The sequence below is a fragment of the Heteronotia binoei genome, chromosome 11, assembly GCF_032191835.1.
Source record: "Heteronotia binoei isolate CCM8104 ecotype False Entrance Well chromosome 11, APGP_CSIRO_Hbin_v1, whole genome shotgun sequence".
Lineage (NCBI taxonomy): Eukaryota > Metazoa > Chordata > Lepidosauria > Squamata > Gekkonidae > Heteronotia > Heteronotia binoei.
Genome location: NC_083233.1, coordinates 49,808,041 through 50,076,766, shown reverse-complemented (window position 1 = coordinate 50,076,766; position 268,726 = coordinate 49,808,041). Strand labels below are relative to the sequence as shown.

General features: G+C 43.5%; 4 protein-coding genes across 6 annotated transcripts; 3 read left to right on the top strand and 1 right to left on the bottom strand.

Annotated features, from left to right (window-relative positions):
* Nucleotides 1-6,127: 6,127 nt before the first annotated feature.
* Nucleotides 6,128-94,834, bottom strand: RSPH14 (radial spoke head 14 homolog). Its single transcript, XM_060250110.1, has 7 exons — nucleotides 94,733-94,834; nucleotides 94,086-94,302; nucleotides 93,042-93,144; nucleotides 91,191-91,309; nucleotides 10,304-10,529; nucleotides 9,543-9,679; nucleotides 6,128-6,419 (listed from the first exon to the last, which is right to left on the bottom strand). The coding sequence occupies exons 2-7, from the start codon at nucleotides 94,282-94,284 to the stop codon at nucleotides 6,181-6,183; spliced, it is 1,023 nt and encodes a 340-aa protein (XP_060106093.1). The 5' UTR covers nucleotides 94,285-94,302; nucleotides 94,733-94,834; the 3' UTR covers nucleotides 6,128-6,180.
* Nucleotides 25,524-83,343, top strand: GNAZ (G protein subunit alpha z). The gene is made up of 3 exons (XM_060250109.1): nucleotides 25,524-25,594; nucleotides 48,527-49,835; nucleotides 81,330-83,343. The coding sequence occupies exons 2-3, from the start codon at nucleotides 49,113-49,115 to the stop codon at nucleotides 81,672-81,674; spliced, it is 1,068 nt and encodes a 355-aa protein (XP_060106092.1). The 5' UTR covers nucleotides 25,524-25,594; nucleotides 48,527-49,112; the 3' UTR covers nucleotides 81,675-83,343.
* A 3,909-nt stretch (nucleotides 94,835-98,743) lies between the features above and the next one.
* On the top strand, nucleotides 98,744-123,662 carry RAB36 (RAB36, member RAS oncogene family). 2 transcript variants are annotated; one of them, XM_060249591.1, is made up of 11 exons: nucleotides 98,744-98,892; nucleotides 102,387-102,474; nucleotides 102,650-102,741; nucleotides 110,963-111,028; nucleotides 111,792-111,893; nucleotides 114,974-115,038; nucleotides 115,180-115,231; nucleotides 117,984-118,065; nucleotides 120,590-120,680; nucleotides 121,128-121,247; nucleotides 122,198-123,662. In XM_060249591.1, exons 2-11 carry the CDS (start codon nucleotides 102,406-102,408, stop codon nucleotides 122,260-122,262), a joined length of 804 nt encoding a protein of 267 aa, XP_060105574.1. In that variant the 5' UTR covers nucleotides 98,744-98,892; nucleotides 102,387-102,405; the 3' UTR covers nucleotides 122,263-123,662. The 2 variants fall into 2 exon arrangements, with proteins under 2 accessions (XP_060105574.1, XP_060105575.1); XM_060249592.1 differs by having other exon boundaries at nucleotides 98,746-98,892; nucleotides 102,392-102,474.
* A 14,333-nt stretch (nucleotides 123,663-137,995) lies between these two features.
* BCR (BCR activator of RhoGEF and GTPase) lies at nucleotides 137,996-260,375 on the top strand. 2 transcript variants are annotated; one of them, XR_009555968.1, is made up of 25 exons: nucleotides 137,996-139,378; nucleotides 200,593-200,777; nucleotides 210,167-210,271; nucleotides 210,523-210,708; nucleotides 213,489-213,596; nucleotides 215,221-215,281; nucleotides 217,337-217,389; nucleotides 219,608-219,748; nucleotides 230,063-230,184; nucleotides 230,845-231,013; nucleotides 231,841-231,960; nucleotides 232,898-232,973; nucleotides 234,768-234,872; nucleotides 235,800-235,874; nucleotides 236,464-236,561; nucleotides 237,820-237,951; nucleotides 243,853-243,912; nucleotides 245,324-245,433; nucleotides 248,843-248,982; nucleotides 255,416-255,550; nucleotides 256,811-256,916; nucleotides 257,408-257,570; nucleotides 258,305-259,664; nucleotides 259,697-259,965; nucleotides 260,031-260,375. XR_009555968.1 is itself a non-coding variant. In XM_060249587.1 (23 exons), exons 1-23 carry the CDS (start codon nucleotides 138,058-138,060, stop codon nucleotides 258,392-258,394), a joined length of 3,861 nt encoding a protein of 1,286 aa, XP_060105570.1. In that variant the 5' UTR covers nucleotides 137,996-138,057; the 3' UTR covers nucleotides 258,395-260,375. The 2 variants fall into 2 exon arrangements, 1 of the variants encoding a protein (XP_060105570.1); XM_060249587.1 differs by having other exon boundaries at nucleotides 258,305-260,375.
* Nucleotides 260,376-268,726: the final 8,351 nt, after the last annotated feature.

Sequence of the window (268,726 nt, the reverse complement as noted above, 5' to 3'; positions counted from 1 at the left end):
TCCTACAGGGTTCCCACAAGTCAGCAGTGAACTGACAACAGAACAAAGCAAAACACCACCACACCACTCATTTTCTCAGCAGGCACCTGGGGAGGCTTCTGTTCTCCACTTTGAAGCTGAAGAAATTACCACCCAAGCACCAAGGAATTTCTGAGAGCTAGGAGTCTGCAACTGTACTAACGCTTACTATCTAACACTAGCCAAAGCATCACAAAATAACAATCACAAACGTCACCAGACTAGATGTTAAGAAACATCCCCAGAGAAGGTGCTCCCATCCTCCATTGTACCAAAGGATAAAAGTCAGATCAGAGAATTTCTGCAGTAGAAACTGAAGGGGGGGGGGCAGCATTTTTGCAAGCTCAGCAGAACCAGTGCAATGTACAGTGCCCAGCAAAACCAGTGCCATTGTGGCAATGCCAGATGATGTTAAATGCAGAATCACAGGGGGAGGCTAGAAGCCCAGCAGAATCAGTGCAATGTACAGTGTTCAGCAAGCCCAGATCTCTGTAATCAGTACCAGTCAGCAATCTGGCTCCTGCATTTTGTACTGACTGCGAGGTGCATTGCAGTGGTCTAACCTGGATATGATCAGTTCATGTTTGTTCCTCTGAGCCCATTACAGAGAGGCCAGGACAGTGGAAGACTCCATCAATCACATTAGGAACCCCACGTCCAACTCCCTCTGGAGCCCAGAAAACCAATCACCCTTGGACTGGATGTGGCATCTCACATGCTTCCCTTGACCACTAGGAAAAGACCTCATGGGCACTTTCTGTGGCCAGAAATCACAACCCCCTTTAGTGCAATTTTCTGTGCCTTCCTGTGGTTATACTGGAATATCCTGCAACTCTCTCTACAAATATGCCTCACTACCCTAGACCAGTAGGAAAGGTTTTTAGGCGACGTTCAAATAAGCCAATTTGTTGGGTTGTGGGACACTGAAATTGTGTTACAACTTCTGTTCTTCAGATGAGGACGGACCAGGAAGAGCCCTGTGCCATTTGGGTCCTTTGCAAACCCCTTTTCTGTATGAGCCAAGACAGATGGTCTGGCCAAGACTGAAACCTTGCCCTCAGCATTTGTGAGGGAGCTCAGCTGATTATTGAGTTCTGGCGGCATTAATTATAGCATTAATCAGTGCTGACTTCAAGTGAAAGGGAGAAGCAGGCTATTGTTAGTCAAATTAGGCTTCTGCCGTCACAGCACAAGGAAACATCATTCCTAAACCCAGCGTCACTCACCAGGGGCGTTGCAGCAAGCGCTAGCTGAGGCTGACATGGTTTTTAGAAGTGTTAGAAGCGTCAGGTTTAATTACAGGGTGCAAAGGTACCAGAGCCTGACGTACTAATTGCAGCATTTACCATAAGCAGGAGGCAATGCAAAAGTGGCAGCGGTGGTGGGGAATCAGTACGGTATTTCAAAGTGACTAAGCCTTTTGCAGCGCCGAAGTAAATCTACAGCAGTTTCTGAGCCTTGCAAAGCTTTCTGTACATGGGAAGTGCAGAAGTTTTCAGCAGAAAGTTCAGTTGTCAAACAGATACATTTTGTCAGTACTTTGAAGCAAGATATTATTTCTGGAGTTATCAGAGCCAAGTGATAAGGGAGGGAGCTTATGCTCTTCTCGCTTTGTGTGGTGGAAAGCGCCATCAAGTTGCAACCGACTTATGGTGGCCCTGTAGGGTTTTCAAGGAAAGAGATTTTCAGAGGTAGTTTGTCATTGCCTGCCTCTGTGACATGAACCTAATATTCCTTGGAGGTCTCCCATCCAAATACTAGCCAGGGCTAACCCTGCTTAGCTTCCAAGATCTGACATGATTGGGTTAGCCTGGGCCATCCAGATCACACTACTTTACAGGTCACTTTACAGGGCAGTCAAGATGTAGCAGTGGTTAGTGTGTAGTAGACTTATAAAGCCTGAAGAGAACATTAATGGCCACAAACGTTTGAGGGAAAGCACAGTGTTTCAGCAAATGTATCCAAGGAAATGGTCAAGATGTGGCCTTTTAACAAGAGTAGGGAGGTGTTAGATTTTGAGCAGTACTCAGGGTGATGTAAAGAAGATGAAGTAGGTGTCAACATGCAGCTAACCTCCCTTTGCAATAGGGTCCTGACTCCTGGACTATTCAAGAAAAAAATATTTGAGGGTAAATTATAAAGCCAATGAATATACTTGTGCAAGGTCTGGGCTTGCACAACAAAGACATGAGATGTTTCCCAGGGAAAGCAGCAGCAAGTGAATGCAAAGATGCACTTGAGAGATGAAAGGGAAGGTTGAAAGGTGCACAACAAAATGGGAGGAAGCATGGAGTAGAAAGATAGTTTGAGAAGTGTAATGAACAGTTTGACAATTATTGTTGTTTCTTTGTATCTGCGTGAATACCTGGAAGTCATGGCAACTTCTGGTGACCCCTACTGGGGCATGGAGGTAATTTAGAGAAGTGGCTTGATACAGCCTGCCCCTGCCTCCTTGTCCTGGTATTCCAAGGTGGTCTCCCATCCAAGAACTTTCCAGGGTTGGCCCTGCTTAACTTCTGAGATCTGATGAGTTCAGGCTTGCCTGGGCTAATCCAGGTCATGGGAGCTTAACAATTTGTTGAAAGGAAGACAACCTAACCTACATCACCTGGGAACAGAATGCCCTATTATGTATAATAGCCAGTTTTCCAATGGTTATGTTAATTTTGTTTGTTCTTCCAGGGAACTTACCCATTTTAAATTGCAAAGTAGGACCACACTAAAAACTTGTACCTCACAGCCCTATCTGTGCCCATTTTCATTTTCTCTCTCAAGCACCAAAGTTTAGTTTATTCACAGCAGAAGCCAGCAAAAACAATACAGATAAAACCAATGCCAGTTACAGCTACCCATATAAATTGTGCTGAGAGAGCCAAAAAGCCTTTAGCCAGCATAGTACGAGGAGTTTTGAAGTCAGAGTGTGAGTTGATTGACATGACTGAGGCTACGTGCCCTGAGATTTCTTTTCTCAGCAAGCAAGTGGCAGCAGTATTTGCTTGTAGGCAAAACAGCCTTTTGGCACCTTAAAGATTAAGAGCTTGCTTCATCGTGAAAGCATCTGCAACAGTAAATTAATTAGTCTTTAAGGTGCCTCAAGAAGACTCTGCCAGCTTGGCTGCAGCAGACTTCACAAGGCTGTCCCTCTAGAGTTATCAGTGGAGTCGTTTCCCAGGAGGCCACTGCTTATCACTTCCAGTAATGGTTCGAGAGGGCTTTGGAGGAAGTTAATTATTGTGGAGTGAAATCTTTTTAATGGCCCTTTCTTTGTGGAAAGGAAGGGTCCTGTCCTTCAGTCTGGCACTAGAAGCTGCTTGCAGCACTGGATGGAAAAGTAACTTGTGGGCAGAACAGAAATGCAAACTGGAATCAGTGGGTCAGATTAAGAGACAGAGCAGGATGGAAGCTCATATAAAAAAGGAAGGGAGAGAAGAAAGTGCCTTATGTGGGATCACTCTTGGCTGGAACAGGGCCTTTAGCTCCTTTTTTAGAACACACACACACAGAGCAAGTTTCCTATTAGAAGGAAAAAAGGGCACGTCCATACCCCTTAGGTTGTCACAGGAAGAGACCAAGTTCTGTAGCTAAAATGTGGCTTTGTTGCTGCACTGAACAGACTTGTGGCAAAATAGTGTCCGCTCCACAAATTGACATAGGTAGATCCTTCCCCAAGACATTCTCTGGTCTTCCTATGTTGGTCATGGTCTATGTCCCTCTCCAGTGGATTCAAACCATGAAAGAACATAATTAATGGATCTGGTTCTTGCCTTTTAATTTTTCAGTGCACCAACAATGCAGCAGAGTGAATGGGAATACAGAATTGTTCTTATGAGTACACAAAGGAAGCGACACTAACAGCTCACTGCCAAGAAGTGTGTGTCTGTGGGCAAGTACTGGACTCTTGCCCCCAAGAAAAACTGAAGGGTCTCATAACAGATATGATAAAGCCACAGAAGGATGCCAGAGAGATGGCATTAACTCAGAAGTGGATGGATAATGAGTGGCAGCTGCCCTGTGAGCTGGGAAACAACAGCTTCCCCAGAAGCCAGAAGCTGCTGCACTCACAGGAAAGGGGTGGAATCACAAACAAGAGATTACAGGAGGATGTTGATGACTGGGTGTTGGGCAGGGGGGTGGGAAGGCTGTAGCTGTACCTCTTGTAGCACACACTGAAGAGAGCACAGAAAGGAGGAAACGGATCCAGAGTGATTCTTTCCTTGTCATCTGGGGGCATGTCAGTGGAAAAATGCTTCTCTCAGTTGGCAGGAAAGGTCAGAGTTTGCTACAGTTCAGTTCTCAGTGCTAACACTGGCTCACAATACTGTCTAATACACATCTACCAATGGATAGCTCTAGGACATACAATGACATTGATGTGCTGTTCTACATATTAACTATTTATGTTCTAATCATGGTTTAGGGTCCCAGTTTAGCCATCACCAACAAACCACAGTTTGGGCAGCCTGGATTCAGATTTTGCATTAAATCAGGGTTTAATAATTTATAAATTGTGGTTTATTGTGATGTCTGAATGCAACTAATTGTATAACATTGCCTTCTACTATATTCCAGGAACTATAGCACTCCCTCTCGACTAGCCTGCTACCTAATTGACTGACCCCGATGTAGTGTTTTTGACAACTATTTATTTATTTAGCTTAATTGACCTATCCCAGCCTAGGCCAGGCTCTGGGCGATGTACGTCAGATAAAACAATACAAAAATTAAAATTCAGGTTAAAACAATTCAGCAATTCAGGTTAAAACAATAAAATTTCAAAAAAGCCCTAATGGCATCCCATTAATTGAGTTCAGCTTCAGTACTATTCCTTTAAACTAGGTTAGGGTTTTAAACTCTTGAGTTCACTCCAGCACTTGTGGTGGGCAGGAACAGGGGAAAAGGAAGTTGTTATCACTACAGCTCCATACAGAGGAAGAAACTGGCATTAAGATGTGTTCCTGTTTAAAGCAATGCTCTCCTTGTTCTGATGCCCAGCATTAAGGACACAACATCCATCTCTTGCCAGTTCTTGAACCTGAGGACTTAATAACTGTAGGCAGCTGCTTTAGTTTGCCCAAGCATAGTCAGTGATGTATATTTGGCTGCATCCTTGCCTCCTGGCTGAGGATGTGATTGCCAGACTACAGTCTGATTGCAAGCAGCTGGTGTATGTGAAAGAAGCCTGTGGCACAGAGTGGTAAGCTGCAGTACTGCAGTCCAAGCTCTGCTCATGACCTGAGTTCGATCCTGGAGGAAGCTGGTTCAAGTAGCTGGCTCAAGATTGACTCAGCCTTCCATCCTTCCAAGGTTGGTAAAATGAGTACCCAGCTTGCTGGGGGTAAAGTGTAGATGACTGGGAAAGGCAATGGCAAAGCACCCCATAAAAAGTCTCCTGTGAAAACATCATGATGTGACATCACTTCAGAGTTGGAAACGACTGGTGCTTGCACAGGAGACTACCTTTACCTTTAGTGTATGTGAGGGTGTCTGTGAAAGAAAAAGGGGCATGTCTGTATGCAGGACACACCTGATTACACAAGCAGGTCAAAGCATCACCTTTTGGGTTATCAATAGAACAGCACACGTGGTTCAAGATGTGCAGACCAGGATCCCTGGCAACAGGGCCCAAGGGGCAATAGCATCTGCTGGATCATCTGCTTACTGAAAAACAGTGAGCAGAGTAAGTTGCTGTAAGAAAGAAGTGACTACAGCCCAGATCAACTGTAACTGTGGCCCAAAGAAATCCTCCCAACAAGCAAAATATCCATCCCAGGCTGGTCTAAGACATATTAGCGACTGATACAGAAAATCAATACAGTACTCCCCCTTCTAATAATTACCATAGGGCAAATTTCTCTGGGAATTTGTCCATAGTATAACCCTCTCTGAAATGTACAGGAACTGCAAAAGACCCTTTCCACAGAGTGTGCTTGCACTGTATGGCTCAGATGTGCCTGCCTCCCCCTCAGCCATCTTGAACAGTGCCCGTTGTCTGGGTAGCCACCTCGCATTGCCCCTCTGCATTAAGTCATGTAGTTCCAACTCCTTCCCCTCCCTTTTCTCGGCATAAAAAGCACCACTCTCCTAGCTCAGTTGCCTCAATGCAGACTGTTTATTGCAATAAATGCTTCACAACTTAATATTTGGCCAGCACAACCAGTTTTTTTAAGGTTTCCAAGTAATGACTTCCACAGCAATTTCGGCAGCTCTTCTCACAGCCTCGCTGGGGTCTTTCATCCTCTCCCGAAACTCTTCCACGTGGCACAACAATGTCTTGCGACCTTCCGGGGCTTCTGACAACATGGTCAGAGCCTTGATGGAGTACAGACGGACTTTGCTTTTTTCATCATGGATCAGCGGCAGCAGCGTCTCAATAGCAGCAGCGTTGATCGCTGCATATTTCCCTGGACACACAAGAATGCAGTTGGCAACTAGTAATGGAGTGGCAAGGGAAGGGGGACTTATGTAAAGCACTGGGTTCCTGCTCTCTGCCATATACTTGGCTCAAACCTCACCAGTTCTGGTGCTGTTTGTTGTTAAGAGAAATCCTCTTAATTCTTCTTTCCTCAATTTCTCCCTGAAATCCAGTCATCTGTTTCTGCTCCTCTTTCTAGAAATTTGGAGTCTGTTTTTTAATACATTTTTTTTCTGATCAAAGAGAACTTTGAAGGGGGGGGCAGGAAGGGAGGTTCTGCAGAATTTCTGGATTTCACTCTGAAGATGCTCAGAGGCAGGCAATGTCTTCCCAAATCTTCCTATCCTTCTGCTAGAGCACCACCCTGTGGGGCATAAATCTGCCTGCAAATGCTGAAGGTACAGAAGGGTGTACTGATTTCTCTACAGAGAAATGAAAAAGAAGTCCCTCTTTTAAAAGAGGAAAAAAGACAGTAAGAAGAATCAATGGCTGTATCTAAAGAAGTTAATTTCAGAAAAAAGAATTCTCCTCCCCAGGGGTCATATTGTAGAAAAATAGGTGGTGGAACTTATTCAGGGATTGTTATGCAGCTGCACCTACTATTTAATGGAAAAGGTGGGAAGGAGGAGGTGGAACTCTCAGAAAGGTTCAGGAGCTGTGCTCTTGTGAGTCCTGCTGAATGCAAGGCCTGCCTGAGATCACTTTTTCCTAAATGCCATTCAGCCGCAACATCTGAGTGCTATCTGGCAAACCATGCACCAATGCACCCAGAATTAAACAGGGCCTTTCTATATGTGGCGCAGAGTGGTAAAGCAGCAGTACTGCAGTACTGTGGTCTGAACTCTCTGCTCACGACCTGAGTTCGATTCTGGCGGAAGCTGGATTCAGGTAGCTGGCCAAGGTTAACTCAGCCTTCCATCCTTCCGAGGTCAATAAAATGAGTACCCAGCTGGCTGGGGAGAAAGTGCAAAAGACTGGGGAAGGCAATGGCAAACCACCCCGTAAAAAAGTCTGCCGTGAAAATGTTGTGAAAGCAATGTTACCCGAGAGTCGGAAACGACTGGTGCTTCCACAGGGGACCTTTCTTTTTCTTCTATATGTATGTTCTACAGCAGGGGTGTTCCCCCCCCCCCCTTTAATAACTACAGGAATTTTGGCAGGAACAAATACATTTTGTAGAACCATTTCACTCTTTGAGATATGACATAACTGCACATCTAGCAGGAAATCCTTTGAGGAAAAGTGGCAACAAGTGATTGGAGTTTTGACACAGCAGCTGCCTTTCCTTGCTGCTGGAAAAAAGAAACAGTTTTTGATGCTTTATGGATATGGCAATTGCTAAAGAATACTGTTGTATGTTGTAATTTCCGCCATTCTATAGATGGAAGGGCAGGATTATGAAGTATCAAATAAATAATAAACCCAAATATATGCGGCAGTTCATATACCACTATGCAAGAAATGGGGATGGGGCATTTGGATCTGCCCACACCCCAGTGGGAGGGCATACTCCTCAAAGACCTCTTTTGGGAAGAGGAGGAGGAGTACATAGTTCCAAAACTGGGACCGGAAGCCCAGCCAATGGCCGTTTACACTGGAGAAAGCAGAGGGCATATGCAAAGACATTCAGATAGCTTCCCTTTAAATAGAGTGCGGCTCTGGGGGAATATACTGGCTCTGACTGCTTTGGGCCGTCAAACCAGCAACCATTTCCTTAGGAAGCATTCTTTGGGAGCTGTCCCAGGTCCTGCAGATCCTGACCCTACTTTGTACCTCCTTTTTGCTTTTATTTGCTTTTTTCTTGCTGAAAACCAGTTCCCTCCAGAGGGTCTGCTCAGCTACCCCAAGCCTGGAGAAGTTCAAGTCTGCTTCACCCATGAGCTGATGTTGTCTCACAGCTGTGACTGTGTCCATGGCTTTGCCAGGGTTCTCATGGGACAAAAACATCTGGCAACATAATGTACCTGTTCAGAGAGGAGCAATGCTGCACCAGGCAACCATGTCAGCATCTCCCCTTGATGCTGAGTGGGTGTTAAGGCCAAATCTGCTCTTGGCTTTTGTGCACATCATAGAACTTAACTGCAACCTACATCTGTCAAACATTCTATTGGAAAATCTGGGCTATTTTACAGGCATGCCCCAAATCAGTTTGATTCTAGCTGCTGCCAGGTGAGCTAGCCCCTCTGTCTTGCCACCCCAGTCCCATGCAACTGCATGCACAGATATTTCCAGCACTGCAAGTAAATGCATATTTGGGGACCTTGACACCAGAATCCACCTCAAACAATAGAGGGAAGTATGAGGTTATAGTGGTGGAAGGAGAAGAGGCAGAGACTTGGCACAACAGCTGGAGGCACTGGCCAACGAAAGTGAATTTCAAGAAATGTACCTAAAAATAAACAACCTACATGAATTACTCTTGTTGAGCTGTAAGGTGCTTCTCAACTCAAATCTAACTGTTCTATTGCAGACCAACATGGCTACCCTCTGAAGCTTCCTGAATTAAAGCAATGGTTCTCTGACACCTGACAGATCCTCCTAGGAATCCTTCATTTACACATTAGGTTACAAGATACTTTTGTGTACATCTGAAAACACAATATGCACACAGCCTGATGTTTTCTCAGCCATGTACATGGAACAGGAAACTCAAATTGGTGGTGGTACCATCTGCTGCATGTATGCATGACAGCAAATATGCACTTATTGCCATGTGACATATGAAGTATCTTTTTTGTGTGTGTTTCCATTCAGTCTTTTTCCTCTAGCCAAGAGCCTGAGATAGACTTGCTTCAATACAGATCAGAAACTATGCAAACTCAGATCAGCTGACTAGCAACTGTCCTGTGCAGCAACATAGATCCTGTAACTGCTGTGAACACAAGCTGATTCCAATCAAGCCATGCTTTTGTACCAGTGTGGATGTAGCCTTATAGAGTTTACCTGAACACTGACACTTCATTTCTGTCCTGTTCTTTGAGCAGGGACTTTAGAAAACTTGTTTTGTTCCATGCTACCCGACCTAGGAATGTCAGCTGCTGCAACTAGACTCCCTTTGTAGGGAGGTTGGATCTCTAAAAGGGCCCTCCTGCTGCACTTTCCCCAGTCTCACCTTGTGTTGTAATAGCTGCATTCATCAATGCTCCAGCTGCATTGGCTCGGACCTCAGCATTATCATCGTTCAACAGGCAGACAAGATCTGGGAAGACCTCCTCTTGAAAGACCATATTCTTCCCCTCCAAAGGGACACTGAATATAACAAAAAAGTAGATAACTGAGCCTCTTGAATCTGTCTGCACATTTGACAGAGGGGACGCACTGTCTTGTCAACTGGGTTGGTGGCCTTGCCTTGTTTACCTCTCTAAAAGATAAGAGCCACCATCTTAGAGCACTGCATGCAAGGCGGCTGCATGTGTAATTTACAGTGGGAAATACAGAACATTCACCTGGTGATCTGGCCTAACAGAAGAAAAAACTTCTTTGGAATTTATGCTCCCCAGATAACAACAAAGTAGACATGATGGGAGTGGGGAAGCTCTGGAATCCAGCACAATGGAGATTTGTGTTCAAATCCTCATTTTCCAATAAGGCTCACTGCATGTTCTCGGATAGATCACAAATGTGGAAGTTCTTCCATACAAGTTTAATTCACTCAATGGGGCTTGCACAGAAGAACCTCCCACTGGCATTTGCCCCATAAGTCACACCAGTATATCTGCCACTTCTGCCACCCTTAATGGTGCCCAAGACTGGCTGAGGTGTCTGTTTATTTCTGACTATGGCAGGGAGCACCTCTACTGACATCTGCGAGTTATTAACCTAAGTGGAAGATCTTGGAAAGGACTGCTTGGGCGTGATGTGTCTTTCCCTCACCTGATGGCCATGAGGGCCTCAGCCGCTTTGCTCCTGATCTCCATAGAAGTGTGGTCGAGCAGCTTCTTCAGAATGCCAACAGCTCCTGTGGCCAAGGCTTCAAAGGCCTCAACACGCAGGCAGCCTGATAGTGTATCCAATATCAGCTTTTTAACCTCGTCATTCTCCATTTTCAGCTTGAGCACTAGAGGGGGGATCAAACTACTTTCCACAATCTCAACAGCCCCTGCAGGAGCAAACAGAAAGAACTGAGTTTAGTGACTTTTCTTTTCTTTTTAGCATTCTACTTCTCAAGACCATCCAGGCTTTCTAAGCCAAGAGAATTTCCATGGCAAAGCAGAGAAAGCAGAAGAGGAAAACTTGCAATGGAAGAGAACGCACAGTCTGCAAGTAACCAGTTGCAAACAATTCTCAGCCGCCTGGTTACTATGACTAATCCTGTTGTTGCTAGGAGAGATGTGGCTCTACTGAAAGTGATTCATGTGCGGTTGGATGATGTGAAGGTTTTGCTGTTTGAGAGAACCGGGAGATTCTACAAAGGAATCTCTCCTGAGATAACGGCTAGCATTTTCTCCCCATCCACCCACAACTCAGTGGTGTGGTGTGGAACGGATAAGGGGCTTTCATAGCAGACGAAGGGACAAGCTAATTCCTTCTGTGTGCAGGCCTGGGAGTAGAACAAGGATAACCTCCTCTTGCTTGTAGAGGCTTTACAATATCTAACACACTCAGCTTGCTAATGGAAAAAAAATGAATAAACCTTCTACTGTGAGCTTATTGAAGTTTCTGTCTGTTTCTTATTTGTCTGAGAGATTCGTATGCAAGAGTGGTGTGGGACTGTGTCAGCAGTGAATTAGTTGGCTTAATTTTTTTTATAATGCAAACCATCATTGCTGCAGAGAACAGCTGGTAGTCTCAATTACCCCAGCAGACAAATCTGCTGTGTAAAGTCAAGTTTCTGGCTGAGTGCTAAAGGTCTGTATACTAAAGTGACAATACTAGTTTGAGCAGATGGGAAGTTAGGACCAGTTCCGAGGACCAGTGAGAGTCTTTCCCCCCACCCCATCGGTACTTTAAATAAGCTTGTGTAAAAAATATCTAATGTTTTGTATCACATGATTAGTTAAAGAGACACTCTTTGCTTTTAGTGGAGACTTCAGCTATTTAAAAAACTATTGTTAGAAATGGACTATGTATAGGATGAGGTTTGGGTCCATATTTGTAGACATAGTCCCTGAAATTGCTGTGCGGACCCTTTACATGTCCTCTGATAACAAACTGATGTTAGTATTGCAACAATCGACATGGTTTCCAGGACCCTCTGTCCTGGGCCTGTCATACAACAGCTTCATATCTTTACAGTTTCAGAAGCTGGGGGTGGCTGCCACATGAAAACTGCCTTGAAGTCAGAGGATCTTGGCTTCAAGACCCTGTTTTGCCAACTGCTCTCTGGTATTTTACATCAGACAACATATTTTGACAGCTTGACCTTAAAGCATTTTTAGATGAGATGCCATTGCTAAATGCAAACTATAAAAACATATTTTAAAAGCATGGAACAAAATGTAAACATTATTTCCTTGCCAGTCTTAAACCTTTTAAGCCATACTGTTTCTTCCTTGGTTGGGGGTGGGCACATGGTTTGCATTCACTCTGAAGAATACTTGAAGTCCTCATGTCACCCATACACCCAAGAGCAGAGGGCCTACAGGCTCCTCACCTTTGTACTCCTTGACTTTTTACTCTAAAGATATATCTGTACTGCAGAACTCACTGGGGTCAACAGGTGTGCCCTTCTGAAATTCTCCTTCCTGCACAACTTTTAAAGATCAATAAATGATGCCTTGTCCTGCCTTTTGGCTGTTACCTCCTTCTTGCTCCACGCATATTTAAGAGCCTTGAGAAAAATGTTAATTTTATTCAGTTCATAGTTGGACTGCAGGGCTTCTTGCCAGCTTCTTGTCTTCCAGTAGACAGTGTTGCCAGTTACAAAATAAGGGTGGACCAGTCTGTTGGCACTTGGAATTAAAAAGGCTCACTTGATAAATAAAACAAATTATTTACAACATGTTCTGGGGTAGGGTGGCTAAATTGCAGCTCAGGAGCCCCATGTGGCTCTTTCACTCATATCGTGTGGTTGTCAAAGCCCTCACCACCATGTCAGTTGGCTTGGAGAAGACTCTTTAAATCACTTCTCCAAGCCAAGCCATTTAAAGTTAAAGTTGCTTTCTTTCCACCCCTCCCTCCCCATCTTCCTTCCTTCCTTCCTTCCTTCCTTCCTTCCTTCCTTCCTTCCTTCCTTCCTTCCTTCCTTCCTTCCTTCCTTCCTTCCTCCCTCCCTCCCTCTCTCCCTCAAACATCTGATGTTCATGTCTTGCAGCTCTCAAATATCTGACATTTTTTTCTATGTGGCTCTTACATTAAGCAGGTTTGGCCACCCCTTTTCTGGGGAAAACATTTTATAAGCAGCGTTGCTAGAAGTGCATAACAAGAGGGAAATGCATTTAAAAGATGTCTCTATTCAGAAGCAATGCCAAGCTGTGATTTGTCATGAAGTCAAAGAGCCTTGGGAGTCCTCAGGCTTGCACATTTACTGATCATGATCATCTCCTTGCATTCAGCTCAGACACTGAATACCTCCTGATTAACTACAAGCCATATGCTGTCATGATATCTAAACTGGACAAAAGGACAAAATTGTGGTTTGCTCTCTTGCTTATGAGCCAAAATTTAATCCTGATTTAGAATTCTGGTTTGTCGGCAAGACAATAATCCTAAATTTATCATTTCATCCTTCTGAGATACCAGCAAACTGATCTGTTGGGAACAAAGAGGTCTTAACACTGTGAGCTATGCAGAACTGGAGGAGAAAGGGGAGGGAGAAACAAGCAAGTCTGAGGATGTCCAAGACTTGTTCCCATAATGACAGATCATGGTCTCATCAGTATGAGACAAGATCTTGACATATTCTCCTGAAAGCCATCTGAAAGGCTGGAAAATGAAAGCAATGTTACTTTCTTCCCTTTCAAGGCATGTGAACTGACTCAAGCTGCCAGTGCAACAGATAACACAGATATACGGTACAGCACAGGTGGTGTTCAGCAGCTGGAGAAATCCAACCACCAAAGGTATTTACTGCAACAGCTAAAGCTGAAATCACAAACTCAGCAACCTCTATGAGCATGTCATGCTGAGAATAAGTAAGGTAAATTTAGCAGACTGAAGCCCTAGCTATCTGTTATGTACAATCAAACACATTATAGCTCCAATGCTAGTCTGTGCACTAGAAAAAAAGCTTCAGGACACAGGGAAGCAAAGCTGGAAGGAAGCACTTTACACCTTTTCCACCTGCTTTTCCTCTATTCCAAATCACCTCCTAGGCAGCTTTCCCCTGTGGGGTTTCAAGATGAAACAAACCTAAGTTTCATATAAATTTGAGAAGAGCCCTGCTGGGTTGGGTTGAGGAGAGTCTACTAATCCTAGTGTGTCAAACATATGGCCCTTGGAACCAGCCCTTGGAGGGCTTGTATCTGGCCCATGAGCAACAAGTTCTCTCCTACTTCCTTACTTGGGGCTGCTGCAGCATCATAGCTTGCTTTGACCAACTCCTTCAATCACAGGGGAGAGATAGAAAGGCAATCCTCTCATCCCTGGATTGGCTGAGGCTCCTCGCTCTGCTCTTTCCTTGGGGAGAGGGAGGGAATGAGTGAGAGCTTGCCTTGCCAGGCTCTTCCCAGCATTGGTGAGGCTTTGCCTCCCCCTCCTCTTGCTACCGTGTTTGTGTGTGTAATAAAGTTTGAGTCCAGTGGCACCTTTAAGACCAACAAAGTTTTATTCAAAGTATGAATTTAGGCTTGCCAGATAGTAGGATGATCCTGACCACTGTACACTGTTGTCTTTCTATTCTTGCACTGCCTCATAGGAGTTGTAGTTTTTTTCCTGGGGAAGACTATAGTTTTGTAGAGAAACACATAGCCCTCACTCTGTGCCATGATGTTTTCACATGTTCTTGACCAGCACACGCAACTTATTTACAGAAGCTCACAATGCCCAACCATTTCATGTTTTCTCCTGGGTCCTAGGCTCAAACATTGACCATTTAATATCAATAAATCAAAAGTAGGTTTGCAGTTTACCGATACACATCTGAACAGCATACTCAAGATTGCTACAGCACAGATTGTGATGCAACAATTCAGAGCAAGAGGTGTCAGTTATCAAAGACAATTAAATAAACAATTGACTCCCATCAGTCAGGCTTCCGCCCGGGTCATGGGACGGAGACAGTGCTGGTTGCCCTAGTGGATGATCTCCAGCGGCATCTGGACCGAGGTGGCTCGGCGGTACTGATGTTGTTAGACCTATCGGCAGCGTTCGATACGGTCGACCATCGGTTGCTGACTTGCCGTCTTGCTGATGTGGCGATTCAGGGGTTGGCTCTACAATGGCTTACCTCTTTCCTCAAGGGTTGGGGACAGAGAGTGGCGATCGGGGGTGAACTGTCCCGGAGGTACCCGCTGGATTGCGGGGTCCCTCAGGGAGCAGTTCTTTCCCCGATGTTGTTTAACATCTACATGCGCCCTCTTGCCCAGATTGCCCGGAGATAAGGGCTGGGTTGCCACCAGTATGCTGATGACACCCAGCTCTATCTACTTATGGACGGCCGGCCTGCCTGTGTCCCAGAAAACCTGGACTTGGCATTGCAGGCTGTATCTAGATGGCTCAGGCTGAGCGGGCTGAAGCTAAATCCGACGAAGACAGAGGTCCTTTGCCTGGGTCGCCGTGGTCCGGGAAGGGAGATTCCCTTACCGGCCCTCGATGGTGTGCCTCTGTCAGTGACGCACAGGGTTAGGAACCTGGGGGTGCTATTGGAGCCTACTCTAACTATGAAGGCCCAGATAGCAGCCACTGCCAAGTCCGCATTTTTTCATCTTAGGCGGGCAAGGCAGTTGGCTCCTTTTCTGGAGGACAGCGACCTGGCAACAGTGATCCATGCAACGGCCACCTCGAGGCTGGACTACTGCAATGCCCTCTACATGGGGCTGCCCCTGTGCCGAACCCGGAAGTTGCAGCTAGTGCAGAATGCTGCTGCCCGGCTGTTGTTAGGGCTCCCTAGACGGGAGCACATTCAGCCGGGGCTTCGGGGACTGCACTGGCTGCCGATAACATACCGAGTTCGGTACAAGGTGCTGGTTATGACCTTTAAAGCCCTTTATGGCCTGGGACCTGCCTACCTTAGGGACCGTCTCTCCCCACATGTTCCCCAGAGAGTGCTGAGATCGGGGTCTCAGAACCTCCTTATAATCCCTGGGCCAAAGGAGGCCCGTCTGAAAGCGACCAGAGACAGGGCCTTTTCCATCGCAGCTCCCTGTTGGTGGAATCAGCTCCCGGAAGAGGTGAGGGCCCTGCGGAACCTTGAACAGTTCCGCAGGGCCTGCAAAACAGCCCTCTTCCGGTTGGCATATAATTAATTGTTATCGGAATGCCTGAATATTCAAATCTTGAACAACAGATTCTTGAATACTGGAATATTGAAGAATTGATTTAAGGAAAGGTAGCATAGTACATATTGAAGTGAGTTTTATGTGTTTTTATGAATTTATTGTATAATTATTAATGTATTTTAAACTGACTTTGTTAGCTTTTATGTTGTAAGCTGCCCTGAGCCCACCTCGGTGGGGTAGGGCGGGATATAAATCGAATTAAAAAAATAAAAATAAAAATAAAAAAATAAAATATGGCAAGAGTGCTAATGTTTTAAGCATTTTTGTAATTTAAGAAATAATATCTTTAATTGTATTTGTGTTTATATAGTTCATATCTCTACTACCTGGCATTGCATTTTATGACACATGGCCCGGCCCAACAAGGTTCCATTTATGTTGTATCTGGTCCTCATAACAAGTAAATTGGTCTAATCCGACATTCTGTTTCCAACTGGCCTACCAGATGTCTTCTGGAAGCTCACCAGCAGGGCTGACAAACAGGTCTCCTTTTAAAAAAAGTCTCTAGCACCTACTACTCTGAGGTACATAGCCTCAGACCTTGGAAGTGTTTAACTTTAATTTTCACACACACACCCAACCCCCCCCCCCAAAAAAAAACCATTTAAACCTTTTATTTTTTGCTCTGTACATGTCTAAATGTGTATGTTAAGCCATTAAAGGTCTGGATGGATGGAATTTTCATTTTTAAAATTCTGTTTTCCAGCCAGGCTGGCTCCCAAAACAGCTTACAGAATTCAAAAACAAATACAAATATATATTAAATTTTAAAAGGTAAAGGCACAATTTGGACACCCTGCTATTTCTTCCTTAGCCATGGCAGTTGGTAGCTGGAAGAAGGGGCACTCTCAGACAGAGTTGTATCCAGGCACCATGAAATTGCTGAGCAGACAGGTTAAAACGGATAAAAGGAAGTACTTCTTCACCCAAAGGGTGATTAACATGTGGAATTCACTGCCACAGGAGGTGGTGGCGGCTACAAGCATAGCCAGCTTCAAGAAGGGATTGGATAAAAATATGGAGCACAGGTCCATCAGTGGCTATTAGCCACGGTGTGTGTGTATATATAATTTTTTTTGCCACTGTGTGACACAGAGTGTTGGACTGGATGGGCCATTGGCCTGATCCAACATGGCTTCTCTTATGTTCTTATGTCCCATTTCACCATCATCATAGCTGCAAACCACTGATAAACTGATATATTCTGAAAACAGGTTAACTTTGCCCTGCCCCCTCTTCCTGAGTGGTTGTTGTTGGAGCATCCAAATGGGCATTCTGTTTGCAGCTCCTCCCCCCACACCCAAAGTTTCCCCCTTGAGACAGATGAAAGTTTATTTCTAACTTGAAAGGGCAGCTGCTGTGAGAGCCCTCTCCAGCCCCACCCACCTCACAGGGTGTCTGTTGTGGGGGAGGAAAGTAAAGGAGATTGTGAGCTGCTCTGAGACTCCTCGGAGTAGAGGGCGGGATATAAATCCAATATCTTCTTCTAACTGAGCTCAAAGGAAAAAATTATAGGAGGCAGATAAATCATGCTCATACCAGGCATGGTATCAACTGCACACTCCCAAATATCACAGGAGCTACCTGCTGCTGATTTGGGGGAAAACCCCATATAGAAGCAGAATAAGTTAAATTGGTATATCAAAACCCTAATGGAATCATACGTTTAGCTAATACGTCTTCTCTGTGCTCTCCGTTCAGTAAGTGACAGAATGCAAAAACATGCAGCATGAGCTTGTTACTGTGGAAGTAAAATTGTCCATGTACTTCTGTTTCAAAGTAAAACTATGCCTCTGTCAATGAGCAGGACTGCCTGTTATTTCATACCTTTATAGGGAGTGGGAGTTCTTGTTTTCTTAACACTGAAAGTTTGGTCTTTTCTTGGGAAGCTGAGCTGATTTTGTTGGTTTCATTTTGTTCTTCATTCATGCTCGCAACAGAGACATAAGGAGGTGCATCTGGCCATTATTATAACCATGGTTGTAGCTAGGAGACGCATGAAGGAGGAACAAGGACACAGCTGTCAAATGTGTTTCAATACACCAGTTCTAGAGCTACCATTAATGGACAGAGAACACTGTTTACTATTTGGGCACAACGTTTGCACGTCTAAGATTCTGTCCCTGACATATTCTAGGGATGGAGCTTGGGCAGCAGAGCAGACAGAGCTGTTGCCAGTTCAGTTTGATAGTATCAGTATAAGGCTGGCAGGTCCTGGCACCCTTGCTGCTCAATCTCAGTGTTAAATATTTACTTGACAAGAGCTGGAGTAGGCACAAGTATAAGGGGTGAGGGGCTTCAGTGTGGCTGTGTGGCATGATGAAGCATTTACTTGGGAGTTTGGCTGGATCTGGATTTTGCAGAGTTGAGTTCAGGGATGAGCAGGAAGGCATTTGGAAAGGGGCAACAGTACAGGCTGCAAGGAAAGACTAGTGAGATCAGGCCATGGAGTCACTAATGCAACAATCTTCCAAGTTATTGGTGTGCAAGCAACTGATTCCCAACTCCCAAAGTTTCTACTTTGTTGAAAAATCAGGCCTTAGACCAAACTCAGGAGACACTGGAAAGCTGCTGTTCAACAGTTTGGCCCAAGTGGAGAAGCTCCCCCAACTTCAACATCTCAGGGAGAGCAGAAATAGCAGCAGCAGTAGCTGTGGCAGCCCAGCAGCCAGGCTTGGCAGGGGAATGGAAGTCAATACTTCAGGTTGGAAACAAGGGCCAAGGTACAGCCTACTTTGCCCTGGCTAATGTCCTGTCTGAAACACTGGCAAAGCTACTCTTCTCTCCAAAAGCAAATGTTGCTACTTGTTCAGCCAGAATGCTGCAAGTTTCTTCAATGGGAATAATTATTGCTGTTTGAATTGTATATTATGGATTTTAATTGTAAGTTGCATTGGTAGCCAATATGGCTAAGAGGTTTGTGTTTGTGCAGAGGGGAATTTAATAATCAAATAACATAAACTAGTAATTGTGTGAATAAGCTCAATTCAAGCCTGAATGTCTGATAATACTTTGAATTATTTGCATGGGGAAAAAAATCTAAAAAACTGAAAATGCAGGTTCCCCCCCCCCCCTTAAAAAAAATGCTCTGCTCAGATCTCCTTGCACTAAAATGAGACACACAGGTCCTTCTATATATAACTAACCCAGATCCACAGCTGATTTTAAAAAGAGAGAGCCAGTCAAAAAGATGAATGAAGCAAGACTGTACAGCTTGCAACCAAAGGTGGAAAAATAGGGGGAAGATGTTTTTCCCCCTTGGGCTTTTGCTTTGCTCTTTTCTATTTGTATGTGTGCGAGACAAATGTCAAAATTTGAAGTATATTAAACAATTAGGATGACAAAATGACTTTTGGAATGTATATAGCATATAAATATAGCTGAGTTTAAAAAAAAAAAAAAACCTCCTAACATAGCCATTTTTACTGTTGCCCTCTTTCTGTGCAAATGCCTTTCCTTCCTCACCCAAGCCACAAAGGACTGAAATTATGGCAGTGGCATCCCACTGAATTCTTAGTTTTACAATCTGGAGTAGATCTTGGGAATGTTCAGATAGGGATTGGTGGTGGTAGAAAGTTCTGTCAAGTCACAGCTGACTTACGGCAACCCTGTGGGGTTTTCAAGGCAAGAGACATTCAGAGGTGGCTTGCCATTGCCTGCCTCTGCATCACAACCTTAGTATCCCTTGGACGTCTCCCTTCTAAATACTAGCCAGGGCCAACCTTGCTTAGCTTCCGAGATCTGATGAGATCCGGCTAACCTGGGTATCCAGGTCAGGGCAAGGGACTTGTAGCCACCAGGGGGTGCTTTGTAGAAAAATAGGTGGTGGAGCTCATCCAGGGATTGTTATGCAGCTGTACCTACTATTCAATTGACAAGGTGGGGAGGAGGAGGGGGAACCCTCCAAAAGGTTCAGGAGCTGTGCTCCTGTGAGCTCCTACTATATCTGAAACCTGGTAGCCAACCTCAAAAAAGAATTTCTACGTTTCTCTGGATAAATGGAATTATTTGGGAAGGGGGCCTGTCTCAGTAGCAGAGAAGTGCTGGGCATGCAAAAAGGTCCCAAGTTCAGTTCCTGACATGGGCTTCCATAAGCAAGAAAGGATCTCAGGAAGCTCATGCCAGGAAATAACTTTATCAGTCTGGGGTTTGGAGAGCTGATACCAGTCAATATTTAATTAGACTCAGTATAAGGCAGCTTTAGATACCTTCTGTAACTAGTAAACCAGTTTAAGTTTGTAGAATAAATACACCCCAGATCTACAGGGGGCGGAATTGAGTTATCACAGGTAAAAAAAAAGGCAAATGTGGTTAAGTGCTTCACAAGTGCAAGGCCTGGACTTCTTCATATTGCTGTTCTCATGCCTTTGTCAGAAGTTGATCTGAAAGTTACCTGTGCTATCTACAAAACAGAATCCGTAATCTGAACAGTCTCTGGGTTATAAATGTCAGTCAGCCTGAAGCTGCCTGACATTGCACAAGTGGACACACATGAACAAAGCTGCTTGTGTTCTGCTGTGCCCGCCCTCTTGCTCGGTTTGTGGCTCCCACACAAGCCTCATTGTAACAAGCAGGTTTACTGCCATATAATGTAGGAAATGGTCCTGCTCTGTCCCTTTGAGTCACATGACTACTATGGATACTGGGGTTGATGACTCTCTGGTTTTACAGTATTATTGCAGTACTGGTTGGGTTTTTTTACATGTAAGTTTGTTTGTTTTTTAAATAGAGGGACACAGAATCAGGAGCCTTTGTGAGGCAGCCAGTACTCCTTGGCTTGTGTGTGTCTGTGTTTCTGCTGAAGCCACTGTGCAGGTTGGGCTGCAGAAACTTGACTGGCAGAGAGCTTTCCAGCAGAGCCAAGTCACTGTTTACTAGCAGACAGAACTTGGCAACAGGGTAGCAACCATTTGTGCTTGGTCAACACAATCATTCATAGAACTGTAGTGGCATAATTCAACCAAGCTGACCAGTGCAGACAAGCTAGCACGCCCTGGTTCTTTGCTTGCCCCGAGGCAACAAAACACTGGGCACATGAACAGAAGGAAAAGGCGGGCCAGCAGTTTCAAAGTCCTGTGGGTGGGGATGTGGGTGCCCAGAGCTAAGAACCTCAGCCATGCAAATGAGTATGTACACTACTGGTCCCTTTTGAAACTGCAGCGAAACTCCACATGCGCATTTCCTGTCTACATTTCCCATTTATGCCTTCCAGCCTCCACTGTTATACTGCTTGTTACTGCAGCCACAGGAGGAACACAACAACCAGTTTTCACATGAGCAAATGGACAGCTTGTTGATAAAAGAACACCAACAAGAAGCATGGGGTTTAATTTGCTGCTCTGTAGAGAAAAGTAGTTGCTATGGAAACTGTCTCAGTGCTTTGCATCTTAGAAATAGCATCTTCCACATATTGACTGCCCATGGTAAGAATCATTGCATTGGGCGCACCATGTTTAACTGTACTGCATGTCCACTGTCCTTCTCTCCAGATATGGTTAGTTTGATCTGTCAAGTTATCCTCTTAAGCCCCAGAAAGCACTTAATATGCAAGGGTGCATGGAAAGGATTTTCATCATTTTTTACTGCACTGGAATACCAGAGGGGCAAAGTAGACAAAGGGCCTGATGCCAGGGAAGGGCAAGAAAAGACCAAAAAGGAAGGCCAGTGGCAACACAACAGACATTCTACACTTCAGGAAAATAGTGTAGGAAGTGGAACAGTGCATTCAGTGGTACTAGTATGCGTAACTTCTGAGTCTGTACCATTGTGCAGCATTCAGAGTGACCAGGACCCTACTCTGCTGCTCATTTTGTGCTTCTACGTGAAAAGTGGTTCTTAGATAAACAAGAGCAATTAAAAATGATAAACATCTTCCTTACCAGGGAAGCCTTAAGAGCCATTGTGCTTAGAACCACAATGACTAAGGAGAGATGGGATCAAGTTTATAAAATCAGGGCTGGGAAATTTGTAAAAAAAATATGAGGAAGTTATATGTTGTCGAATGCAGAAGTTGTTGGCTCCGAATCAATTGTGATAAAACTGTGAAGATGAAATGGAGGTGTGGAGAACCATGTGAGAGGCTTTGAGTCCCCGCTTGCAGACAGGAGTTGGGGATTCTCTGCTGAAACACACTATGCTTACTAAGAGTGGACATATCCAAACCCATACCTGAGTTTTTGAAATCTATCTTTGGAGCAATAATAAAATAGTTACATTACAATCCAAATGTTGTGGCATACCTACAATATGACATGTTAGGTAAACATGTTAGGTAAGCTGGGTGAGTGGGCGTCAGCGTGGCAGATGCAGTTCAATATGGCCAAGTGCAAAGTAATGCACATTGGAGCCAAAAATCCCAGCTACAAATACAAGTTGATGGGGTGTGAACTGGCAGAGACTGACCAAGAGAGAGATCTTGGGGTCGTGGTATATAACTCACTGAAAATGTCAAGACAGTGTGCGTTTGCAATAAAAAAGGCCAACGCCGTGCTGGGAATTATTAGGAAGGGAATTGAAAACAAATCAGCCAGTATCATAATGCCCCTGTATAAATCTATGGTGCGGTCTCATTTGGAGTACTGTGTGCAGTTCTGGTCGCCGCACCTCAGAAAGGATATTATAGCACTGGAGAAAGTCCAGAAAAGGGCAACTAGAATGATTAAAGGGCTGGAACATTTTCCCTATGAAGAAAGGTTGAAACGCTTGGGGCTCTTTAGCTTGGAGAAACGTCGACTGCGGGGTGACATGATAGAGGTTTACAAGATAATGCATGGGATGGAGAAAGTAGAGAAAGAAGTACTTTTCTCCCTTTCTCACAATACAAGAACTCGTGGGCATTCGATGAAATTGCTGAGCAGACAGGTTAAAACAGATAAAAGGAAGTACTTCTTCACCCAAAGGGTGATTAACATGTGGAATTCACTGCCACAGGAGGTGGTGGCGGCCACAAGCATAGCCACCTTCAAGAGGGGGTTAGATAAAAATATGGAGCAGAGGTCCATCAGTGGCTATTAGCCACAGTGTGTATATGTGTGTGTATATATATATAATTTTTTTTGACCACTGTGTGACACAGAGTGTTGGACTGGATGGGCCATTGGCCTGATCTAACATGGCTTCTCTTATGTTCTTAAACATGGCGATTAAAATTAAATTCTTTATTTCAAATGTTCCCCATTATAATACTTTTATCATAATTTTTAAATGACAACTTCAGACTGAACATTTCAAGAAAAAAAAACTAAATAAAAATGCATACTAATTTAGCACTAGACCTTTAATACTGTTTTAGCCTTGTCCCTAAACTGACATTCTACATTAGAATAATAGAATCATAGAAACCAACTCTATGACTCTGATTTTAGTGTAGAATGTGTTAGCTTGGGGACAGGGCTTAACCAGGATTAAAGGTCTAGTGCAAAATTGGTTACTGTGTGTGTGCGTGCACATTCTTATTTTCCATTTGGTCCTACCATGTAAAGTTTGTTTGTTTATGTTTAATTTGATTTATATCCTGCCCTCCCTGCTGAGGCAGGCTCAGGGCGGCTTACATCAAATCATAGTAAACTATGATTGCAGTCATAAAATCAATAAAACCATTGAACAGTACAAGTTAAAACAATCTACAGTTGGTGCTAACAAATCAGATGTTACTTATATTCTCAGGACAATTGTTCCAGAATTCTATGGAATTGCCTGTGCACTCTATGCTTACTGTTCTGTAAGTATAATACACAGTTTTGTGAAAATTTTTCTGAATGGAAAACTTTGACCTCCTGGTTTCAGCATTCAAATCTTTTGCTTTGCTATGATGCTCACAAACATAGTAATTCAGGGATTGGGAAACTCATGGTCCGGATAGAACTAGACATCTAACTGCAGATGCTAACTATACTCTGATGGTCAAAAGGAATCAATGTGAAAGGGGTCAGATAGAGAGGATGAGGTGAAAGAAGACAAAGAGAAAAAGGGTGGGCATCACTTTGTTGGGCATGGTGTTGAGAACTGCTGAATTGGGAAAACAAACAGCAGATTTATGAATGCAACAAATAATCTGGAATTGCCATGAGATGTGGCAATGACTTTTAAAAATACTTGTTCAATTTAGCCAGTTTTAAAGCAGAGTTAGCCCTGTTCAAAATGGCCAGGTGACCTGACAGCTAGTGGCCACATCGTCGAGTGGAATGATTCTGCAAAGGCTGGGCACAGGTGAGTAAGAGGTATATGTAGGCTCTCTGTAGGTGATTTATCACATTTTTATCTCAACCTTCCCTTAAGAGCCCGGTGGCACAGAGTGTTAAAGCTGCAGTACTCCAGTTCTAAGCTCTACTCACAACCTGAGTTTGATCCCCGGGGGAAGCTGGGTTTTCAGGTAGCCGGCTCAAGGTTGACTCAGCCTTCCATCCTTCCGAGGTCGGTAAAATGAGTACCCAGCTTGCTGGGGTTGGGGGAAGTGTAGATGACTGGGGAAGGCAATGGAAACCCCTCCACCCCCCTAAAAAGTCTGCTGTGAAAACGTTGTGAAAGCAAGGTTACCCCAGAGTCGGAAACGACTGGTGTTTGCACAGGGGACCTTTCCTTTCCTTCCCTTGAAGAGGAGGAGGAGCTCAGGATATCAGATATGGTTCCCCTCCTATCATTCTAGAAATATTGCTGAATCTCAGGGACTGTGACTGGCCCAGGGTTTTGCAATGAGCTTCATATCCGAGTGGGAATTGTCCATCTTGCTCTTCTCTTGAGCATTCCAAAGACATCTGACTGGCCACTGCCTGTAGGACAAGGGGGGACTTTGGTCAGCTCCTGTGACACAATTTCTCATTCTTAAGTTACAACATTCCAAAGGATTCCAATGTGCAACGGTTGGATCCCGCCGCCCAGCCATTCGGACAGGCGAACGTTCTCAGGCAGTCCTAGGGAGGTTTGTCATGCAGCGTGCATGCACAGTCAGTGAAGCACATGAGAGTCATTTCCGATTCTGCCGACGCAGACTGTCTTTTCCGTGTGGGAAATGCGGACCGTGTAAATCAGCCTTCAAATATGGCACGTGATAAAAGACCCCAAACTTGTATGCGTTGTTTTCCCCCTCGATTATTTTCACAGCCTTTTCTTTTCCAACTGAAACCGCTGACCTGCTTCTTCGAGAGGGAGAATAGAGCATTGGGGGGGGGGGCTATTCTTCCCCGCTTTCTCTCCCCCCGCACCGCTAAAAAAGACGCCCCTAACTGCAAGCCAAGCCCCACTAGGAGGCAAAATACAGAACTTCCCCAGCAGGAACGGCAAGATCGCCAACATCCCACCTGGAAGGAAGAAACTGCGGCATGCAGAGCAGGCGTCGCGTAACGTGCGCACGCCAGTCTCGACGCCCGTCCCGCAGGGCCCTGACCGTCGGGGCAAGAGAGGCACGCGGGGCTTCAGCTCCCAGGCCTCGCCCCTCGCGCGCTCTCACTGGCCGCCGCTCTCGCCAATCTGCTTCCTGCCAACCAATTCAGGAGCGCGGAGCCTCTGCTCGCCCGCCAGCCCCGCCCCCGTCCGAGGCTCCGGAGCTTGGCGTGCTCCTCCTTGCAGCGGGCGGCGGAAAAACCCTCTCGGCTGGCTGGGGGCGCTGGCGGCTGAGCCAGCGGTTCCTGCGCCGGCGGCTGGGGCCAGCGCCGCGCATCCCACCTCGCCAGGCAGGACCAGTCCCCCGCGGCGCCCGCACGCCTTCGGCTCTCCTGCAGTGCCGGGAGGATGGCAGCGCCAGCGGAGCCCAGCCGCCGAATCCGCCCGCTGCTGCCCGGGCTGTAGCCAGGTAGGTAGGTGCCGCTGCTGCCTCGGAGTGGACCCCCGCTAAATAGGTCATGCACGCAGGGATGGGGCGCGCTTGCGGCAGGCGCAGCACAGGGAGTTTGCGGATCCCTGGCCGATGACCTTCTCTGCCGAGATTGGCCTTGCCGAGAGACACGCGCGCCCCTCCCCGTGGTGTACCCAATGCAACCGGAAGGTTCAGAGAGGGGTCAGGGGAGCGTGGGGGCGGGTTGTCCCCTTGGGCAAAACCCACAGCGAGTCCTGGCCCGATCCGTCCCTTCTTCCAGGCGTCCTGCTTTCCCGGCGCCAAGAGCGCTTCTTCCAGGCTTTCTGCTTCCCGGCGCATTGGCCTGGAGGGCGTCTTCCTACAGAGAGACAAGGGGCAGGAGGATTCTGCCCAGAGCTGCACCTGTGGACAGCTCCCAGACAGCAACTTTGCAGATCCGGTAGGCCTCTGCTGTTCGCTGGCGGGGAACTCGCTCGCCGCATATCCAAGCTGTCGCGTAATGCACGCCAGTCTTCTTTCTTGGCTTCTGCTGCTATTGCTGCTTGTGGCGGCCGCGGTGTTTCATACATGCTCCTGCGGCGTTTGCACTAGACGGCGATTGCCCTAACAACCTAATTACTTGTTATCGTCTGCATACAGTTATAGTAAAAGAGGGAGGTAGAGAAGAGACTCGATACTGCAGTCTGCTTTCGGAGCTGGCTCTGTGATTCGCATCCTAGTGGGTCACACCCTTTGGATGACTGTCGGAATCAGTTTTGCTGCAAAGATTAGAAGCGGCCGATCAGGCCAACAGTTGCCCAGTACGAATGTTGGTTGTGATGAACTTAAAACCAGAGTAGGGTTTTGATTTGTTGCTGCTCCTTAGAGGAGGGTTTTGATATTATAAATGCTGATGTCTGAAATCCAAGCTTTGTTTAGACAGAGACTGCTGGTTCTTGCGGCTGGAGATGCTTCTGACTGTGACAGGATGCATGCTCTCAACATGGCTCTCTGTGCTAACTGACTGGGTTAGCTGTCAGACCAGAAAGAATTGATCCCTGCCCTTGGGTGGAGGACATTATGAAAGCATAGTCACTGAAAGGCAAGGGTGGTGGTGATAAGTTTGAAGAATGAGAATACAAACAGGTGGGCACATAACTGCATTTCATAATCAGATAGATTCATGTGGAAAACACCCCCCCCCCATCACTCGCTCAGTGAGTCTGTGCAAACAGGCATATACATCACAGAATGCCCCCTAAAAATGAACACATGGTTACAGGAAAAATATCACAGCCTAGCACCTATGTTTGGAGTGAGAGGATGCTCTTCTTGAGTCGGTGAACAGGATTGAATCTGGCCTCTGGCAATGTCAGCCATTCCAAGGCAGTCTAGTTCAGCCTTTGAATGGCAGAACAAGACTTTAAAGGTAGTCATGATTTAAAAGAAATTTGAAAGTAATTGACCCATAGGTTCTCCAGGTCTGAAGAGGCTCTGTGAACAATTGTTTAACCACACACAACAGTGGGTCATCTTTTTTTGTAATCTTATATGGTATTTCAAGCCAGTGTTTGCTTTTCTGTACTGAAGGTGCCCCTGAACTCTAAAAAGCATCTTTGGAGTTCCACCAGGTTAATGGAAGGTAGAGTTAGGTTCTACTAGAAAAAACTTGATCCAGCTGGTGCTGAGGCCATCATGAGTTTTGGTAGAAACAGAAGTGTCATGTAATGCTGAACTGCTTTATGACAGGTTTCAGAGAGGTCATTGGCTTGGTAACAGATTCCACAACTGTGTGCTGATGTCACTGATGCTACTTTACAAGCCACCACAGAGATTTGTTTATGCAGTAGAATGTTTGATACTGTTTCCTAAGTTCTGGATTTAGAGTAGTTAATGGTGGTTATACTATTATATGCTATCACTTGTGTTATTATTACATATTACTTGAGTTGTTATTATTATTACACATTACTTTTTCCTTTAGAAGAAAGAAATCACCAGATTCTTGTGCTTATGTATATTGTATTATAACATCCCATGGTCCATAACCCCAGGGAGCAAGTAACTTGGCTCCAAAATATGCTTCAGAAAAAGCACTGTTCTGCTCTTAAGGCTATACACAGGCATCAATCCATGTCTCAAACAATCATTAATAGTAATCAAAGTGGACAAATGTCAATTGTTATAATGTCACCAAAATAATGTGCAGTCTTTTTAGCCTGCTTCTGGCTTATAAGAATTAAGTATATTGGATATATTTAACAGAGGCTAAAGCTCCTTCTGGATGCTTACTTGGGGGCAAACACCAAGAACATGCACTGGGAGAGCAGAGCTTTTTTTGTAGCAGGAACTCCTTTGCATATTAGGCCATGTACCCCTGATGTAGCCAGTCCTCCTGAAGCTTACAGTAGGCCCTGTACTAAGAGCCCTATAAACTCTAAGAGGATTGATTATATCAGGGGGTGTGGTCTAATATGCAAAGGAGTCCCTGCTACAAAAAAAGCCCTGACTGGGAGTATACAAACATTGAATGTGGCTGCATTTAACCATTTTTACTGCTTAGGGCTGAATATTCTGGTTTATTTTCATCTAGTATGAACCAGGAGTAAAGGCTGTAAAAAAGCAGTGAAATAGGGGGAGGTGTAGCAAAGAATACAATAAGGCCACTTTAAAAAACAGTTCATTTTCAGAAAGTCAGAGAATTACACAAATATGTCTTTTCAGCCCTTATATTACTGTAATAAATATTCCAATACAAAATGGGTCTGCTTTCCATCAAGTGCCACAGAATCAACCAAACCAATTCCTATCTCAGCAATATCCAAACACGAATTAACCATTCCACAGTCGTTGGGGTTAATCAGCTTTCTAGTGAAAAGCCAATACATTTTTTGCAGCAACCAAATCATTTTGTGTTAATAGTTTAGTTGCCCCCCTAAATACTTTTTCCACCAAAGACTTCAAAATGATGATTAAAGGATCAAATGTTAACTGGCTTCCAACAAGTTTTCTGGACCTAAATGGTAGGAATATTTGAAGTAAATGCCTTATTTTATGGAAATCTGTATAGCTGGTTTGTTGCTTGAAGCATCTAAGGTGCCTCTTTTTAAGATGTTCAGTGGTACTCAACTACACAAGATTCTGGAACTTCTGTAAATAGGGTTTCTAGTGTATTTTTCTTCTATTAAAATATGATGCATAGGGGCACAATTAGATTGGGATTGCAGTGCAAAAGGAGGAGAGTTGAGCTTTTCCCCATGTTGTTTTCCTGATCTCAAATGGCCCCAGGGAAGTATTTGCCGCACTGGGGCAAACATGCAAGTAATGTAATTACCTATATGTTTGTCCAAATGGGGCATAGCTGCTCCATGGGGCCATTTCAGATTGGGAAAATAGTATTGGGGGAGGCTTTAAATTGCCACTCTCTTGTGCTGTGAATCTGATCCAAACTGGATCCCTGCATGTCTGATTTTTAGAAAGAAAAAAAACCCTTGGGGTTCTAACATCATGGCTGCTTGAGCCATGAGCCTCACTTAATGAGAACTGTATCTGAAGAGGTGTGCTTGCACATGAAGGCTTATACCTTGAATAAAATTGTGTTGGTCTTAAGGGTGCCACTGAACTCAAACTTTGTTCTGCTGCTTCAAAACAACATGGCTACCCACCTGAAATCCATAATGAACTAACCATCTAACTTGAAATCTTCCTTAAGTTATTTCTATCACTTCTCCAGTCCTTCATTGATATTTATAAGAATCCTTTGGGTTCCAGTTATTGTTCACATTGCATTAACTTTCTCAAATGACCATCAACTCTTATTTCATGTAATACAAAATGCTGTACTATAATGGATATCTAGTGGCATCCATCTCTGCTTTTATACTTAAAGGAAGATAAATTTCCTGTGAATCACTAAGGGCAAAACTACACATGAAAGATGTTAGATGCAAAGGAGGTTTTTTAAAAAATGCCTCAGTTGCTTAAAGTGGAAAAAAAAACCCTGTACAAAATAGTTACCTGTCTTTTTCCCCTCCCCTGTGGCAAAGTGCTGTCTGGGAGGGGGATTTTGATTAGGGAAATGATGTAGGGGAAGGGGGATAGATAAATTTCCCTTCCTCAGTGCTGTGCCCCAATCCAGACACTATGTAACTTCCTGTGAATCTTTGGATGCACTTTCTAAATTAGAATCTCTAATAAGTGACCAGTGATGATATTTTGTATCTATGATTTCCCCAAGATGTCAATATTTGTGATGAAAAAGCTAATTATCTGGGTGTGACCTTTTATGCTTTCATTTATCAACTGAGGATGGAAACTTTGAAGGAACTGACATCCCCCCCCTCCAACTAAAAAACCAGCCCATAATGTAAGCCACTGAATTTGTGCTGCCTCATGGCACCAAAACAGATTAGAAAGCACAAGGCAACAGTTTTCAGTAGACTTCAGCATGGCAGACATTGTAATCTTAGAACATTTTCCCTCCTTTTCACTTTGTAAAAATCATCCATCAAAGAGGAATTTGTATGTTTTTTCCTCAGTGGAGGTTCCTAGCTTATTCTTGACTTGTAACACACTGAAAATCAACTGGTTGTCTTGAAAAACTTATATTCTGCTACATTTGCTTAGGATGTAGACAATGGCTGAGCCTGAATCTTTCCATAGTATATGAAAGCTGAATAAGTGGCTGCAAACAACTTTCCTCCTTGCTATCAAGGTTTGACATTTAGCTGAGATACAACTTTGAAAGGCCACAGTATACCAGAGATCAACTGGAATTCATAGTGGGATTTCTCTGACACTTCCATGCTGAGACCCACAGATCCATAGTCAATAATTATTTAATAAAGAATCTGATGTTGAATTTTTTGTGTGTGTGATGAGCAAGAATATATCCAGTTCCACTTTTGAAGAAATTTGATACCTTCGTGGCATACACACACCAGCAACTAGTAAAAGTACTCCGGTAACTGTGGGGTGGGAGTGGCCTGGCACCTGGCACAGCTGTAGCCAACTCACGGATCACTTGCACTACGTAGGATTTGATAGATGGTTTTTCTGGAAGCTGGTCATGCCTACTTGGTGGAATTTGGGACTTACAGTTCCAGCGACTCGCAAGTTAGTCCCCTCTATAAAGATTTGGGCTTAATACTAGCAAGATTAAATTAGTTGAGAATCCTTTTTAATTTTGTTCTCCACTTTATAAATCATAGCAGCTGCTTGCTTCTTGAGAATAAAATCCATAGGGACTTGGAACAGGAAAAAAAGTCCTTTGGGCTTGCTTCGCTTACCACTTGAATAGCTAACAAAGCACTATGTTCATTCCATATGAACCATGTGTGCTTGGCTTAGCCATATAGACAAAGACTTATTTGTGCTTCTAGGTTTGGTGACTTTGCATTATTGCTGTTCAGGGATCAACCCCCCCCCCCTTTTTGGAAACTTAAACCAAACACCTTTTTCTCCAGTTATATTAAAAAAAAGCCAGTCCCAGCATTCCTCCACCTCTTCAGTGCTAAGAGTGCTTCAGAACTGCTCAGGAGGTTTTTTGACTCTGCAGAGAACGCATCCTAGGAAGTTGTAGAACGATACCTGGCATCTTCCAAAATTTTGTGACTGGGTCAACACCCCCCACAGCCATTTTGTGATGAGTCTTGCCTCATGGCAGCCATTTTGTGGTGGCACCTGCTCACTTTCGCAGCACTCCAGAACAGCAGGCTCAACAATATTGTAGACATTTACATTGGGGCATATGCTTTGCATTCTTAAGGTGTACTTTGATTCATTTAGAGTTTTTTGCATCTGAGTCCTTAGGGGAATTGTAGGAGAGGATACTTAGTCCCAGTGGCTTACAGGCTACTCTGTAATATTTATGGAGAAGTGGAAATTTTCAGCGTTTATCCAAGAACCATGCAATTTGCAATTATCCCAGGGGTGGGAGGTAAAAAGCCTGGCTAGGGGCAAGGGACTGTATTGCTGTATTAAACTGATCAGATTAATTATATGGAAAAGAACATAACAAAGAGTGCAAAGAATTACAAGCCTGTGAGTGGTTGTGGGCCTGTCACTGAACATTCTAAAACTTTAAAATCCTACTAGGTATGCTTCAAGGAGCTCTTTGGATCAAAACCTCTTCTTGTTCCTACCATGGCAAAAATCTAATTTAGAATGACTTGGAGTGGCTGGTAGGTTCCATAGAAACCTACATACAAGTGGTTAATTCTGTTGTTTACCTTGACTTCGAGAAAGCTTTTGATAAAGTTCCTCATCAAAGGCTCTTTAGTAATCTCGAGAGTCATGGAGTAAAAGGACAAGTCTTCTTGTGGATCAAAAACTGGCTAATTAATAGGAAACAGAGAGTGAGTATAAATGGGCAATCTTCGCAGTGGAAGACAGTAAGCAGTGGGATGCCGCAGGGCTCAGTACTGGGTCCCATGCTCTTTAACTTGTTCATAAATGATTTGGAGTTGAGAGTAAGCAGTGAAGTGGCTAAGTTTGCAGATGACACTAAATTGTTCAGGGTGGTAAGAACCAGAGAGGATTGTGAGGCGCTCCAAAGGGATCTGTTGAGGCTGGGTGAGTGGGTGTCAACGTGGCAGATGAGGTTCAGTGTGGCCAAGTGCAAAGTAATGCACATTGGGGCCAAAAATCCCAGCTACAAATACAAGTTGATGGGGTGTGAACTGGTAGTGACTGACCAAGAGAGAGATCTTGGGGTCGTTGTAGATAACTCACAGAAAATGTCAAGACAGTGTGCGATTGCAATAAAAAAGGCCAACACCATGCTGGGAATTATTAGGAAGGGAATTGAAAACAAATCAGCCAGTATCATAATGCCCCTGTATAAATCGATGGTGTGGTCTCATTTGGAATACTGTGTACAGTTCTGGTCACCGCACCTCAAAAAGGATATTATAGCATTGGAAAAAGTCCAGAAAACGGCAACTAGAATGATTAAAGGTTTGGAACACTTTCCCTATGAAGAAAAGTTTAAAAACTTGGGGCTCTTTAGCTTTGAGAAACGTCGACTGCGGGGTGACATGATAGAGGTTTACAAGATTATGCATGGGATGGAGTAAGTAGAGAAAAAAGTACTTTTCTCCCTTCCTCACAATACAAGAACTCATGGGCATTCAATGAAATTGCTGAGCAGTAGGATTAAAACGGATAAAAGGAAGTACTTCTTCACCCAAAGGGTGATTAACATGTGGAATTTACTGCCACAGGACAAGCATAGCCAGCTTCAAGAGGGGTTTGGATAAACAATGGAAGGTGAAAGGACATTTAGCAATTTTTGACAATAGTTAAATGCTAAAGGAAATGTAAATGGACTATAGCTTAAAAATGTGGTTATGGGATTACAACCTTTCTTATTTTTTTTCAACCTATCTTGATAAGGATTATAGTTAAAGTGAGATTATGGGAATTTATATTTCTTCAATTTTATTTTTATGAAAAAGATTGAGGACTGAAGAATAATAACGAAGATGTATAATAATCATAGTTAATGTTTTTTTTTCCTTATTTTTAATTTACTATAGTTAAAAGGTCTTTTTTTATGAAGATTCTTAAAATGTCAAACTACCTTTTATTTCTTTTTAGTATTTTAAGTAAAATGCACTGGTGGAGGTCACAAAAAGGGGGGAAGGGAGGTGGAAAATGTGATGCAATGTATTGGTATTAAACTTTAATAAAAGTTGAATATTATTATAATATGTTGAAGAATAATAAAAATTGTTTTACAAAAAAAAAGGGGGGTTGGATAAAAATATGGAGCAGAGGTCCATCAGTGGCTATTAGCCACAGCTTATTATTGGAACTGTCTGGGGCAGTGATGCTCTTTATTCTTGGTGCTTGGGGGGGGGGCAAAGTGGAAGGGCTTCTAGCCCCACTTGTGAACCTCCTTTTTGGGGGGGGGCACTGTGTGACACAGAGTGTTGGACTGGATGGGCCATTGGCCTGATCCAACATGGCTTCTCTTATGTTCTTAGGTACATCTTGCCAAGTCTGCTGTATCTTCACTTTGGCATTTTGTGGAATGCACTTAGAGCCCAGCCATTTCCTATTCCAAGTATCAATGCATTCATTTATTCTGCCCACCTCAACCAACTCTTGCATCAGATGTGGCCTCTTAGACCTTACTGATAGTGCAAGAGGGGCATCAAGTCACCTTAACTATCTACTCCAGAATTTCTGTGGGTGCTTTCAGATGATACACGTTTGACACAGCAGTCAGTCAATCTTGCACAGAAATGCAGAAAACAGTACATGGGGCTGTAGCTTGCAGCAGCAGCCAGAAGAATTACAGTCAGACTGCCATGGACTTGGTTAAATTTACATGGGAACAAGTCCAAACTCCAGCCTGGTTTGCAAGTCAGGCTTTTTGTTTGTTTATGATGGCATTATATAGATGTTACTCCAGTAGATATGTTGCTGGGAATATTTAGGATTGGTATGGAAGGTGGCATGCATTAAAACTCTCAGATTTCATTCTGAGATAATTAAGATGTACAGACTCAGGGAGAAGAAATAACCGGCTGATTTGACCTGTATGAAATAAGTGCTATCCCATTCTGGTTCAGAAAGCATAGAGTGTAAGAGTTAGCCAAAACATTTTGTCACCCAAGAAAAAAGATCCAAATGGTATTGTCATCCAAAGCAACAAAAACAGATTGATAAAAAACCAGTCTGGTAAAATCTGCCCCTTCATCTGCCTCATCATTTAAAGCATTGTTGTATGTAATGAGAAAGGTGGGTGTCAGCCCTCATTTGCTCCCTCTTCTTCCTACAAGACAACACCAAACAGCACAAATGTAATAAAGTCTTAATGAGATACTTCAGTTCAATTCAAAGTTCTCTCTGGAGAAGTTAGTTCATATTGGAGTTGTGTTTCTTTCTGGGAACAGAGGGGACAGAGAAAAGCCTAACTATCTGTAACTAATTAACTGTGTTTGCTTTGTTCTTGCCCTACCTCCTTTGTTCTAAGTGCTGCTTCCCTAGCCAGGTGCACCTCCTGGATATATTATGAGTCTATTTTATTTCCACCCCCCCCCCCTAACAACCTGTATGTCTGAAAAGTGCTAAAGTTCTGTTAAAGCCCTGAGCTGGATAGCCCAGGCAAACCTGATCTTTTCAGATATCAGGAGTTAAACAGGGTCAACTCTGGTTAGTACTTAGATGGGAGACCTCCTTGAAATACCAAGTCAGGAGGACAGGGGCAGGATTTATTAAGCCACCTCTCTGAATATCCTCTAGGCCCCCAGTAGGGTTCAGTCACCAGAGGTTAACATGACTTCCAGGTGCACACAAAATACAAAAAAATACTCCCCCCCCAAAAAAAGTTGGTTCTGTTAAAAAAAGACCACCTCCTCTGGGTGATTAGTGCTGATACAACTACAATTTCAAATGTCTTTCCCCCCTTTTAAGTGAAAACTGAATTCTGAAAGATGTAGGACAAAGCTCACCTTTCACAGTAAGCTCATTGCCCCTGAGTTATGTTCTCTCCCACTCATCTGTATCACTTATTGGGGAATAACTTTTGAAGACCATGTGTCCAAGCAAGCTCTGCTGCCAGAGTAGAGGACTAAAGTGCAGACCTCTGTTCCCTTCTCACCTAGCTGAAGGCCATTTCTGTCATATCTGAAGAGTCCCCAGGCCTGTACTTTTTGCTTTCTGGGGTAGGCAATGCTGGTGTGTAGAGGAATTGCAGTGTAGACTCCTCCCATGGGATCTGGGGCTTCTGATGTTACCTTTGTAGCACAGAAAGAATGGCCACTATAGTGGCTCCCCTACTAGCGGTGCTGTGTGAAACTGGCAACTGGCACAGAGGAAGAGGAAAATCTGGGTGATCAAAGAATATTGTTTAACATAACTCAACTGTAGTTTGTTCTGCCATCTACTCACTTGTGTCATAAAACCGACCTGTCTAGTTTCAATTTGTGGCTTTTTTTTAAATATTTGCTTTCCACAGAATTATTAACTAGCTGACAAGTTTATGCAGAAGCCATGCATTCTGAAAAGCTGTTGGCGAACGCTCTTGGGCAGATTTTTTTGTTTTTTAAAAGATCTTGTACAACAAACCATTTCCCCTAGACAACCTTACGTGGAATAATTCAGACAAAGCTCATCCCAATATAGTTTATGTTGGGATTCAAAACTACATTTCTGACATTCTTAGATATCTGATAAGTACACAAAGCAGAAAAAAGGTTAAGGTAATGCTGGGAATAAAGTGTAGACGACTGGGGAAGGCAATGACAAACCACCCCGTAAAAAGTCTGCCAAGAAAAGGTTGTGATGTGACGTCACTCCATGGGTCGGTAATGACTTGGTGCTTGCACAGAGGACTACCTTTACCTTTATTGACTCATAGCTGCAGGTGGTGAATTCAGATAGGAATAATTGCTGGGGGTAGATTCAGCTTCAGAAGAACTAAAAGACAGACACTTGCAGGGCTTCCTACTAATAATGTTCATGGTGATGGCAGTTTGCTTTTCTATCAGATACTCCCTTGAGATTCTGAGGCTTAACCTTGGAACTTTGAAGTCCAAGGGTCAGAATCCTTTTAAAGCACCGAGGCTGTACAACCAGTGTTATATTGTTGGGGGGGGGGGTGAGTCTGGGGACACTTCTGGGATTTTGAGAAAGCATAGTGACTACAGAATGGCTACCAAAGTGGCTGAGGGCAATTACAGAACATTGGGAGATTCTAAACCAATTGCTCCTGTGACACACCTGCTTTCTAAAAGCCACTCTGTGCAAGTGATGCCTCCTGAGATCGGCTGAAGCACCTCCTGCTCCAGTGAGATTGAACAAAGCTGGGAGTGGTTCTCTGCTTTGGGGAAGAGATGCTGTTTTGGTTTTGGGAATGATGCTGGTTTGTTGTCTGCATAGGGAGAGGCTGCCAAGCCTCAAAGACAAAAGAAAGTCTATGTTTATAGCCAAGCCAAGAGCAGACAGCTGTGGCATGCCTGTTTGGGATGAATTCAGTGTTTTGCTAGTCAGAAACCAGCTGTTAGGGAGTGACTCAAAGCTCCCCCCCCCGCCTCGTATTCCATTAAAGACACTTTGATTTTTATCCCCAAGATTCAAGAAGCAAGTAGACACCAGGAAACATGCAATTTGAGGTGCTATGTTGAGGACTAGTAGGTTAGAATGATAGGAGCCCCCATTCTGCCACAAATCTTACTGAGTGACCTTGAGCCATAAACTCTCTGTTAGCCTAACTGATTTCACTAGGTTGTTCTCAGGGTATAATGGATCAGAGGAGAGCCTGATGGGACAAAAATATAATGAATAGTAGGACTGTCAGCGTGATTTGCAGCTAGCAGGCATAGAGCCTCCAGATTTTTGTGGGATTAACATTATGAGCCCAGTTTGCTGCTGTTCCCTGAGCAGTGCATTCTGCTTGCTGCACTTCCAGCTCAGGTTGCTGGCCTCTGGGCCCCTGAGGTACATTGATCTTTCTAGGACAGAGCAGGTACAGCCCTGCCCTGGTGTTGGGGAGCATGCATGTGTTCATGAGACATGCACACTTCATGTGATAGTGGGTATTATCTCTTGTTCCACTTGATCCTCTCTTCCTTCTTTGGTTTAACACATATTATCAACTGTTTCCCTTCCGGTTGTCACAGTTTGTGTGTACAGTTGTTCTGCTTTATGTTGCATTGTTGTAATGAGGATGTGGACCCACCATCTAGTTATTAAAATCAGAGAGTGGACACCATACATCTTCATTCCTTTGGTGGGAGTTGATGTTTCAACACAACAACCTGCTGATGTGTGCATAGGTCCTTACTACTTTGGTAGTTTTAGAGGAATTTAAAAAGGCAGCAACAGATAAAAAGAGAAATTGTAAGAGTTCCCAGACCTTTGGAATAATAGTAACAGAGAAGGCTGCTTGTAGTTATAGATGTAAAGTTAAGCCAACCTTTTTTTCAGGTTAGAACATCAGGGTGGCCAAACTGTGGCTTGGGAGCCACATGTGACTCTTTAACACATATTGTGTGGCTCCCAAAGTCTCCACCATCCTGTTGGCCAGCTTGGAGAAGGCATTTGTCTCTTTAAATCCCTTCACCAAGCCAAGCCAGCTGACAGCTTGGAGAATGCATTTAAAGTTAACCTTGCTTTATTTCCCTCCTCCCTCCCCCCATCTATTTGCCTTCCTTTCTTCCCTCCCTCCCTCCCTCCACATGTCTTGTGACTCTCAAATATCTGATGTTTATTCTATGTGGCTCTTACTTTAAGTAAGTTTGACCACTCCTAGGTTAGAAGTTAAATGAAAAACATTATTAAGTAGTGTATTCTGGGGTTTCATTGGTTGAATGCAGAAAGATCCAGCTCTTTGTATTCCATTTCAAGAGAGAGTTTGCAGGCTGAGTTGAACACATGAATACTATTCTTAATATGTTGGCTGGGTTCAGACAGCCTATTTGAGGTGACACAGGGATGGCCCCCAGATGGATTAAAAAATAACTTTCAGATCCACACATCTGGCAACCATCCTGCTCCTGTAGTCACCTCATCCTCTGGCATTGTTGAGGCAACTTAAAAAGCTACCATTTCCTAAGAAGTAGCAAATCTCCACAGCACTTCCCTGCTGCCTTTCCTGGCCTTCTGAATGGTCAGGGAGCACCTGGGAAGCACTGCTCGAGTGGTCTGACACTCCCCCAGAGCATGCACAGCCCATTCCTGTCCCAGCAGCAGGCCATGCACAGTCTGACCACCCCCAGGGCGCTTTCCTCCCTGCCGGATTTCTTCCAGGATGGGAGGCTGCCGGTTTATACCCAGCCCTTATCTGGTTCCATTCCCTATACGGTTCTTGCCAGTGTTCCCTCTAAGTTGAGTTAGTGTGAGCTAGTTAGCAATTTTTTAGCCTTTGGCTCACACATTTCTGTCTTTGCTCAGGAAAAATGGCCCCAGAGCAAACTAATTTATACAGTAGCTCACAACTTTAATGCCAGAGGTTCACAAAGTAGAATTTTGGCTCACAAGTCTTCATAGCTTAGAGGGAGTATTGCTATAAAAGACGGTAGGCACAAAATATAAATTCTTCATGTGTGATATGACATCTTCCTGACATACCTTCTATTATAAGAAGTGGAATTATTAGAGCCAGTGCTGTTGTTATGGCTGTCATCTGGACACCATTTTAACCTTCTTGTAGTAGCTATTGCCTCATGATCAGCTACTTCCCTGTTTGTGTGATTGCTCCCTGCGATGGGGAGCTGAACTAGTAGCTTTTTATTTAATGTATAAGCAACATAAGAAAATACAAAAAGTCTAAACAAGAAGAATATTTAACACAATAGTTACCTGATTTTATATCTGGTCATGTGTGATTTTTATCATTTATTTCCATAAATTTGCCTATTGTGCTGAAATAATTCTTTGTACATCATGGATCCTCTTTAGTGTCAAGACCCCCAAACTGGACAGTCCAGTTAATGGATAACTAAGCTGTCTGATGTGGCAACAGAATGGCAAGAGATGCTCAATAAAATAAAACAGTATTCAGATTTTGAACATATAGGTGTCCAGATTGGTTGGTGTTACCCTAGAAAGAGGTCACTTATTTCTGAGACTGGTACCCATTTAGAAAACATCAATACGTGGGTTTTTTTTATCCCTAGCCATAATATTCTCATAGTAACTAACAAAAATAATCCCTTAATTTCCATCCAATAGAACAGGGGTGGCCAACGGTAGCTCTCCAGATGTTTTTTGCCTACAACTCCCATCAGCCCCAGCCAGCATGGCCAATGGCTGGGGCTGATGGGAGTTGTAGGCAAAAAAATATCTGGAGAGCTACCGTTGGCCACCCCTGCAATAGAACACCACAAAACATTACAATGGAAACAAGTTCCATTGATTTGGATAAGACTTTCCCTCATAGTTACCATGATCTTGAAAGCCAAATGCCTATTGTTGGGTGCGGAACTACATGAACGCATTTGGGACCTTTGCAAGTGTGAATCTTGGCATTTCAGTAGCAGACAAATTTTTGCAGCATCACGCTCAATATATTTAGGGTTATGCTGTAAGAACTGCTGATACTAGCATTTCTGAGCTCTCTTCTGTCCTAGTGCTTCTGCTAGAGTAATAGTATACAGTACACATACATGGTATACACATTTTTTTTGTTGTTCAGTCGCACAGTTGAGTCCGACTCTTTGCGACCCCATGGACAAAGTCACGCCAGGCCCTCCTGTCTTCCACCATCCTCCGAAGTCTGCTCAAATTCGTGTTTGTTACATCAGTAACACTGTCCAGCCATCTCATCTTTTGCCGTCCCCTTCTTCTTTTGCCTTCTGTCTTTCCCAGCATCAGGAACTTCTCCAGTGAGTGCTCCCTTCTCATTTGGTGGCCAAAGTATTTGAGCTTCAGCTTCAGCATCTGACTTTCCAGGGAACAGTCTGGGTTGATTTCCCTTAGGACTGACTGATTTGATCTTCTTGCAGTCTAAGGGACTCTCAAGATTCTTCCCCAGCACCACATCTCAAAAGCATCTATTCTTCTGTGCTCGGCCTTCCTTATGGTCCAGCTCTCACAGCCATACATTACTACTGGGAATACCATCGCTTTGACTATACGGACTTTTGTTGGCAGGCTGATGTCTCTACTTTTTATTATACTGCCCAGGTTCACCATAGCTGTCCTCCCAAGGACCAAACATCTTTTAATTTCATGGCTACAGTCGCCATCTGCAGTGATCGTGGATCCCAGAAATGTGAAGTCTGTCACTACTTCCATATCTTCCCCTTCTATTTGCCAAGGTGTGATGGGGCCGGATGCCATGAGTTGTTGAGTTTCAAGCCTACTTTTGTGTTCTCCTCTTTCACCCTCAACAAGAGGTTCTTTAGGTCCTCCTCACTTTCTGCCATTAGAGTGGTGTCATCTGCATATCTGATGTTGTTGATGTTTTTCCCAGCAATCTTAATTCCACATGATGTACTCTGCATATAAATTAAATAAGTAGGGTGTCAATATAAATTGTTGAACTCCTTTTCCTATTCTAAACCAATCAGTAGTTCCATATCCCGTTCTGACAGTTGCTTCTTGACCCTTGTACAGGTTTCTCAGGAGACATGTGAGGTGGTCTGGTACTCCCATCTCTTTAAGGACTTGCCATAGTTTGTTGTGATCCACACAATCAAAGGCTTTAGTGTAGTCAATGAAACAGAAATAGACATTTTTCTGATACTCCTGTGCTTTCTCCATAATCCAGCGAATGTTGGCAATTTGATCTTTAGTTCCTCTACCTCTTTGAAATCCAGCTTGAACTTCTGGTAGGTCCTGATCGACATACTGCTGAAGCCTAGCTTGTAGGATCTTTAACGACCTTGCTAGCATCTGAAATGAGTGCAATGGTGCGATAGTTTGAACATTCCTTGGCATTACCCTTCTTTGGGATTGGAATATAAACTGATCTTTTCCAATCCTGTGGCCACTGTTGTATTTTCCAGATTTGTTGACATAATGTGTGCATCACATTCCTTCCTTCTATCTTGAACAAAGATTCTATAAAATTCTAATTGAACACTGAGATTGTTTTACTTTCAGGTGTGGTCATTTCAAAGCTTCCTATGTAATATGCAGCATGTCAACTGACTGAATCAATGCAGTCAGTGAATGTTGTATAGGAACATATGCAATGGAAAACACTTCACTGCTTTCAGTTTTGTTTACAGCAGCCATCTGTTTAGTTTACACTCCAATTTTTTAGTCTTGGGAAATACTATTTGGAAGAAAAGCAAGAGATGTATGATGCGGCTTTTAAACCTAGATGTAAAGAGATTTCTAGCAGTGCAACCTGGCATCTTGAAAGGTGGAGAATCATAATATGCTATAGGTGCCATAGTTAAGAAATTGTGTGACAGAAAGAGGAACTTAAAGACTGGGCAGAAAATCTATGATGACAATACACTTCAGAGCAGGCAGAGGTGACCTGGCCATTTAATTTACAAAGACTGTTCCTAGTGGGCTGCTGGTGATTTGGAGCAAGCAGAGCCAAGCACCAGTAGTGTTGCCAGTACCACAGGAGGCATTTGGTTTGAATGCTTCAGTATCGTGATCAATGTCTGCTCACTCACTGTCTCCTCTGCCATCACTGCTATGAGTGAGTCAGTGCCTGAATTGCTCAAGTTAGACTGTTTGTGGGCCATTTTAACTTCCCATTCTGTTCCTGAGAGCACGCATTATGCAAATAGCTTAATTTGCATATTTGGCTTTCGGGGATTTGGACACCAAATGTTATTAATCCAAGCTCATTTTAAATCTGGACTAGATTCTCTGGAGTTCAGAACCAGATTGACATGGTCTTTTTTGGACATACTTTCTGCAAACCTTTGCTACTGTTCCCTTTCCTCAAACCTACTTCATGGAGTCTGGAGGGCAAAAAGGAGCACTTACAGTAAGTGAATACCTCATGATGGAAACAGAGAAGCTGCTGCAATTTTGTGGAGTGGCATCCATTGATGACAAAAAACATGTAAGTTTGAGAACTGGAGGTAGGTAGGGAAGGCTTGCAACAGGGGCTGATTATGTGGATACTGTGAAGTCCTGTTGTGCTATCAGTGACATCTTCAAGGGTGCAAAGGGACCCAGTTCGGAACAGGAATAAAATTAATATGAACACAATTTCCCATGAACATTCTTCAACATGAGTTGTGAAAATCCGGCCCTGCGAGTTCACCCATTAATATTAAAAAATGGAGACCCAGAATTCAAGATGGTGTATGAGTTGAGTTAAAGGAATCTTCACACAGTTGCTGAATATTCATCAGTCTAGTTTCTAAGGGCACATATGGACTGTGGATCTTATTGTGGAACCTGTGTGGTGGGAAACTCCTATTCATAAATACCTTAGTATTGTGTGTTAGTCTGAATGATCGGTGGGACGTTTAAAGTTCATACTAATTTGTTTCTTTAGTGGTTTTTTTGTGTTGAATGTTTTTATATTCTGTGATTTTATTGTATTTTTCTGTTAGTTGGCAGTATGTTAGTCATCTAAGCTGAGTATCCTTAGCTGAACCTGTTCATCCATTTCTGGATGAACCTCCTTCTGCAGATGCCCTCCTCTGGGTCCCCTCACAATCTCAAATTGGTTTCCATTGACTGAGGAGAGGACTTCTCAGTGGAGGCACCATGTTTTTGGAGTTCTATCCTTCTTGAAGATTGCCTGGCACCTTCTCAGAATTAATTCAGGTACTATATTAAGTCCTTATTGTTTCATTCTACTCTTGTTGAGCTATTATTGAGTTGGTAGTTATGGACTATGTAACCTTCCCAGGTCCCATGCAAGGTATATGGGTTCAACATCTCAGAGAGTTCCTTTTCCTATCCTACAAAAGACTTGTGTAAGGACCTTTAATGGTTTCTGGTCTTCTATGGTGAGGATTCCTCTCTCTATCATGGGGAGTGTATAACTGCATTTGCTAAAGGGGCAGTCATTGCAGAAATGTTTTTATTGGTCTGATGTATGACAGGTCCCCCAAGAAGCTGACATTATAGCTCTTTTGGGGTTTAGTATGTTGTGTTCAAGAGCCCCGTTGCACAGGGTGGTAAAGCTGCAGTATTGCAGTCGGAGCCCTCTGCTCACAACCTGAGTTCAGTCCCAGCGGAAGCTGGTTCAGGTAGCCAGCTCCAGGTTGACTCAGCCTTCCATCCTTCTGAGGTCAGTAAAATGAGTACCCAGCTTGCTGGGGGGAAAGTGTAGATGACTGGGGAAGGCAATGGCAAACCACCCCGTAAAAAAGTCTGCCGTGAAAATGTTGTGAAAGCAATGTCACCCCAGAGTCGTAGACAACTGGTACTCGCACAGGGGACTACCTTTACCTTTTTATGTTGTGTTCAGATGACCCAGTTTTGTGTTGGGACCTATATTTAAAGGAGAGATTGTTGGCCGTGAGTTGTATGAATCTGTTCTTTGAGCCTCTGGAAGGTGGTGGAAGGGGTTGCCATCTGAGGACTTTCATCTCTTTCTTTCTTTCTGGGCTAAGCCTGTCAGATGAATCCTCACCAAGGCTGCCTTGTCATGTCAGCTATGCTCTTGAAGGTGACAGGTATCATCTGATGAGACTTGCTTTCTCAGGCAAAAACTGGGCCTATGAGTTAATACCACCAGTGCAGAACACATAGTTTAAAATGTTACATTGTGCATTCCTGTGTATTAGGTCACCTTGGGCCTTGCTTAATCATTCTGCAAACTGGGAGACTTCTGTTGTCAAAAACATTTTGGCTTAGTCTCTGTTCCTATTCAGAAATAGCCCAAGGACTTTTGGCATCCTAGGAGAGTCATGGGAGGCACCTGCCCCCGCAATGGCATGTGCATGGACTCACCATGACACAGGTGCTCTCTGAACCCTGAAGCCACTGTGAAGCTGGAGGGAGGGAATGTGGTGGAGCTGGTGATTGCCTGCTTATCCTTCCTCCCTTCTTTGCAGAGATGCGGCAGGGGAAGGCAAGCCAGGCCAGCTGCCGTTTCCCAGGCTGCCCTTCCTGCTGTGAAACTGGAGGGCGAGAGTGGAGTCTGGCACAGTGGAACTGGCAGGGAAGGTGGGTGGAGTGAGCCAGGCAACCTGGGTGGTGGTGGGGTACCACTTGGAGCTGCTGCTTTCCCAATAAGTGTCTTCTGATGCCCTTGCCCTCTGGTGCCCTAGGCAATTGCCTAGATCTGCCTATTGGATGAAGCCCCCCTTGCTCCATGATAATGTGAAGCCGTAGAAAGGACATTATCATACCCGCCTGAACAGAGAAGCTATTGAGATTTACAAACACCAGCACGACTTTAACAGAAAGGAAGAAGGCATTTCCATCCACCAATCTTGGTATTCAGCTTTGCAAAACACCCTACAGGCTATAAATTGCAGAAATTCACAGAACAACCAGCACATTCAGCACAGTCAACAATCATCTTCCTTTTCTTCACACCCCTTCCAAACCTCCCAGCAATTAACACAGAACAATGGTCACATTCAACAGCCAGTTTCCTTATCACTACTCTTCCAGGAAGCCCCACCAAACAATGGGCACATCCACAAACCTATTGCCCTTTCACCACACCCCCTCCAGCCTAGAAATAGCAGCTCTCCAGCAGCCCTGGCCTCACTCAATGCACAGCAGCCAAGAAGGTCAGAGCGCCTGCTCTGGTTGCAATGCCACTGAGGATGTTCTCCGCAGCCGAGAACGAAACGTCTGGAAGAAAAACATTCTCCAGTAGAACATGGCACTTGAGCCCGAAAGATTCTACAAACCCTAATCATCAAGAAGTCACTGACATCCAGAGAATGCCTGCATTCTCCACCAGTTGTGAAATATCCTTGTTGTGTATTACTGAGGTATCATTACCTCTTCTAAAGGGGTTTTAGAGATCAGATCCTCAGTCTTTGTCCTCAGACGTTAATCAGCTGTCGCTTAAAGGAGAATTGCCAACCTACTTGCTTATGTGGTTTGCTGAGTCATCAATTTAGAGTGTATGCTCTTAATCCTAGTCCAGGTTTTTGAAGCTTCTGCTACAAATTACAGCCATCAGCTGACAAACCTGTTCAGCCTTCTGTGCAGTAATGTGGGGAATAAGACTCAGTGCAGGCCGTAATGCAGCTCTTGCTGTTCAGGCTGCAGCTGTTGCTGCAGACTCTGGCTAAATGTTTGCTATTTGATCACAGGTGTTTGCTGTGCTGATCTCTGCTGAGGTGTTCCTTTCTTCCAACTGAAGCCTCCATTTGGAGGTACCTGGCATGGAAGTGAAGTCACAACAATATGACAGCTCAGGTTTTTAGCCAGTCTGTCTCTTTCCTCAAGCCCAACTGTTCACAGTTCAGCATCATTACACAGTATTTCCTTATAGGTTCAGTTCCCTCATATTGATTTTGGTCTATATAACAGCTGGTATATTTTGTTACAGACTTGGGTTCTGTGGAATGGTTGATCCTTTATGGCTAGATGTATTATAATATGCCTTAACTGTTGTGGATATTTCAGCAGTGGGCTTAAGTATTAGGAGGTAGCTCTGGCCCTTCAGGGCTTAGAAGAGCTACTGGGAAGAGGCGGGGATAAAAACAGTGTGGTTCAGATTCTGGAAGACAGAAGCAAAGATTCACTGTTGGGAGTTGGGTGCAGGATCTCTGTCTTGGGGAATCTGATGTGGGGAGGTGGAACTGTTGCCTTTTAGGAGTGCCTCTGTGCCTCCAAATATGCTCTGCTTGTACATTAGTAAATCAGCAAATACTACATAAATGCCAGTCCCTGGAACTTACCTCTCAGAAGTAAGATGTGAATTAAATATCCTTAAAATCTCCTTTTAAACTTATATGGTTTTAATTTATTTAATTTATTAATTTTAATTTATTATGTGATTTAATTTTAATACATATATAAGCTGTAAGAATATGAGGAAAAGCAGAATATAAATATTTTAAGTGAAATGTTTGCCAGTACTGTACTTTTGGGGCTCTGGGTGACTTGGAGAATTTCTAGAAAGACAGCCTATAGATAGAAGCACATAAGTGTGTTGCAGAAATAGACCCATGCTTATCCATAAGTGTGTTGCAGAAATAGACTGTTACATTATTTTATTTTTTACTTACATCCTGAAGGCATTCCCTCTTAACATCATTCTGGGATGGGCTCGCAAGACTTCCAGTTCTGAATAGGGCGCTGTGGCTGATCCTGTTCCTGCCATCCCATCTCCCTTCCCTGGTTGCTGGCAGTTAGGAGGCTGCCTGTATCTTCCTTACTTCCCCTTTCTCAAGCGTAGGTTTCCCTCCACTGCTAAGAAGGAGGAGGTTGACGTTTTTATTTAAACAAAAGGAAAATGTGTTTGATCACAGAGACAGTAGAAAAGAGGGGCTGCTTAAACCTTCCGGGCAAGTTTCCCACTACCAGTTGCTTTTCACTCAAATTGCTTTTCCACTCATGGGGTGGGGGGGGAGATAGAGACACACAAGGCCCCTTTCACACACTTTGGATAGTGCACTCTTGATGCACTATAGCAATGTGTGAAACAGGAAAAGCCAGTTGCAAATGATTGCTGCAGTGCATTCAGAGTGCATTATCCCATGTACGTGTCACATCTTAAAGGCAGCCTGCCCCCCAAAATGGTCTGGAAGGACCTGCAGCATTGTCATCCTGGAAGGGAGACTGCTGCAGGCATGGCCAATATCTGGATGGAAAACTCTGAGTTGAGGTGTTCTGTGATTACTGGAGGAAAGTCAGACAGCAAGGTATTGATAAATAAAACTTCCACTGGGTATAGAAAGGGTTATTATAAATTTGGATGCTTGGTTGCACTTTTTTTGATTCTTGCAAATCTGGAATTTACAATATATTAGTTTACCCTCTGCAGATAAACTGCTACCAGGCTCCATCAGTGGGCAATAGCACAGCATGATAACTCTAAAGCAGATTGCAACCAATTTATATATGGGATTGAAAGGATTAAGCAATGAACTAGTGCCATTGACGGATTAGTTTCTATAGATTAAAGACATTGGCCGGATCTAATCCAGTTATCTGGGCACTGTCACTGCTAGGACCTCCGCAGCTCTTGAGGAACAAGAGGAGTGTCTCAAGGACTAGAGAAATGAGCTTCTGTGACAGCAGCAGGTGAAAGAGCATCTCTGCAAGAAAACACTGGAGGGCGCTGACCTTGTTCAGTATGGAGCTTTCTTGCTGATTAGTTTACGGCTGTGCAGGGGGTGCAGCATAAATGGGGAAATGGCCATTTCAGATCAGCGGTGGAAATCCTGTTCCAAATCCCTTCCAGGGAAAAGATGCTAGGAAAGTTTTATAGCATTGCCTCTCCAGTAATACCCACTGATGCCTGCCCAAAAGGTTTGGGTTTTGGTCACTGGCTGGCCCTCAGTCCCTTAATCCTTCTCTCCAACTGAAATAATAGGGATCTATTGGAATACTTTGTCACTGAATCAAGTAAGGTGGGATTGAGCAAGAGTGCCTTGCTCAGTATAAGAAAAACAGGGAAGGCTCTTCTTCCTTGAAGGTTTTTAAGCAGAGACTAGATGGTCATCTGACAGCAATGCTGATTCTGTGAATTAAGCCGATCGTGAGAAGAAGGGAAGGAAGGGTTGCATCACTGCTTAGTTCTTGTGGCTCTTTCTTACATGCCCAGGGAAATGCTGATTGTCACTTTGGGGTCAGTTAGCAATTTTTCTTCAGGCCAGTTTGGCCAGGAATCCTGGAGGTTTTTGCCATCTTCTGGGCATGGAGCAGAGGTCACTGGGGATGGGGGGGGGGAGGAATTTGTGAAGTTCCTGCATTGTGCAGGGGGTTGGACTAGATGACCTTGGAGGTCCCTTCCAACTCTATGATTCTATTATTCTAGGTGTGAGGATCATAGATTCTGCAAAGATCAATATCTGTGCAATTTCAGACTCTTTTCAATGAGATCTGTTTGAAAATCATTCTCCACCATTTTAAAAAAGAGAGGAATTAAAGTGAAACTAGGTAGGGGTACACATGCAGAACAGTCACACAAATGGTTTACAGTGCAAGGTACAGGATGTAACTGAAGGGGCAGGGAAGGAAACTGTAGAACACCCTCTCATGTCCTCTAGTTTTAGGAAGACTGTCAGAACAGGACTGTGCAGGAAAGGAATTGTCATCTCTTCTTGCTGTCAGAGGAGGGTTGATAATCAGCTCAACAGCACTGTTTGTTTCCACGTGGGCAAGAAGAACAGCAGACTGGAAAGACAAGAGGATCTGATTTCCTATTGTTCCAGGGACACATTTTCTAGGGCCTCTCAGCCTTTGCATTTCCTCACGATTTCAAGATGTCTTGCTTTCCATCTGCGTTGCCTAGTTAGGTAATATGATGTTCAGAAGCATACTATTTGTGTGCTCACATTTTAAAAAATGAGTGGCTCACCTTTAAATAAAACCCAAACACATCTCTCAACTGAATTCACTTATTCCCTCCTCCTTCTGCTGTCTTAACAGGTTGTGAATGCAGATTCAGAGATCCAAACTGGACCAGCTTGAACAGCTGAGTGTCAAGGGAAAGCCGAATAAACGCAGCACTACATCTGGCTGGAGCTTCAGCCACACCTGACCGCATCACTGCAGAAACTGGGAAATATAAGTGAAACTGAAGCACTTCTGAAGCAAGTGCAGCTCCTGACATTTGCACCGCAGGAAGCGATGGAATTATGCAGGAGAGCAAGAAGTATTTGGCAGATTTGACCACGCTGTGGGGAAGGGAAGTGTCTCATTCTTAGCAGGAATGTGCAACTATTTACTCTTGGAAAGGGGGAGTGCCATGAGATCTATTGAAGTGATTGTCTGTTTGTGGTTGTTGCAAATCGCTTTGCAGCCCTTCTGGGACTGAAATAGTACGGGTCCATTGGGGCAAATCATATGTTGGACAGTGTTATTTTTTTAAAGTCTCTGCTCTTTGAGGCTACACCTGGTACAAGCATTGATACTGCAGCTCCTTTTAGCAGGCAGAGAGAGGGAGAGAGGGGGCAGAGGTCAGAAAGAAAAAAAAGTCCTCAAAATCTCCCTTTTTGCTAGGCTGTTCTGTACCATGGGATGTAGGCAAAGCTCTGAGGAGAAAGAGGCAGCGCGGCGGTCCCGAAGGATTGACCGCCACCTGCGCTCTGAGAGTCAGCGACAACGACGTGAGATCAAGCTCTTACTTCTTGGCACTAGTAATTCTGGGAAAAGCACCATCGTCAAGCAGATGAAAATTATTCACAGTGGTGGCTTTAATTTAGAGGCTTGCAAGGAGTACAAGCCTTTGATTATCTATAATGCTATTGACTCCCTCACACGCATTATCCGCGCTCTGGCCACCCTTAAGATTGAGTTTCACAATCCTGACAGAGCCTATGATGCAGTGCAGCTTTTTGCTTTGACAGGCCCAGCTGAAAGCAAAGGTGAGATCACACCTGAGCTGCTTGGTGTCATGAAAAGACTCTGGGCTGACCCCGGTGTGCAAGAGTGTTTCTGTCGCTCCAATGAGTACCACTTAGAGGACAATGCTGCCTATTACTTGAATGACCTCGAAAGGATTGCAGCATTGGACTATATTCCTACAGTTGAAGATATTCTGCGCTCTCGGGACATGACTACAGGGATTGTGGAAAATAAGTTTACCTTCAAAGAGCTGACTTTCAAAATGGTGGATGTGGGTGGGCAGAGATCTGAGCGCAAAAAATGGATCCATTGTTTTGAGGGGGTTACAGCAATAATTTTCTGCGTGGAGCTGAGTGGATATGACTTGAAGCTGTATGAAGATAACCAAACAGTGAGTCCATTTTTTTTTCTTTGCTAGTTTCAAGAATTCTACTTTTTGTGTGTTGATAGTAACCACAGATTCTGGGCAAGCTTGCTGCTTGTATCTTTTTTGAGTGTTTAATAAGGAAGGTCCTGGCTCCCAACTGCCCTTGGGGTCCCCCCCCTTGGTGACAAAAGATAGGTATTACAAATCCTGGTTAGCATCTCTCACCAAAGTACAGAGGGTATTTTTTTTGTAATGTTAACAGAAGAGAGTAGAACTCATATTGCCACTGACTGAAGCTTCTTTGCTTCTTCTAAAGCTCAGTAGAGATTACAAGAGTTTGGACCACAGTGGTTCCATTTGTAGACATTGTGGATTTGAAAATCACTTTTAAGTGAAATATTAATATTTATGCTATAGCAGTTGTGACCTTCTATATGGAGAATAAACTTCTACAAAGTATTTTGGAAAGGCACAGCTTAAAAGGTGATCCATACAAATTTACTTTCAAAGTTTCAAAAGCTGAGTTAACACTTTGTCCTATTTATAATGGCTTGACTATAAAGTAGGTTTTATGGGGAGTATTGTTACAAGCTTTTATGGTGTTCACTACACAGCTACTCTTCTTATAAAAAATTCTGCCTTTGCATCTTCTTTTTAATATTAATACCAGGCTTCAGTTACCTTGAGCTAACAGATACAGTAACTATAGCAATGGCTGAATGTGTAAAAGTGTGCATATATCATTGCAGTCACCTGTCTTGACTTGACCTGCATTATCTGTTCTGTTTATGTTTTTCCAGTATCCTTGCTTAATATTGAATTTAACTGAGAAGGTAATATACATAATTGCGATACTTCCTTTGGAGAACATTTCCTGTATGGAAGTCATGGTATCCAGTGACCAGTGACATGATTTTGTTATGAAATGTGCTTCGTACAGAAAATTGCATTTAACCCTGTTCATGGCCATTGCCAATAATGTATGTGCTCTACAGAAGACAATTTTGTATTACATTGGACTTTGGTGGAGAATCTCACAGCTTGTCTTACGAGCTGCTGCACAGCCAGGCGCTGCACCAGCACTACAGGTGAAAACCATCTTGGTCCCTTCTTGCTGACTCTTTTTTTAGGGGGAAGGGGTAAGGGAAATGTAAGGAGAAGAGTGCAGAAATGAGAGAAGTGGCTTCAGGAAGGATGGATGATCCTTTCCTAGATACATGAATTCCTTTGGGACAAGAAGAAGAGCTCAATGTTCCTGGCAATATGTTCATGGCACAAATAATTCAGTTTGATGTCTATAAAAATACAGCCTATAAGTTTTGAAACCAAGCAGTTTTATGTAATGGGGTAAATGCATCCTTTTCTGTAGGCTGCAGTTATATAACATTATACTGTTCCGTTTAGATGTACAGTTATAGCAGTTGGAGTTGGGGTTAGAGTAGACACATGTTAATGGTGAGAGACAAGTGTTATGTCTACAGGTAGTGTAGTTTGGGAAGAGGAAAGAGTGTATAATTTTGTCAGATTATCTGCAGATTTAAAAAGCACCCTTAAAGGTATGGCACAAGTTTAATAGTTTTAGATATCATGATGTTACCTGTGTTTGTGGTCGTCAATGCAGAACTTTTTTCAGATCACTAAATTGGCCATTCAAAGAGCTAGTGAAAGGCAGCCATGTACACTTGATGCAGCATATTCATATAATCAGAAATTTTAGTAGGATGTACAATGTTTATGTAGAACTATTTGAAATGAAGCTATATGGAAATAATTTGGTAACTTCAGAATACTGGGAAGTTTGAATTGAATCTTAGACAGTGAGGGCCCTCATGTTTCATTTCAGTTTTGTTATTGTAAACCTAATGAAATTGTTAACTACACCTTCCATAAATGTCAATAATTTTAAAATTGTGTGGTTCTCATCAGATAAAAGTGAAGGAATGTATTACTGGAATACCACTCTTCCTTCACAAACAAATAATCTGTTGTGAACTTGATTGACCTCTCCAGATCAGAGAACATAACAAGTTTCATAATTTCTAAGGCTGAATCCAGGTAACAATCTGGTATGTTTTTAAAAGAACAGATCTGGCAGTTGTCTCCTCAAGGCCTCTGAGCAGCTTACTTCCTTCAAAGAAAAATTAATGATGCCCCCTTGCCCAAAATCTCAGCATCTCTTAGTTGTCTCTAACTGGCAACCTTGCTTTGCACATGGCATTTGGGGTCCACAAGACTCTTTGCTTTCATAGATTTCTCTTAGGAAAAACAAGTTTTGGCAAAAAATGTCCCAAACCCATGTTTACTCCCTGCTCCCTCTGAATCTTCAGCTTTAGAGCCTAGTGTATGTGAACCTTTCTATCAGTACCATAATTCTTTCCTCATAATGTAAATAATAGTTCTCAAGGCTGAAGGGAAATTGTGTTTGTTCCTCAGAGCCCCGTTACCATTGTTGCTACCATTAGTTTCAAATTATTTTTCTCTTGATAATATCTTATCAAAGTGAGGATCTTGGTGCATCTGAAGGGAGGAAAAAGAATATCCAACTGTACAGACATCTAGCTTCATTATAACATTTCAAATATTTGTTTTAACTGGAAGTATTCACCATGAATGGGTTGACCTTAAGTTGCTATATATGTAGCAGCACTAATACCAAAAGTGCTGCAGCCCCTTAAGACAAAATATTTCAGTTTCAAGATTGCCCTTTTTCCTTTGTCATGTTTTTAAGTGGTTTATATGTAGTTTCTGTACCAGCTGAGGCATATAGCGGATATGATGATCAGGGGGTCCTAACACTTAGGTTATCTTGAATGGACTTGGACACTAGAGGATTCCCTCTTTGTGAACAAGCTCTGTTCCTCTATCATTCTTCTGTCACCTAAATTTTATGACCTCACTGTCGTATCTTGTATTTTGGTGTGTCTGAGCGTTATGCAAATGTTGGGAAGCCTTATTCTGGATCCATGTCAGATTTTCCCATAATTGTACATAGGCACGTTGGCCTATAGGGGTAGACTAACTTTTCCTCAGCACATCTACAAGACTGAAGGGTTGGCACCCAAAGCTGCAGGTTGGTAGTTTAAACTCTGTATATATTTATAGGGGCTACCTAAATGCAAAAAGCAGGTGCCCATTAGGTTACTTACTCCCTTATTGCTTTTCTTAAGGTGTGATTAAACCTCTCAGCAAGGGGTGATAAATGAAGATGAACAAGTGTTTTATTCCTATGTATTGACAGAGCTGCTTCAAGAGAGCAGCTGTAAAGGGGTTCCTTGAAAATCTCTCTGGATGTTCCCATTAATTCAAGTAGGTGATGGAGAGCATTGTTCAAAGGTATATATAACCTTTGAGAGCTGTGTGGCATAATGCACAGTTACTAGTAGGAAATGTAAATCTTTAGGAGTTCCAGTGTAAGGGCCCTGTAAAATCCATATCAGTACATTCAAAATAGGACTTCTAACACAAGCATTGTAGAGTGGGAAAGCTGCCCCTCCTTGATGAGTTCTGACACACAGTGGACATGGCCAGGAGCTCTTTGTGACCGTAAGACCGACAGTCAAAATAAGTGATACAAAAGGTATCTCAATGTCTTACCAGGGCATCAGTAGCCTGTCCAGGATTGATCATGGGCATGTTTCAGAACTCTGGATTGGATCCAATGCAAAAGACGTTCACCCATGGAGCATGACTTTTATGCCCACCCCCCAGCAGTCCCAAATGCCTTCTGAAATCCTACTTCTGGGGGACAGAAGACCCCAGAAACAAGATCTAGAGGGCATTTCAAGTTGCTGTAGGATGGGGGAGGCGTGAAAGTCATGCTGAATGGGCAGCAAGTGCATGTCCTTGCATGTGCAGAAACACTGTGATAGATTCAACCTATTGTTCAGCATGATGGGAGGTTAATAAATGAGCAGTTTCATTGCTGTCTTGTAAATCCTTTGTAATTCTTCACCAGACTTCCTTCTGTGGGACTTCCGTGGTTTTGAACAGGTCTTGGGGGATCATGTTGTTCTCTGGTACTGCTTGTTGTAGTGGCAAGAGGGTCTCATCTTTCTCCTAGGACTAGGCCTTCTGAGCTGGATCACCAATTCAACTGTCAGGGTCTGGTCATGCACAGATATGTCCTCATCAGGATCTGACTTTTCTTCTTCCAGTAGCAGGGCTTGACTTAGAGCTGTTTCTTGATTTATCACCAGTATGTTGGGAACATCTCATACTGATAATACTGCATAGTCTACCAGGAGTATCCACATCTCATGTGACTCCTGGATACATTGCTGGGATTCAGAAAACCAGCCAATGATATGTTTTTGGAAAAATATTATTGAGCTGTTGCATGCCACAGGGTGATCTGGTAGCAACAGGTGATGGCAAATCACTGACATAGCACTGCTGAAGCAGACATCCATCAGTCACCCATTCTGAGATATCACGAATGCGGGTGCATGTGGAAATCAGGCTCAACCAATCATGGTCACTTTCTAGCCTGTGTCAGTTTATAAATGGGCACTCCTGATTTAAGTGCTCAGTTGGGCTGCATGTAAAATATGGTCCCCAGATACCCCTGGTGGTTTGGTTTCCCCTGTCTTCTTCATGGCTCCTTTGTTCCAACAAATACACATTTCTGATTATTTCTGAATGTCCTTAGGAATGCATCATTAGGCAAAATGGGGCAGGGATTTCCTTAAAGAGTAAGACCATCCAATGCAAAATTGCTGCTTCTACTAAAGTTGTTGGTGCAAGTGGAAATGCAAGGAAGAGATGGCGGTGTCTTCTTGTGCTAAGTCATACTGTATTCTAAATTACATTTTTGTTCATGCAAGTTCTCATGCAACCAGTTTCTGGGCTTTGTAACAGGAAGTGTTAGGTACTGTACAAATTCTTGTACAAGTGGTACTATGCTAAGTCCATTTGTTTCCAAATGGATCTAAGTCACATTCTCCACAGTGTGTGTGTGTATAAATAAAATGAGATATTTTCTTGTTGGCTGTTTGCAAGCCCTCCGCACCCTCAGAGAGTGGAGTAGATAGAAACCAGCCACTATGTTCTTCTCCTCTCCCGTTGGTCTGCCTTTTTGCATCTGTGAGAATTAGGGTGATCTTCTTAACCTTATTCCTTCTTTATCCTAACTGTGGTCAGATGGATATCCTAAAGAATTTCATCTTCTTGCAGGACATCTGGAGCTTGTCCTGGCTACACTGCCTTCTTTGTTGCCAGTGTAGCCATGTGTCAGCATATCCTAGCAACTGTGGCTCATGACATCATCCTCCAACACTTCACCATTGGCTTCAGGAGCCTGAGTGAGTGTACCCTGTGCCCACTTGCATTCTTGCAGGGTTGGGCTCATCAGTAGTGTTGTCACCATAATGGTATCAGCAGCTAGTGGATCTTGGAATTATGTGGTTTGTTCCTGCAGAAACATTTCAGGAAACTCTTATAAAAAGAAGTATAAGAAAGGAATGACAGAGGCACTTAATACCAATATGCTGGGAAAAACATAGATATTCTGCTTTTGGACTTGGATTTTTCTCCCTCTTCTCAGTGCCCCCCATAAGTGCAGCTGGCAAGCACTTGGTCTCATTTCGCATGGCAGAAGAGTTGTGTTTGATTCTACTCTTGTGTTCAAGGAATTTCCATTTATCCATTTTATCCTACCTTCCTTCAAAGATCTCAAGGTGTTGTACATGGTTCTCTCCTCTCCTAATTTATCCACAAAACAACCTTGTGAGGTAGGTTAGGCTGGAAGAGTGTGGCTAGGTTAGGCTGAAAGTGCGTGGTCACCCCCAGCTAGCTTTAGGACTGAGTGGAGATTTGATCCAGGATCTAGTTGGACAATAACTACTGCACCACATCAGCACACAAGTTTAGCATAGTAAGCCAGAAATGACATCTACTTAAACAACCCCGGTTCCTTTCCTCTCTTGTTTCCATAACAACATGTCCTTGTAATGGAACATATAAGTGCACTGTGAGATTTCCTCCTGCACTGCCTTACGTTCATTAGCCTGTGTGCCTAACTTCTTGCAACAGAGTTAGGAAGCTTGTGACATGAAGGCGGATTCATTAAAAATAATTCTCAGGCATGATACTGCATTGCCAGGGACTGTCATGCATCATGTAAAGGACAGCAACCACTGTCGGCCATGCATCAAACAATATCACCATACAAACTTCATGTTCTATGCAATTATAATAAGTATTTCTATGCTGTTCAAAGCAGTCAACAATCTCAGTTGGAAAAAAAGTGCATGTTTTCATCTGACCTCATTTTCCTTTGTTTTATTTTTATGTGAATATAAAATGAAGGTCTGAGGGAAGAACAGCTGAGTCATCATGCAGACTCTGGACCTTCCATGTTTGAGGCCTTTCAAAGGTGGGCGGTGATGTTTCCTCTGTCTTTGTTGTATAAAACATAAAGAGAGCTCACAAAAGTCCATGGAAGTTTGTGTGCACAATATGTCAGATAGCTGTTGTTATTTTAGGAGAAGCAATCTGTTAGGGATGGGTACAGACTGGCTCACAAGCCAAAATTTGGGCTGAACTTGGGCCATTTTGGAGCTCAGAAACCGATGTTCAAGGAAGGGGCATTCCCTGAACATTTACTAGACTTTGGGCCAGTTTGCTTCAGTTGTTTAACCCTTCTGTCAAAGTACTGGGGAGCAAAACGGAAGGGTTAAATGAAGCCCCTTCCAGGACGATCCCTGCCCCTTTTCTCCCAGCCACAGTGAGCCCGTTCGGCGTTCCATCCCTAATCCCAGTGTTTGGGGTTTGTTAGTTTCAAGAAAGCAGGTGGTTTAGAGGTAATGGAGAAGAAAAAATATATGGATCCCCAAATATGGTTAGACTGAACCATGGACTTGCATTGGAGGCAGAGGAATAAGGAATTTTGACTTGTCATGCAGAGGTAAGAGCAGCACTTTCTCATGTGCCAGTGTCTACAGAACTATTAAAGTTGTGGTGCAGGTGTTCTGCTGCCCTTCTTTGCATTTTTCAGCTTCAGCAGGCAGTTGGAACTCTTTGTGAGATGTTTGTTCCAGTGGCAGCTGCTGCTGGTGAACTTTGTGCTGTATGTTTCAAATCAAGCCATGTATGAGCTACTTAGAAGTGGGTATTCATTGAAAGGGATACTATAACCTTAGTGTATTCAATGGAGGCTTGTTGGCCTTGACTCTGGTAGGAATGGTGGAGGTGCTATATAATAGGAACTGAACTGCAAAAAAATGTTTAGTGCAGTTGAAGGAACTGCCAGTCTGAGTAGACAATACTGACTTGATGGACCAAAGGTCTGATTCAGTATAAGGCAGTTTCATATGTTCATATGTTAAACTGAGAGAACATGGGAATCTGGAGCCAAATTAAGAACATAGGAATGGTAAAGCAAAGGTAGAAGTCAAATTGTTTGTTTGTTGGCTAAAGAAAATAGAGGTTGCACCTCAACAAAACTGTTTTAAAACAAATGGTCAGTTTTTCCTTCCCATTCACTACCTATCTATCTGAGTGGAACTAGAGAAAATGATGGTATCTAATGTTTTCAAGGACCCTTCTATTATGTAGACACTGCATCTTCCCATATGGGAGGGTATGGGGGCAGTCCTATTGCTAGAAAGAAAGGACTGCAATGTAAAAGAGCTGCTAATTTAAAATGCATGTTTGAAGGAATGCATGTTTGTCCTGTAGATTTAGTTCCGTTCATTGCATCTGACATAGGAAAGGAAGAGCTGAAATACCTGTGCCATTTGAATTATAGTCTGCCATTTTGTCCTTAATTAATTGGTAATTAATCAGTGATCAAACTTTAAGCTGCAAAACTTCTTTACTTGACTAATGCACCATTTCTATATAAATTAGATTTTAAAGTCCTAACCTCTGTGCCTTCCAATCAGTTTTGGCTCCACCTTTCCTCCCCAATTGCAGCCCCCCCTCCACATGACATGGTGGTCATTTTGATACATGTCTGCCTTTTGGAGCTTCTGTTTCAGAGCTGAGGCAAAGTATTCCCTTTGCATGACCTCAAAAGGGGAAGCAGGAGGGTGGCTGTGGACAAGCATTCATGTGGACGCTCAGCACCTGCAGCCAGCCTGGGAAGGGAGATACAGGTAAGGCAGAATTAGGGTTGCCAGCTCCATGTTGGAAATTCCTGGAGATTTGGGGAGTGAAGCCTGAGGAGGGAGGGGTTTGAGGTGAGGAGGGACTTCAATAGAATATAGTGCCATAGAGTCCATCTTCTAAAGTGGCCACTTTCTCCAGGTGAACTGATCTCTGTCATCTGGAGATCAATTCTGTTATCAGACCTCCAGCCAACACCTGGAGGTTGGCAACCCTTAACAGCTAAGATCTGCTTTCCTCCCCCTTCCCCTTCAAGGGCTGTTTTTATTAAAGGGGTAAAGGGGGATTTCCTGAGCTGGGGAGAGATTTTTTTTTGTCATGTTGGTACTCTGCACCAGTGAAAGGAGGGGGAAGGGGTTGGAGTGGAGACATAAGAGAAGCCATTGATGCCAACAGACTTAGAAGAGTACTTTAAAAATAACATGCAATTATGCAGTTAGTGTCAGTACACAATTTGTGTTAGAGTAGTAATATCTAGTGGGTGTGGCATTTGAGGCTTACAATGGAAAGGATGAGTTCTTCTATCTAGATCCCAGATTAAACTCTCCTCCACCAACCAAAAAAAAAATCCACCTTGAAAACTACTGCTTACAGTTGGGAAGGTTCCATTTAAATTTTAACTGCAGCTAAGTTTTTAAGGGTCGTACTTACTTCTTCCTTTGGCAAGGTACAAAATTACCATTTTATATACTGTTTTTATAGAAGTGAGCTTTAATGCCTTGTTATTAAAAGCAGATATACTGAGATGGGTACAACTCTGCATAGAAGTACACTTTTTTTTCACTGAATGATGATTCCTGAATTTCCTTCTCTTCAGAGGGTTCTGATTTTAGTGAAGAAGCCTACAATAATAATTAAAACATCCAGTTTTTACAGGATGGTCTTTCTATCCAAATGCCACATTATAGGTTGACTGTGGATATTTACTCCCTCCTGCTCCTTCCTCTGGATTCCATATGCGATCTATCAGTTGATTGAAACTAGAATCAGTGCCTTCTGAGAAAAACCAAACACAGTCAATCAAGTGCCTGAGTAAATAAAAGTGTTTTGACCTGGTGCCTGGAAATCAGAAAGTGCCAAATAGATAGCTTGGTGGAGAAGAAGGTATTCTACAAACAAGGAATTCACCTCTCTTAAAAAGCTACACAGAGAAGGACCTTAAGAGAGAAGATTGTCTGTCAGACAGCTGTGGGAATATATGGCCCTTCAGGGTCTTTTTAGGGTTTTACATGTTTGTTGCTTGGTATTGTAAAATATGAACTGGCATGGAACCCTTGTTCTCCCTCTTCCTTCACACTGCTGTTTCAGATGCTCTGGAAATATCTGAAGCTGGGATATGGCCTTATAGCTTTGATGTTGCTCTCCTTGCCAGTGTATCCTCCAGACAAAAACTACACATGACGCTATACCAACAGCAGTTTAAGTTTCTTGAACATAGGGTGGAATCAGATGGGCAGGTTGCTACAGCATGATCTTGGCATTTAAAAAGCCACTTGATCTTGCGTTGCTTTGCATTGATCACTTTTCGGCACCACTAAGTCGGCACCATAGCACTGCAGGACCCTCGTCAGTCATCCATATTGTTAACCACTGCAACCACCAACCCACAGCTGTGTCGGTTCCTCCCCCCCCTCCAAAAAAAAATCCTGCTGTGCATGTGCAGCAGCAGACAAGAAGCTGAAAGAGCTGCACTGGCTACCTATTGTGTTCTGAGTCCGCTTCAAGGTGCTGGTACTGACCTTTAAAGCCCTATGTGGTCAAGGACCTGCCTATCTATGGGGCCGCCTTTCTCCATATGTTCCGCAGAGCGCACTGCATTCAGGGACACAAAACCTGCTGTCTATCCCCAGACCAAGGGAAGCCAGATTATGCTCTACATGGGCTAGGGCCTTCTCAGTGGCAGCACCAGCAATGTGGAATGCCCTCCCGGAGGCCATAAGGGCCCTGCTGGATCTCTCCCAATTCCACAGGGCCTGTAAAACTGAATTATTTCAGCAGGCCTTTAACATTTAAATGGGAGAGGACTGCCACCCTACACTGCTGAGCGATATTACTCATAAGGAATTACGACTACCATAGGATCATTATCAAAAAGAAAGTTACGATCCCACCTATTGAAGTTGTTAACAGCACCATGATATGTATTTTATATATTTAATTGTTGCTTTATTGCTTTAAATTGTATTTAAACTGTTTTAAACTGACTGTTAGCCACCCTGAGTCCGCTTGCAGAGAGGGCGGGATAGAAAATTAAAATAATAATAATAATAATAATCGCACGCACACTCCTGGCCAGTTCTGTGGGGGCACTGAAGTGCACATTGGAGTGGGATTGGGGGGGGGGATGAAAACCGGAAATGGAGTGGAATGATCACACTGCTCATATGTTTCCATGGTGTGTGGGGGCAATCAGATGGCCAGAATTCCACCCCCCATGGAAGTGCTTCAATGGGGTTATTTAATCCTTGTCTGATCGCACCCATAGTCATAATGCCTATGCCATGTTATATCGTTTACAAAAATAGTAAGCAACATAAAGTTAATTAAGTGTGCAGTAGATCGGGTATCAAAAAAAGTAGCATAGTTGTGGCAAAATCCTGATAGAGTGTTACACTGATGATGGAGTTCACAGAACTGGACTGTGGAGTGTCAACAAAGCATATCAGTGTTGACTGGTTTGGGGCACAGCTGGCAGTGGCAATCATACATGATATTCTCTAGCACCGGCTTTCTAGTGCAGGTATTTCTAGGCATGTCTCAGAGTGAAAATAGCTGTTATGAAAGACATGGGTTGCCACAAGAAATGGAAGCCCAGTACTTTTTCCTCCCCAGTGACTCACATCCAAGTTCATTTCTTCACTTTGCCGATGATGTGGAAAGAGGGCTGGGAAATGTGGTGAAATCAAGTATTAAAATAGGGTACAGTGGAGACAGAAGAACCTGGCACAGGGAGACCATTTTAGGTCATGCTCCTACTGTAACCTCCATTTCTGTCCTCCAAGACAAGTATAAGCTGTTATTAAAGCTGCAGCAATGCAAACCTGTTCATGGTGCTGCGGCTAAAATGTTCCTGTAGGATTAGGCTGCCCACATAATAATGCTAACCCCTCCCATGAAGCATTAATCTGACCTGACTACACAGTCAGGACCTTGTCAGTTGTATCTGGAAAAGGAGGCATGTATCACCTCTACAAATCATGCAGGTGCATTAGACAAACAAGAGTGCAGCTTCCACAAATGAAAATGGAGGCGGCAGGAACATCTCTCTTGCCATGCCAGGAAATATAAGGAAACAAACCACAGTATCATATCATCTGCTGCTGGGTCTTTTAAGTTTGGTTGTGAATGGACAAGAAAAACAAATTTAGGGAAAGCTTAATGGAGAAATATTATCTCTTTATAATGCTTAGAGGATTATGTAGAAGGGAATGAAATGGGGGGGCATGAATTATAGTATACAGTAGAAATAATTACCCAATCCATTTCCAGTGCATTTTAAACATTCAGCATGAGAAAAATAGTACAGCTACATTCTCACCCTCAGACTCTTACCTAGTATAAGCAGTCCTTGCTGCTTTAAACTGCAGCTGGGTTTGGAATTATTACTACTCTGTGTGTAATTATACCTTATGTATACCAGCAGAGAAAGGAGAGAAGCTGTAGGCAACTGAAAAATATACATTTCTAAACTGTGTAGCCACAATTCATGCTGGATTCCTCAGCCACCGCTCTTGTGCCAATCTACTCCATCTCAGTCCTGCAGTGAGCAACAGAGATGCTCCCCCACCCTCCAAACACATGCATACTCTCCAAAACAGACTGGCCACAGAATTCTTTTCAGTTTTTAACATGTATACTGTACTTACTGTTTTAACACAGAGATGATATTTGTCTATAAAATCTGGCATAAAATTATATGATCAATATTACATGGGACATATTGTTCAGAACCCTGATTAAAATTATGTAAAGATCAGGCTTAGATTAAGTGAGGCCAGTGGTTCATCTAGCCCTGTTCTGCAAGGTCAGTGGTCTTTCCAGAACTGTATAGCTGAAAAAGCTATGCATACAACCTTTTATGATAGCTGGGATGACAGTATTATAGTCCAAACAGTTTTAAGACTCTGGGATGCTATGTCTCCTGGAGTAGCAGATGGCTGTGGTGACCAGGGCTGCCTTTTAAGAGCCAGTCTGGTGTAGTGGTTAAGTGTGTGGACTCTTATCTGGGAGAACCAGGTTTGATTCCCCACTCCTCCACTTGCAGCTGCTGGAATGGCCTTGGGTCAGCCATAGCTCTTGTAGAAGTTGTCCTTGAAAGGGCCGCTTCTGTGAGAGCTCTCTCAGCCCCACCCACTTCACAGGGGGAAGAAGATAAAGGAGATTGTAAACCGCTCTGAGACCCTTGATTCAGAGAGAAGGGCAGGGTATAAATCTATTCTTCTTCTTCTTAAAGGGCTGCATTTGTTGGCCCTCCTTGAGGAGATCCCCTTCTTGAGGCAGATCCCTTCTTTTGCAACTACCAGGACTGATTGCTATAATGTACATTTGCAGTTCTGGAAGCTGCAGCTGGCGCAGAATGCTGCCATTCATCAGGGCTTTTTTTGCGCAGGAACGCCGTTCCAGCAGGCTTAGCTAGGGCTCCAGTTCAAAAAAAGGCCTCTGGCAGAGGGAAAGCACTAGGCAGCCATGTGCTCCCAGACCACATGCTCTGCCCTCTCTGCCACCTCCAGTCTCCAACAAGCTTGTGAAGTGAGCGAGAGATGCGAAGCCACCCACAAGCATCCTCTTCCAGGAAAAGCTGGGCCTGCTGCTGCCCCCTCCGCCACATGTGGCTCTTTCTCTCTCTGGCCGTGTTTGGGGGAGCGCAAAACAAGGTCTCTCATCGGGTTGTGTGAGAGCATACATCCATGGAATGCAGGTGATGGCACTGTACTGCTCTGTGTCAATATGTGGAAAGTAACCTACTTCTGATGACATCAGGGATGTGTGGCCTAATATGCAAATGAGTTCCTGATGGGCCTTTTCTACAAAAAAGCCCTGCCATTCATGATCTGCTGATGAATATGGGGAAGCAAGAGCTGCTTGGCTGCCTATTGGCTTCAACTCCTCTTTAAGGTACTGGTGCACACCGTTTTTAAAAATGTGAGCTGGAACCCATATATCTTTGCAACTGCCTCTCTCTTAATTTACTTCTTGCAGTTAGTAGACTTTATTTGGCAGATTTTTAATGCTACCTCTGCAGAGTCCTGCTTTCTATTTCTGGGAACTACTTATTCCCATCCCCCCCCATGTGGCTTGGGAGCTACCAGTCACAAAATGGCAGCTTGTACAAAAATCACAGCATTTCAGAGCAGGTCGGCAGTGCTTGGGGTGGGAAAACCTTCCCTCTGCTATTTGCCCAAAGCTAACCTTCTCCAAACTGTAACTTGCCCATCAGTCATTTCTGTAATGCCCACCTCTGGAATAGGCAAACAGTAGTTTTGATTCTGGGTAAACAGTCAATAGTTTGTGTTTTTCCCATCCATAACTAAGGGGTGTGTTTGTCTGTGTTCTTCTTCATACACAAGAAAAGGAGTTGAGAAGCTGTTGCAATGGCTTTTATAAGGAAGGACAAGAATGTGATTACAGCAGCACTGAGGAGCAGCAGAGACCTACTTTTAATTGCTTGTTGAATGACTAGTCACTCCCATGTGACCTGCCCTCCCCAGGTTCATGCATTGCCAAGCTTTGGGTTTGTTTTGTTTTCCAGTGACTGCTGTTGTCTTAAATCTTGTTAAATCATGTGAGCCACTGTTTTAAATTTATTGTACAGTGTGTTTCATTTCTTATTTATTCTGTTGTTCACTGCTTCAAGCACAGGGACAAGGGCATATAAATGCCTACAAGAAAGCAACTGCTCCAGCACTGAGCTCTGGTCTTTGCCTCTGCTGTGAGCTGCAAGTTAATGAATGATTCCTACCACTGTGTATTCCTTGCTGAGTTGGCCCTGGCCTGGCCTTGGAGCCCTGCCAGTTCCGTACGGGACTCTTTATTACTGTTTTGTAAATGAAATAAGTGTACCTAAGTTGCAAATCTGTGTTCAGCTAATATATTTGTCTTTGCTGTGGATCTAAATCCACCAAAGCAAATGCCAGAGTTCTGTGCTCTGATCACTACAGTACTTATAACTTCAGAAAAAAGGGGTATCACTTTTTCCTCATTTATGAAATGCTTATTCCAACTGAGAAACAGGCTCATGAACATATGAGCATTTGTGTAGAGCCAAGAAGCTTGCATTCCTGACTCTGTGCCTGCTTCAGTGCTAGAGCATCTGCCACATAAATAATCTTTCTCTGTGTTTCTGAATATATTAACACCTATAATATCACCATCCTTATTTGCTATTTCCATGGAAACCTGAAGAGGAACTTGGAGTGATTGCATTCATTTACAGTGGTTCAGTGAGAAAGTATGTCCTTGCGCTCACTTTTTAGGCCTTATTCTGGATAGGCTGATGTAAAGTAACCATTTTATAATTACATATAGTGCATATTGGTTATACTGTCCTCACTTTCCTATTGGCCCAGGTCTGGTTACAACTGGAAAACAAAACTAAAAGACACACAAAGAGGTGATCGTGTCAAAAGCACTTGAGACAGAAGCTCACAGGAAGTCTGAAATCCCAGGACCGCCTCCTGTAGATTTCCTTGTCACTCCCCCTCCTACATGCTCATAGCCTCTTCTCTCAAGGGGACTATCTTTCACTCCTCCTCCTTTTCCATTTGCTTACTCTGGCTCATCTGCACATGGCTTCGTATTGATTTGTAACATCCAGATAACCATCTTCAATAATGACTTGCACAGCCCTTAGGGTGTCTGAGGAGGAGGCAAGTTCTTCATAGTACCAGTGAACAAAAACAAAAGGGCATCTAGTAGGATATTAAAGGCTTGCAGATTTATCACAGCGTACAAAAAATGCTGCAATGTCTATCTGAGCTGAATGCTTTTTCCACTTCAGAGAAGGCAGGAGAGTATCCCTACTGCAACAGAAGCCCAAGGATGATGGAATTTGGGACTGTATCACAATACCAGTCATTTTAAAGTGATTAAAATATTTACATCCCACTTTGCTTTCTGAAAACAGAGACCCAGGAAGGCTCACAATATGTGCCTGAGTATAAGGACATAAAACAGGAAGAGTTGGGGGGGGGGGACAGGTCTGTTACAAATGATAATCATCAACTAACAACTGAGAAAGCCACCATTTCCCCAAACCTATCATAATCTATACAAAGCCCTTTGAAATAATGTAGCCTTACAACAGTTTCTTTTAAATTGAGAGGGTAGGTGCTCCCCTGTCTTTCTTTGACAGCACATTCCCCTGTCTTCCTTTGACAGCACATTCCACGAGACAGTAGCAATGGTTTAAAAGGCCTGAAATAGAAACTAAGTGCATCATCCTATAACATGGTACATACTGTGAGCATACAGCAGTGAGAAGAATGAAGCTGGCACATGAGTTCATACCAGGAGAGGCAGTCCTTTTGATATGTGGGTTCTAATTTAACCCAGAAATGAACACACAGCCCAGTGAGCTCTTTTAAGACTGGTGATAAGCTCTTTTAATACTGGTGATATATGATCACATCTGGTGCCTCCAGTCACTGCATTTGACATTAACTGATGTTTCCAATTTGTATTTAAGCAGCCCCCACAATACAGTGCATCACAGCTGTTCAACCTCAAGGTTACAGAAATGTGGTTCAATGAGGTCACGTCAGCTGAGCCTAGAAGACATAACTGAAAGAATGTACCCTGCCCCCCCCCCAAAATAGCCACCTGCTTCTCTGAAAGCAGTGCAGAAACTCCTAAACTTGCTACAGGGTCAGTGCTAGACTCACCCCACCCAAAGTAAGCAGGGAAATTCCTCACTAAAATATCAGCCTCACCAACCAGCATCACTTCTGTCTTGTGTGGATTCAGTTTATTCTCCCTTATCTGCTTGACCACAGCATCCAAGCCTCAGGCAACCAACCAGTTTCCAGTACAGCTTCATTAATGAAGTATAGATTTATAGATGACACCTAACCCACAAAGCTAATGCTAATCCCATTCAAAGTTTTCACAAAAGCATTAAACAGCACAGTAGAAAGGTCAATGCACTGTGGGACTCTGTAGGACAAATCCCAAGCTGTTGATTCAGCACCATCAATGACTACTTTCTGAGTCTTGCCCCAAAAAAAGCACTGAACCCGCCTCAGTGGGGTAGGGCGGGATATAAATCGAATAAAATAAATAAAATAAATAAACTGAAGCTATTAGTCTTCAGAGAAATCTAACAGAGCAAAATGGAGGATTTCCCTTATTCAGTGTCAACTGAAGATTATCCATCAGAAGAACTAGTGCTATCTTGGTCCCAGACCCAGCCCTGAAACCAGCCTGAAATGAGTCATGGGCAGCTGTGTCATCCAAGAACTTCTGGACTTATTCTGCCTCCACCTACTCAAGTATTTTGCCCAAAAACGGCAAATTTGAGATGGACATAATTTGTTGCCTCTTCTTTAGTTAATCATGGATCTAATTATTGCTGATTATTGCAGAAGTCTAATTATTGCTTACTTAGGTTGATAAGGGAGGGAAGGAGGCATGGGATAGCCCAATATTATCAGCTCTAGGAAGCTAAACAGCATCATTACATGGATGGGAAGCCACCAGGAAGACCCTGCAGAGAGGTGGGCAGACTAGCTCTGCTTCTCTAGAAAGCCCATTATGGGGGCTGCCTTAAGTCAGTTGTGAATTGACAGTGTCTATGTACATGTAAGTTGATGGGGGAGGGGAACCCTCTACCAGAGATGTGTGTATGTATAATTCTAGCAGGGTTCCAAGCTACAGGAGGTAGCCTTCACAACACTCAGAATCTTATCAGTATTGATGAAGGAAATGAATCAAAAGCTGTTCATGCTGTTTTAGGCCCCTGGAAACCCCAAATAACTATTGGATGTGTCCTATATTCTGCAGACAAGAGCAGCCAGGTCTCCTCTGAAGCAGTGCTGTCAGATCTAGGATAGTAGAGTTTGGGAGCTTCAACAGGTGGTGGCATCCAGGAGCAGGTACGTGGAGCTGACACACAGGCTTCCACCTAGGGGAGCAGTTGATCCAGCAAGACAGCTTTCCAAAGCCTCAGCCTAAACAGGCTGGAAAGTAATCATGCTCAGCTGCCCTGCTGGCAAGTGTTATGCTCCTGTGGCTGCAGTTTGTTTGGCCAGGATCCTACAAATAATTATTGTTCTCCTAACTGCCTGGCTCTGGGATGGGATAGCATGCAGTCAGTAAAGCAGCTGGCCTCCTTTGGACCATACCTGTTGCTATTCCTGCAGAGTAAGAGGCTATAGGCCTAGGTCCATGTCCACGTCCTTCCCAGCATAAGTGGGTCTAGAAGCCCTTCCACTTTGCTCCCCCCCCAAACACCAAGAATACAGCACATCACTGCCCGAGACAGTTCCAATAATGTACTGTGGCTAATAGCCACTGATGGACCTCTGCTCCATATTTTTATCCAATCCCCTCTTGAAGCTGTCTATGCTTGTAGCTACCACCACCTCCTGTGGCAGTGAATTCCACATGTTAATCACCCTTTGGGTGAAGAAGTACTTCCTTTTATCCATTCTAACCCAACTGCTCAGCAATTTCATTGAATGCCCATGAGTTCTTGTATTGTGAGAAAGGGAGAAAATTACTTCTTTCTCTACTTTCTCTATCCCATGCATAATCTTGTAAATTTCTATCATGTCACCCCGCAGTCGACATTTCTCCAAACTAAAGAGCCCCAAGCGTTTTAACCTTTCGTCATACGGAAAGTGTTCCAGCCCTTTAATCATTCTAGTTGCCCTTTTCTGGACTTTTTCTAGTGCTATAATATCCTTTTTGAGGTGTGGTGACCAAAATTGTACTCAGTATTCCAAATGAGACCGCACCATTGATTTATACAGGGGCATTATGATACTGGCTGATTTGTTTTCAATTCCCTTCCTAATAATTCCCAGCATGGTGTTGATCTTTTTTATTGCAGTCGCACACTGTCTTGACATTTTCAGTGAGTTATCTACCATGACCCTAAGATCTCTCTCTTGGTCAGTCACTGCCAGTTCACACCCCATCAACTTGCATTTGTAGCTGGGATTTTTGGCCCCAATGTGCATTAGCCGCCCTGAGCCTGCTTCGGCGGGGAGGGTGGGATACAAATAAAAGTTTATTATTATTATTATTATTATTATTACTTTGCACTTGGCCAGCAGAGGCCTGGTGGGTATTTCTAGGGCCAGTGGCAAGGCTTCCCTTGCAGGCTAAGGCAGGATGGCCTCTGATACTGCTAAAACATTGTCAGCAGGTGCCTCAGCCATGGTAGACTCTCCCTGGTCCTCCTTGGCTGGTGGCCTTGGCTCCTCTGGCTCTTTCTCTGAGGACTGAGTTGCTGAGCTGATTGGAGGGGATCATGTCACCACCTGTGTCATTATAGGTACATCCTCCATCTTGGCCATTGGGCTCTGCATTTCTGGGTACTTGTGGTGGAAGCGCTGGAGGAAGTCAGGCACATGGATGTTAGAAGCTTTCTTACAAGACCTTTCCTCTGGCCCCTACCCTTTCCAGTCTATCAGGTACTGTAGCTGGACCCTGCAATACTGTAAGTCCAGGATCTGAACAACCTCATATTCTTTCTTGCCAGCTATTTGGATGGGTGACAACTAGTCAGGGGCAATGTTCCCTCTAAGCTCACAATTTTTTAGCCTCCAGCTCACACATTTTTGTCTCCACTCAGGAAAAATGGCACTAGAACAAACTAATTTATGGAGTTGCTCACAACTTTAATGCCAGTAGCTCACAACTTTAATTCCAGTAGCTCACAAAGTAGAATTTTTGCTCACAACACCCCACAGCTTAGAGGGAACATTGGTCAGGGGTACAGAACATCAGTAGGCCAGATGGATTCAGAATCAGCAGAGATCAGTGAAATATCTGATGTACTTGTATTGATAGTGGTAGCTACAGTCAATATACCACCAGACCAACAACTTAGACTATTGGAAAGGGTCCCAAGGTACTAGTAATGTTACTTCTTGGAAGGATGGTTGGTCTTAAGGTATTGTCACGGGCTGGGGCCAGGCCAGGCAAAGTCCAGGGGCAGTCCAAGGTCTGTAGTTGGGTAGCAAGGAGGGTCCAAGGCGCCAAAACCGAATCACAGTCCAGGTATCGTAGGTCAGAGGTTCAGAAGCCGAAGTCAGGGGGTCCAGAAGCCGAAGTCAGAAGCCGAAGTGGATGCTAGAATGTCAGGTAAGTGACTAGTTGCTTCCACAAAGCCTTCCCTTAAAGCCCACAGCTATATAGCCCTCTGCTGTTTGTTGCCCATTTGGGCTAATTGCTGACTCAGAGGGCAGCCAGGATCCTGCTGAGACTCAAGCACCCTCACTCCTAGAAGGGCCAGAATCCTTTCAAAACTCAGGGCTCAGGGAGCGTCTTGCTCGTGAGCGTGCCACCCTCCTCCAATCCCTGAGGTCCTGACGAAGGCGGTCACGCACACGAGCCACCCGAGAGGGCGAGGCAGGGGGGCTTGGATCTTCTCCAGCAGGAGGCAGGGGCACTGGTGCAGGTGGCAGGGGCACAGTTTCTTCTGCAGGCTCGGCTTCTTCTGCAGGGCCCCCAGCACCCATGACACTATCCCCCCCCAGGGCCCCCCTCCGTCGAAGGGCCTGGGAGGTCGGGGTGGTCGGTGTGGAATTGCTGCACCAAGTCCGGGGCATGAAGGTTGTCCACGGGCTCCCAAGACCGGTCTTCCGGGCTGTATCCCTCCCAGTCCACAAGGTACTGAAGGCCTCCACGATGGTACCGGGAGTCCAGGATTTGGCGCACCTCATATTCTTCTTCATCATCCACTAGCACCGGTGGTGGTGGCGGTGGGGAAGGAGGCCGAGCTGGGTCAGGGGATGCAGCCGGGACAAGGAGGGAGCGATGGAACACAGGGTGAATGCGGAGGTGGGGTGGCAACTGGAGCCTGAAGGCAACGGGGTTTACTTGTTCCATGACGGGGTAGGGTCCAATGAACCGCGCATCCAGCTTGTGAAACCGACCAGGCCAGCGCAGGTAGCAAGTGGAGAGCCACACATGATCCCCCGGCTGCACTGGAGGGCCCTCTTGCCTCTTCCGGTCCGCAGCCAGTTTATATGCCTCCTTGGCCCACTGTAGCTGCTCTCGGAGCAAGTCTTGGCTGGCACAGAGTTCTTGCAGGTAGGCATCAACGGCGGGGACATTCGTGGATGGCAGGATCGCTGGGAAGAACCGAGGGTGGTACCCGTAGGTTGCAGCAAACGGGGTCATTTGGGTGGATGAATGGACCATGTTGTTGTATGCAAACTCCGCTAGGGGCAACAGGGTGGTCCAGTCATCCTGCTGATGACAGGTGAAACAGCGGAGATATTGCTCTAGCGTGGCATTGGTGCGCTCTGTCTGACCATCCGTCTGTGGGTGGTAGGCTGAGGACAGATGCACTCGAGTACCCAGGCTGGAATAGAGGGCTTGCCAGAACCGAGAGAAGAACTGGGGGCCCCGGTCTGAGATTAGGTGGGCTGGGAGTCCGTGCAGACGAAAGATGTGTTGCAGGTAGAGCTGGGCCGTCTCCTGAGCTGTGGGAAGTTTCGGGCACGGAATGAAGTGGGCCATCTTTGTAAACAGGTCGACGACCACTAAGATACAAGTCTGACCCTTGGATCGCGGAAGTTCTGTGATGAAGTCCATCGAGATGGTATCCCAGGGTCCTGAGGGTGTGGGCAAGGGCTGTAACAATCCTGGGGGTTTGGCTGGGATGTATTTGGCCCGTCGGCAGACGTCACAGGAATTGACATAACGGGCAACATCGGAGCGAACTCGTGGCCACCAGAATTCCCGTGTCAGCAAGTGGGTGGTCTTATGCTGTCCAAAATGCCCAGCGAGTAACGCGTCATGGGTCAGGCATAGCACTTCTGCCCGCAAGGGCCCGGGCGGCACATAGAGGCGTTCGCGGTGTAGCAAAAGGCCGCCTCGAGTCGTGAACTCGCCTGTTGAGCCATCTTGGAGTGCCTGGAGGTGTTGCTGGACCCAGGGATCATTGGCCTGGCTAGCACGAATGTCCTCCACGAGTGCTGGTGAAGTGGAGGTGGCTGCAAACACTGAGGGCGGCAGGATGGGAGCAGCAGGCGCGGTCTCAGTTGAAGCAGGGGCGTATTCCGGTTTCCGCGAGAGCGCATCGGCTTTCCGGTTCTGGGTATGGGGGATGTAGGTGATCCTGAAGTCGAAGCGGGAGAAGAATAGGGAGCACCGGATCTGGCGCTGGTTGAGACGGCGGGTGGTCTGGAGATGCTCCAAGTTCCGGTGGTCGGTGAGCACTTGGACAGGGTGGCGAGCCCCTTCAAGGTAATGTCTCCAAACCTCAAAAGCCGCCTTGATCGCGAGCAACTCCCTCTCCCAGATGGTATAGTTCCTCTCTGCAGCAGTGAGCTGGCGCGAGTAATAGGTGCAGGGCTGGAGTGGCTGGGACGGCTCCTTGCGCTGGGACAGCACTGCTCCTAGGGCCACGTTGGAGGCATCAGCTTCCACCGTAAAGGGAAGCTGGGGGTCGGGGTATCTCAGGAGTGGCCCGGTGGCGAAGCGGGTCTTCAGGGTGGAGAAGGCGTTATCGGCCTCTGGGGACCAGTGGAAGGGTTCTTTGGGGCGGAGTAGTTGAGTCAGGGGCGTGGTCAGGGATGCATAGGCCGGAATGAATTGCCGATAGTAGTTGGCGAAACCAAGGAACCGCTGCAGGTCCTTGCGATTCTTAGGTTTCTGCCAGGTCAGGACCGCTTCCACTTTTCTGGGGTCCATGAGTATTCCCTGCAATGACACAATGTGACCAAGGAACTCGATGGAACACAGGTCATATTCGCACTTCTCCAGCTTGGCGTAGAGGCCGTGGGCTCGTAGGTGCTGCAGGACCTGGCAAACGTGCTCGGCGTGCTGGGCAGGATTGCAGGAGTAAATGAGGATGTCATCTAGGTATATGATTGCGAAGCGGTCGAGCAGGTCCCGGAATACATCATTCATGAACCTCTGGAAGACAGCGGGGGCGTTGGTCAGTCCGAAGGGCATCACCAGGTGCTCGTACTGCCTGTATCGGGTCCCAAACGCGGTCTTCCACTCATCTCCGGGCCGTATGCGCACCAAATTGTACGCTCCACGGATGTCCAGCTTGGTGTAGATTTGGGCCCCCTTTAAGCGATCCAAGAGTTCAGGGATCAGTGGTAGAGGGTACCGGTCGCGGATGGTAATCTTGTTCAGGGCCCAGTAGTCATTGCACAGCCGGAGCTCCCCACTTTTCTTCTTCACGAAGAGGACTGGGGCAGACAGGGGAGAGGTTGAGGGTCGGATGAATCCGCGTTTCAGGTTCTTGTCCAGGAAGTCTCGCAGAGCTGCCAGCTCAGGCTCCGACATTGGGTACAGACGCCCCACCGGGAGTGGTGCCCCAGGTACCAAATCAATGGCACAGTCATAGGGCCGGTGAGGGGGAAGCTGATCAGCTCCTGTCTCTTCAAAGACATCGGCGAAATCCGCATACTTCTGAGGGAGCTGAGGACCACCACTCGGGATGCCAGCTGCTAGAGTGGTGGGAGGAGTCAGATGGGGGCATGGGTCTCGGAAGCGTAGTTCCTGCTGGGCCCAGTCCACAATGGGGTTGTGCAGCTTCAGCCAGGAAAGGCCTAGAATCAGCGGGAAGCGAGGCATGCGGGCGACATCAAACTGCAGCTGTTCTTGGTGCTGCTGGACGTGGAAGGTGATGGGACAGGTCTCCTGGGTGACGGGGCCAGAACGGAGGAGGCGCCCATCAATAGCCTCCACCAGCGTCGGAATCTCTTTTGTCTGCACTGGGATCTGGTGCTGCTTTACAAAGGCGGCATCTACAAAACAGTGGGCCGCTCCCGAGTCCAGCATGGTATACACGAACAGCCAGTGTCCATCGGGCAGACGGAGTTTGACTGGTAGCAGGAACGGGCCCGGGGTATCAGCCTGCTGTTCGGAGGACCCAGCTAGTTGCCCCAGGCTGGAGGGTCCACTTACGCCTGGGGCTGCCCTTTTGGTGGCGGTGGCAACGAAGGTCCGGGTATCCGACGCTTAGCAGGGCAGCCAGAGGCATAGTGGCCTGCCGTGCCGCAGTAGAGGCACAGATTCTGCGTGCGGCATCCGGCCTTTTCTTCTGGAGTCAGGTGGGTTCGAGCAGCTCCAAGCTGCCTAGGCTTACCCTCGTCTCTGGTACTAGCTGGGGATGGAAGAGGAGCCGAGTGGCACGGCGCAGGGAGCTGGCGCCCTCTGGTCTTGGCTTGGCGGTGACTTTCCAGGCGGCCATCGATGCGGAGGCAGAGGGTGATAAGTCCTTGGAGCGTGGGTGGCTGCTCCACCCTGGCCAGTTCGTCCAGGACTTCCTCCGCCAACCCTTCGGTAAACTGGTCTATCTGGGCAGCCTCATTCCACGCCAAGTCTTGGGCCAGGAGCTTGAATTCGGTGGCGTACTGAGCCACTGAGGATTTGCCTTGTTTCAGGGCCCTGATTTTCCGGTTGGCTGTAGCTGCTTGGACTGGGTTTGAGAAGGCAGCAGACAGGTGGGTCTCAAACCCCTGGTAATCAGTCAGCAGGGGAGAGGACTCAACCAGTAGGGGTGTGGCCCACTTGGCCGCCTGCCCCTTTAACAGACTAATGATGAAACACACCTTTGTTTTGTCATTGGGAAAGTCCCGTGCTCTTAGCTCGAAGTACAGCCGACACTGCGCCAGGAAAGCAGGAAATTCTTCCACAGCACCCCCAAATCTGTCAGGTGGGGGAACTGGGCACTTGGCTGGAGCACTGGCCGCAGGTTGTTGCTGCAAGTGCACTACTGCCTGTGTCAGCTGCTGTACCTGGGCTTGGAGAGTAGCCAGTAGTCCTGCAGTTCCACTTGCTTCAGCATCCATCCTGTGGAATGGGTGTTTGTGGTGGTGGAAGCAATCTGTCACGGGCTGGGGCCAGGCCAGGCGAAGTCCAGGGGCAGTCCAAGGTCTGTAGCTGGGTAACAAGGAGGGTCCAAGGCGCCAAAACCAAATCACAGTCCAGGTATCGTAGGTCAGAGGTTCAGAAGCCGAAGTCAGGGGGTCCAGAAGTCAATGCCAGAGTCGGGGGTCCAGAAGCCGAAGTGGATGCTAGAACGTCAGGTAAGTGACTAGTTGCTTCCACAAAGCCTTCCCTCAAAGCCCACAGCTATATAGCCCTCTGCTGTCTGTTGCCCATTTGGGCTAATTGTTGACTCAGAGGGCAGCCAGGATCCTGCTGAGACTCAAGCACCCTCACTCCTAGAAGGGCCAGAATCCTTTCAAAACTCAGGGCTCAGGGAGCGTCTTGCTCGTGAGTGTGCAGCCCTCCTCCGATCCCTGAGGTCCTGACGAAGGCGGTCACGCACACGAGCCACCCGAGAGGGCGAGGCAGGGGGGCTTGGATCTTCTCCAGCAGGAGGCAGGGGCACTGGTGCAGGTGGCAGGGGCACAGTTTCTTCTGCAGGCTTGGCTTCTTCTGCAGGGCCCCCAGCACCCATGACAGGTATTTGATGGACAGTCAAACAGTCTCCCACATTCAACAACTTCCCAGGTTGTTGTTTTTGATTTGCCTTGTAGGCATATGGCAATACAGATTGGAATGTACTGCAATTAACTCTTGCACCCTCTGGTGGCCTGCAGGTACAGCTGATTTTGTTGTTAGGGTTGAGAAGAACCAGAGATGGAGCCTGTATGTTACCAAGAAAGGAGTGTTTGGTGGACATGTGTGGGGCATTGTTGTAAGCAAACTCAGCCAGTGGAAGGAAGTCCATCCAGTTGTCCTACTGGAAATTAATAAAACACTGGAGGTATTGCTCAAGAATGGCATTAATCTGCTCTGTTTCCTATCAGTTTGCAGGTGATGAGCTCTGGCTAAGTGGAGGCAAACACCTAGCAATGTAAATGGGGCCTTTCAAAACCAGGAGGTAAACTTTGGGCTGCAGTCTGAGATCAGATGCTCAGGCAGATAACATGTTGAGGATGTAGTTGACTGTAGTGCATATGCATGGGGTTACTTAGCAGGCTATGAAGTGGGGCATTTGAATCCCTGAGGTGCGATGTTGTTCCCCACAAATTTAACATCTAGGTGAAAGGTGCACTTCTCAAGCTTGGCATAGATGTTGCTGAAACAGCCTTTCTAGAACTGAGCATAGATGGGAAGCATGAAGATCTGGATCCTGGGAGTATATCATGATATCATCTAGATATCAGATCTAGGGTTTTTTTTTTTTTAGTAGGAATGCACAGGAATGCAGTTCCGGCTGGCTTGGCATCAGGGGGTGTAGTCTAATATGCAAATGAGTTCCTGATGGGCTTTTTCTACAAAAAAAGCCCTGATCAGATCCCAAAACACATCATTCATCTGATGCTTGAAAACTGCAGGAGTACTGCATAACCTGAATGGCAACATGGTGTACTTGAAGTGGCTGTGCTAGGTGCAGAAGGTGATTTTCCACTCATTGCCTTCCTGGATCTGAACTAGATTATATGTTCCTGGGAGTTCTACTTTGGTAAACCAGGTCACTTCCCCAGAGATGGTGAAATAGCTCTGGAATCAAAGGGAGTGGGTACCAGTTACATATGGTGATCTTATTCAGGGTCTGGTAATCATTGCATAGACAGCCCTCCCCAGACTTCTTCTTTACAAAGAGGACTGGAGCAGGCACTGTGGAGACTGAGGATCAGATGAATCCCCTGGCCTGATTTTTGTCTAAGAAGCCCATGAGGGCAGTTAGTTTGGGTTCCAAAAGGAAGTATACATGATCTGTTGGAATGGGTGCCCCAGAAACAAGGTGCAGTTATGCAGTCAGTGTGGAGGGAAGATGTCAGCCTTCTTGAGGCTGAAGACATCCTCATAGTCATGATAGGCTTGTGGCAGACCAGCAAAGTCATGATTCTACACTGAGGATGCCAGGATTGTGGTGGGAACAGCACAATGTGTCTGGCAGTTCAGGGACTGGAAGATCACATATTGCTGGCCCCTAGGAGAACATAGGATCATGCAGTGTGAGCCAGGGCATCTCCAATACCACTGGGAAGTCAGGAGAGGACTCCAGATTGAAGGAGAGTTTTTCCTGACACCTCTAGATTCTCATTCTCAGGGGCATGGTATCCTGGGTTACTTGAGTGGCCAGCCATCCCAGCCACTGTGAGGGGATCTGGTTTTGGTTTGCTGGATATCTGGTGTTTCTGGATATCTGGTGTTTGCTGGATACCTGGTGTTTAAGTACTTTGCCTCCTTTGGACCACCTTGGCCAAGGCTGTCTGCCATCACTGTTCCTGCAAAGTGAAAGTGTCCATTGGGAGACTATGGGCTCAGATCTGTATTCTGCCCAGCAGAGGCCTGGTGGCTATTTCAGGGGTTGGTGGCAAGGCCCCCACTTTTAGACTGAGGCAGGATGGCCTCTGCTGCTGCTGGACCATTGTCATCAGGCACCTCGGCCATTTTAGGCTCTCCATAGTCCTGCTAGTCCTCCTCAGCTAATTGTCTTTGTTCTTCAGACTCTTCCTCTGAGGATTCCTAGTGTGAGTTGCTGAGCTGGTCAGAAGGGGTCAGTACAGGACATAGTGGTAGCAGAGAGGGGAAAAAATGCTTTTTGTGGTGCTGTCACCACCACATAGGCCTAGCTGAGCTGTGTTATGTATTCTGTTTGCCTTGGCATGAAGCTTCCACCAATGCCACTCAAGTTGTCTCCCACCCTTTCCTAAGCTCCCCTGGACATCGGGATGCTGGGGCTCTACTAAGAAGAGAGGTCACTAGGAAGCAATAATCTCTGTCCTCTTTCCAAACTTGAGATCCTAGGCATTCATTGAGGATTCAGTCAAGTCACTGCTTATGCTCTCAAAATTCCTCAGATCATTTTGGAATCCTGTTTGTTGATGTATTGCTGCCTGCATGCAGATAACCCTGACTGGAGAGGGTGAGCTATTACCAACGGAGCCTTAAGTGAATAATGATGCAAGCAGGGGGGAAAATAAATGACACACAGGGAAACTTTGCTATGACAATCCAGAGTTCTTCAGTTGTTAGACAACAGGAGAGAATATTAAAGAAAGTGTGTTTGTGAGAGAGAGAAAGAGAGACTGTCAAATTGCTGGATTAATTTCATGCTCTAGCTGGTAGAAATTTCCCTTCAATGTGATGCTTTCTCAGAATATGATTCAGTCATAGAGCCATTAGAGCATTTTCCCCAGCAAACATTAATCTGCAGGAATAGATGGCATGGCTGAAAAGCGCATTTGGCACAGCTTAAAAACTCTTGAACTAATACCAGAACTAGTGCACAAACCTCTGCAGTACAGAGCAAAAACCAGCTTCCTTGAAGAAGTAATACACACACACTCAAGTAAGCCATTGGTCTTACCTCCCACAAATAGATGACTTTTACCAGGATCTCACCACCTTAAAAGATGGGTGGACCTATCTGAATATGTAGTTTATTTACTGAGTTGACTTGAGATAATTGTGAAGCTCAGAGTATACTTAAGATGAATCTCAGAAGAAAGGAACTGCAAACAGACTGGCATAAGCTCTGCTTCCCACAATAAGATATTTCCTCACAAAAAGTGAAATAGGATAACCATAACAACCATAACAAAGAATGCTCTGAACATAACAATGAATGGATATATAAATTACTGTAACATTGAAGTTGAAATAATTCTAAATAGGAGCATATAATGCTTTACCTCTTTAAAACCTTCTAAGAATTTTTTTCTTTTAAAAATGCATTCATTGCTGCTGAATTTACAATACAATCCTGAATAGAGTTACATCCTTCTAAACCCATTGCATTCAGTGGACCTAGAAGCATGCAATTCTGATTAGACCTGCACAGTTAAGATCAGGACATACAGCATTTTCCCAAATGTCTTGCCACCTAATATGGTGGTATTTGCATCTTACAGTACAGTTATCTGCTTATTCCTACTTGGATTCCTTTTTTTGAGTGGACAAAACTGAATGATTGAGTTATATTCCTCCTTATAAATTTTTGATACTTTCCTTCTGTAAGCACTTGAATTATAGAAACCTAAGCAACCCTTTGAAACAAATTCATATTAAACTCAGATATACTTCTGTGTACATATTTTTAGGGTCAGGGTGCAAGGTCCTATCTGTTCCTCAGTTTTTGAAAGGTGCTCAGAATATCTTTACCAGGTTAGTGGATTTTAACTGTCTGTATCTGAAATGTGTATCCTGCCAATCCTTCAAAGAGTCCAGGATGACATTTTTATTCTGTGATGTCTATTTATTTATTTTAAGACCTGTGAGGCTTCAAGGTAGCTTACAAAAAGAGCTAAAATGAAATCACAATTAATACGTAAGACAGCAAAAAGTAAGTTACAAGCACATGAGAACCATGATTTCAACCAGCCAGCCAAGATGGAGTCCTGGGAGTTGCACAGCTCTACTAATGATCTGCAGATCATTTGGATTTTGTCCCTCTAATAACTTTTTTATCAGTATTATATCACTAAAGAGGTGTACCTACAGAAATTAAGTATTTTGAAAGTACTGAGAAAATAGCCTGTTCTTTGCTTTCCAGGTCAAGATTGCCCTGTATAAAGACATGACTGTGAATGTATGGGTTTTAGAAAACCATACATGAGGCACTAGCCAGTTAAAGTGAAGCACTTTCAAATCCTATTAACTATTTGCTTAATTCCCTCACTAAAATAAATGGGACAAAAAGTACCTCATCATGGCTCGATTGTGCTCAAAGGCATTATTAACTTATTTAAAATATTTATACCTTGCCTACTAATAGAGTTCTACTAGAGTTCTGCTTTCCACAGACAGCTCAAACATACTTTCCCATTCACAGTTAACATTGAGATTTTTTTATATTGTTACCCTTGGAGCTGTAGTGCTTGACAATAAAGTTTTCTGCAGATAAAATTAACAGATGCAATGACCAGTTGAAGAATTTTGATGAAAAACTTGCTTTTCAGCACAAATATTGCTGGTTGGAAGACTTCTCTCTCATCTTTGAAAATAATTAGCACAAATATTTTTAGAACTCACAATTTTAAACTCTGCATGAATGCTGTGTTCAAATAGGGTACCATGGACAGCTCCACACGAACACTTTCTAGGAACTCTACAATTTAGATTGATGCTTCTTGATACTGTAGTGAATTTACTAAATGCTTAACAGCTAATGAGACTACTTGAAATATTATCAATATTGTATACTGGAAAAAAAGCATAGAAATTGTATGTAAATTTGATTATCAGAAGGAAAGCTGTAGTATTTTAAAAGGCCCTCAGATCAGAGATACTAAATTGATATTTTGAAAATTATTGTTGCCTTATCATTCAGAGCTTGTCCAGACTGGTCTATTTTCAGTGAATACTATGTTTAAGTGTCCTTTTAACTTGCCTTCTTGAAAAATTATTCTCTCCTTAACACATAAAACATAAAATTGGTGTCAGTGACTAATAGAGCAGTATGGGGTTCTCAAGGGGGAAAGTGGCTCTGTTCTCCTAATGCTATATAAAGGAAGACAAAAAATTAATTCAAAACTGTTTTATAGGACACATAAGGAGCTCATAACAATATATTGTGGCTGGAATCCAAAGAGCATTCTAGGGCATTCTCAGCAGCTTGACAACATCAAGCATTTTTCCTTTGAATGGCAAGCTTTCCCCTCCACACCATATCACAGACATGCTGCTGAAACAATGCTCAGTTTGAAAAGGGGGCTGTTCTTAAACACTCTGGCATGTGGAACAGAGTTGTAAGTTATGTACTTCCTTAGATCCAGACTTACATTAAAAAGTGTTGTCATACAGTGTTGACATCATTGCATTCTCTCAAGCAGGAAGTGAGAGTGTGCTAAGGTAATGAATGTCTGCAGCTCCCTAATGGGATCTAAATATTGATGCTGCGTAATGAGAATAACCTTGAATGTTTGTTCCTCTAAATAGTGTGTGTTACAAATGAGACACACACAAGGAAATGTACAAAACTTAGAATATTCAGTCTAGGGAAGGGAATTATATGGAGGGGCAACAAGAAAAATAATGTTTGCAGGAATAACTGCTGCTAGGAAAATGTGAAGATTCATGTATCTGGTAACAGAATAGATGAGCATTTTGTTAGTAAACCGCAAGATTTAGTTAAATATTAGGCAGAATAAAATTGAAGTAGCACCATAAAGATCAAGAAAATTTTCTAGTATAAACTTTCATGTGTCAAAACTCAGTTTGTCAGATAGGCAGATACTTATAAAATATTAGGCAGTTATTTATAATAGCTACAGTTAACCCACTACCAGCAAATATAATATCCTGATTGGATTTCTTTTTATGTCTGGCTTTGGCATAGTTCACTATGTTCAAAGCAGATGCATAGATGTGGCATATGTACTGAAGACACTTTAAGCCAACATGTATAGTATTTTGTGGCAAAGCTGTATTTTCTGTAAAGACTAGTAATAAGCACTTTTCTTTCTGCTTAAAATGTATTAGAATTGTTAATTTGAAATTTTCTGAAGGAAAATAAATTCTTGGATGTGCTCTAAAGATTTAATATTTTAAATTTTTAATATTCATTATCAGCAATGATTTCTAAATCTAATTGATCTGAATTTGCCCAATTTGCTTTCTTTGTAATACAAGTGTGTACTATTTTGGATAAAGTTATATCCAAATAAGAGAGAAGGGACCAAGTTTTTTTGCATGAGGACCTAGAAGACCAGCCTGTAGCATTCCAGCACAATAGCTTTATAAATGATGATAAACCTCAGAGTGGCAAATGTGTACTAATGTGATTTTTATGAATAATCTGAGGACCATAAATGGCGATTAAAATCTGTTTCAAAACAGTGTCTTTATACTACAGAAAAAATCCAGTTTATCTTGACTTTGTTTTTAAAAATAATTCATTTTCAGTGTAGCTCAGGTGAGAAAAAGCAGGAGCCCAGTGGCATTTTAAAGATTAACAGAATTTTATTCAGGGATAAACTTTAATGGACCAAGCAGTGCTCATTTGACTTGCATTTCACCCTGTATTCCTACAATGACCCCACTAAATGAAAATTTATTTATTTTCATGCTGCCTACACAGAACGTTTCACTAATGAGCATAGCAGATGAAGAAATGGACTCTAGTCTGTGAAAGCTTATGCTAGCATTAAGTGTTGTTAGTCTTTAAGGTGCCACTGAATTCACATTTATTTTTGCTACAAGAGACTAGCATGTCCATCTGATACATAAGACTTTATTCACTAACGAGATTGTGACTTATTCAGTTCATTCTGTGTTTTGTCTGGAAGACTGATGCTGACATTTCTGTTCTTCCTGCAGAGCCGAATGGCAGAGAGTCTTCGCCTTTTTGACTCCATTTGCAACAACAACTGGTTTATCAACACCTCCCTCATCCTTTTCCTGAATAAGAAGGATCTACTGGCAGAAAAAATTCGCCGCATCCCTCTAACAGTTTGTTTTCCTGAGTACAAAGGCCAAAACACTTATGAGGAGGCAGCTGTCTATATCCAACGGCAGTTTGAGGATTTGAATCGCAACAAGGAGACCAAGGAGATCTATTCGCATTTCACTTGTGCTACGGATACCAGTAATATCCAGTTTGTGTTTGATGCGGTGACAGATGTCATCATCCAGAACAATCTCAAGTACATTGGCCTTTGCTAAGGAGCCATGCAAATGTGTTTGGTTTCTCAAGGTGATGCAAAAGAGGCCAACTGCCTGTCCTGCCAATTGAAATACCAGGGCAGCGTTTGGAAGACCGAGTCATGGAAGGGAGAAATATGAAGTATGTTCACAGATCCCTTTAGCTGCCTAAATACATTTTTTTGCAAAAAAAAAAAAAGTTAAATGTTTTGGAATGTGCAAGGCCTCTCTCTAAATGGTGAGGTTTTAAACTGTATGGAAATGTTTTCACTACTATTACCACACCACTGGTTCATTCTATGTGTTTAATTTATTTTTCCTGAGATGGTAACACTATCCTATTCTGTGTAAGAGACAGATCGTTGTCTTTGCTGTCTTAGAAACCATTTAATGTCAAGGAGATGCAGAGCTGGTTTAGTGGGAGAGAGGGCTTATGTTGTGGTTCTTTTTCCTTCTAAGAGGTTAGAGAACTGTCATACCTACAAATATTGATTCTTAACAACATCCTGATTCACAGTCAGTAGATGCATATAAAGACGGATCATGTATACAAAAGAAAACAACTTGCAGCAGGTACAGAGTACATACTAAGTAAACATGTTGTCTTTGCATCATAGGTACTCGTATTCTGCCTGTTGGAAGAGTTGATAGTGCAGAAGAGTGCTGTGAGTTCCTATCCAACCTGTAGCCCTTTTTGCTGTTTAGGCCTTCAAAATATGCAGCAAAAAAAGATAAATGAAAGAAATTATTAAATAAAGACTAGGCCAAATTACGGTCAGTGTTTCTTCTACCAGAGAGGAATTTTATACATCAAAAGTCTTCTTTTACATCCTTTTTTTTTTGCCAAATAATTGTGCTCTTTCACAAAAACTCTAAAAGTTTAATAAGTGGTTGGGTGTTCTTTTTTTAAAAAAAAGTACAGATATATATCAAAAAGAAGACATTTTGGAAAATATTGTTTTGTGTCTGGATTTATGAGTGTGCCAATGGACAAATCTATTATGTTGCTCCAAGGAAATTCTGAGACATATGGCAACATTTACAACAGCCTTTCCAAAAACAGGAGCCAATGAAACTGTACAATATAGCCTTTTCTCTTCTTTTTTTGGTGTTTTTTATTTTTAAACTATGTGCTGTAATTACTAGGTGAACAGATGAGTGATATGAACAATACCTAAATGTCTTGATATTTAAATTTTTAAAATTAAAAATGCAGTTTAGTGAAATTAAATAAGTTGAAGCAATGCATTCTTCGGCTTCCTTTCATCCTGTATACAAATAATACTGGATGGTGTATTATTCTAGCAAATTTTCAAGCAAGTTTGAATGCCCAAGAAACTGTGTGATATAACTAGAAACACTCACACAGATGCACAGCCATTGGTGATGCTACTCTCCTCACCTTCCTCGGGTCCCATGCAAAAGATGTCTTAGAGGATTCAGAACTACACGTGTAAATAAATATTCAAGAACTGTAAAGCACATAAATGTGTTCACACTTTCTGTCACATACACACATAGCAAGAATTCAGGGAGAATCTTCTTCTCCCTCCTTCTGTTTCCCACTTGTGTAAAAATTTAGTGCAAATTCTCAGCCAAGGGCTCTAAGAAAAATATAGAAACAATGAATGAAAATGCAGTTACAGGCTGTTCACTTCAAGAAAATAAATCATCTGAATGATCCCAACTAGTTCATGGTGTGCTCATTGTTGTAGATCTTATGATTCAAAATTCCACAAGTGGTTTTCCTCATCTTTATTTGCTGTGGATCAGAACTCTTATGAAATTAAATCCATTTTAGCTTACAGGTTTGGTGGTTTAGCTGTAGTTCTAATGATTCTTAACGATTCTTTGCTGTGTCACTGGTACAATATGATATTGTATGAATTGGGAGTGTAGCTTTCTTCAGAAAGAGCTGAAAAGGCCGAGGATAGAAGGGATACCCTTGAGAATGCTTTGAGAGATAAACTTTCCCAGTGTCATTTTGCCTAGCTTCAGGGAACACCTGTTTGTTATAGTAATCTTTAAAGACACAGCCACTTTTCTTGGAAATCCTTGTATCAGTGAGAATTCATACTAGTGAAACTGCTGAATGTAAGACTGCGGATCTGGGAACCAACATTTAATAGGGTATTATAAAGACCAATGCTTTAAAAGGCCAAGTAAATGTATAACAAACTGATCTGTACACAACTATTTAGTGAATCCTGCTTTCTGACCTAAGCTTTCAGTACTTGCTAGCTGTGGGGGATGAAGCAGAAGAACTGGGTCACTTCTTATCTGATGTCCCATGGACTGGTGCCATCTTGTGCCATTAGAAGGTAAAAGCAAACAGCTGGAAAGGTAGGCTGGCAAAGCTGTTATGGATTATAAGGATTTGCTTGGACCTATCAGCCTTTGAACTTAATGGGACATCTTTCCAAGTAAATGTGCTTAGAAATTTTGAATCACAGGAGAATTCCAAATCAAACTGTAAGATGCTTGTTGCTGAAATATGAGGATTTATGGTAATTCAGACCACTTGGCTGAAATCAGAGAAATCTGGCTGCAGATTGCAGGTGGGAATGGTCAACTGCTAGAAGTTTTTATCCCCCATTTTTATCCAAATTAAAGTTGTAACAAGATCTAGCCTAGACACATAGAATCTTGAGCTCAGACAAAGAAGTTGAATACTCATATGTCATTTGTGATTGCAGTAACCAACTTCAAGCTTTAAGTATAAAACATTGGTATGTCAGATGGCTGCACTATTCATGAATTTTTAAGATGCAGAGGTCACCACTTTTAGGATATGTTTCTTTTAGCAGAAGGATTTGGCTCTTAGCTCCAAAGTTGTACTGCTGCCTCAGAAGACAGATCAATCTGAAGGTACTGCAGGCTATACTATGGATAGGTATAGACCTGTAACTTCTCTTGAGTCACAGAAAAAACAAACACATACAGAAACAGATTTCAAGAAAAATCATGGTTTAACTTGCTAGTTGTGTTTTAAGGAGTCTGAAGCCCCCAAATCTATTCACAACACTGAATATATGATTATAGCCTTTCAGAAAGGTCAGGTTAAGAACAAATTATTTTGAAGTTCCTCTTTGCTTGAAACTTTACCAGTTTTAGTGAACCAGTTGCATCCTAAAGCTTGCTGCATCATGAAATAAATGTCTAGTGTAGCCATGCCACAAGTTCTGAGGTTATTCCAATGTGTCAATGATATATATTCCAACTTTCCAATGATGTCAAACCTCTAAATAAAACTTAATTGTTAAAGCCTCTCACAAATACAATCTAATAGGACAAAAAAGCCTCTTGCAGCTCTGTCATACTCCACGGTGTCCCAGATCAGTGTGTGAAGCAGAGAAGCCATGAGAGGCTGCATGTTAGCTAATGGGAGGAGTAGGGAGTAGAAGGCTGTATGTTAGCTAATGGGAGCAGGTAGGACTGGGCCTGTAAATAGCAAGTACAGGCAAAGACTGCCAGTATCAACTTCCTTTAGAGTAAAAGCTGCCCCAGGAGTAGGAACTGTTTTTGGGAAGAAAAGGTCTAGTCAAATGTAGGTCATGCCAGGGAATGGGTGTGGAAAGAAGAAGGGCAACAAAAGGCCAGAGAAAGAAGATGGCAGAGTGGAGAGCCAGCTAGCTGGCATAGGTAATAAGACAGCTAGCAAGGTCTGAGACCCTGGAGGACAGAAGGCCCAGGCCCACCCATGGAACAGGGAGGTGACATTCTTGTTCAGGAGAACAGCAGGTTATTTCTTTGGGACCTATCTACCTTAATATCTAGCCTTGTGGTAAAAGTGCCGTGGCTAGAGGCAGCAAATAAGGAATCCTGGGAGCAGAACCAATGCCCTGACAGGGACCAGTGGAGGCCAGAGGTGATGTAGACCACCAGGCTGTAATCAGCAATGTGAACCTGAGACTTTTTGGCTGCCTTTTATTGGAGAGGCTGGAAAATTATGGACTGCCTATGTGAATAAGCAACCCCTGGCCCTACAGGTTTGATAGGCATTTTAAAGACTAGCAGATTTATTATGGCATAAGAAATCTCACGGGCAGGAGCCCATTTCATTGCTTGAAGGTGTTAGGGTAATAGCTAGCTATTGGGATAGAGGGAAAAAATGTTAGCTTTGGGACCAGTAAAATGCCAACAGTGCAGTGTGTGCCATTTCAGTCAAAACCTCAACTGTGTATGAGCACAGAAACTATTAACAGCAGTAATCAGTAATGATCACACATTCTTCTTAGACTAAATTCAGCTTCTTTAACACCTGTACTGTAAGTGATAGGAATTTGTTGTCCTGACTGAGCCTCAGATAATGTCAAGTTTCCAAATGAATTCCAATTCTGCAGTTTCGCACTATCTCACTGAAGAAGCAGACAAAGGTGCCAGTTATTCCTTTTGAATTAAGACAGTTGGGATTATTTGGTGATGAGGTACAACTACTCTGCATACTTGCCTAAACCCAGAGGCCTTCTGAGTTCAATGTGATTGACTTCACAGTAAACATGCAGAGGGTTGCCACTCCAGATTAGCGCTCTTTTTTATTCCTTATCTTGGAACCCTTTCTATGTGCTTTCTGCACATACACACTTCCTTCCCTTGGAACTGTAGACTCTTTTTTAAAAAATAGTGCTGAACTGTTAATGATAAATCTCTTAATACATTTGATAAAATTTGCTGGGGGGAAATATGGGGTAGGAAAGTGAAATATATTTAAATTGGTCTGTGATGTTTCTACTAAAAAAACAGCAGGTAAGACCTGTTTGTTATTTTTAAAATAAAAGGCCATTGACAACAGTAGATAAATAGGATTTTTCATTCCACCTTTCCTCCATGGAGTTCAAGGGAACAAATATACTACATGGAAGGTTCCCAGGTGGTCTCCCTCCTACAACTCACTATGCATAACTCCAAAAAGGTCACTATACTGCAGGGGTGGGGAACGTCATTTACGGCCCTTGAGATCACTTGGTCTGGCCCTCGGGGATTGCCGAGCCGAGCCTCTCTCTGTCTCTCTCTCTCTTGTGGGCACTGTGAAGGGCTGCTGCTGGGATATGTGGGTACATTTAAAGGTCTGCTGGGAGCAGCTTGAGGGAGGGAGGGGTGGCAGGTGTGGGAGCCGGCTACCACCAGTTCAATTTGCACATGATTATCTCAGATGGTATGGCCTAATATGCTAATGAGTGTGTGACCTAATATGCTAATATTAGGGGATGTGGTCTAATATGCCTGGACCTAGGCATTCACCTAGGGCGGCAGTCCGTGGTGTGTGTGTGTGCTGCATTAGGCTCACCCCACGTGATTTCAAATAGAAAAACAATTATTTGCATTAATTTTGCCGACCTGAATCGTTCTCCCTTGGTGGAACAGTTTTTTAAGTTGATAATTTTATATGACCCGTGAATGATGTTATAAATATCCAAATGGCCCTTGGCAGAAAAAAGGTTCCCCACCCCTGCTATACTGGATAAAGTGCCTTCCAACCAGGAAGAAGAATGTTGTGAGACTTCTAACCAAAACCAGATGGGAAAAAGCTTATACTTTAATGAAAGATAAGTCTTTTCCCCAAAAGGCATGCCATGAATAACACATTTGCTTGCACTTGTGCTTTGTATAAACCAAAAGGGGGGGGGGAGAAACTGGGTGTTAATTTTATGTGGCTTTTTTCTTAACCTATTGTGCCTTTTTATTATTTTAACAATTTCTGCTTCTCTAACTTCCTCTGATATCCTTGAATCAAAAATCCTTCTCCTTTCAAAGAATAAATTATGAAATCAACTTTGTATCCATTTCTTCAGTCTTCTGGTTCACCAATTATACAGTATACTAATACTTGGAAGTATAAAAATGTATATGAAAATCCTTCCCCCTCCCCACTGCCGCAAATATATTTACCTTATGTCACCAGTAAATACTGCTGGCAGCAGTGCACAGTATGCAGGTGCTGCTTCTGGGATTGCAGGGATCATGAGAGGAGTTCTCACCATAAGCCAACAGACAGGATAGCCTGGGAGTTTCTCTGAGAGATGCTAAATGGAAACCAAAAGTATACCGAAGGTGCATGTGTGATGGGCACTGGTATCACATATCCTCTTAAGCCCAGTTCCTCTCTACCATGACCCTTTTGTTAGCTGGGCGGGGGTGGAGTCTTTTGGAGACTTAAAATATCCTGAGGAGAGGAGACAGAAGGGTCCAGTTCTTCCCCGAAAACCATTAATGGCAAAAGGACTGCTATCAACAGTGGAATTTTCATAGGTTTTAAATATTTTTCAAGTTTGGCTTTAGCAGATACCACCATAAAATGTAGTAACAAAGCAAACAATACCTATATTATCAAAGATTTCAGGTTTTCACGGCTGGTAACACCATTAGGGTTTGTAGAATCTTTCGGGATCAAGTGCCATGTTCTACTGGAGAAAGTTTTCCTTCCAGACGTCTGGAAGGAAAACTTTCTCCAGTAGAACACGGCACTTGATCTCGAAAGATTCTACAAACCCTAATACCTATATTACTCCTGCGAAAGTTAATTATGGAATAGGTTGCATAACTTGATATTGTTTCTCTCTTTCTCTTTTAAATTGGCACTCAGTATATTTGAGTAATGATTTTAAATAATGATGCTGGTTTCCTGTTGGTACAAAATGCCTTTATTATAGAAAACAGCATATTACTACATGTATTGCAGTTAACCACATACTTGGGAATGTGAAGCAAACCAGCTCTCCACTCCAGCTGACTGTCATGCAGAGGTCCTTGCTGGTGTCATATTAGTAAAAGTTTGAACATTAACACATTTTATATGCTTATCTCAAGCTTGCAGTAGCCTGGCTGCCTATACCAGGTAAGCATATCTTCCAGGTGACTAAGCTGGAGATCTTTTGTATGTTGAGAGAGTTTTGGAATTTACTGAGGAAATTAGGAATGAGTTGTTCCTTATGCAGAAATTTTAAAAAGAAATTTTATATTCTGCCAGCACCGCAAGACAATCGTGCTTTTTTCTACCACATTAGAAACATTTTCTAAATACATTATTATTGGCTATTTTACAGGGCCACTTTTAGTGTTTTACAAAAACAACAACAAATCTGCCCTAAACAACTTAATGTAGAAGGGATCCCAGAGTGAGGAACAGGAAAAGATAACATGAGATAATAGAAATGTGCAACAAATAGAATCAAATAAGAGTTTATCATATTATACCTACTCCAATGTGTAGCCTTACATACTCAATAACTCCTTCAACAGCCCCATAAAACACGCAAGCCCTTTGTTTCAGATAGGGAGGATGTTTTGCAGCTTGCCAGCTGACCTCAGAGTGTGCTATGGTTCAAACTGGGGACTTCCTGTTCATAGCTAATGACCTTAACTGTCTTGCTAACAGCAGTTCAACAAAAACATCAGAAGTTTCAATAACTCAGATAATGTAGAGAAACAAATAAAAGATAAAAGTAAAGTCTAAATTGAGATCCACCAAAGACCTGTACCAATAAATCATAGATCAATAAATCATAGGCTCATCACAGGACACATCTATACTAGAAACCTGTAAATACCAACATAATTCTCATGGCTTCCCCTGAAGAATCCTGGGAAATGCAGATTAGTGAAGATACCAAGAACTAAATCTCTATTCCCAGCCTTTCTCCAAAACTAGTGTCCCCTAGGAAGAAGGAATGAATCTTAACACTGTAGTTTAACACTGTAGTCAGGGCCTATGCAACCTAAATGCTTGCTTCTGGCATCAAGCTGGTGGAAGACAGTAATGTGGAAGGTGACAGGTGTGACTTGCATCTGTTGTCACCTCCTGTCACCGCAGCCTCTTGAGCCCCCCTTGGGACACAATATTTGGGAGGAAATTTGGATGGCAAGATGCCTTGAATTAGCTTGGTCTGTATTGTTAGATACATTCTTAAAATTTTGGGGATGACAGATCTATCTGGATCTGCAATCGCACAGCCGTGAGAAAGGGAGGAGTGCCTCTGCCTGCCCACCAAGCTACGCCATGAACATCACTATCCACCATCCATGGATGCACCAAGCTACCCTATGGACATCACTATCCACCATCCATGGATTCCTTCACTCATCCCATGGCTTTTTTTGTAGAAAAAGCTCAGCACGAGCTTATTTGCATATTAGGCCACACCTCTTGACATTACCATTGTTTCACATGGCTTTTTTGTAAAAAAGTCCAGCAGGAACTCATTTGTATATTAGGCCACATCCCTTGATGCCAAGGCAGCCAGAACGGTGACCCTACTAAAAAAAAAAGCCTGACTCTTCCCTCCCCTCCTCTTCAACCAGAGGTTCAGCAAGGAGCTGCTGGAATCCAAGTTGTTCTTCAGCTTGCACATGCTCAGCTCTTACTACATGCGAGTGCCTCATATCCTGGATACTGAGGTCTCAGTGGTGAAGTTCTTGGTACACTTGGATGTTGAACACTTCTCACCAGAGGAGCTGAATGTGAAAGTTGTAGAGGGACTACATTGAAGTGCATGCTAAACATAAGGAGTGCCTGGATGAACACAGTTATGGGAGTTCCACCACTGCTCCATGATCTCTAAGTGGGTTGACCCAGCTTCAGTCACATCAGCACTGTCTCCAGACAGGGTACTCCCTGTTGCCCATGCTGCCCTTCCACATGAGTACAGCATCCCCATCAGCCACCAGGATAAACCTGTGGTTTCTGGAGAGTAGTCAGGGTACCTGCCTGAGCCTGGGAGCTTGCTCTTGTTCCCCTTTGAAGCCAGCATTGTGGGTCATCTCTCCCTTTTACAGCAGCCAGTCAGCCTAAAACTTTAAGGAACCCACATTTTGCTCTCTCTGTCCCATTGGAGGGTCTGACAGCAGAGGCTCAGTTGTCCCCCCACCCCAATGATCTTTGAGGGTACATTCTCAGTACTTGGGAAGCTGTCTTCCAGGAGCAGGGGAATCAGATTTCTTCTTGGGTGGGTGTATTTCTCTGCTACAGGTGTAACTTGTTCATGCTGAACTCTTTGGTCTCAATTAATAATGGATACCATTTGCATCTCCTTAAGGTAATTGCAAAACTTAATATGGATACTTGGTTAATAAAATTGAGGTCAATGCTAAAAAAAAATGATGGGGACGACTGGACTAGGTGACCTAGTCTAATACCCTGTCAAAATGCTTATTCTACTGGCCCTTCTCCACTTTCCTTCTTCCACATATAGATCAAATGATTCATTTAAGACATATATGAGCCACAAAAGCTGAAGCATGCCTGAAAATACATTAGCTGCAAATGTCTCAAGCAAAGCAAGTGACAAACTGAAGACTGCCTTTAGCTGATTTGGTTTAAGTAAAAACATTTTCTGATAACACATGACAATTAATTATACCCTGAGAAGACCAAAGTACCTGGGATATTTGACATTACATTATGCATAATATGTTCATCAGCACACATTTTAGGTTCAGAGCACCCATTACATAAATTAAACTCTTATTATTGACAAGCAGTAAAATTAAAGCAATCAATGGTTTTGGCTAACTAATACTGTGGATTTTAATTTATCATACCTGTAGCCAGTTCTGACATTAGTTTCAATCCATAGTGCATGTTCCACCGAACAATGTCAACTGGATCATTCAAAAGTAGTGCTAGGGCTGGAATGACTTTATGTTTTATAAAATTGTACCTAAAATCAGAAAATACACATTTAAGTAATCTATCACATTTTTGTTCCATCATTCTTCCAAGATGTTCACAGTAATGTACATGGTTCTCCCCATGTAGGCCAAGCCAAAAAAGGAAGTGACCCACTCAAAATTCTCTAGTGCAGGGGTGTCAAATATTGGCCAAAAGCGGCCTGCCCTGGGCTTTCATCAGGCCCATGGGGCTCTTTTCTTAATGGAAAATCTATTCCATGTTTTCCTTGCAACTTTGTGCTGCAAGGTGCACTTCCCAGCGCTCCTATGGCCAGCTGAAGCTGCTGTGTCTTTGCAAATAAAGGGCTGATGCTTTGAGCCAGGTTGTCTCTGAATTAACATGAGGACTGCTGCCTAGTGACTACTCTATCCTGGGAACCCAGAGCCAAAGGGGGATATTACACTGGAGAGCCAATGCCAATCTGAGTAGACCGGGGGTGGGGGGAGCTTGCGATGCCCAGCCATTTCATGTTTCCTAGACAGAACATTTTATATTTTTAGCTTCTGCTGTAATCCTTGTGCTTTTTCTCAACCGTTTATTTTTAAAATTGCATTGCCATATCCCACTATTCCACCACCTTTCCATTTTAAACAAAATATTGCAAGACTTTTAAGCATGTTTGTATTTTAAGTTAAAAAATGTAGTTATGTTTGTCTGTGTCCTTTATAACGTTTATACCTCTACTACCTGCCATTATATTTTATTACACACATGGCCTGGCCCCACAAAGTCCCATTTATGTTAGATCCTGCCCTCTTAAATTAGTTTGACACCCCTGCTCTAGTGAGTAGAATTGTTTTCTGTGGCCCCAGAAGGTAGAACCAGAACCAACAGGTTGAAATTAAATCAGAAGAGTTTCCTGCTCAACATTAGGAAGAGCTTCCTGACAGAGCAGTTCCTCAGTGGAACAGGTTTCATTGGGAGGTGGTGGGCTCTCCTTCCTTGGAGGTTTTTAAAGAGGCTGGATGGCCATCTGACAGCAATGTGGATCCTGTGAATTTACGAGGAGGTATTTGTGAATTTCCTGCATTGTGCAGGGGGTTGGACTAGATGACATTCGAGGTCTCTTCCAACTCTATGATTCTATGAGCTCCCTGCCAGCTGTCTTATTAGCAAAGTACTGAGCTCATCCAAAGTATGTGTGTCATATTTCTGAATTCATGATTTGGACATAGACTTCATTATGTCTCTGGACTTGGTAGCCTCTCTTTGTAGAGATGCGAAAAGCAAGCATTAATCTTTTTTGAAAACTGAAAGCAAGCAACATCCCAAACCAAAGAGCTGAGCTCAGCTTTCCTCTGCCTCCTTGGAACAAGAGGTGTTTCAAAAGAGCCTAAGAAGCATCTTGCAACTGCAGAGAACACCTATTTAGAGGCAGTTGCCTTTGTTTAGAAGGGGACAGTTGGCACAGAACTGTCCCAATATATTTTGTGCCAACTGTCCCCCTCCAAACAAATTGTCCCTTTATATTGTTGTTGGCCATGCCCTGTGGCAACCATTTTGTGGTCACACTCATTACTTTTTCTCAAAATTCCAAAAGCACCTGGAGGCTTAACAAGGTTGGGAACCCTTCTCCCAGTCATAATAAAACATTGTTTCCCATACAGTAAACTTATAAAACACTCGTTTCTAGAACCCAGACGATTTGTTGCAAATGTAATTGTGTGAATCTTTAGCTAAATATCTGTTCTATAACAGTTCACATTGGACCAAATACCTACCTGCCAACATTATGTGTAGCCATTATATATAGAACCTCTGTTGTTTTTTGTCGCACAGTGTGATCTTCATCTAAAAGCAGCTTTTTCAAGTTATCTAGAAATCCTGAAAAACAGGATAAATAATCCTACTGAATTCTTAAGTTTGGTAGTTAAATCAGTAGTTACAAAGCACTGAGCAAAAAAGCCTGAAAATGTGTGCATCATGCAGCCTGTCCTTCCTTGCACGCACACATCCAGAGTTCTGGGCATCTCCTGCCACAAATCCCTCATCCTAGAGATTACAGGACTGCTATCATGTATGAATGGTCTAACTTCATTTATGTTCAGGTTCTTTCCTTGAAACTTAATTAGAACTTATTTCAACCTCTCATTATGTGCCTGGTTGCTCTTTCCATGTGAGAAATTCACTGAGAATATCATTTATATAACATCTGACACCATAAAGATTCCCAAATCTCTGTTAGCTCATCCTTTGGTGCACCTTTAAAGACAAACCATTTGAGCTCTCCAAGGTTCCCGAGAACCTTAACTGGGCATTATACTAAGAAGTATTTTCTCTGGTCTGTCCTAAATTACACAGAGGTCCACAAACCCAGCAATATCAAGGATATAAACACATAAAGGAATTTTGCTGAATTGTATTAATTTCAATATTTATATCCTGCCTTTCCATGTCACAGCTGAAACATTATTGTTTAAAACCAGTAAAGTCCCCAATGCCTCCTCCACCTATAGCTATTAATATAGTTGATAATGTAGGAATTCTCTACACAGGCTAGCATCCACTGATAAAATTAAATTTAGTGCACCTCTACACACACCTAAACTCCACACATTTTCCCATTTTCAGAAGCCCATTTTACAGTCTTATCTGAATGAGTGATACATTCACATTTAGCAGGATTCAGAAATGTACCAACCAGAGTACAATTTGATCCAATGCAATTTGTGAGAATAGTACACTAGTATTCCAGGGACATTATGACAGTGTAAATGGTTGAAGTGAGTGTCAAAGTGTCAGGTGTGGCACCAGTGATTTCTTACCTATACTTATTGCTTGGTATGCATTCTCTGGATCATGCACTAGATCACACAGTGACATCAGTGCCCGCTGCCGGGTCAGTAGGTCAGGATCTTGTAATTCCTCGTTGAGTTTAGGAAGGGCCCTTCGGCCAAATGCAATAGGGGCTTTTGTGGGATCAATATCAGGAGGTAATTTTGACGAGATACGGGGGGTTGCCATTGTAAATTCTTTCAACCTCTGCAATCAAACTCAAGACAGTAATCCATTTAGATGAGCCCAGGAAGGAAGGAAACTATTGCATAAACATCAGACTCAAGAGCGTTGCTGATTGGTGAACTTTCAGCAAAGTGGACCAAGAGAGCTGTGGACCAAAGTGGACCAAGAGAGACAGGCACATCCACACACCATTTTTTGCTTTAACTGCAAGATACTTGTTTAGGTTTGAGTGCTACAAGGGGGAATCGAAATTTAAAGCAATAATCGTCCAACCCTTCCCCCCCCCCCCCCGGCCATTCTACGTGGGGAGAAAAGAAAAATATAACGTCGTGAAGGAGCAAGTTTCGGGAGACAGTAGAAAGAATTGGCAGAGGAAAAGTTAAAATCTGAACAAAGAATAATCTCTGGAAATTGTCATCTGGAAAAATTGTCATCAAAGCAAAACACCCACCAAAACCGCAGCAACGGAAGAACCCTGTTTTCAAAAGGGGCGGGAGAAACCAACGAGCTCCTGTGTCAGGCGGTTGAGTCCCTCAACAAGGTTTGAGCTCCAGATGATTGCCCTGGTTGCTAAGCGCCAGCGACGCCCTCGCTGTGGCAGCCAGTTTTTGAGAATACTAGATTACGGCCGTCGTTAGTAGCAGCGCTTGAGTCCACTGGAAGGCAAACTCCGTAGTCGCCGGCGGCGGTTGCGGTATCTGAGTGGCCGCAACGACAGCATGGGGAAGCAGAATACGGTGCAAACTGCGACATTGGCGTACTGGAGAGCGCTAAAGGGGCGGAGCGGGAGGGAAAAAGACAAAGACCTCCCTTTCTCCTTGGAAGGAGGGGGAAGGGAGCCATGGCGATGGCTCTTGCTGCGGCGGCCGGAGGGGCATTTGTAAGGGACGCCTTGCACCCTTCGAAAGCTGAAGGAAAGAGCCTGGATGGTTCGCGCCTTCCCTTACTCAGCTTGAAGAAGGGTTGTGAGAGTCCGGGATGTGTAAAGCCGCAGGCATCACGGGCGGTCCTGCTGTATAGGGACGGCGTGTTGTGGCATTACAGCTTGGTTTCTGCCCTCCGTAGAGCCATGATTTTTCTAGGCAGCGGCCACTGGAACTTTTTAGAGAGCGGCACTTCTGATCAGTACTGGACTGTAGTGATCAGGCGGCCCATGATGGCCTCGTGCGCGTTGGTGTTTCCCTAGCAGGGTTGCTACAAGTGCCAGATTCATTGATAGTCTAGATAAGCTACAGTTTAGAGCCTCACAAGAAGAAGGGCTACTTGGTAAGGATGGATGGATGGATTTTTTTTGCATATATTCAGAGGTGCAAGGGCAAAGACAGCCCCTCAATTGTCCATAGTTAATTTTTTAGAGAGCAATCCTAAGCAGGTCTATTCTGAATTCTACTATGGTCTATTACAATTCTACTATGGTCCTTACAATTGTGCTGTTAGTGTCTTTTCTGTAATAATAATAATAAAATATAATTTTTATGGTATCTGGCATCTTAAACTGACATCATTTAGGTCATTGTTGAATCAAAATCTGGTCCTGGCTGCTGGGTGTGCCTAAAGGGTTGTCTGAATCCACCAGCAGGCTTGCCCTAATAGCATTTAAGTCTAAGGGAAGCTTTGCTCCAGAGACAGAAGGAACTGAACAGCCCTTCAGCTGACCCACAGGAGTCTGTTTTTTTGCAGATGAAATCTCTTGGTACTTTCACACATGCTAAATAACGCAGTTTCAATTCACTTCAGCGACCATTTCACACAGTAAAATTCCAGAAGTGCATTGCAAAGTGCATTATTTAGTGTGTGTGAAAGTACCGCATTGGGGCCAAACGATGAATGTTGCGGAGTGCTTTGTACACTCACAGTGCAATCCTAAGCATTGAGTTCAATGTGATTTACTCCCTTGTAAGTGTATTTAGGATTGGAGTCTGAAAAACACAACCATGGTGAAAGAACTCCAGCTTTGTATATGTTTATGGCTAAAACATGGGGTCACAAAGAGTCGGAATCGACTGTGCGACTGAACAACAACAAAAACTGAAAACCTTTCATTATGTTTACATAGGAGTATAATAAAGTGATGCACACATAGGGAATATGCACAGGAAATGTATGCCACTAGAACTAGACTTTCCTTTGTGGACAGGGCAGCATGTTGCAAATGATTCCCATAGGGCAATGATAGTACAAAATCCAACCATTTGTGGATGCATGCAGCCTTAGTGTGTGACAAGTGACCTTGGACCAGTCACCAAGGTGAGGCAAGGCAGCCATTGGGCAGTGGATAAGGGACATTAAAGGAGGAGACTCACAGGGCACAATTAGGAAGTTCTCTTGCAGGTGCCCCATCAAAATAACTGGGAAATGCATAAGAAAGCTTGCATTCTTACAAATTTTATGGCAGAATCCTACTAGAAAAAGCCCTCTGAAGACTGTTGCTTGCCTTTTCATCCCACTAAAGTCCTAGCATTATAATGGGTTTTAAATGGGATTGTTTTACAAACAGCAATCATATGCCTCTGTGGCGTCTATGACCTAATTCGGGAGAAGTTCTAAGCTTTCATGCAGGCAATTGTGAAGCTGGCTACATTAGTAGCTTTTGTTGTTGGGTATGATTCTTCTCCAGTACAAATAAACTGTGTGATTATTTATATACACCATTTTTTACCCCACTGATATCATTTTACAATAAAAAGTTATTTTAAAAGAATTTTACAACAGCAGGGGGTCAAGCAGGTCAGATGGATTAAAATAAAACATGGAAATGGATGCTGCCTTGTTATCAAAATCTACAGCAAGCAGCAAACATAGAATTATAGAGTTGGAAAGTACCCCCAGGGTCATCTAGCAGCCCAGCCCCCTGCACAATGCAGTAACATATAGTAAAAATAATTTTTTAAGGTTGTTAATATTCTTGATCTCTATGTTTAAGAGGAAATAATCCCAATTTGCACGTTGTCTACAAGGGGTTGACAACTCCTTATTCTCTATGGGAAATTTGATATTGTCTATTGTAGTAGTTGCAGAACAAAATAGGAGTCAAGTTGCACCTTTAAGACAAACTTAGTTTTATTCAGAACTTAGGCTTTCGTGTGCTCTCTGAGCACACTTCATCAGACAAGGAATCCAGTACAGTGAGCAAAGCCACACATAGCTGGTAATCAGTGGCTCAGAATGCAAACTGGTACAAAAATTAAGATCCAATGACAGTATCTTAAATTTGTATCAGTTTGCATTCTGAGGCACTGACTACCGGCTATATGTGGCTTTGCTCACTTTACCGGATTCCTTGTCTGATGAAGTGTGCTTAGAGAGCACAGGAAAGCTTACGTTCTGAATAAAACTAAGTTGGTCGTAAAGGTGCAACTTGGCTCCTATTTTGTTCTATTACTTCAGGCCAACATGGCTGACTACTTGGATGTAGAACACAATAGGAGTCAATTGCACCTTTAAGACCAACTTAGTTTTATTCAGAACGTAAGCTTTTGTGTGCATGCACACTTCTTCAGACGAGGGATGAGGTACAGTAAGCAGAGCGACATATAGCTGGTGGGGTTTGGAATGCCAAGTGGTACAAAGTTAAAATCCAATAGCAGAATAGTAAAATTAACAAATTCAGAAAACCTTTGATCTGGGTTGCAGTAGCATGGGAAACCATAAAACAGTAACAACATGTCAGAATGTGAGAATGCTTGTTAATTATTCTATTGCTAATAAAGCTGGGTCAAAAAGATGTAGTAGTTGTAGTTCTGCTGAGACTTGTTTTTCTCCATTGACATGGAGGGCCCTTTTGCATTCACATGACTGCCTAGAAATACATCTATTTAACTCAGGTGAGTGGTAGAATATTTTCTATGAACAGATGTCTCTGTTATCTCATGTGAAGCAGCTCTGGTTAGGTGGGTAGGAAGTTTTAAGATCAGGGAAACAGTGCAAGAAGAAAATATTAAACTCTTATCATCATCCTGCAGTGAGAATCTATTTGTTCTTTTAAAAAAAAAAATAGAACTCTTTTAACCTGATCTCTCAGTGTCACATCTTGTTTGACCCTAAAAGATTACTTTTGTCAGTTGCTACTAGTTTTGCCACAGGAAACCATGTAAGTTTGTCTCTCCTGTATGTGGCATTTTCCTTAATAGGGCATTTGTGGGGTGGGGGGTGGGAATTCCAGTCTCTTATCTGGGACCAAATCTGAAGGGCATGTATTAGCTAGGTGTGGCAGAAAAATGTAAAGATCAGGTGCAGGTAAACAGCAAGATACCCACTGTGCGTAGGCAATAACTATTAAATGTGTTGCCTTCTCCCAGAGCTCAGTATATTGCTTATTTTCTTTTAAAACAGAATTATTTGATGTTTCTATTTCTGAAATTATCAGCTTGATTCATTTCAATGGCAACATCCTATAATATCCCGTTTTTCTATTCCACATGGCTGAGTTTTCGAGGGCTGCAAGATCTCTCAAATGGTGGGTCAGGTTGTTGTTTTTTTTGTTTTGCATTTGAGCTCCGCCTTCGTACTTGGAGGGAGGTGTTGAAAGTTGCACTCTGGTTGCTATGGCCACACAGCAGCAGGCAGAGTGGTGTATATGACGGGGGAACCTGCTGCATGAACTGCTGCATGGTGAGTCGTTTCTCTGTTTGCTGAACAATCTGAATCTTAATGGGAAATACCCTGATTGTAAATGCAACGGCAAGTGTTTGATCTGTAAGGGAAGGACTTAAACTCCATCCTCCTGTATCCTGTGACTTCCTTAAGTGTGAGTCAGCTATTTTGTTTCAAACAAGCGTCTTGGCAAAACTGAGCTATCAAATGAGGGTATGTTTACTTCTTGTGAGGGTTAAATTGGCTTTTTTGTAGGTTAAATTGACACGAATGTAAGACCCACACCGGTAAGAATGTATATTTGATTTCTCTACCATTTTTTGTCCAATGTGAACAATATTCTGGGTGAACTGTTTTGGCACCTGGGGTGGAAAATCTGAATGGTACCCCTTGCCTTTTATTGACTGCCTTGGTTGGTTTAAAAATGAACACAAAATTAACATCTCAAGTATTTCCCTTATTATTTGCTGTCTGGAGAGCCAGTTTGGTGTAGTGGTTAAGTGTGTGGACTCTTATCTGGGAGAAACGGGTTTGATTCCCCACTCTTCCACTTGCACCTGCTGGAATGGCCTTGGATCAGCCATAGCTCTCGCAGGAGTTGTCCTTGAAAGGGCAGCTGCTGTGAGAGCCCTCTCAGCCCCACCCACCTCACAGGAAGTCTGTTGTGGGGGGAGAAGATATAGGAGATTGTAAGCCGCTCTGAATCTCTGATTCAGGGAGAAGGGCAAGGTATAAATCTGCAGTCTTATTCTTCTGTCTGGTTGGATTTAAGTTCCTGCAACAGTTGTTACACAGAATGCAGTCTGGATGCAGGAGGGTTTCCATGGAAGAATTTGCCTTTAAGCCAAGGGGAAAAATGTATATTGTCATGTGAAGAACACATTTTTAAAACTATTTGCCTGAGGGAATGAGTTTGTTTAGTTGGGCATTTTGTGCATGGAGGGGTTAGGATAGGTTAAAAAATAATCCAAGTAGATAAAAGCATGTTGACTCAGGCATGAGGCCCTCACAAGGGGAGACTTCTGTTTCCCTTTCAGTGACTTTGTGGGTTTAGGATGCCACTCCCCTTTACTATAGCAACCTAAAGGCACCATTTTATTGGGAAAAGGCCTTAGTATTTTATTACCAAAGAAAATGAAAGACTCTTCAGTAACAGACTGCAAATTTCCTCTATGTGAAATAAAAATATGAAGAAGTTATGGAAAGCAGATATACCAGAAAGTTTTGACAACAGGATTCAAAGTAGGAAATTTGACCCTTATGTGCCTTACAGGCCAAGCTCTGTCCTAAAACCAGCAGTGATGTATAGGGCAGAAAAACCTGTATTTTGGAAGTGTTTGCAATGGTACCAAAATTGGGGATATACACACACATAACTTTTAAAAATGCTTGCTTTATTATCTCTACAGGCCATTGGAATATCAGTTCCACACTGGGGGATGTGAGTGGATGTATTGTTACTAGTTTACACCTCTCTTCACCACTAGCTGTCCACACAGGCATGCCAAAATAAAGACCATGCACCTTGGAATTGAGTTCAGATCATGGAACCATCATAGTATATCTGCTCCAAAGTCTTCATGGTGGACCCAGCAATGATGCAAGGATAATGCAATATGCAGTTTAGTCTTCAGACTGATTTTTTTCTTATAAGAAAACTGATTTATAACGGGTAATCAGAGCAACCACTTGACTTTGAATTGTTTGTTTGAATGGTAATGGTGTGATTTTGCTAACCAAATTCAGATTTTCTTTACAGGAACAGTAAGTTGTCTTAATCATTATTAATGTACTGCACTTGAGATTGGATACCCTCAGCTAAAATAACAGACCATTTTTTGCTTCTATTTTTTTCTAATATAGTTGTTACAGGTGTCAGAGCCATATTTTTGACCAGCCCTAATTGAGTGGAAAGGAATAAAACCCTGGGGATCTGTGAAGGTCATCAAGGGATCCACAAAGCCTTGCAAGAACTGTCCTGCTATCATGACAACTAAACCCTCCTGGTTTTCTAGGAATGGGGTAGAGACTTTTGTTCTCAGGGAAGGGGATAGTAGTTTGCTTCCCTCCCTCTCCAAAGATTGTAGAGCTGTAGTTTTCCACAGTCACCTGGATTCCAGTTGTCCTCAGAACACTGCCCAGAAAATATACTGATTGTTTGTGGGAGCCGATAGCTCATCCATACAAACACTAATGGGTTGAGTGGTGCCGAGGTCATACAGCCTTAATACAGCCAAGCCATTCCTAGTTATTTCCAGTATAAAACGAAACTAGTTTTCTCCCTGTTTTCCAGTGCAAATAATTTCAGACAGAGAAATGGGGCTTTGCATCTGTAGACAGTAACAGCCAATTGTGACTTTCAAAGTTTTATATGATTCCACAGGGTTTTTTATTTACAAAATTTGTCTTAGAAACTCTGAAAAAGTTTCTAGGCACCTTCCTTTCCCCATCCAGCTGTCCTCTATCTAGAAATCATTAACCAGTAAAGAAGAGAGAACCAGTGTGGTGCAGTGGTTAAGAGCAGCAAACTCTAATCTGGAGACCCAGGTTTGATTCCCCACTCCTCCTTATGAAGCCTGCTGGGTGACCTTAGGCTAGTCACAATTCTCTCAGAACTCTCTCAGACCCACCTGCCTCACATGTCTGTTGTGTGAAGAAGGGAAGGCAATTGTAAGCGTCTTTGAGATTCCTTAGGGTGGAGAAAAGTGCGGTATAAAAACCAAGTCTTCTTTTTTGCTGTCTCCCTTGTAAAGTCCTACATACTGAAGAAGTGAGTTGGAATAGAACTTGGAACAGCATTCTACAGACTTGGCCACCCTCTGTGGCCTGAGCTTGTAGGCCATGTACAGACAATATAAGCATTTTACTTAAACTTGCTTTCAAAATGTAGCTGATAGGACTTTCACTATATTGTTTTGAAGACAGAGGCTTACATGGGGCATGTGTGGTTTGCCTTGTGTACTTTGAGAAGGAGTTCTATAGCACATGCTAAGAACCAGCAGGGCAGGAAGGGAGGGCTTAGGGTTGTCACAAAAAATTAAAATCAAATTGTAGCTTCATATTAGGGATGCCAGCCTCCAGATGGGACCTGGGGATCCCCTGGAATTACAACTCATCTCCAGACTACAGAGAACAGTTATCCTGGAGAAAAAAGTACTTTGGAGGGTGGACTTTATGGCATTGTATCCCACTGATGTGCCTGTCCTCACCTGGCTCCACCATCAAAGCTCTAGGAGTTTCCCAACTTGGGGCAGGCAAACCTCCCCTTCCCTCCCCTCCCTCCCCCCCTTGCTGGTGGTCATGGGCTGCTAAAGTTTGAGAACCTTTGTCTAAAATATTACATAAATGCTAAGTGTGGTTATTGTTTTATTCTTTGTTAGCAAGTCTACCCCTATAGCTGTCCTGCTTATTGGAATTTTATTCCATTCTTCAGCACGCACAAAAATGGTGCCCTTTATCTGGTGAGTTTATGGATGGCAGTTGGAGACTGTTAGATGTTTCATACTTTGTAGGACAGACTGAATTTGGACAATGAAGACCACTTTACTGCATGTTGTACCACCAGTGAGCAGAGACAGAATAATTTCCCACTTTCCAAAAGTAAGTGAACTTTTAACTTTTGTTAATTTCCTTAGCAACCTGGGCTACTTCCTCAAAGAGACCCATTATAAAATTGTGCTTCAGGCCTGGTAAAGAAGCCCTTAAAACTAAGCTGGGGAAACACCTATACATCATTCTGTATAGAGACAAGCACCTGCTCTCTTTGTTTCTGTAGTGGTACACACCTGAGGCCTGCCTGCAGTTCAAAGATCACTTCCACACCCAGGTGAGGAGTGCCTGTCAGCGACGGAACACTGGTGTTGTCGGGTGAGTTCAAGGACAACTCAACATTTGCATTCTAAAATCTACTGTGACATGCTCTGTACTTCCTCAAGTGGTGAGGAGTTCCATGGATAGAATTACTTAGGTTTCTGAGGAAGTATCACTGCAGTTTTATCTTTAAATATTTGTTTTATTTACAATCTACGAGTAGAGCACAGGTAGAGACCAAAAAAAAAGACTTGCAGAAAAATAAATCTGTTGCCCTACATCAGATCCCCAAAGAAGGAAATCCTTACCTTCTTGGTATTTCAGCCAACTGATAGTAGTCTCTGTCTTGTGCTCAGTCATTCAATTGCATTTGGCAAATTCTGCCATTTCTAAGAAGCTACTGATTCAATGCTACTTCTTATAAATATTTAGAAAATCAGCTGGGTTTGACATCACTGCAGTGCTAATCCAAAGGTTCAATCTTTCTAAATAGCTCATCCATCGCAACAACATATTCAGAGGTCCCACATTGGCTTTAGGGTAAAGGACTGACTTGACTAACATTTTGGTGGTTGGAGCAGCATATCTAAATGGTACCACAGCTTTTTCTCTGCTTCAGAAGGGGGCAAAATTCACCTGAGACTTAATCCTTATTCCTTTTGCACAGTTCTCCTTCATTTCAGAGAACTGCCCAGTGAAATATTTCTCATGGGTCAGAGCTGTCTGTTTTGCATTCTGCTGTCACTATTCATTTTGCCTCAAATTAAAGTGATAGATACAGACTACTGGCAACTTTTCTTAAACAAGTCTGGTTGAAATTAACCCCTGATGTTTGGCCTCTTGGATAGTTAGACCATGATATAAAGGTGGACAGGCATGATTTGCCTTCTTCTCTGTCAGTTTCCTGAATGAACTGACTGAAATCAGTTCTAAAGTGATATGGGAAAACTAAATTACATCAGTAGAAATGGAAACCTGAACTGCAGAGTAAAGGTGTAATTAACTTACACAAACAGAGCATGAACAACAAAAAAACACAGTACATAATCTTACCTGAGTTTGAAAATTCAGTCTAAGAGCTAGCATCGATAGAATGAAAGCATGGGAAGTCCTTGTTCTCTTCCTGGGAGGAGAAGGTGGTGTGGATAGTCCCAGGCTGTTTTTTTATCTGAGTTATAATCTTCAGTAGGTGTTGCATGATGGCCAAACTGCCATTCCAGATTTGGGCCATTTCTAAATGGGTTATATGCCCAGGGTCCAGTGGTATTGGGAAGCATTTTTTTCACCTTTCCCACAGCATCATAGTACATTTGTGTGCCTCCTTGGTTTCCCCAGTCTTTGTCAAAGCTGCTTTGCTGTGAAGTTTTGGGAAAGTTTCTAGTAAAGCCTGGATTGTTGCTGTGTGGATCAGAAAGTTAAGATTTCTCTGCTCACATGGTAGCCATTTCCTTGGCCATTTCCTTTCCCTACCACCAGTGGTAGAGCTGCCAGCTCTGGGTTGGGAAATATCTGGAGATTTTGGGATGGGGCCCAAGGAGGGTGAGGTTTGGAGAGGGGAGGGAATTCAATAGGATATAATGCATTAGAGTTCATTTTCCAAAGTGGCCATTTTTACCAGGTGACCTGGTAATTCGGTATTGTTAAATCAATATAATATTATAACAGTATTTTAAACAGGTTCTCTGCGTTTCCACCTGTCACACAGCAGGGGCCTAGGAGGGCCTTCTACTGGCTGCCACCACTCTGGTAAGGGTCTCCATGGAGGGCCCAGAGCACCCAACCACCCTTGTCTTCCTTATTAATAAATACCTCTTAACTGTGACCAAGGAGACGTGAAACCCAGGCAGTATAACAACAAAAGAAGTTTATTATTAGTGCTCTAAAAACAATAAGTGGGTGATAAAGATTTAGTGCTATAGGGGTGGCCAGTGGTAGCTCTCCAGATGTTTTTTTGCCTACAACTCCCATCAGCCTCAGCCAGCATGGCCAATGGCTGGGGCTGATGGGAGTTGTAGGCAAAAAAACATCTGAAGAGCTACCGTTGGCTCCCCTATAGTGAATATGAAACAGTAAAAGTTGGTGAAAATAAACAAAAGCCCTGACGCGTTTAGCTATACAGTCCCTACACTAATACTAAAACTCACCACCTCCCTTGGGTGAGGGATTTTCCTACTGTCTGGAATAGTAGTACTCCTTCTCTGTCTGATACCTCTCTAAACAGAGAACCTCTCTGCCTGCAGCCTCTCCAGGAAAGAACACACCCTGTCTGGGCATGGCTCTTTTTTGCTCTCTTCCCAGATCCCACCCCTCCCTCTAAAACCTTGCCACTTAATCAGAGAGACAGAAGGGAACCTGGGAAATGTAGGCTTTCCCCAGTAACTCCTAGGCAGGCTTCTTCGGGACCTGCAGGCCTCACTAGGCCCGGGATTATGACACCACCTTTTACTAAAAGTGTGTAGCCCGGGGGTGTCAAACATGTGGCCCGGGGGCAAATCAGGCCCCCAGAGGACTCCTATCAGACCCACGAGCAACTGGTTGTTGTCTGCTTTCTTCTCCCTGTCTCTTGCTTCCTTCTGCATAACAGCTTGCTTTGCCAGACTTGTTCAATCACACATGAGCTACAGAGCAAAGCCTCTATTTTCTCCATTGGCTGAGGCTCCTCCCTCAGGGAGGAAGGGGGGGGAGAGCTTGCTATGCCAGGCTCTCTCAATTGCACAGCAGAGTTACTCAGCCAAGCCTCTCTTCCTTCTATTGGCTGAAGCTCCCTGCACTCCTGGTCCCCTGAGGAAGGAAGGAAAGAGCCAGAACTTCCTTTGCCCAGTTCCCTGGATTCCATAGGAGAGATACAAAGAAAGCACCTTTAAAACCAATGAGTGCTAATGTTTTAAGTTTTAATTTTTTTTAGGTGTTTATGTCCTTTATAAAGTTTATATCTCCACTACGTGGCGTTACATTTTATGACACACGTGGCCCGGCCTGACAAGGACACATTTATGTTAGATCTGGCCCTCACGACTTTGACACCCCTGGTCTAGCCTATTTTGAGATAGGCCTTTCCCCTTATGTCTCCACAAAGAAAGGGGGTGAAGACTTACTGTTTTTTAAAGTGAAAGCTGAGGATTCAGAGAACCTATTATGCATATTGTTATAAAGTTACATCAATATAATGATATTAAATTGCCAGTTTTTTAAACCGAAAAAGCCCAGGTGGCCTAGGGGAGAGGGGACTGGAGCAAGGAAAGTGCAGGGAAACCTATGGAAATCCTGTTGCTGCTATGCTGTTTCAGCAGCCACAGTAGCAACAGGGAAAATAGCAGAAGCCTGTCCCTGGGTGCTGTCTAGGGTTGCCAAGTCCAATTCAAGAAATATCTGGGGACTTTGTGGGTTGAGCCAAGAGACATTGGGGGTGGAACCAGGAGCAAGGTTGTGACAAGCATAACTGAACTCCAAAGGAAGTTCCAGCCATCACATTTAAAGGGACCGCACACCTTTTAAATGCCTTCCCTCCATTTGGAATAATGAAGAATAGGGGCACCTACTTTGGGGGCTCATAAAATTGGACCCCCTGGTCAAATCCTGTTGAAACGTGGAGGGCATTTTGGAGAGAGATATTGAATGCTACGCTGTTAGGGTTGCCAAGTCCAGTTCAAGAAATATCTGGGGACTTTGCGGGTGGGGCCAGGAGCAAGGATGTGACAAGCGTCACTGAACTCCAAAGGGAGTTTTGGCTATCACATTTAAAGGGACCGCACATCTATTAAATGCCTTCCCCCCCATTGGAAATAATGAAGGATAGGGGCACCTTCTTTGGGGGCTCATCGAATTGGACCCTTTGGTCCACTCCTTTTGAAACTTTGATGGTATTTTGGGGAGAGGCACTGGATGTTATGCTGAAAATTTGGTGCCTCTACCTCAAAAAAACAGCCCCCTCCCAGAGCCCCAGATACCCACAGATCAATTCTCCATTATACCTTCTGGGAATCGATCTCCATAGGGAATAATGGAGTGCCCAGCAGACATTTCCCTCCCTCCTCCCTGCTTTCTGATGACCCTGAAGCATGGGGAGGGCCTCCAAACCAGGGGATCCTCTTCCCCCACCTGGGCATTGGCCACCCTATATGCTGCAAATTTGGTGCCTCTATCTCAAAAAACAGCCCCCCGCCCCAGAGCCCCAGATACCCACAGATCAATTCTCCATTATACCCTATGGGAATTGGTCTCCATAGGGAATAATGGAGAGCCCAGCAGACATTTCCCTCTCTCCACTTACTGCTTTCTGATGACCCTAAAGGGCCTCCAAACCAGGGGGTCCCCTGCCCCCCACCTGGGCATTTGTGGCAAAAAGAATTGATTCCGAGTAGCACAAACACTCTGTTATAGTAAATGCACTTTAAAGGTACAATGACATACATACAAATTTCACAATATTTCACATAAATTTCATCCAAAAGTCCCAGTCCACAAAAGATAACTCAGTCCAAATACTTGTACTTGTACTTCGAGTTTTCAGTGCTGTAGAGTTGATAAGGAGAAGAAATAATTCATTGTAAGAGTTAGGGTTGCCAAGTCCAATTCAAGAAATATCTGGGGACTTTGGGGGTGGAGCCAGGAGACTTTGGGGGTGGACCAGGAGACATTGGGGCGGAGCCAGGAACAAGAGTGTGACAAGCATAACTGAACTCCAAGAGAGTTCTGGCCATCACATTTAAAGGGACAGCACACCTTTTTAAATGTCTTCCTTCCATAGGAAATAATGAAGGATAAGGGCACCTTCTTTTGGGGCTCATAGAATTGGACCCCCTGGTCCAATCGTTTTGAAATTTGGGGGATACTTTGGGGAGAGGCACTAGATACTATATTGAAAATTTGGTGCCTCTACCTCAAAAAACAGCTCCCCCAGAGCCCCCGAAACCTCCAGATCAATTCCCCATTATACCCTATGAGAAGACGTTTCCCTCTCCACCCCCTCCCCCTCCCCCCCCCCTTTCTGGGAAATCTGATGCAGGGGACAGAACTCACTCACCTCCGGAGGTGCAAAGGCACATGGTCCTTTGGGGGCGTGGCTGGGCTCCCCTCCCTTCACCGGCCAGCTGACTGGGGGCGGGAAGCAGCCTGAGAAAACGGAAGAACTCTGGCTGCCGTTCTCCTCCCTCCCCTCCCCCCGCTTTCCCTTTTATGGCCAGCGGGGGGAGGAGGCTCCAAATCTGGAGTCTCCAGGCCTAGCGGGGGATTTGGGAACCCTAGTAAGAGACCAGTTTCGGCCACGCCTTAATCAATCATCACTTCCGCGCACTGAATTGCGACTAGCTTCTCCTAGTACAAGAAAAAAACATATATAGTACACATTCCGCTATATCTTATATTCATAATACAGAAAATCAGTCATCCTCACTACTCAACATATCAATTTACTTGCGACAATTCATTAGTTGGGACCCAGTGTAACCATGTTTGCAGGCAGCGCCATCTTTCAATTTTAAAGTTGGTAGCGTCCCTTACCGCATCCTCATTCTCAATCCTCATATATTCCTACTGGCTGCTCTCCAGCTGTTTTTCATACATCGTAATCTTAAAGGTCGTTTTCGCACTTAGCGTTTGCTCCCCTTATTCCGCGGCGCAATTATGTCCGGCTCATTTTCCTCGTTTTCGCACGTGGAGTCTTTTGCGGAGTCGCTTTCCATGAAGCCCCGGCTCAAATCGTTTTCCCACTGGCATCGACTTGAGTTCGATGCCCTGTCAATCATTTTTTTTTTAAGCGCAAGTCTGGTTGCGTAAGGACGTAATAACGTAACATCGAGCAGTCAGAGCTGTTCCTTCCCCTTCTTTTCGTGCACAAACCGCATCACGTGTGCTGCTTCTGCTCATGGATTGGCTGTAGCTGTAGGATCCTCCACAGCCCTTTATGTATTAACAGAAGCATTCACAGTGGAGAATCCTAGCACTAGATTCCCCCCCCCCAAATTCCGAAGTTGCGAAATATCGCAATAACGAAGAGAGAGAAATCGAGGGGTGTGTGTGTGTGTGTGTGTGTGTGGCAGCTTCTTCCTTTCCCAGCCTCGCTCCCTCCCGGGTGGCGAAGCTGGGATTTCCTCTGCGCTCTTTCCCCTCCCTGGCTGGCGCTTGCAACGGGGACCTGACTGATTCCTGCCGCCAGAGCTCCCCCCCCCCGCCCCATTCTCTCCTTCCCCTTCTGTGGCGCGTGTGAAGAGCGAGCTCGCGTCTATTTTCTAACCGAGCGGAATGTAGCCAGGGAGAAGAATGCAGGACCAGTCAAGACTCTGATTTAAACCATTCAGCGCCATTGTTTTAAGGGTATAAATCCAATGACTTTCACGTCTTAATAAATGCTTTTGAATATCTACTCTCACATATGGGTGTGCCTCAAATTTTTCTAACACTAAAAACGCAAAGTCTGTTGGAGAATGATGAACCTCCGCAAAGTGCTGACTTAACGGCACGCCATTCTGTAAATTTTTCAAACGGGAACGATGTTCACATATTCTCGTACAAATAGCCCTAATTGTAGAGCCAACGTATAATTTGGAACACACACATTTTATTAAGTAAACAGTTCTTTTACTCCCACAGTTTGCCCAATTGGTCAGGTTTTTTTCTAAAGTTGGGTAAAATTATTTCGTCAGTCCGCCAGGCTAATTCGCATATGGAGCAGCCCCACAAGCAAGATGCCCTTTAAGAGCCACATTATCCCTCGCTATTTCTGATTTATACCCTTAAAACAATGGCGCCGAATGGTTTAAATCAGAGTCTTGACTGGTCCGTTTTTTTGTAAGTCAAAACTAAAAAGCGACAAAGGTAGAAAAGAAATCTACTGCTGTTAATGCCTCATATCTCTTTAAGATTACGATATATGAAAAACAGCTGGAGAGCAGCAAGTAGGAATATATGAGGATTGAGAATGAGGAAGCGGTAAGGGACGCTACCAGCTTTAAAATTGAAAGGAGGCGCTGCCTGCAAACATGGTTACACTGGGTCCCAACTAATGAATTGTCGCAAGTAAATTGGTATGACTGATTTTCTGTATTATGAATATAAGATATAGCGGAATGTGTACTGTATATGTTTTTTTCTTGTACTAGGAGAAGCTAGTTGCAATTCAATGCGCGGAAGTGATGATTGATAAAGGCATGGCTGAAACCAGTCTCTTACAATAAATTATTTCTTCTCATCTACAGCATTGAAAACTTGAAGTACAAGTATGAGTATTTGGACTGAGTTATCTTTTGTGGACATAAGAACATAAGAGAAGCCATGTTGGATCAGGCCAACGGCCCATCCAGTCCAACACTTTGTGTCACACAGTGGCAAAAAAATTTATATATACACACACACTGTGGCTAATAGCCACTGATGGACCTGTGCTCCATATTTTTATCTAAACCCCTCTTGAAGGTGGCTATACTTGTGGCCGCCACCACCTCCTGTGGCAGTGAATTCCACATGTTAATCACCCTTTGGGTGAAGAAGTACTTCCTTTTATCCGTTTTAACCTGTCTGCTCAGCAATTTCATCGAATGCCCACGAGTTCTTGTATTGTGAGAAAGGGAGAAAAGTACTTCTTTCTCTACTTTCTCCATCGCATGCATAATCTTGTAAACCTCTATCATGTCACCCCGCAGTCGACGTTTCTCCAAGCTAAAGAGTCCCAAGCGTTTCAACCTTTCTTCATAGGGAAAGTGCTCCAGCCCTTTAATAATTCTAGTTGCCCTGGGACTTTTGGATGAAATTTATGTGAAATATTGTGAAATTTGTATGTATGTCATTGTACCTTTAAAGTGCATTTACTATAACAGAGTGTTTGTGCTACTCGGAATAAATTCTTTTTGCCACATTCTTACCGGGTATCTTTTGTACCCATCTTGCGATTGGCAACCCTAGTGCTTTCATGTGGCAACTGTTTGCAAGTGGATTTTGCCAAAAATCCAGTTACAAAGTGCTTTATTTAGTGTGTGTGAATGCATCCCTTTGGAAACCATCCTGGGTGGAAACCCTAGATCTGATTTATTTGGATCTCATGTTACTCTTGTGGTCTCTAGTGATGGCATGTCTGGTGCCCTTCACATTCATCTGTGAGAATGTAGGAAGGTGATGGGAGTGGTGGGAACAAGGAGAATGAAGAGTCAGCTGTAGTAGATGCAGAAGGAACTGGGGGGGGGGGGGATTACTATGGTTGAGAGCAAGAGAAAGAAAGAAATAGAGGAGAGGTTATTATATTGATCACCACACTTGATTTTAGCCTAATGTGAAAATGTGTTCACAGGTTAAAAATATCCAAAGTGGTTGTGGTGGGAGACCTCTATGTTGGAAAAACAAGTCTCATCAACAGGTACAGTGAATATCAACTCCTAGCCCAGGGGTTTGTCAAAACTATTTTGCAGTTTTATAAGCCCCTTCAGTTGACTGGTTTATGGTGGTATAAACTCACAGTAAAATTTGCTGAAGTTCTTGTGGAGAACTCTCCTGCAAATAGATGATACAAGGCTTTTCCAAAGAACCCTTTGTTTACAGTTAGTGAAATGGTAACATCATCTCTGATCTAGAGTCCACCACACAGCATCCTGTCCCACAACAACAAAAAGCCACAGTGCATGTGGCTTGAGACCACACAGTAGTCACTGAGGTATGAAGTAGATTCAGGAACTTTAAAAAGATCTTAATGTCAGTTTCAGTAGCTGATTCTGTATTGAGAAAATTACATTTTATCTGCTAGCCAAGCAAAATTGTGGCTAATGCGGAAATGGTCTAAATCTGCTTCCTTCATCCATCTTGGATTCTCCCTCAGGTCTCAGCTTCAGGGTTTGATATGAGTCTTCTGTCAAATTTTTGAAATTAAATTCTTGATTCTTGAAATGTTGAGTTTAATTTTGGACTGTGGATATTCAGTGTAGGGTATAAATATTTTCTGCACTAGTACCATTGCCTGTATTGCAGCTTCCAAGATTAATTTCAATCAAAAAGAATAAGCAATTCCTAAATCAATTTTCCCCTCTCTCCCTCCTCTATATTCATCTCTAGCATTAAAGAATCAATCTTTCTACCCTATTTCCCCCTGCACCTCAGCTTTCTTGTACCACTTTTTTCCATTACAGGTTTTGTAAGGATGTGTTTGATCGTGATTACAAGGCAACTATTGGAGTGGATTTTGAAATTGAACGTTTTGAGATAGCTGGAGTCCCCTATAGTCTCCAAATGTAAGTTGGAATGTAAACAGCACTTTTTACCTCTTTTTTCTTTTTTAAATAGAAACTTCTGATAGAACCATTTTTAGCCCATGGTATTAATATCTGACATGTTTGGACAAAACTAAATATGATAGTAGAAGATTCGTGATTGGATCTCCAATTTTTAAAAACAATTGTAATAACAACTGATGGGAGAGGCAAGATGAGATTGAGCCTGTGCTTCTAGGGAAGCCATTTTGAACCCCTTGCCATCTAAATTCCAGTTTTTCTATTTAAATTATTCCCCCTGAATCTGCTATTTTGCCCTATGGGAGAAAAATTAATAAATACATCCAACACCTATAATATTTCCTCATGCAAGTTAGTACAACTGGGGGAGGGCAGTGTTTAAATTGAGAAAGTAGTGTGGGGGAAAGGGATTAAATCCTTCCTCCAGTGCTGTGGCTATGATACAATTTGGGGTACCCTGCAGGTTCATGAATTTCTTACCAGGAAGTCTAGTTTTGGCTTTAGCCAACATAATTCATATGGGGAAATGGGCTTTTCCAGTTATAAATCCTTGTTCTTAGAGCTATAAGCGACCAAATTCTGTGCTTGCCTTCTTGGAATTAGTCCACTGAATTCAGTGGGACTTATTCTGAAGTAAACATGCATAAGATCACAGCCTTTGGGTTTCTGATGTTAATAAATAAAATTACAGCAACCAAGTATTGAATAAAAAATATCATAGGCAATATATTTTTCCAGTGAACTGCAATGCTTGCTGTAGATGATTATGCAGTAGCATTTCTTAAGCTGTTTTTGTTCTAATGAGTATGATAAGCACAAAGAAGAAAATATTGACGAAAAGCCACCACTAGTTAGAAAACAAAGGGCATCTTTTACATGGTTGCCTTGACATACAAACAGGTTTCTGTGTTTGGACATGAGAGGCAGAGCAGCCATCTGTCTCTGGACTGCAGGGAATACTTAAGCAGTATTTTATATCATCTGAACTGACACAGTTAGAACAATTACTGTCTGTGAACATGGGGAAATAATATAACAAATAGTGATTCCTTAATAATGAACAGTTTTCATTACTTAATGGTAACTCCATGGAACTATTATATAGAATTATATCAAGTGCTCCTGTAGTGAAATGGAGGCATTTTGTGGGTGTGAAAATCAGTCAGTGCCCACACTGCTTCTCAGTCCTGACTTTCCTGAGCTTGTTCATGCTCAGATTGTCACCTCCTATCTTCCCTCTTCCTCTTTACTTTAGCTCTTTTGCCTGCACTTGTTTGTCCCACATTCCTATTTATATTCCATATATCCTTTGCTCTGGCCCATCCCTGGTCTGGACAATATAAAGATATCCTTATAGGTATATGCATTACAATTTAATGGTCTCAAAGAAACCCATATTAATTGTCTGTGATACCATATCACTGATATGCAAATACCTTTAAATTCAGTCACTTAATTAGTTCATAACAAGATATCATTTAAGTTGTTGACAGCCCTATTCAGACATTTGTGCCTATTACATCACTTTATCAACTCATAACTAGATGTTATTTAAATTGTTGACAGCCCTATTTAGATATTTGTGCCTCTTACAAAAAAAATGATGAAAGTACATACCAGACTTTCAGAAGTCCACCTCTGGAGGAATAACCAGATGATTTGCAGCTCAGATGAACTGGGCTGAAGTCAAGTCACTACCTTCTACTAAATTAATTGCATATTATTTGCTCTGTGCTACTGAACATACGTTGATGGGACTCTAAAAGTAAGCATTATATTTAATTTAGACAAGTTTTATGGGTATTTTCTTGATGCTTAGTTTCAATATTTAAATGTAACTTATTAGTGGTAGACATAGTATTCTGGATGATTCTGGTCAGGCCTGATCCAGATACACTTAAGAAACCCTAGGCATCTAGTTATATTTTCTGCATCTGTTCATTTAATTACTGGCAAAAGGTACACCTCAATAATGTTTTAGGTTCATTGTGGGTATAGTACATGGGCGATACTATTAGAGAATCTTTCCTTCCATTTTAATCCTTTATTACAACTTAAATATTTTGCATATTTTATGTTAACTCAATGGAAAATTATACCAGCCAATACTGCTACATAGAGGATTAAAGGAGAGCAATTACATGAGTCCATAAAAATATCTTATCCAAAAGATAAGCAGGTCACAAGCAAGGAACTCTTTCTAAGAAGAATTTCCCAATCTATTATCTTCCTATATTTATAGGTTTATATCTCCTAACTATAGCTGTCCCACTTGATAATAGTGCACATTCTTGGCTAACAAATTATCTTAAAACTTCATACAAAGTTGTATTTGAATATAAAATATATTAAAACTATTAGTGATTACAAGTTTTTCACACATATGGATATCTGTTGGCCTTCAACCAACACATCCCATCTTTGAACTATATCTTTGCTCCCATGAAGTTGGATATTCTTGGCATTCTCAGAAGCTTCTTGTACCTGGGCCTCAATTCATAGTATCCATTGATATGGATTAGTTGGCTTCTCATCTTCAAAAAGCCATATAATTGTGTTACTCATTTGATTCTTGCTGCTCTCCAAGCGTATTCTATTCTCTAAACTCTCTTTTTGGCATGCTTAGCTGAGAAGCTAGAACAGTTCTGTTTCTGGTGTGCAGGAACATCCTCCATAATCTTTTTGATCAGGCTCAGCAACTGTTGCCCTGTATTCCTGCCCACATCCACCATGACAATAGTTTAAGAAAAAGCTGCATCAGTCTGTTGTAGAAAAGTAGCACATGGTCCTATGGCATCTCAAAAGCAGGTAAATATGTTGTAGTGTTAGCTTTTATGGGCCAGAGCTCACTTCCTCTGATATAGGAAAGCTTAGTCTTGGGTGTGCATTGGGACTAGATTTTTTTTTTAAAAAGAACAATAACAAAAGGATTGATATGTCTTTTTTAATGAAAGGCTCTCTGATGAAGCAGTAACATACCGCATTCTTCTTCAGTGTGTTGCAGTCTCTAGCTGTCAGAAAGTTTGTTTAAGTTGTGCTCATTTGGACTGATCTGACTTTCCTTATTTTACCTTGCCCAGATGGGACACAGCAGGTCAAGAAAAGTTCAAGTGCATTGCATCTGCTTATTACAGAGGAGCAGAGAGTAAGTAGAGAGTTGCTTCCAGGGTGATCCCTTCCTTATTTCTCCTATTCTTTAGCTTTTAACATCTATGTGATGAAACTAGCAAGATTTGTATTCTGCTGTCTCATCAAGCTTTTTTATTTTCCTGTGTTTGCATTGCAGTTATTATAACGGTCTTCGATTTGAATGATATCCAGACTTTGGATCATACCAAGTAAGTCAGCAAATTTTGTTCTGAACAGCTTTTTATGTAAAGCTCTCATAAAGCTGAACTGAGATTTATTATGTACAAAATAGGAAAGGATGCCATGCCAAGCTATGGTGTCCAAAAATGTGTACCTCTAAAGGTATGGCACCTAATGGCTCCAGCGGGGCTTAAGAAGATGGCAGCTGAGGCTTATTGGGTTGGATTTTTTATCTCCACTATTGTCTGCAGTAAAGCTAACTAGGATATTCCTTAAAGTTCTTTGCTACATGTGCAGTATGAAGGAAGAAGGTGTACAAGGTATGAGCTGTGCTAGTTAAAATTGTATGTCTCTGATTCCCATCTGTTCATCTTGTTGTAACCCAGCAGTAACTCCACTGACATAAATGTCAGAGCTGCAGCAGATGGTCCCTCTGTGCTTCTGTTGTCTTTACGCATTATCATCCTCTTTGCAACATGATTGCTTCCCTTAGCCTCTGATGTTACCTGGTTATGTGGTTTTTTTTAACTTGGCCTTGTTTCTTTATCAGTTCTGCTGCTTTACATCAAAGACAATCCCAGCTCTCCAGGGCTTTTTTTCCCTCCTGAAATGGGGAAGATTGGCTGAATCATTCCCTAGTTTTGGTGGGCAGGAAGAACGTCTCCAAGGGGACTGCAGTGTAAAACAGTGTTTTTGAAAAGGAAAGAGCATATGGTGTGTGTTCATCTGCCACTTGCTTTCCTTGTGCTTTTAATTTCCTCTACCCCATGCCCCTTCCTCTTGTTCTTTTAATTTGATTACTTCATTCCTCTTATATCCTCTTACCATCTCTTACTGTATTTTCACACCACTGTCCACAAAGTCAATTCCATAGGGGATTTTTCCAAGATCCTGCATTGGAATGAATAAACTTGGCAAAATATGTCACCTTGACAATTGTTGGTAGATTGTACTTGTAAAAATCATGAGTGAACAGAGACTCTTGCCACTAGTCTAGCCAAGGTCCCCTGTCAATGCTGAGAGCAATAGTAAATAGGGTGGTCTCAGGGCAAACAACGCAGCCGTCTCACCCTGCATACCTAGTTTTAGAGAAAATGCTAGCAGTTGTATGTATGTGTACATAGATAATGGCACCCCTACTATGAAATTGTATTGTATACAGTTGTATCCCCATAGTAGTAAATTGTATCTCCGTAGTACTTAATTACTAAGACCTGGTTCAGTCATGCAGGAAAAAAAAGATGATAGAATGGACTGTTCCACTTCAGAACAGGGGTGATAGGTTCAAGCTTTGAACATTACTTTCTATAACATATAAATTCAACAGACAAACAAAAACTAGCTCAGCAGGGAAAAAGGTATCACTTCTTTTTAATTCTGTGCAGGTTTCATATTTGCAAGCAGTTCTTAAGAAAAAAGTATATCCTGCAGTTTGAAGTACTGTAGCCCATTCTACCACCTCAGGTCTCTGCCACCTCATCTGTAATCCCCTTGGAAGCAGGGATCAGTACAGTTTTACAAACCCAAAGTGTCCACATTTGGGACAAAAATGTAATAAATTTAATAAATTAATCTGTTAGGCACAGCATGTAATATATTAACTTAAGATATGTCATTATTTATTAGATTTATAACAATGATAAAGCTATTGTAAATTAATTCATAACATCTCAGTTCTGCCTTGCAGTTAGCTTGCAATGCAGCTGAAATGGTTTGGCAGACGAGAGAGCAAGTTTCAGGGATTCTTTCTGAGCCCCTTACTGGGAGGCATTTTCCACTTGGCTTTGGGTGTCCCTCCTTACCCAGTACCCAGACCATAGGGTGTTATGATCAGGCAAAAGACTCCATGTCCTCCTTCCCCTTTGGGACATGTGAACAAATGTATGACTGCTCTCTGGGGTACTGTACTATAGGAGCTGCTTCCATATGGGCATATTTCCCTGTCTGGTGGCTGGATGTCCTGCATTTTTTTAATCTTCCACACACTCTCATGTTCTTTTCAAGTACAAATTTTGAGGTTCCTGGCCTTTCTCATTTGAGCTGGATCAAAGAATTTTTCCTTTGTTCCAATACTAAGTAAAAAGCTCTGGGTAGCTATAGGTGGGACATCCATGTGGAAGCTCCACTCACAACCAGTCTGGTGAGTAGTTGTAGACAGAGCTTTTTTTGTAGCAGGAACTCCTTTACATATTAGGCCACGCCCCCCCTGATGTAACCAATCTTCCTGGAGCTTGCAGTAGGCCCTGTACTAAGAGCCCTGTAAGCTCTTGGAGGATTGGCTACATCAGGGGTGTGTGGCCTAATATGCAAAGGAGTTCCTGCTACAAAAAAAAAGCCCTGGCTGTAGAGCTACACTGTGTGTTCAAAATGGCTGAGCTAAGTTCTGTATTACCCCTCCATCCCTTTGACAGACCTTTTTTATTTTACAGCTGAGCCATGGTGTCCCTTTATCTGCAGCACAGCCATGAAAGGGGAAAGGGGAGAATTGCATGCATGCGGGGGAGGATGGGGTTTGGCATGATTGTTAGTGTATGAGCACTTCTGTGCCAGCATGACTGCGAGGCAGGAATGAGGTGTACAGATGCTGTCCCCCTGCACCCCCAGCTTGCTGCTACTTCTACAACAGGGGTGCCTTTTCCTACACCGAAGTGTAAAGAACTGTAATGTCCTGCCTGTCTGTGCCTTCCCCACTTCCAAACAGATGCCTCAACAATGGGCTGATCTTGAATCTTCTTTTATGACATGTGAAAGCACGCTATTTATCTTTCTTTTGTGTTTCAGACAGTGGCTTCAGGATGCACTGAGGGAGAATGAACCAGGGTCCAGCTTCATCTTTCTAGTTGGAACAAAAAAAGATCTATTGGTAAGTAGCTCCAAGAAACCAGTGGTGCTGCTTGAAAAAGTAGTTCCCTTATGTATGACTATACAGCCCCTCAATACAATTCCTTTATCTCTTCTGTATGTTGCCTGCTGTCTGTCATGTTGTGAGCTACTCTTCTTCCAAGGAGCTCAGGGCAACACATATCATTCACATCTCCCTCGTTCATCTTCACTACAACCCTGGGATATAAGTTAGGTCAAAAGAGGTCCAAGATGAGTGTCATGTCTATAGAGATTTCAACCCAGTCTTATTGCTGTGTTCTACTGGTTCTGCAATGGCTGGTAGGGGTTAGAAAATGTTCTTCATAATTCTTCCATTACTAGGATGTTTACAAGAAGTCAACTGGAGTTAAGAATGAAAACTGTGCTGGGAGGTGCATTCACAGTTCGACTGAGCAGACTGTGCTCCTAATTGTGCTTCAAAGCCTGGGTCTGATACAAAAGTGTTCAGGTACCCAGCAACTCACATGAGAAGAAATATTCCAGTCAGTAGCAAGGGGTTCTGCAGGCCTTGTTTTGCTTCAAGTCCTTTTGCCAGCAAAGGCCAGTAGCAAGGCTGAATATCTACTAGCAAATATCCCAGAAAGGAGAGGGAAGACCTCTCCTCAATCCTTCTTTTAACAACTTAAATCCATACTGTCTATGGGAGACCATAGTTTAAAGGTGCTGAATGATTCCCAGCAGTCTCACCCAGGACAGCAAATTCAGAATAGCCCTTTCCCTCCTCATGACACACCTTCCATATGTCAGGAGGAGAAAAAAGGTTATGATGAAGTTACTGTCCTTGATTTTATTTATTTCAATACAGGATCAGCTCCAGAGAATCAGCAGTGGTAGCAGAAAATAAAAAGATAAAAATAAGGAGGACGCATGCAGTGCGACAAGCCCAAGACAATGAATGCAGATGGTGGGGTGGGGTGGGGTGGGGGGAGAGAAAATGATGCCATCCTCTGACAGAGGTAAAATTATTGCGTATCCCACATGCCCAAAGGCAAAGTTTGGCAACTTTATTCGTTATCTCCTGGGAAGAGTCTGCAAGAAGGAGAGAAACATAAAGTTGTTCTGATCTTCCTGGTGAAGTTGACAGGATTGGAGTGATATGCTGAGATCAGATGTCATTATAGAAGGAGCAGTGCAGCAGAACATATTAAGTCGACTCTACTTTCCCTCTATGGCATGGACAGAACCATTGAGGGAGAGGGATGCAATGGTATTTGTTTTCCAGGAGGGCTGAAGGTCAGGTGTTAAAGCATGTAGAGATTTTCTGATATTTGGAGATCTCAAGGGATCTAAAATAATTTGCTGTTTGAAAGCATTTGGCATACTGCAGAATAATTGGATATTTCTCTATCTGTGTCCTTTCTGATTGTAGGGCATGATCCCAGAACCACTGTTTAATTATTTATTTTGCTTTTTTGGTATCCAAGATACATTAGGATTTCGGAGGAGAGGCCATGCTCTTGGAGTATCCCCTCAATTGCTCTTTGCCAGGTTGAACTGTAGCTATCAACAAGGATCAAGGTTACTAGACCCACCAGACTGAAAATTTGTTTTAACCAGTAGGTGGATATGAATAGCCACATGTGAGTCTCCAAGCAGATCAGCCCAGCATCTAGTCTAAAAAGGGCATTTGGAATACATTGTGGGACTCCCAAGTTTGTAGGAACTTGGATTGTATTGTTTCCAGTGAGCACCTTTCTTTGTAAATACAGAGTTGGGAACTGTATAAGAGCTGGATGACAACCTTTCCTTAGAAGGCTTTGGTTGCTGCAGGGATCAAGGAGTCTCCTTTTGTGAAGTAGAATTTTAGAATGGCGAATGCTCTGTGAGCAGTTTCTGCGGCATGCAATACCTGAGCTCTCCAATGTCCAGACAACTGGAAGACTATACCAAGATATTTAAAGTTTTTTGTTTGTTCAGTGTTGTGGCCCTCTATTTGCCATGTATAGATTCAATATTTTTTGGTAAAGATAAGGACCTCTTTTTTTGTAGTTTATTGCAAGTTATTCCTCCATGGTGAAGACACGGAGTGCTCTCCTAAGCCCCACTTGTGAATAAGATAGGATGACAGTATCGTCTGTGTATAGTAAGGCAGGAATAATTTTATTAGCAAGCTTTGGAAAATAGAAGCTTGGGTTTCTTAGGTGTTGCACAAAGAGTTGATAATAATTAAAAAAGGATACAGCTCTGCTTAACTCCTTTGTCAAGTGGGATCTTATTGGAGAGATGGCCTTGAGGACTGCATCTTATTTTTAGGAACTTTCCTCCATGTGTCAAACAAATAAGTACACAGGTCTGTGGTCTATTGAGAAGTTTTCAAGCTTTCTTGATGAGAAATCTCCTTGAGGCATTGTCCCATTGTATGCCAGGATGCCTACAATGACCTTGCTCAGTAGAACTTCTGAACAGCTACCTCACATAAAAGGCATGAGGTTGTGTAGGGGAGAAAACACAAGCAGTATAATTTGCAGAGCTAGCAATTCCTAGTGTTTTGTTTCATTTTTCAGTCCACTGCTGCATGTGAGCGGACAGAGCTGGATGCCATACACTATGCCAATGAGATGCAGGCTGAGTACTGGTCAGTTTCAGCCAAAACAGGTTAGTTGAGCTCACTGAAGTATGTCAGGGTAGTGCAAAAGGGCAAGGAATGAGTATGCTAGCTGTCATCTCCAAGAGTTAAGGTGTCATATTGCCCATGTGCTTGTTTGCATATGTGTTACGAAATGCAGTTTTCTTTTACAATTGCATGCAACATTTGATCATTTTCAGTTGTGCACATGCTTTAGTATTCTAGCTGGTATTACTCCGGGATGTGCCAGAAGGTTCTACCCCAGCAAATTTGAAACCTTATTCACTGTTGTGGGGGAGGAAGATAAAGGAGATTGTGAGCTGCTCTGAGACTCTTGAGTGGAAGGCAGAATATAAATCTAGTGTTGTCTTCCTTCTCTCCTTTTTAGAAATTGACCACACTTGACAGGTTCTCCATAGGCAGCACATGTGTGGCCCTGTATATGACTACTCAAGTACTTCCCTCCCTTTCTTCAGGAGAAAATGTCAAGGAGTTTTTTTCCCGAGTTGCTGCCTTGGCCTTTGAAAAGTCCATGCTGTTGGAACTGGAGAAGAGCAACAGCCGCATGGCCCAGATCGGTGCAGGAAACCTTATCAGTATGTTTAATAATCTTCAGTTTCTTTAAAAAACAACAGCAGCACCTTTTAGCCCTGACCTGGATAGCTCAGGCAAGCCCGATCTCATCAGATCTCAGAAGCTAAGCAGGGTTGACTCTGGCAAGTACTTGGATGGGAGACCTCCTTGGAATACTGGAATTGGAGGCAGGGACTGGCTGTATTCAGCCACCTCTCTGAATATCCTCCATGCCTCCAGTAGGGGTCCAGTCACCAGAGGTTGCCATGACTTCTAGGTGCACACACACACACACACACACATACACATGCACATGCACATTAAAAAAATGTAAAACCTCTTTTATCTTGTTTGATTTGAGTCCAATAGTAGCTTAGTAGAGCCAGTTTGGTGTAGTGGTTAAGTGTGCGGACTTTTATCTGGGAGAAACGGGTTTGATTCCCCACTCCTCCACTTGCACCTGCTTGGAATGGCCTTGGGTCAGCCATAGCTCTGGCAGAGGTTGTCCTTGAAAGGGCAGCTGCTGTGAGAGTCCTCTCAGCCCCATCCACCTCACAGGGTGTCTGTTGTGGGGGAGGAAGATAAAGGAGATTGTGAGCCGCTCTGAGACTCTTGAGTGGAAGGCAGAATATAAATCTAGTGTCGTCTTCTTCTTCATATTGACCAACAAGAGTTTCAGGATGTAAGCTTTTGAAAGTCACAATTCCCTTTGGACTCTCCAAGCTTATATCCTGAAACTCTTGTTAGTCTCCAAGATGTTACTGGACTCAAATCTAGCTGTTTCACTGCAGACCAGCCCTCTGACATTTTTACCATGTTACAAGTGGTGGATGTGAGAACCAAATTCCATTTGTCTTGGAGACCTAATGCTGAAAGCACAGAGGCTGTCTGTATAGCATTTTCTTCTTCAGATTCCTGGAAAGTGATACTCAGAAGGGATTAATCTGATCATTTCTTTCTTTCCTCATTGCAGATATAGAAGGAACTTCACTGGAGGCTTCAGAAACCAACCATCAAACCAACGTAGGTTGCTGCTAATGGCCAGATTTTGGTGCAGGTTTCTCATACCATCAGTGCTTCAGGAAGCTGAATCTGGGAACAAAGAAGAGGGCAGGGAAGAAGCAGTGCAAGCCTGCCCTTTGCTATATGTTGTATTGCCCTTCAGTGGTGCCACCTCCTGTGTTCACATGGTGGGAACCTGTCTGCCTTTCCCAGAAGAGGATGTTAACAACACAGCCTGTCTGTTTTTAGGAAAATTGCCTTATGCTGAACTTGTACAACCTGTCTTATTCTCCAGGAGAGGAGATGACAGGCTTGACTATGGGAAGAGTTCTGGAGCAAGCTATTGTATTTTTTTGTAAATTGAACCAAATTGATGGGCATTCTCTTACTATAGCAGTTTCAAATCCTGGTTAAGCTGAAACCCTGGTTTAGCGTTAACCTTGGCTTGTTGGCATTGTAACCCTTAGCCATGGCTGGGATCAGCAGAAGGAATTTGTGCATGAGAGGCAGTAGAGTGTGCAATCCCATGGTTTATTCCCTAATCCTGGTTAAGAGTCAAACCACATTAATGTCTGCACTGTCCTATGAAGAAGTGTTGTCTGTATTGTTTTGAAAGGCTTTAGAGAATACATACACAAGATAAGGTGTTAAGAACTCTTGTACAAAGCACTGGAATTGAACTCTTGCACAAAACACTGGAATTATTTCTAATGTGCAGTGTATATGAAATCCAGGTACATTATTTTGAATTATGTATACTTCAAATTTCCTTTGTAAGATTCTTTTTAGGAGCCAGAATCATTATAGGCTGCCACGCCCCCTAATGTGAAAGGGGAGAGAAGAGACTGTGTGCAGAGTGAAATGGCTTGGCTCTTGTTTTCTTGTCCAGAGGCTTGTGTCTTGGCTGATCCTGGTGATCTTCTGGTTCAGCTCTGTGAATGATCTCTGCTGACTGAATTGTTAAGAAGGCAGGAATGTTGGTCATATGGCACTGGAAACAAGTAAATTACTTGTTATAATGTTTTGTATGGCAGAATACATTTTGTGGCATGCCAGTAGCCCAAAATGATGCAGGGGGAGATTCCAATTCTGCCATCATTCTCCTGTCCGTTCACTTAGAGGAAACTTTTACTCCCCGCAGGTAAACAGCTGATTTGGTATTTACAGGCCTACTGTAATAGAATAAACAATTGGAAGTAGCTTTGTTCCAAAGAATCCTAAATCCAGATCTGTACTGTAGATCTGTGTGTGCCTTTTAAAATAATTGAGAAGACACTCTAACTCCTAGGTAAAGTCCTGGTATATACATGCAGCTAAATGAGACAGTAGAATTTTGAGGTGACAAAAAACGATGTACCATTTCAGACCCCATGGAAACTGTTGAATTTTAATGACCATCTATGTGAAACCATATAAAAATTACCTTATCAAGATGATTCTGACATTGCCTTCTACATGATGTGCTAGTTTTGCATTTATAGGGAATGATTATTGATCAGAGATATAATCCATTGCATGAAGTCTGAAGTGGGACAGTCCATTGTACTACTTTGGCACTCTGCAACTTCATTACCACCTCAGTGTGTCACATGGCAAGGCCAACCCTGTGTCTGTTCATTAAAGGGAAACAAAACAAATGTGCTTTTTTTTGACCCTGCCAAACTGGCACAAACAGAGGACAAAACTTACTAACAAACTGAATTGAATTTATTAGATTGACTGAATCTAATCAGAGCTGAGTTTGTTAAAAAAAAAAAAAAAAAAGGCCAGGGGGGGGAAAAGAAGATGAGGAAAAACTTCAGAATTTAGTACTGGTCCAAGAAGGTAAACTGTTTGGTAATGAATTTCCCATTTGGGGAAGAGGCAGAGAATGGTAGCAAGAGATGAGCCAGCCTTGCCTTTGCCTCTGATTCAAATTACAGATGTCTAAGGTCAAATTATTCCTCTCAGAATTGCTAAGCTTTTCTTTCTTTATGTAATGATGCCACTGTTCATGTTCCTTGGGTTGGCAAGGACAGTAGTCATTCTCTTTGGAAAGAGAAGGGAATGTGTGGGTTGAATGGAAGCACAGTTTTTCTTTTTTTTTAAAGACAGCACTAGCATTTTAATGCTGTTGTCATCTGACATTCATGTAGCTCCTCTCATGTCTGTTTCTATAGGAGATGATGCTTTGAATCATGTTTCTCATCTCAGCAGACAGCCCAGCCAGGCTGAGTGGGCCAGCAGAAGGGATGGCTCACCCCAGCAGCACAGGCATGAGTAACAAGGCACTGGTCTTGGGGTCAGTTGAGAGGGGCAAATAAGCTGGTTTATAGTTCTTGGTTATTTAAAAAAAAAAATTCTAGCCCTTTCTATGGTTTCACAGTACATTGCAAATAAAATACACATACCCTAGTCAAACCAAGACCCCCCTACATTGTACTCAGGCAGTTAAACTTTTTTTTTTTGTATTTTTAGTGTGTGTGTGCGTGTGCATGCATCTGGAAGCCGTGGTGACTTCTGGTGACTGACCCCTACTGTGGGCCTGGAGGATATTTAGAGAGGTGACTGAATAAAGCCTGCCCCTGTCCTCCTGACAAGATGGCTGAATAAAGTCTGCCTCTGTCCTCCCAACTACTGGTAGTCCAAAGAGGTCTCCGCTCCAAGTACTTGCCAGAGTTGACCCTACTTAGCTTCCAAGATCTGATGAGACTGGGCTTGCCTATGCTATCCAGGTCAGGGCCAGGCAGTGAATCTTTGAGTTTCAGATAAGAACTGTTAACAGAGAAAAGACATGAGGATGATGCCCTGCTTGCTAGCTTCACTGGGCATCAGAGGCAAATTCTAATGGGTTAGTCTGGCAGCAAAAACAAACAAGACATTTGGACAAATTAAAGACTAATGGGTGCCTTGAAGCAGAAGCCATTGTGGTGTTGCCAGTTTTGCTCAGTGAGGTCTTGGTGCAATGGACTTTAGCCCATGAAAGCAACTGTTTTAGAGTGCTTTGTTGTAAGAAGAGTTCTGCATCAGGTGGACCTTTGATCTCTTCTAACAGGTGCCATTCTGCAGAGCATAATACTATGCAGTTAAGGACTCTTGTTAAGGACTCTTCCATCACCCCTTGTCAGCATAACAGAAGAAAACAGTGGCCTGATTTCAAGCAACAGAAATGAATCAGTAGCTGATTTGATGCCATCACCGTTTCATTTCATTTGGTGCTGCAATTCATGCCCAAGGTCACTGTGGGAAGATAAAAATAATTTTTGTACCAAATCTTGTCCCATTTGCTCCTCTTAAAGCACATTTGTTTTCTTATTAGCAGTAATAGCCTTTTAAAAATTGATTCGTACTGGAAAAAAACACCAACTGTAACCCAACATAGATCACATTACACCAGCCAAGAAATTGCTCAAACTGGATGATGCAAAGTTTGGCTGAGTGATAAGACATTCACACCCATTTGTTCATAATTTCTTGGGCAGATGCTCATGTCTTGGCTTAGCCTTTATTTATGTGTGTTAATAAAGAAAGACATCAGAGGAAGAGAGAAAATGCTCCTATTTTGCTAGTCGTATAGCAGCCTGCCCTTCTTCTGTGAGGGGAGGAGGACAGCACTGGTGGCAGTATGGACTTGGAAAAATGCTTGACATTGTGTAAGCCCAGCTGGCAAATCCTCCTCCTTGTCCTATCCATGGGGCCACACAATTCCTTCACTGTTTCCCTTAAAGAATGACTTAGGGAGGCTTGTGGAGGGACAAGATGCATAGCTGTGGTGTGTGGAGGAAGCCAAAGCAGTTTCTCCCGTTATGAACAGTTACCTTAACTACTTAAGTTGCGTACTGATTGTTTGTTGTGTGCATGCATACAAAACTGGATGATGCAGAGGAAGAGACCTCACTGAGGTTCTACACGTCAGTTCTGCTGCCTCCCCCCCCCCAATTCATTTGCTCTTTGCTTTCTGCTCCCTTGACTACCTGCCCCGTTTTTTTTACCTGTCTGTTGCTTCTCCTGCCTTCTCTTCTTTTCTCTTCTGCTTGCCTCCCTTCCTGTGTTGGGTCTGATTCTGTCCCCCCCCCCCCCAAATCTGTCTCCTGTTTTACCACCTCCCTGGTCATCTTCCATGTCTCCTGCTGTCTTTATGCTTTTGTGCTTTTATTCCCTCCCCCCCCCCACCATTCTGGCTTTGCTTCTTTCCCTCCCCCCTCATACACTGGCTTTCTTTCTTCTCTTCCATCATACTGATTCTTTTCCCTCCTATTCACTACATTCTACAATGTCTTCTTGCTCCTCCTGTCTTCTCCCCCCAGAAAGATATCTGCAGAATTATCTGGAAAGGATGGGTTTAAAAAATATTAGAGAAACAATGTAATGAGTGGTCAATTAAGATGACTTTTGGTGGTCAATCGTAGGACTTTTGTTGTTTTATGTTAATTTGATTCTGCCAATTTGGTGTAGTAGCTAAGTGTGTGGACTCTAATTTGGGAGAACATGGTTTGATTCCCTACTCCTCCACCTGCACCTGCTGGTATGATCTTTCAGAGCTGTTCTTCTCAAGAGCATTTATTGGAGTGCTCTCTCAGCCCTCGCTACGTGTCTGTTGTGGGAAGGGAAAGGAGATTGTAAGCCACTCTGAGACTCCCAAGTGAAGAGCAGGGTATAAATCCAATCTCCTCCTCTTCTTCTCTCTTTGCTAAGCTTCCGTTTAGACTTTTGTAACCACTAGTAGAATAGCATCTACATTTTAATTGTCATATTTTAGAATCAGTCCTCCCCCCACACCCTTGGATGGGATCACAAAAAGAGGATAGACCTGTTTAAAAGTATCATTTTATTCAGTCTTTTCTATGGGCTGCTGTGTTTGTGTGTGTGTATTATATATAAAAGGTTCAATCTGGGGCTCAGGTCTGCCTGAAAACATACTGGTGATGAGCCTGATATGCTGAGGCAGGATGTAGTTATTCAACAGTGTAAGAAGGATATTCTGCATGTGTTCAGAAATACTATTTTTATTAGTAGTTTCCATATTCAAAGGCTGCACCCTGGCATGGAAACTAGATAATGGGGAACTAATTAATCTCTGGGGAAACAGCCTACCCAGCCTAGGGAGGGTGGCAGTGGACATTAGTCAAGGATGTCTGTAGTGGATGATGGCAGAATTTCAGGAGCCCTGACATTTCCTAATATGTAGTCATCTGTTTTAGTAACTGATATAAACAACTGGATAGCAAATAAGCCAGTTGGAGAATGTACTTCCTCCAAAATGTTCTTGAACAGCCCAAAGATTAAAGACTGCAACTGGACATTGTCCATATCTAAACCAGTGTTCCCTCTAAGTTGAGTTAGTGAAAGCTAGCTCACAGTTTTTTAGCCTCTGGCTCACATATTTTTGTCTTAGCTCAGGAAGGATGGCCTCAGAGCAAACTATGCAGTAGGCAAATCACTTATTTTAATGCTAGTAGCTCACAAAGTAGAATTTTTGCTCACAAGACTCAACAGCTTAGAGGGAGCATTGACCCAAACTCCTAGTAAATTTTGTAGAGTGAACTGGATTTTAACCCCTTTTTCAGAACCATGCATGTAGTGGTGGAAGGGACCACACCAGCTTATCACACTTTTCCAATATGGGTGTAAGAAAAAATCTACAAAATAGGTATACCATGAATGCAAGTTGTACTAGTGTCCATTTTGGCACAGTTTACCACTTTTATTATAATTAATGACATTTATAAGCTTGCTTTTTGCTCACAAAGAGGTGCAGCACCCAACAACAAAGGAGACTGTTGGTATAACTGTCATGAATGATGTTCTGAAAATGTGATTCTTCTTTCACTGAGAGATTTGCTAATGCATCTTGTGCAATTCTGAGTAATCTCTGACATCTTAACAATAAAGATGCTTTCTCTTGAAAATCTGAACATCCTCTCCTCTCCTGGGGAGTCTGGAATGCCCTTTTGTCTACTGAAGAGCTTGGTGTGATTAAACAGCTAGTTGGAACCCAAATGGAGGAAAACTCAAAGAGAATGTCTGAATACAGGTGAGAGCACATTATTGTGCCTATTATATGGTGGGTATGAGCATACTTCTCTGTCACCATTGCATCTTCTTGAGGCTACCCAGCCGAGCTTTTCTGGTTTGTGAAGGGGCTCTTATTCGAGGCCTTAGAGGAAGTAGACTCAGAAAACATATAGGCCTGCTGTGACTTTTTCTGCAATGCATTTTTCCTGATAAAATTGCTCACTTTTGCATAAGAGTCCACAGTTGGTTCAATTAAAGCACAGAATACTAATGAAATACAGTCTTTTAAAATTATTATTATTTTGCCATCAAGTCACAGCAACCCTATGAGGTTTCTAAGGCAAGAGACATCTAGAGCTGGTTTACCATTGCCTGCCTCTGTCACAACCCTGATATTAATTGGTGATCTCCTATCCAAATATTAACTAGAGCCAACCCTGATAAGCTTCTGAGTTCTGATGACATTGGGCTAGTCTGGGCTATCCATGTCAGGGGAGCACAATTTGGTTCTAGTTATATGGTTCTAGTTAAGTTGGTGAGGCTTGAGAAATGGGCAAGCTACTAGAAAGTGTGTGGGTCATGACGTCTAGGCTTGACCCTGGCCCCTAATGGATAATAGTATCATAGAATCATAGAGTTGGAAGGGACCTCCAGGGTCATCTAGTCCAACCCCTGCACAATGCAGGAAACCCACAAATACCTACCCCAAATTCACAGGATCTTCATCGCTGTCAGATGGCCATCTAGCCTCTGTTTTAAAACCTCCGAGGAAGGAGAGCCCACCATTCTAATGGTCAGGAAGTTTTTCCTCATGTTGAGCCGGAAACTCTTTTGATTTAATTTCAACCCATTGGTTCTGGTCCTACCTTCTGGGGCCGCAGAAAACAATTCCACATCATGCTGTGCTGGGTTGGGTGGGTGACTTGGTCCAGGATCGAATAACTGTCTGTGTAGGAAGGTCCAGTTCTCACTGCTTTGAAAGAAGTGGTTTATTTATTTATTTATATTGGGATTTATACCCCGCCCTTCGCACCGACCTCTCCTGAATAAGGCTTTCCTTGACCTTAGTGATCTAAATAACTATGGTTAATATTTCATTATTGGGCAGGGTGCTCAAGTAGCCTACTTGAAGTAGGTGCTGGTGATACAGCTTCAAGTAGTCTTAGATTAGGTTATCGAATATCTAGATCTACTTCAGTCCAGATTTAGGCCTGAATTGGGGATGGAAAAGACCTTGGTCATGCTGATTAATGACTGTCACTGGGAAAGTGACAAAGAGGTGCATCCTTGTAGGATTACTGTAATGTGCTGTACATGGACTGCCTTTGAAAATGGTAATTTTCTTAATTGGTCCAAAATGCAGAGGCTGGGCTATTATCAAGCCTCTACATTTTGGACCGATTAAGAAAATTACAGGGGCCTTACAACCCTGTACTGAAAGATTTGCAAAGGTTGCCCATCTGTATCTGAGTACAATTCAAAGTGCTGATTCTTATCTTTAAGACCATAAATAGCCTGAGACCAGTGTACTTAAGGGCCACCAGTTTCCCTACCCTAGTCTCCATACCTCCACCTTCAGTGGGAAGGTAGCAACTAGTAAGAGGGCATTTTCAGCTGTGTATCTCATCTTTGGAATGCACTCCCCCTTGAAGCTCACCTGGTGTCTACTATATTGTCTTTTAGGGGCTAGGCAAAAACTTTTAATTTTCACTCAGCCTTTTCACTGCGAGGTTTTGTCTTTTTAGCTGTTTTGCAGTCTTCTGGTCTGAGGTCCGTTTATGCTGTTTTTATGTCTCTGGCTTGTTTTAATAATAGATACCTAATAATAGGTGTAACCCCTAATAAAAAGTATTACACAGATTTTTAGTATGGCTTGTTTTGTAATAGTTCTAGTAAATTTAAATATTGGTGCTGTAGTATGGTTTTATGGTGTTTGTGCTAGTAAGCCAGGACACTGAAGAGGTGGCATTTAAAAAGTCCTAAATAAATTTCAGCAGGTACACAAATCCATTTTTTAGGAATACCATAGTGGCATAGCAGCCTTCGAGTTTAGGGAAATCAAGTGGCTTTTGCCCACAAGAGGGCATAGCAGAAAAACTGGCTACCTCGGTGTTGCCTTGTTGTTGGCTCCCATATTAAACACAAGAGGGCTGGAAAGGGAGCTTGGAAGTTGTAAGCTCTTTTCTGCTCATCAGTGAAGACTGAAAATGCATGTGCCAACTTTCAGCTCTCCTTCCACCATGAGCATAAATGTGTGAGAGAAACAGGCAGTCTGATTTGACTGAAGGCAATATAAGAAAGCTGATCAACAGTTCTATCCTTGCAGCTTGCAGTGTCCATCGGATTTCAGTGTATGAGAGGATTTTCTAAAGGGATGTGGCTGCAAATCATGAGCCTGAAACCCACTTTTTGTCTTGCATTGTAGAATTTTAAATCAGTTCTCTCCTGTTTGATTAGCTGGTTCTGGGGTTCAAGGGCAATGGGAAGCTCTTGAAGAAAGACTGAAAGTATATTTTCAAAGAGCCCATATTTTCCTATTTAAACTCTAGTCCAGAGGTGGCCAAACTTGCTTAATGTAAGAGCCACAGAGAATAAATGTCAGATGTTTGAGAGCCACAAGACAAGGAAGGAGGGAAGAGAAAAGGAGTGGTGGAAAGAAAGCAACTTTAAATGCATTCTTCAAATTGCCAGGAAGTTTGGCTCAGGGAAGTGATTTAAAGAGAGAAATGCCTTCTCCAAGGCACCCAATAAGGGGGGGAAGGGCTTCAAGAGCCACACAATATGTGTGAAAGAGCCACAGTTTGGCCACCCCTGCTCTAGTCTAATGCAAAAACACAGTAACACTCATAAATTACACCAACAAAAAGTAAAAGCAAGGTCCCTTCCTCCCTTTGTTTTTTAAAAAAAATGCTATCCGAAACCCCTGATGCTTCATTCTTTAAGGTCTTTCCCTGACAGAAATACTTGTCATTAAACAGAAAAGTAATGAAAATTTGAATTATAGAAATCAATTTGCCCAAATGATGCTGCTTTAATAATACATACTGATAAATTAGAAACGTAAGAGGCAAAAATATTTGATGTTTTACTAAACAACTGCATCCAAAACAGGGAAATTTTATTCTAATGCTTTGGACTTTTGAAAACTTTTAGCCTGGGATCTCAAAATATGTTGTAAATATTATTGAATTACCTGGCAGCCTCTTGAGTCTAACATCAATGTAAACAAATTACTCACTGGATGCAACTCATGTAAGTTTTACACACATTTATTTTGTATATCTGAGTTGCTGAAAGGAGAGGCAGACCACATGGTTGCAGTACTTTGCTGAACATGGTAGATTTGAAACACATCTAAGTAACAAGCTCTGTGCAAAGAGGTAGGTAAGTTACCCCCCAATGTGTAAACAGAGACTCCGTTTATGTTGGAGATTACGAAAAGCTGTAAAGTGAACGAACAATTTTCAAATGTTTCTCTGTTCATAGACCTCTTTGGATCTTCCTATTTACGTTATCAGACTTGGCTGCTTGTGCAAAGTGCTTCCTCTTTGTGCAAAACTCTCTTTCCCGTAGGGTGGTGCAGGTGGAACAGAAAGGATTGGGAGCAGACTGTTAGTTTTGCCTCTGTGTTGAGACCAGTGCGGTGGTTTCACTACCATGGGATGGATAAGCATGGGTGAGATCCAGGGAATTATTTTGCAAATTGGCTTTTAACCAGTATTTGGATTATTTTGCCTGGAGAAACTGGAGGAGACGTCAGCCAAAAAGGAGCCTGCAGCCAAGAAATCCGAAGGAGATTGAGACTGGGAAGGGAAGGGAAGCCATGAAGGAGCTACAACAGGTCCTAAAGGGTATGGATGCTGGCGCCCAAGATCAAGTTAATTCATGCCATAGGATTCCCATCACTATGTATAGGTGTAAAAGTTGGAGACATAAGAAAGCTGACAGGAAGAAAGTTGAATAATTTGAAACGTGGTGTCAGAGATTTGGAGCTTTTTAAGCGGAGACTATATGGCCATCTGACAGCAATGCTGATTCATGGAACTTAAGGCAGATGGTGAGAAGGAGGGTAAAAAGGATTGCATCAGTGCTTAGTTCTCATGGCCCTTTCTTACACTTCCAGGGAAATGCTGATTGCCACTTTGGGGTCAGACAGCAATTTTTCTCCAGGCCAGTTCGGCAAGGATCATGGAGGGGGGAGGGTTGCCATCTTTGGGGCATGGAGCAGGGGTCTGTGAGTGTGGAAGATAATTGTAGATATTTGCAAATCTAGGTAAATCACAAAAGGACATGTATTTCCTAGTTGTAGTCCACCTAATTTACTTATCAACATCAATCTATACATTATAAACATCATTCTAGTCTGCCATTAGAAAACAAGAATACATAAAATGAAAATGGGTTAAGTATATGTAATGAGATAAATAGCCAATATCCCTTGAGAATGTCAATATAAAACATTCTGATACACTATTATAAAAGAGAAATACATTGGAGTACTGTGGGTGTATAGCTATACTGAGAGTGGGTTTAGCATATGTAACGAGATAAAAAAAACAATATCCCTGTTCAGTTCTGGGGAGGTGTTTCATAATAATTTGTAATTCAGCAATTTCTCTCTCCATTCTGTTCTTGAAGTTCCTTTGTAGTAAAACAGCTACCCTGAGGTCACTCATTGAATGCTTTGGAAGGTTAAAGTGTTCTCTCACAGCTTTCTCAGTTCCGTAATTCCTAATGTCAGATTTGTGTCCATTTATCCTTTGGCGTAGGGTTTGTCCTGTTTGCCCTATGTAGAGAACTGAAGGGCATTGTTGGCATTTAATGGCATATATAATGTTGGAGGATGAACAAGTGAATGAGTCTGAGATGATGTAGTTAATGCTGTTAGGCCCAGTGATTGTGTTGTCTGGATGTACGTATGTGGCAGCAAAGTTGGCTGTATTTTCCAACACAGACCTGCAACCCTAGTTCCATCCTGTGATTCCCCTTCCCACATTCCTGCAGTCTGAGGTGGGACAGTCCAGTTTCACCCCCCTCCTCTGCAGTTTGTGAGTCAGCTTGTGGCATCTGACTGCAGCCATGGCTGCTACACACCAACACCACTCTTTCGTTTATTTTTTGTTTGTGTGTCTGCACCTGGAAGTCATGATGACCTCTGTTGACTGACCCCTACTGGGGGCCTGTAGGATACTCAGGGAGGTGGCTGAATAAAGCCTGCCCCTGCCCTCCCGACTGCTGGTATTCCAAGGAGGTCTCCCATCCAGGTACTTGCCAGAGTTGACCTTGCTTAGCTTCTGAGATCTGATGAGATTGGACTTGCTATTTTTATAAAGTTCCCCCCTCCCCACATAGATCACAAGGAGATCAAAGCTCAATGTGAGTCCTTAGACAAATATTCCCTGGTGGGGAGGAGGGTCCTCACCCTCCAAAGCAAGTGTAGTAAAGCCAATAAGATCCTTTGCTTAACTTCATATGCACCCAGCGTCTCTGGAAATCTCTCCCCCTCTAATCCTACCTTCACTGGGCAGGGGAATTGTGGGTATAAAAAGGTACCTCAATAATCTTGTCCAGAGAAGGGGGCAGCACCAATAACCAAAACAACAAAAATGGGTGCACTGGGGAAAAATGATATTTAATTTGACAATCCCTACATATTTCAGAGGGAGCCCCGTGGCACAGTGTGGTAAGCTTTCCAAACTCTACTCACGATCTCAATTCGATCCTGGCGGAAGTTCTCCCCACAGCTGAGTTTTACAGAAAAGATTCACAGCAGGACTTGCTCATGCCCTCAAGCTCAAGCTGACTTAGGGTTTTCGAGACAAGAGATGATCATAGGTGGTTTGCCATTGCCTGCCTCTGCATCATAACCCTGGACTTCCTTGGTGGTCTTTCATCCAAGGACTTAACAAGGGCCGACCCAGCTTAGCTTCTGACCAAGATTGGACTGCAGTACTTATTTCCAAGGAAAATCAAAGTGGGTTATAAATGAGATCCAGCAAGCCTCAAAAATTTTCAGAGGCCTTATTTTTATTCCCCCGTCCCCCACCATAGTCTTGCAGTTTCATAATGTGCCCACCAGGTGGGACTGTATAATCAATGATGCTATCAATGATGCATTATTCCAGGGGCCGCCAAACTGTGGCTTGGGAGCCACATGGCTTTCACACACTCTCAAAGCCCCCACTGCCCCGTTGGCTGCCACAGAAAAGACATTTCTTTCTTTAAATCGCTTCTCCAAGCCAAATCAGCTGGCAGCTCAGAGAACGTATTTAAAGTTAAAGTTGCTTTCTTTCCACCTCTCCTTCTCCCCCATCTATCTGCCTTCCTTCCTGTGTGAAAACTGAAGAATGCCCAACCAGAGAGATTTGGAAAGACAAATTAGCTGCATATGCTGCAGTGACAAAACAAATGAGTTGTGTAAACAAAAGACCGACTAAAGAATTCCAGGAGAAATGGAAAGCGTACTATTCATTTTATGGGTAGAAATTGAGGAGAAAAGACATAACTAATGGAAGATGCTATAATATAAATGATTCATTAGGTCTGATTCATCCGATGGACTTAAATAAATGGGAAAGCATGGGGGGGATACATTTATCTCCTAGCATATACAATTCTCATTATATAAAATGTTCTATCTTATTAGTATGGCTTTTATAGTATTTTATCTACTTTTACTGAATTCTGTCATACATTATTTTTATTCTTTGTAATGGCCATTGGCCTATGCAATAAAACTGATCTGAATCTATTAGTATAGTCTGCATGATTTTGATCCTTTTTGTGTGTGTGTGCACAACTTAAATATTCAGGATTTGGAATAAATATTCAGTATTTATTAAATTTAAATGTGGCCACACCAGGCCCATAGGCAGAAAATTTTGGGTGGAGGGATCTGGGAGCTGAACATTTTTTTTTGGGGGGGTGTGCGGGTGTTGCTCTCTCGCTTTGTCTCTGTGCCGCTGTCTGTCCCCCTCTCTCTTACACTGCCATTCTATTGTGCTCTCATTCTATCCCTCTGTCTTTTGGGCTGACGTTCTCTCTTTTTCTGCCGCTGTCCCCCGTCTTTTGCGGCGTTTTTCTCTCACTCTGTTGCTCCCTCACTCTGTCCCCGCCTTTCGTGCTGCTGTTTTCTCTCTATCTGCCATTCTTCCCCTCACTGGTCCTGGAGGCCCTCCAATGGAGGGTCCCTACATAGGGAAGGGGGGTTTAATAGAGTGGCCGGGCCCCCTGGGCTCCACAATAGCTACAGGCCTGGGTCACTGCGCTCATGTGCTTGGGAGGTGCTTCCCTGGTGCGCCCTGGCCATTCAGATAGTTGGGAAAGGCAACAGGGAAGCGTTTCAGAGATCTGCCACCAGTTAGTACCTGGTGGCTTTCTGAAGCAGCAGAGAGGCGGTGGATGACAGGGTAAGGACAGGACACAGATGCCATTTTAACCTAGGCATGGGAGTGCCTGTGTTGGCCCAAGTCACCTATCTGAATTCAGCCTATCAGTCTTAATCTCTCTCTCTCTAGCAGGGGTGGCAAAACCTGCTTAATATAAGAGCCACGCAGGATAAATATCAGATGTCTGAGAGTCACAAAACATGAATGTCAGATGAGGGAGGGAGGGAAAGGAAGGAAGGAAAATAGATGGAGAAGGGAGGGAGAGGTGGAAAGAAAGCAATTTTAGTTTTAAATGCATTCTCCAAGCTGCTGGCTTGTTTGGCTTTGGAGAAAGGATTTAAAGAGACAAATGCCTTCTCCAAGTCAGCGAACAGGGTGGTGGGAGCTCCAAAAGCCACACAATGTGTGTGAAAGTGCCACATGTGACTCCCGAGTCTGTTTGGCCACCTCTGTCCTACAGCATACCCAGTCATCGAGCATACCGTTCACAAAGAAAGCATATTGTTCGCAAAGAAAAGGTAATCTGTGGGTGTTCCATGCATGTTGCTCCCAGCTGAGGTCTAGCAATCCCTGGGAGAACAGAGGTGGGGGGGAATAGTAGGCTAAACGGAGTGCGGAAGGGATAGAATGGAAAGGTACGGCATTGGTAACACCATTGTTTGTGCCAGCACAGAACTAGCACTATTGTAGCATCAGGATGAACTTAGGAAAGCAACTAAGTTCTGCTCCTCCTTCAACACCACCCAACTGTAGCCCTTACACTGACAAAATGTCACAAGTGATGTGGTGATGTTCGGCCACTGTCTGGTCTTCAAGATACACTCTAAGGCAGTCTTTGTGATTCTGGGTAAAAGTCCAGAATGGAACCGTAGAATTACTGTCGCTACTACCCCACTTGTTCCTCCACCAAGAAAATCCTCCCAGTACGGCAGGACCGGATCTACATATTTCTTGAGGGGGGGGGGCAAAATTAAAAAATGAGACCCCATTATGGGCCCAGCCTTGCAGTAAGGCCAAGCGAGGGGCAGTCCTCACCACGTGAAGTGGGCAGAAACCACAGCCAGAAGTCCATTCCTTGAATGGGACAGGTACAATTGGCAGCTGCAGCAAGCCAGATTTTCAAGCCCCACAAAAAGCAGATGTGAGTGGCCACGGCTAATCTGGCTGCCCAAGCCCTGGCAGGCATGAGTAGCAGTGGGAGCCTACTCTTCCTCTTTTTCTCCTTCCTCTGGCATGGTTCGAGGCTGTGTGTGATAAGGAGCCCACATTGTGGAGCCCAGGGCACTTGCTCTGGTTGCCCCTTGGGAACGATTGCCCCAATTATGCTATTATGCAGCATCAGCATCTGATGAACATAAGAATAACCTTGCTGGATCAGACCACTGGTCCATCTAGTCCAGCGTCCTTTCTCACTCACTGGCCAACCAAGTTACTCTGGTAGGCCAAAAACAGGTCGACTGCCTCCGAATGCGGAGGTTCCCTTTTGCCAGTAGTCACTTATAAAAGCCATTTATGCTCACGACATCCTTTGGCACACACTCCTTTTAATCGCTCTTTTTTCCTATGGCTCTCCAGCTGCCACCATAAGAAAGTGGCCACTATCTCAGAAGCTTAAACAGCCTTCACAAAAAGAAAAAAGCCCTACTCTACTCCTGAAATATGACACAGAACCATTTGATTCCCGTCTTCTGTTCCGGGTTGGTAAGCGGTTGACAGCGGTGAACCGACAGCGGTGAACTCGGAAACTGAATTAAGCAGCGCACTCGAGAACAAAAACTGAATTTAGCAGCGTAAACATCAAGAAGAAACGGGCCGGTCCAACAAACTCCGTACAAGGTGCAAAGCCAGGCTGCGGCCTTCCTCTTCCAAGGCCGACTCCAAACTCGGGGAACTCTGTTGAACGTCGCGCAGCGCCAGCCCAGCCCAGCCCCCCGCACCTCAAGGCGAGGCCGCGTGTTCTTGGCGGCTTAGCCGGGCCACTCTCCCTTCCAAGCCCGCCCGCAGCCTAACCCCCATCCCGCTCTGCTCCCCGGCGCGCCTCCTCCTTCCCCCTGGCCCTTTAAGGGGCCCGCCCGCCCGCTGCTCCGCCCCGCCCTTTCCCTTCCTTTCCGGAGCCTGCCAGCAGGAGCGCCAGCCCAGCGAGCCGGCGATGGGGAACCGCGACTCTACGCAGCGCGAGCCACAGGGGCACCCGACTCGTGGAAGCCTCGTCGCGGGATAAGTGGCCGGGCCGCCTTCTCGGGCGGGGGGGGGGGGGCACACGCGGCGGAAGAGCCACGGGCGGGCAGAAGCGGCCCCCAGCCCCACCTCGGTCCTGGTGCGCGCGGGGTTGGGGGGCCGTCCCCTTTCCCTCTCGGCCTTCCACGCGTGTCCCTTTGTTTCGCGCAAAATGGGCAGCAGCGGGACGGGCTGAGCCGCGGGGGCTGGCGCGCGCCTCGAGGGCGGCAAGATGGTGGAGCCGGTGGGCTTTGCCGAGGCTTGGCGCGCCCAGTTCGCGGATTCGGAGCCGCCCCAGATGGCGCTGCAGTCGGTGGGCGACATCGAGCAGGAGCTGGAGCGCTGCAAAGTGTCGATCCGGCGCCTGGAGCTGGAGGTGAACAAGGAGCGCTTCCGCATGATCTACTTGCAAACGCTGCTGGCCAAGGAGAAGAAGAGCTACGACCGGACGCGCTGGGGCTTCAAGCGCTCCTCGCACGTGCCCGAGACCGACCCCCCCGCGCCCCCAGACGGCCCGCAGCCTCAGCCCGAGCGCGGCAAAGGCGCCAGCGAGGAGAAGCTGAAGCGAGGCCTGGAGGACGCCGAAGCCCGCTGCGAGCCCGACGTGTCTCCTTCCAAGCACCGGCCCTCCTCCGGGCGCCGGCTCCCGAGCGGCGGCAGCACCGACAAGGAAGGCGCTTTCGAGCCGGTGGGCAAGGAGCGGGCCGCGGCCAGCAGCGTGGCGGCGCTGCGCTCCAACTTCGAGCGGCTGAAAAGGGCGCCGTCGGACGGCCCGGAGAAGCCCTTCTACGTGAACCTGGAGTACCACCACGAGCGGGGCCTCGTGAAGGTCAACGATAAGGAGGTCTCGGACAAGATCAGCTCGCTGGGCAGCCAGGCCATGCAGCTCGAGCGCCGGCGAGCTCTGCCCGGCCTGCCCTCGCCCCGCGCCCGCCCTGCCGCCGAGGGCCTCTGCGCCCTGGACGGCGAGTACGAGGACGCCGACCTGAACCCCCGCTTCCTCAAGGACAACCTGCTCCACGCCAACGGCGCCGGCCGCCCGGCTTGGCAGCCCGTGGACTTGCAGCCCTACCAGAGCATCTACGTCGGCGGGATGATGATGGGCGACGCCGAAGGCGGCCGAGGCCCCCTCCTGCGCAACCCCAGCGCGGCCGAGCCGGAGAAGCACCTCACCTGGCCCAGGCGCTCCTACTCTCCCCGCAGCTTCGAAGACATCGGCGGCGGCTACACGCCCGACTGCAGCTCCAACGAGAACCTCACCTCCAGCGAGGAGGACTTCTCCTCGGGCCAGTCCAGCCACGTGTCGCCCAGCCCCACCACCTACCGCCTCTACCGGGACAAAAGCAGGTCTCCTTCGCAGAACTCCCAGCAGTCCTTCGACAGCAGTAGCCCCCCCACCCCCCAATCTCAAAAGCGCCACCGGCAGCAGCAACAGGTCATCGTGGCCGAAGCCACCATTGTGGGAGTACGGAAAACGGGACACATCTGGCCCAGTGACAGCGAGCTGCTGCCCGGGAGGCCCTCTCTGGACAGTTGTTTCCATGGAGACGCTGGTGGGTACCTTCTTCCCTCCCCCTCCCCCTTTCGCGTTAAAGCAGTTGGCCTAAAGGTGGGTGAGCTGCCCTAGATGTCATTGCATGGTGTGATAACCTCAGCTGTGGCTTTACAGGATTCCTTAGCTGAGACTGTAGGAAATGCTGCAGATCTTTCTATCCAAAGCAGTTTGCTATAATTACAGTCAGACGGCCTCAGAAAATTGTTGCAAGGTTAGATGTTTGGGCCACATTTCCAGAAATTGCCTTGATCCCAAAGAAGGTGTCTCTGTTTTATGGCCTGCATCTGGAGGAGTCCAAAATGCTCACATCAAAATCTCTATGTCTTGTTATGCAGCCCTTATTGCTGAATGTGGTTCCTTGTGTTGGAGAAAAACCTCCTCTATTCTATTGTTCTGGGTCACTTGTGGTTTTACAGATGGGAGGGAGTGTTTTCTGCATTGATTTGTTGTTTATGTTGGGGGAGAGAGGAAATCAGGATTCTTCTCAAATCATCCATATTGTCCAGTCTTGCCTGGTCCCTTCTTGAGGTTAGCATGAGTCCCCCCTCCTCGCCACTCTTGTGTTGGTGTTTAAATTGGGAGCAAATGGCCTGGCTGCTGTGCTGACACTCTCAGGAGCGATTTGCTAGTGGGCCCCTTTTCTAATTTGACCTTTGCTTCCTACTTACTCTGATATCTGGATTGTAGAGTTTGTGTCTATAGGGAGGGGACGCAACAATAGAACCCTTAGTTCATAGCCTGGCAGCTGGGCTACAGTGGCCTTCTTCCACTCTGGATATTACGGCAGGTTGACTGACCTGCTTAACTGAGGCAGGCTCCTAGGTGAGATCATTCTGTAGACCTAGCACATCATTCTCCAGCTTAGCAGAAATGAACAAAATGGGTCAGGAAGGAGAAAACTACAGGCAGTGGCACATTCATTGGTTTGACGGTGCTCAGTTAGTCCTTGGGTGTTGCTCTGTGTGGCCAGGGGCTTTCCACAGTTCCTTAAAGCATAGGGTACCCTTGACTTTGATAATCATAAAATGCAAATGGTTGGGGGGCGGAGCTGTTGTGGGGATGGGCAGTATGGATCATGATGACAGTACCCATGGGACTTAACGCTCTTCTTCCCCTAGTGACATTTTTCCATTTAAAATGGAGCCTTTATCACCTCTCCTGTTGTCTTAAACTCTTGAATGGAGGTGAGAAGAGACTGGCACTATGGATCCTGGTTTAAGTCTAATGACAGGCATTAGGGAAACTGCACTGGGGGTGGAAATTAACTCTTGTCTCCAGGACCATGTTTTTGCTCTTCTTTTTTCCTTCCCTGGACATCTAGGGGGCAAGGTAAAACAGGCGTTTGGGAGTTGCACAGAACTCCAGCTTGGTGTGTAGTTTGCTCTTCTGAATCTGGCATCTGTCTGGACACTGTTGAAATAAAGTGATCAGCAATTAAACTGCAGATTTATTGTTCCTGCATTCCGGTTCTGAGCCAGTGGCCTGCTGCCAGAGCTGTTTGAAGTTGTCCTGACAGAGTGCCAGGTGCTGCACATTGCACACTGGTGGCTCAGCCCCTGCCTGGTGAGTGGGTTTAACATCCTGTTTCTAAGCTGCAGGGGAAAGCATGAGGCCTGGTGGAGCTGAAGGAGGGAAAGATTGACTTGGATGCAAATGGGAAAGGCCATGCAGAATAATTTGTTTTTCCTACTATTAAAATCCTGAGGTTTTTTTTTTAATCAAGAACTCAATGCAGTTTATGGCTCACCATTTTAAATATGCAGTGTGCAGAACAGCAGCAATTAAAACCTTTTTCAAGAAATTAACAAAGGGGGGAGCATTACAGAGTGTGCACGAGAGGAAACACTAAGCAGTGGAATATTAAATTGTATTTTGACTGAGTCCCCCCCTCCCCCAGATTCATGTTGAGCAGCTTCATTTTTCTTATAAGCTTTTGTCTTCATGTAGGGAAACTGAAGACCCCTTTTTCTCCTCAGGTCCATGCTTTACATTCCCTTCTCTTTTTTTGGCTTTTGTTGAAGGAATTGAGTCTGGCATCTGCAAAAGGCACAGAATTCCTGCAGAAGTGGGGAATCTCCCCAGGCTGAAGAGCTTGTGGAAAGGGGAGGGAGCTGTCTTCATGGTCTTGAGCTGTTCAGTTCTCAAGCACTATTTCCATTCTTGTCTGTGCATTTGCAAATCTGTTGAGGCAAACACAACTCTGGGATCCTGTTTACTGTGTGCAGGCTTGCTTGCTGGAGTGAGGGCAGTCATTTAGAAGTGGGATCTTTATGATCACATTAACCTTTGCCGATCCCCTGTTATGTGAGGGAAAGGCTGTTTGGGCCTTAAGCTGGCTTTTGTGCATACCAACCCTTATCCTCTCTGCCTCCCTTCCCCCAGTCAGATTAGAGAGAGTAGTATGCCTTTTTCTTTCTTTCTTTCTTTTTTTAACTCTGGGATTTCTCTGGTCTTGTGGATCTTTTGTGAGTCCTTAAAGGGGGAGGACTTTGAAACTGGGACTAAATGCTGGTTGAAGCTGAATTGCAGCCATCTGTCTAGTGTTGCTCTTTAGTGAGTTGGGGAGCCTCCCTGAGTTTTCAGTTTCTTAATAAGGAACAAACGGCTAGAAGGGAGAAAAGGTAACCTTGGGGTCCTGATGGAGGGGCAGATGCAGCTGGCTGAGTTGCTCTTGCAGGGAGGCAGGTGCTTTGACCTACAGTTTTGAAGGCATTTTATCTGTGGTAGGGGATGAAAGCCATGCTAATGAAGAGACTGTCCTGGCCCTTTCAGAAAAGGCTTAGAAGGAGGAGTTGGTTTTTATAGTCTTGGATTTTTCTACTCTAAAGGTAAAGCCCTGTGCAACCACTGAGACTCATGGTTTGTCATCACATCATGATGTTTTCTTGGCAGACTTTTTACGGGGTGGTTTGCCATTTGAAGTCTCAAACTGCCTTCCCTTCCTCTGTGCACAATGGGCACCTTGCGAGGTAGGTGGAACTGAGAGAGTTCTGAGAGAATTGTGACTGGCTCAGGGTAACCCAGCAGGCTTCATGTGGAGGCTGCCAGCCATTCTCCATAGGCCTAGTTTGGGTCCTGTGCCTTTGCTGATGGCTCTTCTGTCCCCCCTTTACCGTTCCATTTTATTTATTTATTTAGAACATTTTTATATTACCTCTTAAATGTCCCGACTGAGGCAGCTTACAGTTAAAAAACGTAGTATAAAAAACAAGCCATGAGACAGCTTTTATTTATTTAGGACATTTCTTTGATGCTTTTTCTCCCTCTGACATGGACTTGAAGCAGCCAATTTCAGCTCTGGATTTTATTTTTTGATCAGTTGTGTCCCCTAGTGAACTGATTCCTGGGTATCTTACAATTGCCATCAAAAATACATATACAAATAACAGAAGAATTTTTAAAAAAATGAAATATGGGGAGGGGTTGTAGCTCAGTGATAAGCGCATCTGTTTGGTGTGAAGATCCCAGATTCAGTCCCCAGCTTCTCTAGTGTTTTTTTTTTTTAAGACCAGGAATTACATAGGTGATGTGAAAAACCTGTATCTAAGACCACAAAGAGCTGCTACCAGTCAGAGTAGACAGTACTGACCTTGATAGACCAGACTCACACTAATTCTGCTGAGAGATTGAAAGGACCCCTGCCCAAGAAACAAATATTCACTGAAAAGCAAGGGAGAATAGATTGTTCTGTACATTCTGCAGCTGAGAAAACCTTGCTCCTCTCTGCTACCTAGTACCTACCTCATCTCTGTTAAAGGGTAAGCCGGAGTAAGACTGTGGATGATGCTAAAACCTGGACAGGAACACAGAGAAGGTAGTTCTTTTAAAGCCCCATATGAGGATAGCAGATGATCAGTACCTGTTGAATTGGTCCAAGAGCCTATAGGAAGGCAATGAAGTTGCAAGGCCAGGGAAATACCTCTTTAGCTGGAACCGCAGCATTCTGGCCAGTTGCAGTTTTCAAGCAGTTTGCAGAGTGCATTGCAGTAATTAACCTTGCTGCAACCAAGACCAAATTTCTGTTTGGTGCAGAAAGCTTTTGAAATCTACAGTGGTCCTTGTATGTGGAGTTGGATGTGGTCTGTTTTGGGATGGTTGCAGTTGAAACTGGATATTCATGTGTCTGTCTCAGTCCTACTTTTTCAGACCTTAATACAAGCAGACTGGGAAATGGAAATTATTGTGGTCCATCTGTGATTCTGCTCTGTTTTTCCTTCTATCACATGCTCTTGTGCTTCTGTCTGAAAGATGTAGCTTTTCTGCACTGGGATGGGGACAGACTCACTTGTGCAGCTGGTTTAAGGTACTGAGTCCAGTTGGGAGCCAGTTGGCCCCTCATTTGAAGGGTTCACAAGTGCTTTTTGTTCCTGACCACATGCTATATAAGTAACATCAGGGGTTGTTTTGTAGAAAAATAGGTGGTGGAACTCATTAGCATAACTCGTTAGCATATGCTGCCCCTCCCCAGCCAAAAGCAACACAATGCAAGAAAGGAGAGTCCCAGGTGAGTGAGGCCTGCTTGGGCTGGCTAGAGGTCCAACCAGCCCAAGCAGGCCTCACTTGCCTGGGGTTCTCCTGCTCCCCACCCCAGTCAAAAGGCCAGCAAGCTACCCACCACCCAAAATCACATAAGAAGTGGAGAAAGGGTGGTGCAGGCTTCTCTAAGGGTTATCGAGGGCTGCTGGGGGTGTGGCAAAGCCCCTGGTGGCTGGCTGGCTGGCTGCCCGCTCTCCTAATCCAGGGATTGTTATGCAGCTGCACCTACTATTCAATGGACAAGGTAGGTAGGGAGGAAGAGCGGGAACCCTCAGAAAGGTTCGGGAGCTGTGCTCCTTTGAGCTCCTGCTGAATCTGAGGCCTGAGTAACATGCTATCTCTTCCTGTATGTTTTTGGATTTATATGCTGCTTTGAGCTAAGGGGAAAAAGACGGGTCATAAATATTTTAATGTAAAGTAAATTTAAAACCTGGTAGCAGTACCAGGCAGCATGGCCCAGTGTGCTGTTGGCACTTGTCCTGAGCATCCATGGTGCATTAAATTCCTTTGCCTCGCCTGTCTCTTGAGCATAGACACTTTAAGATGCTCCTTTTCTTGGACTGAGTTGGCTTCAAAAGCTGATGCTGCCTGGTTAGTAGCAGTTTATTGGGTTAGTAGCCAGTCTTGAATTTCATCTGCGACTGTAGGGGGTAGGGTTGCTGTTTGTTCTGAAGCCTTTTCATGTTGCATGATAAATGTGTGCAATCCCATTTCCTCTCTGGCTTAATCCTTTTTTGGTATGGCTGAAGGGATTTTCTAGGCCCAGCCAGGACAAAAGCCCTTCTAAGTGATCGCCTTTCTGCTTCCCAGTTGATTATTAGTCTGCAGTTTTTTAAACTGGTGCATCCTCCTAAGCTGAGGTGTGGGTTGAAATCTCTCATGTTCTGACTGGCATTAGCTGTCACCGCTATGGTGATTGAGCAGAGAATAAACTGCAAGTCTTGTGTCCCTCCTCCATATTCAAGCCTGTTGCTGCTTTGTTTCTGAAGATATGGTACTGAGCTGTACATGGATGGTTATGTGAGATTTGCACTTGTGGGTTATGCCACTTATCAAGTGTGTAAAGGTGTTTCTCCTCTGGGGGATCTACTGAGTTCTTGTGGCATGGGAAATAGGTTTCGATCTGCCAGTTCTACATGTGAACACATCGGGACTTCGGATCCACATTCAACAAAGAACCTTGTTTGGTGACCTTGGGCCAATCACTGTCTCTTGGCATAGGCAGCTTCACAGGGTTGTTGTAAAGCAAAAATTGGAGAAGCAGAAGATAGATTCTGGTGGGTAGCTATGTTGGTCTGAATCAGCAGAACAATGTTTGAGTCCAGTGGCATCATTAAGACCAATAAAGTTTTATTCTGGGCATAAGCTTTCATGTGAACACATACTTCTTCAGTGAAAGCTTATACTCAGAATAAAACTTTGTTGGTCTTAAACTAAGACTTTGTTGGTTTTAAACTGGACTCAAACTAAGAAGCAGAAGAGTTGTTTTTTTATATTCCACTTTTCTCTACCAAGTAGTCTCAAAGCAGCTCACAATCTATTTCCCTTCCTCTCCCTACAGCAGGCACCTTGTGGGGTAGATGAGGCTGAGAGAGTTCTGAGAGAACTGTGACTGGCCCAAGATTACCCAGCAGGCTTCATGTGGAGGTATGGGGAATCTGCCACTCTTAACCACTACGCCACACTGGATGAAAATGTGATAAAATGTTTCTTTTTAAAAGAAAGTTGATGAGAGACCCTTTTCTGAATAGATTCCTGTGTTGATGGTGCTACTGGAAGATCTATGAATGACTGTTCTGCAGGCCTTCTCAGCATCTGTGGAGAGGGAGGCTAACTCTTCCTGCCATTTCCCCAACTTTAATTTATCTTCCCCCACCCCAAGAAAGCAACGGTATATATGAGAGATTTTAGGAAGGGGGAATGGCATGGGTGGAAGTTTAACCCATGTCCTGCCTGGATCTTTGCTTTTCTTCCCCACTTCTCCACAGTTGCTGCCGTTAGAATCACACAAGGCTCAGGTGTTTTGTCCTCAGAATTGTAGGGGTCCATGTTTTGAGAAATGAGGGAAAAAATCAAAATGCTCACTCCTACCTTTGGTTGTCTCAGTGAGGTTTTAGATGTGAATCAAGATGTGTCTTCTGCTTGGTCTTGTATTCTCTCCACCCTGCAAGGCATCGAAGCTTCAAGCTTGAATCATGCAGAGCAACAGGAATGCCCCTGGAGTTGTGGTAATGCTTCCCTCATCTTCCCTCGTGGTTGGACAGTCATTTGTAGTTGTAATCTGGTGACATGGGAAAAAGAACATACATCTCATGTATAGGGGCTCATGATTAGCCATCTTCTGTCCCCCCCCCTCCACGTCTTTATAGTTCACAGTGCCTAGTACTTATATATTTACAAAGGTGAGGTTTTTTGAAGTGCATTCAAAAAGTGCATTTTGAAGTGCATTGATGAGGTGTATTCCATTAGGACTGGGGTTTTATTTAGCTCTCTGTGGGAAAAATACCTTGATATCTCAGAATTTGTGCTTACTCGTGTATGTTTTGTGTGTGTGTATGTGCAGATTTTTTGATTGTGACATATAAACTCTTGTGATTTGTCATTTCACAGTGATTGTGCGCACATGCATTAGCAGTGGCACAGTTTTTTAAAAAAAAAGCAAAATCCACTTGAATAAAGAGTGTGCTAATATTCTCTAAGGGTTTACTTTAACTTCCCATACAGGCATTGACTTCTGTAAACAAAGAACCAGGAAGTAGTGACAAAACACTGCACCAGTGCCTGTAAAGAAATTCAGAACTGAGGACTTTGTTCCATAGCAACCAAGAGGAGTTGGTAAGGGTGGAGTGACAGCAACCATAGAATAGTTCAAAATCAACCATGATTTTCTAGATTACAGTGCTTCAGCTTTCCTCTTAAGAATCAAGTGTAGCACCCCACACTTCTGATGCGGTAAGCTGAACTGCTTTCATATGGGACAATTCCAGATTGTGCTCCCACTGTTACTATGGTAGGTTTATAGTAGCAGTGGGGTTTCCTTAGGGAAGAGTGTTCTGTTATCCCATCATGTTTACCATTATCCCTTTCTTTGCTTTTGCTACTTAAAAAATCTGTAATAGGTGTATCACTAAAGTGTCATGATGCTATAATAATGTACATACTGTTGATTTTTAAAATCTAGCAAAAAGCCTTGTGGTACAATGAGAAATGGATAGAAGGTGATGTCAGATGTGGGTGGAACAGTGCATAAATCTGCATCTTTGTGCCTACACTGTGATGAAACCCACTTTGAGTTCAGGTTACCCAGAAAGATTATACCAAAATGGGTTTGGAAAAGTAGGCTGTGAGATAGGGCAAAACCCAGAACATGAACAATTGCTAGAGGATGTTGTGTGGAAGCTGAAAACAACAACAATGTTGTGGTGGTGGGAGGGGGGGACACAGGGCTAAAGATCAAAGAAGAAGTACCTTAGTCATTTTATTTTCTCTCAGTGGGTGTGTAAGAAGACTATGTGGTGAGGTGTGGCAGAATTTGAATGTTGCCCCTCAGACCACGCTTGTGCATTTATGTGTTTGGTACCACACTTTGGTAGTGTCGTGCTGAGACATGGCTGTTCTGTCGTGAAATGGCTTTTTGGTTCTTTTTGTGTCTAAGGTGTCATGTAAAAAAAGAAATCTTCAGAGAGGCAGTATAGTCATAACGATTTTGGGATCAGACCTGGTTTCAAATCTCTACTTAGTCATGGGACTCTCTTGGTGACTTTCTCTTCAGCCTAACCTACTGTTCTTTCTCCTTTTTTGTATTTTTTTTAGTGTGTGTGTGTTTGCACCTGGAAGTCATGGTGACCTCTGGTGGCTGACCACTGCTGGAGGCCTGGGGGTTTTTCAGAGAGGTGGCTGAAAAAAAGCCTACTCCTGTCCTCCAGACAGCTGGTATTCCAAGGAGGTCTCCCAACCAAGTACTTGCCAGAATTGGCCCAGCTTAGCTTCCAAGATCTGATGAGATTGAGTTTGCCTGGGCTATCCAGGTAAGGGGCAGCCTACCCTGCGTCATGGGATTGTTGTGAGAATAAAATGGAGAGGAAGAGAGAACTCTGTATGCTTCCCTAGCTCCTCAGAGAAAGGATAGGAAACTTGTAATAAAAATAGCACATGAAAAAGAGAGATTGTTTTCTCAAGTTCACTCAAGTTCTTCACCTCCAAACTGCTTCCCTTCAGTGAGAGGCCTGTCGATGGACATAAACTCTGTGGCTGGTCTGTAAGCAGCTCCCAGGTCACCTGCTTCTTGAGCAAAGGGTCTCCAGTTGGATATATGCGGGGCTTTTTCCCTGGGGAAACGCAGTGTAACAGTTCTGGAACATCTTTGTAGAAACAAAATTCTAAAAAAAATGTTTAAAAGTTTCATGAGGGGCACCCATGTGATTCTCCTTAATTTCTTTCTTGAGAGTTCTGTGCCTCTTTTTTTTTTTTAAGCCCTGGATATATGGCTATTCCAGGAGTATCAGCTTTATCTCATCTTGGCCCTATTCATGTCCACCTGCTTCCTTCCTTCTCACTTATCTTGTGTCATACTGCCTCAGTGGCACCAGCAAATTGGCAAGTTGATGGGCTTCAGCTGTAATTCTTCTCCTGATTTGTTTTCCACCCTATTCTGATTTGTCATCTTGGACCACTGAGTCTCTGTTAGCATCACGGGGAGGACTGATTCTGCTTGGCCACTCAGTGTCCCCAGAAGGCTGTTGATGATATTATTATACTTGGCATTTATGCAATGCTTTTTAGTGGCATTTGCTTCTACATAAATGTGTTGACAATCTGCAAAAATTCATGCAAATGATGCAAGTCTATGCAAAACAAGCAGAGTGATGTGCATGATTTATTTCAACATAGATTTTCTTGTTTCCTTGGTGGAGAATTTGGTGAGTTTCTCTGGGTGGGCAGTGATGTAATGTGCAACAAGCACTACACATGTTCATGTGGATGAGCTGAACTTGTACACTGTTGAATCAGAATGTGGAAAAAAATCTGAATGTTGACCACACTTGGAGTGCAAACCACTGTTCTTTCAGTGAAGGGATGGGCTCCAAGCCTGCTGTTTTTTAGATTGAACCATGCTGATGATTCAACATCACCACCATGCAGAGTGAGGGAGGAGAATGTTTGAGGAAAATAGTGGTTGGAGGTGAACATATGCTCTAGCCCTGGGACACCCTCATCATGTTACAAATTGCAGAGCAAATTTGCTGGACGCCCAGATCAAATTAGAGGGTTTAAGTTGGTTAATTATATGGTCTATAATAGATTCTTTGGTTGAACCTGCATAAATGGACATTAGAATTTAAAAGGTTGTTTTGAAGGAACAAAGCCACAGCAAGTACAGTAGAAGAGACATTCCTCCCTGTATATGAAGAGGAACGATTCCTTTTCTGAAGTGGTAACTGTTACCTGGACTTTTAGAAGTCTCTTATTAAAAGAAGGAACATTTGTGAGTGATTAATCAAGGACAACTCTTTAGCTCACTTACTGATATATCAAGTCAAATTAGGAACCCCAGATTCTTTGCTGAATATGTTTTTGAACTCTGTCTTCAACAAACTTGTTCGAAGTGCAAGATTAATCAATATTTGCTTATATCAGTGGTTCCCAAAGTGGGTGGTACCAGCCCTGGTGGGCAGTGGGATTATCTGGGGGGGGGTACTAAAAGGCAAGGGGGCAATGGAGGGTTCTGGAGGTGGGCCCCTTTGACAGCATTGTTCACTTATTTGCAAGTGACCAGGCTAGCTTGAGCCTAGAAGCTGGCTAATGGCATTCCCAAGTTTCTGCCTCTGCATAGTGTTAAAATCTGGTGGAAACCATCACTAGATGCTCTAGTCAGGCCAGTATACCGTGTGTGTTTTTGGCTCTTTGTCATTTTTCAAGTTTTTGCTGGTTAAGTTCTTAACATAATCATATTGAGCATGATATTTTCTCGTGTTCTTGGTTACTGAACCTGTTGATTGTGAAACATACTCTAAAGCTATGTAAGTGCTATTTTGGTTGCAGCCCATCCAATATGAATATTTCTATGTTATATAAGGATTTAAAATTTCTCAGGAACTAGTTTCAAAAAAGGGAAATTTAAGGAAAAATTTAGGGAGTAGCAGGAAAAGAGGTGCTGGCTGTGGAACCACTGGCTTAAATAGTCAGCAAAAAGCCCCCCAAAAAAGCAACAGGCAAAACTAGGATAAAAATCCTGTTTCAGCCAAGCACTAGACAAAAAAAAGTAGCAATTTTAAAGTTAAAAACAATAGTAAATATCATGGTAGAAGAACAAATACCATTCAACATGGACCAGTTATTTGGGAAAAACGTTTTTTTTCAAAAGTGGTGCTGAATAGTCAACAGATCTAGTGCACTGTGAATGGATAGGAGATGGAATTTCAGAGGTGAGGTGCCACAGAGAAGTGGCTATCCACTTCACCCCTTGAGGCACAATAGCACTGAGCAGGCTTTCTGGTGGCCAGAGAGCTCAAGGAGCCCATTCGCAGAGTAGGAGCCATAATGGAAAAGACCTGGACTCTGGTTGACAGCACTTTACACCACACAGGGATCAGCAGAGATTAGCTATGGCTGCTAAATACACTTCCTTAATTGGAGACAATATGTACCTCTGGATGCTAGAGAAGGAGATAATGGGGGATGGCATCTTCATCTTGCTCTTCTTGTGAACTTCCTAAGAGCATCCAGCTGACAAAATGGAACTTTGATCCAACATAGGCTGTTCTTATGTGTAGAAAATGTTGTTGCCAAATGTCGACATGTCCATCTCTAGTCTCAAGTGCCATGTATGGGAATGCTAATTTTAAAGCAAAATCCTGTTCCAGAAGGCTTCTGGAAGGGTTGAGGTCATTGATTCATTGGCTGTAGGCAATTCTGCTTAGACTTGCCCTTAGAGTTTGACTGGCAATGCCAGCACAGAGCCTGGTAGAATTTTACCTTACTAGCATTGAAAGAAGTGGAGAAGTATGACCTGGAAGATGCAGGAATTATTTTATATCTGCTGATGGTCTGCAAACTGAATTGAAAGCAAAAAAATGCCAGCCATGCTGAACTTGCAGAAGATGGTTGGAATTATAAATTGGGTTTTGTCATGCCCTGCACCCTGACTCTCAGAAAGAGGTTGCAGCATATGTGTTTATAGCTATAATTCTAAATGAGAAATTTCTGGTTTCTTTAGCAGTTTTGTGTTTCAGGTTCACATTTTACTGCCTATGAAGGGCAGCTGTAGGTATCCAAGGGAGAGGAGGCGGGATTACAGACTTCAATATTGAAGGGCTGTACAGAACTGTGTGCCAAATCTGAATGCAGAGATGCACAAATTATAGTTCTGTTTTCTAGTAGGCAAGTAGTATTACAATTTTGAATAGTACTTGCAATAAACTGTAAACAGCAGGTAGTCTCCTCTTGGAGCTGTGAATACCTGGGGCTGGTTTCTCACTTGGTCTTTGTGTGTCTGGATTTTTTAACAGTTAGTAATTCATCATATCTCTAATGAACAAGGACATCCTTATTAGATGTTTTATTTTCTATTAATATTAATTGCTGGGTGTGTGTTTTTTTAAAAAGTAATAGAACTTCCACAGTTGAGCATCTGTCACAACTGTGACACATTTTGTACAATGATTATTAATGTGTAATTGTAAAAAGAATCTTGGCTGGTGGGAGGCTACTTCCTTTTATAATGAGGTGGACTTCCTTTTATAATGAGGAGACTTCCTTTTATAATGAGGTGGCAAAGGGCCCATAGCTCAGAGGTAGTACCCTGGATAGTATGCAAGACATTCTAGATTCCATCCCCAGAATATCTAGGTAAACTGAAGAGAAATCCTTCTTTGCCTGGGGTTTGCTTTGGAGAGCTGCTGGTAGTCAGAATGGTTGGTACTGGGACAGATAGATAAATGGATTTGACTCATTTGAAGGTAGCTTTTCAGGTTCAGCAGATATATTTCTTACTGGTAATCCAAAACAAATTACTCAATTTGAACAGAGAAACAAATAAAAAACAATGATCTAGTAGGAAAACAATTTATTTCAATATGTTAATAACCCCTACATGCTTTGCATTCAGCTCCCTTAGCAGGATCTGTGAAGCATAAAAACAGCAATGCCCCCACTTTGCTCCAGTTGGTGTGGCCCTTTGCTCTCTTCAGATTGAACAGATCAACCGTTTAATTTGAAAGAAGGAAGACATGTATATATATTTTATTTTTAATACAACTGCCTTGGATTTTTTAAAAAAATCAAATAAATATTTTTAACAATAAAAGTGAAGAATATAGGCCCTTTAAATATATAGTTTAATGTGGAACCATTAAGGAAGGTTGGCTGTCTTGCTTTATGACTTGCATAACCTTGTTTAAGATATATGTAATCTTATTTATGGAGATCAATAACGAGAACCCAGAAACTGCTGCTGAAGGCTAATGAGGATGATCACTGTAATGAGCTTAAATGGAAGGGAAAAAAGGTTTAGGCTACTTACAATATGATTTTGATTTGCCCCGTTTCCTCCTCTCAGCCCAGTTCACTCTGCTGTGGACTTTTCCAGCGCTGCTTTTATGCTATGCATGCTGGCATCAAAATAAAACCCTCAGCCCTATGTCTGCAGAAATGTTTTTAAAGGTATTTGTACTTTGCTTTTTCTCACCAGACATAGTCCAAAGCTGTTTACAACATTGTTCACCCCTCCTCCTTAGACTGAGAAACATCATGACTGTCTCAAGTTCACTCGGTGAGCTGTCGTAACTCAGAAAGGTTTGAACTTAGTCTTCCAGATCCTAGTCCAAGACTCTTAGCCACTATACTATACTGGCTGTCAGAAATGTGAAGTTGACAGCTGAACTAGAACTTTTTTTGTTGTGCCCACTGACTACTCACACAGCACAGAGCTGGGAGAATAAATTAGGTGATGATGGTGAAAGTCTGCTCTTTGGGCCAGAAAATGAAAACTTTGCTGAGAATTTGCCATATGACTTGGATGTGTGTGTTTTTTTTTTTTTAAATTTCAAATGATTTTATTAATGAAAATTCTGAAAATGAACATATCATAGATAAGTATAAAAGTTACATACATTAATAAAAATAACCAATACAATAACACACATTAAACATAGAAAATAAAAGGGAAAAACCAATAGTAGGTTTACATAGTTAAATATATTAAAGTAAATTATAGCCACAAAAAATCTTTATATAATTTAGATTTGTTGTAAGAATTAATATAAAATGGAACTTGGATGTGTGATGCTCTCAAATCTGGGGCAGTGTGCAAGAAATTTTGGCCTCAATATTGGACTAGGCTACCAGAAAAAGCTGTGAAGATCCACTATACATGGGAGCAGCATCAGTAATTTCATTGTTAGTGTTGTGTGTCTCATGAGAACTAGAATGCTTTATTTGTAAAGCTAGGAATTTGGGGACACAATGGAGCATCTCTGCAGTGGCTTTCAGGAACACAAGGTACATGTACCCAGCCCCTGATAATGATAATCTCAGCACTGTTATACAAGATCAACTGCAATAATTTATCTTGCTAAATATGACAATATCCTATGGAAAACTTGAGCAGATCTCTAGGATAAAATGTTGTAATAAATAGAACTGTTCTTGGTTGTTTCTGTGTGCAACTTGAAAATTCTGTTATTTGTGTACTGGCATTTGGTCAGTCTTCTGCAGACTCATTCCTTCATCTGGTTTGCCTTTAAAAGGACTTTCTTGGCAAGTGCGGCCAAGGCAGCAGTAAGCAAGTATATGAATAATCTTTTTAACAGGTTTATTCTTCTGTTTCTGATGTCTAAGTGGATTTCCCTGTGTCATTTAGGATTGCCTAAGGAGCTGATTGTGGGAAGGTAATTTCTGTTCCTGGTATGCCTCTCTCCCCCCCACCCCCTTTGCACTTTCATTCCACTGGGTACAGCTATATTATTTTGAATTTTACCATAGTCTTCTGCAGCAAATTTTATTTTTGTGTGTGTGATTAACAATGGAGGAAATTAAGGTGGGGGGGGGGGTTACCACATCTCATGATGCTTCAATGCCCATAACTCTTCTGATATTTTTTGCAGTCTACCACTGAGGTCTAGTTAGTTTTTGCCTGCTTGTCACCCCTGAAATTATTGTTTATTTAGTTCAGGGTCATGATATAACTGGAAAGACCTTGGTTCTAATCCCACTTAGCTGTAAAGCTCAGTGTGTGAACTTATGTCTCTTTCAGCCCTACCTGTTTCCCAGGACTGTTGGAAGGATGAAACGGAGGAGGGAAAAAACACATAACCACTCTGAGCTCCTTGGATAAATGTTTGAATAAAAATGTGATCGAATGGAATGCAATACACTGGAGTAATCTGTGGGGCTGCCTACAGTTGTAGCGAATGTTTATATGCTTAATACTATAGAAATGGGTAGCTGCCTACAAGAAACATGTTGAACCAGTTGGCTTCTAACGTTGAACCTTGGCTGGCATCATTCCTGTTCTAACTTTGGCTCTCCACGTTTCGCACATTCTCTGTCATTTCTATAAAACCTGAAAGTGTGGAAAGGCCTTTAACCACTTCTTACCCAGTGGAGGTAGAGGTGTTTACTTCTGGTTTACTTTTCAGATGCTTCTCATCCTTAGGACAATGGGAATAGCTGTTATTGGAACTGCATGAATAGCTAATGTCCTTGTGGTAGTATTGTGTATGCTGTCAAAAGGGTTGGAAGGGGATTTTGGTTTTCCACCTTCCTTCCGTTCTGTTGCAAACAAGTTTGTCCTGCTGGGTGTCATTGCTGGTGGAGAGGGAGTCAGAGTAACCTTGAGGCAAGCAGATGCCTTGGGCTGTAACAGCTTCCTGCTGAGGTGTGTTGGGTAGGTAGAAGGTCCTCTGTTCTCTCTCAAAGCTGAGTTAGCTTCCTGTGAGGAAGTGCAGGGCAGAAGGAGGTCTGCTTGTGAAAGCACTGGTTGATTTTAGCAGGCATAACACAACTAGTTGGTGCTCACAGGAGCTAGTCTGTGTGGGGAAAGAGGCAACTAAGAAGATAATAAAACGAATGGAAGTGTTATTTATTTCAGTTTGATTCAATTGAGTTTTTTAATATGGTCTACAACCAGCACACATTTAATTCAATTTACAGATTTTAGGATACCATTAAAAATTCTGGAAAAATGTCAGATAAACAATGTATGAACAATATAAAATATTTAGAATGACAGATAAAAATTATAATAGTAATTATGATAAGTAATTTAAAATAAAATGAATGTTATTAATATTTTACTTTTAGTACATAAAACGTGTTTGCAAATTTTACAAACAACTGAGAAAAACCTTGCGCATGAGGCTGTAATATGTGGATTGGCTCCCATAAGAAACTTCCTAGTGATCTCGGAATCCGAATGACCTGGGATTTTACTAGATACAGGAATAATAAATTTAGCACAAATCTCCTGATAGAATTGACAGAAGAGCAAAACATGTTCAACAGTTTCCACAGCACCAGTGCCACAAGGGCAAACCCTCTTAAGCATGGGGATCTTTCTGTATCTTTCTTCTAGGACCACAGAGGGGATTACACACCATCTAGCTAAGGGAAATGCCCTGTGGTGGGCAGGATACTTCAAGGATGAGAGGTATGCAGCTGGCTTTGAATATATCTTATGTTGTACAGGTACAGTGCTAGTCAGGGTGGGAAAAGAGGCAACCAAGAAAATAATAAAACCAGTGGGAATATATTTATTTCAGATTCGTGGTGTTTTTTGGCAATTGGGGGGGAGCAATGGGGGGGGAGCTGTCCCAGAGACACCCACTTCATTGTGGGGTGCCTCAGGGAGCAGTTCTCTCCCCCATGTTGTTTAACATCTTTATGCGCCCCCTTGCCCAGATTGTGCGGATGTATGGGCTGGGTTGCCATCAGTATGCAGATGACACCCAGCTCTATCTATTGATGGACGGCCGGGCTGGCAATGTCCCAATAAACCTGGACCGGGCATTGCAAGCCGTGGCTGACTGGCTCAGGCTGAGCGGGCTGAAGTTGAATCCAGCGAAGACTGAGGTCCTTTGCGTGGGCTGCGGCGGACTGGGAGGGGAGATTACGCTGCCGGCTTTTGACGGTGCGCCACTGATACCAGTGCGCAAAGTCAAGAGCCTGGGAGTGCTACTGGAATCCTCTTTGTCAATGGAGGCCCAGATAGCTGCCACTGCTAGATCCGCCTTCTTTCACCTCAAGAGGGCGAGGCAGTTGGCTCCCTTCTTGGAGCGCAGCGACCTAGCAACTGTGATCCACGCAACGGTCACCTCGAGACTAGACTACTGCAATGCCCTCTACATGGGGCTGCCCTTATACCAAACACGGAAACTTCAGGTAGTCCAGAACGCGGCGGCCAGGCTGCTATTGGGACTACCACGGTGGGAACATGTGCGGCCTGGGCTGCGGGATCTGCATTGGCTGCCGGTTGTGTACCGTGTTCGCTATAAAGTGCTGGTCATTACCTTTAAAGCCCTATATGGCCGAGGACCTGCCTACCTAAGGAACCGCCTCTCCCCATATGTTCCCCAGAGAGCACTGAGATCTAGCTCGCAAAATCTCCTAATAATCCCTGGGCCAAGAGAGGCTCGATTAAAGGCAACCAGGGAGCAAGCCTTCTCCGCAATGGCCCCTCGATGGTGGAATCATCTACCAGAGATGGTGCGAGCCCTGCGGGACTTGAATCAATTCCGCAGGGCTTGTAAAACATTTCTTTTTCAGCTGGCTTTCGAAACAGAACCTGGCTAAACTGATGAAATTGATGTGTAGCCATCCAGCCATCTTGTGGATATTATGACCCATAGTAATGTAGCACCTTTTATCTATTTTAACTAACTTATTTATTATGTTATTGATTTAAAATTGCTGTTGTATTGTATTCTTTTATTGAACCATGGATTTCCATGCTTGTGAGCCGCCCTGAGCCCGCCTTTGGCGGGGGAGGGCGGGATATAAGAATAAATTTATTATTATTATTATTTTTTAAATTTACATTTTGTGCTTTCAACTGGTAGGCAAATGATACAATGTTTAACTATTAAGATCCCATGGTACTAATTTTAATACAGGGAGCCTGGTGGCGCTGAGTGGTAAGCTGTAGTACTGCAGTCCAAGCTCTGCTTATGACCTGAGTTCGATCCCAGCTTCTAGGTTCAGGTACTGGTTCAAGGTGGTTGACTCAGCCACTCAAGAAAATGTTGTGATGTGACGTCACCCCATAGGTCAGTAATGACTTGGTGCTTGCACAAGAGACTACCTTTACCTTTAATTTTAAGACAGTAAAATTTAGTAAAACAATAATCTGCAGCAGGACCACAAGGATTTCTTACAAAAATTAAATTTTCATTTTTAAAAATTGCCTCTACATTAACAAGGGGGTAGAAATCTTGCCAGATCAGTTCCATAAGAATGCAGGTTTGCTATGAAACTGCAATCTGAAAACAGTTTTTAAATAATGGAAAAAAAAATACAGGCTGCAAGCCATGAAAAATAAATGTGTTCAGATTAATGGATCTTTGTCTAAACTATGTGTTCTAATGCTAAAGCTGCGTTAGGTCACAAGAAATCCTCAAGCACTTACAGGCTAACACTTGTCCAGCTGAGATGGCATCTGCTGCACTGGACCTTTCTCTTGTGTAACTTGTTGGTGCCTTATGCTCTCCCAGGCATGAGATCAAAAGTACAATAATAGCAACAGAGGAGAGCTGGCATAGCAACAGTAATGGCTTCTCTCACAGAATCCCTAGCAACAAGGTAAGTGCATCTTTCCCAAAGACACCCCCACATTAACTGTGTGCTCAATTAACTACGTAACCTGCCATGGCAGCAAGAACTGCTTCAGGTCTTGCAGCCCATAGCCATCCTCATGGCATACTAACCTGCCCCAGAATAAGTTGGCCTAATTAATGCACAAGAGTTTTTGTGCACCCAAGTATTAGAAATCTATTCACAAATACCCCTCTTCTTCTCAGTTGAGTTGCCTTTCTTGGGACCCATGGAGTTTCCTGCATATCCACTGTTAACCCAAGAGCAATTAGTTTTCCTCCAGGGCAGGATGGGTTAGAAATAACATGGGGTCGCTTCCAGGCAGAGGCTTTTGATGGTGGTGGTATTTGGGGCTGCTTGTTTAGGAGCCTCCACAGTTCATTTTGTACAGCTGATAACTGCTAGTGAACCTGAAGGATGGGGGACAGTAGCCGCTGCTTCTTTTGCCTGTTATTTGTGCCCTTGGATTTTAAGATTTGTCCATTTATGCCTTGCAGTGTATAAAATATCCACAAAATGGGCCCTCTACATGCCAACTGCAGTTTTGGTAAAATGTTAGGCAACAAAATGCCAATGGCTTTAACTCACGAGTTCCATTATCCCTTTTCTGTTTGTTTTGCATGGCATTTCTGCCACCTCTTTGCTTTGGTTATTCCGTAATACTTATTTTTGTCCTGCCCATCTGAATATTCTAAGTGCTGCTGTTGTACAGCATCAGGAAACTGTAAGTGGAAGATTTTATGGATTTCTGGTCTCTTTCCCTCACTGTTTTTCTTAAGAATCCAGCCTATTTTCCACTTGATGAGAAGCAGATCTGGTGTCCAAACCTATTTCTGTGCTGTTGCATTGATTTGCAGCCAAGCTGGCTTTTCTCAGTTTTGCATTTTTGTTAATACAGGATTTATGTAGTATTTCATTGCTTGAAACAGCCTGATTAGCCCAGTTTGGCCAGAGCTCATCAGGGCTTGGGAGCTAAGCAGTACTTGAATGGGAAACCACCATGGAAGACTGGGTTGGAGCAAGGCCGTGACAAATCACCTCTGTTCACCTCATCCCTGGCATGCCTTGTGGAAGGTGTCGTTCTGAGTCAGCTGTGACTCGAAGGCATGTTGTTCTCATATTGGTTGGAGAGTATTATTTATTAAATTGGATTTTAAAACCGCCCTCCCCTGTAAGAACAGGGCTCAGAGCAGTGCACAACATAATAAGTTCATATAATACATAGTTAAAACAAATTAAAACAATAAAATGCAATAATTAACCTGACAGATGATGCTAAAAGTACTAGTAGTGCTACTGCCTCATGGGGAGGCAGGGAATGGGAGTTCCAGGAAGGTGGAACCATCACTGTACTCAGCGAAATGCTTGATGTATGCTTGATATGGTTCTGGTTCTGCCTTTTTAAGAAACCAAAACTAAGCTCAACCTTTTTTTCCATGGTGAAAGACTGAAGTCTGTTCTAGCAAGTTTTCCAGATCAGCACTTCTTGTGTCTTGAGTTCTTTTGGTTACCTTGGAAAAGCCCATGTCCTTTTGAGAGGATGTTGCAAAATGGGATCCTTTGATCCCATTCAGGAGTAGAATTCTTTGCGTTTCCCTTTTTCCAAAATCTTTCCTTCCTCCCACTATGATTATACTTTTGCTTCAGGAGTTGTACAATGGGTAATCAGGATTGCATTTCAGTTTGTCCAGCCTGAGTTTGACCTTACAAACAGGGCAGTCTGTCCAAATCTATGTCAACAAGTTTGTAATCCTGCATTCAGAATAGAATATGCATGTTCAGCTAACCACTGTATCTGTTTGGGTGCAAACTGATTTTTACAGAGTACTTGATATCTCTTTATTTAAGTGATAGAAAGTAGGGGGGAGTTGCAAGTTTTTGAGTGTTGCTATCCGGCCTTGAATGAGCCCCATGGCGCAGAGTGGTAAAGCTGCAGTAGGAGCCCTCTGCTCACGACCTGAGTTCAATCCCAGCGGAAGCTGGTTCAGGTAGCGGCTCCAGGTTTACTCAGCTTTCCATCCTTCTGAGGTCGGTCAAATGAGTACCCAGCTTGCTGGGGGGAAAGTGTAGATGACTGGGGAAGGCAATGGCAAACCACCCCATTAAAAAGTCTGCTGTGAAAACGTTGTGAAAGCCGCATCACCCCAGAGTCGAAAACGACTGGTGCTTGCACAGGGGACTACCTTTACCTTTTTATCAGGCCTTGAATTTGTGGGCACTTGAGATTAATTGAAGATAAACTTGTCTCTGTACATGTGAAAGGGAGGGCAGCCTTTCCACAACTGTAGTTACAGCACTCTGTGATCCATGCTCCCAGTTGTGTCTCTTTTGCACTAAATGGCTAACTGCAATTGCTTCATGGAATTACCTTCTTATTGGTTTGACTTGTGAATTATTTTATGGCATGGAAATGTTAAAGGGAGTATTTGCTATATGTTAAGCCTGGTTTTCCTTGTTTGAGGCTGTGGCATACAATCTAGTTCTTTGTTGTCTCCATCATGCAGGTGGGACAGTTGCCTCTTCAAGATGGTGACCCAAACACCTTTTGTAAGAGCTCTGTCAGGTCCCCACTGAAGGAGAGGAATACTGTTCTTTCCCCTTGACTCTTTTCCATTTGATCTCCTAGAATTGCTCCTGGCTGCTAGTTCAACCCCAGAAATGAACTAGCCACAGAGGGCAAGCAGCTGTCAGCAGCCTGCATGATGGAATGAATGGCCTTCTTGTCTGGTCTGTTCCAGAATCTTTGTCCTTCAGGAGAGGGAAGTCAGGGAGAAAACAGTGGATTCACAGATCCCAACATTGCTGGATTTTTGTGTGTGTCTTCCCTATTCCAGAGGTGCCTGCATGTTGAAGGAGCACAGATAGTACAACATAGAACCCAACTGTCTAGCCCTCATGGGTACAGAGATGCATCTGTGAGTGCTTAGGCCAGTGATGGCTAACCTTTTCAGCTTGGTGTGTCGAAAATCGGGAAAAAGTGTAGTCTTCCTCGGGTCGCGTGTCACTTCACCATGTCACTTCAAGAAATATCAATAATTTGATGATATTTGCAGCCCCAATAAAGAAAGAGGGTTGCCAAGTCCAATTCAAGAAATATCTGGGGGCTTTGGGGGCGGAGCCAGGAGACTTTGGGGGTGGAGCCAGGAGACATTGGGGTGGAGCCAGGAACAAGGGTGTGACAAGCATAATTGAACTCCAAGGGAGTTCTGGCCATCACATTTAAAGGGACAGCACACCTTTTAAAATGCCTTTCTTCCATAGGAAATAATGAAGGATAGGGGCACCATCTTTTGGGGCTCATAGAATTGGACCCCCTGGTCCAATCGTTTTGAAACTTGGGGGGGTATTTTGGGGAGAGGGGGATCCCCTGCCCCCACCTGGGGATTGTAACCCTGCAGGAAAGGGTGTATCTTTTTTTCTTCCCGCCTTTTCTCCTCCAGCGCTTGCCAAGGGGGGGCGACCCAATGCTCCCCTCCCCTTGCTCTTTTGCAACCCACACACAGCCCCCATCGCCCACCCCCTTCCTCCTCTTCCAAGCTGAAAAGGGCAGCTTGTCCTTTAAATCTGAAACCCCACCTCCGGCAGGCGGCCATGAGAAAGAGCGAGATGCAAAGTGAGAAAGATCATGTTGGTTGCAAAAAAAAAAAAAAACAGGACCGGGTGGAGGAGGAGGATGGGGGGGGGGGCAGCCCCACAACAGGCCCAAGAGCGACGCCCCCTCGGGCATTGAACCCCACACACACTGCTGCAATGCCATCTCTGCCTCCCCCCCCCCAGCTGCTCCGTGCAAACAAACGGAAAAAACCACGCCTGCCTTGCTCCTGCATTTGCAAAGCCCTGGCATTGCAAAGGCGCGACCCGCCGAGGAGGGCACTTCTTTCCCCCCCCTGCCTCTTTTTTTGCAATGCTCTTTTTTTCTTTCTTGCTGTACCCACCTATTTCCTCAGGCCCCGGGGAGGGCGGGAAAAGGGGGTTGCAAAGCTCGGCCCTGTTGCGAGGAGGAGGAGGCGCGTTTGGCTGCCTCTGCTTTGGGTGGGGGACGGGTTGCGCCAGGAGGCTGTCTCCTCCCACCCCCAGGTCAAGGCGAGGCGCTGGCAGCGTCGGCCAACCTTCCCTCCCACCCCCACCCCCGGCCTGGAGCCGGGGAAAGAGGCGGCGGCTGCGGCCCGCTGCGCTGCTGCTGCCTCTTCTCGCCTTCATCTTAGCAGCTGCTGCTCCTCCAAGACGGGCTCAGCAGCCTCCGAAGGACTCGTGGCTCGCCACGCTCCTTGGTTTCCGGTGTGTCAGCCAAATTGCCTCGCGTGTCACCAGTGACACGCGTGTCATAGGTTCGCCATCATGGGCTTAGGCAGTGTTTGCTGAAATCCCAAACCAGAATGACAGCTGAAGAAGATTCTGTGATTAGGAGGGCTTCTGTGTCTTGTTGCAAATGCAGCTTTCTGCAGTGTGTCCTCACAATATTCAGCTTTCTTTGGTGTAACATTACCCCTTTGACAGGCACATTCTGTGACACAGCTTTTCTCATCTACTGTCCACCCTCTCACACAGACATGGTACACAGACATGGTACACAGACATATAGCTTCTCAGTTAAGAACTCTCTGCAAACACAGTTTTCCTTATCAAAACCTTCTGCCACCTACTTCTGCTCCATCTCCTGATCTCGGGGCTGTTGGGCAGGAAAAGAGTGTGCCAAGAACTTATGTGCCTTGGGTCAGGGAGAATAGCCCTTGTGGGGTTTTTTTGATGCTGCAGTTTTAGTCTGCCTTATCTGAGCCAGAGCTGTAGTTCCACCAGGAAGAGCTCTAGGTCAATTGAACATAATCAGGCTTGGCTGCTTGGCTTTCCAGCTGCTGCCACCATTCCCAGCTTTATGCCTGTGAGAATCCAAAGCATTTGGTGTGTGTGTGGGAGCTGACACAATTCCATGCTCTGCTTTCTCACAGAATTCATATTGCTTTTGGAGCAGTCCTCCTGATATTCTTTCAACTTTAAGGACAGTGGATTTTTTCCTAGCCATGGGTTGTGATCCAGGGATTTTAACAACCTGAGCAAATATTCTTATTTAGCAGTGGTTGAAATTTAGAGATACAAAACATTCTGTGTTGAGATCCGTATTTCTCTTTTCTTGTTGATATACTGTAATCTTAAATGTTGGATACCAGAGGTAAGGGAACCTGAGGTAGGGGTCCCTTTCCTTAGCTTGCAAAATTGCTGCAATGGAGTGCAAACAGCTGATTCAGAAAGTCTGCATTTTTCCTTTGTTCCTTGACACCTAATTGGGTGAGTCATGGTTGAAGTGTCTTCAGAAGGAGGGCAGAAAGCAACTCTGTCTGGACAATTCTCTTGATATGCTGTGGTTTGAACGGGTCATCAACCACATCTATATCTTAGGGGAACACTTTTTGAAAAACTGAAGCAAAGTGAATAGGTACTGATATTGCTCCAGCCTATTTACCGCTCTAATTTCTCTGCTAGAGAGAAAGCAGGAAATAAAAACAATAATTTTGGACTTTATTCCAAAAGCTGTTAAATAGCTATCGGGAAATGAATTGATGGAGGGCTGCTTGAGATGCTGATTCTGTTCTCTTTCTTGCAGAGTGACCATGTCCAGCCACTGCTTTTCTGGGATTTGTGGCCAAGAGCTGTATCAAAAGATATCTGTAGCCAGCTTATTATGGGCAGATGAAACCTTCTTGGCCTCTTTATCTTCTCTTTGACTTTTTCTCATTCTGTGCCATCAGGAACTGATTGGCTTGCCTTTTTGGTTTATCAGGAAAAGACAACATATCCTAGTGGGAGAAAATAGAAGAGATTGGGGGAAATGAGCAGACCCCAAATGCTTTGAATGTTGTTGCCTGCTATGTTGCTGATGATACTGTGGTAGTGGATCCTTTGGTTTCCTTTTCAGGCACTTCAGTTTTTTGCATCTGTTTCACGAAGCATAAGGCAAAATATGTAAAGGCTGTGGAAGCTGTGACTGGCTTCTTCTGGCTTCTTTGTGAATCACAAAGAAGAGAGAAAATGGTCCTGGAAACAGTACTGTCTTATAGGTCACTTGGTTTGAGCCCTACCAACTGGAATTTTTATTTATTGCTTGTATGTTCCTGTGTTGGAGTGAGTGAGTCAGATTTACGGATTGCAAGAGGAGGTTATGTGCTTAAACACATACAGGATTGTTGCATGAGCTGTGCAGAGAACTCATGCTGTCCAACTTTCCAAGGTTCTGTGCTTACAAAATGGCTACTAAAATTGTCATGACAGTATCTGCTTGTTCTACTGATGTGCTCAGCTTTGAACTTGTTAATTATTATTTTTTTCTTTAAGCATGCAGATAAAGCAATGTGTATGCCAGCATGTAACAATAACCTTATTCAAATGCAGCTGAAAAAAGGGAGATTAGAATATCACTGGGGGAAGCATTCTCTTATTAAGCTGGTCATTGTCTCCTCATCTAGAGATTTTGTGCCTTTGCTTCAGGCACCTCCAAAAATGTCCTTCTTTCTGATTTTGGTGTTGGTGATGCTTAACTTTAAAGCAGCCAGTTTAGCTTGGATATAGGTGCTTGGCTCCATGAGGCAGGTGGACTGTTGATGAATTCTCTGTTGATTAAAGTGGGATACTTCTAGAGCAGGGGTGGCCAATCTTGCTTAGAGCCACATAGAATAAATGTCAGATGTTTGAGAGCCATGAGACATGAATGCAGTCGGACTCACTCTGGCCTGTCAGCTCCTGAGACATCAAGCCGGCAGCAGCGGGGCAGAATCTGGAGAACACATTTAACCTAAAGGGGGGAAAGAGAGAGAGAGAAAGAGAAAGCAAGAAAGGTGGAAAGGGAAGGAAGAAAGATAAAGAGAAGGAAGGAGAGATAGAAAGAAAGCAACTTTAAATGTATTCTCCCCCCCCCCACAATGGCTGACTTGTCTTGGAGAAGGGATTTAAAGAGACAAATGCTTTTCCAAGCTGGCCAATAGGGTGGCAGGAGCTTCAAGAGCCACATAATATGTGTGAAAGAGCCACAGTTGGCCCCTGAGCCACAGTTTGGCCACCCCTATTCTAGGGAATACCCAGCTGTTCCTAAAAGCTTGAGAAGGGAATTACTATTTATTGTGCATTTATTGAAACCTAGGAGAAGCATATTTACTGTGTGATCTGTGTCCTTGCTGATGGACTTTCTACCTGTTCTGCCATGGAAGGGGAAATAAAACCATTAGTTGATGTTGCTAATCAGTGCTAAGGCCTATGTGGGGATGTTGTTTCTATTTGTTGACATACCAATAACTGTCAAAGGAAGAGGAGTCATCTATGTATGATCATTGTAATGTGGTTTTAAAAAATCAGTTTGCTTGTTTTGGGGGATTTTTTCCAGGAAAGCCTGCTGTACCAGCCAGACATAAATATCTGTTGAGCAAAGAGGTGGAATTTCCTGTTCATCCTTGGTTTTCAGGGTTGTTTTTTTTTAACTGGTCTTTGGGTTTTAGCACAAACAATTATCAGCTCTGTCATGAACTTTCTTTTTAAAAATGTGGTATTCTGCCCACCTGTACTGCTGCATCTTTGCCTTATATGGCTCGTTGTGTAGGCCACTTTTGGGAATTTTGGGGATGGGGATGGGGAGTGGACACTTGTTCTGAAATGGCTGCCATGGGGCAATCACAAAATGGATGTCATGGAGTGCTGGGGCTGATTGCAGAATGGTGGGAAAGTATAAGCCAAGCATCTCTTCTGATAATGGAGGTAGATTTATCTGAATAGGTGTTTCATGCTGGCACAAAGGTGGTGCTTTCTGTATTCTTCTGAACCATTTTCAGTGAGGTGGAGGAAACTCAGGATGGCTCCTTGCTCTAGGGTGAGAGATGCTTTGTCAAAAAAGCAAATGGGCACCAGGAAACTAGCCAGTGGGCACCATGGCACCCACAAGCACTGTATTGGGGAATCACAGCTGTAGTGCTATTTGTTATATTCTGTTTATAAAAAAAAAAAGAGAGAGAGAGAGCCATTTAAACTAAGGAAAACTTACCGTGGAAATGCCTGCCAGAGCAAAGGGTGGTTAAAAATTCTAGAAGAGTTTATGGATCCAAATATTTTTGAGGAAAGTGAATTGTAATGTGACGGCATTTTTCTTACTATCAGGTTAGTGATAGTTTCATGTAAGACATTGTCACACTAGTTCACTGAATATTGGATGTGTCCGTAATTCCTTCTCTGGGAACAGCACTGTGGCAGAGAAAATTCTTTCCCAGTAATTGCATTCTGAGGGCCAAACTAGACATACTGGTTTTTAAAGAGGACCCAACTCTTTAGTTTGGTCCTGAGATCCTTTAAATGGAGGCAGATTAAACCCCCATGGTTCTTAGGCATGTTCTTTTTAAGCAATCCTAATTTTTTTAAAAGTTCTAAATATATTTAATCACTTTTGCACTTCTGTGAGATGCTCTTTAGTTAAATCTTGGAATTAAAGAAGGGTTGGCCCTGGTTAGTATTTGGATGGGAGACCACCAAGGGCTACAATGCAGAGGCAGGCAGTACAAAACAGGTAGTTTGTCTCTTGCCTCAGAAACCCTACGGTTGCCATAAATCTATTGTGACTTGACTTGACAGTACTTAACACATGCACAAAGTGCTCTTGCCTGATACATGAGCATCTGTCCATTGAGGTCAGTGGCAGAAAGGCTCTTAGTCTGTCCGGCTTTGCTGGAATTAGAACCCAGAGTCTCCCTGGTCTGCAAGATGGTGCCACTTTAGCGTGCCATGGAGGAAGGGGCAGTTATAGTTTCTGCACATTTCACAGGATTGGTTCACGTTCGTGTGCAGCTGTGGATTTATGCAGAGTGGGTTGTAGAACAGGATCTGGAGGTGTTGGCCTGGTTTTTCTCTTGGGGCCAAAGTGGACAAGGTATCTGGAGATTCAAGATAAGAACATAAGAGAAGCCATGTTGGATCAGGGCAATGGCCCATCCAGTCTAACACTCTGTGTCACACAGTGGCCAAAAAAACCAGGCACCATCAGGAGAGCCATCAGTAGGGCCAGGACACTAGAAGCCCTCCCACTGTTCCCGCCCCCCCAGCACCAAGAATCACTGTCCCAGACAGAGAGTTCCAACAATACGCTGTGGACTTCTGCTCCATATGTTTATCCAGTCCCCTCTTGAAGCTGTCTATGCTTGCAGCCACCACCAACTAGTCTCCAGTTTAAAAAAAAACAAGTCATAGAAGTGTTGGGGATAGGTTCTGGTATTGGACTAAAGTAGAGAGGGGTATTTAACCCTTTCCTCCTGTTCGGTTTCCATGATTTAATATATTTAAAATATTTTCCTTTCTCAGGAAAAAGCTCAGAATAGCTAGCACCAGTAAAACAATTTAACAAATAATAATTCAGCCATAATGACATAATTTTCCTTGTCAGTAACCAAGAATTGCTACTCACATACTGTTCAGTTAAATTAGTATTCCAATACACAGAAGCCTTGCTAAAACAATTGGATCTTATAAGCCTTCCAGAAGCCCAGGATAATTGGAATTTGTCATATTTCTCTGAAAATTCTGTTTCATAATTGCAGTGCAAGTGAGAAAAATGGCCAGGCTCTCATTGAAGTTAACCATGCTGTCCAATGAAAGTGGATAGATAAAAGAAATCACTGGGCATATCTAAGTACGCTCATGGATCTGTACCAGGAGAAGTGGCTTCTCAGATGTCTGGGCCCCAAATTTATAAAGAGCTTTAAAGCCTAATAACCAGCATCCAGAACTCAGAAACAATTTGGAAACCAGTACAACTGCTTCAGAATGGGTGGTTTTGCTGTATCTTCTAGTGAGAAGGCAGGCAGCTTCATTTTGCACCAGCTGAAGTGTCTGTGCTGTCTTTGAGAAAGCTTTGCAGTAGCTTGACCAGGTCTGGAAAGGACAGTTTCTTAACCAGGTGCAGCTCACACAGAGCACTTTTTGCCACAGTGTGCACTCTTACAGGCATGGGAGGCATTTCCAACCATAGGAGTCCTTATGTGAAGTTTGAAATAGTACACCCTGTATCCCCTGGTCTGCCCTGACCAGGATGACCCAGGCTGGCCAAGTCTCATTAGATCTTGGAAGCTAGTTAGTACTTGGATGGGAGACCACCAAAGGATATCCAGGGTTGCTTTGCAGAGGCAGGCAATGTCAAACCACCTCTGGGTTGGGTCTGTAGTAATTTTTTGATACTGTTTCTGTTTGAAATGTTCTGCTGAATGTTGGGTTGCCTTCTGAATCTGCTCATCCTGCCCTTTCCCACAAATCAACTCCTTTCTCCTCCCCCTCTCAAAACACAGCTGTTAAAAGCCTTCCCTTTATTTCTAGGAAGCCAGTCTGTGTAGTGAAGAAATCACTTTGTTACTCCCCAGGAGACTACTGAATGTACTGAATAGCTTTTATGGTCCTAGCCGCGACAGGCACACTAGTGGGAGAATGCATGTTGGACATCTCTTTGGGTGGTGGGAGGCAGTCTTGGTTTCCCCTTTGCTCTGAGGACAAACAATCATTAGGTATTTTGTGACATTACTCTGGGGTAGCTGCCCACCATCTGCCTACGGTACTCTAGAATAATAGAATTGGAAAGGACCTCCAGGGTCATCTAGTTCAACCCTCTGCACAATGCAGGAAATTCATAGATACCTTTCCCCCCACCCACACACACCCATGCTCCATGCTCAGAAAATGGCAAAAAACCCCACCCTTCTAGGATCCCTGGTAAAACTGGCCTGTAAAGGATTGTTTCCAGACCCCAAAGTGGCAATCAGCATTTCCCTGGGTGTGTAAGAAAGGGCCTCGAGAACTAAACACTGATGCAACCCTTCCTGCCCTCCCTCTCATGATCTGCCTAATTCACAGAATCAGCATTGCTATCTGATGGCCGTCTAGCCCCCTGTTTAAAAACCTCCAAAATTCCTCTGAACAAACCTTTGACTTAATCCAGAAATCTTCATATCCACAACACTTAACAAATAATGAGCAAAAGCCAAAGTTAATGACTATCCATCCCTTGCTCTTTGTGCCTCTCCTTTCTTCCCCTTTTTCAACACAGAGTTTAGTACAGTCAGCAGAATCTAAAGATAACGCTTGTCTCTGATTGTGCCACTTCAGGCTTGCATGTGAGAGAGCAGATTTCCTGTTTGACAGTTTCCCCATGAGAGAATTTCCTTACATGCGATTTGTCTGTGAGTAAGGAGTTCTATCTGTGGGAAAGTCATAGGTGTATGGCTTCATGTTTGAAGTGGGCCAATATTGCAAGATTCTGCTGAGTCTAAAATCCTTGAAGGATCTTGTCTGTTACTCTGTAGAATGCCCATTGTGTTGATGATGCTATTCAGTTGGCTCTCATCGCTGCCTAAAGAGTCTTACAGCTCTTTAGAGCTACACAACTGCTGTTGGCATAGTAGTGAAGAGCTAGAAGAGGAAGCCACTACTCAAATACAGGGGTTAGATGTTCATATGGATATCTGCCCCAAAAGAAGCTCTTATCCCTTCAGTTTGAGCATTTGATCCTGTGCCTGTGGAGCATCTTTCTGCAGTGCAGAGCAAGAAGCAGCCCGCATGCTTTTTTTGGTTGTGTACCAGGCCCTGCCACCAGTCAAGAGAGGGCAGAAGAAAAGAATGCAGTTCATGTAATACCTTTAATTAGGACCAGCCACACTCACAAACAATGTTGTGCAAGCTTTCAAGCTTACAAGAACACTTCATCAGGCTGAATGTTACAAAGTTAGAAGGATGGAAAGCAGAGTCTTCAGGCCATGGTATAAAGGTCTGACCACTAAATAATCCTGGCAACTCGCTCTGACTTTACTTGTTGCTTTCCTGAATAAGGGATTCCTGACACCCATGCCCAGGCAATGGTTTTAAGTTGCAATTCAAATTTGGTTGGTCTGTACAGCAGACCCTGTGTTGAATCTGTGTTTATTTATCATTCTCTTCAGTGGGCATTGAAAGTGGCCTACATTGTTTGCCTGTCCTTCATTTTATCCTCACAACAGCCCTGTGAGGTAGGTTAGGCTGAGTGTATCAAAGTGGCCTAAGGTCGCCTGGTGAGCTTCCATAGTGGACTGGGGATTTGGACCTTGGTTTTCCATATCCCAGTCTGATACTCAGTCACTACACCAGCACTCTAATGGTTCTCTCCAGCCCTCTGGAGAGCCAGTTTGGTGTAGTGGTTAAGTGCACAGACTCTTATCTGGGAGAACCGGGTTTGATTATCCACTCCTCCACGCACAACTGCTGGAATGACCTAGGGTCAGCAATAGCTTTCGCAGGAGTTGTCCTTGAAAGGGCAGCTTCTGGGAGAGATTTCTCAGCCCCACCCGCCTCACAGGGTGTCTGCTGTGGGTGGGGGGGAGGTAAAGGAGATTGTGACTGAGACTCTGAGATTCAGAGTATAGGGTGGGATATAAATCCAATATCTTCTTCTGCTCTTACCATCTCATGTTTGTAACCTATCTGGACATACCAAATTGTTAAAATCATTTATTTACCTCATTTCTGACTTAGTTTCAAGGCAGATTACACAATTAAAAATGATGTAATAACTGTATGATACGTACAAACAATGCTTTGAAACTGGATTACAAAATTAGAGAACAGTGCAGAAATAACAAGTGAATAATAATGAATAATGCAAAATAACCACCCCCAACAATGACAAAATGGGAGAGCCACTTAAGTTGGAGGAAGCCTACATACTTGAGCCAAAAGGAAAAATGGGGTATACATATGTTAATAAATAAACTTTGCTCAGTGGAGTGGTTGGATAGAGCATCGGATCCACCCCAGTGTTACATTTTATGCCTCTTGGCTAATCTGGTGCCAGAATGTGCTGGTGTGATTGTCATGACTTTTGTGACCGGTAACTTAGCTGCTTTGATGTCCCAAAGGGGCTTGTGAATGAGGGTTTAGGGAGTTTGTAGGGATCTTCAGCATCCGAGTTTTGAGGTGCAATTTTTGTTCAGTTTAAGTACTTTCGGTAAGCTTTTGTACAGTGGGTATTGGAGTGATGCTTTGTGGATGCAGAGCAGGTAAGCAGGTAAGCTTCTTAGCAGGATGGGGCAGATAACTCTGCTTGCTAGGCAGGCTATGGAGTTAGGTTAATGGAGCCTTCTCTGGATCCACCAGCTGAACAATACCTAGCTAAAAGAATGCAGAAGAAGCCAAGCAACATTCTGTCTTCCAGTTGCCAAGAAGGGTGTGCTGGATTATTGGCTTTTCACCCACTCTTTCGGTATTCAGTGGAGTCAGTGGGGGGACAAACAGGACACAGCTTGGAATTTCCTGGGTTTTTTGTTCTGAAGCTGCAGCATGCTTTGGGGGCTCTTATTTCCTTCTATTTTTAATTTTCACTGAAAACAAACTGCTTCCAGCCTTCCATGTTTGCTTTGCAGATATAAACCTCATAAAGCCTGTGGAGCAACGTGTATTTTCTTTATCTGCTGGAAAAACAGCGTGCAGCATTTAACACCCAGCGTGGCTGCTCTTCTGCAACCAAACAGCAGCTGTGGCTAAGGGCTCTATGCTGTTGCTGCCATTGCTTTCTTCTTACACATGAAGTGGGGATCCTTGTTTATTTAAAGCAAGTGCATGGGAGCAGAGCATCTCCTGTTCACTTTCACTCTGGTGGTTATAACTCAGATGTCCAAATTGGGTCATCTTTAGATTCTGCACTGTCAGTGGCAGCAGCACTGTTAGTTATGCTGGTTATAGGAGTGCTTCCTGTAGGTAGTTTGTGAACAGGTTATCCAAAGAGGGGAGCTTGGGCTTTTAATAACTGCTTGGGATCACAGCTGGAAAAAATATTACTAGGTGGTAGAAAACGAAGCCAGCATTAAATTGTTTTGGTACGATTCTCCAAGATACAAAAGCAAAGGTCCATGCAAGTGCTTTAGCCCAGCCAGTTCCTATGGCTGGGATCCAGTCTATTGTTTCTGTGGGTGTAAGAACCTGGTTCCTCCCCCACAGCAGCAGACCAGAGCCCAGCAGGAGATTTTTACAGAGCTTTTTGGGATGATGTGGAAGAGGAGAGGTAGAAAAACTCTGCTCCAGGGGCAGAAGTCTTCACGCCCACAGAAATGCCAGTCTGGGCCCAAACTGACAGGCCAGGGTCAAAATATTTGCTCTTAAGGAATACTGATTGTAGCATTTGCATTTTCTCTTCTTCCTGTCCAGTTATTTACTGTGGGAAGTATTCTGAGCAACATACAGATTTTTTTAAAAAATCGAGAGCAGCACCAGACTAAACACAGCAACAAGAAGCAAAGATGCTGATCTTATAACCAGTTTACAGAGCAGTAGCATTAAAGCAAGAAAACTGAAAACAATTAACCAACTGAGAAAGCAGGAAAGTCTTCCCCTGGCCAGCTGTAGCCAGAAACTGAGCCTGATGTCCCTTGGGTAAAATGGAGGTCCTTCTATTTTCCAATATTATGGAATCTTAACAGAAGAGCCGAGACTTGTCTGACTGCAAAGTCTAATCCTTCTTGGTTTGTGAATCTCAGAGGGCTTTGCTTGGGTTGAGCTGTGGTTGGAGGAGGGGAATATGTGTGGGTGGGTGGGTGGTGCGGAGGAATATTTAAACAAGCCATGGCTGTTATCTGTCAGACACTGACTGAAAGGAAAGCTTATCTCTTCTTTCCATGTGTCCCAGAGGAAGTAGGGATGCAAAAAGGAAGACCCTGTGCTGCCTGACAACAGAGAAAAGAAAGCAAAACAGGACTGGGCACTAAATAGTAGGAGACCGTGGAAAACAATTACTCCAATCCAGTGTCTCTTCTCTGCCCCCACTGCAAAACTGCTCTGCATTTCTGCTGCATTCTTTTTAACAAGTGCTGTTTCTAATCCCAGCTGTGCCAGCTCGACATTTCAGCAAACAAGACCTGAGGTCAAAAAGGTCATCTGTCCACAGATAACTTTTTGTATAAGGTTACCTGAAAAATGTGCCTAGTAGGTTGTAGATCAGAGCACTACTGTAGAGGTATTTGGGGTGGGGGGGGGCAGAAGACAGCTTTGGCATGTTCCTTGAAAAGGTCACAGTTTGCAAGGAGCACAGGAATTGGGGGCAGGTTTGGCTGCTTTTGCAGCAGTATCTTTTGATGGCTTGATGTGGTGATATATGACAGTGTAAAGGCACGTTTGAGTTGCTTTGTGGCTTTTTTTCCTTATTTGCTGTTCAGAATGTTGTTTTGCTTTCCCATCATCCATGGCCTTTAAGATAGCTCCCTTTTGTTTCTTGATGTCTCTGAGGACAGCACAAAATTCAGATTTTTGCAACAGTACCTCCAAAGCAAAGTTGTCATTTTTCACTCTGCGATGAAGTTGCTTTCCTTTTATTAAGAATGTTAACATGAGTATACCCGGGTAGGGTATATCTTGGCAACCTACATGTAGGGCTTCCTGCCAGCTAGAATTTTATTGGCATGGCTAGTATTTTATTCTCTTGTCTGCTTGCCAGTACTGGAAGGTGCAAAGCCAGAATAATTTCTAGGCCCCAGTCATTGCTCTTAATGTAGGTATATCTGATATGTTAATTAAAAAGGGAGGCATGTTGCTGCATTATTACTGTGCTGGTTTTCAGGTGGCTAGAGTGTTTGTCATGGGTATTTTGAGAGGAGAAGAGAGTTCTATGTCTCCCTGAGAATGCTCTGTCATGGGCTGTCAGATCTTTTATAAAGTTATCAGCTCAAAAATAAAATGAGATTTATTTCGTTGTAGACACCTGTCCTTCAGAGGCTTGTGTTGAAGACTTGATGCAAGCACAAGCGATTTCTCTTTACATCCCTGTATCTCTGCAGAGACAGAAACTTACGGCTAGTTATTTACCGTGTTAATGTGGTTCATTTATTATCTGCTGCCAAGGCGTGCATTAATTCAGTTTGCTGGGGGAAAACTGTCTCTGCTCAATCAATTTGCAGCCATCCCCAAAGGGGATAAAATCCAGCATACAACATATGGCATGCAAGCAACGCCACCAGCCGCCTGTTACATTGGGGAGCAGTGAAGAAGGGGTGAGTCAGTGGAAGTCATGGAGGGACAGGTGGCCTTCTGCCACTTAGGGCAGTTACACAGGGAGGGGCTGTGGCTCACTGGTGGAGCATCTGCTTGACATGCAGAAGGTCCCAGGATCAATTCTTGGCATCACTCCTAAAAAGACCTCTACCTAAGACCCTGGAGAGAAGCTGCCAGGTCAGAATAGACTATACTGACCTTGATGGGTTGTGGAGAATGTCTTTCAGCTCATAATTAGAGCTGCACTCTACACATGCACCAGAAGCTTTAATACTGGTGAAAGATTAGCAAAAAGAATACTATAGGAGATGGACCCAGCCAAAGGGGAACAAAACGTTTATCATCTGACACCTTGGGGAAGGAGCCAAATGCGGGGCTGTCATTCTTTCCCCATGGGCCTGAGAATCTAAGGGTGATCCTGCACTCACGTTGGTCCAGGGCGGGCTTCCGTTTTGGGGTGGAGCAAGCTGGTGATTTTGCACCAGTTGCTCCGCGCCGCCATTTTGCGCAGGGCAAACCCGCGATTTGCCCTGCTGCAGTGTAAACCACATAGTTAAACACTAAGTTGCTTATTTGGAAAATACTTTGGGTTTTTTTGTTTTTTTTAAAGAAAAGTATTTTATTAAACAAGACAAACGTACAATAGAACAGACACCATATAAACATGTAAACCTAGATACATATACAAATGAAAAATAGTAGACAATAAATCTCCCTCACCCAACCTCCCTTCACCTCTATCCAAAGCTCCATTTCAAGTTCCTCATGTCCAATCCCATGCTGTTTAACCACGAGTATAACGGGTCCCATGTTTTTTTACAGATCTGTAAATCTCCCTCTCTTAGTCTAGTCGTTAGCATATCAAGTTCGGCAGCTTCTAGGAGCTTACATAAAAATTCATTCTTATCGGGTATTTTGGTTAACATCCTGGCAGCCGTAACAACATGCAATAATAGTTTTTTCGATGACTTCGATATTTTCTCTTTAACAATACTCAATAAATAGAGCTCAGGAGTATGAGAGAATTTTAATTTAAGAATTTTCTGGCACCAATCATGGATTTGAGCCCAAAATTTTTTTGCGTGCTTGCATTGCCACCATATGTGAAAAATACTTTGTTTGGAAGAGTGGGACAGTGATAATGTTTCTAAGCAATGGCAGTCTAACTTTTGCTTTTTTCTTTCTGCATTTATGCAGAATGTTTATAGGACATACATTTCATAAGATACTCAAGGCAACATAGCCAAGCATTACATCCCTCCAAGTTGGACTTGTTCTTAGCCATGACTTTACCATTCCAAGTTTAATACTAAATAATAATTCAGAAAACATCAGAAATCTAATTTCTAGTTTCTCCTCTCAAGTGGAGGTGTCTGTTTCTGGCTTTTCCAAAACAGACACAGATTACAGGTAAAAACTGGCCCACTGGGGAAAAAAATCAAAACCAGTTTTCTTACTGCTTTGGGATGCTTTGATATTACGCTGTTATGTTTGGATTATTTCTGGATTGGTTTTTCACATTCCACCAGTTCAGTGAGATGTTCTTCACTGATTGAATGGGTAAATGGAAATTTAAATGCTATTGGGAACTATCAAATGTTGACTGCTATTGAATAATCTTCGGGCATTAAATACTTTTATTTCTGATTATTCATACATCTTGAGAACACTGGAGAGGGTAATTTTAAGGGGAATCTTGAGAGCCAATCTGTTTTGGCTTATTCTAAAATTTGATCAGAGTAAGAACTGATGTAATCCTAAAACACTGAAGCCAGCAGGTTTCCACTTACGATAGGGTAGAACTGTTTAAAATCATTTAGGCCCAGGCAGCCTCAGTAGTCCTCAGATGATACGGGTTCATGGTCTGCAGCTTCTGCCAAATTCTTTTTTTGTTTTGCCTCCTCTGGAGAAGGCAGTCCTCTAAAGAGATGCTTTAGTGAGTAGTAGTAGGTAGGCAAAGTTTTATTTTTAACTCTGGGGGCCACTGCATATAGTGTTGGTTTAGCTGCACCATGAGAACAGGAATGGCTTGGCTGTGGGACTCAAGACCTTGTTCGCCAATCCTTTTTTTGCAGTTGTCCTGTTAAATCTATGCAATCCTGTAGTAATGAACCTTTATACTAGTTTTGCCTTTCATGTGCCATTTATAGCAGTCACTGAGCAAAGACAACCCAAGGCTGGCCTCTACACGTTTAGGCCTTGGTTAACCACATGCAATGTTGGAAGGTTTGAAATGTTCCTTGGCTATGTGGGCAGAATCCTGTTTATAGAAGAGAACCTGGAGCCCCAAAGACAGGCTCTTTGTGTGGAACAGTCTGGTCAGATGACCTAAAGCAATCGAAGTGTTGCTTTGTGGTGAGCCACTGTAAGTTGCCCAGCCATGAGGCAAGGTGAGAATTGTGTGCCATTATAGGATAGAGATAACTGACTTGTGGCATAGTCCAGAGGAGTTGTGCAAGAGAACTCCTGTTTACAGAATTGAGTGCTAAAGTTTCTTCTGGACTGTACCAATTCAGGCTACATCTGAGGGTAAGCCTGCATGGTGGAATGTTGTCATGTGACTGGGGGGGGGGTGCTGGTGAATGGGAAAGCTCCATGTGGGTAACAAACCAGAGCTGGAATTAGCAGCTTTGTTGCTAGCAGGCCCGCAGCAATGATGGGCCATTTTGGAGCCACATCCCCTAATTCTTGAGCCGTGCCACAGAAGTTTGTATAGTAGAATTTTTTTAAAAAAATTACCCGGCGCTGCCCCAGCAGTGAGCCCACAGCCAGCTCCCCTACAGACTGACTCAGCTGGGTGGTGGTGACCTCACTGTGCCTGCAGCAGCCCAGTCATGTGACCTGGCTGCTGGTGTCACATGGTGGCTGGCCTGGTGCAGGCACAGTGAGGCCACCCCCACCCCCACCCCTACCCCGCTGAGTCAGTCTGCAGGGTAGTCAGCTGCTGGGGCAGCAGTGGGGTAATTTTTAAAAAAGTTTTCTAGCTCAGCTGAATCAGTCCATGGTCTGTGGGGCAGCACTGGGGCAAGCAGGCTGTCCAGCTACAGGTTCCAGGTGGGAGCGCTGTCTACAGGCAGCGTGGACATGGCCTGAGGGGGTTGCTGGAGGAGTTGAAGTCCTTTAGAACAGTGGCCCCCAACCTTTTTGGCACCAGGAACCGGTTTTGTGGAAGACAATTTTTCCATGGACTGGGGGTGGGGGGGATGGTTTCAGGATGATACAATTATGGACTTTATTTTGGTGTGGTGGTTAAGCCTGCAGACTCTTATTTGGGAGAACTAGGTTTGATTCCCCACTTCTCCACTTGCAGCTGCTGAAATGGCCTTGGGTTAGCCATAGCTCTGCAGAGTTGTCCTTGAAAGGGCAGCTGCTGTGAGAGCCCTCTGAGCTCCACACACCTCACAGGGTGTCTGTTGTGGGGGGGGGGGGAGGTAAAGGAGATTGTAGGCCACTCTGAGACTCTGTCCTTGAAAGGGCAGCTTCTGGGAGAGCTCTCTCAGCCCCACCTACCTCACAGGGTGTTTGTTGTGGGGGAGGAGGGTAAAGGAGATTATGAGATTCAGAGTGGAGGGCAAGATATAAATCCAATATCTTATTATTATGACTACATTGTAATATATAATAAAATAATTATACAACTCACAATCCTGTTGCTAACAGGCCACGAACTGGTACCGGTCCATGGCCCGGGGGTTGGGGACCCCTGCTTTAGAACCACCACACATAGCCTCCCTCGAGTCTGCTGGAGTGTGTGAGCCCTGCTGGAGTGTATTTATTGTATTTTTTTAATATTGTGACATCAGAATTAACGTCATGCCCACTGATTTCCCTGGTGCCTGTCCAGTGAAAATTTTCGGGGCTATGGGCCTGGTTGCTAGCATATTGTGTGGAGGACCATTCAAATATGCAACCTTGTGGTTGGAAGTGATGCAGTCTGGGAAAAGCTTTGCCAGGCAGCTTTGCAGATTGTATAAGCTGTCCATAAGAATTGATCAGTTTCCCTTGTGTGACATACCAGAACTGTGAGAGTACAATGGCATGCACAGCTTTTTCTCACTTGCTTGGGGGCTAATGGTCTCCAGGCAAGGTTACTAGCTAGCTCTGCACCTTTTGTTGTCTCCCTCCCCCCAAGGTTAATCCCCTAGATGCTTTGATGGCTCTGCTACCTCTGTCTGCCGCCTTGCAAACCAGATGCTATTAAGGTCCATTACTGCTGATGGCTTATCTGTGTGGATTCCCCCCAGGATACAGTGGGTTGGTTTCTTGAGGAGGCAATGCCTGAGTCTCTCCCCCTCCCACTTCCTGTTTGCATCTGGCTTGATAGGTCTGGCCACAGTGTGAGCTGTGATGCTTGATAGAATCTCAGCTACTTAAAATTAAAATGTACGGTATGTTTCTAGTCCCAGTAGTTTAACGTGAAACTATGATGGCAAACTGGAAGGAGAATGGAAAAAAGATGGCAAATATCAAGCATAGGAAATTAACCTGCAACAAGGGGTGCATGTTTCTTCTGCCTCCCCCACCCCTTTTCTATTTCACCCCATTCCTCATGCCTAGTAGCACTTACAGTAAGAAGTTACTAAATTCTGCTGTGGAATAGTCCTGGATCAGTGCTGCTTTGCAACAGAAGTACAAATCAGTTTCTGTTTTGAGCTTGTCCAAGGCTTAAGAAAAACAATTCAATCTGCAACTTGGAAAAGGCTAAACTGAACCTTGACACAGACTGCCTGTTTGCTAAGTAGAGCTCCATTGCACAAATAGCCCAACTGCTTCTTGGTTCTCCTTCACTGGCAGAGAGTGGTGGTGGTTTAAGGCATTGAAATGGGGTTAAGTGCCCCCATAGGCTAAATTGACTGCCGGAGCAAATCAAATTAGGAAAGAACCATTCTGCTGCCTCTAAATGAATCAACTGACAGCAGGATCCAGCTGAGGTCTGAGACACCCGCAGAGCTGAGCTGAAGATATAGGTGCCCAAAGTACAGAATATCCAAGCAGTAGTGCCTTCCATGGTGGTGGTGGGGGGGAAATGACAATCTACCTGCATGTTCTCCTGCACATAAGCCTCACTTAAATGAGCACAAGGGCGTTTAGAGCCATTATGTCTCTTGCTTTTTTTAGATATGTGTGTGGATGCAGGAAGAGCAGCGCCTTTTGTCATACGTGAACTGGGAATTCTTGAATCATAGCCCAGTTTCAACCACTTTGCTGCATCTGCTTGCTTGGACCGTATCCTTTTACTGAGCATCCAAGGATGCTCCCTTTCATTCTGTCTTGATTCCAAGCCTCTAAGAGCCACAACAAGTGACCGGATGGGCTGTTGATGAGCAAGTGATGGAATAGGAAAGGTCAGATCTTTGTTCAGGCAACCTTTGCTGCAAGTCAGAATTTTTAAGAATGTAAGAACTAGTTTACAAAGATCAGCCTTTACTGCCTTACTAGCAAGGTCTAGTGGAAAGTAAGTACCACATGGCAGAATTCCACAAGCATAAAACTATCACCAAGAAGGCTGTTGCTGTAGACATCAACTCTTATCTCTGGTGGTTATAGCAATTGTAGGAAGATCTTGCATAGGAGCTCTATGTAACAGGGGATGGCAGACTTCATGTTCCTGGGAGCTACCAGTCACAAAATGGTGGGTTGTACAAAAGTCACAGTGTTTAAGAGTAGCTCAGCAGTGCTTGGGTGGGAAAGACATTCCTCTTCCTTTTTTCCCCAAGCAAACCAGAACCCTAAATTGTAATTTGCTCTCCAGGGGGGAAATGCAGATCTTCTTCATGGTCTCTGTGCTTCACACTCATGGGATAGAGCGCCTACACCGATCCCCGAATCGGTACCTAAAAAGCCCGGGATTTTTTCACGCTCGGCATCAATGGGCATGCGCAGGCATCCCAATGGGCATGCTCGCCGCCGCCAGTTCCTTCCTGACTGCTGGAAGCCCCTACTGGAGGGAGACTGTCAGCAGTGGGGAAGGAGGGCGGGTAGTATGAATGCACAGATGACCACTTGAAGATCTACAGTTACAGGTAAGCAACCTGTCTATCTTCTTCATGGCCTCTGTGCTTCACACTCATGGGAGATTAGCAAGCAAGACATACCTGGAGGTGGGAAGACAGTCAACCGGAAATAACAGCTTGCAGCACCGCAGCTCCCAAACGAGTCCTCTGCTGAGCATGCATGTCCAGCGCGTAGTACTTCATAAAGGCATGCGGAGAGGACCAGGTGGCAGCCTTGCAAACATCCATCAGGGAAACGCCTTTCAGGAATGCCACCGACGTCGCCATCGCTCTTGTAGAGTGTCCGCGAATAGGCCCAGGTAACGGCTTCTTTGCCAACAAATAACACGGTTTAATAGTCTCAGTGAGCCATTTCGAAAGCCGCTGAGACGATATCCTGAAACTTAACTTAGGTGCTCTATCCCATGAGTGTGAATGCACAGATGACCACTCAAAGATCTACAGTTACAGGTAAGCTACCTGTCTTTCTTCTCTTCAAGTGACAAATACCAACTTTGATGAAGGGGGATAAGGGGGGGTGGGGCGTCGCTTGACAATGGCGGACGCGTATTTTTGAGTGGGCTCCCACTTTCCCAGCACTAAATCGAAGTGCCACAGATCGGACCGAGAGATATGAACAAAAACAAATGTAGGAAATCAGCAGTTAAAAAGAATGCAAGAAACTTAAGATCAACAACAGTTGAAGAATTCTTTTGGCCGGAGGAGCAGAAGAAATCCCAACCTCCCTCTACACAAGAGCAGTTAAAAATGGCGCCAGCGGCTAACGAAGGAGACGACGGAGGAAAGGAACAGATAAAACAATATTCTAATACACTTACAAAGCAAGATCTTAAGGAACTTAAAGATGACCTGCGTGTGTATATATATATATATAAAAGAAGTGGTCGATGATGTCCTGCAACCGGTTAAACAAGATATATATCAGTTAAAAGCGGCAATGCATGAAATGAACAAAATGGCGGAACACGTAACTGAAATCAGCGAAGCAGCGGCATCCCAAGTACAAACCCTGCAAAGGTCAGAAAAAAATTTGCAGATAGACTTTTAATTGTAGAGAACAGATGGCGATCGTGTAATCTTAAATTAAGAGGGGTGGAGGAGGACATTGATTATAGAGGAGACCTAGCAAGTTATGTGTCTGTGTGGCTTGGAAAGGCGATTGGAGCGGAAGACAGGGTGGCCCCAGCCATTGTTAGAGCCTATAGACTAGGAGCCTTGGCTAGAGCAAGAAGAGATAGGCCTCAAGATATCTTGCTGCAATTCTTATACCCAAGATCAAGGGACCAGGAGAACCGGAGGTCTTTTACATGAGGGAAGGAAGATACAGGACTTACTAGATCTCCCCCCAGAAGCAATTCAAAAACGTAAAACTCTTAACTTCTTTGCTAATAAGCTTTTTACGTCTAATGTGAGATTCAGATGGAGTGCGTCTTCAGATATATACATCTTTCGCAACGGCTCTCTCATGGAGGCTTCTGATACCGCTTCAGGAAGAAAGCTATTGAAAGACTTGGGGATTGTACTGACTCCAGAAGAAGAAATGAAGATATCCACTAAGGCCTCTGAAGATAAGTGATAAGTGAGACGCTAACGATCTTTTTCTAACAACAACAGGACTGAACTTAATGCGATTTCTGCAACATAAATATATATTTTATTTTATTATATGGTACCACCTACAGACTTTGGATAAGACTTTCAATAATATTAGACTTTAAAAATAAGAATCTATTACCAATGACTGTACTTCTGCAGCTGGAACACTGACGAAATGAACAGAGTTTATAGGATTGGAAGACACAAAAGAAGAAAGAAGCCTTTCTCATGTTTTTTATTTTTTAATTTATATTGTTATATACTACAACCCATAGAAGCAACTGTTAAAGATATGATGGGAAAATATCTTACAGTATAAATATCTGACTAGTTAAAGTGCCTGGTGTGTGTGTGTGTGTGTATATATATATGCGTGTGTGTGTTTGTATAAATTAGGAATGAATTAATTGGGTAACTACAGAATTAAGCTAAAAAAGAAATGAATTGATATAAGTTAATGATATAAGGTTTTCTTTCCCCTCCATTTCTTTTCCATATTTTAATTTCCTTTTCAAGCTCAATTTCCCCTATCTCTGCTTCTCCCTCTCTTCCTCCCCCCCCTTACCCCCTCCCCTTTCTTTTTTCTTTTTCTCTCTCATCCAACCCTCCCATTCTAAAGGCATATGAGAATGGATAATAAATAAAAGTGATATGAGAGGGTTGGGTGGTGTGAATATTACTAGAAATAGAACCATATATGGATGCATAAAATTCATAAAGACAACAGGTACGGATATCACATGAAATTATCTTACAGTATAACTGACTAAAGTGTTTTAGATATATATAAATTAGAAATGAATTAATTAGGTAATTAAATAATTTGTGCTAAATTGGAATGAATTAACACAAATTAATGATGAATTATGTTTAGTCTCCCTCCTAACTCCTTCTTTCTCATATTTTTACTTTATTTCGTCTGTGGGCCTGGTCTTCTATATTTTTGATACCTATTTATTTTTTTATCTCTTATTACTTTCCCTCAATCCCCTTCTATAGAAAGCTACGTAACTGATTAGTAAATTAAATTGCTATGGGTAGGTTGGTGTTTATATCATTAAGAATAAAAATATGTATGGATATATAAGCAGAGGGGGAATTTATAGAAAAGAATATATAGTTATGATAGATTAGTGTTATTCAATTACTACAGTTGTTAAGTATAGTCATAGATGTAGGTGGTAACGAAAGTTTAACTATGCTTATAATGTTTAAAGGACATGAGTAATGTGAATGTGTAAGTTTTATTAGAATGTTTTATAGGGTCTTATATAGTACTGATATACTTAAGATGTTGGAAAATATATGGAAGTTTACAAATTTCTTAATAGGTTAATATAGGCAGTAGTAATACTTCTTTAAGAGTAAGAGAAAGTAGAAGGCTTAACAAAGTAACTGGTTTGTTTGTTCTTTATATATATATAACAAAATTAAATTGATTGAACTAAGCCCCCCGTAGGGTAGGATAGGTTAGGTTAGGTAAGATATTCTTTTCAGACAAGGAAGCTTCTTTATAGCTTTCTTTCTTTTTCCTTTATAAAGGGAAGAAATTCTGAGAAGTATCCCTATTTAGGGAAACCACGTTTGTAGTTTTCTTGTTAAGTTGTGTTAGGTTATAATACAGTTGAGTACTCTTTAAGTCACAAAGATGGCACATACGTACAAACTTCTTAGTTGGAACTGTAGAGGTCTTAATAACATTGTAAAGTGCAAAAGGCTTCTTAACTCTATGCAAAGGGAAAGGGTAAATATAGTATGTCTTCAGGAGACACATCTAAAAAATGCTAATGGAAAACTGTTATCCTCTAATTGGTTTAATCAGTTATTTGGCTGCAGGGACTTCAAAATCCAGAGGTGTAGCAATTCTGTTCTCAAAATCGGCACCTTTTCACTGCCAAAAAATAAAGTCTGATCTTAAGGGTCACTATATTTTTGTTAGGGGGAACTAGAGGGCCAGCCACTTACAGTAGCCATCCTTGTATGCCCCAAACGTAAACCAGAAAAAATTCATAAAGGCCACTCTTAATCTCCTAGCAGAATTTCAAATTGGTGAAACCATAATTGGTGCAGATCTGAATTATATAATGGATCCTATAATGGACAAAACAGGGAAAAAAGCAGCAAAAACCACTGAATTATCAAATATGATTGATTCATTTAATCTGGTAGACATATGGCGTTTATTGAACCCGGAAGTTAAACAATACACTTATTCAGTTTACATCAAATTCATACAAGAGGCGGACATTGGCCCACACATAATCTCAGACCACTCGTGGGTAACATGTACTCTCTCCACGCAAGGATATCATTGGAAATTGAACAAATTGTTATTGCAAAATAAAGGGATATGTGAAAAAATAACAGCTTCAATACAGGAATACTTTAAATTTAATTCGACTAATGATGTATCACAGGAGACATTATGGGACGCATTCAAAGCTGTTATAGGAGGGCAGTTAATAGCAATTGCATCCACCTATAAAAGAGAGACAAGCATTATTATCTGAAATAACCAGTAATATTAAGCATGTGGAACTACAATATGCTAAAAAAGGAGGTAAAAAACTGTTAAGAAATTTAGAGCAGGAGCGTGAAAAACTAGAACTATTAGAGACTTCCCAAATACAAAAAAATTTAATGATACTTCATCAGAAATACTTTACTAAAACAGCAAGGTCCATTAGGTTGCTTAGACAGAGGACCATCCAAAAAAAGGTATCTCATCTTATTCATAATATGCGTAACTCTCAAGGACAATTTGTTAATAAATCTAAAGAGATAATTCAGATTTTTTATAATTATTACCAACAGCTATATAAATCAGAGGAACCTGATCGAGCCAAAATTAAAGAATACCTTAACGCTATAAACTACAATGTCAAAGTAACACCTGAGCATCTTTCATTTCTAGAGCAAGAAATAACGCAATTTTAACTATTTGGAACTTGAAAGCACATCAAAAACAATAAAGCACCGGGTAGAGACGGTATACCCATTGAATTCTACAAGAAATTTAAATCTGTGTTATTAGACCCCTTAGTACAAACTTGTAATTCAGTAATGGTTAATGGAACTATGCCTACTACATGGAAAGAGGCTAGAATTACAGTGATACCCAAACCAGGGAAGGATAAACAATACCCTACTTCCTACAGACCCATTTCTGTCTTAAATAATGACTTTAAAATATTCTCAGCCGTAATGGCTAACAGATTAAATAAAATAATTGCAAACTACATACCTAGCGACCAATCGGGCTTTATTCCCACTAGAACCCTCACAGACAATATCCGTAAAACTTTAGATTTAATTTTTGTAGGAAAGCAAAAAAAAGTGGAATCAGTTCTGTTAGCCATTGACGCGGAGAAAGCTTTCAACAAAGTGGAGGTTCCATATCTACTTACTTTATTACAACATATGGGCTTTGGTCCAAAATTCTTAACCTACATTGAATCTTTGTATACTAAACCAAAAGCACAGATCTATATCAATAATTATAGATCGGAAGATTTTAATTTATATAGAGGCACAAGACAGCGATGTCCCTTATCCCCCATCTTATTTGCCCTCTCAATAGAACCATTAGCGTTTGCTATAAGAAATGACAAATTAGTGGTATTCAAGTAGGAGAAGAGGAATATAAATTAAGTCTCTTTGCAGATGATGCAATTTTTTATTTAACTAAACCCTTTCAGTCAATTAGCTCATTATTTCATCAAATCAAAAAGTTCAGTGAGGTGTCTGGATTTACTATTAATTATACGAAATCTGAATTATATCCTATTTTTTTACTGCCAACCTCCAGACGGGAATTAATAAATTCTTTTCCATTTAAATGGGTACAAAAGTCTTTTAGATACTTGGGAATTCAAATACCATTGAATTTACAAGACTTTTATACTGTAAATTATAAGCCTCTTGAGAGTTCTATAAAATCAAACATGGAACAATGGGGTAAGTTTAATCTAACCTTGCTGGAAAAAATAGATATGATTAAAACCTTTGTACTTCCTAGATATTTATTTCTATTCTATAACTTACTGTGTTATATTCTCTCTAAAGAATTCAAGGATAAACAAAACCTTTTTTCTAAATTTATATGGTCATATAAAAAGCCTAGATTTCAATTTAAGTTAATGACTCGACCAACAAAACAGGGTGGGTTAGGCTTGCCTAATTTAGAGGCTTACTATTTGGCTGCTAATTTAAAAATATATATTATGGTATGCAGTGAAAGGCTGTGATAAAGCTTGGGTAAACATCGAAGCATCCTATTTATTAGGGGGCCAACTATGGGAAGCCATCTGGAATACTCCAAATGATAGGCATTTCATTTGCAAAGACAATCCTTATTTATCCCTAACATTAAAGATCTGGGACAAATACAAAAAAATTCTAATACCATCTATTTCACCTATGGCAAGCTTTCTAGGACAATCCTGGTTTAAACCAGGTCGTGCTACAAATGATTTTAAAGTCTGGAGAGAGGCTGGTATATATCAATTTCAAGACATTATTAAAAACAAACAAATGTTGACTAAAGCGCAACTAGAAACCCAACAAATGTTGACTAAAGTGCAACTAGAAACCCAATATAACATAACTATACCATGGTTTCAATATCAGCAACTTCATTATGTCCTACATAATCCTAGAATTATAGATATAATAGATAGGCCATTAACACCTTATGAAAACCTGTTAAAAAGAAGTCCCATACAAACTAGAACTTTAACTTCAATTATTTATAATCTTCTTAATTTTAAAAGTTGGTCTGAAATTACTAGTCAACAAAAGCTTGGAAAAAGGATTGTGGTATATCATTTACTTTAGAACAATGGCAGACTATATGGGAGTCCCCCCTTTATAGTACCTACACTTTAAAATTAAAACTTCAGAATTATAAACTCTTCTCAAGGTGGTACCTAATGCCCAAAATGTTATTTCTGTCCCATATAAAAGCTACCCCTGAATGCTGGAAACAATGTAGATAGGAAGGGTCTTTTCTACACTGCTGGTGGCTGTGCCCGGAAATTAATAATTTTTGGAAGGAGATTAAAAAATAGTAGACAATATTGTTAAGGGTAATATTCCTTTTACGCCGGAATCAATCCTTCTGAACTACTGGCCAAATTTAAAAACTTTCTTCAGTAAAAAGAGAGTTGGCAGCTTTACTACTCATGGCGGCTAAGCTTCTGATAGCACAACATTGGAAGAGTGATGTGTCTCCTAATAAACAACAATGATGTCCAAAGTATGGGAAATAGCAGCATTAGATAAAACTAGCTATACAGATAAGGGTGAATGAATTACCGCAGAAAGACAATAACTTTATTGAAAAATGGTTGCCTTTTTTAAACTATATTAGTTTAGATGATGACTTTGAAAAATGCATTCCAAAAAAGTACATAAACTCGTACTACTGAAGTTTTTCTTAATTCAAAAATATAAGATGATACAATGAAAGATAATATATTTGAAATATGGATGGTAAATGCTTAGCTATGAATTAATAGAAGACTGTAAGAGTACTCATAATATTGTTTTTATGTATTTATTTGTTTTATTGTTTATTATGTTTAATGTCTATGAATATTTTGTTTAGAAAAATTAATAAAAATTTAAGTGTTAAAAAAATGAAGGGGGATAAGGGTCGTTAGTGTGTTCTTTTACTGTCTTGAGTAAGATAGATCCCAGTACGCAGCCCTGTTGGTCTGAAGCAATAGAACACAGCAGTAGACAAGTGCACCTATAAGACCAACTAAGTTTTATTCAGAATGTAAGCTTTTGAAGAAGGGGATGTGGAAAGGAGAGGATGTTGGTGGTGCATTTTTCCCATGCAGAGAAAAGATGTGAGAAAAGTTTCTGTGGCAGCTTTAAATAGAAGGATAAGAAAGTAACTACAGTTGCTGTTGGAGCAGGGATGCATGCATGCTTCTTATTGCTTGCAGAATTACTGGTCACCCCTGAGTACCACTCTTCCTTATTCTGCATTACTCCTTCAGTAAATCAAGATGCAGATGAGGTTTCAAAAATATAAATCAGCTTCTTGTTCTTATTTTAGAAGCACACTGGTAGCGAGTGAAACTTTTGTATCAATCGTTGACTGTGCTGCCAGGCCTCGCATTCAGCAGGAGCTCAGAGGAGCACAGCTCCTGAACCTTTCTGAGGGTTCCCCCTCCTCCTCCCCATCTTGTCCACTGAATAGTAGGTGCAGCTGCATAACAATCCCTGGATGTACTCCACCACCTATTTTTCTACAAAGCAACCCCTGTGTGCTGCCATATTTAAAAAGTAAAGGTAGTCCCCTGTGCAAGCGCCAGTTGTTTCCGACTCTGGGGTGACATCTCATCACAACATTTTCACAGCAGACTTTTTTATGAGGTGGTTTGCCATTGCCTTACCCAGTCATCTACATTTTCCCCCCAGCAAGCTGGGTACTCATTTTACTGGCCTTGGAAGGATGGAAGGCTGAGTCAACCTTGAGTCAGCTACCTGAACCCAGCTTTCACTGAGATCAAACTCAAGTCATGAGCAGAGCTTGGACTATAGTACTGCAGCTTACCACTCTCTGCTATGGGGCTGCCATATTGTGAAACAGTAATAGTTTTTCAACGGGCTTCAAGGAAAGTTCCATGCATAAACCACTACAATAGGCAAATCCAGCCCATCAGGTCATAAGTAACAGTGGATAGGAGCATGGCTGGTGATTGGTTGCTCCCAGAATATCATTTGAAGTTGGTTAAAACTCCCCTGAATTCTCAGTTTAGAGAATGCAAATCTGGAAGCAGGAGCATCCTTTAGAGAGGGCTCCATTCAGGATAGGCATGATACTCACTCTATGTTGCCTGGATTGGATGGGGTCTGTGCATCCTCCAAGAAGTCTTTCAGAGATGATGATTATGGTGATGGTGGTTTAAATTTATATCCCGCCCTTCCCAAAATGGACTCTGAGTGGGTAACATCAAACTGCATAACATTAAAAACCAGTTAATATATAATCATTAAAAACAGATGGAACAGATGAACAATTAAAAGATGGCAACAAGGATAGAGCAAATTCAGAATAGAACAAATTCAAACCCCTCTCCCCCAATAAACTGGACAGATGGTAGCAAGAGTACACCACTCATAAAGTGGTGAGACTACCACTGCTGGGAAGGAGTTGGGTGTTGTCAGCATATTGATAGCATATCACTCCATGGCCCTGACTCACTTCTCACAGGGATCCCACGGACATGCAGAATTGCAGAAGCCAGGTCATGCGTAGCCAAAGGAAGCATGCTTTTAGAGTCTGGCTGGAATGCTGTCTTAACAGACTTTTCCTCCTGCTAGCATAGTCTAGACAGCTGGCAGCAGCTGGTCCCCTCCCCCATCTCATTAAGCTGGTTTTCATGATTCTAACCAGGTTGGCAGCAGCGATGGGTAATCAAGGTCTTCTTGAGGACTGACATGACATGCAGATGCTGTGGCTTAGTGGTAACCAAGAGTTAGGAAGTGGCCTGGAAGAGCTCTTAATTGTCTGAGCAAAGTGCAGGCTTTTTAGCAGTGTGGAGCACTTTCCCAGCTCACCCAGGATCAAAAGCATCATGGCTGTTTTCCATTTTTTTTCTTTCTTGGGAGCAACGTAGCAGCAACCAAAGGATAAATATCAAATCCACAAATCCTTGTGTGGCTAAGAATCCATTGTTCCCATTCTTTAACCTAGTGTTTCTAGTCCCCTTTCTGCTTTGACCAGGCTCCCAGCAGGTGGGCTCCCTTGTGACCCAGCACGCTCTGTTGCTCTTCCATCTGTCCTTGGTTGTTGCTTTGCTATCTAGGCTGGTTGGGAATTGGTGAGTTTCAAAAGGTGCACAGGAGAGGGCCTCTTCTATTCTTGGTTCCTCCAAATCATTACTCGGGAATTGTTTGCTCCCACTTGTACCTCTGTATTTTGACAAGCTTTCACCTGCCAGCAGGGCTTTTTTTGAGCAGGAACGCACAAGAACACAGTTCTGGCTGACTTGGCATTTGGAATGTGGCCTAATATGCAAATGACATCCTGCTGGGCTTTTTCTACAAAAAAAGCCCTGCCTACCAGTAGTGGTGGGAAGTGCCGTCAAGTTACAACCAACTTAAGGTGACCTATAGGGTTTTCAAGGCAAGAGCTGTTCAAAGGTGGTTTGCCATGGCTTGCTTTTGTGTAGAAACACTAGACTTCCTTGGTAGTCTCCCATCCAAGTACTAGCCAGTTTAGTTTCTGAGATCACCCTGTTTAGTTTCTGAGATCTGCTGAGATCACACTCGCCTGGGCCACCCAGTTCAGGGTGGTTTTCCCCCAGTAGTTCGGGCAAACCAGGTAAGGAAGCTTTAAAGTTACTCCCCCCACCCCATTAAAGGCTACGAACAAACATGGGCATTCATGCTAGCACAACTTCAGTGACCTCGGTTGCCAGACTGACCTCCAGTACCCATTTGCTTCTTTTCTTTTTGTCTCCTGCTGTCCTGACAGACCTAAGCATACATTTTTCTAGTGGTGAAATCTGTTAACAATTTCTTGAGGGCTGAGTCCTTGTCCTTCTACAGTGGGGTTGGACCAAGTGATCCCTTAAAGTCCTCCCAGCTCTAGTGATTTTCTACACTTTCTTAACTCGTTACTTTTTGACTTTTAAAATACATTACCAGAAATGTGTCTGTGTCTTTCATGTCCCCCACCCCCAAATACACTGATGGGGCTGGAAAAAGATGAGGATGCCTGGGTGTTTTCCATCTGCTTTGACTTGAAAGAAATGGAGAGTGCTCTGAAAAGGCCATTGCCCCCCACACTCTTGTGGCCTGGTCTGTACTGGTTTCCTTCAATTATGCAAGTCCCTTCCCTGTGGGCTTGTAAGTGCTGTAGCAAGAACAGGGGAAGCCTGTGCTTGCTCAGCTTAGTCAACCCTCTCCTGCTAGTGTGGTTCCTGCAGTGCCTCCCTCCTTTTGCATGCCTTATATCAGCCATCCCTGCTTTTTTCTTTGACATCTTCTTTGTCTTGTTTAGTGTCAGGTTCCCAGAGGTCAGGGTGCAGCATGGGGGCTTCTGGCACTGAGCGCTCTTCTCTCCTACGGAAGCTATGAGCACAAAGTTCAGCTGAATTTGAGCTGCAGCTCCACGGAGCCAGCCTGAGACTGGATCTGCTGGTGGTGCTTCAGGCTGTGGGCAGGCAGGAAGGTGTTGAGTTGCAGAACCAGGGCTCTCTCTGCTTTCTACATTATTTATTTTGGCTTCCTCCTTGTCCAAGCCTGCCTGTCTGTTAAAGCTGGTGGAAAACAGAGCCTTGCTTGCCATGCAGAAAGCATCTCTTTCTCTCTACACAAGTTCTTTTCCTTTCTCCAGAGAAATTCATGAGCCACGGAACCGTCTCAAAAGGCTTAGAATGGATCTAAGTCTGGGCTCTGAGAGCAGTGGGACTTGAGTTATGAGCAGTGCAGGTTTCAAAATAAGTTTATTTAACATACAGTAAAAATAATTAGATGCAATAAATTTAAGTTGAATTCAGTTTGAAAAACCATTTTTGGAGTATATTCTGTACTTTTAAGTGGCATGTTTGGTAATGTTAAATTGACCTTGTACTTCTTGTGTACAATGTAAAATTTCTTGCTGAGGTTTACTGGGAGGGGGGACTACACTCATATCAGCAATGTTGTATGGTGTAGACTTCAAGTGGTAAATCTTCAGTTTCCTAAAGTGGGGTGGTGGAAAAGTGTACCCCTCCCCCAAATGGACTTCACGTTGCTCTGTAAAAACTAAAAAGGTGAACAAAAACAAAATACCTCTTGTCAACTTCTGACTGGACATGAGATGTTATTTTTGGTTATTGTTCAGAATTCTTGTTTTTAATCTTTTAAAAATAATAATAAAGGATTTGCAGACATCGGTACTTAACAGTAGTGCCAAATCATGAAACTCTTATTTTTCTGCATTTGCCATGATTTCTGCTACATATATTTGCCCCCCCCCCCCAACTCAATGTAAAGTTTAAGGGAAATTCACAAATTTTTAATTTGTTTTAGGACCCAGGTTTTAATTGAAGTTCTGAAGGTGGTAGATGTTATGCTGAAAGTACCCCTAGAATTTTAAAACAGAGATCATTCACATGACTTTTACCCCCAGAGTGACTTGAGAATTACTCTCTGTGTTGAGTGAAGGCTGAATCAGCCATATGTTTTGTGCGAATCTAGGACTGGACTCTTCATCTGGCAATCATAGGAAGGGCCATTTCAGCACTGGCTGGCTAAAAAGTTCTAGCTGCCAGGCCTTCAAGGGTCCTGTGAAAGAAAATGGGAAAACTAGGGACAAAACATAACTGCTTTGTGATTTAAAGAGACAGAGATGCAAAGTAAAGCCCCAAAATCTGGAACAGGTGCAAGGTGTGATCTCACGAGCTAAGTTAGAGCATGTTCTGCCACTGTGCCACAGAGGCAGTCTTGCCCTATGTATTAGCTGGTTCAGTGGGAGCCCTCCTGTTTCAGGAAAAGCTTGATATGGATATTAGAAGCTCTTTTTGTTGGATGGTGCCCATGAAGTGTGGGCATGACCAGCTGTCAGATAGGCAGCCTGTTGATGCCTCGTGCAACATCCTGTGGGTGTGTTTTAGGGTGTAAGGTTAATAACTAAAGAAAGAGAGCAATATATTGGCCCTAACGTGAGTCTCACCTTACTCAGGGAAGTGCTTAATTTGATGGATCTTCAGGCAATTCTTAAGGACAATTGCAAAGCTGTAGGCAAACACCCTTAAAAAGTCTGCCGTGAAAGCAACATCACCCCAGAGTCAAAAATGACTGGTGCTTGCACAGGGGACTACCTTTACCTTTAGGAAATTAAATATAGAAAGTGCCTGTCTTTCAATAACTAGAATATCAGAAGAAATGGAAGTGATAAAATGTTTTTCTCTGATGTAGCACAGTTTAATGTAGCATGCATCTGAGTCACATTTAAATGTCTTCTGTGACTTTTTTTTGTATAAATAGCTTGGGCCCAAACCTGCTGCTAATCCTGGAATGTTCTGCAAAATGGCAGATGAAAGTTCCTGGTGGGTGTGATCAAACAACTCCTATTGAGACAAAGGATTCTGAAATCATAGTTTCATCTAACTAGCTATGGTCAGTGGGTGCTGTGTTACTGAGCTGTGGCCCCTCCAGAAGAGAGCTGAGAGCCAGTTTGATGTAGTGGTTAACTGCGTAGACTCTTATCTGGGAGAACTGGACTTGATTCCCCACTCCTCAACTTGCAGCTGCTGGAATGGCCTTCGGTCAGCCATAGCTCTCTCAAAGTTGTCCTTGAAAGGGCAGCTTCTGTGAGGGCTCTCTCAGCCCCACCCACCTCACAGGGTGTTTGTTGTGGGGGTGGTGTTAAAAGAGATTGACTGCTCCGAGACTCTTGAGATTCAGAGTAAGGGGTGGGATGTAAATCCAGTATCATCTTATCTATTCATAATTGGTATTTACTTCTATAATAAATAGTCCAAAATACTTGGGTGCCTGTTCTGCACCACCTTGCACATACTAAGTATCACGGGGTACATATAGGTCTCGTTGAAATGAGGTGCAGGGCCCTTGTGCCATTCCTGCTCATTTAATCTCATTCTTTCTGGTAGTCCCTTAGGTTTTTCTATTAAGATCAAATTAAAAACATTCCCCTGACAGGATGGTCTTTGAAATGCCACCTCAGCCTGTATGTTGTTCCACTGTGGTGGCAAGCATTAGGAGCATAGCTGGAAGGCATCTTTAGTCCTGGAGAGTGCAGAAAATAAAGATGTGTACAAAAGGGAAATAGCTGGTCCAGGCAGGAGGGAGAGCCTTCTCTCTGCTATCTTGGTGTAGCAGGGCTGTGCATCTCCCTCTGCACTAATTGTCAAGGAGCACAATCCATCTGTGCAGACCTCAGGAAAATGAATGGGAATTATGGAAGAGCTCTCCTCATTCTCAATTCAAGGGGTAAGAAGCAGGAGGAGAACTTCCTGCAGTTTTGTGACTGAGGCCTGCCTACCTCCATGTAAAAAGATGGGGAGAAACGAAAAGAGAGAAAAGAGGTGCATAGGGCACCAGAGGCACCATCTCTTTTTTTTCTCTGCCTGCTTCTATGACTGTTAACTCTCTCTGTTGCTTCTGCCTTTTATAGCACCCCAAATCCATTGCCCAATGCAGGTGTTTTGCCTTGTAATCAGTTGAGACTGTCTGTTTGATGTTAGGATGCACATATATTTAATTTCACAGAGTTGCACACACAAGATAAGTAACTTGCCTCTATTTTTCCAGGAGGAACTGCAGACTTTTCTTGTGATTGTTGAACCAATGGAGTGGCTAAACTGATTATTACAACAGCAAACCTTTAGAACTCTGGAACAAAGGTGAATTTTTAGAGGAACTCACACCGTAGTTTTAGACTACATAATTAGATTGCCCATGCACAATGAACTGCCTTAGTGCAAGGGTGTCCCCCAAAATCCCCATAGTTATCTTCTGTAATTTCTAGTAGTTATATGCAAGCTGGCAACAAGTTTATAAAAATGCAGAAGTGTAATCGTGTGTTCAGAATATCTCTGCTGTAGGGCCATTAATTGCTTCAGGTATGCAAGAAGGTGACAGTGTTGAAAGAAGTTTGCAAAGCTGCTGTGACCTGCTTCTCCTTGAAATATGCACGTTCTAATCTTACACATTAGAAAAAGTAAAGTGAAATGAAGGCATAGGGGACCAGTGAGCCATCTCAATATGGCTTACCTTGGATGAGTGACGCAGTGTTCTTCACAGTGTTCTCCTTTTGTCAAGATGGTGTAAGCCAAAATGCCCTCAAAAGAGGTTGGGGAATTGACAGGTGGGCACCTATTGCTTAAAAAAGAATCTAGAATCTATGTATACAGGATTCCACTTCCAGAAATTATTGCTTAAATTTGCCAAGGACACTAATTAAGTAAAACCATTAAAAATTTATTACAGAAAAATATAGAACACACATACAAGGTAATGAATACATACAACACACGTACAGTCCTAATAAAAATAGAGAGAATTGCATAGAGGTAACATAGAGGTAAAGGTAAACAGGGTGATAATTACCGATTGTCGTCTTCAAGGAAGGCTCCAATGGCGACAAACGAGGACGATGGGGAAGGGGACCTTCAACTGGCCAAGAATCGGGGATGTATCTAAGCAGCAGGAATGGGGTACTGCTAGATGCACACCTGTGGGGAGCTGGGTCACAGGTTCTAAGGACTACCTTGAGCCCTTAGGGAATAGGAGGTACAAGGGCTGATGACAAGTGCTCAGCTGGTACATGACCTCAGAAAAAGGGGAGGCTCCGCAATGACCGTAAGGGCTGGACTTATGCGGTAGCCAATAGCCAGTTTATTGGGGGCACCTAATTGGATGCCCATACCTGGCCAATGAGCAGACTTGGCCCTGGTTACCTGATTGGACTTCCAGGTAACAATGGGCCAAAGGGGGAGGCTCCAGGATGACCATTAAGGGAAAGAATGGGAGAAATTATTGGGGTGGAGGTGATTAAGGCTATCGAAACTTATCTAAAAGGTGACAATAGATGGCCAAATTGCTACTAAGGTAACACCTGACCTATACAAAAAACTTGGCTCTTGGTGAAGATATTCTTCCTCTTCTTCATTCCTCTGCTGGCACCATCCTTTGTCTTGGGTTCCGTTGGACAAAAGCTTAGGCAGTCTGACAGGATCCACGCCTAAGATAAGCTTGATTGCCTTATGCATAGGTGACATCTGTTAAGTACGTGAGCCTCCCGCTTCGCTGTCATGGAGTCTGGCACTGCAGGAAGATAGCTGCTGGTGATGTTAGCCTTCCCATATGGATTCTATGGTCAAGGCTGGAAACTGCTTGCGCAGACAGTTCCTGGTGGCGCAACTTCTTCCGCTGCAATGGCTGAGATGGTGAGCGCACGGGGTCACGGAGTGACTGGAAACCCGTCTGTTCTCCTTGTTAGCACTCTTCCAGAGACATGGAGTGCTACTGCAACGTTGTGGCTGTTAGTACTCACATAAGTCCCTTACAGTCTGGTAGACAAAACCCACATTCTCCAGGCACCCTGGCAACCAAACGGGTGACTACGATATTCTAAAATTAGGGGTCTTTTTCTCACAATGGCACATCGCTTTCTAATTCAGCAGGGGAAAGGAAACTGCTTTTTTTTTGTTCTGGACTAGGCAGTAAGGGCTGTCCCTAGTGCCCCTTTCGTTCCAGCCCATGGACAGTTTCCTGTAGAAGCCTGGCAGGAATGGGTTGTTATTTTCTGCTGCAGTTTTAGCCAAAAGGACAGACCTGAAGCAAACCTCAGTCAGTATTGTCTGCCATGATCAGCCTGTCCTAAAAGTTGGATGCCTGCTGCCAGGCTAATGCTTTGAATGGGTAAATGCAGAAAAATGAAGGAAAATGAGCAGGATGACTCTGAGCTGCTTCCAGTTGCTGCTGTGAACTTGTTGGTGATGATGTGAAGAATAGAATCCCAACTGGTTGACACCTTGACCTCTAAACTTATGAGCCCAAAAGTTCAGAAGCATTTTCAGAATCCCAAGAAGAGAGTGCCTTTAGGATTTGGTTGACACTGATTTGGGAATTTTGGGTTGAGGTAGCTTGCCGATGAAAACCCTCGAGGATAGAATCCTGAAAAGGGGCTCATTTGATTCACATGGTGATTTTTTTTTTTTTTTTTTGCTGTGAGCTATGCTTATATATATTGCACATGGAGTCATTTTCCTCAGCTAGTTGGCTCTGTGCAGACCTTGCAGATGGACTTGGGACTGATTCTGTTTTGTTTCAGTGACGTGGGAATGGGGGCTGTTCCACGCTCAAAGGTCTTTTCCACTTAGAACTTTTTCAGGAAAGTTGCATATATTTGCTCTACGTTGGTCATTTTCAGACTGTGGGATGGGACCACCATTCTTTTTCAGGCAAGAAGTGAGCCTGGGAGGAAGGAAGTTGAACAGGGTGAGCTGAGAGAGGAGTCTCTGGGAAGCTTGAGGGCAGATTTAATTTTTTCTTTACATAGTGTGTGAAATGGCCATAAAATAAAGCCTTGTTGCTGAATAAGGCAATATTATTTATGAATACAAAAAAAGAAAGATCAGGCAGTATCCTGCTTCCACTCCATGTACTGAACATCTTGTTTCCCAACATCCTTTCTATTTCTGTAGACATTCCCTACCCCTGGAAAGATAATTCCCTGGTCTGCAGTACTGTGGGTTGTGGGGGCTGGAGAAAAAACAGTAAGGAATTTAAATCAGCTTTCCTCCCTCTTTTGCAAATGCTGCTCTGCTATGGAAAGGGGAGTCTCTTTCATCCTTATCACACCACCCCACCAATCCTCAAGGCTGTTGTTCTGCACAGATCCTGCATCCCCAGGAATTATCATTCCATGGTTCTGGAAGAACTGAAGGAAAGGAGTGGAACATGGGAAAATTCTGTGTGCCTTGATCACACTCATAGTAGGATCCTGCCCAATGTGTTCATTATTAACTGTTGTGAGTGTTAACTCATGTGTTTTATGCTGGGGAGGAGGAAAGTAGCATGGAGTTACTTTGGAGCCGGGTCCTGAAAAGTAGTACAAGTTTTAAACCAGAACCCACTTCAAAAAACTTGACAGCCACTCCTCTGAGTAAATAAATGAAGCCATGTGTGGCAGGCCTCTTTGTGTTCTTCCGGACTCCCATGAAAGGGAAGGCTTTGGAGTTCAGTTGCTGAAGAATGGAGGAGGGGCTGGAAGGGACTCTGTTTCCTTAGTAACTAGACAGGTCTCTTGCAGTGCCTGGTGTTGGCTGTGTATTTATTTTTAGTAATATAAAATATTTCGCCTCTCTCCTTGGACTTGAGGTATGTCTCTAGTTTTTTGTCAGATAATCAGCTACACAGTTGATTTGCCTGCTGAAGGAAGGAATCTCACCTTGGTGGGGAAAATGACAAGTATCCTCCCATGCTTTGGGAGGAGTGATAATAGTTTTCCAGAAAAAACGTGAAGTGGAAAACTTCCTGATGCCTTAAATAGAAGGTGGTTTGATTTAGCACATCTCTTTTACTTATATTTATTAAACAAAAAATTAAGAATTCTGTATTAATTTTAGGTCCTAATAACAAATACTTGGCCCTGGCCTGGATAGTCCAGGCTAGCCTGAATTCATTAGATCTCGGAACCTAAGTGGGGTCAGCCCTGTTTAGTACTTGGGTGGAAGACCCCCAAGGAAGTCCAGGGTTGTTGCTACACATGTCTCTTGCTTTGAAAAGCCCATGAGGGATCACTATAAGTCAGGTGCAACGTGAAGGGAAACAATAACAAATACTTGAACTAAAATACTTAATTGGGGAAAACATCATATGTGGTTTATTGAAAAGTTTTATGTGAGAATTATTTGTATTGGAATAATAGCTTGTAAAAAAACCTACCACCATCATATATACTTCCTGTATGGTCTTTACACTTAAGAAAAACAAGACATGTACTCACAAAATTCCTAGGGATAATCACTTGAAAACATTTATTACACCTGTAAAATTTGCTAAGCTTCCCCAGTACTGTATTTGCAAAGGTATCTATTAATTTTTACTAGTTTTAGGAAACAATGAATCTTTGGGAATTGAAAAGTTTCCACAGGAAGACACTACAGCCTGATAGATATCAGCCTAGCCCCGGATGTTTTGAATGCCTTTTCACTTTTTTCCTTTGTATTTATATTATAGTATTGGGTTTTTTGCTAGCCGCATTGAGTCCTCATTGAGATGTGGGATAGGAAATAATTTAAAAAGTGCCATCAAATTGCAACTGGCTAATGGCAACCCTCATGGAGTTTTTGGACACAAGCTGGGATGGTTTACCATTGCCTTCCTTTGTGTAGCAACCCTGGACTTCCTTGGTGGTCTCCCATTCAAGTACCAACTGTGGCTGACTCTACTTAACTTCCAGACTCTGACAAGCTCAGCTATTCAGGGGGCTAATTGCGTGCCGTCAAGTCACAACCAACTGTTGGTGGTGGCGACCCCAGGACCTTGGAGTTTTCAAGGCAAGAGATTATTTGCTGCTTACCTTCCTCTGCAGAAGAACCCCAGTCTTCCTTTGCAGTCTCCCATCTAACAATGATGAACCCTGCTCAGATTCCACCTGTGATGAGATTGGGCTAGGCTGAGTTGTCAGGCTGCTTGGGATAGGAAATGCATTAAAATAAATCAATCTCTGCTTGAGAGATTTTGGTTCTCTGCACGTCCACCCTGGGCTGACCTATGTGCTCAGTGTTGCTGCAGATGCTAGAAGTATTCATTAAATGTAATTTTAATGACATTGGGCACCCTGCCTTTCTCCTAACACAGTCAGGAACCAAAGCAGGTGATGACAAATAAAATATTTAAAAATTAGTATTTAACTGTTGACTATTTATTGATACATAATTTTAAAGTAGGCAATTAAATGTGCAACTAAAATAAATTGAAACCATTAGAACAACATCCCTGGTGAGACAACAGTATTTTAGGGCATCAAAGAAGTGCCTCTTATGTCTTTAAGATCCTTTGTAATGTCATATTGAAAGCTATGGCATCTCCTTCAGATTAGGCCAGGCAATGAAATATTTTGGGCCAGTGAAGTCCTGGGGTTGGCACTGTGCTTCTGTGTAAAACTTTGCTTCTTTTGCTTGGGAGAGCCATGCCTTAGCACAGAAGCTTTTATGGGCTAGAATGTTTAAGCTGCTTTTTCTACCCTTTGATTTGCCTCCCGGTTGTCCACACCTGTGGCAGGCAGAACTGTGTGGACTGAAATGTGGAACACAAGCCAAAATGCTAAGGTACAAATGTAGGATTCATACTGTGGTTGCTGAACACTTACTGATTGTGATCTGTTATGTATACATGCCAAAACTGTTGATGCAGTTGAAGTTTAGAGTTTGGACCTGTGGTTTAAGACCCCCCCACACCCCCTCAAAAAAGACCCTTGAAACTTCATGCTTTCCCCTTTCTTCAGATCCCCTCCTCTGCCTAGAGTACACATTTATTTCTTTAATATATTTATATCCTGCTATATCTTGATACTGAAGGCAACTGACAATGTCACAAGTTATAAGGAGACAAAAACAACATAATAGCTCATTAATAAGATTTTTTTAAAAAAATACAGATTAATACCTAAGTATATTAGGGATGGCAGCATCCATGTGGGACCTGTCAGACTACGGAAATCAGTTCCTCTGCAGAAAATGGATACTTTGGAGGGTGGACTCTATAGCATTGTACCCTACTGAGGTCTCTGTTCTCCTTAGACTCCACTCCCAAATCTCCAGGAGTTTCTCAACCTGAATCTGGCAACCATACCTCTCCATCCCTCACCAGTGACCTGGGGGGATGTGGCACAACCCTATTAAGCATACAAATTTTGCTTTGCCTTCACTTTTGCATACCAACATGCTTACTAGTAGTCTTGTACCTCCTGATGGCACTTTTGTTCATCCTTAGGAAAGAAACTTTCCAAAGATTAGATCATATGTAAGAAGCAACCTATTGCCTGATGAACTTTAACCTGGGCCTTGAACCCTCCACCCTTTCCATTCCTCTTGCTTTCTGTCTACAGAGGCTTTTGTGGCTCAGTTCTGTCTGACAAGATTTCTTAGGAATACTGCATTAATGTGTGTATTGTAAGGAAATTTGAGAATGAGTGCACCCAGGGCAGTTTGCAAGAAGGAATGTTAGGAGAGAAGCTGCTGGCCTCCTAGAGGGTGACCTCCCTTGTTTGCAAACGGGCAGGCATAATGTGCAGAGAAAATAAAATATGACAGTTCGTTCCTAGTATTCTTGTGTTTTCTTTGAGCTTGGAAAGGGCCTGAATTTACCAATGACCCTACAATGTCTGGATTCAAGAAGCTAAACATATTTCAATCCAGGGGACTGCTTCTGAGCTGGACCATACACATCAGTCTTATGAACAGCACATGGCTGTTGGGACACAACCTGTGCCATCAAAGTTGATAGAAATGTCAATGTTCTGAGACAGGAATGCTTTAAAATAAGGTGCAATTCCAAATGATCCTGGATATGTCTGACGGTTTTTCCATGCAGATTTGGGCAAGGCATCATGATGGGCTTCAGTAGGCACTGGATATGGCTGCAGGGAAACCGAGAAGGACGAAGAACACCAGAGAAATTGCAGTATACTTGTGGGACAGCTTAGAATGCTTAGGGTTAAGAAATGTAATTCCATTTTCTCAATTGCTGCTTGTTCTCTTCTCAGATGCCTCCTTCAGTGGGATACCACCCGGCTATGCCTATGACGTGGACAGGGCTGAAGAACAACGGCGACATCACGACCAGATGCCCTACATTGATGACTCACCTTCTTCTTCTCCCCATCTCAGCTCCAAAAGCCGGGGTAGCAGAGAAACCCTCTCCTCAGGATCACTGGAGTCCACAAAATCAGTAAGAGCCTTTGTCATGAACCCTGTGGGTTGCAGCCTTACTCTGCCACCACTCTGGATTTATGGTCCCTTGGGAAGGCCAAGAGCACCCTCCCAAGCCCAACCAAAATGCCCCTTTTAGCCGGAAAAACACAGGCGTGAGGACCAGACAGAGAACATTAAAAGGATAAAGGTTTATTCATACAGGAATGGGCATTTAAAGCAAGACAAGGTACTTAATATATATAACAGTGTATAAAGGTAAATAAAAATAAACCCTAATGCAGCTACCTATACTTGCCTTAGTTTGTTAGTCTTCATGACCCACAGCCTTCTTTACCAGGCCGACTGCCTGTTACTCACTCTACTTCTGAGTGAGGGATCCTTCTCTCAGCCACAGACTGTCCTCTCAGCTTGACTCTAGAAGAGAAAAAGAATGCAGTTCTGCAGCCCACAAAGTTTTAAGTATCAATCTTCTCACACAGTCCCTGGACACTGATTGGTTACAGCAGGCACCAAGCTTTGTGGGGATTGTAGACTGTATCTGCTTTGTACTCCCACACTGGTCTCTAGGCCTAGGCTTCCCTAGGCCTTGTCTCCTAGTCCTGCACAGATCATGACAGCCTTTTATGTGTTAGTGGATGACCTTCAATGGCATCTGGATCGGGGTGGCTCAGCGGTGCTGATGTTGTTAGACCTGTCGGCTGCGTTCGACACGGTCGACCATCGGCTACTGACGTGCCGCCTCGCCGACGCGGGGATTCAGGGGTTGGCCTTACAGTGGCTTTCCTCTTTCCTGGAAGGTCGGGGACAGAGGGTCGCAATTGGGGGGGAGCTATCCCGGAGGTGCACACTCGACTGTGGTGTGCCCCAAGGGGCGGTTCTCTCCCCGATGTTATTTAACATCTACATGCGGCCTCTTGCCCAGATTGCCCGAAGGTATGGGCTAGGGTGTCACCAGTACGCTGATGACACCCAGCTCTATCTACTGATGGACGGCCAGCCGGTCTGCGCCCCGGAAAATCTTGATCGGGCACTACAGGCCGTGGCTGAGTGGCTCAGACTGAGTGGGCTGAAGCTAAATCCTGCGAAGACAGAGGTCCTTTGCTTGGGTTGCCGTGGCCCGGGACGGGGAATCCCCCTTCCAGTTTTTGACGGCGCGCCGCTGACGGCGGCGGACAGGGTCAGGAGCTTGGGGGTGCTATTGGAGCCTTCTCTAAAGATGGAGGCTCAGATAGCAGCCGCTGCCAAGTCCGCATTTTTTCATCTTAGGTGGGCAAGGCAGCTGGCCCCCTTCCTGGAGCGCGACGACCTAGCAACAGTGATCCATGCCACGGTCACCTCGAGGTTGGACTACTGCAATGCCCTCTACATGGGGCTGCCCCTGTCCCGAACTCGGAAATTGCAGCTGGTGCAGAATGCCGCGGCCCGGCTGTTATTGGGTCTCCCAAAGTGGGGACACATTCGGCCGGGTCTTCAGACTCTGCACTGGCTTCCAGTGATATACCGAGTCCGGTACAAGGTGCTGGTTATTACCTTTAAAGCCCTATATGGCCTGGGACCTGCCTACCTGAAGTCTCTCCCCACATGTTCCCCAGAGAGTACTGAGGTCGGGAACACAAAATCTCCTCACTATCCCTGGGCCAAAAGAAGCCCGCTTGAAATCCACCAGAGAAAGGGCTTTCTCCGTTATGGCCCCTACATGGTGGAATCAGCTGCCAGAAGAGGTGAGGGCCCTGCGGGACCTTGTTCAGTTCCGCACGGCCTGTAAGACGACCCTCTTCCGGCTAGCCTACATCTAGCTAAGATGAGAACTCAATGTAGCTTGCTTGACGTCTGTGCTATATGTAATTGGAATGTTTACTGGTTTTTAAGGTTTTAACTGTTTTAAATGTTTAATTGCTTATATATTTATATTGTTTAATTGTATGTTTGACTAATTTCTGGAAGCCGCCCTGAGCCACTTGTGGGAAGGGCGGGATACAAATCAATTAATAAATAAAATAAAATAAAAAATAAAAAATGCAGCCTGTGGGGATAAGGGGTGGGGTGGGCAGGCTAGAAAACTTGTATTTCTGTTCACAGTAAAAGTCTGCATCTTCAGAGATGCAACATGGGGAGGTCCCTTCAGATATATTGGAAGAGGTTTGCTGTACTACTTTACAGAGCTGCATCCTGCTAGGTACATTGAAGTCAGTGGGCATAACTCTGTTTAGGGTGACACTGCTTGCTATGCTTTTTGTTTGTAGAAGAAGTTCAGATTGGATGATTTGGGGGGGGGGGGACTGTGTCATATGGATGCTCCCCAAAAAACCTGCTTCACTTTATACATCAAAACCTCCATGTGGAAGCAGCTAAAAGTCTGCTGGGGCCAGGCCCGGGGTTAGGGGTGCCTGCGCTCCTAGCCCAAATCCCCAACCTCCATCACCCCCAATGATGTCATAATGATGTCACTGCCCTCCCCGCGGCCAGCCGCCATTTACTTCCCCTCGCCTGCCACCATCCCCTACCCGCCACCACCGGCCGAGCCGGCATCCGGCACAGAGGGTGGGCAGCAGCGGGTAGGCAGGCGGCTGCAGGGAGGGGAGGGCGGCGGCTGGCCACAGGGAGGCAAATGGCGGCGGGCAGCCACAGGGAGGGGACGATGGTAGTGGGCAGGCACGGGGAGGGGGTGGCGGTGGGTGGCCGCGAGGAGGCGAACAGCAGTGGGCTGTGGGCCGCCGCGGGGAGGCGAACTGTAATGGTGGGGAGAGGGGGCACCTCATGGCGCCCCCAGGCCAAGTGGCACCAAAGATGGCTGCCTACTTGGCCTACTCCCACACACCGGCCCTGGCTGGGGCATCAGGATGATGCTTGTTGTCATGTTTATTTATTTCAATTATACCCCACCTTTCTCACTGAAAGAGCCCCGTGGCACAGAGTGTTAAAGCTGCAGTACTGCAGTCCTAAGTTCTGCTCACAACCTGAGTTAGATCCCTGGCGGAAGCTGGGTTTTCAGGTAGCCGGCTTGAGGTTGACTCAGCCTTCCATCCTTCTGAGGTCGGTAAAATGAGTACCCAGCTTGCTGAGGGGAAAGCGTAGATGACTGGAGAAGCAATGGCAAACCACCCCGTAAAAAGTCTGCCGTGAAAACATGAAAGCAACGTCACCCCAGAGTCGGAAACGACTGGTGCTTGCACAGGGGACTTTTCCTTTGCTTTCTCACTGAAATTCAAGTTGGATTACAAAATTCGAAAACCAATTCAATCACACTGCAAGGATCTCTCAACAAACATTGCAGTAGGAACCCAAACACAAAAGCATGGAAAGCATGCCAATGCCATTACACAACATGTGGTTTATGCAGGTAGAAGATAATGCAGGAAATCTGTTGACTACGGTATCCTTCTGGATCACTGGGCTGCAATGGGATTGAGAAGTGCTGGGCTGGGCTGGTTCTTATCCTTGTTGGATGGTACAGTCCAGAAGGCTGTGCTACTTCTTTAGACTGTGGGGCTCAAGCCTTCCTCCTGTGCTTTTCAGCATCAACATGAAACCACTTGGGGAGGTTGAAGTGCTGCATGGCTTAGTGCCCAGCTCTTCCTTTCCTCTTAGGATCAGATGAGGAAGGCAAGGGATTTGCCTTAACTGAACCTAGAACCAGTGATGGGGTAGAAGACTTCATTTTTCTAGCAAGTATTTGTGTTAAGCTGAATGATTCTTTTATAGGGAAAGATTTTAATAAGTTTTTAAGTGTTGCTTGTTTTGTTTTGCTGGCCAAGACAGAGTATGTCTTTTGCTTGGTTTTTAAAAAATGTATGTGTTGTGGTCTTATGGCTTTTATAAGCCACTTTCAAAGCACCTGAATAACAATAAGCAGCAAATGAAAAATTTGAATGAAGAAAGAATAACATGGGGGAGGGGGAAAAGACAGGCAGTTGAGATGCGGGTGAGAGAGTGGAAGGGAGATTTGGTTGTGGTTGACTAATTGTATAGCTGGGGGGGGGGGAGGTACTGTCATTCACAAGCCACAATGTTAGCCTCAGGTCTATGAAATTAATATTCTGTACCCTGACAAACTGGATTCCAGAAGCTGTATGTAGAATTTCAGGTTTTGCACAGCTGACTGCAGTGTTTACTATTTTGCACGATTTGTTCTGCTTCTGTAAATCAAGGTGTGCAACTTTGAAACCTCACCCACAACCCCTGGGGATTTTCCTGTTTTCTTTTTCAAGCGTACCGTCACAGCTTTGTGCATTGTAATCTTGTTTCCTTTCCCCATGAAAAAACTGCACCCAACCTTTGCTTTCCTGGGCTTCCAGGTGAAATTGTGGTAGATCCTTGGGGTCCTCTGAACGAGGGTGTCTTTTCCTGGACTTCACTTTGTGCAGGGTTTTGTTAGATTTCACCAAGCCTTTTACACTTTCTGGGATCTAGTGCAGTGGGATCCTCTCCTGCTTCAGGCACTTCCCGGTAAGGGAAGCTCCTGTACTGATCTGGATGTACAAGGCCTGACTTTCCCAGAGGCTGCCTCTGCCCTTTGCCAAGCTGCCAGTTAAAAATGTTCCTCCCTGAGTGTGTGTAGGCAGGATGTCAGATAAAGCAAGCACAATTTAACCCCTTGATTGATGGAAGACCTTGCTGTACTTAGGGATGCAAGATGCAAGACTGATCGACATAAATGGAAGCTTCAGTGAAGCAGCACTGATAGGGGTTCACGAAAGGTTCCTTGCAGAGCATAGCAATCTTGGAGCCCCAAATAAATAAAAGGAGAGAATTTAAAATGGTGGGAGGTTGTGAAGAAGAATCCAATCCAAGGTGTATGTTTTCTGCTCTGCCCACTGCAGAAAGGAGTCCAATGGAGTCTTGTGTTAGCGCCTGAATTTCCAAAGCTATCCCTGTGGCTTACCTTTCTGTGGTTCCTTTTGCTTTACGATTCATTAGCTGCAGCTCGCACAAGAAGCAAGACCTTTTAATTTCCCAGGAGTCTGGTTTGGCAAGAGGGGGAGGGAAGCAGCAGCTTGCAGCAGTAATGCCAGTGTGTGTTTGAAGACCGTATTTCTCTGTGTCAAGACACTGATGGCAGCTCCTGCCGCTATAACAGGGAAGGAAACTCTGGAAATTAATTTTCTTTTCAGGAGCTGGAGCTTTTTACTGCCAGCTATTGTTTTTTGTTTTTTTTCTTTAGGCTCCTGTAGTGGAATACAAAGTCTTTAAGAAAAACGTGTGCCAGATCAGTCAGGCCATGGATGGTAGCTATTGGAAAGATGGGCTTGCAGCAGTCTAGCCAGGGGTGGTAGAGATGGTCAGTACATTGTTTCCTAGATGGACTTGGAGGACAGCCAAACCAGTTCTGCAAATGTAGCATTGCTGCTCCTCCGCTTCCAATTACCAAGGACTCAACCAGATGTTTCAGTTTTTTCCACATTTATTTTAAACAATGTATTTTCTTTTTGCAAACACAGCCTCTGGTATTGTTTTATCAAGGGGAAGGAGAACAGTGTGAGGGGAGAAAGGAAAACTTTCACACTCTCTTCTGTCACCATTTTTTTTGTAACCGCAGAGCTGCTTTTGTACTCATAGAGGGAGACAAATACAGCTACCTGTATGCTCTTCCCAGACAAATACAGGTGCCTGCATGCTTTCTCCAGAAGGAGTAATTTTTAAACGTAATTGATTTTATATATGTGTATTTTTAATGTTGTACGTTGCCCTGAACCTGGCACTAGGCGGGATAGGACGATTCATCCGATGTAATAAATAGTAGTAGTAGTAATAGTAGTAATAATAATAATAATATAGCTAGGGTGGCTTTTTTCAAGCAAGAAAAAGGCAGTAAAATTGAGAGGAAGCTGTAATCAATTTTTGTCGTCTTGTTTCCAGACTTTCACACCTCTGAACTGAGCCATGTTATACGAGCCACACCCAGGATGCCACCGTCTGCACACTCACAGCAGATTAATCCTCAAAAAATGGGCCAATCCCCCCTGAAACACATTTGAGCCAGTTTTTCTGAAGCCTTCTATGGAAGGGGCTGGGGATAGCCCCTCTAGAGAGGCTGTTTGGCAGGGAAGGGTGTACTAAAAATAACTGCAGATTAAACCTTGGATAGTTGAAGGGCCATGGCTCAGTGGTAGAGCATCAGTTTGGTATATAGAAGGTTCTGAGTTCAATCCCCAGTGTCTCCAATTTTAAAAAAGAAAGATCTGTCAGTAAATGAGGTGAAAGACCTCTGCCTGAGACTTTGGAGAACTGCTTGTCTGAGTAAACAATACTGACTTTGATAGACCAAAGGTCTGATTTCAGTATAAGGCAACATCATGTGGAAGGATCTGAAACAAGACTTTCCTGGATAATCTTGGCAGACTGGGGAAGATTCCTGTGAGATAATTCCTTCCTTAAGAGATACAGTCCCAGACTGTTTTGTACTTCTCAGAAATGAAATCTGTATTTCAAATAGTGTACCTTAAGCAAGTGGTTATCATTGACATTCCCAGTACCTGCTGGATGATTCTAGGGGGGTTAGCCTTATCTCTCTTCCACTAAGTTCATGATGTCACATAGTTACACTTGCATCCTGCGCAGAGCAGGTTGTCCTGGCTTCCACTCACCACTTCGTCTTTAGAATGCTCACCTGTTTTATATGCACATACCAAAACCACCCTAACATTGTGAGCAGGACACATCAATGAAACTGTATCATCCCCCTTGCTTGCAAAGAGGCAGAAGTGACTGGGAAGGGAAGGGTATGTCCAGGCAGCTGGAGAGAGCGCTTGAACCCAAGACAGGCCAACACAGCAGGCCCTGGTAAGCCCTTTATTTGGGGGGTGGGGGGAGGAAACCTTGAAAGCCTTCCCTCCTTGAGGGCTTGATGCTCTGCTCTTCTCCATTAAGCAAAGGCAGAGAAGCTTCCAAGCCCTTGGCTTGGAGGATCTTCAGACCCTGTGATTTCTGACCAAACATCGTACTTTCCCATCAGATGTCCCTTCTGTCCTCAGCATCTCAGCTTTCCCTTCCCTGTGCTACATTTTGTTTCCATCCCAAGGTCATCTGCTTTGTTGCTGGCTTTCACTTTCCCTTCCACCCACCCCCCTCGCCTCTTGTTCTCCACTGTTTAATGGTTTTGCCTGAATGTACAAGCCCTTCCTGAGCAGAGGTTGGCACGTATGCCATTGGGTGGTTATAAATAATACTGGCTTCTCTCCCTTGCTCCTCCGCCTCTCCCCACATGAAGCAGAGCTCGCAGGCTGTGCTGAAAACATTCCCTGTTCAGTATCACTCAAGGCTTCAGCAGCTTGTTAAACAGAAGTCTCGGAAGATAACGTGCATTGTGCAATTAATAAGGAATTGGCTTCCCCCCACCCCATTTCCAAGCGCTCTCTGAGAGCCTCTCTGAAGCCTCTGCTTTGCATTTGCACCACTTCTTGAAATGCTCTTCTATAAAACCATAGGAAAAAGTTTCTTCAAATCCTCCTGAAATATGCCTACTGGAAAACATTTTCCCTTGCTGGAGGGAGGTGCCAGTGAAAGATGCTGTGCAATGTGTATTATTCATTGAGTTTCCAGTGGTTGAATCCATATGATCCCAACAAATGTTAGCTGCTGGAAAAGGTCCCAAGTCCTTTGAAGCAGGTTGCAGAATGGAGTGGATTCTGCCAGCTCCTTAGGGTTATTGCAATCTCCTGGATTCCTATGATTAAAAACAGCTTTCTGTGGTTAAAATCAGCACAAAGAATACAGAGCATCACTTCCCCAGACATAGCGTTCCATCTATATGTTGTGGCTAATAGCCACTGAGGGACCTCTGCTTCAGCAGACCAAGCAGTCTGGCTGGTCAGCAAGTGATGCTTTGGGATCAACTGTGACTGTCACTTGATTCTGTTCACTGTACAGGCTGCTTTGGGTTCAATGCTTTGGCTGATTACAGCTGTTGTTCAGCATCCTGCTGGAAAGGAAGCTTCACCACACATGCCTCCAGATACTAGAGATGTTCAGTTCCCCAACAGGGTCTAAAGTCCATCCCTCCCTCCTCCATGTTCTGAACTGGCATCTGATGTAGATGAAGGGCATGGTTGGAGGGACCAGGACAGAGGCCACAGAAGAAAGAAAGGAACTGTGAAGGGCAGTATCAAGGTCTGGCTCACCCTGGCATGCAGCATGAATTTTAGCAGCTTCTGTGAAACCATTTTAGGACATTTGGTCATTCCATAAGCATATGCCACCAGTATGGAGGAAAGTTACTTGTTGGTGTTGAGTTACAACCCCACCATCTAACAAGTCTCCCTGCCCCCCCCCCAAAAAAGCATACAAGTTTGTGTACAGGTTTCAGAGGGTCTCCACATGTAAAAGAATATGCTGTTGTGTAGCTTTGTAGTATATATGTGAATGCTCTTTAGCTGGTCCTGAGAGTTCCTTGGGTTTCAGGCATCAAAAGGGCCACAGAAAATTAGTAGAAGATTGCAGATTTATACACTGCCCTTCTCTCTGAATCAGAGTCTCAGAGCAGCTTACAATCTCCTTTATCTTCTTTCCCCACAACAGACACCCTGTGAGGTGGGTGGGGCTGAGAGAGCTGTCACAGAAGCTGCCCTGTGAAGGACAACTCCTACGAGAGCTATGGCTGATCCAAGGGCATTCAGCAGCTGCAAGTGGAGGAATGGGGAATCAAACCCAGTTCTCCCAGATAAGAGTCCATGCACTTAACCACTACACCAAACTAGGATCAAAATTGTCAGCTCCTTACCTTTTTGGGTTTGTGTATCAGCCTTGGATATGTGATTTTTATCTTTGGTTCTTCTGCTGCTTTCTGCATTGACTTTGCATATATCTTTCTCACGCACACACACACATACTAATTAAAAGTCAAACCAAATGTGAGCCCAAGCATCCTATCTCATAACCCCTCATGTACTTATAGCCTTCCATGGCCAAACTACATGATGCATTTGGCCATGAGCCACATTATGACACTCTGCATGCATGCAGTATTCAGAGTACACAAAGCTATTCAATGAGGCAGGGAAACACCTTTCTGGAAGGCTATTTTGACTTGGGGAAACAGTGTGGGGAGAACCCCCCAGTACTACTGCAATAATGCAGTTTGAACCCTCAAGCCCCATAGCTCTTGAGTAAGCAAGTTCCCCTCAGCTGCCAAAAGGCTGGAGGGAAAATGGAATGATCTGGGGGAACCCTGACCCAACTTGTGGCCAAATGTATTGTGAAGTTTGGCTCCCAGTCTTCACAATCCCCTTGTCTGCACACTTCCTTCTGCCCAGTGCTCCAGAAGCTGTTTGTCAGTGGAGCATTAGAATATTTGTGTGCCTTCTGTGGTGTCCCAGCTAGGGTAGGTTGGCAGTGTCAAGTGAGAAATGCAGCAGCTGCCCATTTTACCTTGTCTAACAGTTTTTTTGTTTCCATATTTATTTTGTCTAGAGTGAGCCAGACTTGGAGAAGGGCTTGGAGATGAGGAAATGGGTCCTCTCTGGAATTTTGGCTAGTGAGGAAACTTACTTAAGCCATTTGGAGGCTCTCTTGCTGGTAAGGCTCACAGGGGCATGTTGAATGGGAATTCTGTCTGTTCTGAAGTGGGAAATACGTAAGGGTTGGGGGAAACCCTGTAATGCTCCGGAATAGTTACTATTCATTTAAGTGGAGCTTGAGAGGATGGGTAGGTTGGCCGGCTTTGTCCAGCCTCAGCCCCACCCTCACCCCCCGGCTTGGCCAAACAAATGACCCTAGTTCTTGCATTGCATTGGTGAATGTACATGATCTGTGGCCTCTTTTTGCAGCCCATGAAGCCTTTGAAAGCTGCCGCCACCACTTCCCAGCCTGTGCTGACGAGTCAGCAGATTGAAACCATCTTCTTCAAAGTGCCTGAGCTCTATGAGATCCATAAGGAATTCTATGATGGACTCTTCCCACGTGTTCAGCAGTGGAGCCACCAACAGCGGGTGGGGGACCTCTTTCAGAAGCTGGTGAGTGGATGTTTGTACCTTACTGAGCCAGCATGGTGTAGTGGTTAAGAGTGCTGGTCTAAGATCTGGGAGATCCAAGTTTAGATCCCCATTCTGCCATGGAAGCCCTCTGGATGATCTTGCGCCAGTCACATTGTCTTGTGACCCAATCTACCTCACAGTTCAGTTGTTAGGGTAAAATTAAGGAAGGGAGAAAGATTATGTCAGCTGACCTGTGTCCCCCATTGAGGAGAAAATAATTCCACCTGTGGTTTCTGCTGCTCAGGATGGTTGTTCGTATACTGTTGTTTGCCATGTATTGCAGAGCATAGTGCAATGGGAAAGGAAATATGGTGGCTGGGAACAGCAGTTCCCCTGTGAAGCAGATGTGTGAGGTAGAAGGTCCTGAAAGTTTACAGTTGTGCTCCCCCCCCCCCCAGTAAGTAACACTGCCCTGCCAATGAATTTCTGCAAGGATCACAGCATCCATGAACTTTGTCCCTCTGATCTTGAGCAAGGCCATTGGAGCCCTCCTGTGCCCTGGTCTGGAGCTTGCACTATTGTGTAACAGAGCAGAATGTAAACTTTCTGGTTCATTTGTCATGCTTACTGCATCCTGTGACGCTTCATAAGAATAGGCTATAAGGCAAAAGGTAAACAAGAAGGGTGACAAATTCAACTGCAATTATTTGCTTTGGTTACTTTTCTCAGGAAATGTTTTAGGGACTCAGCGTTTTTGCTCTGATCATTTTTTCATTAGCCTTTTCCATTTGCAGAAGAGGCTGGATATCTTTTGACATTTTATAAACACTTGTCAGAAATCCATAGGAATTGCTTTATGTTTTGCTGTAGCTTCGTGCAGTTCAGTGTAACATTTCCTACACAGATCCTTAGTTACAGCAGTTGATTTGATAGCAAAGAATGCTATGTGTAATATAGAATGCTATGCTATATTACTCTTTTTCTTGCTATCCACCAACCCCACTTCACTACAGTTTTTCACATCCACAGATCTTTGCTGTGCTCTAGGTATTTTGCTGTGTGAATCACACTGCCACTAGATATCCCCTAACAGCTGGCCTTTCTGGGCTAAATGGACTAGTGGTCTGATCCAGCAGGGCTTTTCTTCTTATGATGCAGCTACTGATCTCCACCCCAGCAATCCACATGATGCCCCAGCTGTAAGGTTGACACATTTTAATATAGTGGTTTGAATTTTTCAGAACTTAAGCTTCACAAAAGACAGTGCAGAAACATAAAAAAGCTCTTCCTCAGGAGTCTGGGGACCCCCCAAACAGACCTCAAGCCACTTGGCATTCCAAAGAAACTTACTAACCTCTCCCTGGGATTGATTGCAGAAGGGACGGTCTCCAGCAGTCTCTTTGGGGGATGGAATTCCTTCTCTTTAAAGAAAAGAAACCTGCATTCCTCAGGTGCTTCCGGTGGAGGAGGGTCATGCAAGAGTTTCCACTTGTGTATCTAGGCCCCTGCCTGCTTAAGGAATGAGTAGTTTATCAGGTCAAGGACTCTTGAGGCCCACAACTAATGGGCAAAACAAGTGCCCCCCTCTGCTGTTCGTGCTCTCAGTAATGAGCAAAGATGGATCATTTTATGACTTTTCCCTCTTTCATTGTAACATCTCCTTAAATGCATTACAATGAAGTCAGGGAACCAAAAGCCAGGTGGAACTTTTCATTTCTGAACCAGCAAAATCTGGAGGACTTCTGGGAGGGGTAGGGAGATTTCAAGGATGCTTCTCAACCAACACAGACTCCTTTTGTTGGCTGGCTTTTTCCCCCTTCGTCTTTTCGCTGAGAGATTTTTCTTTAGCTGGTGTGGCAAAGCTATGGTGTGCAGGGCAGCAGTTCCTTAAGAGTTCAGACGTGCTTGGAGTTTGCCCTGGGAATTCCCAACCTGTCTCTTATGCTTTCTAGCACAGACCCTGGCTGCTATGTACAAGTCAGCAAACAAGATCAGTGCTCAGTGATTAAGGGAGGCTTATTCCAGTTCTTCCAGCACTGCTGTTGCATTTCTCTGCAGTCTGACCCTACTCATCTTTCAGCCATGAGTTCTGTGTTTGCTGATGTGGCTTTCATTTCACCTCTGTCCTTTGCTATTTAGCTTTGTGTTTTCTGGATAGGGCCATCTGCTTGTGGGAGGTCTTTGGCCTGAGTTATTCATTGTCATAGGGGAGGGACGGTTGCTCAGTGGTAGAGCATCTGCTTGGGAAGCAGAAGGTCCCAGGTTCAATCCCTGGCATCTCCAAAAAAGGGTCCAGGCAAATAGGTGTGAAAAACCTAAGCTTGAGACCCCGGAGAGCCGCTGCCAGTCTGAGAAGACAATACTGACTTTGATGGACCAAAGGTCTGATTCAGTATAAGGTAGCTTCATATGTTCATATGTCATCAGATGTTCAGAGACAGACACAATATTTCCTGGGGTCTGGTTCATGATACTCAGCTGGCTCCTCAGAGACTGTGACCTCAGGCCAACCTACCTCTGGCAAAACTTCCTTAGTAAGCTCATGAATGATGCCTGTTGTGGAAATTGCCAAACTGGAAGAAAAACTGAGGATGGTGGCTCCATAGCTGTCACTGCCTGAGTAGGCCAGGGACCATTTCTTTTGCTTTCCGGATCCTGAGGAGGGAAGGTCTCTTTGTGTGGGGCACAGCTTGTCCTGAGAGAAGCCCACATGGCAGAAGGTCCCTTTTCCCTTCCTTGTTGCACTGTGAATGCAGCCAGCATCCCTCTCCCTCCCTCCTCCCTTGGTGTTTATTTCCTTTCATGTTTGTTTCTTACAGGCCAGCCAGCTGGGAGTGTACCGGGCCTTCGTGGATAACTATGAGGTTGCCATGGAGACGGCAGAGAAGTGTTGTCAGGCCAACGCTCAGTTCGCAGAAATCTCAGAGGTAATGTTATGATACTCAGACACACGCAGTGCCTTGGTCTGGCTAATGTGCTCAGATGGTACTCTGGGGATGTTCTTGCAGCCCTTGCCCGGCATTGCTGATGCTCCTGGACAGTTCCTGTTCATTCCATGAGTTCCACAAGCCGGAGTTGCCTAGCCACTAACGTCGCTAGGATCTGTACCTCACCTTGCCTTGTGAACCTCCCTCCCTCCCCTGTGATGAAGCAAGAGAGTCTAATGAGATGCTAACCATGGAAATTCCCAAAGCCACTGATCCTCATGTGGCCTGTTTCCCAAAATGCCTCTTCTTGTTGTCTCTATCACACTGTGGGTAGGGCTGATTGGGGGGGGAGGGGGGATACTTGAACACTGTGACGGAATCTTCATAGCAGAAGGAGATGCAAGGGAATTGTTAAAAGGCTGCCTGGAGAGGCACGTGTCAACCCTTGTCTGGGAAATCACAGGCTTCATTAGCCTCAAGTGTAGCGAGGAGGAGGAGTAACACAAGAAGGTGCTCATCTTCCAAGTGACAAGTGGATTCATAATATTGTGTTGCATTCTCCTTTGATTTCCTCTGGGAGGGAAGCCCTTTCAAGCGGGATGCATCATGACAGAGGTTTCTCGGGCTCCTTACCCCCTGGGGCTCCTCTACAGAAATCTGGATAGCCTTCAAATGATTCATAGTTTCTACTGCCAAAGGAATTCACACTTGGTATTGGGACTTGCTTCTATGCTGCAGACTGTACAGGCCCACCCTGGACACTGGGATGTTCTGTGAAATCTAACAACTGTTCACCTCAAGGAACATAAGAATCGAAAGTCAAGAAGCCTAATCCATCCTTTCCCATCTCTCATTTTCCTGAGTCCCACCTCCCCCTCCTGGTATATATCCTTAGGATTTAATTTTTGAAATTTGTAGAATTCCTTTTCCACCTTGCTTTAGCTAGAGGATTAATCACCTAAGCTATATTTCCATGTTTTGCACCTCACTGTTCTCTCCAGAAGCTTACAGCTTCTTGGGTTCCTCTGCTTTAATAACAGTTCCTTTTCTACCTAGAGATATTGCAAGAGTTTGTTTGTTTGTTTTTCGAAAATGCAACACGGAAGTTTACTACAGAGCTGAGACTAGATTTCCTTCCTAGATTTCCTTGGTAGTAGATATGTGAACTCACATCTGCTTTCATAGCTGCTTCTTGGACAAAAGAAGGTCTGTCACAATTACTGGGCTACTTTCTTTGCTGTTACCAAAATCAAAAGCAGCTCCCTCTTTTTCTGTCCTTTAGCAGGGAGTCCTGCTCCTGGAACTGAAGGTTCACAGGGGGATCTGGTTTGATGATGGGCCAGGTGTTGCTTGTAAGGTATACTAAACCCACCCCAGAGGACTCACATTTGCTCTGCTGTATTGCTACAGGTACATGTACTTGGCTTGGCTGGACCCTGGGCCACTTGTTTCCTTGACTTGGGCCACTTGTTTCCTTGACTTGGCAAATGATGTAACTTCTCTGGAGTTGGCTTGAAGTTCAGTAACGGAGTGTGCTTAAGCCTGGTGGAATGTATTTGACAGGTCCATGCCTCACCTAGAGGAAATCTTAGCCTCTGGCAATTTTTCATTCTTCTTTTTGTAGAATCTGAAGGCTAGAAGTGCCAAGGATTCTAAAGACCAGACGACAAAGAACTCCTTGGAAAGTGAGTAGAGCATTTATAGGCTGAGTTTGGGTGTGTCCAGAGAACCTTGCCTGCATTGTCTTAAAAGAAGAACAAATTTCAACTTGCTTAATTCCAGACTATAAAACAAAAGCAAAAAAAGTTGAAGATGCTTCACGTGATAACTGATTCTGCAAACTGATAGAATGTTAAGTTTGTGTACTTTTGAATGTAGAATTTGGTATTGATTTTTTAAAAAGTGTACTGTCAAAAGCTTTTCTGTGTGTTGGCGGAAGGCAGTCCTTGTGTACAGAACAGAGCAGAAGACACAACAGGGCCAGCTTGAGGAGCAGTCTTGAACCTTGGTGGGACCCAAGAGAAGTGTGTTTGAGTCATGCTCTAGGGAAGATGTCAAAGACTCTTCAAGGCAAAGCCTATCTTTGCAGGCATTCTTCCAGTAACAGGATTTTTTTTTTAAGATGTAGAGGTAGTGATGGCAAGTGTGAGTGTGTGTAATTTTGCCACTTCTCAAATCTCAAATACACTTTTCCCTCTTAGTCTTCCTTCCTTACTGAAACTGGATCATGTGACGAGAATGAACACAGTTTATCTTCCGGGGTGTGGGGGGAGGCAGTGAGAGCTTGTTTGTTTGGAGTGTGTAATGTGCCATGCCCACTGATGTCACAGTATGACAACAGAGGCTGTGAAGTAATAAGAGCTTTGCAGAGGTGAAGCTGGAACAGGCACAGCTTTGAGCATCATCTCTTGTGATTTGAGCTCTAAAAGCTGCCTGGACAGAACTGAGGTTGCTGAGACATCTTTTTTAAAAAATTCTTGCAGAGTCTCTCTGCCCTTGAAAGCTGCATAATGGGCTAAAAGGTGCACCTGGCTGCACCATAATAATAATAATAATATTTAATTTGTATCCCGCCCTCCCCTCTGAAGCAGGCTCAGGGCGGCTCACCATTGTATCTCTGTGCTGTGTACTGCTGCACCTGCCACTTGGCTGTCATATGCTGTGGGGAAAAAACCATGGCACTGGGATGGCAAAGGGAACCGTTGGCTTTCCACAAGCCATTGCATCCATCCCAAGCTTCTCTAATGTGCAGGGCATGCAGGGTTGGAGAATATCCTGGCTTCTGGGAATGTTGAAAGGCTAGAGGAAACAAGGGGTAGTGATGAGCAACAGGTAGCAGCTGACTGAACGGCTCATAGTGAGCACCTAATCACAGGCACTGAGAAAGATGCATGAACCCACAAAGTTGGCATATTCTGAGTCGTATTACAAATAGCCATGCTGGATTAGTACAATGGACCATCTTGTCCAAGGTTCTGCTTCACCCAGTGGCCAACCGGGTGCCTCTCAAGGACCTACAAGCAAGGCGTGGAGGTCAAAGTTTTTCACTGTTGTTCTTCCCTCCAGCACTGTTCAGAGGGTCACTGTCTCTGGATACAGAAGTTCCATTCGTCCTCATGGCTGATAACTACTGATGGATCTCCCCTCTAGGAATTTGTCTAATCCCCTTTTAAAGTGAATACAATTATTACCTATTGCTAAACACTGTGACAGTGAATCTCACATGTTAATTGCTCCTTGAGTATTGAGGTGAGGCTTATGTACCACTGGTGCTGTTATGCCTCGCTGCTAGCTTAGTCAGAATCCTACTGTTGGTTGTGACTGAGCCTGGAAATGGTATAGGGGGCAGCTGTTTAGTCCTTGCAGACTGTACTGAGAGCGTTTTCAATGGCCACTACATTATGCTGTTACTGGGGCGGTGCAACTGACGTCTAAGCAATTCTGACTAGTTTCTGCTGCTTTTCTCACTGGCCTCTGATGCCAGTGGAAACTCATTAGGCACAAAGGTTCCGCCTGTGCTTTCCTTTTACCGGTGCAGTACCCTTGAAGTGTTGGCATAACATTTAGTCAGCTGGTACAAAGAGCTTGGCAGTGCTGCTCTCCTGCCTGGTAAGTGTAAGTTGATGATAGGCTCAGGCTGTTGGACTTTTCCCTCCTCCCCTGCTCTGTTGTGAGGGTGTCTGGGTCACTTGGTTGAAGTAACATTTCTATCTCCACTCCTACTCCTTTTTTCTCCACAGCTCTCCTGTATAAGCCAGTGGACCGAGTAACACGCAGCACGCTCGTCCTTCATGTAAGTAGCTTTGTGTGGCTGGGCTTAAGTAGGTAGTTGGCATCAAACAGGGGTCTCTGGAAGTGTCTGACTGCAGGATAACCTATAGAGGTTTTCCTATGATGGAAAATAACAGAAGGTATCAAAACAGTTGAGAAAGTATGCAGGAAATGGGCAGCAAAAGTTGTTTAGAAAAAAGTGGTCTTTTATTCCAGGTGTCCTCTGTGTAAGAATCTCTTTCAAGGAAATGTATACTTATACATTTTAATTTGGATTGTCACTGAGTTTTTTTTTTTTTGTTAATTGGGTTTAATCAGGCATGTTCTTTTCAGATCTAGTAGTTGATACTTTTTTGACTATGAATACTGAGAAGGTTGAAAGACGATTCCCCTCAGAGGAACTTTATTTGAAATGTGTCAGGAATATAAAATCAGGCTTTTCACCCAATCGCTGTTGCTGTTGCTTTGGATTCAGCAGCCATTGTAAATCCTTCCCATTGGCTATTGGCAGTTGTTTTTAAGATTAGTGTGTGGAGGACAGTTTACATTTTCCCATAAACTGAATCAGCAAGTTCTCTGCAACAGAATCCCCCCCCCCCCCCCCCCCGCAAATCTCACTTTGTTTCCAAGGGAAACTTCATTGGGTTGGGAAAGCAAGTGGCTGCATTAAGGGAACTGGACTGGTTTTCCAAATTCAAGCCAAAATCCCTGTGATGATCTGGGTGTGAATCCACAAGATGCAGCACTGAATAAAGAAACACTTCTCTCATCGCCTGCTTAACCCTGATTGGGGTGGTGGTGGAGAGTGGCATCAAGTCTTAAGTCAAGGCAGCCCTATAGGGTCTTCAAGGCAAGAGACTACCAGAGGTGGCTTGCCATTGGCTGCCTCTGGGCAGAAACCCTGGACTTTCTTGGAGACCTCACATTCAGGTATTAACCTTTTAATTCCCAAAATCCAGATCAAGGCTTGTTAAGGGTACCTATACTTTAACCATAAGGGGACAAGTGGTGGCTCCTTTAGGCTGTTTCAGATAGGAAACACATTATAATGGGATACCTTAACCCCCCCTCCCGTTTTGCCTTGATCCCAAGCCAGATGTGTGTGTGTGGGGGGGGGGACTGGACCTGGGAACATATGAAAATATTGGGAGTACTGTTCACAGAATTCCTAGCATTGTGTATAATTGAAGCCTAAGCAGCTTTTCTGGAGATTACCTAAACTTTTTGTTAAGGCAAAATAAGAGAGCTCTGCCCCTTCCCAATTTAGTCCCTGCTCCTGGCCTTTCTCTTGGAAGCCCCTCCCTTTCTGTGGCCCAGGGGTAGCCAAACTGCAGCTTGGGAACCACATGTGGCTCTTTCACACATTTTGTGCAGCTCTCAAAACCAGCCAGCGACTGACTGACTGACTGACTGACTGACTTCCTTCCTTCCTTCCTTCCTTCCTTCCTTCCTTCCTTCCTTCCTTCCTTCCTTCCTTCCTTCCTTCCTTCCTTCCTTCCTTCCTTCCTTCCTTCCTTCCTTCCTTCCTCTGACGTTCATGTCTTGCAGCTCCCAAACATCTGACATTTATTCGGTGGCTTTTATGTTAAGTGAGTTTGGCCACACCTCCTCTGGCCCCTCCCATCCTTTCTCATCACCCTCATTCCTCTATAGCACACCTGAGGTGCCAGTTATATTTCCTCAAAGAAGAAGAAGATTTTGGATTTATATCCCGTCCTATTCTCTGAATCTCAGAGCAGTCACAATCTCCTCTACCTTTCCTCCCCACAACAAACACCCTGTGAGGTAGGTGGGGCTGAGAGTGCTTTTATAGCAGCTGCCCTTTCAAGAACAGCTTCTATGAAAGCTATGGATGACCCAAGGCCATCTCAGCAGGTGCAAGTGGAGGAGTGGGGAATCAAGCTTGGTTTTCCCAGATAAGAGTCTGCGCACTTAACCACTACACCAGACTGGCTCTCAAATCCACTTTCCAGCCCAACCCTTTGCTGTCCTCGGCCCTAGCATCTGGACCTGCCTTTGATCACCTTCACCATTTTCTTCCCTCTCTGCTCTTCATTTCCCAGGTTGTAAGCTCCTCCTCCTTTTGGTGCTAAGGATTGTGATAAAGTGCTGGCCAGCTTAGGGCTGCAAAATGATTGCCCACCCTTAAGGAAGGGCAGGATAAGACTCTCACAAGTCTGTATGTCTCTCTTGGCTGGGCTACCACCTGCAATCCTTGCAATGTCTTTGTTTCGGTGCAGGACTTACTGAAACACACTCCTTCAAGCCACCCTGACTACTCACTCCTGCAGGATGCCCTCCGCATCTCCCAGAACTTCCTGTCGAGCATCAATGAAGAGATCACTCCCAGAAGGCAATCCATGACTGTCCAGAAGGGAGAGGTGAGGCACCAGTGGCCTTGTGGGTATTTCTGGGTTACTGCACCAACAACTCTCACAAGTACACAAAGATGTCAGCCTGCTGAAAGTGAGAATTTGCAAAAGTGGGGGAACAGAGTTGCATTAAGCAGCCTGTTGTTGTCTCTGATGTTGAGGAATTACTCAAAAGTACCTCCAGCAAAAATTTCAGAATCATTTTAACACTAGCTTTCTCTCTGGAGAGGCAAGAAGGGAGCAGAGGCAATGTAGGAAGAAGAAGGAGGGAAGTTTGCAACTATTCCTTAATGGGTTAGTTCTGGCTTCTACATGCTGACTTCTGAAGTAGGGATATCTCCCTAGAGCTTCACATCTTGGACTGGAACCATACTGGAGAATACTAGTTGGATGGAAGGCTTGGCTTGTAAGAATGGGTCAAAAAATTTGCATTCACAGTTGCGAGCACTGGGTACTGATCGTTGCTTAGTTAGGGGTGGCTCTGGGTGAGTCACCATTTCTCTCTGCCATCTGTGTAAAATGTTGAGTTGCTGAAAGAAGGTGAAAGGGAGAGATGATTATAACAGGCTTTGTTTACTACATGCAGCATCTGTATAAACAAAGATGAACAATGGAAGGCTGGGGACAGCGGAAGGTTGCATTAAATGGATGCGGATGGAAGGGGATACTGAAGGATGGGGCGGGGAGAACAGGGGCTGTTGTTCTGCTACTGTCTCTGGGTAGGATGTGGGCTTTGAAGAAAGCCCTGCAGAATCTTAATGAGCCAGGCCTGTGTGGGAGGGAGGGGGTGGTGTTGATGTCCCCTGTGGTGATCCATGTCTTTGTCATCATTCTCTGAAAACGGCAGCTTGTAATATGCCTGGAAGGGTTTTCATGCATTTGGGGGCAACTGTCTACACCAGCCCTCCATTCATACAGATGTTGGTGAGGGAAGCCAGAATTTCTCCTTCCAGCATTGTTGCAAACCTAAGAAGTGCTGTGGCTGTTTTTTCTTTGCCATTTCTGCTTGCAGTCTGTTCCCCCCGTGCTCTGATTCCCTTTCAGGCAGATGAGATGGGTCCTTTGCTTTGCTCAGCCTTTGTAACAAATCATGATCCTTCTGCTTGCGGCCAGCTCCAGCCTGGCTGATTGTGGTCGACATGGCAAACCATTCTGTGCATCTTTTTCTCATATGCCACTGTAAGATGAGGAGTTTCTCCTACAAAAGTCTCATTCCAGTGGGGTTTTTTGTATGTGGCACAAGCATGTGGCTGACTTGCAAATGGTCGAGCCTGTGGCTGTGACTCATGTGGGAAAACGGCAGCCCTGAAGGATTCCATCTACAGACAAGAGGGTGCTGTCCTGGGATCGGCTGCATTCGGATTAAATGCTGCAACACATATGCAGTTCATTTAAAAAATAATTCAGTAGTTACTTGTCTAGAGATATGGCTTGCTGCTTGGTCCAAGCAGGTAATAGAAATTGGTGCTTCACAGCATTGGTTTTGACGCTTCAGAAGGTTATATGGCCCCCCTCTGTTTCCCCCTTGTTTGCCATGAGAGGAGATTCTGCATTCACAGCATGGGGCCTAAGCTTCAGCCTCTCCCCCACTGCAGACCCCTCCCCTGGGGTAACACAACAGCATGCTGTTTGCTTCACCTGATACATAATGCATTTTTCTTTTAATGAATATGGAGCTTGCTTTGATGGCTTTGGGGGCATTTATTTACCCTCCCTCCTATTGGAGCTGTCTTTGGAGGAAGGCAGGTGGGGTTGGGGACTCAGGAGAGATACCCTTTCTTGAGCCAGCATTCAAGGACTGTGTCTGCCTTTCTAAGTCTTCTTTTGCTGCTCCTTCCCTTTCATTTCTCACCTTCAAAAGGATGAATATTTTGCCCCTTCATTGGGCTTTCCTGCTGATGCACTGATGAAAGCAACCAGCCTGATGCTCAATCTCCCCAGTGATGAGTGGCTAATTGTTTTGGGGGTGGGGTGGGGGTGACAGCATGGCAGGCTCTGCAGCTGGATCCCTGCAGCCTGCCAGAGTGTCTCATCTGCCCACTGTTGCAAGACACCTCAGTTTCCTGCCTGCTCAATAACAGCAGTTGGCATTGGAATCCACATACATCTTCCCCATCTCCTGTCTCCATCCTAGTGGCAGAATTAGATTTGAGTCCAGTAGCATTTTAGAGTCCAACAAGATTTTCCAGGTAAAAGCTTTCAAGAGTCAAAGATCTGTCACATATAAATAGGAATGGAGATGCCTGAATCTTTTATCTCGAGCATCTCCATTTTTACTTGTATCTGACAAAGATAGCTTTGACTCTAAAAAACTCATACCCTGGAAATCCAGTTGGTCTCTAAAGTGTTACTGGACTCTAATCTAGCTCTTCTACTATAGCCCAACAAAGCTGCCCTCCTGGAACTGTCCTTGAGGCAATTCTTCTTTGTATGCCAGCGTGTCCGACCCCTCCACCCCCGGTCTCACTTGGATCTCTTGACTTAAGGTGTCCATTGTAAGCTTCTTTTAAATAATATAAGCCCCATTGGCAAATCTGAGTAGTACTTCAAATGCTTTCGTTTCTCAATAACATTTGTTCCTCCTGGGCGATATGCAGGTATGTTTCCCCCCATTTTATCCTCACAGCAACCCTGTGAGGTAGGCTGAGAGAGTGTGTGGCTGATCCAAAATCATTTAGTAACTTAAATCCCAGCCTCCCCTGTCCAACATCTTGCCAGTCGGGATTTTTCGTCCAACCCTGTCTTGTAACCAGCCAGTTCTGTTCCATGCTTCTATTCCTTTAAAACCTGGTTCGTAGTTGTAGTAAATTAATACTTGTTTAGTAGCCAGCTATCAGCCAGCAGTTTCCTGTAACTTAGTCCTGTGCATGCTGCCACCCCTCCCCATGTAGTAGCAGCATCTGCTTCCTTCATAGCCTGAAGCCACGCAAGACTTTTGACCCCCCTGCGCTTGTTTGCATGAAGGCTGCTGATCACTTTGCTGCATATTTGATTGCAGACAATGAAACCAAAGATGCCTTTGAACACTGAGCTTCTATTTTTTTGTTGTTGACAAAACTGAAGTTTTTAGTTCTTTGCCTGAAATACAGGGAAATCTTGTCTGCATCCTTATAGAGCAGCTGCCCACCTTCTCTCGGTATTGGAGTAGCTCTGTCTGTATCCATTTCAAGATCCTGCATCCTAACCTCTTAACTTTTGACAGCTTTTTGTTCCTTGCTGTCAGAGCCTAGAGTTTGAAAGCTGGACCCCCACGTGGGCTCAAGGACCTTTTCATTCTGATTTATGGCCAAAGACAGAGTGTGGGCTTTGAAAACAGATTCCAAGTGGCTCTGAGTGGGCTGCCAGTGCCTTGCGTGTCCTTTCTAGCAGAGGTTCTGTGTGCAGTTGCATTAGCTGTTTCCAGGAATTTCTGCTGAAACATATTTGTGGAGTGTTGCGCATTGACTGGTTCTGTAACTAACCAGTGGGTGGCAAAAGCAGGCCAAGCTTGTTCCTAGAGATCCTTGTTGACCTTTTCCAGGCAGGGCTGTATGTGCACATGTGCATGTGTGGTACCTCCTCTCTTGGGTTTGCTTAACTCTCAAACCCTTTTCTTTTTTCTCTTGACTGTTGAGCTCCTTCCTTCCCTCCTTCAAAGCTGAGTTATGGCAGCAAAAAAAGGACCCCATCCTGGCTTTGAGTCGCAGCACCTATGCCACCACCACAAATCCAAAGCTCCTGTAGACACTCTTGTCCTCATCGTAGTGCTCTGGACTCCCAAGATACAGGTGGTGGTAGTGCTGATCCTCCTTCCTGCTGAAGATTGCGAAGTCCTCAGCCAAAGAACCCCTGGCATTTGCATTTCCAGAACCCAGCCTAGCCTGCAGAATGACATACACCCCTGAGTCAGCCTCAGTCACACACCCCTGAGTCAGCCTCAGTCACACACCTCCAGTGTTGGTGTACTAGCCTGCCTCCTGCTGTTATGTTGTAGCCATCTGCTAATCCTCCCTCCCTACCCCCCACCCCTTTCCTTCCTGGTACTCTTTGGGCCATCTTGGGACATTCCTTGAGTGGGCATCAGTGTCCTAAGATAAGGTCAGATTTCCCGGGTCTTTGCTTGGCTGGTGAAGAATGCAGTTGAGGTCTTTTGGCAGTGAAGGGAGAAGAGGGCTGTCACTGGTGGGCTATGAAAGAAAAAGTTTTGGCAACTCTGAGAAGATTTTAAGAGACAAGTTGTCTTTTTTTGCAGACCTAGGCTTTGGGTGCTCCAAAATGTGTCCCAATCACCACTTGCTCTGTGCTGCAAAAAGAGATCAGAGGTGGAAAGGCATCATCCCATGGAGAATGGCAACCTGGATATTTTTGAGGTCCCACTGAAGTCTCCAGTCTGTGTTGGTGGGGTGGGTTGGCCAGGTTGTTACATAAGGGACCTTATTTTATGTGTCTGTCTTCAAAGTCTTGCATAAATTACAGGGTACAAGGTGTGGGGAGGGGGTAGGCTTGGAAGGCCCACTGTGCTTATCTGCAGGTTGCTGACCTGTTGTGGTGCTCACAACAGCACCTGTGCAGAGCTGAAGGGCTCTCAGCACTGGCATGGTTAATGCTACTGGGCTGTTGAAGCATGAGAGACCATCTTTGCACTTCTCTGGAGCTAGCATTCTGGGATTGTTTGCCCTAATCCAGCAAAGTGAAACATAGTTGCATTTTAATCAGTATTCATTAATTTACTTTTAATGGAATTAAAGCTCTGGATTGCTGAAGTGCTTTCTCATTTTGATGACCCTATGTGGTTGAACTGCCTCCAACCCAGCTTCAGCGGTTGGTTGCTTAGGTAATCTTTTGTTTTCATCTGACATCTTTAGCTCTCCAGTGGGGATGGAGGGAATTAATGCAGATGGATGCCAAAAACATTAATGCAGGCCAGCATCTAAAGCCTCAGAGACTTCAAGGCCAGGAAGTAAATACTGACCCAGTCTCTCATGTGTGCACATCTGTTATACATGGACCCTGATGTGTGCAGAGCCATTTGTTCCTCTGCACCTCTGTGTTCTCTCTCACCTCTGAGTTCTCTCTTCCCTTTTGATATAAAGACCAAACAGATTGCTTGCAGCTCTAACTGTACATTGAGTCACGTGTTTGGGAAGTAGTGTTTCGCAATGTTACATTACATACCAAAGGGAGAGGTGCAAAATCTGGAAAGCAAAATCTGCCAGGCTTTCTTTCTTGTAGCACCACAGCAGTTGAGTTCTGGAATCTGACCTTTGCAGCCTTTTTGGAGGGGTATGAAAAACACCTTGGTTTGACCTAGGTTTATGAGGCAGATTGCTGAAATGTCTTTCTAATGAAGGCATTTTGAATGTGTTGAGAATAGGAATGGGCACAAACTGGGAAGTTGAGGTTTGGTTTGGTTCACAGCATGTCCAGTTTGCAAACCATGAACTGTCATGAACGTTTAAGGGCCAAACTAACCAGTTCAGTTCATGAGGTCTGTGGTTCGCTAGAACACCCCCTACCCATCATGCTAGAGACACCTAATGCATTGGGGATCTCCAGCTGACTCTCCTCTACCTTCCTTCTAAAGTTTGCTGAGGATTGGATTTACAGGGTCCGAGTTACAGTTCTCCAAAGAAGGTGCCCAGAAAACACTTTCCTGGGGGCACATTTGAGGGGGGTGGATTGTAATTCAGACCCTGTAAATACAATCCTCACCAAACTTACAAGGAAGGTAGAAGAGAGTAAGCTGGAGATCCCCAATGAGTTAGGTGTCTCTAGCTTGCACACAATTCATTCTATACACTCCTGAACCAGCACCTGTCAAAATGTCAGGATGTCATTTTGACAGGTACAAGCTCAGATTTAGGAGTGTGTATAGAATGGATACCACACAAGCTAGAGATGTCAAAGTTTCAGGGGAACCTCCCCTGGATGCTCCTCTACATGCCTTACAAGTTCCACCCCACCCCCCATTGCTTTCAAGTTCAGTAAACATTTAGATTGAGTGGAGACGGTCTGCCTAGAAATGTATCCGTTCATGAACCTCCATGAAAAGCTTGAGAGTTGGTGGACAGTTTGTGCTGGCTGACCTGCCATGAACATCACTTTGTGAACCATGAAATGGCCAAAATTTGTCACAGACTTTAGTTCGTGAGCCAGCTTGTGACCATCCCTAGTTAGTAAAGTTTTATTTAGGTTCCATTATGGAGCTGTGCATCCCCCCCCCCCCCCCAAATCTGCATTGAGTTTCTTGGAAACACAATAAATGCATGGAACAGATAGCTTTTGGATCTATGCAAGGGAAGATGTTCTTTCATAAAGGATTCTCCATGCAATTTGCTTGAAGACAAGCTCGCAAATTATGACTAATTTCCTAGACAGCTGCCATTCATGGAGTTAGCACTTCATCTGGGCAAACATATCCTTGCTCCAGCAAACTCAGTACTGCCTGTCTGATTGGTAGTAGCTCTCCAAACCCTTAGGCAGAGAGAGGTCATTCCTAGTGGTTTTGACTAGAGATGTCAAGGACTGAACATAGGACTTTATGCATGAAAAGCTGTGAGCCACTGCCCAAATGCTTATGAATATGTATGGCTATGAGAATTGTAGGTCAGGACAGGTGTGAATGGAATTGAGTATAGAACTGGACCCAACCAAAACATTAACTTTTGAAACTTCAGGAGAAAAATGTCAGTATCTCCATGGAAAATCAGCTACTTGAGTGTAGTTTATTAGAAGGATTTATTTTGGCAGAATAACCTTCTTGGATCCAACATGTGGGAAAAGATCAACTGTGTTTCATGTAACATATTCAGGAGAATATTTCAGCCATATAAATTAAATGTATTTTACCACCTCCGGTATTTTGGCCCACAAATCTCTGTTTTGATTTTGCTTGTCCTTTGTGTGACTCTGATTTAAAAAAAATTATTTTCACCCGTTATGCATACCTGATTTTCCACATCAGATGTATGCGTTTTTCCTATTAATAGCCCAACATTATATGTATATTATACCTATAAATGGTGTTCATATAAATGCCATTCAAATTTCAAACACAAACATCTGCAAAACTTGTAGCAGAAAGCATAGAATCAAAGCTATAGAAGGAACATAAGCAGATGTAAAAACTGTGGGGGAAATTCACTTATCCCCAATATAAATTAGAAAACAAAAGCCATGTAATAAGCCCAACCCAAATAACACAAAATAGCATGCTAGCTTTCAAGTTAAAAACAAATAGAAGAGGGAGAGAGAGAAGAAATGTTTCTTCCATAAAGTCTGTCTTTTGCCAGACCATGTTTCTCCAGTTGAAGAATGTATTGGTTTAAATTCAGGTGCTTCCAGATTAGCCACAGATTGCATATTGCTACATTGGTCCAAAGCAAAATTCAAGAACAGTTATGCAATACCAAAGACTCACAGAACAGTGTGCCCCTTTTTTTCTCCAAAGGCTAAAGCTGCAAACATAGCAGTTGCAAACATAGCAGTTCTACCTACAGGATGCAGACATGAGGTCTTAAGATCATGGCTGAAAGATCTTCCAGCTTTCCTTCCAGCGTTCAGCCTGATGTTTTGGAGAACTTGCACATTGTTTTGTGTTACTGTTGGTCTTAACAAAAGTTATTAAATGGCTTTTGCTTTTGATGTTTTCATTGGACCTGTGTTTGGCTACCTACAGCCTCTATCTGGACAAAATCAATTTATGTTAGATGCAAAGTTAAAAACTTACCTACCTGAGGTTTTTATATACTTGCTGACAAAGAGAGACTGTGAATTTGTGGAATATATTTAGTTCTGAATGGCACTTAAGTTAACAGTGCTTCTGGCTGTAAGATAAGTAACAGCAAAGGTTTTTACTGGCAGGATTAGCAAACTCTGGTTGAAAGGGAACAGGTTGTAATTTTCTCCTGCCCATGATCATGATCCAGCATTGCAAAGAATAGTTGTATGATGACCTCTAGTGGTTAGTGGGAGATATAATCTGTTGAGCAAGGAAGATGGTGATTTGGTCTTGACTATTTTTTAAAAAAAATAGATTTTTTTTAAACTTCCCTTCCCCTAAAAACGGGGCCCAAGGCCATGTATATAATAAAAGCAACATAATATCATTGGTTTAAATAACAACTTCCCCAATATGTTAAAACAATAATACACTATAAACAATAAGATGGCGATGATCCATCTTGAGGATGATCCACCTACAACTGCAGGGGTATATTGGTTTTCCACTGAAAACAAGGACCAAGCCAGACAGTTTCCTTCCATGAACCACATTTCCTTGAATATAGTCTTATTATGATTGCTGGTTAAAGGCAATGCGGAATGTTTGCAAACAGCAGGCAGCTTTTCATGGGAACTCTTGCAAACTGTTCCATCATGTGGATCATGCAGAAAACAACACCAGCGGGTGCCCGGAATGTGGTGTGAATGTTCAGAAGTGATTTCCCCTTGCACACATTCAATGAGAGAGGGCTTTTACTGCACATGGTTTTAAAAACTGAGCAATCCTGAGTCATTCAATCCAGTAGAGCTCTGTCCACAGTGCCACACACAGCACCTCTAAAGAGTTTCCTCCCTCATCCTGCTGTTGGAAACTTTTTAGTGAGAAATTCCAGTGACAGAACCAGATAGCCTAGGTTGTCTGTGCTCAAAATGTATAAACCAGATCAATTTGTCTTTCAGAAGCCCTGGAAATTGTAGCTTAGTAGAAGTGCTAAGACTACTTGTAAGATTCCCCAGCCTCTTCACAGAATTATGTTCCCCCAGGGTGGTGAGCCACATTTTCTAAGGAGCTTCAAGACTGTCATGGAGCACAGGCCCATTCCCTCTGGGTCATGGCTTCTCTCCAACTCCTCTAGTGAGGGGAAGACACAGGCCAGGAGCTACCAAAGGGAGAATACCAAACGTTCAGTTGTTAGTTTCCTTCAGCAAACTTTCTAAGGGTAGGAAATAGGGATGGGCATAAACCTCCCCATGACCCTAAATTCTTCACGAATATCGCTGGGTTGTGGTTCGTGAACCAAGGTTCATGCTCATCCCTATCCATGATCCACATGGGTTTTTGGAGGTTCATGGGGCTTGTGGTAGGAAGAATTCTCCCTGCAGGATCGGCTCCTTTGCAGGCTGGTTTGAACCAGGCTGCCTACCAGAGTCCCAGCTAAGGCTGCAGTGTGCACCTTGCAAAAGCCATTTAAAAGAACCCCCCTTTAAATGGCTTTTGCATGAGTGAAGTTCAAGTGGCAAGTTCACCCAGGCACAAGAAATGAACCAGTCCCACAAACTGAAAGAAACCTCTGTTTCCCGCCATTTTATGCCCATCCCTAGTAGGGAACCTGGCTGGCTTATGGCAGGGGGATTTGAGACCATGAACAGTGGACTCTCTCCCAGATCCAAACAGTTGAAACACACTTTCATGGCAGGTAGGTTGTTTGCAAACAGCTGCATTTCCCACTAGGGAGTCTATGCCATGTATAAGCCTTTCCCAGAGCCTCTCCCATGTCCCCATAAGATTTAAATTGTTTGTAGGGAAAGAATAGCCTTTGGCAGTTTCAGGGGTTTTTTTACATCCTTGTGATGGAGAAAGGGGACTGGCTAGTCAGCAGAATAAGACCACCAAAGCAGAATCAGCAGGCGAAGAAAGGCAAACTGTCCTTGGTTTCTCTTAGTGTGCAGAGTATCCAGTGCCATTGTGGATGGAACTGTTCAATACAGAATATGGGATGAGGGTGGGGAAAGAGGTGTGTTTTCCAGGAAATGCTTGCAGGGGATTTACTGGACTGTCAGCAATGATTCTTTGCCCATCACAGAATGAGCTCAGCATGGTGGAACTTTTTGTGAGACCTTTTGTGCCCATCTTTAAATATTGGAATAACAATATCTGGGTGTAGGTGATTTGCTGCCTCAGTATCTGGAGCGGTTGCTGTTGTTCAGAGGGCAGCCAGCTAAGCTGTTTGCTCACTGGGTCGTCATCTACCTTTTCCTTCCCTGCTGGGTTCTCCTCAGTCCTGCTTCCAGTTTCAGTCTTCTTGATTTGATCCCCAGTGCTGCCTGGTCTGATACCTGTCGTGAACCATTCCCTACTCCATTGCCACTCAGCTTTAACTTGCTTTGCTTTATTTTTGCAGTGTGTTCTGGCCTAGGCCCCCACAATTGCCCAGCCATCCTACTTTCTTATGATTGAACATAACTATTACATGCAGTGGGTGTCTGTCAGCCACAGCCTGCCCCCCACACCAAGGTGTTGCTCTGCCCCTCTGCTATTTCTTAACTGGAGCCATCTTCTTTTTGGCAGCACTGACAACTTTTTAAAAAATTAACATTTTTTTTCTCACATTAATCAAATAGCACCGGCAACTCTTGAAGGACAGTTTTATGGTGGAACTGGTGGAGGGGGCTCGCAAGCTGCGTCACGTCTTTCTCTTCACAGACTTGTTCCTCTGTGCCAAGCTCAAGAAGCAGCTTGGAGGGTAAGGATCTCTCTGCTGGATTCCAAATTGGGACCATGCCTTGCAAAAGCATGTGGGGAAAAAGCTGGCTCACAGGCTGGCACACCCAGAATCAAATCAGAAACTTTGTATGTTCTCTGGGTTCTGGAGCTCCCAAACTGATCATTGCCATGTACCTGGCTTCTGTCTGTGAAGCTTCAGCAGTATGAAGCTGTCTGGCTCTAGGTAGGGATGGTCCTAGAAATCAGAAAAGATAGCATTGCAGGCATGTTGATCTGAGGGTGCATGCTTGCAATTGCTTATGGGGCAATTCCCATGTCCCTCATTGGGATTGTTTTATACATTGCTGAACATGGTTTTCCCTGGTCTAGGTATTTAAAAATATGTAAAGGGGCGCCTAAAAATTTCTGCAGTACTATGAAAGATGTTCAGTTAAGTTGGGAATGGGGATAGTTTTTCTCAGTATGGTGATAGAGGCTGCTGCAGGAGATGAGGGTAATACAAAGCCCAATATTTGCATAGGGATCTTACAGTGTTTGCATGTCTGTCTGAGTGTCCATGGCCCAAACTGAAAGCTACTTTCAGGCTTAGCTGTGGCCACAGCAAAGGATTTCAAAGCTAGGAAGCTAAGAATGCTTGATGTGAGTAGAAGGCCAGCTTGCTAACCTTTTGTCTTTGCAGGAAAATCCAACAGTATGACTGTAAATGGTACATTCCACTCTCAGACCTTAGCTTCCAGACGGTGGATGACTCAGAAGCTGTACAGAACATCTCACTTGTTCCAGATGAGGAGCTGGATGCCATGAAGATCAAGATTTCTCAGCTCAAAAGTGATATCCAACGAGAAAAAGTAAAGGCAGAAATTTATATAGTGCACATTGTTTATTTTTTACTGGCATGCTGTAGATTGCTCGTGAACTTTTGAACAGTCTTTCCAACAAGCCTGCAATGTAGGATCAGACAGAGAGATGAGGGGCTATGTTCTGTGGCTGAGATGAGATTTGAACCAGGGACTTCTATGTTCAGAAAAGCTTGGTCTCATAGCTGCAGCGTTACACTAATTCTCCTGATTGCACCCTTCCCCTTTTCAGGGTGCAGTTCCTCCAGTCAAGTTAAACAGTGGATTTGTGTTCTGAGCAGGCTCAGTTGGATTAAAGGGGCCTAAACTGTTTTATATTCTGGGTCTTCATGTATTCTGGACTCAGACCATGACACTGTGGTGCTGGAAGCTTCTCACTGTGGCTGCTCCTGCACCTAGCAAGACCGGACACACACTTTGCTGTGGAAAGCTCAAGATCTTACCATGAAATAACTAAATCAAATCAGTAAAGTAGGTACAAATGTAATTATTGCACTACATATTTACAAGGTACGTCTAACCTTAAAGTAGAGCTTCTGCAAAGAGCAGCCAGGTGGCAGAAAGAGATTAAGGATGGTGTGGCTGTGTGGGCAGGGGAGCATGATAGCGGGTGCCTAGTTGTGTATGTGTAGAGCGTAACACATACACAATCACTATTAGAGATTTCCACTGAATTTCAAATGCAACCCTGCAACCATAAAACCGATGGATCAGCTTTAAGGAAATTTAAATACTTATATGCTTATGAACACCATCTGTCAAATGGTAGGAAGCAGAAAGCCCTGTTCATTTGTATTCTCTTGCTTCCCCCCACCCAGAGGGCCAACAAAGGGAGCAAGAATATTGAGAGGTTGAAAAAGAAGCTTTCGGAGCAGGAATCCATGCTTCTACTGATGTCTCCCAACATGGCTTTCAGAGTACATAATCGGAATGGCAAGGTGAGGGGGACATGGGAAACTTCTAAGTTCAGTAGCCAAGAATGTAGAGCAGAGATGGCCAAACTTGCTTAATGTAAGAGCCACACAGGATAAATGTCAGATGTTTGAGAATCGGAAGACGTAAACATGTGAGTGGGAGGGAAATGGTTTTGAAGTTCCTGCATTGCGCAGGGGTTGGACTAGATTATGGAGGTCCCTTCCATCTCTGTGATTCTGTGATATTTGAGAACAGGGAGGGAGGAAATAGAGGGGGATGGGGAAAGAAGCAACTTTAACTTTAAATGCATTCTCCAAGCTGGTCAGTGGGGCAGTGGGGGCTTTGAAAGCCACACAGTATGTGTGAAAGAGCCACATTTGGCTCCTGAGCCACAGTTTGGCCACCCCTGATGTAGACTGATTAACCTGACAGTAGCCACTGGGAATGTGCACTACTAACTTCTGAAGTGTATTGGCTTTTGTGTTTCTTTCCCCAAGAGCTTCAACCAAACCCTTTTTGGTCCAAGGTGGCTTTACAAGTACGATGATGTCCACAATATAGTTTTCACTGTAGAATAAGTCAGTTGGCTCTTTTGCACCACACCAGAGTGGTATGCCACATGTATGCATACACATGATATCAGTGAGAAGCCTGTATTTTCATGCAGTGTCCTGGGAATGTTACTTTCCAAGTGAGGTATTGCAAGTGTGCATCCAGCAAGGGACAACTGTGTTGAATTAATTTCATTTCTGTGGAATTGCTGCCTCCTTTAAAAGAAAGATTCCAGTAAGAAGCTACTCTCAGTAACTGTGGGGTTTGAACTGGCAACACTTTGTGGTCCAGGATGTTCTGTGATTTGTTCTCATTTCTGGATTGTGACATATTTGACCTATTAGATAAAGAACTGAAAAATAAAAAAAAAATAAAACTTGGTTCTCTGTCTTTTCTGGGGGCACTCAGAGTTACACTTTTCTCATCTCCTCGGACTATGAACGGGCAGAATGGCGAGAAATCATCCGGGAACAGCAGAAGAAATGTATGTGAAGGTCTTTGATTCCCAAGGGCAAGGTTGAGAATCATCCTGGTGTTTTTTTAATTAGAGAGCATCCTGTGGCATGTGTTTCTGTATGCAAAAGACAGATATGCTCCTGTGCCATGTGTGGGTGGCTGACTTCCTTGCATACAGATATGTAAACTTCCCTGTCCACTTAAATTCAAAATTGTCTTGGCAAATCACACTACTCCTACCCATCACTTCAACTGGAAAATAGGTTGGGGCTGCTTCTTCCACATGGGGATTTTTCCTCAAGCGGAACATAACATGCCACTAATGGGGGAGGAGAGCTTCCATGAGTGTTACGCTGTTTCCAAATACAGAGTGAGAAGCTTCCAGGGCTTTCTCTTCAAAACTGGAGTAAAGGAAGAACCTCCTTTGCTCTGAGTTAAGGAGAAATGCTGGGGGCGGGGGGTGGGGGGGTGGGGCTGTGGTCCATGCCCCAGTGTGCTCAGCCTGCAACCAACCTTCTGTTAACATGCTCAATATTCTTTTAAGACTTCAGGTTTTTCTGCATTCCTGATGCGGCAATCAAGTTTGTAGACACCCCCCCCCCAAAAAAAATCTGTTCTTGGCCCCACTGTGTGGGGGTTTTTTAGTCACATGCTAGGGCCCAGTTCAGAATTGGATATTGCCAATAGTTTATGCTTTCCCTGTAAACCAGGATTCCAAGCTAGCATTAAACTGTTATTTGGATTCCAGCTGTGCAGTGAGAAGATGCAAACCACAGTTCACTAGCTGAAATGTGACGATAAACTGTTTGCTGTGAACCTAGAAATATCTAATTGTATGGCTTCACGTACAGTATAGGGCTGGGGATAAACTGTAAATGCAAGTCTGAGGATCTTTGAAGTTCTTATTGACATCTTGATGCTGTTACATTTGAACCAAGCCACTGACTACAGAAAATTTTTTGAGGTAGACTAGCATTTTCAAGATATGTATGTAATTGATGTGATATATCACATAGATATGTATGTGATTGAGCTGGAATACAATAAAGAATTTTTGGGATATCTAATTTTTAGTATAGTTACCATGGCAATCCTGCTTTTATGTGTGCTGACTTGGAAACAAGTTCCACTGAGTTCCATGAAGCCACTAGGACTCTTACTTTGTATAGGGATTAGGTGTTGTTATGACATATATCAAAGTCCACAAATAGGCACTTTTTATTTCATTTTCATTATACATCTTTGCTTGTAACTTGATCTCTCCAAGTGTTGGGGAGGGACGGTGGCTCAGTGGTAGAGCATCTGCTCGGTAAGCAGAAGGTCCCAGGTTCAATCCCTGGCATATCCAACTAAAAAGGGTCCAGACAAATAGGCATGAAAAACCTCAGCTTGAGATCCTCAAGAGCCGCTGCCAGTCTGAGTAGACAATACTGACTTTGATGGACCCAGGGTCTGATTCAGTATAAGGCAGCTTCATATGTTCATATTAGTATATTCCTCTTCTGTTCTGATAACCATGGCCTTTCTTGCCTTCTCATTATAAATTAGGGGAGGGACGGTGGCTCAGTGGTAGAGCATCTGCTTGATAAGCAGAAGGTCCCAGGTTCAATCCAGGTATCTTCAACTAAAAAGGGTCCAGGCAAATAAGCGTGAAAAACCTCAGCTTGAGACCCTGGAGAGCCGCTGCCAGTCTGAGTAAACAGTACTGACTTTGATGGACCCAGGGTCTGATTCAGTATACGGCAGCTTCATATGTTCATAAGTATTCACAACGTTCCTGTTTACTGTTTGTCAAAGCTTTCATTCTTTTCTGAACCTGCAGGCTTCAAAAGCTTCTCACTGACATCAGTGGAGCTTCAAATGCTGACAAATTCCTGTGTGAAGCTTCAAACTGTGCATCATATTCCCCTCACAATCAACAAAGAAGGTAAGGATGCTTGCCTGATCCACCATCACACCTAGCCCCAGTATCTTGGCCTACAATAGCAGGCAAACGTTGGGCTTTTCAACAGGTGGGTGATACGCTGTTTGGGATCAGCAGCTTGCCGTGTCTCTGCAGGACTGAAAGGGTTCCTTGAGTCAGGATGATCTTACTGAAAAAGAAATCATCTGTTAAATTGCCATTCCACTCCTTTGTGCAACAAGTGAAATGAGTTTTTGATACAAAAGAGAAATGGCTTTTTGGAGGGGTATGTGAAAACAGCCCTTTTGCTTTGAAAGTTTAATCCAAAAGCTTGACAACTGTGGGAATTCATTGATCTTGCCTTTGGAGACTTTTGATGTGTGTGTGTGTGTTTTAAGTGGGCATTCTAATTCACAATCCAACTGGCTTTTTAGAGAAGACTTCATTTGTCTGAATTAAGTGGGAACTGTGGGATGACTCAACTAATCACCCCCCCTTTTTTGGACACAGAAAAAATTAAAAATCCAGATTGAAATATAACAAAATGGGGAAAATATAGAAATGATTGAGAGAGAGTCCAGTGGATCATAATGCTGGACTTGAGATGAAAAGGCTGATTCAAATCATAGACTTGCTTGGATTGCTTCAGTTTTTCATCTGTTGACTGAAGAAAAACAGTACCTTCACAGCATTACTGTGATATTAAACAAAGACATGGGCTGTGTCATACCCAAATCTCTGATCTGGACATTACTATATTGCACAGTCTCTCCAGGGATGAAGGAGACCTTTTCCCAAACTACAGCAGAAAACTTAGTCACATTAGGGGAGAACACACAGTGTTCAGAACAAAATATTAAAATGTTTTCCTGCTAAGCTGATAACTCTTGGGGAAATGCCATCTCTCTTCTTTGCTTCCCTAACAATAGTTGTATGTTCTTTCAAATACAGATGATGAATCTCCTGGTCTCTATGGATTCCTGAACGTCATTGTCCATTCAGCCAGCGGCTTCAAGCAGAGCTTGAGTGAGTTGCAGATGTATGAGGTGCTTAGATGAGAATGAACACACAGAGCTAGAGTTATCATTCTACACCGTGGCGGGCAAACTAGGCAATTAATTAAATCATATATATCTGTATAGTTTCCAGCTGTTGCCACTGGGCCTGTAAATAACATCAGATCTGGGCCTTATGCTATTTATTGGAAATATGTATATCTTGCTATTTCTCCCAAGGGCTCAAGATAGCTCTTGGAAAATACCTGATGGTATCCATACCAGTAATAAAAACACAAATTAAAAACTCCAGTAATCTACCAAGACTCCATTCTACACCAGATACCCTTTTGCTAAGGTAAGACCTGGAGCCTTTAAAAGGGAATGACTGTTCGGTGTAGTCCCTTGCTGTCTATTCTCTTGCCTTCCCTTACAAAACACACTCTGTAGTCCAGAGAAAAGGTGCATGACTTGAAAACTCCAAGGGCTTGGAGCCAAGAGACTCAAGCTGCGGGTTGTAGGAAAATGCAGGTATCTACAGTACTGACCCTGAATGTGAGCACACAGTCTTGACAATGACCAGCAAAACTGGTGTTGCTTCTTTGCCCTCATTCCTCTAGACCTGTACTGCACCTTAGAAGTGGATTCCTTTGGGTATTTCGTAAACAAGGCCAAAACAAGAGTCTACAGAGACACAACGGAGCCCAATTGGAATGAGGTAAGTTAGGACAGCATTCTGGGCCACCCTCCTACCCTTTGGAGAAGTAGCAGTCAGTTAATCAGTGATCTTGTCTGCATTAATTGCAAATGTTTTCTTCTTGTGGTGCATCAGAAAGGGGTTTCTCTGGACTCCAGTGGGAGGTTTCTATGGCATGGTTCTGATAAGAGGGATCACTTTAAGAGCAGATAAATTTTTCTTTCCCAGCCATTTTCATTTCCATAAGAGTTGTGGAATAAACAGTTACAATAGACCATCCTATATGAAAAGCTGAGGGATCCAAACTCAGGTGCATAAATTGGGGGTAAGCATGGTGATATTCTTGTGCACTGAAGCCTGTGCAGGAGAAGTTTCTGCATGTGTTAATTGAGGGTGGCTGATTATGTGTTGGATTTTGATTTTGGATTGGCCTGTGCACAAATCTCTCTTCGCACAAGTTAAGAGGAGCTCACAGTAAGTCTGAGAAGATAGCTGTATTTTGCACAGAATTAAATATGTGCATGTGAGAAGATAAAGGCAAAAGCTGTGCTCTTTTTCTCAGTTGTTATTCTCTGGCTGCATCCCCAGGCCCTTGAACCTTCTTCTCTGGAGGATGGTGGGACAGGAGAAGGTACAGTGTTTAGAAAGTGGAGAAGTCCTGTTCTAGAACAGGGGTAGAGAACGTTGGCTCTCCAGATGTTTTTTGCCTACAACTCCCATCAGCCCCAGCCAGCATGGCCAATGGCTGGGGCTGATGGGAGTTGTACGCAAAAAAACATCTGGAGAGCCAACATTCCCTGCCCCTGTTCTAGAAGCAGCAGAACTCTGCAAAAGTGGTCAGACTACCTCTGTTGCTGTCTTGTGACTGTTCCGTTGTAGAGGTGTTACCTAGGGCATGTTCAGGGCTCTGCCATTTAGTTCCACCGAATCTTTTTAGAATGACTTTTCAGGAGCCATTGACCCTTTGGTATCTTTTCTGGAGAAGCTGGGAATGTGCTTTGATAATGGACAGGAGGCTTCCCTGCTCCTGAGAGGCAAAACAGCCACTCCTATTGTTTTCACACCTGAGCTAATGGGAGTGCTGCTTCAGCATCCATCCTCCTTCCAGAAGGGAGTTGAGGTCTGCCTGAGAGAGTGGAGACAGGAGAGGGGAATTGTCACCCTTAGTGTGCCTGCTATGCAAAGGGCATCCAGCAGATTCAGGCAAAAAATGTGAGTGGACCCTCCATTGGTTTTCTTATTGCTCCTTTGGTTGATGACCTTTGCTTTTCTCCCACAGGAATTTGAGATTGAGCTGGAGGGCTCGCAGACCCTGCGGCTTTTGTGCTATGAGAAATGTTACAACAAATCCAAGCTCACCAAAGAAGATGGAGAGACCACAGACAGACTGATGGGCAAAGGCCAAATCCAGGTGGGGGCTTGCCTTTAGCATCCTGTGCAGGAATCTGCAAGGATGCAGGAGCTCAACCTGCATGAGGCTCTTGTTGCTGTGTGTATGTGTGGTCATAGCTGTGCCAAGAATCAAAGATCACACAGCATTTTGTTTCTATAACCCCATTAGTTATCCTCTCCATCTCCAGATGCTATAAAATGATGCAGCCAAAAATCCAATCTTTGTCCATCAGGCAGCAATTCTAGTGCCCAGAAGTAATAGCCAGTGTTTGCACAATGACCAGGTCTCAAACACAGGGCCAGTGATCTAACATCATTTGTCTAAAAGGAAAAAAAGCAGCACAAGGCAAGATCTATCTACTTCAGCATTGCTAGCATCATGACTTGACAAGGTGAGGCAGTTGCCAGACCACTCTGCTGCTGCAACTACTACTTGTATTAATGCACATCCAGCCTTGCAAACATTAATGGTGACAGAGATTAATGCATCAAAGGAGGGAACTGGTTCCTCAGCTATGCGGCTGTACCAGTAGAATTGGTGGTATTACCAGGTGCCCTGCGCACCTTGCTTCCAAGGAAGGATTGGGGAAGAGAGAAGAGATGCTGCACCACTATAGTAATGCTGCTGTCTGGCAATTTGCTGTTCTTCCCCACCCTCCAAAGTGCTGCTGCTACCTTGGCCCTGCATGCTCAGTGCTAACAGGTGAGAGAGTGTGTGTGGTTGCACATATAAAAGGGTCAGTTTTACCTTGGTCAGCTGCTGGCATAATCCTTCAGCCAGTACCCAATCTAGACACTCACAACAGTCCAAACTTCTGAGAAGTGAGTTGATTCTATTGGTTTGCTTGCTTAACGTATTTCTGTCCTGATTCATAGTATGAGATGCAGAGACAGCTTATAGTAAGACATATATCTTATAAATCATCATCACAAATAAGAACACTGATTTTAAAACCCAGCAGTTAGAAGGGGTTCCATTGAAGTTGTCCTCCTCCTTCTCCTCCTTCCAGTGTATTTAGAACTGTGTAGGCTGTGTCGCTGCCAGAGCCCTTGTTTTGTTCATGGAATCATTTCCTGACTTTCCTCCTCTAGCTACACCAGAGAGGGGCTGGGAATTGTCTGCTGGGAACTGACCAACACCTCTTGATGAGTCAGTTGTGGGGGGTGGAGGTGGAAGACGGCAACCTTCAGGCATCCCCATCCATTCTCATAGAACAAGGTGGAAATTATTCTGGCTTAAACAAACAATGGTCACTTTTGAAATTGCTCTCCGTTGTTATGGAAACAGGGCCAGACCTAGAGTGTCTAGCACCCTAGGCAAGGCTAACTTCTCCCCCCCCTGCACTGATAATGTCACCGAGTCACGTGTAGGGTGCCCAATTTAGCACCCCCAGAAGCCGTGCACCCTAGATGGTCACCTAGTTTGCCTAGTGGGAGGGCCACTCCTGTATGGAATTTGAGAATCACACCTCGGGCAGTGAAGCTCAGCAAATGGAGTTGGGTGTGAGGGTGTATAAGTTCCTTCCTCCTCATTTCCCTGTTGCATGTAGGATTGAATAGGGAGGAGAGCCATAAATAGAGCTTAAACAACTTCGTCTCCTGTTCCTATGGAGAAGAAAGTGTACTTTTCTTTGCAGAAGCTTCCATAGATTGTTGTTCGGATTTGGACTGGGAAGTGGTGTGTGTGTTCAGAATGTCCTCATGTAGTTTCCCAATCTTGCTAGAAATTCCCCATCACTTTGGATTTGTATATATTATTCATCTTCCTTGGTAATGATTGTGTGGGAGTGCTGGATAAGGGACAATGAAATCATACAGAAGTGAGTTGCATTCCATGCATTTCAGGTCATCATCTGATTGATTATAGTAGTGTGCTTGCAGAGTGCATTCTGGGAATTTCTATATGGGCAGGATATTTAGTTTGAAACTCTCGCTGTTCTTTTGCTTGACCAAAAGTGTTCTTGATTTTGCAACCATTGAGTTCAGATCTACTTAAATGCATCCTTCCTATTACATCATGGTTTTTGTAATGGTTCCTTATTACATCATGTTTTTTGGCAGCATCCTCTATAGTGTGTGTGTGTATGTACATGCACATCCAAATAAATAATGGGCTTTTGAGACACCAGAATGGCAAAAAATAATTTGCTTTCCAGTGCTTGATCTTTGCCTCATGACCCAAGAGTTCCATTTGCATGTGGATTCCATCAGTGGTCAATTGAAAGATGTCATGTGGTAGGAAAAGAGCCATGTAAAAACACCCAAATATGTGAATAAAGTCATTGGTGCACCAGTGTTTGATTTTTACTGTTGTTTTGTCATGTGATGTCAAAGGCCCCCATAGTTCCTGTGCAAAGGAATTGTCCTCCATATGGGTGAGTCACCTGGAATTTCCAGGCTCTTCCTCTATAAATAGGTTTAAAGCTAGACTTTGTCTTTCCATTTGCTGTCCACTTATTCCCCCCCCCCCCCGCCCCAGAGGGATTACCTTATCTGTCTATTCCAGCTGTCCTTCTCTCTTTGTTTGCCCCCCTCCATCATGTAAGCTACTTGTCTGGCTTGCCTAGGACAGAGGTTCCCAGCCTTTTTGAACCCATGGACATAACCACAGAATGGCTGTCACTGGAGGTGGAGCCATGCACATGTGCACACGAAAGGAAGCCCAAGTACAGGGGAGAAGAGGAGTAATCTAAAAAATACACTTGGAAAGAGGAGGAAGAGGGAATAAAACCAACACTGTGGTGGTAGATGCTGCTGAAATGATGTTGTTTAATCTGTGCAGCCAGTTGGATTGCTAGTGGTCAATCAGAAATCCTGCTGGGCAAGAGCCCCACCTGGCCACACTCACCTTTTAAACACACTTGGATGCCAGGAAAGGTTTTGTTGGGTACCATGCTTGGGGACACCTGACCCAGATGGACAAAACTGCTATTGTGGAATATCATTGATTTCCCCTCTTAATTCTTTACTGTTTGTCCTGGTGGCTATATCAATTCAGAACTGATCTTTCCTCCTTAGGTGACTCTGCTGTATGAATTTTTCCAAGTCCTGTTCTCTGTGGGTGGGTGGAGGAATCCAGGCTGGAGTATCTCCTCCCACAGCAGGCAGAGCATGCTAATTAGCTGAGCTAGTCGAGGCCAAGCTAATTAACTCCCAGCAGGTTGGAAAAGCACCCTACCAGTCCTGTCTGCTCGTGGCATTCTCTCATCACCACTTCCTCTCTTTATTTCTCTCCCTCCAGTTATCACCCTTCACCTGAATGATCTAGATAGCCCTTTGTCCAGCATTCTGACTTTTTTTTAGAGGTGCTCTTTGAATGAGGCCTTGTCCTCTGCCTCCATGGTATCCGTTCCACCTTAGAAATATGGCTGGTCACACTTCATGTCTCATCAGTGGCTTAGGTTAAATGGAAGGGCAAGCTACACCCCAAATGCTCCGAGATGCAGGCAGTAGTATCTGAAGACATGAAGGCCTCCACTGACTGATGTGGTATGCATGGCTCTTATCATGCAACTCAGCCACAGGGACCACAGCACAAGCATGGAACCATCTGGCACCAGTTGAAGCATCCAAGTTGCCCTGGAAGCCTTTTTAAGAGTGAGGGTTTTCCCTTGGGAACTCAGAATAACTTGCAAGAAATAGTGGGTGCCTGTCATCTTGTAGTTGGCTAGTAGTTGCCTCAGATTGTCTGTCTTGTGAAGGGCCACCACAGCTCCAAAAAGGCGATGTGTGGTTGTTAAGCTTTCCAGTTTCACAAAGGAAGCCAGGGGTCTCGGTAATATTGATTCTGGGCAGAGAGCAGAGTAATGTCAATTGTTGACAAGAGAAACTTCAACTCCTTCCTGTCCCTTTTTCCAGCAGGCTTCCAGTTTTTTAAGTGGAAAAATTGCATGAGTTAGAAATGAACATATGAACATATGGAGCTGCCTTATACTGAATCAGACCTTTGGTCCATCAAAGTCAGTATTGTCTTCTCAGACTGGCAGCGGCTCTCCAGGGTCTCAAGCGGCTCTCCAGGGTCTCACACCTATTTGCGTGGACCCTTTTTTTGGAGATGCCAGGGATTGAACCTGGGACCTTCTGCTTCCCAAGCAGATGCTCTACCATTGAGCCACCGTCCCTCCCCAAATGGCTTGCTGAGACTTTGCTTTGTCACATCCAAATGGGCTGGTCCTTCTGAAAGTGTTCTCATCAAAGACCTCTTGTCAACAGGAGGAGACCCTTGAAGTTGCTGCTTATGAAAGTCTTGTGCAGAGCATGCAAAATGATGTAGAAGCTCACCAGCCTCTAGGAGTGTTTGGGTATTTCTGCCCCAGCAGCTTTTGCAGGATTTATCAGTGTACTGTCCTGTCATGCCAAGTCTGTGACAAGGTGCATCGAGGAAAGATTGGCATTAAATCCTCTCTTTCCCCAGTTGCATGAGCTCTGTGCAGTGCAGGAAGATTGGAGAGCAGCTTTGGTATGTGTGATACTGGTGGGTCCTCCAGGTGTGCAGCTCTTGCCAGCAACATGTAAGGTGTGTTTGATCTGCACCACTCAGTATTATCTCTTAATGAAACATTAAAAAAAAACCCTGTATATTGAAAATAAAAGCTTTTCCACTGTGTTCCTGAAATGCCGATTTTCTATGTGCCTGAAAAACAAAACTATTGAAAAACTATATAATGTTAACACAGTAAATACAAAAGATACAAGCAGAATACAAAACAGTACTTCCAAAGGTCCAGTGTATGATCCACGTTCCACTTAAACAAAGCTTTTTCACAAGCCGAATAACAATCTTAGCATTTGAAAAATACCTCTTCATTCTTGAAAAGAATGTCTAAGGAAATGGGCGAGTAAAAGTGATACTTGAAGAGGTATTTTTCAAATGCTAAGGTTGTTATTCAGCTTGTGAAAAAGCTTTGTTTAAGTGGAACGTGGATCATATAGCCAGCAACCGCGTGAAGGAAAATTACCCTTTGGAGCCAAATTCTGGATATTGACTCTTTACGGACTGAACTTTGGATCTATTGTGACCTTTACTAAAGAAGAAAACTTGGAGGAGTCATACAGAACGAACTTTTTGTTGCTTTAAGAGATACTGGACCTTTGGAAGGACTGTTTTGTATTCTTCTTGTATCTTTTGTATTTACTGTGTTAACATTATATAGTTTTTCAATAGTTTTGTTTTTCAGGTGCAGTTGTTTTTTCCATTTTGCTATCACTGTACCGCCACTGGTTTGCTGTCTTGATTTTCTATGGGCAGCATAATTTTTAATATGGAGGAGCCTTCAGTCACACATTCATTTTAAATTAGAACAGTTTAGGCACAACCTTATCTGCTGTTCGGGAGGCCAAAGAGAAGCCTTGCTCCGTGAATCCAAAGCTAAGGCTGATGACAGCAAACCGAACTCTGTGCTAAAAGCTCTATTGGAAATCCATCAGTACACTGACTGCCTTCTATGCAACTGTTTGCACAGTCTTTCATGAGAATAATATTATAATATACTTAGTTATATTTGCTTTGTTTTGCATAACTTCAATGCTTCTACAATTTAGGGTTTTGAAAACTGATAAGACATGGAAAGGCCCTGACATGTTTCTAATAGGTTTTTAAAATAGATCAAGATGGGTAGCCATGTTAGTCTATTCATAGCAGTAGCAAAGAGCTAGAGTCCAACAGCACCTTAAAGACTTAACACAATTGTGGCAGATTATATGAGCTTTCATAAGTCACAGCTCTTTTCTTCAGGGTTTTTTTTTAATGAAATGTATTACTTGTTCCCTATGAAAAGCTAATCAGTTTATTTTAGTTCCTCCAATCCTACATATATGTAGCTTGCACACCATGTTGATTAGTTATCTTTAATGTAAAGTTTTCACCCAATGTAGTCTCTGCAGCTAATCACTAACAAGCTAACAACTTTGTGTTTTTCAGCTGGATCCACAGACATTGCAAGATAAAGACTGGCAACGCACAGTCATTTCAATGAATGGTGTAAGTACTGAGAATCCAAGATGGCAGGCTAGCTGTTAGTGCTGTTCGCTGCATTGCCTTTTGTGGGCCTGCTCTCCTTGTTGCCCACAATTATTTCTCAGTTTCTGCCTCTTTTTCCAAGAGACAGCTACAGTACATGTATGCCAGACCCCATGCAGCTATTCTGAGAGCCAAATTAATTGCTCGCTAGGAAGTTGGGAATGTTTGCAGGCGCAGGAGGGTATCAGACATTTGTTTGCCCCCTGGACGTGGCAGGCTTCCTATTCCTCTGGAGCGATGTCATATTGCAGATTCAGTCTTTGATCTATTGTGTGCAAGAAACAGGAAAGCAGTATTTCCAATGCGAGAGTGTGTGGTAGGGAAGCAAAGTCCCACTTGAGCATTTTGCTTCTGCACAGTGACAGAATATGTAAAGTTACTTGCAGGTTCCACAGATTGCTTGTGGGGTTTGGCCATTGTTAGGGGCCTGACTCATCAGGTCCTGTATGTTAGTGGTCCATAAGCAGACCTGGGATGGTCTCCCTGATGAGCTTCCAAGCCAACTGACAGTTTCATTGGATTATTCTTCTGTGGCAGAACTCATTGAAATGAGCAGGAACTAGATAAGACACTCCTGTATGTCTCCCATTTATTTAGGTGAAGCTTGTGCAGAACTTTTTGGCCCTTTTGGCTCTCAGTTTGTCTGTCTAGAACAGACATGTCATTACAGTTGGCCCTGCTTTTCATTTTTTTAAAACATGAGAAACTGCTTATGTAATCATATGGCAAAGAATTGGAGCTTATTTAGAATATGCATATTTGGTCATGGAAATGGGGTAGGGGGAAAGAGAAGTTTGCACAGTAGGGTTGCCTAAAGTATTTTGTTACAGTGTTTTAATTGTCCTGTTAAAAGTGTAAGCAATAATGGGTAAGAGAGGAACCATTCAGTGAGCTGTATCAGTATGTTCAGCTGGAGAGTTCTTTTTGTTTGAGTGTAGCCATTCCAAGGGAAAATGACATTTATGAGTATCAGGAGTTTTTGCTGTGGCTTTGTTAGTACAACTGGTCTGACTCAGTCTTGGCTCTGATTAAGTCAGAAACAAAAAATGCTCCTTTGCTTCCTTACTTCGAACTTTTTCAGTTTTGCTTTCTCCTTCCTTTTGACATTATGTTATTATGAATGTTTAAATTCCTCAAAGTTCTCTGTTGTATTTTAACATACAGTTCTGGTATAGTAAATAATTGAATTTATTTCACTGTGCCAATTATGGGTTGAATGAAAGCAACCCAGAAAGGCCTGGCAATTCAGGGCAGAGCAGGGATTGAGGGCCCCAAGTCTGCACATGTGTTTATGAATGATTTGCTGGACAATCATGCAACATGGGAATTGCTGTAGTTGGCAAGAATCGCTGTGAAGCTTCATGTCTCATAGGCTGAAGTGAAGCTGTCCGTGAAGTTCACAAGCAGGGAGTTCAGCTTAAAGAGAATGCCATCCCGCAAGCAGACTGGAGTCTTTGGAGTAAAGATTGCTGTCGTCACCAAGTGAGTCAGTCATTTTGTCTTTTTTTCTCCTCCAGGATGCTGCGTTGAAGTAGATTTTTTTCATCTTACGCTGATGCTGAATGGAAGTTTCCATGTATTTATTTTCCTGCTTTCACCTGGGTAGTTTGGGGAGATTTTTGTGTGCTGTGAGCTTGAGCATCAATATGCATGCATGGTTTTTCATGTGCATGCTTGAAAAGAGTATAGCTTGTTTACTTTGAATGTCATGCATTGTGCTGTGATGAGGAACCAACCCTTGGCCTTTTCCTCTGCTATAAGATAACACATCCTGAAATTTTCCAAGCCACCAAGCTTTTCTTTCATGCTTAGAAAGTAGGTGTTACCTGAATTCCAGTGTAGTATTTGAATCCCTTTTTTATTACAACTCATTTACCTTCAATTTCTTGTTTGTGGATGCTGAAGAAGTTGAAAATTTATATTTCACTTGGTTTTGATCAGGATGACCAAGGCACACGTCAGTTTTACATGTACAAAGACTGAGAGGTTGAATAAGGAAACATATTTCCTAACTATATTTCAGCTCTTTTCAAAAAAGTGTAACGGTAAATATTGTGGCTAACCCAATGAAGTTAAATGGGGACATGGAGGTGTTGAATTGGAATGCAGAGGGAGAGATGCAGACTGATGGTTCTTTTCAAGAGGGTGGGCTTTAGGAATGGCCAGCTTTCAATTCCAACTAATCTTCATATCTCTCTGATTGCCAGGGAGTAGTCTATATTCCTATTGTGAAGAATTTTTTCCCTTCCATAAATAAGATTCCTTTTATCGCTACACAGTCTGGTTGACAAAAGCTGATTCAGCAATTATCCCCACTCCCACGGAGAGCCAGTTTGGTGTAGTGGTTAAGTTTGCAGATTCTTACCTGGGACAACCAGGTTTGATTCCCCACTCTTCCACTTCCAGCTGCTGGAATGGCCTTGGAACAGCCATAGCTTTGGCAGAGGTTGTCGAAAGGAAGATAAAGGAGATTGTGAGCCGCTCTGAGATTCGGAGTGGAGGTTGGGATATAAATCCAATATCTTCTTCCTCCATCCTATTCCCATGCACCCAAAAGTTTTAACAACTTAATCTATTCCATTACCCCATTACTGCATGCTATTCAGTCCTTACAGAACTGATGTATTTTTTTAAACTCCCCCCATTGTTTCCAGATTCAGTTCAACAGATAAATCCCCTTCAAAAATAAAGATAAGTTCTGTTTCATGTGCTTGGTTCATTCAATGCTCGGCTTCTACCTTTTAATGGATCATGGTTGAAGAAAACTGGCAGAGGTACCTCTCTAAAGCCTCAAAGGGGATATTTGGGAATGCTGTTTGTTGAGTATGGGTTGTAGTACGTCCTGTTATATTTTCCACACATCTGTGAACTTGCTTTCAAATAGCACAGCATGTCATAGGCTGATAAATGCCACAAAATGGTGTCAGCATGCTGAAAGGTAGGTCAGAAATGGCACTATAGAGTTAAAGAAAACAGGTCCCTGCTCCAAAGAGCTTACAATCTTAAAATTTAAGACAAGGAAGACAACAATAGGAGAGGAGAAAAATGGAGGTTGGCAGGGCTTTTTTTTTTAGTGGGAACGCACAGGAACACAGTTCCGGCTGGCTTGAATCAGGGGGTGTGGTCTAATATGCAGATGAGTTCCTGCTGGGCTTTTTCTACAAAAAGCCCTATGTGAAACAATGGTGATGTAAAGGAGTGTGGTCTAATATGCAAATGAGTTCCTGCTGGGCTTTTTCTACAAAAAAAGCCCTGGAGGTTGGGATAAACAGCAGAAGACCCTTTGTTCTTGTGGTGGATCTTTTGGCTTCTCTCAAGTATAGAAGGAGGACTGAAGGACTGTGCCATGACTTCATGGGAAACGCGGGCTTTAAAGGCAGGCAGGCTTCTTGGTGTTTGGGGCAATTTTAGGCATAGGGGGAAGTAACTAAGAAAGGGTAGAATCGTTTGAGAAAGCTGAAGCTGGTGAAGCTGAAGTCGCAAAGGTCATAGGTAGGGATTTGCAAAAAAAAACCCAACCTGGTATTTTGGGGGTGTTATATTGAACCCAAAAATATCAGTATTTCCCAATATTCCTGAATCCCAATACCAGGATGGTATTAGGATTTGGGGAATATTCAGGTTTGCTGAATTGTTTTGGACTCCTTTTACCCCATGGGGGACCACTGTAGTTAATGGTCCCCAATAGGCTATAATGGAAAATCAATCTGGGAGTATCTTGGGGGCACAGCAGCATAGCTGCTGGTGCCTCTCATAAAAAACATACCCAGGTTTCAAAAAGATTGGACCAGGGCGTCCAATTCTGTGAGCCCCCAAAGAAGATGCTTCCATTTTCCTTTTTTTCTAGTGGAGGGAAGAAGGATTGTGGTCCCTTTAAATGCCTTCTTCAAGCTGCGTGACCTTGCTGCGAGTGAACTCTGAAGGCATTTGAAGAGACTGAGAGCCCTTTAAATTCCATTTAACTGTGGCTATCCAGCAGTCCCAAAAATCCCATTTTTTTCGTGGCAGCCATTTTCAGATAGCCAGATAAGTAGCCCACTGTTTAAACTGAATGCATACCCCTAATCACAAGCAGGGATGTATTAGGATATGAGAAGGGAAGCAAGACCATGGTGGACTTTGAAAGTAAGGATGAGAATCTTTGGCTGCATCCAAGAGCAGACAGGAGGTCTGTGTAGAGATTTAAGGAGGGGTGCTGAATGGTCAGAATGAGGGGAGAATGATTTTGGTAAGAGAGTTTTGGATAGAGGGGAGATGGCTGAGGAGTGACAATGGAAGGCCAGAGAGGAAGAAGTTGCAATAGTCAAGTTTATCGATGGTCAGCTCAGGGAATGGAAAGGAAAGGCCACATTTTGCTGTGTTGTTGAGAGAGACATGACTTGGTAACAGACAACATGGGCAGCAAAAGAGACAAAATAGTCAAATATCAAGCTGAGGGTTCCAGTCTGTTGACAGGGTGGATGGAGATGTTGTCCATGGATGTGGAGAATAAGGAGAGGCAAGTTTGGGAAGAAAGCTTGGACATATGGAGTTGAGCAGGAGAGAAGGCATTCAAGCACCAATATTGGATAGGCAATTTAAGATGTCAAATTAGATGGAAAGAGAAAGTTCAGCGTTGGAGACTGAGAGTTCTGGGTGGCAGTGTTATAGGCGGTACTAAAAAAGCCATGGAATGTGATCCAGTCACTTAGACAGTATGTAGAGGGAGAACAGAGAAGGACTAAGGACAATTTCCCTGGGGGATATTAGCATGTTGTTTGGCTTTCAGTGCCTTTTTCATTACCCACTTCTGAATAAAATCCTAATGATGGTTGCAGAGATGGAATTGGACAAGTATCTTCTAGGCAAACAGTTTCATTTTAAATACCCTTTTTCCTTTCTAAACTTTCAGGAGAGAACGATCAAAGGTGCCCTATATTGTGCGCCAGTGCGTGGAGGAGATTGAGCGCCGTGGCATGGAGGAGGTGGGCATCTATCGAGTCTCTGGTGTTGCCACCGATATCCAGGCTTTGAAAGCTGCCTTTGATGTCAGTGAGTATATGCTTGTAAGGTTTTCCTTTTCCACACCCAAGTCAGTAGTTAGTCTAGCCCAACAGGTGGCCAGGAACAGTCAAAGAAACCACACTTGTTCCTTTTTGGTAGAGGCCAAAAATTAGTATGTATCCAGCTTGGTTACCTTTCATACCTGCTTATATCCCTCAACACACCCTAGCTTGCTTTGATTTTTATGTTCTGTGGTGTGTTAATATACTAAAACAGTGCTCCAAATGGCCAGAGGAGGTCTCCCTGCAGTTGTTTACTGATTACAAATTGCATTGCAGTGTTGATGAGAGGGAATCTTACAGTACCCACAGGACAAATCCCCGGGAAAAAGCAACAGTCCCTCAAAGCTATCTTGCAATAATAACTTGGGAAGTGGAACCATTGCCACATGCCTCACAGGCAGCCTAGGAAGATTTTATGGTACAGAATGTCAGAAGCTTCTGAAAGTTCTGGAAGAATAAGAAAAGCTATGCTTCCTCTGTCCAGCTCTACATGCAGTTTGTGCACCAAGACAGCCAGTAAAGTTTGTATCCAAAATCTAAAAGGGTATTGAAAATCTTTATCATCTAAGTAATTCTGAAATTGTCCCACCATTGCCTGCTAGATTACCTCATTCAAACACAGAGGCATATTTGAAGCCAGCCTGCAGTTACTGGAAACAGTTGTTCACAAGGAGAATCAAGTCACCACCAGCTTTAATATATTAAGATGCAGCCCTCCCTTTAAAGATTGAATCATCATATCAGGGGTGGCTGAACTTGCTTAACATAAGAGCCACATAGAATAAATGTCAGATGTTTGGGACCTGCAAGGAAGGAAGGAAAATAGATGAGTGGAAGGTGGGGAACGTTGAAAGAAAGCAGCTTTAACTTTAAATGCATTCTCTAAGCTGCCAGCTGTCTTGGCTTGGAGAAGTGATTTAAAGAGACAAATGTCTTCAAGCTTGCTGACAGGCGATGGAGGCTTTGAGAGCCACACAATATGTGTGAAAGAGTCACATATGGCTCCATAGTCACAGTTTGGCCACCCCTGCACCATATCATATTCACAAATCCACTGACAAGGGGATTGTGTCCCTCTTGATTCTCCTAGACCCCACAGCCCCTTTTGACACCATCATGCATGCATTTTTCTGAACTTCCTGGCAGGAATGAGTCTTGGTAGTATTCTGTTGGGAATGGTTTTGAATTTTCCTTGAAGTTTGCTTCAGAAAACCATGCCAGGGGACTCTGGCCCTTTGCAGGGGATCCAACAAGGTTTCATCTTGTCTCTCATACTGTTTAGTATCTACATGGAACTGTCAGGAGAAAACATGTGAAGGTTTAGAGTGAGCTGGCATCAGTGCACTGATGACACACAACTCTATATCTCCTTTTCATCTAATTCTATGAAGGTAGTGTGTGTGCTTAACCAGTATCTGGAAGCAGTAAGGGTGAAAAATTGGATTGTCTGGAAATGTCAGCCAGGCCAGAATGCTAACAAGGGCTTGCTGCAATGAGTATAATATCTATTCTGTACCAACTACATTGGCCGCTACCTCTTCTGGGTTTAATACAAAAAGCTAGCTCTGACCTTTTAAAGCCCTAACTGGTTTGCATCCCAAAGAATCTGAAGGGTCATCTCCATCTACCATACTTGGCTAACTCTGACACTGTCAGAGGAGGTACTGTTGCAGGAACCCACAATTTCAGAGGTATGTTGGGGAACCCTCACAAAGACCACCTTGGTGGCTACTTCTAACCTCTAGAAGAGGGATGTCAAACTCATTTGTTATGAGGGCTGGATCTGACATAAATGAGACCTTGTTGGGCCAGGCCATATGTAATGTAATGCCAAGTAGTGGAGAAATAAACTTTATAGGACACAGACAAATACAACTAAAGGTTTTTTTTAACTTAAAATAAAACATGCTTAAAACATTAGCACACTTGCAATATGGTTTAACAGTCTCTTATAACTGACACCTCTTGCTCTGAATTACTGCATCAAAAGCTGAAGACAGTGTCTGTGCTATAGCAATCTTGAATATGTTGTTCAGGTGTGTATCTGTAAGTTGCAAGCCTACTTTTGATTTATTAACATTCATTACAGAAATCTCATGGTCAGTGCTCTGTCCCCTAGGACCCTGTGCCCTAGACATGAAATGACTGGGCATTGTGAGCTTTTGTACATAAGTTGCTTAGCTTGCTTTGTGTGCTGGTCAAGAACATGTGAAGGCACCATGATACAGACTGAGGGCTATGTGTTTCTTCCCCAGAAAAATAACTGCAACTCCTATGAGGCAGTCCAAGAATAGAGAGACAGCCTTGCATAGTGGTCAGTATCAGCCTACTATCTGGGAAGCCTAGGTTCAAAATCCCCAGTCTACACAGGAAATTTGCAGGACACACACTTTCAGCCTAATCCACCTCACTGGTGGCCTATGGTTATTCCCAGGGCTTTTTTTGAGCAGGAATGCACAGGAACACAGTTCCGGCTGGCTTGGCATCAGGAGTGTGGCCCAATATGCAAATGAGTTCCTACTGGACTTTTTCTACCAAAAAAAAAAAAAAAGCCCCGGTTATTCCTCATCTAAATAGTTCTCATTGCTTTCCTACTGGAGGGCATGAATGCAGTAAAAAGCAGGATGGAACCGAGTTGCACCCACGAGAGCCCTGACTAAATGAGCTTAACAACACGCACACAGAGCAGCAAAGCAAAAAGCTCATACCTTGAATAAAACTGTGTCTTAGAGTTGCTTTTTGTATTTCTTCCGTGGGATTGAGGCAGCTAAGCAAAGCAACCTCAGTTTTTTCCCTCTTCCCCTTCCCCAAAGTGGGGGAGGAGAAGCCTCAGCCAATAGAGGGAGTTGGCTCTGTAGCTCTGCTGTTTGTTTAAGATAGCCTGTTACGGCCTTGATTGAGAGAGCTCTAGCTATGCCAGGCTCTCTCAATCACACAGCTACAGAGCCAAGCTTCTCCATTGGCTCAGGCTGCTCCTCCTTTGGAGAAAAGGGAGGGGGGAAGAGGGAAAGAGCAAGAAGCTGCTTTGCTTGGCTATATCATGCCAGAGAAATACAAAAATGGCAACCAAAGGTAGCTGGAGAGGGAGAAGGAAGCAGACGACAGACAGTTGCTGGTAGGCCTGATTGGAGCCCGGTGGGGACCAGATGAGGCCCTGCGCTAGAAGTCCCTCTCCTGGGAATTATGCCAGGTACTGTCATTATACTAGTTGAAAATTGTTGGAAGACCTTTTAAAATCAGTATCTTGCTGGTTTTTTAAAAAATATTTTTTTAAAATATTGTCTTAATATTTAAAAAATACTAAATCTGTGATTATATGCATTTTGTCTGCATTGAGAATTTTAAATGGAAAGACAGAATATAATTGTTCTAAATATGTAAGTAAATTACCTGCAGTACCTTCATGTCACTGGGGAAACTACCCAAGAGCAGGCTTGGAGCCCACAGCCCCCTTATCCACTCGCAGGTCTATGAAGTCCTGAGGGGCATCTAAAAATGTAGTTTTTTAGTATATTGTAAGTTCCTGTACAAGTATCACAGGGAAGTTATCGAAAAGTGGAATGGGCAAATACCAACAGAATCCCCCATTTTTTACTGTCCTCCACTCCAAAGAATAAATAGATCTTCTGACCATCAGTTGAATACTTGTCACACCGTCATGACAAGAATGGCTGTGGGCTGGTGAAGCCACCAATAGCTTGGGCAGGCCTGGGGGAAAAACAGAAGCATTTGGGGTGGGCGTTACCAAAGAATTTTTCAATTTTTCCATTAGAAAAATTAGAGAATCTTAGTGAGCACTCAAAAAAAAACAAACACTCCTATGCTTTTTTCTTCTTTTGGAGTGAGTGACATGTACTAACATGGCATAGGCTGCAGTTCAAAGATCTCTCTTGCTTTAGTATTGAACGTATTTGTAATTTTGAAAACTTAGGCATTTATAATCTTAAATTTTACAATATGCCAGTTAATACAACTGTATCTGTTGAACAGGTTGTAAATGAAGCATTTCATTTATTTCAAAAAATTTTATGCCACCTTTCTTCCCAAACTGGGTCCCCAAGGCAGCAAATATGAAAGTATTAAAAACATTTGAACAATTAAAAACAACATTTAAAATTATAAAATAATTTAATAAAAACACATAAACATACAACACCAGAACCAGGGAGGAGTGCCAGTAACTATTTTGGGGGGCATGTCAAACAAAACAAAAGTCTTAATCTGCTGGTGGAAGATATCAGTAGAGGGAGACAAATGAATCTCCCTGAGAAGGAAGTTCCAATTTTTTGTGCCACAACTGAGAGAACCCTCTAGAAGGCAAGGGCAGTCGAAGCAGGGCCTCCAAAGATGAGCAAACAGGTAGGTTCATATGGCAGTTCTGAAGGTATGTTTTCTGTTGGCAAAGCAGCAAAATAGGTTTAGATTTGATAGGAAAATACTGCATACATTAAATTTTTTAAAAGATCCTCTAGGGCTTTTTAAAAAAAGTTTTTCATGGTTTCAAAATTTCTGGAATTTTTGCATCTCTAAAGTAAAATCCATGGATTAAAGGAAGTGACCAGGGCTCAGTGGTAGAGCATCTCTGCTTGGCATGCAGAAGACCTCTTCCTGAGACTCTGGAGAACCACTGCCAGTCAGAGTAGACAGCACTCTGATGGATCAATGGCCTGATTCACTATAAGGCAGCTTCCTGTGTTCCTGTAATGTAGTCCAACTTTTAAAATTAGTATTTGGTAATACAGGCCAAATTTATGGCTTCCTTCACTATCAGATCATGGAAGGAAGCTGTCTTATTTGCCACTAACATCTGTAAGTGGAGTACCTGAATCTTGGGGTAGGTGAGGAGTTGGATGTAGCAGTGACCCATTTCTCACACACATCTTGCTGGTGACTGTTGCCAGATTGCCCTCCTGCAACTATAGCCTAGGGATGCTGGGCTGGGTTTGAATCCCTGTTCAGTCAGGAAGGTTACTTTGGGCCACACACACACACCCAGTCTCACATGCCTGTTTTGAGAATAAAATGGTGTATTATAGTTAACATGAGAGTCAAAAGCCCCTGAAAGGAAATGCAGGAATGAAAGTATAATAACTAAACTTTGAAATATGTATGTTTGACTATTTCATATTGATATTTTTAGGGTTGGCAATAGGCCTAGAGAACAAGGTTCTGTCTCTTTAACAGAGGCTGTAAAGGGGCTCTAACCTGGATGGCCCAGGCTTGCCTGATCTTGTCAGATTTCAGAAGCTAAGGAAGGTGCTTCAGTGGGAGACCACCAAGAAAGTTTAGGATTGCTACACAGAGGCATGCAATGGCAAACTACCTCTGTTCATCCCTTGCTTTAAAAACCCTGCAGGGTTGCCACACACACACACACTTTGCTGGCCATTAAATGTAACAATATCACAATGGTAATATAACATTAGAAACATGAGCTGATTTTTCCAACCTCCATTCCATTATCATTGTGGGCAAAGTTCTGTTGCTTTCTTCAACAGCAATGAGTTAAAGGGTCAAACACCCCCGCCTGAAATAAACTCAGTGCCCAATGAAAACATCATGTTAGAAATCAGGAATGTGACATGAACATTCATGTTCTTGGTCTCTTTTTGGGTACCAGTTCCTGCCCACATTTCCTATTTAGTATCAGCAGTAGTTTGCTGAGTGTCCTGAAACAGGCACTAATGTTATGACAAAGTAGAAAATACCTTCACACCACAGCCAGAAGCTTTGATGTAAACTTAAGTGACTTGCAAACCAAGATTTCTCATTCACATTTCCTTATGAACCTACATGACCCCTGTGGTCATCATCTGAGACCCTGCTTCAAGTGCCCCCCCCCACCTCCTGAGATTAGGCAGAGCAACATGGAAGAGGGCCTTGGTTTTGGCACAGAAACTGTGGAACTCTATCAGAGAGGCTGACCTGTCCTCTTCTGTTGCTGTCTTCTGCCAGCAGGTGAAGACTTTTTAAAAAAAAATCTGGCGTTTCCTCAGTGATCCCTCATTTCCTGTCCTATTTTTGTTTTTTTCTATGGATGTGTATTTTAATTTAGTTTTAATTGTTTGTTTGGTTTTAATGGTTTTTAAGATGTGTTTATATTTATGTTTTTAATCTGTTAAGCACCTTGGTGGCCCTAATGAGGGCAGAAAGGTGAGTTATAAAACTTAAAGAAAAAAATTGCTTTTGAGGCCATCTAGATTTCTGGTAACAGTAGTTTGCTTAATATAGGTGTCACAACTATTATTACTAAATAGGAAATAGAGGAGGGACGTGGAGCATGAGAAGGTGGAGCTTTGGAGGATCACTAATGTGATGTCCAAATTCAGCAAGCAGTTGTGGCAAAGGGAACTTCAAAAGCATGTGAGGAGCCCGAAACTTTACTTCCCTCATGCCTTCCTCCATGTGCTCTCTTTCAGATAACAAAGATGTCTCTGTCATGATGAATGAGATGGATGTCAATGCCATTGCAGGGACCCTGAAGCTCTATTTCAGAGAACTGCCTGAGCCTCTCTTCACAGATGAACTCTATCCCAACTTTGCTGAAGGCATTGGTGTGTATTGTGATTGGTCTGAGTTTGATAGCTAACCAACCTACTTCTTCAGGGTTGCCTAATCAAAAGTGTAGCAATCCAAAGCAAGATGTGACTGGCCCTGGTGCAGAAGGAAACAGGGGCTATTATTCTTTTTACCCATCAACTGAATGACTGATTGAAACAAATCACTTCCTTGCTTGTGCAAATTCCATGCAGGGAGGTTGCAATCTGATGATCTGTGAATATCATGTTCTCAGGGATCAGGTAAGCTTTTTCAAGTCATCCTAATCCATAACTCCACATATCTCCCAATCTTGAGACCTGGCTTGTCCCTTTACTGCAGGCTGGTGTGCACATCAGATGGTACCAATAACAGTAATAGCACCTACTTCCTATAGCTGTGACACTGGTATGAGTTTGTTCTATGACATACTGTAGTTTCTGCTTTAAAGGCTTCTCACAAAGCAAAAGTCAGGTTAGCTCCATGACAGAAGAGCGCTCATGGACTTTTTGACCACTCTTCAGAGGGAATAAGGCTGCCAAAGGGGATTAGGGGCAGCTGACCTCAGGATTCCCAGAAATAGTACAGATTCATCTGGCCTCTCCTATAATGTCAGCACATAACACATTATGTTTCTTGAGAGCCAGTTCGGTGTAATGGTTAAGAGTACGGACTCTAATGTGGGAGAACTGGGTTTAATTCCTCAATCCTCCACATGCAGCTGCTGGTGTGACCTTGGGTCAGTCACAAGTTGACAGAGCTGTTCTCAAAAGAGCAGTTTCTGTCAGAGCTCTCTCAGCCCCAACTATCTCACAGGGTGTCTGTTGTGGGGAGGGGAAGGGAAAGCCTCTCTGAGATTCCCAAGTGAAAGGTGGGTTATCCAATTCCCTTCTCCTCCTCAGCTTTTTATTTCCCCTTATTAAAAATTTGATTTGCCATGTAAAGCATGGAAGATGGCTAATAGAATATGAACAGGCTTTGGCAGATGCATTTAAATGGGCAAAATAGCAGAACCTAACCACGATTGTGGTGCAGTCCATCAAACTATTTTTCATCTGTTACAAGAATGTGAACATTATGCTTTCCAGGGAGATGTGACACAGCTCTTTGAACTTTCCTCAGCTGCGATTGAGTGGATTGAAAACTTAGTGGGATTGTTCAATCTGTCTGTATACCCATTGCATCAACTTGGTTACATATTTTATATTATTATATGCTTCCTGTGTGTAATCCTGCCATACAATAAATAAATAATTTGAATTGTTTCTCTTCTCCAGCACTTTCAGATCCTGTTGCAAAGGAAAGTTGCATGCTGAATTTACTGCTGTCTCTTCCTGAACCTAATCTTGTCACATTCCTTTTCCTGCTGGACCATTTGAAGAGGTAATCTCAAAGCTGAAGAAGCTGTGGCTGTCAAGTCCCCCGCCCCCCCCCAGCAAGAAATTCTGTGTCTGGATGCCTTCAGTTTTAAGCATAATGCCTCATTGACTGTGCACCCAAGTTGTGCATGCTTTAAGATGGACTGGTATCTCAGCATGTGTGGTGAATGTCTACAGAAGTAACACAACACTTGTGTTTTCATCTGTGTAGGCCAATTTTAAAGTATCTCATATATTTGGAATTCATTTTACAGCTGTGGTAGTTTATAGTGTTTTGTCTGGCCAAAAGTTTCGTTTCAGCTTTGTTTCAAGAGAGACTGGTGCTCTAGCCTGGCTTTGCCTGTAGTGGTAGCCCTACACAATGGTTTTTAATGCTGCCCCATTTTGTTTTTTTATGACCCACACTGTTGTGGATTAGCATGCATGATATGAATGGACTCCTCTTCCAAGGTGCTGAAATCAAGCTCTCTCTTCTCCTTCCCCAAATTCCTTCAGGGTTGCTGAGAAGGAGATCATCAACAAGATGTCCCTGCACAATCTGGCAACTGTTTTTGGGCCTACGCTACTCAGGCCATCTGAGAAGGACAGCAAGATCCCTGCCAACCCAACCCAACCTATAGCCATGACTGATAGCTGGTCACTAGAAGTTATGTCCCAGGTAAAAGGATGTGATACAGCCCAGATGCAGTGTTGCAAGTTGAATCCGTGGAACACATAAGGCCAAGTGAAACCCAGTGATTTGCCTAGTAGAGCTTAGGTTTGTTCTTGGCCAAAGTGGTGGAGATACTGAGGGACATGGAGGTTATAGGGTGGGAAGGAGCAGGGTTGCATGATGTCTTATTTGCTTGGGGAGAGGGACTTCTTGCTCCAGTATTGATCCCTAGTGCTGATAACCCAGTAGGGATATCAGGGAAAGAGGGAACTATGCGATGATTGGTTTTTCTTTGATATGTCCCTGGCAAGGACTGTCTTGCACAGGATTTATATCCTGTCCTTCTTCTAAAGAGCTCTACCAATCCAATTTCATTCTCACAAGCATGTGAGGGTTGGTCAGACTGCAGAAGTGTGACTTGCCCCAAGAAATAAAATGAGCTTTGTGACTGAGCTGAGTATTTGAACACAGGTCTCCCTGTCTTAATTCGTTGTCCAAGATCAGCCCAGAACATTTTGGCTCATTTCCTTCTCCCATAGCCTGCAGTAATTAACTTGAGGTACAATCCACAAAGTAGTTCTCTTCCACAAGCATGTGCCCCAGTAGGGTTGCTGTCTCTGCACACTATTCTGCTTCCCTTATCTGGAGTTCAAATTTTGCCCTCTGCCTTGTTTTGCTTCTTACAGTATTCTGGCCCTGCACTATGCACTCCTTGATTCTGTGTCCCCTGTACTTTACAGGTTCAAGTTCTCCTCTACTTCCTGCAGCTAGAGACGATCCCTACACCAGACAGCAAGAGACAAAGCATCTTGTTCTCCACAGAAGTGTAGAAGCCTCTCTGAGCAGTGAAGGGGCTTGTGGACTTGCCCTTGGGGTGCACTGCCTGCTCTGAGGACCAGAGCAAAACCATTCCTCTTCTAGACATTCCTGTCCTGTCCTTGCCCACATAGGGGAAGCAATTCCTCCTGCTGTTTTGTCTGGCAAAGACAGGCTGAAGATTTTTTTAAAAGATTCCCGCCTGTTTGACCATTGGTGGGGGGAGGACAGTGCCAGATGGCAGATCAAGTGCACTGTGAGTTTCCTCCACCAGAGGGAAACAGTGGCCAACAAGAACTGTTTTCGTGGCTAATCAGAGAGCAAGTTCCCAGGATGTGTGCGTGTTTTAAAATGAATTCAGTTATCATTAGGAAGCTCTGTGATGTCTATTTGGACTGGTTGTGAAGATGAGGGGAAAAGAACAAAAGGTTATATCAAATGGGTAGCTTTACTGGCTACTGTTTTTAATTGAATACTGCTGAATCTAGTGTAATTTATTCATGATGGCCCTCTCCTTGGAAATACAAACCTTGATTGATTTGGTTTTATATTTGCTTTTCTTCCCTTGCCTACCTCTCTGCTTTGACACATAAAGGAGGAGGAGAAACTATTTTCCCCCTCTTGTCTCAGACCACCTCCTTTTTTTGAAAGGGCCTTATTCAAGGAAGCAGACCTTTATGCGTCATATAGATGTCCATATACAAAAAAAATTCTGGGTAAGGGGAAGATATGCAAGGATGGTTAGCTAACTTTTGTTTTTGTCTGGACCAAAAAAAAAATAACAGGCAGTACTAGTGTACTAGTGTAGCTGGAATCTCCTGGCCTTCCAAATATAATTGGATGACTTGTAAAAGCACTCATTGCACCTGTGGTTTTCTTAAAAAAAAAAAACCACCCTTTTTCTAGTTTTCTGCCTAATTCAATGTTGGCTCTCCAGCATAAGCACCATGACCTTTACATAATCCCACCCCTCGAGATCTGAATAGTAAATGGCTGTGTTTCTGGCTGGTTAATCTAAAGTTTTCTCAGTATAGCGTTTTTGATACTTGAATTTTTATTTTCTTTCCTGAGACTTTGTACATTGCTCATGAACAGTGTCTCTTTCCATCCCTCCCTTTTCTGGTAAATAGGAATGTTTTGATAAGATGTTTAATATCCTATGTAACTGGTGACTGATGAACAGGTAGAATTTTGTATTTTTTCAGAAGCTGAAACTCTGTTTTTAATCCAGGTTGTTGCAGAAATTTCTATGGCAGAATAAACTGCCCTTACCTGATTGCTAATGTTCCTGGTTGCTAACGTGATGTTTGCACTAGAACAGCCACTTCTGGAACTATAGTACTGAAAAAGAGTTAGTATTGGCAGTTGAAAATATAAACAAACTACAGAGTCCCAGGGCAGGCAAACAGGAATTGTTTTTGCTCTGAGATTGCATTTGTCTCTGTCACTTTCCACCCAGTCATGCATCATCATTGTTAGCTGTGCTCGTCCCACCACCAACTTTGCCAAGATCAGAAACTGAGTGCTGACGAGAGAAGACAAAATCACTTCCTGCTCAGAGTGTGAGGATGAACAAGTTAAACCTGTTGGTTTGTTTGGAAAGGGGCGAAACTTCCCCCAGAAGACACCTCTAGGTTCTCATTTTTTAAGGACTACTACACTTAATAAATGAGACAAAAAGCAGCATAGAAACAACTGTTTTGATAACTGCTCTGATTTTTACTGTGACATTATGCCAGCTGCTTTTGGTACTGTGAAGTCACACATTCTGAGAGAAACTTTATCAGCTTTGTCAGTGTTTTTCATTCTAATGGACATTATTCATGTAGGAATTTAATATTGCTTAGTGCTGCTCCCTTCCCAGGCACAGCCGTAGAAACCCGTTTGTGATATTGTGTGACAAAAGCTTTTCTCCTAATTCTGCTACTTTTCAAATGTTGTCTTTCCTATTTTCTTGCTGTCAGATCAACCCTCTTTACAAGAAGTGTGATTTACTTAGTATTGGGAAGGTGCTGCAAAGCAATTTGAAGGTATAAAAATGTGCTTTTAAAGTTGGCTTGGCCTTTAATTATTCATTATCTGAAAATAATTGGGTCATACTAGAACAGGCTTGTTGTCTGAATTGCAATTTTTTGCCTTGCTTGTATTTATCTGTAAGCAACCTTATCTAATAATGGCCTGTGTGCTTTTGTCTCCTTATGTCAGGTGTTCATCTACCTGTTCTTCCAAGGCAGTAGTTGGGGGGACCTCTCTAGAGAGGCATGGACTATAGAACTAGAAAGTGAATGAGCAGGCCATTGCTCCATCCTTCACATTGGTTACTGTTCAGGAAACTGAGAATCCCACCACCTGGATTCATTCATTTATCAGAGGAGCAGAACAAGCTGCCATTTTTTTAATTTGGGGAGTGGCCACACTAGGCTGAAGGATAGAGAGTACACACACTGGGATCACTCAGTGGATTCAGGACATAAGTGTACTGAAGTGAACCAAACCAATCTTGCTGTCTTAGGTTTGTCTACTAATAGAAGTGAGGGGAGGCAACATGGACCATCTGTCCAAATGATCAAAGGCTACCAGGGTTCTCTTATCGTCATCCTATCCCATTTTTGGGACTACCACAAAAGCTTCTGTCCAGACACATTCTTTGGATTAACAGAGGCCTGGTGCTTGCCCTAGTCTGAAAGGGAACCTGACCTGTATTTTGTTCCAGAGAGCTTCCCATGGTGTGCATGCAGTTGGGAAGTGGTAGAAGCAACTATTCCTTTTCTTCTAACTGCTCACAAGCAGCCTAACCCTATCCTGCCTTATGTGGGACCACTGCCATCTGAAGGACTAGCACAGTAGGGCTGTGGGGCTGGTGATGCAAAAGGCATTGATTGGACTGCCTACAAAAATGCAAAGTTATGTTACACTTAGGAAGGTTTCTTTTGAGAACAGCAGTTTTTAAGGGCTTCACACCTTTTTTGCCTGATTACTCTGAAGTTGTGCCACCTTCAATGATTGCAGCCATTGCTCTTCCTTGCATTATTCCATAATTCAGGGCTGCAGTTTAAAACTGGAAAAGCAATACTACATAGATTGTGCCAATTCATCTTGCCTGCCTTTTTGTGTTTTTTAAATGTATATAAAAATTTAAATGTTGATATTGAATTGATGCTGCATAGTGTGTAGCTGGGAGGTGGTTGCTGTTCATAATCCTTGAGAGGGATGGCTTTTGGAGGCTTTCTGCATACAGACCCGGGTTAATATTTAAATGCAGGCAAATGGATTGTAGGAGAGGGTGCATAATTCCTTGAACTACAAATGGTTGTTCAGTGATTACGAACATTTTACTCTGAAGTGGTGATTTGGGACAAGAAAAATAAGAGTGCTCAATTTAAAATTATTTAAAGGATAAGGGAAGGGGTTGCTCTCTTTTTAAAATGATGTTATGCAGGGAACACTTTTTTAAAAAATTATTCAGCATTTTAAGCTAGGCTTCTTTATTTCTTCTGCTTGGAGTTTTCTTAAAACCACCATTGCTGCCTTTCAGTAGCTTGGTTTCCACATCAGGATGGCCTTTCATCCTCTTTGAAGATGACACAGAATTGAGTGATATCGGCTGCTTGAGACTGTCCTGTATGTTGGTGACAAGCCAGTTAAGGCTTCAGAGTGCAGCCATTACCCTAAATTTAAAGACTGGGATTGCTTTCATCAGGAGATCTGTCCTATTGCCTGATTATGACTACCTTGGCAAGGCCAGGGATTAGGGCTTCCTGCCTCCAGGCTAACAAGTGCCAGATTGAAGGCCTTGCTCATACATGAGACTTATACCATTGTTTATGCCGTTCGTTCTTAAGAATCCTTTAAAAATGCTGCCCTCTACACCAGGCCAGAGTGGGGGTGTTAATAAAGGGGTCTGGTCACCAGGATGATGTTCACTGCTGTGCATTTCCTATTGGAAGAGCTGAATCAATGCTGGCTAATGCAAGAGAGACCTCAAAGGTCCCTACTGACAGCTCATCCAATCTTGGAAGCTGTTCCCATGGTTCCCCAGAGGTGAGATGGACTGAAAGAGAAGCATGCCCCAGATTAAACCAAAGAAATCTTCTGAGTTAGTATCATGTTTTCCCTGTGGCTCAAGAGGCTGGGGAAAGATTTCCTGGACTGGTTTTTTTAAGCAGGTATTCTAAATAAGATTATTTGGGATCTGACCCAAGAAAAAAATCAGCTGCGTGTAGAATTTTTTTAACTTTTATGTGTTTATACACAGAACAAGCTCAGATTTGGTTTACAGGTTTTGAATAATGTACTTACCTGAGACAGACAGCAAGAGCAGGAGATCTGGCATTGGCCCCACAGGGATTATGAGGGAAACATCTCTCACTTTTTCATCATCATTTCCCAAAGAGATGAACTTTGGCAATCCATCTCACACAAATCAGCTAAAAACCACAGCCAGGATAGTGGTCCTCCAGTCCTGGTTCCACAGTGGATATGGCTGGGTTTAGGAAGTCTTCTGGTCTAGAGCTTGGAGTTTTAAATTGGTGGGCACGCGACCATGGCCTGCTACAGAATCTTTCGGGAATCCATTTTTATACCTTTATATACATTTCCCGAAGGCTGGCTCCCAACAGTCCATTACCCAGTCATTTTTCACATGTGGTTCCAGTTTCCCCTTTCTGGCTTAATTTTATGCTGTGATTTTAAAAGATCTGGGGACTCAGAATATTCCCTGGTTCATAGAATATTATTGGTCTATAAACTCCTAAAGGTCTTGAGAACTGAAACAACATGTTAAAGCACCCATATAGGGTCCTTAATGCGCTACCTCTGTGTCTTACTGTGATTAAGAACAATCAAGAGTCCCTAGCTGCTTAATAACTGTCCACTATAACCACATTCAGATGGGAAGTGCTCGTATAGAGAAGGGGGTCCTCACAAGTTGAACCACTATTATGGGACTCACTCCCCATGGATACTCTGGGGAAAACAAACCTGAAGTTTTATGTTGATTGGGGGACTCTGGGTCACTTTAGAATTTGAGTAGGTGTTAACTAGCTGCTATGGATTCTAATGCATTTAATAAAACATCTTTAGATTTGCCTTTTATATCAGGAATGGTCCAAAGCTCAGTATGTGCCAGGGTTTCCTTCTGCAAGCCTTCACAAGCCAAATGTTCATGTGCTTGTAAAAGGAATTTTTTTACAAAGCTTTTGAAAATTTTGACATTTTTAAAAAAGAACAAAAGCTCTATTTCACATGTGCAACCTGCTGAATCAGATGTGAGATTTAATTTCTCTTGCAGCATTATGAGGGGCCATACATACCTTGTTCCTGCCCTCTTGGCCCTGCAGCACGTGCCTGTCAAGGGACACAAAGGCAAATGCAAGATCCTGAATTGGCAGGGGGGAAAATGGAACATTTGTTTAATAGCACTGCCAAGATTTGTATTGGGAATGATCCAAAACTAAGTATGTGCTGGGGTTTCCTTCTGCAAACCATCACAGGCCAAATGTTCCTGTGCTTGTATAAGAGGACAGGTACATTCCCTACATGAGTGGGCTTATTTATGAGCACTGGAGTTGGTGGATTGTGGAAATATTTTGTTTGAAAATAAAAGCACTATCATTGCATACAATGCTGCTATTAATCTACAGGATCGGATGTAAGTGTAGAGGCTTCCATTTTCCTGTTTGCCTGATCTTCCATTCTGCTGAATCTTTGGCCCTGACCATGAAATGTGCTCTACCCCATGGTGCATTTTGCATTTGAAAACAGTTGCCAGTGGTGTTGTTTCAAGAGGAATGTATAGCCATGGTTATTTCAAATATGTTTTCTTGACAAGCCTCACTCCCTTAATATCCAGGTAAGTTTTTCTTTCTAAAGTTTCTGCAGTAGTGAAGCTGGTCAGAATAAGAGGACTATGAGCAGTATCAAGATACTGCATGTGGCCTTTGTCATCCTTACCCCTTTCGTATCCTTAAGTTGTTCACAAGTAAATAAAAAACTGGCAACTATTCTGTGCTGCTATTCTATGCAACTATTTTACAACATTTAAAAGCCTAGCTACTTTCCAGTATTTCAAAACTTAGGTTTCACTTGTGATACCTTAGCATAACCAAAAAACCAAACCCAGGGCAGGGCTGTACATATAGTGCAGAACTATGCAGACAGTGGGAGCCACTGAAAACCAGGCTCCTAAATTCATTGGTACTAATGGATTATGATCAGCTGAGAGGCAAAAACTGGTAATCATTAGGTTGAGATTTAGCTCCCATGCCAGTGCATTCCTTAAATGATTGTCATTAATTTCTACAAGAATAAGCAGATAGGGAAAACAGAAACAAGCTTGCATGGGTCACTGCTAGTCTGACCTGAGCTGGAGATTAGGAAGAGTTTTTTAATTTGGATAATGGTGATAGTTAAGAACAATGTTCTTTCTAAGCTGCAGTCTTGTGAGCAAAAATTTTACTTTGTGAGCTATTGGCATTACAGTTGTGATCTACTGCATAGATTAGTTTGCTCTGGGGCTATTTTTCCTGAGCTGAGACAAAAATGTGTGAGCTGGAGGCTAAAAATCTGTGAGCTAGCTCATACTAACTCAGCTTAGAGGGAACACTGGTTAAGAACAGATTGCCTAGAGAAGATGGCAGATGCTCTATCACCACAGATCTTTTAAGGGAGAAAGAAGTATTTGGTAGGATTTGCCTAGGTGGGTTCAATGCCTAAAGCAGAATAACTGACTTTGCTGCATAGCCAAGTCTGTCTCTCATTAGAAATCAGGGTTTAGGGTCCTTTGATAGGGATCATTTTGAATCAGGTGGTTGTTTCTGATAGAAATGACCTTATAGGTTGATTATGTATTAGAATCCCCAGACTAACCTGGATTGCAGTATATCTGGGAATGGAATGACACGGTCTCATTTTACGTTCTACAAGTGGAACCTTAAATGCTTAATTTTGCATGATCTGTACTACATTATACTGTTGTTTTATACAGATGTTTGTCCTGCTGAGATTTTTTTTTTTTAAGGCAAGCTGATAAACTCTTCCTGTGCCAATAATGATGAGTTGGTTTTGAGAGGGAAATTTACTTGCATACATGGGCATCTCCTGTGCAAGGTGACACTTTTGTCTTTACTGGAGAAGGAAACAACATATTCCACTGGGTAGTTACTTCCAGAGATAAAATACGATACAAGATACCATATGATAACTGATAACATCAATTTCACATGTTCAAGTGGTAATCAACTGGTAGCTGTCATATGATAGCATAGGAAATGCTTGCTCTTGAGTATATGCGTAAACTGTATTACAGTCATAGTAAGCTATAATGAATTTAGGAAGTTATAATTGTCTAGAAAGGGAAATAGCAGTTAGGTATTTATTAATCAGGGGTTTCTGATATAGGTCAACTGAACGAAAGATTAAGATTTTTCTCAGCTCGGGGACAGTCATTGGCTTTAGCTTGTTTGATGGCAAGAAAGATGGGGATGGTTTTGGATTATCATCCTGCTGTCCAACTCTTCACATGAGTAGGAAGACCCAGAGTCTTAACCTTGCTTTAACATTCTTTGTCTTCAGTAACATCAGGACACACCCCATCAGTGCATACATGAAAAAGTGGCAATGAATGTGACATAGCCAAAGCTTCACTCTTTTAAGTTCTACAGATTTTCAGTGGGAGAAGTGCATATTGAATTCTCTACTACAAAAATAAATGGAAATTCAAAACATATTTTGCCTGATTCATGCTACATTATACTGTTCTATACAGACACTTGTCCTGAATTTTAGAAAAAAAGTTGAGAAAATTCCTAAATAGATAGGGTTGTAACCATGAAAACAAGAACTTGGTGGCTGGTTTAAGTTTGGGGGTTATTTTGGGTGAAAGATCACAAATAGGCCCTCAAATATATTTGTCTGAAAATTACCTAAGTAATGTCAGTGTGAGGAGTTAAGATATTAACTGCATATTCATGCAAATAACATTAATACAACATAGTAAAAATATAAAGTGAAACCATGAAGGCTAGCATAGTGTACCAATGAGATTGTCTTGGTGATAGAAATGGAATCAAGATCTGAGGACACTGAAATATGCATTTTTCTGTGTTTCTTTTAAATGAGAGACTTCTCTTGCCTATGTAACATCTGTAAGTTTTCCTTATTTCTACTGTTGTAAGCATTATAATTCATGTGGAATAGAGGAAAGCAGATGAATAAAACTATTTATTTAAATATAAATGCAATTAAATTATATACTTAGTGCTGACATTTTCAGCTGTAGAGGGTTTTATTGGGGGGGGGGGGTTACTGTTGGTGGATCATCAATTTTCCACCGCAGAGCTAATATTTGTTGACACTTTTAACACTGCCGTGTTTCATATTTAAAGCATTTTGCTTTGGCATTTTATAATGCTGCTCTTCTTGCTTCAATATCCTAAATGCTCTGATGCTGAAAAGAAGAAAGTGAAACTAGTTGTTCTGAAGAGGTGCTGAGCATGTAGAACAGCTGTTGAGGACAATGTTATTTGTCTGTCAGGTCCAAAAAAAACCTGCAGCAGAGAAGTAAATGTTAAGAGTGTCATAACGAAAAACTTGATGGAAATTAAAAGGGATTGAGAAATCTGTATTTGGGAAAGAAAAGAAATTCAAGGCATTTGTAGCCCTTGTTTGTACATGATATTAAATAAATTTCTTCTGTATCTGTTTAATGAATTCAAATGGCATTTTATACTCAGCAAATTGTACTCGTAAAACACAAAACAAATTTCTTGAAGATTAAAGAAACTACATCACCCGGAGCTCCTGACTCAGGGCTCTGTCCCAGAGCTTGTTTTTGAAGGAAAGGCTCAGCTATGGAATCTATGAAGAAACTGAAAATATGCAGAATGTCTTTCCCTCTCCCCTAAAGAGTACATCCAAAGGGATTGTAAGTAATCATTAATCTATACTCTTTATAGAAGTTCTTTCCAGCTCTGCTCCAGAAAGTGTATTGGACTGCTTTAGATATATTTTTCATAGTTGCATCCTGCTTTTCTAAAAAAACGCCCAGACATGCATCACAAACTACTATAAATAGATCCAGGTGGGCAGCTGTGTTGGTCTGAAGTAGTAGGAACAAATGTTGAGTCCAGCAGCACCTTGAAGACCATGGTATGAGTTTTCGTGTGCAAGCGCATTTCTTCAGATATATAGAAATGGAAATATGTATTCTTATCAAGAAGGACTATACATCCTTTGTATTTTAGTGTATTTCTCTTTTGGAATAGTACATTGAAATTGTGAATGTAATATAATGCAATTAATATTGAAATGTGTTCTGACATAACACAGCACCCCACCAAAAAGGAAAGGATGCTGTCAGCTAACTCCGTGCTTGAGAGGAGACAAGTGGAGCATAACAGCAGAGTCTCAATTACTCTTAATGATTAAGAAATATACTTTTACACATTAGTCTCCTATTTCGACATAGTTATTACTCCACTGGTCCCCCCCATAATTAAATCCAAACATATAATCTATTAACTTAGCTTATTACTATTCAGCCTTTGCATATGTCACAACATCTTCATATGCTGTTGACATATGTAGAGGCATCTGCCTATATATACAATGCTAACATCCATTTCTATGTATCTGAAGAAGTGTGCTTGCACATGAACTCATACCTTGCATAAATTTTTGTTGGTTTTAAAGACTGAACTCAAAATTTGTTCTAATATAAAAGAAGAGGCTTTGTGACCTAGATCCAGCCATGCTGTGATGACGGAAGTCATTACATTGTAAAGGCAGCCACACAATTTTGCATAGCAGACACCATCACTGCCTGTACCTCAGTGCATCCATGTTTTCAGTGTTTGCTGCAGGATAATAAGCCTGTTTCTTTAAATGTGAACACATTTGGTAAAATCAACTGATCCAGGGCTCCCCGCTGTGTGTTCACAAGTTCTTATATATAAGGATATGTTGTCATGGTGTAAGAGAAAGTGGGATAACCCTAATGTATATGCAGCAACTGATTCCCATGTAAAGTGTGGAGAACCTTAAAAACTATTAGTTCTAAACATCAGTGTTCCCCTTTTAAAGTAACAATCCAGTTTATTCAAACTGGCTGCTTAATTTTTAGGTATCATGTTTATATATAAACACAGTTGTACTTAAATGTGAGTGTTGGTAAGTGCTCTGACTGATACAGTATAATTTTTCTAGAAGCTGTGCCTCAGAAACAGCAAAACTACATGTCAAGCAAATATTGTAACTACTATGTAAACTTAAATACTATGTAAAGTAACAAAAGCTAGCAAAACACGGGTATTTGGGGGTTCTTATGGTTGCCACATGACACAATCTGT

What these genes read in the sequence shown, in the direction of transcription:
- RSPH14 (XM_060250110.1), bottom strand. Translation starts at nt 94,284, where the DNA reads ATGGCAACCCCCCGTATCTCGTCAAAATTACCTCCTGATATTGATCCC. An exon ending in ATACCAAGCAATAAGTATAG is followed by an intron (nt 93,145 to 94,085) that starts GTAAGAAATCAC and finishes CCTGTTTTTCAG; the next exon opens with GATTTCTAGATAACTTGAAA. An exon ending in TGCAGCTATTACAACACAAG is followed by an intron (nt 6,420 to 9,542) that starts GTGAGACTGGGG and finishes TTGTGTGTCCAG; the next exon opens with GGAAATATGCAGCGATCAAC.
- GNAZ (XM_060250109.1), top strand. Translation starts at nt 49,113, where the DNA reads ATGGGATGTAGGCAAAGCTCTGAGGAGAAAGAGGCAGCGCGGCGGTCC. An exon ending in TGTATGAAGATAACCAAACA is followed by an intron (nt 49,836 to 81,329) that starts GTGAGTCCATTT and finishes TTCTTCCTGCAG; the next exon opens with AGCCGAATGGCAGAGAGTCT.
- RAB36 (XM_060249591.1), top strand. Translation starts at nt 102,406, where the DNA reads ATGAAGACCACTTTACTGCATGTTGTACCACCAGTGAGCAGAGACAGA. An exon ending in GTCCCCTATAGTCTCCAAAT is followed by an intron (nt 111,894 to 114,973) that starts GTAAGTTGGAAT and finishes TACCTTGCCCAG; the next exon opens with ATGGGACACAGCAGGTCAAG. An exon ending in CGGTGCAGGAAACCTTATCA is followed by an intron (nt 121,248 to 122,197) that starts GTATGTTTAATA and finishes TCCTCATTGCAG; the next exon opens with ATATAGAAGGAACTTCACTG.
- BCR (XM_060249587.1), top strand. Translation starts at nt 138,058, where the DNA reads ATGGTGGAGCCGGTGGGCTTTGCCGAGGCTTGGCGCGCCCAGTTCGCG. An exon ending in CGGCTTCAAGCAGAGCTTGA is followed by an intron (nt 235,875 to 236,463) that starts GTGAGTTGCAGA and finishes TCATTCCTCTAG; the next exon opens with ACCTGTACTGCACCTTAGAA. An exon ending in TGGGCAAAGGCCAAATCCAG is followed by an intron (nt 237,952 to 243,852) that starts GTGGGGGCTTGC and finishes TGTGTTTTTCAG; the next exon opens with CTGGATCCACAGACATTGCA.